The sequence below is a fragment of the Hippopotamus amphibius genome, chromosome 2 (assembly GCF_030028045.1).
Source record: "Hippopotamus amphibius kiboko isolate mHipAmp2 chromosome 2, mHipAmp2.hap2, whole genome shotgun sequence".
NCBI lineage: Eukaryota > Metazoa > Chordata > Mammalia > Artiodactyla > Hippopotamidae > Hippopotamus > Hippopotamus amphibius.
In genome coordinates, this window is record NC_080187.1 from 55,370,006 (window position 1) to 55,658,363 (window position 288,358).

General features: G+C 43.0%; 4 protein-coding genes across 10 annotated transcripts; 3 read left to right on the plus strand and 1 right to left on the minus strand.

Annotated features, from left to right (window-relative positions):
- The first annotated feature begins 11,951 nt into the window (after positions 1–11,951).
- SCARA5 (scavenger receptor class A member 5) lies at positions 11,952–129,423 on the plus strand. 3 transcript variants are annotated; one of them, XM_057725248.1, is made up of 9 exons: positions 11,952–12,282; positions 16,144–16,264; positions 35,569–35,697; positions 77,965–78,639; positions 88,748–88,828; positions 90,898–90,996; positions 92,960–93,016; positions 116,329–116,526; positions 127,291–129,423. In XM_057725248.1, the coding sequence occupies exons 2-9, from the start codon at positions 16,150–16,152 to the stop codon at positions 127,425–127,427; spliced, it is 1,491 nt and encodes a 496-aa protein (XP_057581231.1). In that variant the 5' UTR covers positions 11,952–12,282; positions 16,144–16,149; the 3' UTR covers positions 127,428–129,423. The 3 variants fall into 3 exon arrangements, with proteins under 3 accessions (XP_057581231.1, XP_057581234.1, XP_057581232.1); XM_057725249.1 differs by lacking the exon at positions 11,952–12,282 and adding an exon at positions 13,132–13,210; XM_057725251.1 differs by lacking the exons at positions 116,329–116,526; positions 127,291–129,423 and adding an exon at positions 93,930–94,053.
- Positions 129,424–165,095: 35,672 nt separating this feature from the next.
- On the plus strand, positions 165,096–192,971 carry PBK (PDZ binding kinase). Of its 2 annotated transcripts, none has more exons than XM_057722483.1 (8): positions 165,096–165,234; positions 168,021–168,098; positions 172,415–172,508; positions 177,472–177,614; positions 178,271–178,440; positions 181,053–181,182; positions 191,149–191,325; positions 191,953–192,971. In XM_057722483.1, exons 2-8 carry the CDS (start codon positions 168,041–168,043, stop codon positions 192,150–192,152), a joined length of 972 nt encoding a protein of 323 aa, XP_057578466.1. In that variant the 5' UTR covers positions 165,096–165,234; positions 168,021–168,040; the 3' UTR covers positions 192,153–192,971. The 2 variants fall into 2 exon arrangements, with proteins under 2 accessions (XP_057578466.1, XP_057578467.1); XM_057722484.1 differs by lacking the exon at positions 165,096–165,234 and adding an exon at positions 165,539–165,597.
- A 12,364-nt stretch (positions 192,972–205,335) lies between these two features.
- ESCO2 (establishment of sister chromatid cohesion N-acetyltransferase 2) lies at positions 205,336–231,962 on the minus strand. Of its 2 annotated transcripts, none has more exons than XM_057722759.1 (11): positions 231,904–231,962; positions 230,643–230,711; positions 229,047–229,872; positions 225,305–225,395; positions 220,410–220,467; positions 216,867–216,981; positions 215,634–215,765; positions 214,483–214,572; positions 213,650–213,793; positions 210,584–210,759; positions 205,336–206,696 (listed from the first exon to the last, which is right to left on the minus strand). In XM_057722759.1, the coding sequence occupies exons 2-11, from the start codon at positions 230,693–230,695 to the stop codon at positions 206,564–206,566; spliced, it is 1,818 nt and encodes a 605-aa protein (XP_057578742.1). In that variant the 5' UTR covers positions 230,696–230,711; positions 231,904–231,962; the 3' UTR covers positions 205,336–206,563. The 2 variants fall into 2 exon arrangements, with proteins under 2 accessions (XP_057578742.1, XP_057578741.1); XM_057722758.1 differs by lacking the exon at positions 231,904–231,962 and adding an exon at positions 231,743–231,868.
- Positions 231,963–233,438: 1,476 nt separating this feature from the next.
- CCDC25 (coiled-coil domain containing 25) lies at positions 233,439–271,283 on the plus strand. 3 transcript variants are annotated; one of them, XM_057721137.1, is made up of 9 exons: positions 233,537–233,655; positions 237,886–237,933; positions 242,780–242,819; positions 247,492–247,543; positions 252,715–252,790; positions 256,867–256,970; positions 257,180–257,382; positions 264,341–264,386; positions 268,029–271,283. In XM_057721137.1, exons 1-9 carry the CDS (start codon positions 233,628–233,630, stop codon positions 268,056–268,058), a joined length of 627 nt encoding a protein of 208 aa, XP_057577120.1. In that variant the 5' UTR covers positions 233,537–233,627; the 3' UTR covers positions 268,059–271,283. The 3 variants fall into 3 exon arrangements, 2 of the variants coding, with proteins under 2 accessions (XP_057577121.1, XP_057577120.1); XM_057721138.1 differs by lacking the exons at positions 256,867–256,970; positions 257,180–257,382 and having other exon boundaries at positions 233,439–233,655; XR_009051253.1 differs by lacking the exons at positions 257,180–257,382; positions 264,341–264,386; positions 268,029–271,283 and adding an exon at positions 254,564–254,671 and having other exon boundaries at positions 233,441–233,655; positions 256,867–256,966.
- The last annotated feature ends 17,075 nt before the right edge of the window (positions 271,284–288,358 follow it).

The following is a 288,358-nucleotide window of genomic DNA, read 5'->3' on the forward strand; positions in this document are numbered from 1 at the left end:
AGTTTTGATTTGCATTTCTCTAATAATTAGTGATGTTGAGCAGCTTCTCATGTGCCTCTTGGCCATCTGTATGTCTTCTTTGGAGAAATGCCTATTTAGGTCTCCCGCCCATTTTTTGATTGGATTGTTTGGGTTTTGTTTTTGGTATTGAGCTGCATGAACTGTTTATATGTTTTGGAGATTAATCCTTTGTATGTTGATTTGTTTGCAAATATTTTCTCCCATTCTGAGGGCTGTCTTTTCATCTTGCTTATAGTTTCCTTTGCTGTGCAGAAGCTTTGAAATTTCATTAGGTCCCACTTATTTATTTTTGTTTTTATTTCCATTACTCTAGGAGGTGGGTCAAAAAAGATCTTGCTGTGATTTATGTCAAAGAGTATTCTTCCTATGTTTTCCTCTAGGAGTTTTATAGTGTCTGGCCTTACATTTAGGTCTTTAATCCATTTTGAGTTTATTTTTGTGTATGGTGTTAGGGAGTGTTCTAATTTCATTCTTTTACATGTAGCTGTCCAGTTTTCCCAGCACCACTTATTGAAGAGGCTGGCAGGCTGATTCTTAACCACTGCACCACCAGGGAAGCCCCAGTCCTCCACTCTTAAACATGAGAGCCATCAAGACTTTAGAGAAAAGTCTCTCACATAAGAGATAAAGACCAAAACAAAGAGAATATAAGCAGCTTAGAAAAAACAAAGACAATTACTGGGAGAAGAAAATATTTCTTAGAAAGTATCATTAATATCTTTATGGAAATTTGTGAAGATATTGCATTGATGAGAAAAGAAATTTCTTTGATTAAAATGTATCGCAGAGTAAGAAACTCCTGGAAATTAAAAAAATTACTAGTAGAATTTTTTAAAATTAAAAGGACATTTGCAAGATAAATTCAAGGAAATGTCCCCAAAATTAGGACAAAAATGAGAAGATGGAAGCTGGGAGTGAAAAACTAGGAAAACTAGAATACTTGTCTGGGAAGTCCAATATCTGAATAAGAAGAGTTTTGAAAAAGAAAAGGCAGAGGGGAGGGAAGCAAATTGTGAAGGGAATAATTCAAGAAAATTTCCCAGAAATATAGAACCTGAGATTTCAGATTGAAAGATCTCATTTAGTGCCTGGAACAATGGGTAAAAACTGACCCACATCAACACTCATCTTTGTAAAATTTCAAAACACCGGGGACAGAGAAAGTTTCAATACTTCTAAAGAGGAAAGGAAGAAGGTCGGTGATAAGAATGGTTTTGAATTTCATAATAATGGAAGCTAGAGGACAATGGCAGAATGCCTTCAACATTTGGAGGAAAAATATCTCAACTTAGAATTGTATACCCATACAAACTATCGGTCAAGGGTGAAGGAAAAAGTAAAGATATTTTCAGCCGTGCAAAGTCTCCATGACAACAACAAAAAACCCCCCAAAGTCTCCATAACAGTATTCCACTGTAAATATGCTCCACCAACCAAGGAAGAGAAAGGCAGAGTGATAAGAAATCAGAGGCTCCAACAAAGGAGACGCTCCAGGATTAAGGTGAACGAAAATCTCTGGATAACAGCCATGAACTAGGTGTAGAGAGAAATTGGTCCATATGAAGCCAGTCAGAAAGTTTGGGGAGATACCTTCAGAAATATAAATTAGTAGGATATCTGATGTATTTGATTATATTGGGTTGGCCAAAAAGTTCATTGGGTGTTTCATAGCATCTTATAGAAAAACCCAAATGAACTTTTTGACCAACCCAATATTTAGGTGAGATGGTTGCAAATGAAGCAGTGGAGATTGGAGAAGAATTCATGATACATAAATAGAAAACCACAGAATCAGAAAAATAAGGTAATTATTAGCTCCAGGGAAAATCAAATGTTGTAGAAGAGAATTTATTGCATGGCTTGGCTATGAATAGTATCTACATAGTCATAATAAAATAAGCTGAAAAACAACCTAAAAAAAGTATGAGATGGCTTCATTAGGAGGGCAGGGGAAAGAATGTGTTTGAGGTGGGAGGTAAGGAAAGCTAATTCTTTTCTCCATAGTGGGAACAGATAATGCATATAACACACAAAACTCAAGAAATAGCAGGAAGTGTGTAATTTAGAATGGTAGAAATAAATATAAAAAATAACAGTTTAAAGATTGAAAATGTGTGCCTATGGGAATTGGGATTTGGGTTTGAGCATTTAGGGAGCTGTTGCTTTCATGATAAACCTGTAGAACTATTTGGGGATTTAAAAAATTATTTTAAATGCATGCATATCTTTGATAAATGTAAAATCTAAATTAAAGAAAGAAAACCTTCATGTTGCAGTGGCTGTGATATATATCCCGTGCCTCAGGAAGGGGGAGAAAGAAAGAGACATAGTCTATCACTTGATATGCTGTCTGATTCCTTTACTCTTTCCCTCACTCTCCCTTCTCTTTCCCTCCCCTTCTCTTTTTCCATGTATTTGCCTTGTTTTCCTCTATTTAATCTCCATCATTCTTTCTCAATTTCCCTTCAACTTTTTCCCTTTTTTCTCCTTTTCTCTCTTTCTGGCATGATATGTAGCCAAAATATCTTTATTATTATTACTCATTATATTTATTGAATATAATGTTTCCTGTTCTTAGTTCTTAATATTAAAAGCATGCATGGAATGTTCTTTCTTTCCCCCAACCAAAGCAATCTTAAAATCCGTTTAAGTTACTTTTTAACAAGGTGGAGAAATTTTCCCTGTAAAGGCATTTCGTTGTACAAGAGAAACTAACACAAGATCGTAAAGCAATTATACTCCTATATATATATACATATAAAGGCACTCTTAGACTTGGGAGAGATGTCAGCAGTCACTGGGTCCAACCAGTCACCTGGTGTAGGAGACCCCACTGCAGTACTTCTGTTCAGCACAGATTACATAGGCTCTGGTTAAACGATGTGAATTTTCAGCCAGGACACCCAGATCCAGACAGCTCAGTGGTGAATAAAAGCTTCTATATGTTACATGGAAATCTGTCTCTCCCTCTCTACGATAGTTTTTACAAAACCTAACACTCTTCCCCATATATAACGGCTCTTGATATATCTGTCAACAGAAATCACATCCCCTTGAGTGATTTCTGCTCTGGGTTAAACACTGCTCTTTCTTGTAGGTTTCTGGACCCTTCTCTACCCTAGTCACCCCTGTGGGCACCCTCTAAGCTGCAATTTACTCTTTCAGTTGGAGGCACCTAGAACTGAATGTACTTACCAGGTGTGAGCTCAGTGATGCAAACTGCAGGAGCTCTGTCACCTCCGTTTTTCTGCTCATCATGCTTCTGTTGATGCAGTCTAAGTTTTGAAATAGCTGAAAATCTATTTCTCTCAACTCTTGCTGACTTACACCAACCTCAAAGTTATTTAAAATCTTGTATTTTTTTTCTTATGTGTTCCTGAGAGGCCTGGGTATCCCATATCCTGTATATAAACACATGAGTTTTTTCAGCATTGCTGTCTGTTTTACATTTATCCTAGGAAATCTCTTGTGAGTTTTGGCCCAGATTTTCACCCTGTTTGAGAAGTTTCTTATGATTCACTTGAATGAACATGTTTGGCTCCCAATTACAAATTGCTCACATTAAAATTACTTCATCACCCAATTCCCAAACAAAATTTACATCATCTCAGCTCCAAGACAGATTCCCTTCAATCCCCTCGCTATATGACCCGCATTGGGTCCCCTGGGCCATTGAGTTTGATAATAGGAGGAGGTCTGGGCAAGCCCTACTCCTGGGTCTCTGGCCTGTGCACATGATGGGGAGTGGGGCCCATGACCTTTACTGTCTACAGTTCTGGACCAGTGTCAGAAAACCTGAGCTGTCTCCTGTAATCCATCATCCCCACACCTTCTGGGAAATGAATGAAAATGAGCCGAGCACATGGGGACGAAGCAGATGGTTGGGTGGATTCCATACTGGACGTGGAGCAGGGAACTCCACGAGGCGGAGGCCCCTGCTCCCACTGTCTCAGACTCCGTGCCAGCTGTCAGCAGCTGGACACTAAAGAGAGAATCACATCACGATGAATACTCCATCTATCAGGGGCTGTCAACTCTGAAAAAATGATAAAAATGGCTAACATTTGCGAAGGGCTTTGAGTTTTCAACATCCCTCTCCCTTGTAATAACTCTTGAGACAGGAAGGCCAGGGAGCAGTTAATCCAGTTTGACAGATGAGGAAACCAAGATTTGAAGAGGTTTGGAGATTTGCCCACACCCACAGCACTTGGGAGCGTGGAGCTGGAGGCAAGATTGGGCGTCCTACCTTGGAATCCAGTGTCCTCTCCACAAGGCATCTCTGAAGCCACTGTCAGGTCATCAATTAGTAAATGTTGACCTACCACCTTCCCTGGGCCTGTTGCTGGGCTAGAGGCTGGAGTGGGGACACACAAGAGTATAACACATGAACCCTGACCTCCATGAGCTCAGAGCAAGCTACAGCACTTTGTTCAGGCACATGAGCAGGCGGGGCAGCCTCTGAGCACAAGAGCCATTGAGAGAAGAGGAGGCCTGGTGGGTGGAGTATGCTTCAGGTGAGGGGCAGGTCATGGGCTGGTCCTGCAGGGTGAGCTGTGTTGGAAAGTCTGGGGCGGTAGTGGTGGCAGACAGGCAGTAGGTGGTTGTCCGTGGGGAGGGGTGAGAAGGGACCAGCCTAAGTAGGGGTCAAGGTGAAGAAAACAGGATAGAGAGGGTGAGCTGATAGCAGCCATTGGCGTTGAGCAAGGAGGGGAAACTCATGCTTAGGCATCCAGCTCACAAACATTTATGGGGCTGTGCTGCAGGCTGGGGTGACAATGACAATTGGGATAGGGTCCCTCCCTCAGGAAGGTGACAGGCAGGATTATCTTACGTCCTCGCAGGATGAATGTCCCCTCCCCACACGCCAGTAGCATGAGACATCTTCTACTGTTTGGCACTCAGAGGAATAAGACTTACAATTTTCTAAAATTTGTTTTTGTTTAAATTGTAAACAAAGCCTTCTTACTACGTTAGCTCAGAAGTTCCTTCAGTGTGAGCTGTGGAACACTAGCCTTGTTCTCTGTGTGCATTTAACCAGGAAGAAATCTTAACACTCCAACCCCCTCTTGGAGAGGTGCCATGCTCAATAGCATCTTAAAAGCTCTGATAAGTCCTGCAATAAAAGGACACTTTTGCTTTCACCAGAGAACCCTTTGGCAAGGGACGCCTAAGAACATCTCATGAAATTCGTGGGTTCACAGTCACTGTCTCATCCCATCCGATCCTCACAACTGCCCTGTGGAAAGGGCTTATTATCTTTATGTCCAATGAGAATACTGAGACCAAGAACTTGGTGCTTTGCCCAAGGACATGCATGTAGGAATCCTCAGGTTAAGGTCTAAACTCGACACTATGAGTCTTCGGCTTTGTCCTAATTCAAACTTACAGTGTCTGAATCATCTTTGAAGCTGATTATTGTATTTTTCCTAATTAACAAAGTATATATACTTATGGGGGGGGGGGTGAATACAGAAAGTTATGGAGGAGGAAATAAAAGTCACTAGGAATGACTGAAAGATGATCAGACATAGACTCTCCCAGAAGCCTGGGCCGTTCTGATTCAGAAGCCCCCTTTCCTTGGGTACATCCTTCCTCCCCTTACATTTAGCTCCTATTGGCAGGGGGCGGTGGGGCCAGTGGCTGGAAGTGGTTGATGAATTTCAGTTAAAATCAGGTGGGGGACTTTCCTAGTGGTGCAGTGGTTAAGAACCCACCTGCCAATGCAGGGGACACGGGTTCGAGCCCTGGTCCAGGAAGATCCCACATGCTGCGGAGCAACTAAGCCGGTGTGCCACAACTACTGAGCCTGTGCTCTAGAGCCCGCCAGCCACAATTACTGGAACCTATGCACCTAGAGGCCGTGCTCCGCAATAGGAGAAGCCACTGCAGTGAGAAGCCTGTGCACCACAATGAAGAGTAGCCCCCACTTGCCACAACTAGAGAAAGCCTGAGCACAGCATCAAAGACCCAACACAGCCAATAAATAAATAAATAAATAATATTTAGTTCTACTAACAATTAAAAAAAAAAAAGATCAGGTGGGTACTTTGAGATCAAACCATAAGATGACAAACCAGAAAGCATTTACACTATTGATCAAACTTGTATAAAACCACACGAGCCAAATTCCTACATTGTTTCATGTGTGTACAATAACTGCTTTTTACCAAAATTCTCCTGAACAAGACCTCAATTGATGAAGCTCACTGTATAATTAAACAGTAGTTACTTTTTTAAAATGGTAAGTGTAAATTCTGTGTTTTGAGAGATTATGTACTTTTCACCAGGACTTTCCTAGGAAGCCTACAACAACAGAAAAAATGAACACTGGTTTTTGAACCATGGACAAAAATCATTTTTTAATATTTATATTTCACCTGAACCAGGTTAAAAACAAATGAAGAAGACTAACTGTAAAAATTATAAAGAGTATATTTTTGTAGAGCAGGTCACAAATGAAGAAATAACAAGATACCTAGATCGTTACATTCATGGAGACAGAAAGTAGATGGGGGCTCCCAGGGGCTGGGAGAGGGGAGTGGGGGGGTTATTATTTGACAGGTATGGAGTTTCTGTTTTGCAAAATGAAAAGAATTCTGGAGATGGGTTGCACAACACTTTGGATATACTTAACTACTGAACTACATATTTAAAAATAGTCAAGATGGTATACTTTATGTGTATTTTAGCACAGTTAATTTTTTTAAATTTAAAAAATAAAAATAAATTGGGCATTTGGGATTAACAGATACACACTACTATATACAAAATAGATAAACAACAAGGACCTACTATATAGCACAAGGAACTATATTCAATATCTTATAATAACCTATAATGGAAAGGAATCTGAAAAACAATATATATGTTATGTATATATATATATATAAAACAACACTGTAAGTCAACCATACTTCAATTTAAAAAAATAAATAAATTATGGTGAAGATATAGGAAAGAAAAACCAACTAAATATATGATACAGGACCTTCGTGCTCCCCAGAAAAAGAGGATGCCGTGAGAAGGGCAGCGGCCTGGGCTTCCCACTGTGCTCAGAATAATCCAGGTCCTTCCTCCTGCATTCTCTGTGCCAGCCATACAGGCCTCCTGTCTGCTGCACGCCCCCACACCCACCCCCCAGCACATCTACTTTGTCTCCATACTGGGGCCTGTGAATCTACTTGTTCCCTGTGCCTAGAACACCTTTCCTCCAGATCTTCACACAACACATGTCTGTGTAGTGCTCGCTATGTGCCAGGCACTGGTGTAGGCATTTGGGATGCATGAATGAGCTGCCTTCATGGAGCTGATGTTCTACAGACCATAAACAATACAGTAGTAACCATCCGCAAGCGTAGTGAATTATGTGGTAAGTTAGGTCTATTAGGGTAATAAAAAAAAAAAAGACCAAAAGTGGAGCAGGGTAAGGAGAGTCTCCAGGCAGGTCCTGGAGAGCGATTTTAAACAGGATCCTTAGGGTCAGCCCCACTGAGAAGGTGACATTTGGGAAAAGGCTTGGAAGGAGGCAAAAGAGTTCACTTTGCAAACATGTAGGGGAACCACTCCAGGCAGATAGAACAGTCAACACAAATCCATCAGGCAGTGACCTGCTGGTGTAACTGGAGGTACACAGACAGCTGGGAATTCAGGCCCAGAGTTCAGGTGAAAAAATCAGACAAAATTAGCACAGATACAGGAGCTCAACTTCACTGGTCATCAAGGAAATGCAAATTAAAACCACGGTATGATGATGATTCCACAAAAGAGAAACATCACTAACACAGGCGAGGACGTGGAGCAACTGGAACGCTCACACTTTGCTGGAGGAGGGTAAACTGGTACAATCACTTTGCAAAATTCTTGGGCAACATCTACTGAAGCTGAACACAGGCCAGCTATGACCCAGCAACTCCCTTCCAAAGTATATACCCAAGAGGAATGCACCCATATGTTCACCAGGAGACACACATGCAAACATTCATAGCAGTAGTCTTTATAATAGTCAAAACTTGGAATCTACCCAAATGGCCATCCACAGTAGAAGGGAGATTCACATCCTGGAGCATTTACAGCAATAAGAATGAATGAACTACTGCTAAGCACAAGAAAAGGGAACAAGCTCAAACATGATGTTGAAGCCAGACACGCAGTAAATGATTCCATGTATGTGAAGTTCAAAAACAGGCAAAATCATCTATGCTGATGGAGTATGGGATAGTGGTGACCTGGGCTGGGGGGATTAGGGACCAGAGGGACACAAGGAGAGCTTCTGAGGTACTTGGCATGTTCTGCTCTTGACTCAGGTGCTGGTTTCTATTCAGTTTGTGAAGAATGTGCAAATTGGATTATGATCTGTCCATTTCTCCTTAGATATGTTAAACATTTTAGAGTTTTTTTTAAAAAAGATTCTTGTTGAGGGGGGGAAAGAATCTTTGTGGGGGGGGGGAACAAAGTCAGGTCTAAGCGTGAAGGTTTGAGATTTATCCAACCTGAAGCCATAAGGAGCCTCTTGAGGGGTGCTGGGCTGTGATTCTCTGCTCTCATACCTTCTCTCCCCTTGGACTGAGATCCTGAAGGACAGGGGCTGGGCCTAATTCATGTTTATAGAAACATTTGGAATACATTGCATGAAGGTTACACAACAGATGTTTGTTGAATGAACAACTGAACGTATGGATGGAATCCCTGCAGATGTAGAGGCTCTAGAGGTAGAGGACGGTTGTGGATGTTGCATCCGGGAGTCCAGCATCGTGACCTTCAGTTTCAGCATTGCTGGTTTTCTCCATATGAAAACTGAAGATAATAACTCTCTCCCCACCTCCACCCTAGACAGTTGTTGGGACAATTAAATGAAATCATTCAAAGAAAGCAGGAAGCACTTGAGCACATTGGTGTGCCTCGTTGTCTTCCACATCCATAAATGTAGCTACTTCAGAAGTTTATTCCATTCTCCTTCAATACAATCACAGTTTCATAATTCTGTCTGGGGGGAAATGCCTATTATAAATGCCTTCCGAGACTGAATGGAAGCAAGCCATTTTTGGACCATGCTGATTTCAGGTGACAAGAAGTTATCATCTGAGGTATGAGCTGCCAGAAGGACTCTCACTCACTAGAAAACATGCCTCCCAGGTCATTCCTATACTTCACTATCAAATGTCTCCTCGCCTGTTTGGGCAGCTTTATTCATAACAGACAAAGATTGGACACAACCCAAATGCCTATCAAAAGAAGAATGGATAAACTAATTGTGCTCTATGCGTATAGTGAAATATCACTCAGTCAAATGAAAAACACAAAGAATGAACTACTGCTACGTACACTGATATAGACAAATCTTATCACTATAAGAAGTGAAATGAATCAGAAATGAATGAGAGAAAGGCTTGTCCTTTTGCCTGAAGCTATTGAGTCTAAGAGGATAAGTTTCATTCTTCCTGCACTTGTATAGCTTAATGGTTCTACACCCACTCGTGGGTCTCATGTGCAGAGAATGAGACCTCTCTATGTCTGTATCATCAATTACTAATGGTAAGGAGAGGCTCAGCCAATAGCCTGAGCTGCATTTGGGTCCCCATCCTTCCCTTCCCCTGTGGGCAGGGCACACCAGCGTAGGAGTGTTTAAAAAAATGCTTTATACCCTCCTACAGTGTTGGTGGGAATGTAAAATTTGTGCCACCTCTATGGAGAACAGTATAGAGGTTCCTTAAAAAACTAAAAATAGAGTTACCATATGATCCAGCAATCCCACTCCTGGACATATGTCCAGAAAAAATGAAAACTCTAATTCCAAAAGATACATGCACCCTAATGTTCATAGCAGCACTATTTACAACGCCCAAGACATGGAAGCAACCTAAGTGTCCATCGACAGATGAATGGATAAAGAAGATGTGAAACATATGCACAATGGAATATTACTCAGCCATAAAAAAGAATGAAACCATGCCATTTGCAGTAATATGGATGAACCTAGAGATTATCATACTAAGTGAAGTGAGAAAGACAAGTATTGTATGATATCATTTATATGCAGAACTTAAAATATGACACAAATAAACTTATTTACAAAACAGAAACAGACTCAGAGACATAGAAAACAACTTCATGGTGACCAAAGGGGAAAGAGGGTGGGGGAGGGATAAATTGTGAATTTGGTATTAACAGATACACACTACTATATATAAAATAGATAACCAACAAGTTCCTACTGTATGGCACAGGGAACTATATTCAATACCTTGTAATAACATATAATGGAAAAGAATCTGAAAAAGAATATATATATAACATATATATAAATGAACCATTTTGCTGTACACCTGAAACATTGTGAATCATTAAATATACTTCATTAAAAAAATGCTTTGTTTTATGTAAAGTAGGACATCACCAGGGTCTCACCAACCATGGTATTTATTGCTAATATATACATCTCCGCAATGAGATCCCTGGGACATAACATTTTGAGCACAATTCCTGCTATTTGTAAGATTACATTCCCAGGAATATTGGCAACTTGATGGGTGACTAAAACACTCTTTCATCAGAGGCGGTTAGGGGAGTGGTTCGAGGCACAGAGCGTACAGTCAAACTGCCTGGAGTGGAATCTAGCTCTGCCACTTGCAGGCTACTTGATCTTGGACAAGACACTTATTTCCTCTGTCTCTATGAAATGGGAATAATAGCAGTACCTACCTCATAGGGTTGTTGTCAAGGTTAAATGAGTTAATATATGAAAAGTACTTGGAATTGCCTAGCACAGGGTATGTTCTATGAAGTGATTTTTCTCACCTCTTCCTCCTCCTCCTCCTCTTTCTCCCCATCCCCTCCCCTCCTTCTTCCTCTTCCTTCTCCTCCAATTATTATTATTCTCACCATCATTATGATATAATTACTGTGTTTTCTTGTAAAATGGAGCCTTGGAGCCTTACATTGTAGCTGCCTCCCAGGGATGGCCAGGAAGTGCAGTCACTGCAAATGACTAAGACATTTGTGACTCAGCTGTGGTTTGGTGGATGCACAGTGGGGAGAGATGAGCCTTGGCAAAGTATTCTCATGTATGAGGTCTGACCCTCAAGGGTTGAGGCTGAATTTGTAACCAATAAATGGGAGTGTGTTCCTGAATGTTACCTTTAGAGCTCTTTCCCCCAGGCGGTGGGGGACAGGACGGCATATACGTAAACTGACCATGTGCCTTGGTTCAGACTCTTTCTGGAATTTCCCTGATGCCTCTCCCATCACCACCTCAATCTGAAGGTAATTACCCCCTTAACATTATGGTGAGACCTTCGTTTACATGTAGTCAGTTATGCTTCAGTTTACACTAGGTTTACAGTTATTTTGCCCAAGCCCACCTCTCAGCCTGGACTGCAGCCCTGAGGACAGCGGGCTCCTCTCATTCACCCCTGTGTCCTGACCCTTGTGCAATGTCAGTGCTTCAGAAATGCTGGCTTCCTTGCTGAGTTGCATTGAACCTGACTTTGGGAAGTTCCTTTAGCACTCCCAGAACCCTCTTCTGAATCTCCCCAGTGTGGGCAATCTGTGTCCTTTACGGGTGGCTGTGACTCCAGGAAAACACAGAAAGAAATTCTAAGCCAAGTTTGGTGAATGAATTGAGCAATGCCAATTCTGTCCTATAAATAAATTTATAAGGTTGGTTTTCTTGCGTGGCTCATAAGCCAGGTCTAGTTGCCATCCCAGTAGAAGCTTTCCAAAAAGTATCTTGAGCAGGGCCTTTAGAACAGGCGGGTGGAGTCCCAAGACCAAGTCGGCTCTGGACCCAGCGGGCGTTCCTGCGTGGGGTTGTAATGCTCATATTGGCCACTAGAGGGGGGACGCGTCCCAAGCCCCAGGGGAGCCTCGCAACTGCTCCGAGAACTTTATAAAGCCTGGCGGCCAGAGCAGCCGCAGTTCACAGCTCAGTCAGTACCTAGCAGAGTCGCTCGCTGGTGCCTCCACAGGACATCTCCCGAGCGCTGCCCGAGGCTGACCGAGGCGAGGCACCGAGACAGGGACTCCCACCTGGGCACAAGACTGAGTCTTGCCTCCTGACCTGATCCACCTGGAGAAGTGACCCCCAAGACCCTGGGCACTGTGCAGCCTCTTTCTATGACTCGGTCTGGATTTGGTTGGTGGTGGGGACGAGCTCTGAGGGGCTGCTTGGGTCGCGGGGCAGTGGCAACAGACAGCTCTCCAGCCACCATGGCGAATGCCGGAAACTGAGGGGACGGGCCCTGCAGCCTCATTGGGGGCACTCAGGTGAGTCTCGGCACTGACTCTGTCCTACCCCCCGGGCACGGCTTCCTAAAGGCAGCTGGCGAACGCAGGGCACTGGGTTTGAGCATCCCCAGGATGAGCAGTGTGGAGGCGTGGGTGCTGGGTGGGCAGGTCCTAGCTGTCAGCCTGGGGGATGTGCTGGGGCCTCATCCAGCTGCCTGGGCTGGTGGGTGTGAGCCCGCATTTGGGAGCCAGAGGAAGCGATTGCCTTAGTGGCAACTCTGCCTGGCTCGTGTCACAGCCCCAGAGCCTATTCAGGGAGCAGATGGTACAGGTGACAGTCCCCCTACGTGTGTGGGGAGTGTGTGTGCATGCGTGTGCCTGTGGGTGTGCCCAGCAGTGGAACATATGAAGGCAGAGCTTATTTATATACCGTCTGCGCCTCTCCAGCTCTGGGTTATGATTTAGATGAACTAAGTATCGTTAGAGGAGGAAAGGGCTTAAAACCTACTTAGCGACTCTCTCTCCAGAGAGGGCCATGTGCATGGTGATCTCTATTTGGTTTGGGTAAGTTATGAGCCCCGTAGAGTTAGATGCTGGAACCCAGCAAGGCTCGGGCCACCCCTTCAGCAGAAAGAATTGACTGAGTCCTTCTGCTGCGCAGAGGGGGACTTTGAGAGTCAGGGTCCAGCTCTCAGCTCTGGTCTGCATTCACAACTGCCTTTCCCAAGGGATCCAAACAGCACTGTTTCTGGGACCAGCTAGGCAGAAGGGTGGCCCCAGGAACCCAGAGACCCCCATACCTGGCTGCTTGGCAAGATCAGAAGATGCTGGAGGGCTGTTGGTTCTCACAAGCCTCCACCACCAACTCCTTGCATGTCCCTGTCCATACAGCCCGCCCACGTGCCCTGTTCCACACGAGGCTCGCAGTGACTGAGTGGCTGGCAGATGTGTTCTCCCCATCACAGAGGTAATGGCCTAAGGCTGAACGAGCTCAGCTGATTGGGCCAAGTTCCCCAGGGATAAGAAGTGGAGCCCCCACTCCCCACAGGACACTTTGGCGTCTCTACCCTGCCCACGTTTCCATGGCCCTGGTCTCCTCGCTTCCAGCTCTCTTGGCTCCAGGGCTCCTACTTGGCCCTCTTCATTGCATCACCTGGGGCCCGAAAGGTAGCCACTGAAAGGGACTGACACACACTTCCTGGACAGAGCGACGTCACGCTGAACCAGTGCCCTGGGTGGGAGGCCTCACTCTCTCTGACATCCACTGGTTTCTGCCCCTCTGGGCCTTGTTTGGCTTATCTTTAGAATGGGAACAACAGAGGCCACCTGTCTCCCTCACAGTGCTCCTGGGAAGCAGGGAGATCCCGACCATGGGGGACGCACGCGCACATATGCGGGGGAGGGGGGATGATGGAGGGCGTTGCTCTATCGTCACTGCACTTGGCAGTTATTAATGCAGACTTGGCCCGAAGGCTATGAGACCAATGATCAGAAGGTCCAAATTCCTGCCCCCCATCCCCCAAGAAAGAAAAACAGCCCAAAATAAAACCTGGGGCAGACAGAATGTTCTTAGGTTTCATTCCCAAGTAACAAGCATTAGCAGAGTCCGCTGAGCACTTCCAATCTCATGGTGCTCACATCTGGCCTCCTGCTCGCCGGCCCCTCTCCCCAGCAGGCTCCTCAGGGCTTCTGCTCCACTAGCTGAGGGGCGGGGAGGGGACAGCGGAGGGGCCGCCCTACAGACACGTTCCAGATAACGAGCCTTGCATTCCAGTTCTGGTCCAGGAGCTGATGGGCAGAGAGGGAAGGTGGAGAGGCAGATGGAGAAACTGGTCCAAGCCCGGCCCCGCACCTCCACCCCCGGCACTCGGTGCCTCCGTGGGCTCTGGGCGGCAGCTGCTGTTGTCTTTGGCAGAGAGAGGGTTCTCTGTCTCAGAAGAGACACTGGCCTCCTGCTTCGAAGCTCCCCAGGACTGAGGCCAGAGGGCGGGGTGCCGTACAGAGTGCTCGTTAAATGAGGGAGGGTCCCCTGTAGCTGAGCAGCGGTGGATTCGCCCGGGGCCCCACCTAGAGGCCCTCCCTGGGTGGAGGACTTGGACAGAGGGCCGGCATCAGGCGACTCGCAAACTGGACACGACGGCAGCCCAGAGAAGCTGGGCTGGGAGCCATCTGGGGGTTCCAGGAACCCCAGGGAGCAGGGAGGAGAGATGCTGCCAGGGCTGTGGGCTCCCCTCCACCCCTCCCTCCCACTGGCTGGAGGAAAGGCCCACAGGGTCTGGGAACACCCTGAATGTGCATGTGTGTGTGCATGTGTGTGTGTGCATGTGTGAACACGTATGCAGAGCAAGCGGCATCTCATTACTTGAAGTCAAGAGCAGAAACCCCATCCTTCCCTCCTGGGCCAGTGGAAGGACAGGTGGGATTGCCACTGGTCAGCTCTGGCCTCCTCTCAGCTCTGAGGTCAGAGGTCCCTGGAGAGAAAGGTCAAGTTGTGAAAATAGGGAATTTGTGTTTGCTGTGCCTTGTGCAGGGGTCTGGCCAGCCTCCCCCTTCGTTGTGGATGGCACAGGGTGGAGGCCTCCTTTCCCTTGGGTCAGTGGCCGTTGTCCCCCCACCGCCACCTGCCAGGCCCTGTCCCTTCCTCACAGCGGTGGACACTGGCTAGGCTCTTTGGGCCTCAGGGTCAAGTTGGCTCCACACTGGGCCTGGGATCCTTTCATCCTCTCCAGGGGCCTTTATCTTCCAAAGAATTCACTTTTTAAAAGTGGATTTGGGGGTTCAATATCCAGATAATCAAAGAGCATCAGACCCAAAAGTCAAGCTAAATCAATGGCTGGAACTGAGTGGAAAGCAGAGAGTCATTTGTAAAACCACTGAGCATTTATGTGGGAAAAGGATATCAAGTATTTTATGTAAATAAATACTTTGTGATCTGACTCTGCTGATGAATTCTTCTTATTACACAAAGAATGCAAATGTATCATAGAAAACCCAGAAAATCCAGCAAACAAAAATGAGCCCAAATCCCCACAATCCCCACCAGAGTCCTGTAACACCCAGAGAAGCCCAGAACATCTCTGAATATAAGCTTTCCTGTCACGTACTAGGGACATGTGTAGATATTACAAAATGGGATGGCATTGTGCACATGTGTGTAAACGAGGCTGGTTCATTTCAAATAGTGCAGCATTTCCCCATGTCGATGGGACGTTCCTGGAATTCCATGGGGTCCACCCAAAGCCCCAGCGATCCAGCCTCAGAAGGCCATCCGGACATCGGGGCCCTCCTCTGGTCTAAGGCTGCCCAGGCCTGAGTGTCAGGGGGACTCCACTGAGGCCTCCTGCCCCTTGGGCTCCCGTGGGGGTAAATGTCTTCTTTGGTCCCCCGAACCCAGCTCCTCTGACTGGTCAGCCTGGCTGGGTTTGGGAGCAGTTGTGGTCTTAGTGGTGTTGGCTGGTAGTCTCTGTACCCTGTTTTATGTCTAGTTTCCCCCCCCCATTTCCAGCATAGAACAGAAGCCCAAGTCTCTCTGAAGTGCTGGAGCTTGGAAACTACTCTGCTTGGAAACTATTCCTCCCAGCCCCATCTGGCATGGCCCTCGGTCCCCCCAGCACGGGGGCTCCAGCCCCACTGAGAGCTGTGAAGGTTGTGGGGGGGGAACAGACCCCATGATCAGAAAGGTCCAAAGGGCCTTGGCCTCCGCAGGCCAAGAAGGTTGATGAGGGGGATTCGGGGTCCTGGTAGCTGATGCCTGCTGATGAGGGAGGGTCCTAGTGTTCAGGCTCAGGGTCACCAGGGTGGGTGCCTTGCTCTACCCATTCATTTCTGTCTCCACCTACAGCTTATTCTCGTTCTTTCTGCCCTGCATTCTCCCTCCCTCTCCTGCTGCTGCTGCTGTAGGACGCGATGGAGAACAAAGCCATGTACCTGCGCGCCACTGTGAGCGAACGCGACTCTGGCTCCATCTTTGAGGAGCCCTTTGATGGCAGGAGCCTGTCCAAGCTGAACCTGTGTGAGGATGGTGAGTGCCTCTGGCTCGGTCTTGGGTGTGAGATCGGCCCTTCCCCCCCCTTGGCATTTCCCCAGGGTGAAGGTGACCCCCACCTAATAGTGCCCAGGTTGAACGTCATACTTGGAAAGGTCTTTTCTGTATGTTTTCTCATTTGTGTATCTCAACACACCTGTGTGACCAGCGAGATGAGACCCATTTTACAGATGAGCTAGTGGAAGGTGAGAAAAGCACTAAGCATCACACAGCGTGTCAGTCATAGAGGGGCCCCAGCACTGAGTCTCCTGACTCCTAGGGCAGTCCTCTTGCCTCTCTGCCATCCTCTCCTCTGGGTGAGGCTGGGATCATGCAAAAGGCAACTGAACCAAGAAGCCCAGACCCTCTCGGGTGATGAGCCGCCAATCCACTTCCTAAAGCATTTGCAAAGGGCACCTCTACAGGTGCTCATCCTCCCCCCGGGGCTGAGGCCCCAGGTCAGGGCACAGGAAGGGGCCTCATCCTAGTGATCCAGACAGCACTGCATCTCTGGGGGCTGGTTATTTATTTGCTAAAACTCTGGAGCAAACAGATGTAGTTTCCTCAAGAGGAGCTCAGAGCACCTTGCCAACCGCTGGCTCCTCTGCATCCCGCACAGAGCTCGACACTTAGTAGGTGCTTAATAAATGCTTCTTGCCTGAATGGATACACTCCTCTTTGCAGTGAGTATAGGAGAGGAGAGCTTTGTCCCTGCTTCCAAGATGAATAGGAGGAAATGCACAGGAGAGTTTTGTAAAGACTTACTGTCAGGGAGCTGGAGATGGCTGTCTTAGTGTTCTCCAAAGAAACAGAACCAGTAGGATGTCTACACACACAAAGAAATTGATTATGAGGAACTGACTCACATGGTTATGGAGGCTGAGAAGTCCCATGATCTGCTGTCTGTAGACTAGAGACCCAGGAAAGACAGTGGCATAGTTCAGTCTGTGTCAGAAGGCCTGAGAACCAGAGAAGCCAATGGTGTAAATCACAGTCTGGGAGCCAGAGAGGATGCGATGATATGCCCCAGCTCCCCAGCAGGCAGGCAGGCCGGCCGGCAGCAAGAAGTAAATTCCTCCACCTTTTGTGCTACTCAGGCCCTCGGCTGATTAGATGAGGCCCACCCACACTGGGGAGGACAGTCTGCTCTACTGATTCTACCAATTTAAAAGCTAATCTCATCCAGAAACACCCTCACAGACACCCAGAAATGATGTTTAAGCTGGGTACCCTGTGGCCAACTAAGTTGACACATAAAATTAACCACCTTAGACACATTTATTCAAGCTCCTTTTTCTCAAGCACCATGTTTCATTGCACTCCACTCTGCCAGCTGCCTTTGCCTTGAAACGACTCAAAATTAGAAATGACTCCCCTCATTCTACCCTGTCTTTCCTCCCATGGGGTGCTGAGTGTCAGAAGGGAAGCTGGATGGCTCAGAAAGGCAGGGATTGGGGATTGTCTGAAGAGGGAGAGGAGACAGGAGATTTGGGCTCCTCACCTGCCCTAGTAAACTACCCACCATCAGAGCTCTTCCTCTGGATTCCAGTCAACAAACACACTGTGAGGACCCACAATGTGTCAAGCTATGGGTTAGGTGCCAGAGATGCTCCAGAGAGGAATTAAACCATCCTTGCCCTCCAAGGGCATCTGATCCCAGTGGAAGGGACTGGCATGAGGACGATTACCCACCATGTAAAGGGGGTAAAAATATGTGTGATTATTAAAGTCAAGCAGAGCAAAGCCTTTCTGGTGAAAGCCCTAAAGACTGAATATGATTTTGTAAGAGAAGAGGTAGATGGGAAAAGGTATTACCAGCTGAGTTGCACTGAGACAGGCCAGTATTTCTGTCAAGTTAATGACATGTGGGAAGAGAGGAAGGACTCCAGGTGCTGAAGTGCTAGCCAGCGCTCAGCTCTTTCCCATCAGCACATTAGCAAAGACCAAGCTGGCTTTCACATCCTTTATCTACCCTCTCTCCCCACTGGCCCATCAGTAAAGAGGCCTGGTTTGGCAAGGAAGAACCGGGCTACAGCTCAGAGGGGTAATGGCAGGACCACCGGGGCCAGCCTGGTGTGCCAGTGGGGAAGGGCATGGCATGGCGCCCCTGGGGTGGGGAGGGGCCTAGGGTGAGGTGTCATAGGGCCATCATTTCCCCTTCTCTTGATCTCATCTCACTTTTCTGAAACCAAGATAAAAAAGGCCAATTGGACCAAAAGGGCTGAAAGAATAACAGTAACCCCATCCATGGGGAGAGCTGGTTAGAGGGCAATTTTAGAATCAGGTCAGCAAGTGTCTTTGGGGATCACCTGAGCCCCAGTATCCCGTGAAGTGTGGACAGCAGAGATCGGAAGATGTAGGCTGGAGGCTGACTCCTCCCTCCTCAGGCATGTGACCTAATGGGCACATCCCCTCTCTGGGCCTCAGTGTCTCCAGCTCAGTGCTCCATGGGGGCAGAGGGGGTTTCTCTGAGGTTCCACCCAGTCCTAAAGTTCTGTGCACAGAAACAGACTTGGTTGTTGCCTTTGTGGCGTGGTCCTTTTAAAACCTAAGTTGGAGCAAAGCCCAGCAAAGGCTCCCACCTCGATGGGAGTAAAAATCCAGGCACTCACTGTGGCCAAGTAGGCTCTGACCTTCACAGTGGACCTGCTGGCACGTTCTCCCCGGTGTACGCTGCTTCCAGACCCACCCAGCTGCCCCTCACCTCCTACTGATCTTTGCTCAAATGTTACCTCCCTGTCAGGACTTCCTGTCCCCCCTCCACACCCATTTCCCTGCTTCTCCTTTTCCTTTTTCACATGGTGCTAGTCCCCTCAGCACGCTATATCATCTTCTTATTACTCTCTGTTCCTCTCGGGAAGAACATAGGCTGGACCAGGGCAGGCATCTCTGTTTTGTTCTTCAGTGTCTCCCAGCCTGACACGTAGCAGGTGCTCCTAAGTATTTGTTGAATGACTGAGTGAACGAACTAATGGATGAACAAACACAGGGGTCCTTGAAATCTAAAGGTGGCAAATACATTCTAAACCTGATGTCCACATTGTCTGGGTCTCCTCCACGCTTCATTCCTAGACGCTAGACACAGGGTGGGGGGAGTGTGAGGACCCTGGAAAGCCTGGAGTGTTGACATGAAACCACCACCTAGAAGCTCCTGGGTTTCTGGCTTGATCTGCCCACTTCCATGTCATTTCCAGCAGGAAAATAGTGAGCTCTGATTGGCGCAATTCAAGCCAGATTTGATCTGTTTCACTGGCACTTCACTGCTTCGATCCTCATCTGTGGAGAGTAACAGGAAAGGGAGGAAGGGGTGGGGCTGGCAGGGGAGGAGGGAGGTTGAGGGCAAAGCAGAGGTGGACGGAGGTGGGGACCCTGCCTTGAGCAATTAAAGCAGTGTCGGCTTGGGCTGCAAGTCCCTCCCAGGACTTTCCCCTTGAAAGCAGGGAGATGGGAGGAGGGGTGGTGCCTCCTCTTGGCCTGGGGCATCTTGGGATCAGGGGAAGCAAAGCTGCAAAACTGCAGCCCAGATATTAAGGTATGACTCAGGCTTTAACGCAGGTGGGACTTTAAAGATGTTAGGGTGTAAACTCCTTATTTACAGATCCTGCACTGACAACTCCCTCCCCCTCTCCCCTTCCCTCCTCCTCCTCCTCTGCCTCCACCCCTCCCTTCTGTTCACGAACCAGGTGAGAGGGAAGCTGAGGGGCCATTAGGGCTTCGGCTCCCCTGCCCCCACCATGACAGGCTATCCTGCCCCTCTCCTGCGTGATGTCTCCCACATCCTTCCAGGCTCTCTCCTTCGCACCTGTGCTCCGTGGCAATACCTTTGGGACCTCTCCATCCTCTGCACCCCTCGGCTGGGCCACCTCTTAGGACCCTGCCTGTCTCCTTCTTGTGTCTGAGCCCCACTGTGGGCGGGAAGGCGACCAGGGCAGGGACCTCCTCACCTCTGGGTCTCCAGTGGGGAAGAGCATGGGTTCCACCTATGTGGCTAAAATTCGTGGGCGGGCTTAGAATGCGACAGCCAAGGTCTTCCAGCCAAGCCCCCTCTGACTTCGGTGCCCACTGACACCTCCTTTGGAGGAGAAACCCAAACAGGGGCCATCTGGGCCTGCGACCCCTCCTCCACCCACCTCCTCTTGCCTCCCTCCACCTCCCCGCTCACCTCCCTGGTCCTGCCTTTCTCTTCCCGCCTGGACAGCTGAAGCCTCTCCAGTCTGGCTCCAGGATGTGGAGGGCTGGGCGTGGGTGGCGTTTGGCTGGGACTGGCTCCTCCACGGCCCTCTCCCAGGGCCAGAGAGAGGTGTTAGTGTCAGAAAAATATTGCAGTCATGCTCACCCCGCGGCCTCGGGCCCTCCAGCACACGCCCAGCGTCGTGCATCGGCCGCAGATGGGCTGCTCGCAGAGGTAATGAGTTACACATGCTCCTGGCTGTGCCCGGACGCCTGCAGCCAGGCTGCTGAGTTTAGGGCCCTAGCTCCCCATTCCTGAGCCCCTGCCCCATAAAATTAAATTATTCCACTAGGGGAACCCCACATCTACTTTCTCATCCATCAAATCTCCCTCGTTCATCTGGCGAAGCTGAAGGCTGCCAGGCAGCTGCCCAAGGGTGGGAATAGATTTCCTGGGAGGGTCTGGCTGGGGCCTCACAGAGGGTCCCACCCTCTACAGGTTGGAGAATCAGGCGCTGGAGCAGGAGGGCAGAGATGTTAACTCGTGTGGTGCCCTGGTGTGCTCAGCTCTGCCAGCTAACTAACTCCGTGCTCACTGGAGCTGGTGGCCAGGTGGGATCCTGAGTCTCGCTGGCCACTGGAGACCATCCCTCCACAAGAGCAGGGACAGCCCAGGGAGGTGCCAAAACCTAAATGTTGAACTTTGGCAAGTCTGGGCTTAGTGTGGGGTATCTTCTGTTGCCCCTCCACACCCACCCGCCACCACTCACTGCTCTCTGTCTTGTGGGGAGCTGCCCTGGAATTTGGGGAGGACGGAAGATGGGAGGTTGGTGTGTTTATTCTCCAGCTGCTGCCCTGTGGAGTCACCTTGGGCTGCTGTGTCCTTCCACCAGCGATTACAGCTCCTCTAAGCCACCCTCTCCACTCGGGCTTTCTCCTTCCAGGCTCCAGTAACTGCTCCCCTTCTGGGCTCTGTAACCAAGGTGGTTGCTGTCCAAGGACACCTCTCTGGCCCTTGTGGGCATCTTACATGCTGGCCACACCTTTGCACACGTTCCCTTTCAGTCCTATGAAATTTCCTAATTTGAGTGGGCCATCTGTTTCGCTGGGGCCCTGACCCTCTCATCCTCAGTGTTCCCATCTGCAAAATGGGAATAATGTTACTCAACTCATGGGACCCATGGGGGAATCAGGTGATATAACCTGAGTAAAGCACTTCAGACACAGAGCACCCTCAATACACACATATTTCACCTCCCTTGCCCTTGGGGAGTCCCCTGCACACCTCGGGGAATTGGAGAAGGACGGGGGAGGTGAGGAGGTCAGAAACAGCTGCTGCCACCCAGGGTCTCCCCGGAAGCACGCACATCACTTCTCAGAGACCCCTGGCCTGGACAGTGTTTCAAGGCTGATTCCTCCCTGCTGCTAAAGAAAGCAGAGTTTCAGTTAGTGGGCTGCATCATGAAGCCTAGATACTCAAGGAAACCAAGTAAGTTCTTTTAGTCCTATTCGCGAAATAGTACAGTAGAATCTGTAAGAAATATTCTGGGTCCCGAGGGCACCTGGCTCAGTGGCAGGTGTGAGTCTGCCCATCCCCCCATCCCCATCAGAAGATCCCTGAGATTGGCTACTGGAAGAGTCGAGGTGTACGTTTCATTGTCCCTGGGTGGAGGCTGGCATTTGGCCCGGACCACACACAGCCTTACTCGCCCCTGGCAGCTGAGTTCACGCAAGGAACTGGGACCTCATTTGTCTAAAGAGGACAGGGTTTTATGGTGCTGCTGGTGAGTGCAGAAATAAAACATCTTTGTTCCTGCCCTCAAGGGGCTTAAAGTCCCTGGAAGACACAGACCCTGCATTATAATGTGATTCCTTCTCTAATGGAAGTGCAATTGGAGGGGAGAATTCCCAGTCGGCCTTGGGATGGACGAAGGAAGGGAGGATATGGGAGAGAGCGGATAACGTAAATCATGGAATGGGAGTTGGACAAGAAGGGGAGGCTGGATGGGAGATGGAAGGAGTGGAAAGGCGTGGGGTCCACGGTTAGTAGGTCCCAGTGAGGTCGGGAAATGCCAAGTTGGACATTCTCTTCCTGGATGGAGAGCACCAGGAAGACCCGAGATGTACCTTTCACCTGGGACGTGTGAGATCGGGATTAAGAAAGGGCCTCGATTATTGGTCAAGCCAATCAAATTGTAATGTGACCCACACGTGCAACTTTAAATTTTCTAGTAGCCATATGAAAAGGTAAAGAGACACAGATGAAATTAGTTTAAATACAGGACTATATTTGATTTAATCCAGTATACCCAAAATAGTATCAGTTTGAGATGTAATCACTGTAAAAGTGATGGAGGTATTTATACATTTTTACTCGGGTTGAGCCTTCAAAATCTGGTGCGTATTTTGCATTTTGAGCCCGTCTTATTTTTGGCCACATTTCAAGTGCATCAGGGAGATCGTGACCTCAGGAGAGGTGGGAAAATAAGGAAGAGTGAGAACTGAAGATTGAGAGAGAGCAACAGTGAGCCTGGTGATGGGAAGGGGAGTAGGTGTCCCTTAGCAATGAGGAGAAGCCTACAATTGTGTGTTGTGACAGCTGGGGCTTTTAGGGAGAAGAGAGAGAAGTTCTGGAAAAAACGAGGAGCAAAAAAAACCACCTACTGCACCTTTAGGTCAGTGGCTTGAATGTGGGAGAGAGAAGCCCATACTTGAGAAGACAAGGGAAGTAGGGTTCAGTCAGAAGGAGAAAGTAAAAGAAATGTTTGAGCAGATGTTGGGGAAATCAGGGATCTTTCTTTTCCTCCCTTCCTCCCTTCCTCCCTCCCTTCCTCCCTCCCTTCCTCCCTCCCTTCCTCCCTCCCTTCCTCCCTCCCTTCCTTCCTTCCTTCCTTCCTTCCTTCCTTCCTTCCTTCCATACCTCGGGGCTTGTGGGATTTTAGTTCCCTGATCAGGGGTTTAACCCGGGGCCCTCGGCAGTGAGAGCACGGAGCCCTAACCACTGGGCAGCCAGGGGATTCCCAGGGACTTTTCTGATGACTGGCTGGGAGGTCTGGGGCCAAAGTGGGAAGATTTCAGCAGATGGGGAGGGAGATGGGGGTCAAAGGAGGAGAAACAAGGCTGTTTGCGGATCACAATGGGTGACGGGGAGCCCTGGGGCTTCTGTGGGCCTGATAGAAGCCACGACCAAGGCCTCAGTGAGACTGGGTTGCTGATCTCAGGCAGAACTGCTGGCAAGACTGAGTGTTGGTGATAGGGGCCTTGCCAGGAGCACACAAAGTCGTAGGGCACCAGTGCCCCCTCCCAGCTGTGGCATGTGGGCCAGGGGAAGGGGGCCTTGTCCTGGAGCGCCAAGAGCTCTGGAGGTCATTTTGGCCCTTGTGGAGACAGGGAGATCGGGGGAGGCCAAGGCAGATGGGGGGCAGGGGGCAGGGGTCTGGTGGAAGTGATGATACAGTGTGACACACAGAAGCAGTCATGATACAGAGGCGCCCCTTGATGCCCTTGATGGAGCCCGCTGCACAGTCAGTTGCTGTGCTTGGGGCTTGGATACATCGTCTCCATTAAACCTCAGGACGTATGGACGTATTATTATTCCAGGTTTGTCCGTGAGAAAATGAAGTCTTAGGTGAAGCAAATTGCCCAAGATCACCCAGCTGGTCAGAGGCAGAGCCTGGATTCAAATCCACATTTGCCTGGTCCTTAAACCCCACCCCTGAGGACAGCTCACCCTGTTCACTGAGGTTCCAGGACGTGGAGACCCTGTCCTTTCAAGAACCAGGCTGGTGGTGGAGAGGGGCTGTGAGAGCAGATTCTTGGAGTTTCAGGTTTCAGAGGTGGAGACGTCCTGGGTGATGACAAAGCTAGGGCGGGGCCGTGGGAATAAACGGCTCTGATGCAGGAGGCAGATGGAATGAATTATTCTAAGAGGAAATAGATAGAAACCCAAATAGGTTTGGACAAGAGCACAAGAACAGGGCCTTAAATGGGACACTAACCTCTAGGGACATTAGGTCACAGAAATGCCCCTCCCTCCCCAGCATCCCTCCCCCTTCCCCCCGCCATCTCCTGGGGCTTCTGGCCTGGAGTCTAACCTGCATATGCAGAGTTCAGCTGTAGGACTGGGAAGATATAAACACAGCCATGAAGAGGGGGCCCCGCAGGGTAGGGCTGGCGGGGACCCTGTCCTGCAGACACAGATGCTGGTTGACCTAAGGCCCAGCCACAGAGCTGATGGGGGCCCACGACGGTCCCAGCCTTCCGCACGGTGTCCTGAAGCCCACCTGCTCTCTGGTGCCTTCCTACGTCCTGCTATCTGACTTGAGGTTGAGTTCAAGTCCAGATAACCCAAGATGTTCATAGTGGGCAGAAGAAGCTTATCTTTAGGAAGTCTTGTTAAGAGAGGCGGCTACAGGGAGGGGCCGCTAGCTCCTCTCCTAGCACTCAGTGTGGGTGAGTTTCTACCATCCACCCTCACCTGGGGGAGCACAGGGAATCCAGCTATGGAGGAGGGACTGGGAAGACAGAACATACAGAGACAGGAGACAGATGACAGCAATCAGGTTGGGAGCAGCAGACTGAAGAAGCTCACGAGGGCAAGGGGAGACGGGTGGCAAGCTTCCCGTCTGAAGCTTGCAGGAACCCTTTGGTTTATGGTGGTTCAGCTCTCACAGAGCACTATTCACCCTTTTTTTTTTTTTTTAAATATTTATTTGTTTATTTAGCAGCACGGGGTATCTTCTTCGTTGCTGCGTGTGGGATCTAGTTCTCTGACCAGGGATCGAACCCCAGCCCCCAACATTGGGAGCACGGAGTCTTAACCACTGGGCCACCAGGAAAGCCCCAAGCACTATTCACTTTTAAAACATCTCTGTTTGAAAATATCATAGTTTGTCCACGAGTGAAAGTGAGCTTGATCTTGTCCCTTTGCCTGGTGAGTTCTACCTCGGCATCTTGGTTCTCTGGTCCCCTTCTGACCTCAGGATATTCTGCCAAATGTAGGAGTTCCTTTCTTCCCTCTGGAGCTGGGATGATTTCCCAACCCTGACCTAAGGGCGTCTATTAAAATGTAAATGTGACATCTTAAGTAGTCTAAGCATTTCCAGGGTGTCCAGGGGGAGCTGCCTTTCACATGTAGGTTTATGGGGGTGTGCGTGGAGGGGGGATCCCTAAAGGATACTGACAGGCTAAAGGTGAAAACGGCACTGTCTTGCCAGCGAGTAGAAGTAAGAAAAGCCTGCCTGCCTCAGGGACGCAGCCCCAGGATCCTCTGCTTGTTGGCTGTGTGCTTACCCTGCCCTCTGCGAAAGGCCCTCCTGGAAAGTTTTTGTGACCAGGAATATATAAATGGTTGTTCCAGCTACTCTATTTTTAGATAAGTTTTCAAAGCCCCAAAGTTCTTTGCAGCTGGTTTAGGTCCTAGGTTCTAGGAGATGATGAATGTCTCTTGGAGGGGCAAAACTCCATCACCAAAGGAAACTTAAAAACAGCACAACACCTGGCTACAAAGGTGACTCGAGTGGTGGAGAGGAGAATGTTTCCTATTCCAAGGCCCCTAGATGTCAAAGCTTCAAATACAGAAACTAGAATACATGGTTATTATAAAAGCCTAAACAGTGGCTTGGAGGGCCCAGTAAATTTGTGTTTAGTTTATTAGTCTCACTTATTGACAACCAAGAGATATTAATTGAGCATCTGCTGTATGCCAGGACCTGTAGGGTCCAGAGATGAATCAAAGACCCTGTTCTCTGGGAGCTGACCCTCGACAAATCTGTATTTTTGTTCATTGATTGACAGGTGCAATTCTGTTCCCATTAGTGGCTATCCCTTTATTGGCCATGATTTCCCAACGAAGCTCTATACCAGACAACTGTTGGTTCCAGGCCTTACCAGGTGACAAAGGTTCAGCGGGTCTGAGGACCCAGATCTTTGCTCAGATCCACTGAACTCCCTTCTGTGGCCCAGCCGGAGCTGCTTCCTGTGCAGAGGCCAGAGCTGGAGGCTTCTGAGCCAGAGGCTTCAGGGACAGCCCCAGCTCCATCCTGTACAGGTGGCATGGGCTGTAACTTTAGCCTTTCTGTCTTCAAAACCAAACAACGAGATGGCCCTTCCAACTCAATTGGTGGCGGGAGTCGGGAGAGTGAGATGGGGGTGGGGATGTGTGTGTGGAGTGGGGTATTAAACATATGCATTCCTGCCCCGAGGATAGACCAATTCATCAAACCAAGGCAGACCAGGGCATGGGTGGGAGGTTGCTCTAGCGGCCTGGAAAGAGTAATGACTCAAACATGGAAATAGCTGAGTCCTGGCATCCACACTGCAAACATCATCAGATGATTTATTTCCTCTGACAAGGTGCCTGGAGAGGAATTGGGAATCTTTTTGAGAGGATCCAGGGCCACTCTCTTGGAGGAGTGTCTTTTGGCTCCAATTTAGGCTGAACTCTGAGCCTGCTGTTGTCTTAAGTCTTTCTCTCTGCATTGAGACAGCATTCTTTCCAATCCATGCCCTGCCCATGCTGGGTAAGAGTACGGGCATCTTCCCCCACCTCCAGGACCTGCTTCTTCTTCCTGGGCACTCCCTGGCCCCTCCCTTCCTCCTGGGTTGCAGCAACCCACTAGCTCACCTTGACCGCCCTCTCTCCCCTCCCACCTGGCTCTCTCTCTCCATCCCTCAACCCCAGCTGCAAAATTATATATGCACACCAGCCAGAGTCCCTTCCCACTGCTGAAAAATAAGCACACAAGCCCCTGATTGTTCTCAAGAATTTTTATGCAGAGTAGCTTGAGAAATAGATAGGGATGGAGAAAAATAACAAGTATTGCAGGGAAGTTGCAAAATCTCTCTAGAAGTACTTGGAGAAACTGTCCTGGGTCATCATAACATCTAAATTGAATTAGCTCTTCCATCCCTCCCTCTCCCTTTCTTAGAAATGGGATCCCATCTGATCTGCAGAGGTCTGTGATCTCCTTAGTCTGGCGCCCTCACGGGGCTGTCTGCCTTGAAGACTCAGGTGTGTGGTCCAACAGGGCAGAGGCGATTGGTGCTCACCCCTCCCCGGCTGGTGGTCTGGGACCCTCCCAGACTCAGGTCAGATGAAACTGCTCTGCAATGTCCCTGCCTCACACCCTCCTCTTCCCTTTATCAAGGGAAAGTAAACAGAGGTCCCCATGAAAGCCAGAAAGTGGTGGCAGCTTCAAAGACAGAGGTTATTTGGGGCTGCCTATTACAAAGAACAATGTGGCTGATGAGTAACCAGAGTGAGGTTGATGAAGTCAGCCTTGGGAGGGTTTAACAAGATCCTTGGATGAGATGAGCGCCAAGGTCCTTCCCAGCCGTAAAACCTTATCTCCACCTGCTGTGTATGAGCTGTAGGACCAAAGAGAACACAACAACGACAAAATAACTGTGTTTGTTGTTGATAAAACTCAATTAGGTGAAAACTGAATGATTTCATCCTGTTTTTTTGGTTTTGTTTTGTTTTAATATTATTTAGCCCCCAGTTCTTTGGAAAGAAGTAAATACCCACTCTTATCAGATGCAATTTGTATTTTTTCAAACGGGAGGAAAATAAATTCAAACAGATAAGTCCCCAAATGTCTTAAAATTATGATTTAGAAATTAAAAAATCAGTTTTGCAAAGGAAGGAGAAATCGAGGGTTGGGGCTGACTCCGAATGCTTTTTCACGTGTCCCAGCCACTGTGTGACAGAGGCAGGCTTTGACTCTGCCTGCACAAGGCCCCAGACCCATGCTTGTCCCCCTGTGAGAGTGTCAGGGACCCTCACCTGCCTAACACAGTACAGGGAAACCAAGACCCAGAGGTTCCAGGGCTACTGCTGACATTGGCGGACCATCTCCTGACTCATCCTCAGCTCAACTGTCTGGGGCTGAGTAGTTTTCAGATAGGTTTTCCTTTCCTGTTCTTTAACCTTTGCTCCCAAGCACCTCCCCACCCTCAGCATACAGTATTTTAGCAAAAGCTCTTTAGGGGGTACTCTTGTTCCCATGATTAAAACCATTCATAATTTTAACCTCTGGGAATAGTAAAAGAATTTGACGCAACCCCCTTTCATGTGTGTCATATTAAAGAGAAATCAGAGTTTTAAAAAAATTGAACAAAGATCTGATACTAGTAAGAATTTTCACTGATTTTCCAAAAAAGTGTCTTCACACTGTGTTTTTGTTTTTGTTTTTTTAAAACTTCCTTTGATATTTTGCAAGGCGGGTATGGTAGCACTGGATTCTCTGTCTTTTATTTATTTATTTTTTTTGCCTTCATGTTAGTTTTCTGAAAATTAATTAATTAGCTTATCGGCTGCATTGGGTCTTTGTTGCTGTTCACGGGCTTTCTCTAGTCGCAGCAAGCAGGGGTTTCTCATTGCAGTGGCTTCCTTGTTGCAGAGCACGGGCTCTAGGCGCGCAGGCTTCAGGAGTTGCAGCATGTGGGCTCAGTACTTGTGGCTTTCGGGCTCTAGAGCGCAGGCTGTAGTTGAGGTGTACAGGCTTATTTGCTCTGTGGCATGTGGGATCTTCCTGGGCCAGGAATTGAACCCGTGTCCCCTGCATTGGCAGGCAGATTCTTAACCACTGCGCCACCAGGGAAATCCCTTAACATTGTTTTGATATGATAAATGCCTTACTCCAGAACTGGGTACCTCGGTGCCATAGATACACGATTTCATCACTGAATTGGAGTTAGAACCTCCAGGGGTGCGGTCAGGCCTCTGGATGTCATCATTAGCACTTCATGTGATGATGCTACTCAGCCAGGATTAAGTTCCAATTCAGTTCCGATGAATTGCTCCCACAGTTCACCTATATGGGCACTAAGTGACAATTCCAAATCATGGGTGAACAAAGGAAAGCCAAGATTTTGTTTATTTTTTCAGACCAAAATTTTGCTCAAAAATATGTTTTTTCAGCCAACAAATGTGTCAACTCTTTGCATACAGCAATTGTAAGAACCAGTCTTTGCACCAAAAATAAATGGCTTACACATGTCTTTGTCCTTGCAAAGAACCTTATTGCAGTTCTGCTGTGTGCTGGTTGATGGGTAGGGAGATGGGTGAGTCTCAGAGGACCTTTAGACAAGCAGGGCAGAGAGAGATGGAAACTGGCAATTGTGAATAACGAAGTTAGTATGAGATGAGGGCAAGGTTCTGATGTGGTTATTTCAGTGGCACTTAATCCTTAACATTCTAGCTTCTAGACTGTTCTTTTTTTTGGCACACGGGCTTAGTTGCTCCGTGGCATGTGGGATCTTCCTGGAGCAGGGATCGAACCTGTGTCCCCTGCATTGGCAGGCGGATTCTTAACCACTGCGCCACCTAGGAAGCCCTAGACTGTTCTTAATCGTGAACATCTAAAAAGTTTGGTTTTGCTTCTCTGTAAGTGAAATCTTCTCTAGAGAGCATCAACTTCTTCCCCGCAACTTGTCATTGAACTATGATTTAATTACTTTTACTAAAAAGTCAATGATTCTCAGAATGTGACTATATACAAGACAATGGTATTCAAGGTGACATATGGGTATGAATTTGATATTTTAATAGTTAGGTATTTATTTTAATGGAATAAATACCATTTATTTATTCCATTAATAATAACGGAATAGGAAGATACTAATTTTCCACTTGTGAGGATGATATAAAATTTCCTTCTTAATTAAATTTAAGTTAAAAAAATGGAATAAGAAAGAAAACAATAGCCCAGGGATATTCAGCTATGGCAAAATTGTGCAGGCTACCTGCAGACGGGGTGTTCAGAGGTGGGGAAACCACCCATCTGACCGCTTCTAGCCATTCATCAGGAAGCATGGCTCCGCACTGAGATAAACAACGTCTCCCAGCCTGGCATTTGGAACCTATTCTGCAAGTCACTTTGTACTTATTTTTTAGTTCCTATTTGCTCTTTCGGAGCCACTGTCCTCTCCAAGCCTCTTGAGCCTCCTTCTCTTGGTTTCCTGATCTCCTGAGATGCCACCCTCCTTTCTGGAGGCCACCACAAGATGAAAAAACCTTTCCCTTGATTCTCCTAGATCTTGGAAGAGCTTTTGTTTTGTTTTGTTGGTGCCATTCTCTCCCTCGCTCTGGTTTTTTGTGCCCATGTCTGCAAACAACGACTATGTTTAATAACTAACAGCTTTGTCTGGTACTTTCCTCAGAACTGTCCTCACATGGAGGAAGAAAGATTTCTTCTTAAAGTCACAGTTTTCAAATTTATCATAGCTATAAATCAGACGATGAAGCTGGAGAGAAAGATAATGGATTTCAGCCCACCTTTGAAGGACAGGCCTGTCCTTCAAAGCCCTGCTGAGTTGTTGCCTCCTCGAGGCAGGCCCTGGGATGAGCTACTGACTGAAGGACTCACTGCCTCTGCAGTGCCACACTTTGCTTGTGTCATGTCTCCCCTCTACGCCTACTTCATTCACACCTGTGTAATAGTTATCCGTTTATATGTCTTCTTCCCCTCAGATGTGAGCATCTGAAAGGCAGTGATTGTATCTCCATCTCTCATGTAACAGATATTTTCTGAGTGCCTACTATGTGCCAGGCACTGGTTTAGAAACTGGAAAGTTGGACGTGAACGACATTGACAAAATCTCTCCCTGACGCAGCTTGTTATCTTTGTATTTCCCACTGTCTGTCATAGTATATTAGTTATCTACTGCTGCATAACAAATTATCCCAAACTTTAGCAGCTTAAAACAACAAAAATCTGTTATCTGACCCTGTTTCTTAGGAAGCCATGGGTGTCTAAGGAAATATAAGAATTTCTTTATTTTTTAAGACCCCAAATTTTTCTCAGAAATATATATATGTGTGTGTGTGTATACATATATATATGTAGGTATATATATATATATAAAATCCAATCTGGCAGAAATCTGGGAGTAGCTTAGCTGGGTTGTTCTGGCCCAGGGTCTCTTATGAGATTGCTGTCAAGATCTCAGCCAGGGTGTAGTCATTTGAAGGCTTGATTTGGCTGGAGGATCTGCTTCCAGACTCACTCACGTGACTGTTGGCTGAAGTCCTCAGTTCCTTACCATGTAGCCTCTCCATAGTGTGTTCATGACATGGTGGCTGGCTTCTCCCCACATGAATATTCCAAGAGAGAGAAAAAGTAAGCAAGAAGGAAACTGCAGTGTCTTCTGTCTCATCTCAGAAGTGACCCACCATCACTTCTGCCATATTCTATTGGTGACACAAGCCAATCCTGGTACAACGGAGAAGGAGGCTAAAGGGGATGGGATCCTCTGGGGCCATCTCGAAGGCTGGCACCACAGTGGGGCTACCACAGTAGGACAGTGGGTATTCAATAAAAGTCTGTTAGAGTTTTTACCCCAATAATCCATAAGCCAAAACCTTTACTGGGACTTCCCTCATGGTCCAGTGGTGAAGAATCCGCCTTCTAATGCAGGGGATGTGGGTTCAATCCCTGGTCGGGGAACTGAGATCCCACATGCTGCAGGGCAACTAAGCCTGCGTGTTCTAGAGCCCATGCGCTGTAACGAAGGTCCCACAACTAAGACATGATGCAGCCAAATAAATAAAATTGTTTTTAAAAACTTTACTTTTTTTAAAAAATAGACTTTTAGAGCAGTTTTAGGTTTACAGCAAAATTAAGTGGAAACTACAGAGAATTCCCATATACTCCCTGCCCCACATATGCACAGACTCCTTTACAATCAACAGTGCGATGAGAGAGGTGCATTTGTTTCAACTGATGAAGCTACATTGACGTGTCATCATCATCCAAAGTCCATAGTTTACATTAGGGTTCACTCTTGGTGTTGTGCGTTCTGTAGTGACATGTATCCACGGGTATAGTATCATACAGAGTAGTTTTACTGCCCTGAAAGTCCTCTGTGCTCCTCATGTTCATCCCTCCCCACTCCCAGCCTCTGACAACCACTGATCTTGTTATTGTCCCCATAGTTTTGCCTTTTCCAGGATGTCATACAGTTGGAATCATACAGTAAGTAGCCTTTTCAGATTGGCATCTTTTACTCACTAATAGGCACTTAAGCCTCCTCTATATCTTTTCATGGCTTGATGTCTCGTTTCTTTCCCTTTTTTTTAACAAATAAATGAGAATACTCTTTTTACTGATTGCATCGTTTTGGAATGTTTTCAATCTTCCACTAAGCTTAAATAATTGGAATGTTTACTCAGCTAACATGCTGCTGCCACGTTACGTTAAAAAGTCAATAAATGTGTTTTGGGCAGATTTAGTAACTCATCTTTCCCCTAAATTGTCTTCTTTCCCCTATGATCATATTCTCTAGCCATCTTGCCAGAACCACTCAATGAAGTTCCGCTTGTCTAACCATTTGTGGAAAATCTCTTTTTGAAACCCTTATGTTCTATTTAGAACAGATTTTGTGTAATGCACAAAGTAATTGAGTCTTGTTAAAAGGACTGAGCTGTCTCAGAGGAAGGTCTATATCGTGTGTGTTAGTTGATGAAGGGACCTGTCGCCAGTGAGGGCTTGCTATTAGATAGAAGCCTCAGGTAGAGGAGAAGGCAACTACTCTTTTTTGATGGGGAAAAAAATAGAACTATACCATTGCCCCACTCTTGGTTGGAATGAACTGGCAATACCCGTGCAAACAACAGAGCAAAATGCAAGTTAGCAGTCTTCTTGACTGTGTGATTCCCCTCCCCCTATTCTGCCAACACTGAAAGTCAGTACAGACTTGACAATAAAGGGATGATGTTCTAATTAGTGGGAGTAAAGGAAAAGTAGCCCTTGCTCTTGTGGCTGATTGGTTTAGGAAAATGTTTTCATTCCCAGAGGAAGGAAGACATCCTATTGTTTTGTTTTCCTCCTCAAGGTGAAAAATTTCAAACTGAATGGCAATTAACACTAATCTAGTACTTTATAAATCCTGAAGTAGCCTCACTAGTCAGTTCGTGAATGTATGTTGTTTGCCCTTAATCCTTACTGTATCAATGTTCAGTTTACTAAACAGACTGACTCAAGTTCAAAAGTATGAATTTAATGTCCTGTTGTGCCTCAATAAAAAAGTTACATGCAAAAAAATTATATCAACATCTTTTTGAGAGAACGATTTCTTTTTTATAATGAAAAAGAAATAGAAGATTCCAGTGAAACTGGAACAGTTAACAGAATATGGTTGAACTTAATTAAAACTTCAAGGGAAATAAGAAGAGGGTCAAACAAAGCCAACAAATGGAGAAGCCCAAGATGGATATTGGATAAACATAAGGATAATAGCATTTCGACCTGGGTATCTTCTGATTCCTCCCAGTAGCTAGGCTGCCATCATTCTCATCATCATGTCAAGAAAAGCAGGGCTGAGAGCAGGAGAGCTGGAACAACCATGGAGAAAATGACACTACTATTTGTATAATACACAATGCTATGCCTACTGCTTTGACTCTAGAGGGAAATAAACTTTTCTCTAATGAGTTGCAACAAGTTAGCCAGTGGCTTTCATGAGAAAAAAAGAAAAAAGACAAAATGCTACAAGAAGCTTGCGTGTTTAGGACCAAAACAGATTATAGCTCCTAGTGTGTGGAAAGAGACAGAAAATTCTGGGAAAGAAGATTTAGGGTGAGTTAGAAAAATGTACTCTGTGCAAGTCTTATTGGAAAATCAGGTTAACTCTTCAAAATTTGCCAGCATTTAAGGGTTGATGAGAATGGTAATTGAATTTGTATTTCTCGACAACTTGTTCCCAACTGTACCCGATGTTTTATAGAAATGTTATGTAATAGTCCTACTTAGCTCTTTTAGTAACAGTATTTGAAATAAAAGGGAGTAAATAAGTGGGAAAATATTCCTCACTGAACAATATCTCTGGAGAGCCAGGGCACCAGTGTGTTCGCCGTTTCCCTCGTGGTCACCAAGCCTCCTGAAGGTCGTGCAGGTGGTAATGCTGCCTAAGAGGTATAAAGAGCTCCTGAAGCACCTCCTTTTTGAGTGCAAAGTTACCAACGATTGCAAACATCACAGCATCTTTATCAACGTTTTCTGACTCCCAGTTATTTCAACATCTGTTGTCAAGCTTTTCCGGTTCCCACCCCTGCCCCCATATGCAATGTTCTCCAGTTGGCAACACTCTTCCCTTGCAGGGAGTGGAGACTGAGCATAATAGGGGCATGCTTACTTTGCAAAAAAATGTCCTCCATAGATTCTTACCTGCCATGCTGGGGGTCAGGGCAGGACGGCATCCTTTCTTCTCCATTGTCGGCTGACAGAGCAGGTGGAGGTTGGTGAGCTTGTTGGCCTCTGCACCGGCCATCTGAAGGCTGCCTCGAAGGAGAAGTCCAGCAGAAAGATGAGTGGGGATCAGGGCACCTGGGTTTTGTCACTAACATTTGATGACCTCTATCTGTAAGCTGAAGGGGTTGACCTAGACAATCCATAAGGTCCATTAGAACTCTGATATTTTGCTGTTCCATTTTGGCCAGAACCTGGTGAGCCTTGTGTAGTTTCGCAGGATGAGGTTAGGTACTATGTAAATCTAAATCCAAGGTTGTAAGCTGGTAATCAGATCTGGCGTGTAAATGTGTTTTGTTTACACTCCCTAGTGTTTTTGTTTTTGTTTTTCTAATTAGTTGTCAACACTGAAAGGGAGATTTATCCAAGTCACTTCTGGCTTGTCTTGAAATTTTTGGGTCTGACAGCGCCCGGCCCTCGTTCTGCTTGGCAACCTCTTCCAGACCAGGCATGCGCTGTTGGGTTCCCCAGGCCCACCTGGCCCACATCCCTTCCTGGCCACTGTTAGAAGCTGGAGTTTGCAACCTGTTTTCAAAAATTCTCTCCATCTTCTCCTGATCACATGGGACAATAACACTTTGTAAAGGACACATATTCCAGCCTATTTGAGCTTTCTCTGCTGCTTTGACTGGCTCTGGGTGTGTGTGGCCTTGTGAGCTGTAGGCCTGCCTGTCTGGCTAGTTCATGAGCACAGAGGGTGGGAGGAGAGATAGAAGCTGCAAAGCTCCCCACCGTTCCAGCTGCATTACAGATGTGCAGGTGTGTGAGAGGCTCCAGGTGAACTTCGGCATGCATCAGGAAGAGATGAGACCAAAAGAAAAAAAAAGGCTTTGGGGATTTTCAGATGTCCTTTTCCCCCTTCTTTTTACGCTTATTGTCTAGGTCCATGCCACAAAGGACGGGCGGGTGGCTGCTGCACCCAGCTGGGCTCCCTGTCGGCGCTGAAGCATGCGGTCCTCGGGCTCTACCTGCTAGTCTTCCTGATGCTCGTGGGCATCTTCATCTTAGCAGGTAAGAGCACCCTCTCCCGTCTTGGCCTTTAAGGAGGTGAGCAGAAGGCAAGAGCAGAGTGGATGGGAACCAGGAAGCTGGAGCTCTTCCTTCCCACCGTCAGGAGCCCAGACACTGCTTTTCTCACCATAGAAACCACAAAGGAGGAAGCTGGCTGGTCTTTCCAACGAGGCATGACTCTGAGCAGCATTGCCTGTTTTGTGTGGGATGAGGAGTTGGCAGGAGCTATATGAGCGTGGGAAATCTCTGAGTCCAGGAGCAGAGACCTAGCTGCTCTGAGTGGCTTCCACCTTGTCCTGCCTCATAGTATGACCCTGGGTCTCCCTGGAGTGCCGTGCTGGGGTTTGTACTGAGCAGTCTAGGCCCCCGGTCCCGGAATGTGATGAGAATAGTTATGAGACACTTCGTTGCTGATGCTAATCAGAGTCCAGAGTCATGGTAAACCTGCTGCCCCTTTGCAATTACTGGGGGTGGGATGAGTGTACCTCAGATCAGCTGGGCTCTTCTCCCCAGTTTCTGTCTGTAGAACAGGCTGGTCATGGGCTGGAATTTGGAGCACGTTCTCTAGCCAGGAAGAAGCAGAGCTCAGAGGCTCAGGAATGGATTAGATGGAAGATCCCATGCTTTGAGCAGCCCAGCTCACACACAGGTCATCCCACTGTGATGGAGATGGTGGAGCAGATAGGGACTGAGGACGTGGTGGTCTCTCCTGACTCCCACCCAGAGGGAGGGATGCTCAGTTCCCACCTATCTCAGTGGAGGTCTGTAAGGCTTGACAAAGGGAGGCCAAGGGATCAGTTTATTCCAGCATCTTACATGCGTGCCTACTTTGTGCCTGGGTCCATGCTAGGATTGGAGACGCAGCTGAATAAGACCCAGGGTCTCCCCCGCTGGAGCTCCCAGTCTAGGGGATGAGGTGGGAACACAGAGGTAGGGCCCTGTCTCAAGGCAGAACGTGACAGGGACTGTGACGGGGACTGTGATGTTGGCACACGAGTGCTGTGGTGGTCCAGAGGACACGCACATAGAGGAAGTGCGGGTGTCGCATGGAGGGGGTGGGGTTTGGGGTGTGGGGAGTCAGAGAAAGGCTGCTGGCCAGACAAAGCTGACTTGGAGTGCGGCAGGTGGGGTCCTTGACTTAACTCTTACTTCCTGCCCTTAACTCTAGGCCAGGCATATGGAGGCTATGCCCTTGCAGGTGACCCCTCACTAGAAATCCCTGGTCTTGTGTCGCTTTCTGTCAAGTGAGATTAGTTACGTGAGCCCTGTGATGGGATACTCAGTGCTGCCTTTGCCCTCAGATTTCCACACTCGGGGCAAAGGGCATCACTAGGGGTGATGTCTGTCCCATCAACCATCAACCATTGACCCCAGGGGGCAGCCAACAGCAACAACGAGAGAAACTCATGATTCATCCAAGGGATGATGTCCAGCCAGAGGATTTTTTGAACATGTTCTTGGGCTGTTCAGTGAGAGACTGGGATCTGGGTTTTGTGGGCTTGGCAGCTGCGACCATAACAAATTTCCAAAATTTTTGGAAAGTGTTTCAGCTCAGCAGGAAAGCTGGGCTATGGTATTACAACTACTCTGCTAAACAAGAATTTTTAGGTGACAGAAGCAGGTCTGGAGGAGAGAGCCAGGCTGGTGGGGACCCTGGGGCATGTCTCTGGAGGCCTGGAAGGCCTGGAAGGGCATCATCTCTTGGGAAGAGAAGGGTTGCAGGGGAATGAAAGTTCTCTTCTGGTGTCTGAAGGGTTGCCATGTGGAAAAGGGTGGACATATTCTGTGTGGTCTCAGAGGGTAGAACTAGTGAATGGGTGGATTTTGTAAAGAGACAAATTCCCATTCAAAACAGAGGAGAGTTTCTAACAAGAAGTACTACCCAGCACGATGCAGAAAGGCTTTTCTCCTGGCTTGGAGGTTGAGTGGGGTTTAGGATGACGTTCTGGAAGTTTCAGAAAGGAGGGTGGAACATGGTTTCCTATCTAATGGAAACATTGCCTTGCTTCCTTAGTTATTCCAGGTGGAAATCTGGGGAGAATTTTGATCATCATAATTACCTTTGAACCTGAAGTTTATGAGTACTAGATTACCTGTGTTGAATGAAAATTTGGGGTGGATTGGAACTGATCTGATGAAACAGAGCATCAGACTTTATCTCTTGGCTCTGTGGCCTGGCCACTGTCACCTTCCCAGGTTCTTATCTGGAAAGTCATGTTGGCCTCTGGGAGAGGTTTGATGAGGGTAGCCAATGAAAGACTACCATCACCGGCTGCCTCTTCCCTAGGGAGGGGACTTAGGAATGTGGTGGATGAGTCTGGGGTTCTTCAAAGAGGCTCTGCCTGACCTTAGATAGGAAGTTTCTTCCAGATTACCCTGATCAAAGACTTCAAAAAATACCAGGATTGTAGGGAGGTCCATGGATCAGTGTAAACCAGAGCTAGCCTGGCCTTTTCCTAGGTGTCCTGCTGTGGCTGCTTCCTCATTTTGGGCGGACCATGCTCTCCAGTGCCTCACTGAGGTCGCCTTGCACAGGAGGTACTATGGACTGAATTGTGTCCACTCCAAAATTTATATATGAAGCTCTAACCCCCAATGTGATGGTATTTGGAGGTGGGGTCCTAGGAAGCTAATTAGGTCAGGAGGGTGGAGCCTTTATGATGGGGTTAGTAGCCCTATAAGAAGAGGGAAGAGAGGGAGAGAGAGGGAGAGAGAGATCTCTGCCATGTGAGGACACAGGGAGAAGGGGCCATCTGAAGCCAGGAAGAGAGTCCTCACCAACAACCAAATCTGCCTGCACTTTGATCTTGCACTTCCCAGCCTCTACAACTGCAACAAATAAATGTCTGTTGTTTAAGCCACCCAGCCTATGGTATTTTATTATAGCAGCCCTAGCTAACTAAGACAAGAGAAGTTCTGTTTGAACCACTTTTAGACTTCAAAACATCCTTGATGACACAAAGCTCATACATCTGACAACTGGATGACAAAATTACCCACTGCAACCAAGTGCCATGTCTGAATACCTGGTTGGTAACATCTGATTGAAGTACAAATGCTTGCTCTTACTTCAATATTACAAAATTATAATCTCATTGCATAAAAATATTACTCATAAAACTTCTCATGGGATTTCTCTCAATCCTTTCTTTATCCAAGTATTCAAAATAAAAGGCAAATACTGTACCTGTGTTTATGCAACATCTCAGCATCCCCTGTCAGAAGGTTAGTCCAGCCATTGCCCAAATTATGTTCTCAGTTGCGCTTTCTACCCACCACCTAAATATCTATTCAAGCATCCTCTTGGGAACTTTCCTCTGATGTTCCCATGGCATCTCTGGGTTCTACGCCTACAGTCTTCCATCATCTCTCAAGAAGGTGACATCAGTCCATTCTTCCCAAATTCCTCTAAGCCTTTCTATGTCTTCAACCCATTTTATTACCTGGACTGATGGTTCCCTATTATGTTTTTGTTCTGTTCCAGCATTCATTTTTGGATAATACAGGCTATAGGGCTTATGTTCATGAACAAGAGAATTGAGATTGGATGGTCATGTGAGCAGGAGGTCCTCCATCTAGCACTTGAGGGATGATGTCCTCTGTGATGGAGTTCAAGGGTTAGAAGAGGTTCAACCTTATCCATGACTGTTTGGGGGCATCGCTATGGTGACGAAGGGTGGTCATCAGGAGCTACCTCTTCCTCCCCTTGCCTATTAGGCTCCATTGAAGAATTTGAACTCCTACTGTGACAATGAAACAGCATAAAGGGGATGTTTCAACATCTGGGGATCTAATTTGGCAGGAAGCTGGAGCATTACAGCAATCCAGACTATAAAACTGGACCAAGGAGAGCTCCTGATGAAATAGGGGCTCCTCTCATGCCTTAATTTAATCCTTTCTTAACAGCAGTCAGACATCACCATCAATATCCTCAATAAGTGCTTAACTTGTGCATGAGTGCTTAGTGGGTACAGGACAACAGAGCAAGCCCTGGTGTCTTAGTCTGTTCAGGCTGCAATGACAAACTACCATAGACTGCGTGGCTTAAACAACAGACATTTATTTCTCAAAGTCCTGGAGGCTGAGATGAAGGTGCTGGCAGATTCTGTGTCTGGTGAGAGCCCACTTCTGGTTAATAGATGGCTGTCTTCTTGCTGTGTCTTCACATGGAGGAAAGAGCAAAGGATTTCTCAGGGGTCTCTTTTATAAAGGCACTAATCCCATCTGGAGGGCCCCACCCTCATGACTTAATCATCTCTCCAAGGCCCCACCTCCTAATAACGTCACTTTGGGGGTTAGGATTTCAACATATGAATTTGGGAGGAACACAAACATTCAGTCTATAGCTAGGGAATAAAAGATGTAATTCCTGCTCTGGGAGAATTTAAAATCATAACACACATACACATTAGGACAGTGTGAGGTAGCTCATGCTCCATGCCAAATTCCCTCAAGGAGAGCCTGATTCTTGAGAGCTAGAGGGGTTGGGCAGCCTCAGCCTGGGAGAGCTGAACACCTAGTGACCCAAGTGTTGTTTAAATTGAGCACCCCTTTTAGATCACGTTGTTTCAAGTAGGTCTGTGCCTGACTTTGCAATCAGGGAACAGCATGCTCAGAGCCCACATCCCTTTATACAGCAGATTACTGATCCCATCGTGCACCTTGGAATTTAGAGCCTTTGCTGGGACACTCTGTCAGAAACAGCACGGGCAATGCCATCCTATGCTTATTCTGAGGGCGCCCTTGGGGACACTCTTTGTCCTGTTACATAATGTCAACTAAGAGGACTGAGAGAAAGTATTTTCTGTCTTAGTCTCAGAAGGAGGAATACTGTTCCTGAGGAATTAGTTTGTTTTCACCTGAAGGAGACTGTGGACCTGACAATAATTAAAATCACTTTCAGGAGGCAATTAATGCAAATTAAGAGCAGTTGCCATCCCCTTGTAAGATGTGTGAATTTGTAGGCAATTAAAATGGAAACCTGGAGACATCGCTAGTCCACCCACAGCAAGTGTATTGACTTCCTGGAAAGCTTTTCTGCTAGTCTCATTGTTACCTTCATTTCATGTCTCTAAGTTGCTCTTCATTTATTCTGTTCTCATCTACTGTTTTTTTATTGTTGTTGTTTTTATTTGTTTTGGCTGCATTGAATCTTTATTGCTGCGTGTGGGCTTTTCTCTCTAGTTGTGGTGAGTGGTGGCTACTCTTCGTTGCAGTGCATGGGCTTCCCAGTGCGGTGGCTTCTCTTATTGTGGAGCACATGGGCCCTAGAGCTCCGGGGCTTCAGCAGTTGTGGATCTCAGGGTCTAGAGCACAGGCTCAGTAGTTGTGGCACACGGGCTTTGTTGCTCCGTGGCACGTGGGATCTTCCCGGCCCAGGGATCAAACCCGTGTCCCCTGCCTTGGCAGGCAGGTTCTTAACCACTGCGCCACCAGGGAAGTCCCTCATCTAATATTATTTTAGAATATTTTATGATCCTCATAAGCTGCCTTAATCCTTTTTGGAACAAGGAAAGGTGTTATGCACAGTTTTGTCTTTCAAAAATAATTCTGCCTACTATATGCAATTCTGCAAGTGCATGACTTTTTAAATAGGTGAATGAATGAATACATGACAGAGACAAGCTACCTTAGAAGGGATCTTATTTGTGGAAAAAAGATAATGATTTCAGTTTTAGCCAAGTGTGTAAATGACACGGTAATTATGGACTCACCATCAGGTACCTTTGGCTAATAGAAGAAGTAGGTGTGTAATTAATTATATTCAAATACACACGTCATGGTATCTACTATATTGGCATTACAGCATTTACAGAGAATATTAGGATAGACCAGGTCATGTAGTACCTGATGCTGGTTAACGCCACAGACTCTGAGGCCAGCCTGTTTGGGTTTGAATCCCCCATTATCTGCTACCGGCTGTGTGATGTTAGCCAAGTGACTTGAACTTTATCTGAGTTTCATCATCTGAAAATGGGAGAAGTAATTGTACCTGCCTCGTTGGGTTCTTATGAGAGTTAAATATGTTAATATATCTAAAGCACTTAGAAAAGTGCCTGACACACATTACACGTGCTGAAAGTACTAGCTATTATTGTGATTGGTATATAGTAGTAGTACTACCCCTACTATCAGTATTGTGAGTCTTGCTTTTTCTTGGTTTTCTTTGTAGTCAGTTAAGCTCAATAATAGAAACCGAGAGTCAGAAAAACTTGGGTTTAGTCCCACTTCATCCATTAACACCCTATAATCTTGGGAGAAATCACTTTGCTGTCTGAACCTTGTATACTCATTTATAAAATGAGCAGGTTGGGTTAGATCAGTGTTTCTCAAACGTTTTGACCATAACCTACAGTAAGAAATACATTTTACATGACAACTAGTTCAAACATATATTCGTAACTGAACTAATCTTAAACGTATGGTGAGCGCTGATGATTTTCTATTCTATTCTGTTCATTCAGCACGAAATGGTCACAACCCACACATTTTTTTCATGATCCGCAAATGGGGTACAAACCAAAATCTGAAATACAGTGGGCTCAAGGATAGCTCTATTATTCTGTGTGTCTTTCAAACATTCTAAGACAATAGCTATGTTCTCTTCGGCTTGTGGAATTTGAGAGTAAATTTCTGGGTTCAAGTCCAGGCTGTGCCTCTTGGGGCAAATCATTTAACCTCTCAAATCCTCAGTTTCCGCATCTGTTGAATGCAATGACAATGGTACCTAGCCCCCTAGGGTTGTTGTGAGGATGAAATTAATCCATGCGTGAAAACTCCTGGTGCCCGACACATAAGTAACCGATGAATATCAGGTATGGTTATTGCTGCGGTCCTCATCATCATTATGGGCACAAGCAGAGGAATTTTGCTGTCAGGATAGCAAAGGAGGGGCTTCTCTGGTGGCGCAGTGGTTACAGGTCTGCCTGCCAATGCAGGGGACACGGGTTCGAGCCCTGCTCTGGGAAGATCCCACATGCCGTGGAGCAACTAAGCCCGTGTGCCTAGAGCCCGTGCTCCACAACAAGAGAAGCCACCGCAGTGAGAAGCTCACGCACCACAGTGACGAGTAGCCCCCACTCCCCACAACTAGAGAAAGCCCATGTGCAGCAGTGAAGACCCAATGCAGCCAAAAAAAAAAAAAAAATAGCAAAGTATTAGAAACCTCCTTATTTAGCCTGAGCACCCAGTGATTTTGTGTATAAACAGAGGGAACTAGGCGTGCCTGGTGCAGTGGGAGGGGATGTGCTCGGAGCCCACACAGTTCCAATAAACTCACAGGGGAAGCCTGGAGACTCTGAGGGACTCTGGACTTGCTGTGGAGCACAGGGGTCAGGATGCCAAGAAACAGGACAGTGTTTCCAGCACTGCCGGCGAGCCAGCCAGCCCTGCGGTGCTCCTCGGGAGATGAGCCTCGGGAGGGGCCTCAGGGGACACCTTGAACAACCTCCCTTCCAGGGCAGGAACCTCCCTCCTGACTTTCCAGGCAGAAGAGGTATTGTGCTCTTATGGAAGAACAGCCATGAGCGACAGAGAACCCCTGCCTAATCATCCCTGACTGTCCCACACACGCTGTTTCTAGTTTCTCTGGCAGGAACATCGCACAACAAGGCTTCCTCCTCATCCTCATGATTATTCTTCAGTGAGCTGAAACCACCAGGCTCAGCAAGCCCCATTCCTTCAACAGTCACTCGGGAGACCTGGTTTGGGGACCTCTGGGAGATGCCCCGATCTTGGCACATTACATTGAAGTCATCGGTCTATGTGCCTGCTCCCCTTCTAGTCCAAAAGAAGACTCTCCACAATAAGGCACTGTGTCTTGTTCGTCTTTGTACTCCCAGTGCCTGACATGATGTCCTGCACATAGTAGGTGCTCATTTAATGCATGGCCTAAACTAAATGCCTCAACATAATGGCCATCCTCGCAACCCTTCCCAACAAGCTCCAGGTTTTAGTGCTAAACGGAAGTAGACGCAGGACTGCTGGTGTGATCCGGCCAGGACAGGGTGTGATGGGCTGTGACCAACTTTGATCTGTTTTGTTTTTTTGTTTTTGTTTTGGCTGTACCGTGTGGCATGTGGGAATCTTAGTTTCCTGACTGGGGGTTGAACCTGTGACCCCCCTCGGAGTCCTAACCACTGAGCCGCCAGGGAATTCCCAGGCCAGTTTTGATCTGGACACTCCATGTATGCTGATGTAGCCTAAATTTGCACAAGCCTTCCTAGCAGTGACTCATAGTAACACATGACACCGCATCCAAATGATGGAATAGTAGGCAGCCATTAATAATCACGTCTACTGCCCACCCAAACCCAGATTTCTCTCAAAGGAAACTCTGCCTTGAGAGGGCTCCTCTGTCCCATATCAGTACAACTGGCTTTTGGTTGGTTTTGTTGTTGTCTTCATTTAAATGCAGATCTTGTTAGCGATCCCAGTTCCAAGTCATCATGCTGGTTTCTGCCAAGTATTGCAGCCTGTTGGATGAGTTTGAATCCAGACTCGGACATCTGTCACTTAACTTTTCCTTTCAGCCTTGTGTCATCAATCATGTCTGAGCCAGCATTCCAACCCTATCCCCATCCCACAGCCTGCCGCCATGTGGACGTTTCCCAGGAGGACATGACCAAAGGCACACCAGCTCAGGCACATGCTCTGCTGTCCCGTGAGGTGAGGTGGGGACACCTCACAGACCCCCACCAGCCTTCTTCCTTAAACCTAGACCTCCCCCACCTGAGAAACCACCTTTCTCCTGTATCCCACCTTGGCCGTGTGGGCCTTTCCATGCCATTAGAGCTCCCCTAGAAGTAACCCAGCCTCACCTTAGCTCCAGGGCAGAGGGAGAAAAGGAAGAAGAGAAGTTTGACATCCTGACTTTCCACAAAAGAGAAAAGTGGGCATGAGGGAAGATCACCTGCAAACTTGACAATATGCTCTCTGGATCTTCAGTCAAATTGTTACAATAATTAGATAGGACAGGGCAGAGGGCCTATCTCAGCTATATCCCCTAGAATCGATCCTCTAGACGAACTGCCAAATCCAGCCACTGCCTGTTTTTGTCAATAAAGTTTTATTGGCACACAGCCACATCTGTTCATTTATTGGCACACAGCCACATCTGTTCACAGCTACTTTCTTGCTACAAGGGCAGAGTTGAGTAGTTATACCAGAGACCAGATGGCCTGAAGAGCCTAAAATAGTTACCCCTGGCCCTTTACAGAAGAAGTTTGCCAACCTCCCCCGCCAGACTTGTGCTGACCACTAATTAACCCTTTAATCTTTCACCTTTGGGTTGTGCTTCACAGTTTTCAAAGAATTTTCACATACATGATGTCATCTAATCCTCCTAACAATCAAAGGACTCTGGAAAAGAGTTTACAGTATCTGGATGAGGAAACAGGCTCAGGGGAGTTGCCTGTGCTGTCCCGTGGTCCCACAGCTGGAGCCTGGACCAGAACGATGGGCATGTGTGAATTTGGGACTTGTCTTACCCCAGTCTCCAGTTGGAGGAGCTATCTACCACTCACTGTCCAAGTGCATGGGAGCTAGAGTCGGACTGCCAGGGTACAGATCTTGGTTTTGCCACATATTATGTGACCTTGGGCAAGTTATTCAAGCTTCCTGAGTCTTAGTGTCCTTGTCTATAAAGTGGAAGTGATAACACTCTCCACTTCAAAGTGTTGTGGTGAGGATTACATTAATTCATCTGTGTAAATTGCTTACACTAGCCCATGGCATGTAGTTAAGTGTCATCTGTGTTGTTAGGTGATTGCCATCAAGAATGACTCCCATCAACTGGGGAATTCCCTGACAAGCCAGTGGTTAGGACTCCGTGCTATCGCTGCCGAGGGCCCGGGTTCGATCCCTGGTCAGGGAACTAAGATCCCACAAGCTGTGCAGTGTGGTCAAAAAACCAAACCAAAACAAAATAGAAACCTCCCATCAATCGTACCACACTCCAGCCCTCATTCCACTGTATCTATACAGAAAGTATTGAGAGAGTCTTGTCAATTGCTTTGATTTCTCTCCCAGAAGCCAGGTCTGGAAGAAAATTTAGAGGCACTGTGAACATAGCACCCAGGTCTTGCTCACAAAAGAGCTTTCTTATTTAAGCAAAAAGTAGATGGAATGGGCTTGAGTTAGGCTTTTGCTTCCTTATGTAGCTTTCATAAGGTGAAACCTACCTTTCCTTCTGCTTTCTGGTTCTGTCTTCTGCTGCATGTGCCCTGAGCTGTCACGTAGATCTCATCACTAACTGCTGGCTCTGAGTGTAGCCTTGGATTGACGCTGAGCCACTAGCAAGCTCTCGTTCTCTGCCCTTTTGGAGAGAAGAAGTTATAAAGTTTTGGAATTTTTGCGACGGTCCTAGGCATTGTGCCTCACCTGCTCCCGCCCAGGGGTTTGGAGTGCTCGCACATCAAATGCAAAACAACAAACACTTGTTGAGAGCCAACAATGTACCCAGTGCTGTGTTAGACGCAGAGAGATAAAAAGAGGAATGGAGAGGCCCCTGCCATAAAGATGGTAGCAGCTGGAAGAGCAGATGTGCGAAGATAAACTATAAAACACAGTGTAGAGCAAAGAAACGGAAGTTTTGGAACTAGGCAAACCTGAGTTCAAATATCAGTTGATCATTTATGAGTTGTGACCTGGGGGAATTATTTAAGCCTCATTAAAAAAAACTTTAAATTGGGGATAATAATGGTCACTTATCAGTATGATGAGGATACAGAGAGAGAGCGCGTGAGGTGCCTTGCACGGTGCCCAGTTTATACCAGGGGTTCCATGCCATCCATCTCTCAGAACTCCCTCAGAGTTGAGAAACCAAGTTTTTTTGAGGTGTATGGGCTTCTCATTGCAGTGGCTTTTCTTGTTGTGGAGCACAGACTCTAGGTGCTCGGGCTTCAGTAGTTGCAGCACGTGGGCTCAGTAGTTGTGGCGCACAGGTTTAGTTGCTCCATGGCATGTGGGATCTTCCCAGACCAGGGATCGAACCTGTGCTGCCTGCATTGGTAGACAGATTTTCAGCCACCGCACCCCCTGGGAAGTCCCGGAAACCAAGTTGTGTGGCCCCAGCTGCCCTTCCAGCTGAGCAGTCCAGCATGGCCTGATGGCTGCAGGCATCCCTGGGCTCCTGCCCTTTTCTCTGCTCCTTTGTGGGAGCCCCACGTTCCCTGAGATCCTTTTGAGTGTAAACCAAGGGATGCAGGGAACTGGGGCAAGGGGTGGGGTATGGCCCCTTCATGTGTTCCCGGTTCATCCTGCTGGGGTGGTCTCATTCTTCAGCCTCCCCTCCTCGGGAAATCCCAGAAGAGAGGCAAGCCTGAGCTCTGCTCCAGCTCAGGGCACAGGGGTGGCCTCTCCCAGGGGTCCCTCGCCACACTCCTCTCTGATGAGAGCATCCCTCCAGGCTCAGCTGTCATCTAGGGGGGCTACCCAGAGACAGCCCTCCTTTTCACAAGATCCCCATCGCTATGTGGGGTCTTTGGAACCTCCACCCCCACTTAGCACCTACATGAACACGAGGGAGGGCAGTGGAGGTGTCCGAAGTGACCTCTAGGAGGTGATGGTGCCAGCTCTGAGGGTGGAGAAGTCAGGAATCTTCCAGAGCCCTAGCCGTGCTGAATCACTCTGGGAGGGATTCCTCTGCAGAGTGCTTTGTTTCTCCTTCTTGCTGTTGTCAGTGACGACGGGGTCTGGCCCGCTGTCCTCTATGTAACATTTCAGCATATTTTTGGAAAAACCGCATCCTTCTGGGAGGAGTGGAGGAAAGGCGTCTCTGATTTACCAGTTAACACCTGTCCGCTGACTATGAGCGACCCTTGAGCCTGAATAAACAAGCAGAATGCCTTGAGGAAGTCAATGTCCTTTCAGGATCTATAAAAGCAGTGAGTACCCTTTAGCTCAGAAATTCTACAGCGTTTGACTCAATGCAGTGATTACAAAGGAAAACAAACAAACAAAAACTCCTAGCAGTGTTTTTCAGCATCACTCAAAACTGGGAAAAAAACTTAAATGCCCAACCTTAAGGGATTGTTTAGCTAAACTTTGGTAGGTCAACACAGAGGAATATTACACAGCCATTCCAAATGATATCTATGAAGCAACATGGGGAAATGTTTATGAAATCATGTCAAGGAGAAAAGACTGCCAAGTTGCGTGTGTAGGCTCCAGGGCAGTTGTGCAAGCAGATGTGCATATAAAAGGAGAAAGGGTAAAAGGGAACTTGGAGAAATGAAAACAACTGTGGTAGAGCGAGGCTTATTGGTACACAGTCTTCTTTCTCAATTTCCTCTAATGTTGTTGGTGATTTAATAAGAGGGAGGGAATACGGGGATATGTGTATAAAAACAGATGATTGAACTTGGTGTACCCCCCAAAAAATAATAAATAAATTAATTAATTAAAAAACAAAAACCCACGGGAATCCTCCTTTAACCCCGGGGAACACAACACCCAGCACCCGGCCTAGCTCTGACTCTCCTGGATTCACTAGCACACCCTCCGGTCTCTCCAAACATGTGTGGGTGCTGGTTTCAGACAGCAGCCAATAGAGGCTTCCTGGAGGCAGGGACCAGAGGATGTAGATGGAGAAGCGGGACAAACACCCTGATGGCACAGAGAAAGGGAGAGGCCGAATGACAAATGGAAGCAGAGCTGGGAAGGATTAGTACTGACCTCAACTTTGTAAATGAGACCAAGACCCAGGGAGGGGGCGTCCTGCTCATGGTTTCCCATGCCTCTGTGGCCCAGTGCAGATTTATATCCAAGGCTGCAGATCCCCCTCCAAACTCCTGGTCCCGCAGGAAGCCCTGTCTTCCCGTGTACCCTCCTCAGGGGTCCCAGCCGTCATCCAGACCCAGACACATACTTTCTGGTGCCTCCCTTGGTTCTCAAAGCTCACTGCTTTGCTAATGTTTGTTTGTTTGTTTATGACACCTACTTCCTTTGGAAGTAAAATCAAATGCTCCAATTTTCTATTTAAACTGTTTTTCCTTTTTTCTTGCTTTCAGCTTTCCCTACCGCCCAGCTTTATTGAGGTGTAATTGACAAAAATTGTATAGATTTAAGGGGTACAATGTGATGTTCTGATATATGTTATAAAATGATCACCACAATCAAGCCATTAACATAGTTAAGATTGTTTTGTGTGTTGAGAACACTTAAGACCTCAGCATATTTCCAGTGTACAGTACAGTATTGTTTGATTTTTAATTTATTTTAACTTTATTGGCATATAGTTGATTTACAATACTGTGTTAGTTTCAGGTATACAGCAAAGTAATTCAGTTATACATATACTCATTCTTTTTTAGATTCTTTTCTCACATAGGTTATTACAGAATATTGAGTAGAGTTCCCTGTGCTATACAGTAGGTCCTGTTGGTTATTTATCTTATATATAGTAGTGCGTGTATGTTCATCCCAAGCTCCTGATTTATCCCTAGCCCCCTCCACATTTCCTCTTTGGTAGCCATAAGTTTGTTTTTGAAATCTGTGAGTCTGTTTCTGTTTTGTAAATAAGTTCATTTGAATCATTTTAAAAAAATTAGATTCCACAGGTAAGTGATGCTATAGGATATTTGTCTTTCTCTGACTTACTTCTCTTAGTATGATAATCCCTAGATCCATCCATGTTGCTGCAAATGGCATTATTTCATTCTTTTATATGACTGAGTAGTATTCCATTATATATATATACCACATCTTCTTTATCCATTCCTCTTTTGATGGACATTTAGGTTGCTTCCATGTCTTGGCTGTTGTAACAGTATTGTGAACTATAGTCACCATGCTGGACCTTAGATTGTGCATAACTGCAACCTTGTACCCTTTGACCACCATCTCCCTATGTCTGCCACCCCCTTAGCCCCTGGCAACCATTCTTTAACTCTCTGCTTTTATGAGTTTAATTTTTTTAGATTCCACATATAAGTGAGATCATCCAGTGCTTTGTCTGACATTTCACTTAGTATAAGGTCCTCCAGGCTCATCCATGTTGTTGAAAATGGCAGGATTTCCTTCCTTTTTATGGCTGAGTAATAGTCCATTATATACATATACCACATTTTCTTTATCCATTCATCCATCCACAGACACTCAGGTTGTTTCCATATCTTGGCTATTGTAAATAATGCTGCAATAAACATGTGGGTGCAGATATGTCTTCAAGATCCTGATTTCATTTTCTTTGGATATATGCCCAGAAGCAGGATTTCTGGATCACAAGGTAGTTCTATTTTTAATTTTTTAAGGAATCTCCCCACTTGTTTACAATAGCAGCAGTATCACTTTACATTCCCACCAACAGTGCAGGAGGTAATCTGTTCCTCTATGATTGTCCCCCAGTGCACCCCCACCTCCTTCTACGCTAGGAGCATGCCTCAGTGCCGTGACACTTGTCTCCTAACATGTATCCACCACCTCCTGCACATTCTGAGGACCCCAAGTCCCTACTTCCTTCCTCAAAGGCAACTGCCCTCTAAAGAGCTCCCCATGGAGGGCAACTGGGCATCTCGGAGTCAACAGTCCCAAACCCAAACTCATCGTTTCTCCTCATCCCAGCCTCTTTTATTCCTCACCTTGGTTAATAACATAACCAGCTAAGATGTGAAGCCCATTTTAGGGTGTACCATCATTTCTTTAACCCAATCCCCGTTGTTGGATGCTAACGTTTCCAGCTGTGTGTGAGAGATAGGACACAACAGCTGGTTAATGATGACCTTGTTCTGTGGCTGGTAGAGTCCAGGAGGGTGTGGGATTGCCCTTTTCAGCCCAGGCTCCAATGGCCCAGGAGGTCCCCGCCTTGGTGGGGAGAGGAAAGGGCTTCTGCAGCATGTCACCTGTGCCTACTCACTCTGGACGTTGGGGCCACCCAAGCATCCCTTCAAGGAGCCTCGATGTTGCTCCAACAACCTGGCCCAATGGGCCCCTCCTCCTAAGTCTCTTAGACTTCTCCACTCTGCCTGGCATTCTGCCATCCCACCCACCCCATCCTACCACTTCCTCATAGCCTTTGGTCCTGGATATCAGCCTTCAGGCCATCTGGCTTCCCTGTGGGCTAGACTATGGAAAAAGGGACTGGGATTGTATTAGTCAGCTCAAGTTGCCATAACAAAATACTACAGACTGGGTAGCTCAAACAACAGAAACTTACTTTCTCACAGACAGGAGGCTGGAAGTCCAAGATCGAGGTGGCAGCAGGTTTGCTGTCTCTGAGACCTCACTCTTTGGCTTACGGACAGCCGCCTTCTAACTGTATCCTCACATGGTCCTCCTTCTGCATGCACATCCCTGGTGTCTCTCTCTCTCTCTTTTTATAAGACCACAGTCCTATTGGATTAGGGCCCCCACTTTATGACCTCATTTAACCTTCATTACTTCCTTAAAAGTCCTATCTCCAAATACAGTCACAGTTGGGGTGGGGTGGGGGTTAGGGCTTCAACATATGAATTTGGAGGGGACACAATTCAGTCTGAAACAAGAATGAAGAAAAACATCCCTCACTGGTTCTGCTTCAGACCTATGTGCATCAGACCTTTTCCTGCAAAAATGACCTGCTCTAAGCAATTTTCCCATGCACTATTGTGCTAAAAAGGAGCTCCTGTCACCTTTCTTTCTCTTTGTGGCCTTTTACAAAGCGCCCTCCCCCCCCCCCCTTTTCTTAACCCAAACTTGGCCTTTGCCTGGTCCCAGAAGGAGTTGGGTATGTGTCATAATGAGGAAGACAGTGAAGGGAGAAGGAAAAACTCCATTCTGTCCCACAGTTTTTTGCTATAACAAACAATGCTCTCACATAAGCCATTGTCCACATAGCACATAAATCGTAATGGTCCGATTATGTCCTTGGGACAGATTCTTGATGGTGGTATTGCTGGGTCACAGTGAATATATGTTTTTAAGGCTTTATAAAAAGATTGCACCAATTTGCATGGAAGGGCAAGATTTTTAAGTATTCTGTCTTAACCATATGTAGATGGTTTGCCACTGTTTGGTCTACAAGAAAGGTCTTTTTACCTGTGAGAAATAGAGGAAGTAGCCTAATTGCCCGTGGGTGACCAGCTGAGGAGTCAGGGCCCAAGGGAAGCAGTGCTTTGCTGGATCTATAGCCCATATCCTTAGGTGGTGGCAATGAAGGCAGAAAATGTCCACTGTCCCCTACTTTTCCAAGGACTTGGTCCATACAAACTGGAATCTCTACCCCGACCCTCATATTCCAAATTGGAGCTGATCAGAAAATGACTCCCTGGGTCTATCAGTTTCCTAGGACTATCCTAACAAAGTGCCACAAACTGGGTGGCTTAGAACAACAGAAATTTATTTTCTCACAGTTCTAGAGGCTAGAAGTCCGAATTCAAGGTGCAGGTAGGGCCGTATTCCCTCTGGAGGCTCTAGGGGAGAATCCTTCCTTGTCTCTTCTAGTTTCTGGTGGTTGTCAGCCATCCTTAGTATTTATTGGCTTGTAGCTGCGTCTTATAATGTGCGCCTCATCTTTACGTGGTCTTCTCCCTGTGTATCTGTGCCTGTGTGTACAAATTCTCTCTTCGTTTAAGGACATCAGTCATATTGGATGTAGGGCTAATCCAGTATGACCTTAACTTGATTATATCTGCAAACACCTGCTTTCCAAATAAGGCCACACTGACAGGTTCTGGGTAGACATGAATTTACTTGGGGACACTATTTGATCCAGTATACCAGGGAATGGAAGTACGCTTGAAGTCATTGCTGGTGAAAAGCACTGAGAGAAAGAAAACATTTGGGGCTTCCTCTTCTGCTGAGTATCAGGGAAACTCCCTGTTTTATAGTCTTTCATAATATGGTGTGGCCACAAGAGGAAAGAAAGGAGAGGCTCAGGAAAACAAAATGTATTGTACTCACAGGTCCCAGAGACAGGAGGCACCCATGCCACACAGGGCCACGTGGGGAAGCACCAGGGGGGTTGGGAGGCAGAAGACCGGAGCAAGGGGAGTACTTTGGCCATGATCTGTACTGGGGTTCCTGCAGGAAAGGAAACACAGGGCAGAGTAAAAAGTTTAAGCCTGGCTGGTTTGAATGCTTCCGGTGGGCTGTGGGCTGTCAGGTGGCCTCTAGTTGCCTGGCCCTGGGATGATTAGGACAGAGGAAAATTGCCTCCTGGGGTACACAGCCCAGATACAGGAGGTGTGGCTCTGGGTTGGTTAGTTTGCAAATCACAGGCATGCATCGGGCTAGGCTCTTGGTATCACCTCTAAGAATTAGCTAGCCCAGGGAAGGGCAGTCTCTACCCAGCCAGGAAGAGATGTCAAAACACTGTAATATACAGAAAATTAAACACATATATAATATGCACCCTCCTGTGGGGAAGAGGAAGGATGTGCCTTCCTTGGTCCCAGTTTGTGTACATCAGGGCAGCGTTCTGGGGGTACCAGCAGGGAGCACTCACATTCTAGTTTGGGCTCTGCCTTCTGTCTCATCAGGAGGCCTGGGCAAGTCAGCAGCTACACCAGGAGGACAGGTCCCCATACTGGTGGTCTGGCCCTTGGCTCTCGCCAAGGCAGAGACCACCATTGGCTGTGTGCCCTAGGGCAGGAGGCCTTGCCCCAGGAGCCTGGGGTCCTGATCATTTTGTTGGCTACCTAGAAAATCCATTTCTACTCTGAGGCTCTTTAGAGGTTGTATGAGGGACTCCAGGTTGATAACATCTAGACCAGACCTTCGACGTCCCATCAGCTCAGAAAAGGTCCCGTGGTGACCCCCTTTTGCATGCATTCAGCCCATCTTTCACCTCACTCTTGTTTTAAGGCTGGTGGTTTCTATGTCTGACTCCCCACTAAACTGTGACCTCTGTGAGGGCAAGGGCTACACTTGAATACTTTTGTATCATCCACACTGGACTAGATTTTGGAATTATACTGACTTGGGTTCCGGTCCCAATCTGCTCTTTTTCACTCTGTGACTTTTGGCAAATTACTTAACCTCTCTGAGTTGCAGTTTGCTTCTCAGTAAGTGGCGATCCTAGTGCCATCCTCTGAGTAACGTGGTGACCCTTGAATGAGATAGTGTATTTAAGCGCCTGCCATTCCTCTTAGGAAGGAGCCCCAGTACACCATATATTATGGTAATTCTTGGTTTGGGCTACATAATAAGCTGTTCAGTCCCCACTAACCTATCTTTTTTCTATTAGAGCTGAGCACTCAGATATTTCTGTAACAGATCTCAGTGGGATTGACTGAGTGGATGTACCTGTGATATCTCTTAACTATATTCCAGGGAAGGAGTCAGCATCAGGGTTCCTGGGCATTGTTGAGATGGACAAGGTTAGTGCCACTTTGAGACCCAGGCACCTGGACTGGAGCCCCTGCCCTGTCCCCATACTTTAGAGGGACCCACTCGGTCCCTCATCCATCCACATTCCATCCCACAAGGCAAGGCGTCCTTGACATTAAGAGAGCATGCCCATCTGGAGCCCTTGACCCTGCCTCTGGGCACTGCTCCAGAGACCTAGCACTGGGGAATTTCCTGCCCTGAAGGCCCAGCTCTCTTTCAGGGCTTTTGGACCACCCCGCTGAGGGCAAATCACGTTGCCGGCCGGAGAGTAAAAAAGCAGGAGCTGTTTGCAGATGTTGGGGGCATGGGAGGGTGGAATTTGGATGTTGGGGTGTCCCCAGGCATGAGCAGGAGGCCCATTGTGGTGCAGGACCACATGGGGGTGGGAGGGTGAGGGTCCTCTCACCAGGCAGGAGCCTGGACCAGGTTCTGGGGAGGTGTACGTGTTCCTGGCACTTTCAAGGTCTGGCTCTCGTCAAAGCCCAGACATGAATGATTTAATGGCTACAAATGTGTTGGTGTCACTGCCTCAGACCCCGAGGCTTGCCTGCAGTTGGCAGCAGCCATGTGCTAAGCCTGTCCCCTCTCTGGGGGCCCTGGACCTCCCCTGGCTGCAGGGACTCCACTCAGAGGCAGCCGGTGGGGAAGGGGGCTGGGGAAGATGCGCTCATCCCAGGCCCTGTAGGGAGGAAGGATGCTCAGACATGCTCACTGTGCCTTCCTGGCCTCTGCTCAGGGCTCAGCTGGTGCCCCCAGACCTGCCCACAACCAGCCTGCTGCCTGCAGTTCTGGTTCTCTCTGGGGCAGCTCTGCTCTCCTCAGCTGGGGCCATGTCCCATCCCGATGCCACCTGCAGCCCCTCTGCAGGAGCCACACCTGTGCCCACCGGCTGTCCTCACCCAGGCCGCCTGCCGTGGAGGCTACAGACCTGAAACACGGTCAGGCTTGAGGCAGGGAAGCTCCCACCTGGCTCCAGTCACCGTGAGCTAACAGTTTCCACCAGGAAGAGCTCTGTAAAGGGCTGTGCTCAAGGCAGAAGGGGTCAGCTGGGGGTGAGTTATGTCTCGCTGCTGCTCTGCCCTCTGCTCACCTGCCTCGCTCTCTGGGTTTTCATGTGGCAACTAGAGCCTGATGCCCCAGCTGCCCAATTTGTGGTGCCTGAGGCCCCTACCTTCCCACAGGGCAGCTGCCACACTCACCACCCCGGCCACCATTACATCACGTCATATTCTATCTTACATCTACCATGTCACTTGGTGAGGTAGATACTATTATCCCCATTTACAGATGAGAAAACTGAGGCCCAGTGAGACTGCCAGTTCCCACAGGTGAATAGGTAGGTGTTCATTAAGTTTAATTGGTATCCGTGGCTGCGGTCTGAGCTGGGCTCAGACTCGGATTTTCCAGCCAGGAGCTCATCCCACATGCCCGTGTGGCCTCTGCACGTTTTCCACCTGGTCCCTAGCGAGGGCATGCAGCTCAGCTTAGACACAGAGCTCTGCTCACATGTGATCAAAACAGGCCTGGGGCTCAGGTCTTCCCAAGTTCACAGTTCTGTCTCCGTAGCTCATGGCCTCTGGGCAAGAAATACATAGAAAAACTGAGGCACTTGGTCATGAGGGACAAGGAGGGTGATTTTTCATGAAGAAGGCTAGTTCCAAGTCAATCCATCATTCCATCCATTTGTGTCTGTTCACACAGCCTGGCCACGTGGGTTTTTATAATGTCTGCTTTTCTAGCACATGTTACACAAACAGAACTACAGAAAGGGCTATAATGCATTGCAAATGACAAAGTAAAACGCACAGACTCTCAAGGATGAATTTTTTACTTTTCTTGATAAAACAGGGGGTGATGGAAATATTCTTTTTCCTTTCGGCAGCCCACTGCTTTCGACTTAATTAGGCGTTTGGGCTGGAATAATTTTTTTTTCCTCTCAATCTTGGAATATGTCCCACAGCTGGAGTTGCCTGCTCTCAGCTGTTTGTTTTTCTTCCTTGGAGAGGGACTTGGGAAGGTTACCCACCAAACCCCAGAGGAATAGGCAGTTCGAAGAGCTTTCAAGTCCCCAGTCACACAAACCCCCAACACACGGGCCCCAGGCGGCACTCTTTCTCCCAATAAGCCAAAAAAGTGGCCGAGGGTCCTGACCTCCCCCAAAGCAGGGCCAGCCCCAGGCCCCTCCTCCTTTACGTTTGATGGCGGGAAGAAGGGGGGAAGGGAAGAAGATTCCAGCCCACGGGCCCCAGGCCAGGTCCTGAAACTTCAGTGGTAAAAGCTGAGCTGGGGCTGCATCCGTGGCTCCCAGTCGGCCCATGTATCATCTGGCTTTGGGTGGGACTGGGCAGAGCCTGAGTAACGCTTGCCTGGGGTGCATGCTCAGGGACCCAGCCAGACTTGCCCCTCGGTCCCACCCTCGCCCTAGGGCATCATCCCCAGACCCAGCCCCCACCCCACCCCAGCTCCTCTCTTTCGCTCCCCTTTAGAAATTTTTAAAGTTTATTTTTTTAATTTTTTTTATTTTTTGGGGGGTACACCAAGTTCAATCATCTGTTTTTATACACATATCCCCGTATTCCCTCCCTCCCTCGACTCCCCCCCACCCTCCCTCGACTCCCCCCCACCCTCCCTCGAGTCCCCCCCACCCTCCCCGTCCCAGTCCTCTAAGGCATCTTCCATCCTCGAGTTGAACTCCCTGTGTTATACAGCAACTTCCCACTGGCTATCTATTTTACAGTTGGTAGTGTATATATGTCTGTGCTACTCTCTCACTTCGTCTCAGCTTCCCCTTCATGATAAAATAGACATACAGTAGAACTTGCATCTTAACCATTTTATTTTGTTTTATTTGTTTATCTTTTAATTGTTTTGGCCTCACCATGCAGCTTGCAGGATCTTAGTTCCCCGACCAGGGATCGAATCCATGCCCCCTGCAGTGGGGGCTCAGAGTCCTAACCACTGGCCCACCAGGGAAGTCCCCATTTAAACCATTTTAAAGTGTACTGTTCGGTGGCATTAAGTACATCCATACTGTTGTGCAACTGTCACCAGCATCCATCTCCAGAACTCTTTTCTTCTTCTCAGACTGAAACTGTATCCTTGAAATACCAACTCCCCATTTCCCCTCCCCTTGGCAACCCCACTTCTGCTTTCTGTCTCTAGGAATCTGACTACTCTAGGAACCTCACATAAGTAGAATCTACAGTATTTGTCCTTCTGTGACTGTCTTATTTCATTTAACATAACATTCTCCAGGCTCATCCATGTTGCAGCATGTGACAGGATTGCCTTCATTTTTTAAGGCTGAGTAATATTCCTTTGTGTGTGTCTATATACATCCTGCTTTCTGTTTATCCGGTCATCTGTCAGTGGACACTTGGGCGGCTTCCCCCATTTGGCTATTGTGAATAATGATGCTGAGTACAGGTGTACAAATGTCTACTTGAGTCCCTGTTTTCAGTTCTGTTGGGGGTATCCCCAGAAGTGGAACCTGCTTGCCCTTTGGATTTTTCTACTTGAAAGTTTAACAGGATATTCTGACCACCTGGGACCTCTGTTTGCTGGGAGAGACAGAAGAGGTTGAAGGAAATTAGAGAAGAAAACCAAAAGCTAAGGAGATAATAAACTTTCATCATCCCACAGCTCTCAGCACAATGATGTCACTGAAACAGAAATGGGGCAGGGTTATTAGAAATGCAGACTGCCAGGGCCCAGCCCATTTCTAAATCGGAATCTCCAGGCTATAACCTCAGAGTGACTTGGATGCTTCTGATTTGCAGCAAGTTTTAGAGCCACTGCCTGAAAATTGCTCATTCCACTCAGTGGGTTAAATATGGTGAAAGGGATCTCGTGAGATTCTCTGTGGTCCTGGGTACACTTGGTGTGTCAGTAGTGACCAGTCCACCACACCCGGATTTCTGGTTGCCAGGTTCTTGGCCATAGCGCAGTGAGCCCTGCCGGGCTGGGTTGTCTGCAATAGTCTGTATTAGTCAGCTCAGGCTGCCATAACAAAATACCGCACTCCGGGTGGCTTAAACAACAGAAATTTATTTTCTCACAGTTCTGGAGCCTGGAGGTCCAGGATCAAGGTGTCAGCTGGGTTGGTTTCTCCTGAGGCCTCTCTCCTTGGCTTGTAGACAGCTGCCCTCTGGCTGCCCCTTAACCAGGTCATCTCTCTGTGCTCTTATGCCCCTGGTGTCTTCCATTCTTACGAGGATACGAGTCATACTGCATCAGAGGCCCACCCTCATGAGCTCATTTGAACTTAATCACCTCTTTAAAAACCTTACCTCCAAATACAGTTAACATTCTAAGGTACTGGGGGGTTGGGACTTCAACGCATGATTTAGCTTATAATACAATCATTTCCTCCTTTATTCAATAGATGATTATTTTAAATTCTTTATTTTACTCAAATGTAACAATACCATCAGGAAATAGAATAAAAATTACTCATAATTCCACCACAAAGAAATCAATTATTTTTCAGAATCCCAGTTTTGATCCTCGTGTGTGTGTGTGTTTGCTTAATATTAAAACATGCATTTCCCATATTGTTACATAATAGACCTCATTAGCTGTCATTTTTTGGGACTTCATCAAAGTCCACGTAGTGGATGTACCATCATTTAATTATTCCTAAATTGTTCAGTCACAGCCTTCCCTAGTTTTTCACTCCTACAAATAAGGATACAATGAATTTTTTTGTGCTATCCCATTTCCCTTCTTTTGGACTACTTCCTTAGGGTAAATTCCCAGGGGTAAGATTATTGGCCAAAGGATGTGAACATTTTTATAGCTCTTGATACATTTTGCCAAACTGCTTTCCAAAAGTATTTGACGTTGTCATCAGCAATGTGTAAACACACAAGTTTTCACCATAGTTTTGCCAGCATGATGTAGCATTGTCCTATTATGTTTAGAGAGATTTCATTTTGTTTTATTTTGCATTTCTCTGATAACTAATCATCTCATAAAATTTTTCATATATTTGATTATTAATTGTTTCACCTCTTGAGAAACTGGCTCTTTAAGCCTTTTGCCTGGTTACCTATGTGAGGCCAAATCAGATATTTATTAAGTATCTACTACATGCTCTGGGGGTACTAGGGTGTGACCAAGGCTTAGTTCTTACCTTCCAGAAGCCTAAAATCAACAATCACATCTTATTTAGTTATTGCTGACTTCTTTGTACCAGGTCCACTGCTTTGCACATTTTGTGTGCTCAATAAATTTTGTTGAATGTAGTTCAATCCCAGATAACATGTTTATGTTTCTTGCAGTTCACAGAGATCTGTATTCTGTTCAAAGGAATGCAGACTCAGAATCCAAAATGAGCCTGAAACCCAGAGAGATAGCCCAAACATGAAAATCTTACATGGATGAGCTTGAGGTCTTGTGTTCCAGGGTAGGGAGTATGCGCTTGACAGTAATTTTAAAGCAAGATTCAGGGTTTGAGGTTGGCAGAATTAGTAACTGTGTAATACAGCTGCTCACCAAATGATATTGCCATCAGAGTCATGTTAATAAAGGTGTAGTGTGTAGAAGAAGGGAGGTGACAGTCCCGTCTGGCTCCACATAGATTAGACAACTCCACAATTCCTGTGTTTGTCCTTTTTTTTCTTTCTCTCTTTTCAGTTTTTTATTTTGAAAAACATTTTGAACCTACAGAGAAGTTGGAAACATTTTATGAGTCTCTGCATAGCCTTCATCTTGTTGCATCAATGGTTAACATTTTGCTACATGTTCTTTCTCTCTCCTATCCTCTCTCATTGTTATTACTATTTTTTTGTTGTGGAACCACTTGAAAGTAAGTTCAGAAGTTTGAAAGTAAGTAAACTTCACCCCTAAATACTTTAGTATGAATTTCCAAGAACAAGGAAATTCTCTTATATCACCACCTAGAATTTTTACATTTAGAAATTTAATGTAGGTACAATACAGTCATAAATCTATAATCCATAATTAATTTTCTTCAATTGCTCCAGTAACATCCTTTATAGCATTTTTTTTAACCTGCTACAGGATCCAAGCTGTTGCCAAAACTCGGCCTCTGTTTACTGGTGCCAAATAGAAACGCAGAGACAGAGTTCTGGGTGAAGTAGAAAAGAGTAGCTTTTATTGTTTTGCCAAGCAAAGGGGGCCACAGCAGGCTGATGCCTTCAAGACTGTGTGACCCCCTGGAAGGGGTAGTGAGGAGTTTCACAGTGTTCAAGGAGCAGGGCTTGATCAGCTCGCGGACAATTCTCGGATTGGTTGGCATCTGGATGAAGTTTCAAGCATCATCAACCCTCTGGTTTCAGCCAATCTAGGGTCCATGCTCCTGTGGTCAGCAGTTTTCATCTAAAGGGGGTCTGCTTCCTGTAAAAACAACTTAGGAATGTGTGGCAGACCTTTATCTATATCTTTCAGGGAAATGTGAGTTCGGTGATTCTGGGATGTGGCAGATTTATAGTCTAAATTGTTTCCGGTTCCCCAGTCCAGCTGCTATGTTTCTACATCTTCACATTTCCCAATCATTAACTCTTGAGTAGACCTTTTACTTCAAAAGACAAGGACTCAGGGGCTTGTACACAGTTTCAAAGCCAGGATTACCCATTCAGTTACCATCTCTTTAGTCTTTCTTTTATCTAAAATAACTCCTCACCATTGATTTTCACAACAATGATATTTTTGAAGAACACAGGTCTGTTGCTTGGTATAATGCCCCTCAATCTGAGTTTGTTTCCCTGTGATTAGATATTGGTTAAACATTTGTGGCAGAAATATTTCACAAATCCTGCTCAGTGAATCGCATCAGTGGCTTATCATGTCATTTTGTTCCTTTATTGATGATGTTAAGTCTAATCACTTGGGTAAGGTCTTCATCTACTGTAAAGGTACCTTTTGTTTCCTTTCTAATTAAGACGTGATCTGTGGGAATCTCCCTGATATTATGTAGATATACTGCTTCCCAACAGTCTCTCACTAAAGGATTTTTAGGATCCGCTGATAATTCTTGCCTAAATCAGTTATCACAAAGCTGGTCATAAAATGATATTTTTTCCTAGCCCACCTCAGTGACACTAGAGTGGATGCAGACCCTGGCATGCTGAGGTTGGCTTCAATTACGTGCGTCTTTCCCCAACTCTGAATAGTGATGTCCTGTTGGTAGCTCGATGTTGTCCATAGCGGGAGTATTTACACCTCAGAAATTGGCAAGCACTACAAAGTGGGATTTTTGTTTTTCCCTTGGAGAACCAGTTGTTAAGCATTTATTGCTGGATGCAGTCAAGCTGAGACACATTCAGGGGAGAATGGTTTTGGTAGTGAAGGGCCTTGAAACTTTAAAGAAAGGGGATCTATCTTCAAATATTAAAATGACTACCTTGTGTGGAATCTTTGTCACTTAGGAGGGAATCCATGAACACCCCGCCCTCCCTCCCCACTTGGCCCTCCAGCCATGCCTGAGCCCTTGCAGGAATGATAGGCACTGCACGTCCCCACCACGGGCCTTCCTGTGCGGAGCTGAGGGGTGTGGCACGGAGGGCAGAGGCAGCGGGTCGCCTTGGGAAGGGAAAGGGATGCTTCTCACTCTGATCTTAGAGGAAAAAATGTGTTTCTGTTTTTTGGCCGCACCACTTATGGGATTTTAGTTCTCCAACCAGGAATTGAACCCGGGCCGTCAGTAGTGAGAGAGTAGAGCCCTAACCACTGGACCACCAGGGAATTCCCTAATCTTAGAGGAAACAATGTGAATGCAGGGATGAGAGGTGCAGAGGACATAGAGTTCGTGGCTTTTGTATCCTAGGTAAAGGGGGTACAAAGTTACTTCTAAGAATGAGGAATAAAGCAGGCTTGGGTGTCAAGGAGCATGAAGAAAGTTTTGAACAGCAGCTAAGGGGATTTTTTCCAGCCTGCCATCCCACTCAAGGCCATTTGACTCAACAGCACAAGGGTGGGCCAAGTCAGCATAATTCTTCTGCGTGGTCCAAGAGGTAAAGCAAGGAATGGAGGGGTTTGTCACTGATGAGTAGAAAGTAGTAAAACTCCCCAGAGTCCTGGGCATTTGAAAGCAGCTCTGAATCCAGGCACAGCAGGGATTCAGGCATAGCCAGAGGAGGGCTCATGAAGGAGTTTGAGGTAACAGGATCAATCTGCCCACTGAAGACAGCGGAGGTCCCCTTCTGATGGGAGACCTGACAAGCTTGGTGGTGGTAGAAGAGAGGGGAGTCAGTGTTTGGATCTCTTTGGAAAGTATTCAGTGATTACCAGGTCTCAAGGGAAGTAGTGGGGGGGGGGGGGTTCTTTACCCGCTTCACCCCCAGAGGCCCCAGAGAGTGAAGCGCTGAAGAGCTGTGTGTTCAGGTTGCCAGAGAGTCACAAACAAGAGGAGGATGAGGGATAAAGGTGTGTGGCACTGTGTCTCGAGGCCGGGCTGTCACTGGCTGGTGGTGGAAAAACCATTTCTTTTCACTGCCTTCAGTTCTCCATCTAATCTAAATGGGAATTAAATGCTAGTGAAAAGTATACAATTAGATAAGGTATGTAACAGTGTTTTATAAATGTAAAACTCTATATAATTCTTCGATGTACCATTATGAATATTAATGTCAACTAATCCAATAATCAATAAAGGAAGTGAAGGCACCTAGAGTAGGGGGGTTACCTGAACACCAATAGTTTGCATTTGAATAGGGCTTCGCAATAGAGCTGGGGTTTTGTTCCCACATATTTGATTTTTTCAAATGAGGTAACATCCACATAAAACACGTAACACGGTGCCTGGCCCATAATAAGTGCTCAGTTAGAGTTTACTCTTTTCTTTAGTCCTCACAACCACCCCCTGAGATAGATGTTGTTAATTCTCTTTTTAGATGAAAAGGTAGAGACTCAGAATGATGAATTCCCTTGTTCAAGAGCAGGAAGTGAAGTGGGCAGGACTTGAACCCAGGCCTTTGGGCTCTAAGTACAATATTCCTTCCTTTCTAATCTACCTGTAAGGACCCATCCAATTTTCAGAGTCTATGAAATTCTCAAATCCACTTCCTTTGTATAATCTGCACTTCACACCAAGATGAAAGTTTTTAAAGAATTGTACACATGAGGTGTATGTGATTTTTTTTTTAAATTACAATATGTTAAAAGTTGCCTTTAATTTTTTTCCTTTTGTAGAAAAGGCTCTGAACCCACTTAATACCACATCGTGATTGGTGATTGTCACTGGCACAATTTCATATGACTCTTCTGCAATACTAAATATTTTTGCAATACTAAAAGATATCCAATCTAATAATGTAAGATACTCGGGGGACCAATTAATATTTCAAAGTAACTCTTACTCTTGGTGTAAATGTTTTTGTTGGAAAAACTCTGCCTGTTTGGATGAAAATGCTTTTGCATTATTGTAGATAATGATTCACATGGATGGATGGATGGATGGATGGGTGGATGGATGGATACCTTATTCTGGTTTCCTGTACAGCAGAGTGGTATAGTAGAAAGAGATGTGAACTGGCTTTCAAGATATTTGAGTACTAGCCCTGATTCTGCCACCAATTATTAGATGACCTGAGCCGTTTTCATATCATCTTTCTCAGCCTTCATTTCCTCATCTGAAATTGAGAAGTAAATGATTATTAAGGTCACTTTTAGCTCAAAGCATCCATGATCTAACTGCACCATGAGTCTGAGTTCTGAAGAACAAAGATATAATAGATGTGACACATTGGCTGCAAATCTCATGTTCTGAAAGAGGAAACCCAATAAGTGCCGAGATTCCTGGCAGGTCTGGCCCAGGTTCCTCACATGTTTATTAGTGAGAATAATTTCCAGCCTCCTTAAAAGACTTTATGACAGGCTCAAGAAGTGAAGAAAGATGGTTCTGAGAAAAGTGAAGAAAAGCCAATGGGAAGAGCTCACACCACTCCAACCAAAAGCTGCATGGAAACCCTAGGAGACTGATGTTGAGCTGTTTGAAAACAAGCATTTATGGGACAAATTGTCCAGAAAGATAGAAATCAGAAACATGTTCGCTGCCCTCACTGATTTCAGATTATGGCCTCATGTGACTGCGGCCAGGAGGCAGACTGGAGAGATGGTGAGGGCCCCTCAAACCCAGCATCAGGAGCCTCCTGCTGGAGCCAGAGGAATGGACCACATGTGGCATAGAGGAGAAAGTCACATAGTCTGGCATTTAAATCTGGATTTGCCATTTGCTAGTAGTGTTTTCTTGAACAAGCCACTCAATCTCTCTAAGCTTCATCTGTAGAACTGGGCATATGAACATGTCATGTATTCTTTCATGAAATGGCCAGGCAGGTGTGGCTGCAAGGGGAGACAGAGGCTCAAGCAAAGTTTATTTTACTCACAGGTCCCAGAGACAGGAGGCACGCAGGCCACACAGGGCCACATGGGGGAAGCACCAGGGCATCAGGAAGCAGAAGACAGGAGTGAGGGGAACAGTTAGGCCATGGCCTTTCTTGGGGTTTCTGTGAGAAAGACAAGGCAGGGCAATTTAGGACTAGCTGGTTTGAATAATTTTGGTGGACTTTGGGTTTTAGAGGTGGTGTCTAGTTGCATGGTACCTGGCCCTGGGATGGTTAAGGTAGAGGAATATTACCTGTTGGGGCCAGAGAGAGGAGGTATGGCTCTAGATTGGATAGTGAAGGATGCTCCCCTCTGGGTCCTTTGCATCTCTAAGAATTGGCTAGCTTCAGGAGGAGCTGTCTCTCCCCAGCCAGAGAGGTTTCTTAAGAAGTCAAAACATTGTAATACACAGAAAGTAATTATATATACAGGCATACTTCAGAGATCATGTGGGTCTGGGTCCAGACCACCACAATAAAGTGAGTATTGCAATAAAGCAAGTCACACGAATTGTTTGGTTTCCCAGTGTATATAAAAGTTATGTTTACACTATCCTGTAGTCTATTAAGTGTGCAATAACATTATATCTAAAAAAACAATGTACATACCTTAATTTAAAAATACTTCATTGCTAAAAAATGCTAACCATCATCTGAGCCCTCGGAGAGTTGTAATCTTTTTGCTGGGGTATGGGAGATTGAAATATATGAAGAATTACCAAAAAGTGGCACAGAGACACAAAATGAGCAAACGCTGTTGGGAAAATGGCGCCAATAGACTTGCTCGATGCAGGGTTGCCACAAACCTTGAATGTGTGAAAGACACAGTATCTGCAAAGTGCAATAAAGCATAGTGTGGTAAAACAAGGCATGCCTGTACGTATACACACACGTGCAATACAGAACACATCTCATCTGTGAAAATGAACATAGGAATGATGATCTCAAAGGATCACAGGAGGTAAAATACATGACACCCAGCCCACTCTCTGGTACTGAGTGGACAGTCATTAACATTAGTTTTCTCTCTTCTTCTGTTCAGTTAAGTGGGTGGACCATGGGATTAGTCATCCCCCATACCTCCGTCTAGCTGTGTGGCCTCGGGTAAGAGGGACCTTCTGTCTAGGACTCTGTTTTCATATCTGTGAAATAGGGAGGGGCATCCACATTGTCACCAAGGTAACTTTAAGGCCTGATGTTGCCACTTTCTTGTCTGATTTCTGCTGAGACCAGAAGTGCACCTTTGTGGGATGGAAGGACAGGGACAAGAGGTCCCACTGCGGGGCATGGAAAAGGCAGCCTTGGAGGTTGCAACCATGATGCCAGGTTGAAAAAGGGATTGTCCACACCTTTGAGCACAAAGCCCAGCTCTGACAGCCTGCACTGGGCCATCTCTTTAGAGCCCACACAGTTAATCTCCCCAGTAACCAACCATGGGCTCAGCCTCGGTGAGGCAGGGAGCAGGAACAGGGCATATGAGGTGGTGAAGCACAAAAGTATCTGTTGCACCACACATGTTTAATTTTCACACTGATGTAAGTATCTTGCCTGTAGATCAAAAACCCTAAGTTTCCCCACAACATCTAACTCTGAGGACTGCTATCAAAAATTAAAGATTGGGGTGGGTATCCGATATTCTACACATGGTCAAGTGTCCAGCATAGTACCCAGCAATCAATAAGTGCTGAATATGAAAGTTTCCTCTACTGTGAATTATTCACGACCCAATGACACTGTCTCATGTCAATAACATTCAAACACTTATTTGTATTCTTTTTTTAATGTGAATGGTCCATTTGCTAGCCCAGTGATGACATTAGATGCTAGAGAGGAGTTTCTGCTCTAGGATGGCTGGGTACCACATGTATAGAAGGACCGTACATTAAGTGAAATCCAGCAAGTTAGGTTTTAGGTTTTTTTCATTTTCTTTTGTGTTGTTGTTGTTTTACTTTCCTTTTCAAATAGAATGAAATCTACTGTAGATAAGATCAACTCTGGGCTCTAAAAGAGCAGTACTTACACCCCCCACCCCCTCTTCTTGATGGGCTGCTTCATTACAGGTCAGGGGTTTTATTAGATTGTATAACAGTGGGAACTCCAGCTTAAATGCCAAAGAAAGGTGCCTGGGCAAATCGCTGAGCGTGTACCATGGGGCAAGTCATTTTGCTCTAAATGGGACTCTCCTTTCCATGTGTGGTTTGAGAACAGGGTCTAAATTTGTCAGGAGAGGTTTTTACTTCCTTATAACTATATTCCATTAATAAGTCTTTGTGGGCCACTTTCTAGAAATAACTGCAAGAAAGGACCAACAAGCCCCATTAAAGTATAGGGAAGATTCCCCACTAGGTTTCTAAGTGAAAAGTTTCGAAATGAAAGGTTTCGAAATGAAAGGTTTCTAAATGAAACTGTAACATCCCAAGAGTGCATCACCTACAGGCATCAATGATTTGAAGAGGTGTTTGGTCCTCTGACCTCCAGGCAGCCTGGCCCCATGTGACTCAGACTGGCTGCATTCTAGACTCTTCTGAGTCTGCCAGGTTAGTACCACCTAAGGATGTGGCTAAGGCTTGGAAATCAGCACCCAGCTTTACTGTCCACTGCAGCTTCTTCCCAGTTAATCTCTAGTAAAGGCCCTCACTTATTATGGGTTAAACTGTGTACCCCTCAAAATTCATACGTTGAAGTCCTGACCCCTAATACCTCAGAATGTGACTGTATTTGGACATAGGGCTTTTAAAGAGGTGATTAAAGTCAGATGAGGTCACCATGTTGGGCCCTAAATCAGTATGATTAGTGTCCTTATAAGAAAAGGAGTTTAGGACACAGACATGCCCAGAAGGGAAATTTGCGAAGACATGGGATGTACACAGCCATCTGCAAGCCAAGGAGAAGGGCCTCAGGAGAAATCAAACCTGCCAGCACCTTGATCTTGGGCTTCCAGCCTCCAAAGCCGTGAGACAGTTAATTTCTGTTGGTTAAACCGCACAGTCTGTGGTATTTTGCTATGGCAACATGAGCAAACTAATATACCGCTTATTTGTCTTTTAAAAAATACATTTAAAAAAGAAGGAAACAAATAAAGACAGAAAAAAGAAAAGGAAAGAAACAGTAATAATGAGAAGCATATCCATGTGTAGAATTGTTTTTAGACCTGCCTCTCCCTGGATGACCCACAGAAGCTTGACGGGGTGATTACAGGTACCGCTTAGAATAACAACAAGCAGTCAGTGTTTTTTGTTGTGCTTTGTTTTTCATGTTTTGTTTTCCCTGCATCATGCTGTGAAGCCAAGAGGAGTCTGATGGACCTGGAGTTGGCATCAGAACACCCAGCTCCCAATTCTAGTTTTGCCCCTTCTTAGCTCTAAGACCTTTGAAATTTACTTAATTTCTCCAAGCTTTAGCTCCCCTCACTTTAAAATGCAGATAATAAATAATATGTACTTCACAGGTCATTCTGAGCATTAAATGGTGCAGATATATGGAACGTCTGAGGTGGAGGTAAGAATTTGACAAGGATGATCTCTTTGAGAGTCTGATTGTAAATGCAAAACACATTTGTTCCTTTTATATGTAATCCTCTTGCCTTCAGCTGAGATTTCACATCAATTAAGATAATTTTGAGTTTTGATTTTGTCACCTACAATATTACTCTCACCAGCTTTGCATCGGCTGTTGGTCATAAACAGCATTTTGATTCAAAATGGCTTAAATCCTTAAATATAAGTGATGACACCACAAAAGTCCTAAAAGAGGGCGTAGGCAAAATATTTTCTGACATACATAGTACCAATGTTAAGTCAGTCTCCCAAGACAAGAGAAATAAAAGCAAAAATAAACAAATGGGACCTAATCAAACTTATAAGCTTTTTCACAGCAAAGGAAACCATAAACAAAATGAAAAAACCTACAGAATGGGACAAAATATTTGCAAATGATGCAACCAACAAGGTTTTACTTTCCAAAATATACAAACAGCTCATACAACTCAATAACAACAAAAAAAAAAACTCAATCAAAAAATGTGCAGAAGACCTAAATAGATATTTCTCCAAAGAAGACACACAGGTGGCCAATAGGCACATGAAAAGATGCACAACATTACTAATTATTAGAGAAATGCAAATCAAAACTACAATGAGGTAGCACCTCACACTGGTTAGAATGGCCATCACTGAAAAGTCTAAAAATAACAAATGTTGGAGACGGTGTGGAGAAAAGGGAACCCTCCTACAGTGTTGGTGGGAATGTAAATTGGTGCAGCCTGTATGGAGAACAGTATGGAGGTTCCTCAGAAAACTAAAAATAAAGTTGTCGTATGATCCAGCAAGCCAACCCCGGGCACACATCCAGACAAAACTCTAACTTGAAAAGATACACGCACCCAATGTTCATAGCAGCACTATTTACAATAGCCAAGACATGGAAGCAACCTAAATGTCCATCAACAGATGAATGAATAAAGATGTGATGTAGATATACAATGGAATACTACCCAGCCATAAAAAGAATGAAATAATGCCATTTGCAGCAACATGGATGGACCTTGCGATTATCATACTAAGTAAAGTAAGAGAGACAGAGAAAGACAAATACCATATGATATGACTTATATATGGAATCTAAAATATGACACAAATGAACATATTTACAAAACAGAAACAGATTCACAGACATAGAAAACAAACTATGGTTACCAAAGGGGAAAGGGGGTAGGGGAAGGATAAATTAGGAGTTTGGAATTAGCAGATACAAACTATCATATATAAAATACATTAAACAACAAGGTCCTACTGTATAGCACAGGGAACTATATTCAATATCCTGTAATAAACCATAATGGAAAAGGATATGAAAAAGAAAAGAAAAAAAATATATATATCTGAATCACTTTGCTGTACACCAGAAACTAACACAACATTGTAAATGCACTATACTTCAATTAAAAAAAAGTGGACCCCTCCCCCCCAAAATAGCATTTTGATTCCTCCAGGCTGACATGATGTCATTCAACGGTACTAAAGCCTTCCTAACTCTTCAACCTCCAATTCCAAGAGGCCACTGAGTCCTGACAATGTTACTTCTCTCATGTCTTGTGTGTCCCTCTTCTCCATCCTAACGAGCCTGCTGCAAGGCCCTCCTCTGTCACCAGGACCACAGCCTCCTACCCCGTTTCCAAACCTCCTCCAGGCCTTGTTCTTTCCAATTCATCCTCCGCACCGCTGACAGGGACATCTGACAAAAGCCATCCCCCCCACCCCCACCCCCCGCGCCAGATTACTGAAGAATGTCCACTTGTTGCGCTCATCGTATCCAGCTTCTTCAGATAATCTTAGTATCGGGTTTGGGTTTTCTTTTCCCAAAGAACATTTGGAAACACATTAGAGCAGAAGAGTTTTAAAACAGGTTCCTTTAGTGTGTGGTTTCTCCCTAAGTAAATGATAAATTTCTTGATAGGAAAGCTTGTATTTTAGACTTTTCTGTATGTACTGCTGCTCAAACCCGTGTAGTGAGTTGGTAGCTCACATACATGTATTGAATGACAATGCACGAATGAATAAATAAATATCCTCAATTCAGATGTATTTGTGATGTTTTAGGACAACAGGGAATCAGGATGTGAGTGGGGATCTGCAAAAAGGGAGGTGGGAAGAGAGCTGGCCTCTTTATGCTGAGGGAGGAAGGGATGCTTCTTGTCTTAGCCTGGAATTTCTTTGGAAATCAGAGCCAGAGACATGGGCTTGGTAATTTATTGTGAGAAGTGATCCCAGGAAGCAGGAGTTGGGGACCGGGGGGATCAGAAAGAAGGGAAAACAATTACAAGAATGTATTCTTGAGCTGGTCTCTGCTGTGGCAACTGGGTCTCAGTCCTTCCAGCACCTTCCAAGGGGTTAAGTAGTAAAAGCTGCAGAGTTGTCTGTCTGTGGAGAGTGTTTATCGACCAGCTCCTGCCTGCATAGGTCAGGGTTTCCCTGAGGGTCAAAGCCGTGCATGGATGAGGTCCAGGTGGTTCCCAGGATTCTGAGAAGTCACAGAAGCTCTGGGGGCAGAGAGCAAGAGATCAGAGGTGCGGATGAAGTGCGGTGTTGCCGGGTTACACCCACCCGAAGTTGGTCATTGTAGCTCTGGCTGGAGTAAAACGTGGGCTGAGAGAGAGCAAGGCTGGGCCCAAGGGCTACCCCACATCCTCCACTGGTCAAAACTCTTCTTCTTCTTCTTCTTCTTTTTTTTTTTTTGGTGCACCTCGTGGCAAACGGGATCTTAGTTCCCTGACCAGGGATCGAACCTGTGCCCCCTGCAGTAGAGGCATGGAATCTTAACCACTGGACCACCAGGGAAGTCCGCCAATCTCTTCTAAGAAGAGATGTGGGCATTTCTGTGCCTCCTACCACTCTCCATCTTCAATCATTCACTTTTTCATCTGACAGCTATTTATTGACCAGCTACCAGGGTTCAAGATACTGCACTAGCCACTGGATTAGTCTAAACAGCAAGTCCGTAATTCCACTTGTGAATTCACAAAGAATTGGTGTCTTTCCTACTAGACGTATGCACCCCATCAAAATGCTGGGTTTCCTGACATCGCTGATAATAATTTCAGATACTGTAGCCTCTGAAATGGGAATCCTGAGGATAAGTTCTTCAAGAGGAGCCTTTTAAGTTATAGTTTGTCTTGGATCCCATTTCCACAGTAATGAACAGTGAATTAACAGCGACCCCATCTGCTTGGACCACCAAAGGGAATGCTTATGCCAGGAGCGCAGAATATCCAGCCACATCTCTGGGGAAAGTAATCAACATATCGGTGGGGTTGTTCTTCCTCTGAGATTGTACCAGGCCATCCTAATATGGATATACATGGCTGTCCACTGGCCACCAGTCAGCCTGCGCTCCTTGCATCCTCCAGCTCACAGTCGGTGCTCATCAACATGCCAGAGGCAGGGTTTACGTGTAAAGGATGGGCATCTGGGTTACAGCCAACCCACCGTTCCAGGTGGCAGGCGGTCTGCATCCTTCATGCCTGTTTGTTGGATCCTGCCTGTAAGACCTAGAATTAGCCACTTGTACTGGCTTACTTGGGGAGTCCTCTGATCTCAGAACTGACAAAGGCCACTGTACACAGGTATTCAGGAGAGCACACCTATGTGGGCAAAGCTTGTGGCCCTGGGAGCCACTGGTTGATAAGACTTCAGATGGACAGGGCATCAAAAGCTCAGGCCACCTGTGCAAAGATGAAGAGCCTTCTGTCTCCCTTCTCAAAGGGCCTCCTGTTACTCCGAGCTGGAAGCTCCCAGCTCCCTCCTGTGTGAGTGCAGGGGCTCGTGGGGCCACAGACAAAGGAGAAGATAATCTCTGGCCTGGACATCCTACTGAGCTAGGAATGAGGGCATGTGGTACTTAAAAATGTATAAGTAGGGGACTTCCCTGGTGGCACAGTTGTTAAGAATCCACCTGTCAGTGCAGGGGACACGGGTTTGATCTCTGGTCCAGGAAAATCCCGTATGCCGTGGAGCAACCAAGTCCAAGAGCCACAACTACTGAGCCTGCACACCGCAACTACTGAAGCCCACACACCTAGAGCCCGCACACCATGATGAAGAGTAGCCCCTGCTCGCCACAGCTAGGGAAAGCCTGCATACAGCAATGAAGACCTAACTCAGCCAAATAAAATGAATAAATAAAAAATTTTTAAAAATATATATATAAGTAAAAGGACTCACCCCAAATTTACCAATCTGTTGCTCTCCTCTTTGGGTCCTTATGAATGTCCCCTAATACCTCCCCTCCCCCATCCACTTCATTTCCCCTGCCTCAGCCCTTCACTTACAAAACATACATTCAAAGATAAAATTATCCAATATTTCAGGAGAGTGACCAAAGAGCAGTAAGCCCCGAGCACGGGGCCCGTCTTCATGTGGGGCCATGTGTCACTGCACTGGTCACACAGCATGAGGCTGGCCCTGGTTTCCTCCTACTTCTTGGAAACAGGGGAGCCCTAGTGAAAATGTGCATCACTTTAAGTGCTAAAGGTCTACTGATAACCTCTTTGATATGTAATTCTGAATGAACATTATACTTTACTCTTAAATGAATTTTCTATTAAAGTCACATGTATCCAGATCTCAGGAAATCCAGCCCAGTGTTGCAGACCTCCTGAAAGAAAGCCTGTGTCTTTTTCTTGGTGCTTAAATTGAGGTGCTTACTTTGTAGTTTCATTTCAGCCCCATCCTTTCCCAACTCTGCCCTTAATGTGATGCTCTATGAATTTTGATACCTGCATTCCTTCCATCAGCCTAAATGAAGACAAGGCAGGACTGCTGCATAGGGCAGTGAAAGAGCCAGGCAGGTCCACCTCCTACTCACAGGTGGCCTTTAGTTACTTACTTCATTGCTCAAGTTTCGATTTTTCATCTATGAAATGGTGATACCATCTGCCCGTAGGCTTGGGAGGACCACAGGAGAATTGTACAGCCCTTGGCAGTGTTCTAGCATCTACCTCCCCACAGGCCGCCTCCATCAAACTTGGATACTATTTCTTCGTGCCCCCCACCCCTAAACCTCTAACAAGTCCCTCCTGCTTCTTGGGCCAGTGCAGGGCCTCTGCTCAGGTGACCTGGAAAGAAAGGGGGAGAGACACCTTCCGAAGTTTTGTGTAAGAGGGGAAGGAGGGGCCAGCAGGACCTTCACAGACAGCCTGAGCTTCCTTTCATGCTGCCACCTTCTCAAGCTTCTTCATCTGAACATGGGCAGAATTCCTGCTTCACCAGTGTGCCAGGAAGAGGAAATGAAGCCACTTCTAGCAAGAGACTAGAACTCAGTTTGGCATAGAGTAGATGCTTAAAAATATCATCTCCTGCCTTGCTTCCCCATGTAGACTTTGGAGTTCAGTGTAAGACTGACCATCCCTGCAGCAGGTGTGGAGGATGGAAGCCTGGATTAAGTGACAGATGACCCCATCCCATCCTTATTTTATGCTTCTGGTATCTCTTGCCTTCCCTGAGCCTCTTTTCTCACCTTTCGATGAGATTAGGAATACTTGCCATGCCTGCCTGCCAAGATTAAGAAAGATAATGGATGTGAAATTTTATACAAAGATAAAGGGTTATTAACACCAATGCCCAAGGTTTAGGTCACCAAACCTCAAACAGAACACTTAGCTTTTCTTCCTCCCAACTCATGCATACCTCCCTAGCCTCTCTGGCACTGTGGGTGTGCCTGATGTGTCTGGGGAAGACGGCCTCTCTGATCAGTCACACCTGGAGCACCTTGACTCAACCTGCACGTGATCAGTTTTTAATGAACATAGAAGGCAATTATGGAAGAGGGAGGCAGCTTGGGGCCAGGGTGTGGGTGGCAAGGCTGCAGGAGATGTGTCTATGTGAACCTCCTAGCCCAGGGCATGGCCTGAGACAGACGTTAATAGATTAATCTTATATTATTACAAAGTGTACAGTAACACTTTCATTAGTATTCAGCAATTAATACTGTATCAGAATTCAAATTCGAATCCATGATTCTTGCCAAGCAGCCTGACTCCCACCTGGATTTATGATGGGGAACTCACTGCCTTTAAAGCTTATTCTATAGTTGTGTGTCTCTGTTAAAAAGTTTGTTCTGTGCCTTCCACCCTTTCATCAGTATTGCAAAGGGTGCTCTGACCCAAACTGCCCTAGCCCAAAGTCACTCCCCTCCGTCTACCAGCTGTGTGACCTTGTGAGTTAACCTCTGTGTGCCTCAGTTTCCTTGTGTGGAATATGAGGATCGTAACGACACTTAACTCATAGGCTTGTTATGGAACGAAGTGTATTAATACGGGAAGCACTTAGAACCGTGCCTGGCACATAGTAAGGACTCAGGAAATGCCAGTTATTATTGTTATTCTATGATTTATTTTCCCCTTTGTGAAAGTATGAAAGTTGGAGAATAGTTAAAGCACATTAAAATATACATATACAGCAGACAGAGAGATAAATGAACTGTTTACATAAACATGAATTAAGAGAGTCGCACTCAAGGAAGAATTGTTCCCTGTTAAGGATGGTAAACATCTGGAAGGAATTAAATGGGGGATGAGAGGGGGTGGGGGTAGTGTGAGCTGAGAACACACTGTGACTGTTGCAAGGAGATAATTCACTTCTTGGGTAGGTAAGTGATCCCCAAAGGGGGAGGCTGCTCTGGACTTCTACAGCATGGCTGGATGCCCGAAGAGTACTTACCCCTGCAAATAATTTTGTTCTGATTAGCCTGGGTACCTGAAATGCCTATAACATTCCTTTGAGCTAATGAATTGCCTTGAAAAAGCCATTTCTTAAATGCAAATATACTAACATAAAATAACAAGGTACCATTTTGTATCTGTGAAATTAACAATATGAACATTGTAATACTCAGTACACTGAGGTTTCACTGAAACCAGCACATTTAAGAAGCTGTAATGTACATATAAATAGGTATTACTTTGAGGGATGTGATTTGGCTGGAATTTTTTAATCTTTTTTTTTTTTCTTTTTGTGATTTGGTTGGAATGTTTAAGAGTCATAAAAATGACTATAACCTTGGCTCTACTAATCCAACTTCTGGGAATTTATTGATAGGAAAAGTTTCAAAAGAAGGAGGGACCTTTCTGCATTTATCTTCCACGATTGAGAATGAGTAGATCACAAGGCATCTCCCTGATGGACTCTTAGGCAGCTATCAAAAGTATAATTATAAACAATAGATGGGAAGATGTTTGTGAGATAATCATTCACAATTTAAAAAACCCAGAAATTGAATTGTAAAGATTGGGTATGCACATGGATGGAACTAGAAAAAGAGAATGGAAAGAAAACCGGTGTGCTATGTTGGAGGTTATGAGATGGTGGAAGAATTTTTTCTTTTATTTCAATTTATGTTAAAATTGGTTGTGCAATGAACAATAATCAAAGACCCAAATGAACTCTCTGGGAAGGGGTAGCTGATTGTCAGCCTTCACCATATGGGCAAGTTTCAGTCCAGTTTTCTGGACAGAGAGAAGGGGTCTTAGAGTTGGTAGATTCTGCAAGGAGGGGGCTGATGGGCAAGGCCAGGGGCCTCCAAGGGCACAGGGCACCAGTAGGGCAGGGGGACCACTTGAAGAGGGAAGGAGGGGATGGTGGGAGCTGGCAGAGAGTGGGTTTAAGGGAAATTGCCTCCTTTAAGGCGCTGCCTCTGGCAGGCCTGAGCCAATGGAATTTTTTGTTTTTTGTGTTTTTTTACATTGTGAGCTAATTGGAAGTTTATTATTTTTTTTTCATTTAAAAAAAATTTATAGACGTATAGTATTATGTTTAACTTCTGCTGTATAGTCAAGTGACTCATTTATACAAATATATTCTTTTCCATTATGGTCTATCAGGATATTGAATATATCCTGTGCTATACGATAGGACTTTGTTGTTTAGCCATCCTACGTATAATAGTTTGCATTTGCTGATCCCAAGTCCCCAGTCCTTCCCTCCCCAACACCCCCTACCTCTTGGCAACCACAAGTCTGTTCTCTGTATCTGTAAGTCTGTTTTTGTTTCATAGGTATGTTCTTTTGTGTCATATTTTAGAGTCCACAAATAAATGATATCATATGGTATTTGTCTTTCTCTATCTGACACTTCACTTAGTACAATAATCTCTAGGTCCATCCATATTGTTGCAAATGGCATCATTTCTCAGCTAATGGAGTCTTAAATCAGCCCTGTGACTTAAATCAAGTAATTGCACTGTTCCTCTTAGTCATTCACAATCCCAATTTAAAAACCAGAATTAACAAAACTCACAGTGTTTTATTACTTCTGAGAAGCTGGGGTATCTCTTTGAACTTTGGAGCATCAAGAGCAGAGACTGATACTAAACTATTGAGCTTTCTGTTTTCCAACTGCCCTGTCTCTCATACTTGTCAACCAATCTGGGTCGAATATTGGACAAACACATGATCAAATCCTGGCCTGTGAGGATTTCTTAGGTAGACAATTCCTATGGTTACTTGGGTTGTAATTGGGTTATGGATTCATTTCCCAGAACCTTTACTATTTATTTATTTATTTATTGGCTGCATTGGGTCTTCATTGCTGCGTGGAGGCTTTCTCTAGTTGCGGTGAGCAGAGGCTACTCTTTATTGGAGTGCGCGGGCTTATCAGTAAGGTGGCTTCTCTTGTTATGGAGCATGGGCTCCAGGCATGCAGGATTCAGTAGTTGTGGTGCACAGGCTTAGTTATTCCACGGCATGTGGGATCTTCCCGGACCAGGGATCGAACCCTGCACTGGCAGATGGATTCTTAACCACTGCACCACCAGGGAAGTCATGAAGGACAACGAGTGCCTCCACTGCTCCACTACTCTGGAAAGTTAGCTAAAAAGTTGTCAATAAAAGCAAAGGTTCTGGGGACTTCCCTGGTGGAGCACAGCCAAAAACAAACAAATAAACAAAAACCAAAAAAGCAAAAAAAACCCCGCAAACCAAACAACAACAACAATTCTCCCTCACTCAGCACTTTAATCACATGCCCAGCCTCTGCATATACCACATCTCTCCAGCTTCAGTTAGTCCTAACTGTTGGCATTCTGTTCACACTTGCAAGTTGCCTCCCTGTAGTTTCTATCCATTGTTCCTGCCCTCTGAGGTCACATAAAGTGAGTGAATTTTTTCTTTTTCCCACAAGACTGCTCTTCAGAATCTCAACAGTTATCACATCCTTGGTACATCATAATGTTTCTGGTTTAAATCTGCAGTTCCTTCATCTGCTGTCTCATGACTTGCTTCTAAGCCTCCATATAGCCTGGCTAACCTCATATACTCAGTGTGTCAACATCCCCTTACAGGGTGGGGCTTGATCTAAATTTGGTTTTTCCATGGTGTATAAAGACTGGGCAGAGTATGGTAGAAGGATCATCAACTTCATTCTGGGCATAAGACTCTCTAATATGGCCCAAAGTGGGTTTTTCAGACTATCATCATAGAATTTGGGTCTATGCAGTCAATTCACAGTTAAAGAGACTGCGGCCAGGAGAGTATTTGTGATCTGCCTAATGGCAAGCAAGCCCTCTGGGTTGGAATCCTGGCTCCTTAGTCAGGACTTAGTCACTGTGCTCCCTGGGGCAACTTGAACAGCTCTAGCGCTGAAAGGAGATAAATAAGGGTACCTCTCTCCTAAAGTGGAGAGGATGACACACAATACTGTAGGGTGAGCCACGTGGAACTGCTGATGTCCAATCGTTTCCAAAATACAAAAAAGACAATTTCTATGGACCAACCTCATCCATAGATGAATCCAGTGGTTCTCAAACTCATCCGCATCTTAGAATTATCTCGGGGTCCTTTTAAAATTCCACAACCGGGGTCACCTCCCAAACCCATCCAATCACAATTTCTGCAGGTGGGATGCCTGGCCAGGTGATTCTCACGGGCAGACACGTTTGGGAACCACTGGCCGAGCACAGCACCGGGGATGTGCTGAGAGGCTCAGCCGTGGCCACCTCTGCTTTCCCTTCATCTGGCGTTTATCGAGCACCTCCTGCCCTGCCGGGTTCTGGCCGGGTCTGCCTCTGGGGGTCCCAGGGGCCTCCGCAGCCGCCTCATCTCTCCCCTCCCCCTCCTCCTCCGCAGTGTCCAGGCCCCGGAGCTCCCCGGACGACCTGAAGGCGCTGACTCGGAACGTGAACCGGCTGAACGAGAGCCTCCGGGACTTGCAGCTGCGGCTGCTGCAGGCTCCGCTGCAGGCCGAGCTGAGCGAGCAGGTGTGGAAGGCGCAGGACGCGCTGCAGAACCAGTCGGACTCGCTGCTGGCGCTGGCGGGCGCGGTGCAGCGGCTGGAGGGCACGCTGTGGGGGCTGCAGGCGCAGGCGGCGCAGAGCGAGCAGGCGGTGGCCCTGCTGCGCGACCGCACGGCCCAGCAGAGCGACGCGGCGCAGCTGGAGCTCTACCAGCTGCAGGTGGACAGCAACCGCAGCCAGCTGCTGCTGCGGCGCCACGCCGGCCTGCTGGACGGGCTGGCGCGCCGGGTGGGCGCCCTGGGCGACGAGCTGGCCGACGTGGGCGGCGCCCTGCTTGGCCTCAACCTCAGCCTGTCCTACGACGTGGCCCTGCAGGGCACGCGGCTGCGGGACCTGCAGGTGCTGGTGAGCAACGCCAGCGAGGACGCGCGCCGCATGCGCCTCGTGCACCGGAGCCTGGAGCTGCAGCTCAAGCAGGAGCTGGCCGTGCTCAACGGCGTCACCGAGGACCTGCGCCTCAAGGACTGGGAGCACTCCATCGCGCTGCGCAACATCTCCCTGGCCAAAGGTACCCGAGACCGCCCGGGCCCCCCGGGGTCTGCTTGGGCCCCTCCTGCTCAGGCCTTCTTCCCGCACCTGCCTCCCCAAGGTCCGGGAGTCCCCCTCCCTCCCCGAGCCCTCTCCGCCTTCATTAAGTCTTGCCCTCCGGGGTCCTGGACTGTTCTGCCCAAATGGACTAGGCTCATTTCCAGGCCCGCACGGGATAAACCTCCTCCCTGCTGCCCCATCCCACCCGCCAGACAGGGCACTCAGTGGCCGCACCCCTGGGTATGAGAATGGCCAAGGCGGCTCCTGGGGGTCTGGGTGGTCAGAGCTTGGATGTGCCAGACAGGGGCTCCAGGAGTTTGGGGCTGGGGAGGAAAGCAGGAGCTCAGGTTTGGGACAGGGAGTCGCTCCCCCAGTGTCCTGATCCTTCCGTGGTGTTCTGTGATGTTGGGCTGTACCCTGCAGGCCTACCTACGAGCCCTGTGCTTGCCCAGCTTTAAAACTGGAGAAAGAGCCTGGAGTCAGCAACAGAGACACCAGTGGTTTAATGGTGGGGGAGCTTGCGGGTCTGAAGCAAGGTCCGGGGGCAACCCCCACCCCCACCCCGTGTGTGGCAGACAGTGGGCAGGACATGGCAGCAATCTTCGCTCTGTGAGGAAGGGGAGATTACCAGTTACATAGGGAATTGGTATCTGGTGGGGTCATTAGTTACCAGGGAAACGGCAGAGGGGCACGCCCCTCACCACCCCTTCGATAAGAATAGTCACTAGCTGGGGTGGAGGCAAGTCCATAGGAAGGTCAGTCATGTGATTAGGCTGTAGGTGAAGCAGGCACGGGTCGGGCAGGGGATGTACAGAGAGCAAGAGATCAGACGTCTTGGGTGGCCTGGCCATACTCATGGTGGAGCTGCAAAAAGGTGGAGAATTCCAAATTTGAACCTGACCTTGCAGGCTGTTGCAAAGCTATATTCATCCAGGTAGAAGAACAATGTGTTAGCTTCATTTATTGCTCTTAAATATAATGGCAAAAATGAGCGGGCCTCCATTTGAACTCTCACTCGGGGTCCACAAGCATCAGCACCTTTACAGCCAACCTCCCTTTCCTGCACCCCTGACTGACCACGTCCCTGCTCCCCTCTCCCCCATTCCTTCCCACTGCTGTCTGCCCTGCATGTCACTGTCAGAGGCACAGTTCATGAAGTGTACTTTTCCTGCATGACCGCCTGCTTAGAACCCACCATGGCTCCCCCAGGTCTGTGGGTTCACCAAAAACTCCTTAGGCTGACAGTGGACAATGATAATACCATTTTGAACACCAGCTATGCCAAGTACTGTGCCAAGTATATCTTATAGGATGTCTTTTAAAAACAGCCATGAATGTACTGAGATTCAGGAAGCTGCTCGTAGTTGCAGGCTAGGAGGCGATGGAGCCAGGATTTGAACCCCAGCTTTTCTGATCCCAGAGCTGATGTGCTTTCCATTGCATTCCTGGCCCCCGCCTATCTTTCCTGCCTCCTCCTCCATCTGGTCCCGTGTACCAGGTGTCAGTCTACAGGGGCCAGTTGAGCAATGTCAATGTGAAAGTGACTTTGGTGTTAGGGGAGTAGTAGGGACTATGGCAGGTCCGGCCCATTTTGGCCTGGCATTAATGAGGTCTTCCCTTTTTTTCCAGAAAAACCAGAAACATGGAATGTTCTAGAAATGTTTAATTGTTTAACTCTGTGGGCCAAATAGACCACATCTGTGGGTCATATATGGTCCATAGACAGCCAGCTTGCACCCCCTGCCCTGTGTGAAGCATCCAGTGCAGTGGGACACATCTTGTCCCTGCCCCAGAGACACAGCCCACCTTTCCCACTGCTTCAGCTTTACTCCAGCCATTCCTTCCACTGCAGAGCCTCCTTCTTCCTCCTCAAGAGCCAAATCCCACGGATCCTTCCCATCTCACTCAAACCTACCTCCTCCAGGAACCCACTGGCCTCTCTAGCTTACTGAAGTCTCCCTCCTCTGAGATTCTGTATTTACCGGAGCAGAAAGTAGCCGTGATGGAGACTTCTATTTGCATAGATCCAGTGTATAATAACAGAACATTATTTTGTTTTCAAGTGGGTCCCCATCACAAGCTGTGAGCTTGGTTGAAGGCAGGTTTCACTCTGGAGAGAGGGTAGGATTCCTGCAGAAAAGCAGCTGAGGCTCCAAGTGGAAATACCTGGCTCACTCCAGGCCACACAATTAGAAATGATCCAATCCAGGGCTTTTGTTTTTAACAGCTTTAATAAGGTGTAATGTACATGGCATCAGATTCATCCATTTAAGTGTGCAATTCAATGATTAGCCCAGGACTTTCAACCTAACACCAGTGCTGAAAATGTCACAGCCAGTCCACGCTCATCTGTCCACCCCTGTGTCCCCCAGCACCTAACAGTGCGATACATGTGACTGGAATTCGAGGAATGTCTGTGGAACCGCTGTTACATCTTGACCCCTTGCCATCAGAGGATCAGTTTTCTTGTCCTGGGTCACTTTGGGTTTCACATCTCAGAAATCAAAGGAGAGCAAGAGGTAGCGTGTCTTCTTCCAAATCCACACCCCTGGAGTCTTAGCTTTTCCCATCTTTTTGTTTCCTTGACCTCCCCAGTCTGTTCAGTACTTAATAATAGCAGGGACACTGAATCATAACCTATCACGAGCCAGACATTTTGTCGACATTAATTTTCTAAGTAAACGTTAAAGACTGCTAATCCTCACGTCCTGCAAAAAGGTATTATTGAACCCATTTTATAGTTGAGAAACTCGAATGACTTTCCCAGTGTTTCTTACACAATTGGCAAGTGACAAAGCCAAGGTTTAAAGCGGGTCTTTCTGGATCAGAAACCATGTTTTTGTCACTGATTGTGGTGCTTTCCAGGGTGGAGAGAGACGGGCTAGGAGCCATGAAGAGAGAAGGGAGCATGGTCCCTCGTGTCTCTTCCTGTATTTGGGGGGTGGTCCCTGCCAGGTGCTGCCCCTTCCTTCCTCTTCCAGTCAGCAAACATCACCATGCTGCCTGCTGGTGCCGCCTCTTTGGCCTCAGCAAACATTTCACATCCTGGTTCTTTAACTTCCGAGCCCACTCTCCTTGGCTCGAGCTGAAACGGCTCTGGCTCATGGATTTGTCACGGTTCTTTCGGTGGAATCCTCCAAGCGGTCTTTCTTTGGTTCTGAAACAAAGTTTTACACTTGGTTCCCTTGAACCAAAGTTTCATCTCAGTTCTGCCCAGACATGCCTTCCAGTCTTCAAGCTTTGCATTCTTGATGGGTCGCTGGCTCTTCAGAGGTGAACACCATTCAGCTCCTGTACCTTCGGGGACCAGCACTGTGGCTGGTGTCTCCCTTTCCCACCTCCCTTTCTTATGGTTGCTAGGGACCCAATTGGTGTGATTAAAGAGAGTTCTGTTTGGCATATCAGAATGTAATTACCATTCAACTTCAACAGCACAAAACTCTACCCTGGCTTTTGAATAAGGGGTGTTTTACCAGATAAGCTTTCTTGCATTTCTATACTGCCATCTGAGTGGCTTTACTTAACTAGTTTTGTTCAGTTCCTCTCTTAGTCTTCACACACACACACACACACACACACACACACACACACACAAAGACACTCCCAATTTTTGCCCTTTCCTGGCTCAGAATCCACAAATACTGCACTATGTATATTTTTCAAATATGAGCTTATGTTATTCTTGAGCTTGACCCCAAACGGTTTCATTCTATCACTTTGTTACACAGTTTTCTATGAGTTTTGTCTCCGGTTTATCTTTTGTGTACATTCACAGCAGTGCTTTCTGTTTTCTGCTTTGGATTTTCAGCATTTATCAGGTCTGTTGAAATCTCTCTGTGGCTCTGAAAGAAGCAGAGAACTCAGATGATCAGACAGGGGAGGCACCCCAGGAGGGGGAGTGTGTGAGCAAAGGCCTGAAGGCAAGGCTCTCCAGTCACATGCGAGCGACTCTGTTTGCTCCATGGATGTTTATAGACTCACAGAAGGTTAGAGTGACAATAGGGCTCTGAAATCACCTAGTCCACTCCCCTCGTTTTGTAGTTGAGGTCCTTGAGGCTCAGAGAGGGGAAATGAGTTGCCTGCATCCAATCCCCAGCTGGTGGCTGGGCTGCACTAGAAGATCCTTCTCTCAATTCATGAAAGCAAATTGGCAATGCACACTTATCTGTGGGCTGCTTTTTCGAGAAAAAACAGCATCTAGAAGAGTAGAGTCCTGTGCAACAAGTGTTCATAATGCGAATGGGGTCTTGGGTTCCAGGCTGGAACGCTGGGCCCTGGCCTCTGGTGCACAGGGATGTGCTGGAGGTGGTGGGAGTCTCTGCAAACGTAGGTGTTTCTATCCCACCATGGACGCGTGGGTTGGTGGTACCTCCCCCCGCCCCGCCATTCCCCCACCCCCCGGGGCAGGCTGCAGGGGGCTCTGCTGGAAGGGGAGTGGAGCACCTGCTGTGGAAATTCACAGTTGCACCCAGCCCACCAGCACTCTGCCTGAGGCTCTAGAGGAAAGCTGGCTTTGCAGGCTGGGCCACGGCCCCGTGCATCCGCTCTGGGGACCCAGATCGGATGCACGGAATGAAGTGAGAGAGCTCTCCGCACTCTAAGCGTCATAGCGCTGAGAATCCAGAGCCCCAGTGACATCAGGGCAATGGAAGCAGGGACCCGACCTCCGGCAGCTGCCCTGGGATGAGCGTGGTGCTGTGGCAGTGTTTACGTTACGATCTTGGTCACTGTTCTGCTGGCCTCGAGCCCACGTATCCGCTGTCATGATCATTTGTTCTTGGCAGGTCACTGTCTAGATTCCAACATGAGTCCCCCACCCCATCTCTCGTTCCAGGAGCCGGGAAGGGAGAACGGATTGCTTTTCCCTCCCCATTGGCTGGTCCCCAGAAGAATCCTGGTGTTTCTCCCAGATGCTTGGTCCCAAATCCTTTGTTCTGTGCTAGAGATGCTTCCAGCTGGAGCGGCTCAGGGCAGCCCAGTGAGGACAGAGTTGTACTGGGGGTGGCGTGGGGGGTGGTCTAGGCCAGTGGACAGGCTCTGAGGTGGACGCGGGCACAGGGCCAGGAGGTTCCCTCCTACCTCCTCCCACTGCCTGTGTCTCCTTGGGAGGCCGTGGGAGAGGGATACTGACACGCAGGACTGGAAGCACAGAGGAGGGGCTCTGGGCTGTTTCTGTGATTGAGGAGAAGTGGACTCTGTTCCTTCTCGTCCCAGCCCACCCCTGCCCGGCCTGCACCAGTGATAGAAAAGGTGAGACAGTGTCAGCATAAATGCTGAGAAGCTTAAAAGCTCATCTGAATATTATTCAGTCATCAAAAAGATGAAATAATGCCATTTGCAGTAACATGGATGGACCTAGAGATTATCATACTAAGTGAAGTAAGTCTGACAAAGACAAATATCATATCACTTATATATGGAATCTGAAATACAATACAAATCAACATATCTATGAAACAAAAACAAGTCTCACTGTTATAGAAAACAGACCTGTGGTTGCCAAGGGGGAGGGGGATGTGGGAGAGATGGAGTGGGAGTTTGGGATTAGCAGAGGCAAACTATTATACGTAGGATGGATAAACTACAAGGTCCTACTGTATAGCACAGGGAACTATGTTCAATATCCTCTGATTAACCATAATGGAAAAGAATATGACAAAGAATGTATATATATGACTGAATCACTTTGCTGTACAGAAGAAATTAACACATTATAAATCAACTATGCTTTAATAAAATTTTTAAAAAATGCTCATCTGGGTACCGCTGGGACCACAGACACCATAACAGCTTTCATGACTGCCCAGAAGTCATTTCTTGAATCTCTCCTGTGTGCCAGGGGCTGTGTGAGGCCCAGGGCCACAGAGAGCAGGGCTCTAGCCCTTCAGATAGGCCTGTCCTCCTTGGGGACCACAGTCTGAGGGGAGTGACAGTGGCCAGCACATGGGCACAGGGTTGCCTGACCAGGCTTGGGTGCTCCCCTGAGGAATTTGTACACAGTGATGCCCGAGGGTCCTTCCAGCTCTGAGATCTCGGGGTTCTGTCCTGGTGCCCTCAGAGATGGGAGGGATGAGCATGAAGGTGAGCTTCAAGGCTGAGAGCAATGGGCCTCTTGGAAAGGAGAGGATTTGGCCAGTATTTGGGGACACCCTGAGCAGAAAGTTTTTGCTGAGGTGGAAGAGAATTTGTGTCAAGAGGCAACAGACTGTGATTTTGCAGAAGAAGCTGTCAGGTTGGGAATGATTTGCAGGGGGCTGCCCATTGTGGTGTGAGGGGCTTCCAAGGGCTCTGAGTTCACTTGATTCTGCTGGGATTAATCAGACAGCAAGAGTGGGCTGGAGAGAGAGGCGGGAGCCAAGGAGGGAGGCAGGGAGGACTCCGATGGGTGAGGCCGTGAGGCCGTGAGGAAGGAGGTAGACACGTGACATGACGTGGGAATCACCTGGATGAGGATGAGGGGCAGAGGAAAGGAAGGAGTCCAAGAAAGCTCCAGATTGTTAGTATGGATTCCTGAGAAAATGACCAAAAGTCAGATCCCAAGAGTGCATCCCCCATGGGCAGCACTGGTGTGAAGAAGCACTTGATCGTCAGAGCTCCAGGCAGCCTGGTCCCATGAGACTCAGAGTGGCCACTTTCCAGGCTCTCTGAGTGGGCCAGCCAATACCAGCCGAGAACATGACCAAGGCTTGGAAATCAGCACCTCCCTTTACCATCCACCCCAGCTTCTTCCCAGTCAATCTCTAGGAAAGGCCCTCACGTGAACCACTTAGTTGTACCTTTAAAACTCTACCTACATGCCAGATGTTTTTAGGATCTGGCTCTCCCTGAATTGGCAGAGTGATTTCAGATGCAGCTTAGAATAACCATCCTCAGTCATCTCAGAGAGTTCTGATGGAGCATTGTGAAAAGTGGGGTACAGATGGTCAGGGATGGCCTTGCCACTCAAAGGTTCCCAAGCCTGTTTATATCCACTATGTCACTGAATTCGCTTACTCCTCACTACAAATGCCTGAGGAAGGAATTTTTACTTAGATTTTATAGAACCCAGACCTGAACCCAAGATCTTCCATATCCATCCTCAAACCCCACCTTCCAAATGATCTCCACCACCTTGATGCCTCACCATCAGGGTCAGTCCACTGGATAGCATCCTTTCTTTGCCAGAATTACTCCTGGGAAGGTCCATATCTTGGGTCACACCCACATCAGAGCGAATAGAACAAATGGAGGGTGTGGTCCACGGCGTCCTTGACCTGCTTGGTTCCTGGAGCGCTGGGTTTCCCATGAGCAGGGCTGGAGGGAGCAGAAAAGAGTGGAAAGGGGTGGAGTGGGCTGGGGGAAGGGGGAGAGTCATAGCCCAGTGACAGCCCATGACGTGCAGAGATCCAGAAACCGCTCTCAGCTCCCTTTTCTGCAGCCTTGACCTCGCCAGGAGATTGCTGGGTTGGGCGTTGTAAAGCTCATTGCTTCTGTACTCTGTCTTTCTCTACTGTATAATCTTAGGCATGTTCCCAACAGGTGCTGTGTCTCAATCCTGTCGTCTGAAAACCAAGGTGGATGTGGCCAGTCTTACTTTGCTTTTCTTCCTAGAAAAGAGGAAGATGACTACAAACCCCAGTCCTCCTTAAATGATTTGTGTAACTCACAAGTCATTGTGTAATGATTTGTACATTTTTCAATTGTTGATTACTTTTTTCCCTGTGCACATGCCATTGAACTCTTAAACAGCTGTCAACTTTGGTTAGGGTCTGAGGACAGTGCCAACTTTGGGAATGTATCAGTACATCTTGATCTTGGCTGCCTGGCTGTTTTGTGTGTATTAACACCCTCTGATCTCATATACTCATTCATTCATCAAATATTTATTGTGCAAGACATGACTGCTATGCTGTGAGTAGACATATTTTGGTTTCCTAGGGCTACCATAACAAAGCACCACAACCTGGGTGGCTTAAAACAACAGAAATTTATTCTCTCACAGTTCTGGAGGCTGGAAGTCTGAAATCAAGGTGTCCACAGGGCTATACTCCCTCTAAAAGATCTAGGGGAGGATCCTTTTTGGCCTCTTTCTAACTTCCGATGTTGCCAGCCATCCTTGGCGTTCCTTGGCCTGTAGACACGTCACTCCAATCTCAGCCTCCGTGGCCACCTGGCCTTCTGCCCAGGCATTTGTCTGTGCTTTCTTTTCTTATAAGGATGCCAGTCATTGGGTTAGGACCCACCCTATTCCAATCTGACTTCATCTTAACTAATTACATCTGCAAAGAAAGTTGTATTCTGAGGTCCAGGTGGACATGAACTTGGTGCAGATACACTTCCACCCAGTGCAATACAGTTTGGGCATTTTCCTTGGTCCTCTTTTCTCTCACCAAGCATCCAGAACAGGGAGCTTAAAGTCTGCATCGTCACAACCAATGCGGGGATGTCTAGGATGTGGTTCTGTCTCAGGGAGCTGGCTATTTTGTTAGGAAAAAGAAAACATGTACACCTGTGACTGCAGGACAAGGCAGTGTGAGATAAACATCAGATGGCACCAAGGATGTGCAATCAAACAGACCATGCCCACCTGCAGCAGGAATGATGGATCAGAGAAGGTTTGACCAAGAAGGTGGCAGGGAGCAGCCTTAGGGGGGCAGGTAGCAATGGGAGATTGGCAGGGAGGCCCCTTGGCTCGCCAGCCTGGGAATAGCAGGCTGCCATGCGGGAAGGTTCGGGTGCATTCTGAGAATGGCAGGAGGTCTAGCATGAGTGAGGCAAGATGAATAGGGCCAGGCAGACCTGAGCTGAAACCATGACTTCCTCACTCACTAGCCGGCTGTGTGGTCTTGACACCCAGCGTGTGGGGATTGAATCAGATCACATAGCCTGGAATCTCTGCCGTGATGCTGGAGCCTTGCCCTGGAAGGAAGCCCCACTAAGGGGCAATTAGAAACCCCTTCTTCCATCCAAGTGCTCAAGCCTGTAACCTGATCCTGGCCGCCACCCCTGCTTTCACCTAGTTTAGCCAAGGTCTGTCTCTTCTACTTCGTAAGAGCCACTCACATCCCTCCCCACAGCCACTTCCCTAATGCAGGGCTCCGCCACCTCTCACCTGGGGTGCAGCCTCCTCCTTGATCTCTCTGCCTCTGATTTCCCTCTGTTCCAATCCCTTTTCAAACACTGCCACCTGAGGGGTCTTCCTTGTGTGCAGATCTGACCACACTCTTCTCTCAGGCCCCTCCTGTGGCTTCTGGTGCCCTCAGGGTCAAGTTCAATACTTACACCAGGCCTCCGGACCCTCCACTTTCTCACCCTTCTTATCCCATCATGTGATGCCCCCACCCCCAGCTTATAATCCCATCGTGTCTCACAGATCTCTTTCTTATCTTTAAGCTCTTATAGGGATTGTTCCCTCTGCCTGGAACTTTCCCCTTTCACTGTCTTAGTTAGTTAAGGCTGCTATAACAATACCACAGACTGGGTGGCTTAAACAGCATTCCTTTCTCATAGTTCTGGAGGCTGAAAGTCTGAGATCAGGGCTGGGTTCAGATGAGAGCCTTCATCCTGGTTTGCAGACGGCTGCCTTCTTGCCATGTCCTCCTATGGCAGAGAAAGCATGCTCGCCAGTGCCAGCGTGAGGAAAGGAGGGAGAGTGTTCTCTGGGGTCTCTTCCTATGAGGGCACTAATCCCATCATGGGGGCCCCACCTTTATGACCTCATCTAAACCTAATTATCTCCCAAAAAGGCCCCTCCTCCAAATAGCATCACACTGCAGGTTAGGGCTTCAACATACACATTTGGTGTTGGGTGGGGGGAGCCACAGACATTGAGTCCATAACATACTCCCACTCCTCCCTTTACTTAGCCACCTGCTGTTCCTCCTTGAGATTTCACTTTGGATGTTACTTCTTCCAGGAAGCTTTCCCTGATTCCCACCTCCCCAATGCAAACACACACACACACACACACACACACAGCTGGACTAGGTGGAGCCCTGTGTGCGCCCAAAGCGTAATGCTGACCTCTTTTTAGGAGGGAGTTTCCTCTGCAGGTGACCTACTCCAGAAAGCCATTCTTCTAATCTTAGTGCTGTTTGTAACCCTTTCAGGACCACCAGGCCCCAAAGGTGATCAGGGGGATGAAGGGAAAGAAGGCAAGCCTGGAATCCCTGGATTACCTGGACTTCGAGGTAATGGGGAGGCCCCTGGGAGGGACCTGGACATACCAGAAGGGAAGGGGCTCCTCCATCCATCCCTGACCCTTTATTTTCTCGTTGATATCGGTGATGGGGTTCCTGTGACAGTGACCAGTCAACTCAGCTTCAGATGCCCTGTTCTGTTAAAAGACTAAGAGGTTGTTGGTGTAACAACAAGATGGAGCATATCTTTTTCCATAGGAAGTACCAGGATCTGAAGGGGAAGGTTGCATGTGAGGCTCACAGCTCCCTGAAGCCACTTCCCACCCCAGGAGTCTGGGTCCCTGCGACCAGGGCCATCAGAAGGAATTGAGGGTGTCCCCTGATCCAACCCATCAAGTATGCTGTGTCCCCTCGGTGTTTCCTGAATCCCCAGCACCTGGCCTCCCACATCCTGTGGAAACTGCCCCAGTCAGTAGATACCTGCCTTCTCCTGCCCTCTCCATCCTGCTACATGCACTAGTGACAACCCAGAAGGTCCAGTAGCTGACAGGGAGGGTCCTTTGGGGCCTTCTGGAAAGAGTATGTTCCTCTTAGATGCCTCATCTCAGAAGTTCCTGTACCGTTACTTTATCAAACTTTGCATCCCAGCCTGTCCATTCCTGGGCCTCTGCTGTGAGCAACATTTTTCTAGGAGAGTGTGGAGTCTTATAAGTGATGTAAAAAAAAAGGAGGTTTATCAGGGGAAAGGTATCTGCTTATTTATGTCAGGAATTATACCTCCAAACTACCCCCTTCCTAAATCTCTAAGGAGACTGAGAACAGGAGAGGAGGCAGAGGCTGGCGGAGGCAGAACCTGCAGCCTGGCCTCCACTCCTGGCCTCCACCTCTCAGCGCAGCTCCCTCAACTCAGAATCAGGGATGCCCAGGGGCCCCCAGTGCTGTGAAACCTCTTTTTCTGCCTTAGTCAACGACGGAATGGGGGACCCCTGGGCACATCCTGCATGAGATTCAGAATTCCAGGGCAGGAGGGCTGTTGGGCTGCAGGACTGTTGTGTTAGAAAGAAAGACAAAGAAATCAAGCCCTTCTCTGAGGTCCTGCCACCCTCTTGGGGCCCCCATCCTCTTCCAGTCATTTGATGTTTGCCAAAGAGGAATCACAAGTGAGAGACAGATTTCTCCATGTCACGGAAAAAGGCCGAAGAAAACCAACTAACATCCAAAACAGGAAAGTACAATTAATTAGTTAATTAGAGTGCCCTGCTTTGCAGAGATAACTGCACACTTGGGTCAGGTGTCTGGGGACCAAGGCCTCACTGGGCGAAAACATTGGTTGACTCCCTCTCTCCATGGTGATATGCAGGCAGTGCCACAGGGCCTCATGGCCAGGAGCCCTGGGGCCTGATCTGACAGCAGCCTGTCCACCCCAGTTACTGAGCTTGTGGACTTCTCCCCCCGTCTTTAGCCTATCATCCCCTTCTCTACACTTCCCTGTGTTAACCACAAGAAAGGGACCTTTCTGGTTTTTTCTTACATGGGATGGGGAGTGATTTCATCTTCCTCCTACCCTAAGTACCAGTAAGCCCTTTTCATCCAGAGTGAGATGAAGCTGACCAATCAGAGCTAGAATCCTGCCTCCAACACTCTCTGCTGTGTGACCATGGGCAGGTTACCTAACCTCTCTGGGCCTCAGTTGCCTCATTGGTAACACAGGTGAAATAATACCTCAATTTATGGGGAGGATTAAATAAGATACTTAATGAAAAGCATCCAGGACAGTGCCTGGCACATTAAAAAGGCTCAAAAAAATTTTTGCAAGTCTAAATCTCTAGCATAGCTAGAGGTAAAGAGACCTCTCTCGAATGAGGTTGGTATCTCCACCATCATTCACAATAGAATTGGGCCTTTTGGGGGAGGGGTCCAGCCTCACTGGATAAAAGATGCTGACAGAGAAGATTTGTGCTGACCTTTTGGACACTGTCTTTGCAGCATCTTTGAGAAGAAGAATCAGGAAGCAGAGACAGCAGGAGGATACATGGTTGAAGTCTGTGGCTGAGCCAGACAATGGCCTCTGCCAGCTCTTCCAGTTCTGAGTCTGAGGCTCCAAAACTTTGTCTCCCCAGGTCTGCCAGGGGAGAGAGGAACCCCAGGACTGCCTGGTCCCAAGGGCGACGAAGGGAAACTGGGAGCCACGGGACCAATGGGCATGCGTGGGTTCAAAGGTAACAATGCATCTCAGAGCCCCTGAATACCAACGTGGGCACTGAAATGTGGACTGGGTTCAAATTCTGATTCTTCCACTGACTGGCTGAGTGACTTTGAGCAAATCACTTAATCTCATTAAGCATCAGTTTCCTCCCCTCCTCTCTCTTCTCTCTTCTCTTCTCCTCTCCTCTCCTCTACTCTTTTTCTCTTCTCTTCTCTTCTCTTTTCTCTTCTCTTTGGCTGAGCCAGGTGGCATGTGGGATCTTAGTTCCCTGACCAAGGATGGAACCCACGCCCCCTGCAGTGGAAGCACGGCATTGTGACCACTGGACCTCCCAGGGAATTCCCATTAAGTATCAGTTTCTTCATCCCCAAACCAGAAATCCTCGTGATACCATATTTCACACGACTCTCATGAGGATTACATGGAATGTACATGAGTGAAAACATGGTAAACTGTAAAGCATAGTAGAAATGCAAAGGAGTGTTACTACTGGTTGCAGCTCAGTGATGTAACCAGAGGGAGCCAGGCCAGGAGAGCAGGCTTGCAGGAGAAACCCAGAAGCTACAGACCCAGGATAGCCCCCTACCCCCAGTACTGCCAGATTCCTCACAGTTCTTCATATTCTTTTTATTCCCCAAATATTTAAAATTTTAATCAATTCCCAGATTTCCATTGCCAATAGTGTTCCTTCTGACTTTTTCCCCTTCACATTAATAATCACCCTGCTCATTTTCAGGGGAGGCCACTTCATAGTCGGTCCCCATCTTTCCATGTTCATTTCAAGAGTGTCCAGACCTCTTAGCACCATTGCAGAAGAAGCAGAGGAAATCTGACACTCTTTCCCCAGGCTCTGTCTTCTCACTTGTGAAAGTGAGAGCTAAGAAAAAAGTACAATTAATTATTCCTTACCCACATCTAGAATGACCTCTTAATCTTGGATCACTGGGAACTTTTATTCTACTTTCTGGTTGGTGATTAAACAGACTGAGATTTTCCTTCCTTTTATGATCCACATTTTTTAAAAATTATTTTTAAATACATTACAAAAGCAGCACATGCTTATTGAAAACAGTTTAACAATATAGAAATGTATAAAGTATAAAGTAAAAAATGAGTGCTCTCCCCCTAGGTCTCTTAAGTGCTTACTCTTCAGAATAACTACTGTAAACACTTTGGAGCACATCCTGCCAGACCTTTCTCCAAGCACATTCATATTTATATATATGGTTGCCTTTGTTTTTTTCAAAACTTGGATCACATGAGACATCCTCCCCTGGAACTTGCTGGCTTGCTTTTTTCATGAGAGAATATGCCATAAGCTTTTGATTTGCAGACCTCTTTCTAGAGGCGCTTGGATGGAATTCCCTGGTCATTTTAAAGTCCTCTTGAGTGGTGTCAGGACCTTTCCACTTCTTTGTAGAGGGAGATGCTAGATGAGAAAAGGAGTCTGTTCTTTTAACCATATCCTGGGAAGGAAATTCCACAATTCCCTGGAAACTCTCCCTCATGCTCTGTAGCCTCCTGCACTGATAAATCTGCCTGACACAGAACCTATGTCTCTCCCTTTGTAACTGAAGGCCCTCCCTCCTTCCTTTTCTCTCTCTATGCTTAGAGAGCCACCTTGGATTTGCACTTCTGAAACTTTGGCTATTTAATAAGAATATCTTTGCTTTGTCTCCTGCCTGCAGGATACCACATACTCCTTTAGTCTGTGCTGCAAAGCTCCTCTGTGCTTTAATTAAGAGGGAACGAAAATTCTCGGCTTGGTGCCCATCCACCCTGCTTACAAGGGGGACCAGAACAGGCAGCATAATTGGCCCAAACTCTTACCCTTCCTGCCATTCATGCTCTCCAGGGCTGCAGGCTCCTCCCTGAGGATTTCTCTGGTTTGGGGTTAATGTCTCCTGCAGATAAGACGTTATTCACAATTAGGATTTATTTCCATTTCTAATGCCTGTTTTCCTCCTCTGTTGCAGGTGACCGAGGCCCAAAAGGAGAAAAAGGAGAGAAAGGAGACAGAACAGGGGATACCAGTAAGGAAATTCTGTTGGGGTCACTGGATTCTGTGTCAGCACAGGTGTAGCTGTTGCCCAGGCAGCCCAAGTTTTGGGGTCTGGACGCTGGAGCTATAGGCTGGGGCTCCAGTGTCAAAGGAGCTCCCTACCTGCTCCAGGGCTTAGCTGGTCCAACAAGAGAGAATTATACCCCAGGGGCACAGGCCATGTTTCCAGACGTGGTATAAGCCCAGTGGTTGTGTGGGAGGGCCCAGAGGCAGACTGCCTGGGCTCCTTTCTGGCCGCCTCACTATGTAATGTGTGCCTCTGTTTTCTCATCTACAGAATAGGGAGAAGCAGCGTTCTTACATCATAGAGTCATTGTGAGAGTTGAATGAGTCAGTCCATGTAACAGGTGGTTAGGACACATGGTTAGGACTCAGTAAGTGTTTATTGTTATTATCCTTTGTAATACACAAATTCAGACAGACTTTCTCAAATCATTGGAGACACTTGCTAAAATTCAGTTACGGACCTTGTTAAAATGCACAGCCTCTCTGGACATTTTACATGGGGAAATGTGTAGAGGCAAAGCAGAATCCTGTTTGTTTTCCTCCTCTGCCATGAACTGAGCAGTGATGCTGGAAATCTCATTATTCAGCAGACCACCGAGTCCAGGAACAGGCGTCTTTCCAACAAGGGTCCTTCCTAACATGTTTACAAGGGAAGCCAGCTTATCTAGTTATGACACTCTTTTCCAGGGCTTATTTCCCCCACAAAGGGCTACATGTAGAACCTTGGAGAGATTGCCAGAAAAGAGCAAGGCTCCCAGCCAAGTTTCAGTGAATAGAGTCTCCTAGCCAAGTTTCAAAAAATTACTACCATATAGTATTTGTTGGGCTCTGAAATGCTGCCATCTGGGTAAAGACTCAAGCAGTTTACTCTCTTCTAGGGCATCTGGGCCCCGGCGTGGGCTCTCTAGGAAGCCTGGACCTGGGGAAATGGATAGATTCCATGGCAGATGCACACTTTGGACCCAGATTGAGGGTTTCCTGAAGGCTGATCTTCGGTTTCAGTGGGTCCTTAAAATGACACTTCCATCCCAGCCATGTAGGACCAAGAGACCTTGCTCTTGAACAGTTCCCTTCTGCAAGGTTCCTGAAGCTTTACGTTGCCCTCTACTTCCTCTGCCCTTCCTTTCCCAGGGCAGTGACTAAGAGTCAAACAGGAACAGTGTACGTGACAGCTCTTTGTCGCTCTAAAGTCTTGGGTGTACCTGAGAGATGCCTGTGTCTAGCCCGGACTCCACACACCCACCATACCTTAAATGTTGTAATCCACAGAATAATCTGTGTGCTTTGCGGTCTTTCTAGCATGATCTAGAGCCCCTTTCAAGGACTGCCAAGGGCCTAACTGGGAGCATCCCAGCTAGATGAGATGTGTTGGACCCTGCAGGAGCGAAAAGAAAATTTTGAAGGCAAGGAAAGGGAGTCTAGATCTGATCTAGGACGTCTACGACAGATCTGAGTCACACTTATCTAAGGGTTGAGCACTGGTACTGTGTCTCTTGAGGGCTGTCTTCTGCTATTCTTTGTTCACTGGCTTCTGTGGAATGCTGCCAGGGCAGCCGAGAGGGAACGTGGCACTTGGCTGTGTGAAATAAATCACTCCTGATGGGGGGGCAGGAAGGGAGGGACTGTGGAAAGATGACCTCTGAGAGGGAAATCAGGAGCACTGCCCACATACCCGGGGAGCTTGTCAGGATTCTTTGGCAACTGGTCTCCAACTTGAGAGGACAGGGCGGTCTGTACTGGCCGAGCCTGGGAGAGGTGGTGGTTGTCAGTCACCATTCACCCCAGGGAAGCTTTTGTCACTGTTTACCTTGCCTCTGTGGGCCCAGCTGGGTGGGCTTTGCACTGGGATTGGGCTCTGAGGCTGGGGGCACTGTGTGTGTGTGGGGGGGTGCAGGTGGGAGCTGAGCCACAGTGGTGGGGGGCTCCCCCAGGTCCAGGTGGGGAGCCTGGGGAAGTGCATCTAATCCACTTGACCCTGGAGCCTATTGACGGCACCGCAAGAAGCCAGTGTCAGCTCTGGACAGCCCCTCCTCGGGGACTGACAGCGTTCTTTCCTGCCCTGAAAACACTGTACCCTCCCTGGAGCCAGAGCTCAGATAACAGCCCCCTAACAAGACCCCAAAATGTCTCCATCGGTGATGGAGCTGGAAAGTGGGGTGGCTTGGCAGGTACAGCCCCATTGACAGGCGGCACCGTACACAGCATGCAAGGCACGAGGGACACGTACAGGGATCGCAGGACCCCGAGGCTGGATGGCGGTCTGTCCATCTCCCAGACTCAGAGGCCCGGAGTGGGGAGCGGAGACTCCCCAGGCAAGGGCAGAGGCTGGGCGGAAAACCCAGGCCTGGGCCTTCCCTGATGCTGGAATGAGAGCTCAGGCCCCTGGTCTTGAAGCATAGGTTTGGGCTCCTTACACCCCCTAGAGATGCCCCCACCTAGAGATGCCCGCACCTAGAGATGCCCGCACCTAGAGATGCCCGCACCTAGAGATGCCCCCACCTAGAGATGCCCGCACCTAGAGATGCCCGCACCTAGAGATGCCCCCACCTAGAGATGCCCCAACCTAGAGATGCCCCCACCTAGAGATGCCCGCACCTAGAGATGCCCCCACCTAGAGATATGGATGGAAGGGCCTGAGGCTGAAGGGGGGCCGTTGAAGAATTCAAGGCTGAGACCTGGGCCTTCCCACGGTCTCCACCCCCAGCCTGCCTCTGCTTATGCCAAACCCGCACTGTAGTCAGACTCCTGGTTTGGTTTCCAAGGAACTCCGGTCCCAGAGGCCTTCACTGGATCCCTGGGACTGAGGTTCTGAGGAAGCAGCCAGGGATCATCTTTCAGAAAAGTGTGGAAATTCTGACCCACGCTGAGTGCCCGCTTCTGGGGGATTCTTAGTCACTCCCTGGGCCCAGGGCAGCCCCACCATAAGATCCAATGGGGGGAAAGAAGTAATTCTCAGCACAGGGTTCTACACTCCTTCAAAAAAGGATACGGTGGAGGAGGAACCCTCCTCTGGGAACCCAGCGTGCACCTAAGACCTGGAACCTTTATCCAACACCTCCCACCTTTAGCAGAAAGAACCTAAAGCTCCAGAAGGTGGGGATGTTACTACATTAAAGGGGTTGGTGAAGAAAACAATATAGACCACCCCCCCAAGTCAGAATTGGAAATTGGGGGTTTTCCTTTGAAGAGGGCATTGCAGAAAGACTTCTCAGGACCCATGTTTAAACCAGCATTAAAATATTTTTCAGAACCAGATCTTGTCATTGTTTAGCCATGTTTTGGCCTGGAGTCTTAGGGTTTTAGAGTCACAGGGTTTGGATGGTGTTTCAAACGGACTCCTCTTCTACTCCGGAGCCCACGCCACCATTCTTCTGAACAGAGAGATGGGAGAGAATTCCCGTAGCCCTCCAACTAGGTCATGGCCAAACTGGGGCTAGAATACAGAGCTCCTGATTTCTGCTTGATGAGAGCTAAAGGTTTGGTGTTTAATTTTTATTGGAATATAGTTGGTTTACATTGTTGTGTTCGTTTCAGGTGTACGGCAAAGTGAATCAGTTATACATATACATATATCCACTCTTTTTTAGATTCTTTTCCAATATAGGCCATTACAGAGTATTGGGTAGTTCCCTGTGCTATACGAGGTAAAGGTTTTTTGTTGTTTGTTTGTTTCAGACAAGGGTGATATCTGTCATTTTGTTAGATGTTTGGCTTTTGCGAGTTTAGCCAGGAAAAAAAAAGTTACATATACACATCACAAGACAGAAAGACATTTGTTTTACCCTCATATACGGTCCATTTGCAAGAAAAATAAATAGTATTTTTGCAGCTAGGGGGTGGGTAGAGGATCAGTTTTGTTTAAGCCCCACAGCATGAATTTCAAGCAGGATATACATTCAGATTGTTTAAATATGTTTCCTCAATTTGATTTCACAGGGGAAAAAGTACGCAGAATGACCCAGGGGTAAATTCCAAGCCAGTGCTTGTTGATAGCTATCAGCAGCATCCCAGAGGCCTTGGAAAATGTTTAACACCTTGTGTGTGTTTTCAGTATTTAGGGAAGCAGGTTTGTGTGTGCTTGGTGGGGGGGGGGGACCAGTAGGCACCCCAGTATGCAGTATAAGCTCAAAATAAATGACCAAGGTGGTGGTTTCAAGACAGTTCTTTTCCATTGCTCCTGAGATGTCTGTATCTCTGCTGTAACAGATACTCGTTTCTTTGGCTGTGCCACATAATATTCCGGATCTTAGTTCCCTGAAAAGGATCGAACCCTTGCCCCCTGCAGTGGAAGCACAGAGTCCTAACCACTGGGCCACCAAGAAATTCCTTCTACCTCTGTTTTAGAATAAGAGATGCAAAGACAGTCGTTTGGAGTCTGTGAATTCCCTTCTGCCCATCACTATCCCTAGAGTTAGGATTAGGGTTAGGGAACCCTGTTTGGGATAGTGCAGCACCAGAAGTTAGCCTTTTTTCAGGCCTGATAGACAGAGCTACTGGACCTTATATATATATATTTCTTTATTAACTCAACTGCGTGTACATCTCACTCCTTAAACAACTTTAATGCCCCAGCAACAACATGATTTCAAAGCAAACCAACACTTCCGAGAAAAAGCAACCACTCACACGAGACTGCTCACCAACTTGCACCTGGTACTCTGGGGAGTGAAGTCTCTGTGCCTGACATTTCACTTAATTCTCCAGTCCTGATCCGGAGGCATAATGACGTCCCTGTTAGAGAGATGAGGAGGCTGAGGGTAGAGGATAAGGAACCCGCCCAGAGCCACCGGCGCTCATCGGGGCAGAGCCAGGACACACATTGGATATGTCTGGCCTGGAGCCCACTACCAGACCTTCCGCTACCATCTTGGATTATCTTTTATTCTTTTATTCTCTTTGACACGGGATCAGCATGGGGTCCTCATGGGCCACTATCCTTAGTGGGTTTAATAGAAAGTGCTCATTTCTCTCTTAGCAATGCTCATTTTTTAAAAATTTATTTTTTTAAATTGATGTATAGTTGATATTAAACATCATATAAGTTACAGGTGTACAATGTAGTGATTCACAATGGTTAAAGGTTATACCCCATTTAACAGTTATCAAAAAATATTGCCTCTGTCCCATGGGCTGTACAATACATCCCTGTAGCCTACGTTGTTAAGCCCGATGGTTTGTACCTCTTAATCTCCCACCCCTGTATCGCCCCCTTCCCCTTCTCTCTCCCCACTGGCAACCATTAGTTTGTTTTCTATATTGTTGAGACTGCTTCTTTTTTGTTATTTTCGCTAGTTGTACTTTTTAGATGCTCCGTTACTTTTAAGAGACTTTTCCCTGTCCCAGAGTTTGCTCTTTATTTCACCAAGCCTTGACTGTTTCACTCGCCTTGGTGGCTCTGGGATCGGCCAGACTAAAGTTTTCACGTGGCGGGTGGGGGGTCCTGCCTCTGCCAGTGAAGCCTCCCCTGCTCTCGGGCTTTCCGCATTCTTCCTCACTGTGCAATTATGTTCAGTTGGTGCCTTCATTCATCTCTTCTCTTTATCCTCACGTAGCGAGTCCCTGACAGATGCAAACGCCACAGGGTGGGTGGAAATGGAAGTGTTTTTTAAATGTTTCTTCCCCTACCTTTATGTCTGGTGACTGAAAATACACAGAGACACAAAACTCATTCAGAAAAATTGTCCCACGGCAACACTGCCTCCAGTGCTGTCTGGGGCGGAGTGGGGGACACCAAAGAGAGAGAAATGACCACAAGGACCTGGGAAATGAGGAGCCTTGGGAACCAGATGAAAACTGAGCAGGGACAGGCAGGACCTGAAGCCCGAGGATCAGAAACCGGGCTGGCACAGCATGGAGCTGGCTTTGGGAAGGAGCAGAGGCAAGAGAGGGCGAGGGGCCCTCTCTCACTTTTGTCATAGAGAAAAGGTACATGTGTGGCAGGAAGGAAACATTTAAGGAACAGAGTGTCGGTTATTCACTTATTTAGCGAACATTCATCAAGGCTTCTCTGGAGACCAGGCCCTGGCTGAGGGCTGGGGAACCCAGATGGGGAAGGGCTGGGGAACCCAGATGAGAAAGGCCTGGCCTCACCTTGAGGAGTTCACAGGCTGGCAGGTGAGAAGGACATGCAACAATCCTAGGAGAGCGTGGTGAGGGCTGTAGGAGGCGAATGTACAAAGCGGGTCACTTGATGAGGTGTCTTTGACCCAAGTCGTGAAGGGCAAGTTGGTGTCCAACTGGTGCCTGGAGAAGGTGAAGAAATTCCAGGTAAAGAGAACCGCGCATGAAGCGGCAGAACACTGTCTGATAAACCCAAATCGTTTGGCACAGCAAAGGTTTGGGGAGAAAGAAACAAAAACGAAGGCCAGAGAGGTATTTGGAAATCCATGGGCAGGAGTGCAGGCTTGGTCTCTGGGTGGCCAGGACCAGCAATAAGCAGGGCGTGACAGGGCAGCAATGGGAGGTGACTGACCAGGTGGAGAACCAGACGAGAGCCAGGACCCAGGCCGTGGCAGTGGAGCCCCAGCTGTCCCTGCTGGCACGCAGCAGAGTGGCCCTCCCCCCGATGGAAAGGTCCACGGTCTGGTCCAGGCTTCCCTGCTGCCTCTGCTCCTGCTGCTGATGGAGCTGCTTCCCTTTGAGAAGTCCTGTTTTTCAGAAATCCCCATTTCCTGAGAAGAAGAGGGGACAGGCGGGCTGTGGAGCAGCAGTCCCGTGATCCGAGTCTCCTTCGGACCCGGCCCTGTGGCCCTGAGGCCACTCGCTGAGCCTCTCCAGCCACAATTTCCTCTTTTCTCCCCTGTTCTGTGCAGAGGATGGGATCTGGCCCTGCAGGCCTTCTGCTTTGCCAAGAACCTATCTTAAGCCTTCCAAAAAACAAATCCAGTGACTTTTCCTGAAAGCTTCCTAGTGACCCCTTCCAGGAGAGCGTCACATTGCTCTGTGCAGAAAGCTCACTTCCGATGAATCCAAGCCACCTTGGTTTGATGGCTTCAAATAGATCCAAGAAGACCTGGAAAAATACAAGGCCCGGCTCCTTTAAGAAGCCAGAGGGTGAAGTGGGGGAGTGGGGTGGGGGTGGGGGGGCTGCCTAAGAGCCACTGACATTCCTGGCTTATAAAACGGAGAGAGAAGAGCTGTAGCTTGGGCCCCCTTGGAGAATCCGTGCTTTCACAGAGAAGCAGAGGATGCTAGGAGGTCAGTAACAGGCCCGCTAGTATTTGTATTCTAGATACATAGATGCTGAGTGAAGGCAGGAACCCGCTGAGGGCCACAGCTGAGGACGAGGGGGAGAAAAATTAACAAGCCAGTGTTTGGAGTTTATATTGCGAGCGAGTGGCCAGGTGTGGGAGTGGCACTTGGGCAGGTTTGCTTGTTTTAATTGTTAGACTAGTAGGTATTACGCTTATAGGTGGAGGTAACCAGTCTGTCCCCTAAGCACCTGTTCTTTTTATAACAAGTGAGCCAGGGAGTGTGTCAGCGCCATCTACATGTCTCTTCTGACCCACATTCAGCTGACACTGCTCAGCCCATCCTCCCGGGGGGCCCGGAGGACCACAGCATTGACTCCTTGGCAAACAGGCGTCGGTTTCTGGGATCTGCCCTAAAGAAAACTTTTAGGAATACAAACCTCAGATCCAGGGTGAGTGAGGCATTTTCTACAAAAACAATGCCTTGGAACCACTGAAGAATTGAAGTTTTGGTCTTTGATGTGGGTTTTGTACGAAGAGAGTTTTAAGTTGAGACGTACATTAAAACCAGGAATGGTTAAAGTGTTTATTGAGAAAGCAACTCGGCCAACTCAGTAATCCCTGTGACCCTGCACCACTCACTCATTTTAGGTTGGGTGGTAAACATGCTGCAGGAACTAGATTAAATCTGGGAGGTCCCCGCCGTGTCTTTTTGATGTAACTGGATCTGAGTTAGCTGCCACTGCATTAACTGTACCGCTCCACTTCCCTACCCCCTCCAGCTCCCCCCACACCCCCACTCCGCATCCTTTGACCATGGAAAACCCCCTCGGGGTGTACTTGGAACCAGTGGTCTGGATGGACTTACTTCCCCTAGCTCTGGATTTCAGCCGCTCTTCCGAAGAGTGCCATTGTGGAATTCTGATGGAACAAAGAGATAGGCAAAGTCTGTGGACATCCCAGGAGGTCTTGTGGATGCTATGGTCGGGGGAGGTCACGGCTGGTTGCTTCACCGACTCAAAGGCTGGGCAAGTCCCTTGCCACAGTGCCTCTGTCCCCATCACAATCCTTGGACCTTATATTGAGCTCGGGACTATTTATTGAGAACTGACCACCCTGGTCCCTCAGCTCCTCATATTTCAGAACTCTTTAAGGTATGTGTCGTCATCCCATTTAAACAGATGAGGAAACTACTTTGAGAGGTTCAATTACTCGCCCAAGGTCAGAAAGCTAGAAAGTGGCAGCCCCGCTATATAGGCAGGTCCTGTCTTCAAGGATTTAGAATATGCAGATGGGAAGCATCCCAGCCAGGGGTCTCAGACCCTGAACTTGGAAGAGAGCAGAACCAAGAGAGAGGAAACAGGAGGGAAGGGCAGGGACACAGTGAGCAAAGCCAGAGGGTGTGAAAAAGCCTTCTTAGGAAAGGCCACTAGTCTTGGTCATGAGTCCTGGCTTTAAAGCAATGGTCTGTGAAAGCTTTAGAGGGATGCTGTGTAAACATCAGCACCTCCTCACAGCTATACGCGTGAGAAAATGAAGGTTCAGGATCATGGCCTTTCTCCCAGCTCTACAGCATTTCTTTCTATTCCTAAAGGCCTGTTGACCCTCTCTGACCCCTCACTGTCTTTTTAGAGGCTGAGGAGCAAAAGCAAGGCAAAGGACTCACCTCTCCACCCAGGCTGCTCAAATTCCTACAGATTGTAGTTACTGAGTCCAAGCTCACTCTGCTTGCTGCACGACAGGCCAATAAATCGGGAGATGAGGTGTTGAGGCAAGGAATATGACTTTATTCAGAAAGCCAGCAGGCTGAGAAGATGGTGGACTAGGGTCCCCAAAAAACCATCTTATTGGGGTCTGGATGCCATTTTCTTTTATAGAACAGAGGTGGGGGGTGAGGAAGTAAAATAAAAAGGCCATTAGTTTTGCCTGGCTTGGCCAGCATCAGGGAGGGGATGTGTTAAGTTCTTTTCTGCAGCCATTCATAGGTGGGCAGGGTCAGATTGTCTCCCTGTGAGCTGAACTAGACACTTTAGTTTAACATTCAGGCCAAGGGGCGGGGCTCCCTGAGGCAGGCCTGTGTATGATTATAATAACAGAAGCGACGAAAAGCAAAGGTTAAAGTCAAAGAGGCAGATCCAACATGGAGTCAAAATTGGCTCTTCCCTGTTGCAAATCCAGCTCCAAGCAGAGCCTCTAGGCTTTAGCGACATCCTCCCACTGCGATGGGATGAGCCTCTGCTTCAGGACTGGGCTGGGAAAGTGCTTCATTTATTATTTGATCAGACACATTTTCATTGAACACCTGCTAGGAGCCAGGAGGCCATGACTAGGGCATTAGAGGAACAAAGTCAGCCAAGACAAACTCACGGTTTCCAAGGAATGTGCAACAGAGTTGGGGAGACCAATGCATGAGTCAACAGTTAAGGAAAAAATCCAGCATAAGAAGTACAGTGATAATTTGAGAGATATTCCTGCTGCTCCTTCTGCATGGTAAAGTCCCGAGTATCCCCATGTGACCCCCCCCAATCAAAGATACAGTACATTGACCTGTGGGACTGCCAGGCTGGAGACCCAGGTGTGGCCACTTTATCAAGTGACCTTGAGAAAGTCACTTTCCTTCTCTGTCAGCTTTCTCATCTGTAAAATGGGTATCATAGCTGCCAACCTAGAGGAGGACTACGAAGATCAAATGAGATTGGCTAACAAGAGTGCTTTGAAGAGGCATAAATCGCCATATGTAGAGCAGATTGCCATTAGGAAGTAGCATTTTATAAAGCACACCCACAGGCCAGACCACATTTTAAAAGCGATGCTCTCCAGCAGAGCCTGACCGGAAATTCCTTAGGCTTGTGGGATGGCTCCTGTCCTTCCCATACGGACCACATTTCCCGTGGATGTCAGGGGAGAGAGCAGTGCCCCGTCTAGGTGGGCACAGAGCCCTCGTGCTGCAGGCCAGCTGGGGGCATGGGGAGTTCTTTCTTCACAAGAGAAGAAAAGTTCAACTTCCTTGAAGGGCAGCTGGTCCAGATTATCCCCAGGGCTCTACTCTGCAGCTGCAGAGAATCAGAGCCTATTTTCCCAGCCCCATGTGTTTATTTCTGTTCCCCACAACCTCCTTTCTTTCGACTTGTTTTGCTTTGCAAGGGCCTGGAAGGCAGGATAAACACACCTAAAAGAGCTGTGAGATTTCAGGATTATGCTGGGGTTCCCCTCCTCTGTTCTCTTGAGAAGCAAAGTTCCCTGGGATTTTGGGCCCTTCTGCTGCACAGCCAGGCAGGTTCTGGGGTATTTAGGAATCAGTGCTGTTCCTAGAGCCCCTCATCCATTCATTCACCTACTCACTCACGTAGTACCATTTGTTGATGACGAGGTGCCAGGTCTCTGCCTGCACGTGGGGCTGCGACTGGGAACCTCAAGGATGCTGAATGCCTGTCACTTCCAGGGAGCTTACAATGGTGAGGGGATGCAGGCTGGCTGAGGGAGTGGTGTTGGACTATTTCTCATCTGTGGGAAGCACATATGGGGGCCACAGGTCAGGAAGGCCCTCCTGGAGTAGGTGACGTCGACGTGCCTTACGAGACCTGACTACGGCGCAGTTGTGTAGCCCAGGCTTAACCCCAGATCCATCCTCTCCAATAGTGCTTCTAGCCCTGGCTGTGCACTTACACCACCTGTGAACTGGTCAAAAATGTCCATCCCCCACTTCCCCACTGGTAGATTTTGAAGCACCCAGGTGATCCTTACGTGCGGCCCAGGGCCAAGAACTACTGCTTTAAGTCCCAGGCTCTTTCCGTGACTCCTAAAGACACGAATTCCTGCAAACCCAGAGGGCTGCTGGGAGATAGATGAAAGGCACTTTAGGTACAGGGAGGGCTGTTATTAAATATTTGTCTTAAGTGTTCAGCCCAACGGTCGGCTTTGTGGTTTGCAAATGAAAGGCCTTTGCTCTCCCTGGCTCCACCTCAGAGCAGCTGTGTGACCCTAGGCAAGTTATTTGACTTTTCTGGGCCCGTTTCTCCTCTGTTAAGTGAGAGTCATCCTGGCTAACTCATGGAGCTGTTGTGAAGAGTAAATGAGCAAAGATGTGTGTGAAGCACTCTGCACAGGGCCTGACAGGTCGGGGGGACTGAGTGTACGTGAGTTCCTTTCACTGCCCATCCTTGACTTGACACCTCTCCCGGGCAGCACCCAGGACCCGCCTTTGCTGTAGCTGGGTTTGGGGTGGCTCTGAGCCAGGTGCAGACAAGCCCCATAGGCCGTGGGTAGTTCTAAGACTGCCCCAGCTGGGAAACCCGTTCTGAGATGGTAGCTACTGATCATTAAGCTGTCCTCCCAGACCTGCCGAGAGGCCAGATAATGCAGCCGCTCCCTCAGCTGTGCTCCCACCAGATGCTGGAGAAAGAGGAAGATATTCCATATCTTGCCCCCCACACCCAGCGACAACCCCAAAACCCGAAGCAATTAGAGTACAATAAGGTAGGGAATAATTGGATGAAAAAACCACTGGAGCCCTCCAGAGATGCCAGCACCTTGTGAATGAAACCAGATGCTCTTTTTTTTTTAAATTTTATTTATTCATTTATTATTTTGGGGGGGTACACCAAGTTCAATCATCTGTTTTTATACACATATCTCCATATTCCCTCCCCCCCTCGACTCCCCGCCCACCCTCCCTCAAGGCCCCCCCACCCTCCCCGTCCCAGTCCTCTAAGGCATCTTCCATCCTCGAGTTGAACTCCCTTTGTTATACAACAACTTCCCACTGGCTATCTATTTTACAGTTGGTAGTATATATATGTCTGTGCTACTCTCTCACTTCCAGATGCTCTTTTTAAATTCCCAAGAGATACTGTCAAGTTCCCTTCCACTCCCAGAGGCAGAATGAGCAGCTGTCAGACCCGGTACAGAGTGGAGAGGAATCCTGTATTTGAAGTGGGAGAGGGGGATTCAAGGCCAATATCCAGCGTCCCTTCCAGCTCTGAGGCTTAGACATTCAACGCCAAGGCAGGGGAATCTGGAGCAGACCCAGCCTGCTTTGTCTAGGACCTTGCTTTTCCTACATCTATATTTACGAGGCAAAGAGAGCAAAGATACTTGTTTTGAGAAAAGAATCCCCACCTATTAGATTTGTGCGGGGAGCCCCAGAGTGGCCTCAGCCCTGGCTTCACATTCCTGGACCATTCCGGAGTGGCCTTGCTTAACAGATCACATCCAGCTTGCATTAGTGAGCAGAAACTTGCTGACAGCAGGAGCCAGTCTTCTGCCGAAGCCCCTGTTCCCCCTCCCCTAATATGCAAAGAAGCCAGGAACTGAGCCCTGGGGAGAGCAGAGGAAGTTAGGAGGCGATTAATCCAATTGGAGGGATGAGCCCCTCCTTGCTCCTGCTCCCCCGGCAGCAGGCTTGCTTTGCAATGAGGCTTTCAAGGATACATCCCTGATGGGGCTACTGGTATCCAAGCCATCCTCAGCAACTCATGAAGACGCCTCAGAGCTGACCCATCTGTTTCTGGGTGAAGTGCTGGCTCACTAGGGGTGGAGCTCACAGTGATGGGTGCCCATGATGGGCCAAGTCCTTGACATGAGCTATTGCTCCCAACCATCACCATTTTACCCATTTTAAGAAGAAGGTAGGTGTAGAGAGGTCCTATCTGGTCCTATAGTGGAGCCAGAATTTAAACCCTGTTCCTGAGTTGAGAACCAGCCTCATTCTGCTTTCTTCTGGTTCAAGAGGCAAGGAGTTAACCAGCTCTCGGATGAGTGCATGGGATTCACAGGTGCTCTTTTTTGGCATTTTTGGTAGCAAGGAGCAGAGACCCACTGAGTCACTTCAAGTAGTGGGGGCATATGGTAAGGATACCTGGGAAGACTTTGGAAGACTAGGGCTCATAATACAAGTGGGCCTTGCAGAGCCCAGAAGGGGAAGTTCTTTCAGAATCCAAGGTAGTTTTGGAGGCTTCAGGACTAGGGTTCATGTCTTCATTCTTGTGTTTCATCTCCATTGTGGCTTATTAATTCCACTGTCCCTGCTTCTTTATACTTCTGCTTCTGATCAGCTCTCTGCATATTCCCCCAGCTCGGATTCCTAAGAGAATCTGGGTGGTCCTGCTAAATCATCATTACAGTGGTTTGGACAGAACTCCTGAGCCAGACCCATCCATCACTCATGACCTTACCCATGTGTAAGGAAATGCCACTAGCTGTGAGCATGGCACATGCCTGGACCAGCTTGTCTAATGCCAGTCTTATCACATCTGATGTCAGAGATCAACAAAGCTAGGTGCGAAAATGGTCAGGACAGATCTTAGTCAGCAATATACTGTATGTAGTGGGGCTAAGAGGCCAGCAGGAATTGAACTCAATGTCAGTTTATACAGAGGTAACTATGAGTTTTCATGGGAGAGTGAGGGGGTAGGGAGGGGGTGAATAAAGGATCAGTAGAGTCAGGGAGGTAAAAAATGACTAACACCAGGAGAGGGGGTTGATCCCTGTGGATCCCATCTGAGTTGCTAGCTGGGGCTGATCCAAGTTAGGCTCCTCCCCTCCCACAGAGGCTGGGAAGCAGGACCCTGTCTTCAGGTGGCAGCTGGAACAAACAGTACATTCTTTCGGCAGCCTTGAGTGTTCTCAGCCGGGTACTTTAAGGGGGGCTAAGGTCAGCCTAGGAATGCAGCTTGGAGCTGTTAGAGACTGTGTGAATATTTTGTTCACGTCTTTCTAGGACAAAGTTGAGGCCTGGATGATAAGAGGGCTCAGAGAAGCCTGGCTAGGGTTCCGTCAAGGAGAGGGTCTTTTGTCAGTGATCCCCTCCACAACCCTGGGAGGTGAGTGTGACAGGTGAAGAAATGAGGAAGAGAGAACGTCCTAGTCCCTCTAAGACTTACGAAGGACGCCAGCAGCGTGCCCTGCCTGGCCCTTGCCAGTACCTTCTTCCAGCTCACTGCCCTCCTCCCCACCCCACACTGCCCACTCCAGATCCCCTCTGGTGGCACTTTGCAGGGGCGGCTTGGAATTACCTTGCAGCATTTTTGTGTCCAAAGAAGAGGCAGGGTTCCATCCCTCTATGTCCCCATGGCTGGGTCAATCCATGTTTAGAAATCAGCCGGTAATAGGGAGTCTAGAATGATCTACAGAAAGGCAACACAAATAGATACAACCTAGGGTCAGGGCCTCCCATCACGGTCTTCATTCTGGTGTGGTGGGATGGACACGGCACCCATTCTGAACAGCCAGGCACCGAAGGTTAAGACTGGAACCAGAGAGATGCAGGAATCAGCAGGCATTTGGCTGGGGATTCAGATCGGACCCTCTGACAAAGTCATGTCTCCATCCACCCCTCTGCCCTCCATCCCACCTAGTCGTCAAACATGCGCTTAGCATTTTCAGCCAGCCAGGCATAATATTAAGTGTTAAGGGATCGTGGACAAATAAATCATCATGTCTCTTCCCAAGGGAATATAGGAAGAGACTGAGAGCTTTTCTTGAGCTCTCTCAAGCAGCACCCTCTGGGCTGAGGAGTGCAAGCTTGCCTCCATCTAGGCTCTATTGGTTTAACCTGGGACCAGCTTCACTCCGTATCATGGCTTAGGCAGTACAGAAAGTACCAACACTGGAAGAAGCAGTGGTCTAGAAAGAGAGGGATCTGGCATCCCAGCTCTGAACGTCAGTTTTCTTATCTCTAGATGAGGGGTTTGGACTGGGAAGTCCCTGAGGTCTCTACCAGCTCTGACATTCTGTGGTTTTATCCATTTTAGGCTGTTAGTTCATTTGAGTGCCTCAAGGGTAAAGACAATACTTATTTGTCCTTGCATCCCTAGCATCTAGTACAATTCTGGAATGTGGTAGGAAATCCATAAGTACTTTTGGATGGGTAAGTAAGTAAGTGAGAAAAAAAACACATACATTGTATAGAGAATCAATAAAGATAAGGCATCTTTAGCCCCCCAAATCTGTGCACAGGAGGTAGAATCACACTGGATGTCAATGGATTTATCACTTCTCTAGAAAGCCAAGACTGGTTTATCCTTCCCCCAACTGAAAACAGCAACTTCATTTTCAAATACAAACTCAGCAGTGGCTGTGCTTCACAAGGGTATTCCTGCCATCTTGGAACTCCCAGAAGACTTAGGAGAAGCAAAATTGTTTCTATGCATTTAGGGTAGAAACATTACAGTTCAAGGGTTAAAGTCATTGTTTTTAAGGGACTCCTCCATCCAAAGACATCTTGCATCAAAGTTGTGAAGCAGACTTAGTGGACCCAGCCCAGAGATCCCATCAAGAATGAAGGACTCAGGGAATTCCCTGGTTGTCCAGTGGTTAGGACTCAGTGCTTTCACTGCTATGGCCCCACATTCAATCGCTGATCAGGGAACTAAGATCCTACAAGCCACGCAATGTGGCCAAGAAAAAAAAAGAGGACTTCCTAGGTGGCGCAGTGGTTAGGAATCCACCTGCCAATGCAGGGGACACGGGTTCAATCCCTGCTCTAGGAAAATCCCACATGCCGCGGAGCAACTAAGCCCGTGAGCCACAACTGTTGAGCCCATGTGCCACAACTACTGAAGCCTGTGCGCCTAGAGCCTGTGCTCCACAACAAGAGAAGCCACTGCAGTGAGAAGCCCATGCACCACAAGGAAGAGTAGCCCTGGCTTGCCACAACTAGAGGAAGCCTCGCACACAGCAACGAAGACCCAATGCAGCCAATAAATAAAAATAAATAAATTTATTTTTAAAAAAAAGAATGAAGGACTCGGAGAGAAAGGAAGATATAGATGGAGAACTGGCTCCAATGTGAAGTCTTGAGTTCAGTCCCAGCTCTTCTACTACTGACTGTAGGATGATCTTAGGCAAACACAGCACCTCTGTGGGCCTCTGTTCCCCTGTGTATCACATGAAGAGTTTGGATTAATGGGAACTCCAAGTCTCTGCCAGCTGGAAAATTCTAGAATTCTCCATCATTTGTGATGGTTAGAAAAGTCCAAAGATCTTGTGATGATTACCTAAAAGTATCTCCACGCACCAAATAGTGGTGACATCTATAGCCCACAGCTGAGTGTGAGGAAGTTGTTACTAGAGATATCTCCAGGAAATGCCAAACTCCTTCATCCAGACATGATGTCTTGTTCTTCTTCACCACCTGACCCCATCTGTGCCTCAGCCCCACCCTCTTTACTGAGGGGCCGGGTCAGGACTGGCCCAGACCTGGGGTCCTGCTGCAGGAGGGTGGATGAGGGCCTCATGAGGGGGCTGGGTAATGGGCAGTCAGCAGAGCAGCTCAGGGCATGAGGAGGTGGGTGCTATAGTCTGGCCGTGCAGCTAGACCGGAAGCTCCAAGCAGCGATTAGAACCATTGATGCTCCGGAACACTTGTTGGTGAAATGATTGAACCTGTTGATCTGGGAGAGAGCAAGGAGGCTACCCAGCCAGAAAGGGCCAGTCTCCTGCCCTGGGCTCCCTGCAGCAGCTTCCTCCGCTGTTAGTTACACAGCGAGATAAAAAGTGATGCTGCTGGCCGAGGCTTTGCTGGAGGGGACTCTTCTCTGGGAGAACCTCTGACCCCAAATCTGGGGCAGAAGGGAAGAAAGAACATTGGGGTGTCCCTGCTATGGGAGGTATGAGGAAAAACTCTGCCCGGGACTTAGTGGGCTAGGGCTTGGGACGAGCTATCAAGTCAGGAAACTCTCCACTTATCCTCCAGGTGTTCAGTGAGGAACAGTGCTTGGTATTTCCCTTCAGCTTGGGTCTCCCAGACTAGAGGTGGAACTCGGGCAGGGCTCTTCCTGCAGAGAGCAGGGTGGGGGCCAGCTTGGTGGTCACTACTGTCCTCTCCACTTATAAACCCCAGGCACATGTCCAGGTAGATTCCAGTCTACAGAGTAGGGGCCCCAGAACAAGAGAAAGAATTTGATATTCTCTTCACTCAGGAGGTTCCCTCTGTGAATTACACTCAAATATCCACATGGCATCCACGTGGGGGAAGTGGGTTCTGGAGGGTTGCAGATCCACAGTTTGCTCAGGAAGGATTTCCCAGGACTCAATGGGGTGGGAGGCAAAGAAGGAAGAGGCCTGTCAGTCAAGGGAAGCTATTAAGGGAAGTCATATGCAGTTGTGACAGCCCCTGGTCCTTTTCTCCCCACCTGGGCCAGCCCCTCCATCTACTGGCCCAGGAGTGTCTGAGTTTTGTACATTCAACCCCTGCCTTCCATCTTCCTCTACTTTGTGTGCAAAGGGAGGCATCTGCTTGACCCCAAATAGCCCCGCACACTCCTTGGGGGCCACTCTGGGTGGGCATCTGAGAAATAAGCTCCCTGGACTTGCAAGAAGTGTAAGGGGGTGCGGGTGGGAGTACAAACCAGGCTGAAGCAGCCTCCCAGGCACTGCATCTGATTATGTGGGGCTGACACGGCTGTGGAGTGAGAGCGTTTCCCAGTGGCGATGGTTGGTTGCTTGGTGGGAAAGCTCTGCTCTAGGGCAGAAATTGCTGGGAAAAAAGCAGAGTTTACACCCTCTGCCCACAGAAACCCAAACCACTTAGCAAGTCATGACGTTCTTCTCAGCTGGAGAGGGGGTCAGTGTTGCCGTCACTGGGTGATTCCCCAGGAGCATTCCAGAAGGTGGCATTATGGCTCAGCCTGGGAAAGGCCTGCCTCCAGCCACCCCTGCAACTCTTCAGGGCAAAGCAGGCCAGAGATACTGTTTGAGGCACAGCCCCTTAGACTGTCTGAGTCCCCGAATTGGGGCAGTTTGCATCATAATCAGATTAAATCTCAGCTGCGGTTTTCCTAAGGGGGGGTGTCCACAGGGATGTGCTTTTGTTAGGCGGAAGAAAGGATTCAAAAATTATAGCTTAGTGCCATGTTCTGTAAGATGGAGCTAGACCAAAATGTGCCTCGTTGATTCTTTTTGGGGCATGCAGCGTCTGCTGACTCCGTGGGCAGGGAACTGTGTTCAGCCTCAATTGTGGGGAGAAGCCTGGGGGATCTGGGAACAACTGACAAGGAACAGACTCCAGTGCTTGACGAGTCAACCCTGGGGTCTGGGTGTGCGGGCTGCAGGGGACACACATAGCCCCAGGACTGATGGGGGCTATGACCTTGCTTGATGTGTGGGGAGCATGGAGCACGGACCAGAAACATCCTTGAAATTGATACTATGAGTCCCATAATTATGGTTACCATATGTTTTCAAAATGTGGAATTGTCCTGTTTCCAAATATTTTTTTTTGCCACTTCCATATACATTGAAGCCTCCTGGGAATTCTAATATTTCAGCATCTAAATGACACTTTCCAGATTTCCTTCAGCACTCACTATAATCATATGACATACCACATCCTTATTTTCTCATTTGAAATGTATGGTCATTGTACCAATAGCTTGAATTCTGGGTCCAGAATCCAGAACCATCCTACTGAAAGAAGCCATCAATGAGGGGACTGAGTAGAAGGGGCTATGATATAACAAAGAGGGTGCTGGAAACACGGGTAAGCCCTGAAGCTGACTCTCCATTCAGGCTCCCACCAAAGCTGTTGGCTCTGGGGAGCTGTGCCCACTAGACAGGACCTGCTCGCTGGGGTGTATACTATCTGAGTGCATGCGTGTGTGCGTGCCTTCATCTGGCCCAGCTTGGGCGTCTCGATGTACTGGTTACTGTATCAGGCCACACGACCTGTCCTCAGAATACTCACAGTGGTAAACAGGCAATTATTATATGAAGTGGTGAGTATATCCACAGAGGGGACCCTGGCCAGGTATGGGGGACCACGGGAGGCTTTTTGCGAGGTGGGATATCCCAGCTGAGATTTAAAGGACATGAAAATCCTAGGCCAGAGTACAGAGAAGGGTTTTTCTCAGGGCGGGGGGTGGGGGGTGTTTCCATGTTCTCCCTCCATTCATTCAGGTCTCCACTCAAGGCCTTCGTGTCTCCCTGTCCAAGACGGCGCCCCCTCCCATGCTCCATTCCCTTCCTGTGCTTCTGTTCCCATCTGTGCACTCATCACTCTGTGGCCATAGTTATATTTTTGTTTGTTTCCTAGCTTTCTTGCTAGTCTCTCCCACTAAAATGTCAGCCCATGAGGGCAGAGACTTTGTTCACGGATGTGTCCATAGCTCCTAGAACAGGCCCAGGCCCCTAATAGATGATCAGTCACTTATTTGGCAAAACAAAGAAGTGAACAGAGTGAGTTCGGGCTGGCCAGAGCAGAGAGGCTAAGGGGGAGTCTCTGAACATCAGCCTGGCTGTCTACACCCCACCTAGCTTCTTCCTGTTATTTTGACCCTGAACTCTGCCTGGCCTGCTCTGAGATGCACAGCATCCTCCTGCCACTTCTCCCTCTCATGACGACCCAGCAGGGACTGCTGTTGGTGGCCTCCTGGCCTGGCGTGGCCCACTGCCACCGTGACAGGGTGCTGACAGAGGCGAGGTGGGTCTGGGAAAAATCAAGGCTGATGTCTTAGCCTCCGCCAACCCACCAGGGCCCATCCCCAGCCCGGGCCAGGCTTCATTCGCCTCTGCTTCATTCTGCTTCTAGGGGAGCGTCTCTGTCTCAGACCTGGCCTCTGCATCCCGCTTCTCTCTGTGGTTTCTGTCTCCAGGATTCCTGTACTCTCTTGCTCACTCTCAGCCTTTCCTGATAACCTGGCCAGAGCTTATAAACCCATGTGTGGAGAGTAGTCAGTGATGAAGGATGCATAGAAAATGGAATTCAACATTTTGAAGAACCTTTCCAAGTCATCACAGTGTACCCTTGTAGCATCTTGGGAATGATATGTTTTCCTGGGAACTTCCTGGGTCCCCCTGCACAGAATATTCTGGGGTTTTCCTAGCCTGGGCAACTCAAAGCAGACACACAGCCAGTTCTAACTCCTCTCCTTTCCCATTTGGCACAGATGTAGGGTTTATCAATACTGCTGCCTCCTCCAGGAGCCTATAAAGGTCTTTGCCAAGTCACAGTCTTTGGAAGAGGGAATCCCCTAGCTCAGCTGGCCAAGAAAACGAAGACCAAAAAATAGTCCAAGGGCGCAGTACTTATTGGGAGCAGAACTTGGTGGTGTTTGTTATTTTTGGTGGCAGTTCATGGAAGGGTTTTCCCGCATCATATCACCTACTTGTCACTGTGTCACGGCACAGTGTACCCCTCTCCACCCCACATGTCCAGGTGGCTTCTGGCTGCAAGAGTGGCGACCTTGACCTCTTCCCTAGTCTTGGAATCATGGAGCAGTGGAGCCGGAAGGAAACTTAACAGATCACCTAATCCCATTGCTCCCCAAGGCCACTCCACGAACATAGATTATCTCACAGTCATTTGGGACTCTGGTAAAAAATACGGGTCCCTCACTTCTGCCACCAAGATTCCAACCCAGTGGGTCTGAGTGGGCCCAGGAATCTGACTTTTCACAAGCGTTCCTAATGATTTTGATGTATGGCCGAACTTAAGACTCAGTGACCACTCCAATATCTTGTCAAGAGGAAGCTCAGGCCCCTGGGGGGTGAAGATAGCCCCCTGTGCGTGGCATGACAGGCAGGTTGGTGAAAAGACCTTAGATGACACATCCGTAGACCCAAGCTCCCATCCCACCTCTGCCATTAACTGTGTGTACCTCCCTGACACTGTAACCCTCCAGCCAAATCCTGGCTTTGAGATGATGAAAAGGTTTTTTTTTGGGGGGGGGCTGCTCTCCTTGAAGAAGTAATGCCTTGCTTTATCATGCAAATGGATGAATCTTCACCCATTCATCAATGTGGCAAACACTTACTGTATATTTCCTACAGCCAGGCTCTGTGCTGGAGTATATAGATGAATGTGACAGGGTTTCAACCATCAGAGAAGGGCAGGGAGCAAACTAGGATTTGCTGATTTCCCACTACGTGCCAGGTGCCGTGCTCAGAGCCTCATACAGGTCATTGCACTTAGTCTGCAAGACAGCCCTATGCGTTGTCCCCACATCACAGTTGGGACCATGCCCTCAGAGAGGCTAGGAGACTTTCTTAAAGTCATTCAGGTAGAAAGAAGAGTCTTGTATGTGCCAGGTGCCGTTCTAAGCTCTTTACATCTAATGCTGTATTTCACTGATTCGGTGACACACATTTTAGCATCTCTGAAATCTGGAAGCCTGTAGCAATGGATGTAACTTGCCACTGTAACTGGTGAAGCGTCTTCCTTCTTAGTAGCGTATAAAATAGCGATGGGGCTTACAAAATGCAGCTTCTTAGATTTGATGAATTACTGTCTCCCACTTACAGATAGTAGGGGGCAGAGCCAGAATTCACACCCAGGTCTGTCTGGCTTCAAGCACTTTCACTTTCATGCCATCAGCCTAGTGGGAAGGTGGCCACAGATGACGGAACACAGGGCTGAGACCTCTCCACCTACTGAGCTATGCAGCAGGGCCACCTTGACCACCCCTTGATTTCTTCTGTTCCCCTCCACCCTCCTCCCTGGCAGGCCTGACTGCTGGTCACTAGGTATCAAAATTTAGAGAGGAATCCAGAAATCCTGCTCCTTGGCATTTACCCAAATGAGTTGAAATCTTCTGTCTACACAGAAACCTGCACAGGAATGTTTGTAACAGCTTTATTCATAATTCCTTCCAAGGTGTCCTTCAGTGGGTGAATGGATAAATAAACTGTGGTCCATCCAGACAATGGAATATTATTCAGTGCTAAAAAGAAGTGAGCTATCAAGCCATGAAAAGACAGGGAGGAATCTTAAATGCATATTACTAAGTGAAAGGAGCCAGTCTAAAAAGGCTGTATACTGTGTTTTCAACTGCATGACATTCTGGAAAAGGCAAAACTATGGAGACAGGAAGAAGATCAGTGGTTGCTAGGGGTTAGGGGGTGGGGGTGGGGTGATGAGTAGATGGAGCACAGAGGATTTTTAGGGAGTGAAACTGTTCTGTAGGATGCTGTAATGGTGGATACATGTCATTATATATCTGTCCAAAGCATAGAATGGGTAACACCAAGAGTGAACCCTAGTGGAAACTGTCAACTCTGGGTGATTATGTCGTGTCATTGTGGGTTCATAGATTACCCCTCTGGTCGGGGTGTTGATAGTGGGAGAGGAGGCTGTGCGTGTGTGGGGGTAGGGGGTCTATGGGAAACCTTTGGACCTCCTTCTTAATTTTGCTGTCCGTTAAAAAAAAAAAAAAGTCATTGGTGCAGCCACCATGGAAAACAGTACGGAGGTTCCTTAAAAAACTAAAAATAGAGCTACCATATGACCCAGCCATCCCACTACTGGGCATATACCCTGAGAAAACCATAATCCAAAAAAGAAACATGTACCCCAATGTTCATTGCAGCACTATTTACAATAGCCAGGACATGGGAGCAACCTCAATGCCCATCAACAGATGAATGGATAAAGAAGATGTGGCACATGTATACAATGGAATATTACTCAGCCATAAAAAGGAATGAAATTGAGTTATTTGTAGTGAGGTGGATGGACCTAGAGTCTGTCATACAGAGCGAAGTAAGCCAGAAAGAGAAAAACAAATATACCGTATGCTAACTCATATATATGGAATCTAAAAAAATGGTATTGATGAACCCAGTGACAGAGCAAGAATAAAGATGCAGATGTGGAGAACAGACTTGAGGACATGGGGTAGGGGGTGAAGGGGAAGCTGGGACGCAGTGAGAGAGTAGTATTGACATGTATACGCTACCAAATGTAAAATAGATGGCTAGTAGGAAGCTGCTGCATAGCACAGGGAGATCTGCTTGGTGCTTTGTGATGACCTAGAGGGATGGGAGGGGTAGGGTGGGAGGGAGGCTCAAGAGGGAGGGGATATGGGGATATATGTCTCCCCATACACGGATTCACTTTGTGGTACAGCAGAAACTAACACGACATTGTAAAGCAATTGCACCCCAATAAAGAGCTTTAAAAAAAAGTCTATTTAAAAAAAAAAGGAGAGAAGATGGACAGGGTGGTAACGGGCAGGGGTGGTGCCGTGGTTTCTGCTGGCCACTGGCTTGTAGCCCCCATGCCAGGTGGTGGCAGGGAGTTGGGGAGGGTCCCTCGGTGGAGTCCCGCTGTGCCCAGCTTGGGTAGTGACCCGTGACCCTATGCTGTTCCCAGCAGGTGGCATGGAGGCCTTGATGGTCCGGCTGGTGAACGGCTCGGGCCCACACCAGGGCCGCGTGGAGGTGTACCACGAGCGGCGCTGGGGCACCGTGTGTGATGACGGCTGGGACAAGAAGGACGGGGACGTGCTGTGCCGCATGCTGGGCTTCCCCGGCGCCCAGGACGTGCACCGGACCGCTCAGTTTGGACAAGGTAGGGCGCCCGGAGCAGGAGAACGTGGGGCGGAGGTCCTGGAAGCCTAGGCCTGCCCTCCTGTCCAGAGTTCCCTCGACAATAGTCCTGCCGAGGGTCACCTGGCCTCTGCCTGGGTCCTTCCTGCCAGGGATGTATGGCCCCAGGCAAGCCAGTCTGTCTTCAGACAGTTCTGATTTTTAGAACATTCTTCCTTCCCTTGAATTGACTCCCTTTCTTTTTCGGTCTCCTACTGGCCCCCGTTCTCAGTCCTGCATCTCAAGGCTCTTATCTAATCCCACGCCCATTTGTCCCGATTACACTTTTGTTACTCTTCAGTGCTTATACAGCATGCCCTGTATGCCAGGCTCGATTCTAAACCTGTTACAAAATTCACTCATGTAATCCTTACCGCTCTAGGAAGCAGGTACAGCTATCATCCCTATTTTCCAAATGCGGAAACAGTGGCACAGAAAGGTTGGATAATTTGTCCAAGGTCACACAGCTAGCAGATGGCAGAGCCCGGGTTCAGACCCAAGCAGGTGGCTCGGGAATCCATGCTCTTATCCACTCTGCTGGCTGTCCCCGCTCCTCTCTGAGTCTTTTCTTCTTCAGATGAAAATCTCCAAACACTTCATCTCGTCCTCAGAGGACGAGATTTCGGCAGTCTTCAGCATTTTGGTTGCTTTCCTTTGACAGGCTTAGATAGTACAAGAGAGTTTGAGGGAGGCATGCACACCCTTCCTGTGCAGATAGCTGATTTGAACCATCCGTCCCTTTCCTCTTGCAAAGAGGATGGCTCTACCCCAGCTCCAGTCTCTATCCACAGCACTGTGTCTTCCCCTCAGGCTTGTTCTCTGTATGAGTCTGCTCAGCTGCTGTAACAAATACCACAGACTGTGTGGCTTAAACAACAGATATTTATTTTCTCATAGTTCTGGAGGCTGGAAGTCCAAGATCAAGGTATCAGCAGGGTTGGTTTCTCCTGAGGCCTCCTTCCTTGGCTTGTAGAGGGATACCTTCCCCCTGTGACCTCACATGGTCTTTTCCTTCTGTCTCTTCCTCTTAGAAGGACACCAGTCATATTGGATTAGGGCCCCTCTAATGACTTCATTTATCCTTAATCACCTTTTTAAAGGCCCTGTGTCCAAAGACAGGCACATTCTGCGGTCCTGGGGAGTAAGACTTCCACATAGGAAGTTTGGGGGGGATACAGTTCAGCTCAGAACACCCTGTATGCCTTGGCGTGTTACTGCAGCCACCCCCGAGCTAATAGGAGAACCGACACACAAACTGAGAGCACTGATCACACACCCACTGGCATGCACTCCACATCCACAACACACTGTGCATTCACACTCAACTATAAAAATTCACCATTACATATGCTTTGTCCTCCATCAGACCTTGAACTTGGAGAAACCTGCATTGACTCACAACTAAAACAACGGTTCCACGTACATGAACTCAGTGCTCCCACACCCGTATAATAATTTGTTGCCCCCGACTGTGTGATCTTGTGTCTCCTCCAGCCTGGGTCTTGGTGTCCCATCTGTAACTTAAAGGGGCTTACAGACTTTGTGAGGTGCCTTCCAACTTGGGCCCCTGGGTTTTGAAATGCACCTGCTCACCTGTCACGAGGACCCACATTCTGGCAGGTGCGGGGAGGGATTTGGACTGATCCCCTCACACTCGGTTGCCAGGTGCCCTGGTGACCTGTGGAGGGACCACTGGCCCCGTGGTGGGGCTCCCTGTGTCATGGAGCCTTTGCTATCTTATCTGAGACCATGGCTGCCCAGCCCACTGTGCTAAATGGTAAAGGGACTCATGGTGAGAGGAGGGTCATCCTTTTCAGATGGGGACACGGAGCCGGGTCACATCCTGACTGGCCGTGGAACCCTCCACTTCTCACAGCTGCCTTTCTCCTCACCCCCACTTTGGGCTGCCACAATCCTGGCTCAGAATCTTGTGCCTTAGACCTCAGTCACTGTTGTGGACTGGATGTTTGTGTCTCCTGCAAATTCATATGTTGGAATCCTCGCCCCCAATGTGATGGTATCAGGAGGTGGGGCCTTTGTGGGGTGATCAGGTCAGGAGTGAAGCCCTCGTGATGGGACCAGTGCCCTTTTAAAACAGACCTCAGAGTGCACCCTCCTGCTTCCGTAAGGACACACATAGCCTACTAGCCGGAAGAGGACCCTCCCTAGAACCGTACCACGCAGGCATCCTGATCTTGGACTTGCAGCCTCCAGAACTGTAAGAAATAAATATCTGTTGTTTATAAGCCACCCAGTCTGAGCAGACAAAGACAGTCGCACTCACTGAAGTGACTCTTGTGAAATCTGTTGTGACAGCTGGTGGAGAGCAGCTGATTGACCCTAGCATCCTGGCCTCTTGACTTCCAGGTCAGACCGCGGGGAGTTCAAAGGGTCCAGCTCCACAGAGGGCAACCCACCGCAGGAGAGCACTTCCCTCCCTCCTAAAGCTTTGTGCTGGGTCTCAGCCTGCTTTCTTCAAGGAAAACTGCCATTTTTGTTTGCAGGAGGAACAGAAACGGTGGGAACAGTCCTCGCTTTTTCCATTTTTGGCTCCAATGAGGGCTTCTCCCTAATATGTGGAAGTAATACCTTTGGGGGGAAAATCATAAACTCTTTTAGAGAAGCCACATTAGGTTGTTTGAATGACATAGACAGGGTTAGCCTAAAACTCTTTCATCCTCCCTTGATTTTTGTATCGTAGCATGAGGGGAAGCTCTACAATTGCCACTGGAGTCTTTTTTTTTTGGCTGCATTGCGTGGCTGGCAGGATCTTAATTCGCCGACCAGGGATTGAACGCGGATCTATGGCAGTGAAAGTGCCAAGTCCTAACCACTGGACTGCCAGGGAATTCCTGCCACTCAGGTCTTCAAACCAGTCAGTGGGAAGCCAGACTCACTTCCACATCAGCATCAAATTAGTACCGTATTTCTTTTTATTTATTTATTTATTTATTTGGCTGCATCAGGTCTTAGTTGCGGCATGTGAGATCTTTTGTTGCCATGCGTGGGCTTTGCACTGTGGTGTGTGGGCTTCTCTCTAGTTGCGGCGCATGGGCTCTAGATTGTGCAGACTCAGTAGCTGCAATGTGGGCTTAGTTGCCACCCCCCACCCCTGGCATGTGGGATCTTAGTTCCCCGAACCGGGGATCGAACCCTGCTCCCTTGCATTGGAAGGCAGATTCTTAACCACCAGGGAAGTCCCTGCACCGAACTTCTCCATCATCATCATCCAATAACTTAGGTCACATGATATTTGAGACCCGAACAGGTAGGCAAGCCAGGTGTTACTCACGGGTGCACAGAGGGAAACGAGGGCCAGGGAAGGGCCAGGACTGACCCTGCGGGGCTCACCTGGCACCCATTCTCCTAACCCGGCTGCACTCCCTTCTCCCCACAGCAGCTTCTAGCACCTTCCGTGGGCAGGCTCTAGGCTCAGTGCTGGGGCACAGAGTTCAGTCAACCTGCCTCAACTGTCGCTGACCTCAGCACGTTCCGTTTAGGGGGAAGGCAGGCAAGTTCACGGATTCTAAACGGCATCGGAGGGCTGTCCTCCCCGAGCAGCTGGGGGCAGAGGGAGGGGATGCCCGCTTCTCCCGGCAGCAGGCGGGGTTTGCTTCAGGTCCTGATACCCCTCTGACCATCGCCTCCCAGCACACAGGTGCCCTGATTCCCAGTCCCAGTCCGTTCACCCTCAGCCTCAGGGAGTCTCCCGAGCCCTCGGCCCTGCCCTCCATCAGCTCTGTTTCTCTTCTGGATGTGCTTCCTGCCCTGGCAGGGATGACTGCAGGCCCGTGCCCCTTCTCACCCTTACCCACTCCCCTGTCCCTTATGTGGTGGGTCCCTGGGTCCTATAGTGTCAACGTCTCTGGTCCCTTGACTCTGTCCCCTCCTCTCTGTTCCCATTGCTCTTGCCTTAGGAGCTCAGGCTGGGTAGAGCAGTGGCTAGGAGCTCAGGTTCTGGGTCAAAGCCAAGCTAGCATCCCATATCTGCCACTTACTAGCTGGTGACCTGGAGCAGATTTCTATTTTTCTCCTTTTCTTTTCTTTTCTTTTTTTTTTTTGTTTGACTGCGTCGGGTCTTCCTTGCTGCATGTGAACTTTGTCTAATTGCAACAAGCAGGGGCTACCCTTCTTTGCGGTGTGCGGGCTTCTGATTGCGGTGGCTTCTCTTGTTTCAGAGCACGGGCTCTAGGCAGGCGGGCTTCGGTAGTTGCGGCCCTCGGGCTCTATAGCGCAGGCTCAGCAGTTGTGGTGCGTGGGCTTAGGTGTTCTGCAGCATGTGGAATCTTCCCGGACCAGGGCTTGAACCTCTGTCCCCTGCTTTGGCAGGCAGATTCGTAACCACTGTGCCACCAGGGAAGTCCCTGGAACAGATTTCTTAGCCTCTCCAGGCTTCAGTCCCTCCACTTTCGCAAGCCGATGGCAAATGCAAAATGAGGTCACATATGGTGAGCAATTAGCACAGTGCGGGCCCTGCGGTGCACCTTTATTTGCTACTTGGTGGGTGGAGGTGGGGGCTCCTCCATGAGCTCCTTCCTGCACTGCTGACCCCCTCCCCCTCAGGCTGCCTCCTTTGCCTTCCTCCTCTTGGCTGCCAGGGATCTTTCTATAATGAGCCCCTGCTTCTGTCAGTCCCCTGCGCAATACTCAGTGGGCCTTTACTGCTCTCAGGATCAGATTTGGTTTCCTTAGCTTAGTGCCCAAGACGGTGCATCCTTCAGCCGCCTGCGCCCACGTGTGGTCGCTGAGCTCACACAGCTGTTCCCCATCTCCATGTACTCTCACGTGCTATTCCTTGGGTCTGGAATGCCTTTCCCTCCTCTTCACCTAGCTAATTCCTCCTCAGCTTTTAAAGTCAGCTCAATTATCATCTCCCGAGGGGAGCTTTGCTGCTCTGACCCAGCCCGTAATGTAGATACCCGCCTCTGCTCCCATAGCATCTCCTGCGTGTACCTCTCACATGCTCCTGATCACTGAGGTATGTGGAAACATCTTGAGGGCAGAGCTCCAAAACCCAGGACTGTGCCTGGGACGTGATGGGTACTGGGTAAATATGGGAGGGAGGAAGGAGGGACAGGAGGAGGGGGTGAGGGAAGAAGGAAGGAAGGAACTTCTGTGCCTGCTGAACCTGCATCCTCCCCAGAGTCATACAAGAAACTGCCAAGCCCTGGCAGTGCTCTCAGTGGTCTGGCACCATAAAAGTTTTCCTGGACAGAGCTCAATAATCGAATTGTCAGTTTCCCTGGGAAAAAAGCAAGGAAAGACCCAAATGAGAAAGACTTAGAGATGTTTTTTTAATTTTAAATTGGTCCAAGAGCTGTTGGAGTGAGTGCAGATGGAGAAGATGGTGGGTGATGGCTGGAGCAGGGTCCAGGGAGTGATGGAGGGGTGAGACCACGATAGCACTGCTGGGAACCGGTCCTCGACCCACCCAGAAAATCTTCCTGTGATACCGACAGACAAAAGGAGCTGAGGATGGATACAAACACAGACAGAACTGTAGGTGGGAATGGGTGGTTGGAATTGGGAGTGTTCACTTCCCATTATGTTATTATTAGCATTTTTTGCCCTTTTTTTTTCCTAAGATAAAATTCAAATACTGGGAGGTGTCTTAGTGCAAGGGTTAGTAAACGTTAAAGGGCCAGGGAGTAAATATTTTAGGCTTTGTGGGCCAGATGACCTCTCTCACTCAACTCTGCAATTGTAGCATGAAAGCAACTACAGATAAAATGTAATCAGATTGGGGCAGGGTGCTGTGTTCCAATAAAACTGTGTTTACAAAGCAAGCAGTGGGCTGAATTGGGTTTGCCATCTCCTGGTTTAGTGATCTGTGCTGTGTGCCGTGTATGTGGTTCTATAAGGAACAGGGACTGGACTGGCTGGATGTCAGAGGCCTGGGTCATGATATCGTCCCCTTAATAGCAGTGGGACAGGTCCCTTAACCTTTCTGGGGCCTCAGTTTTCCTGCCTGTCCCTGTGTGAGGCTCAGCTGGCAGCCTATAGGAATCAGTGTCATTCATTCTGATTTCAGAGAGACCGCAGTCAGCGGTGGCTTGAAGCAGGATCTTAGTTTCCTGCCCAGGAACTGAACCTGGGTAGCCTGGATGAAAACCAGGAATCCTAGCCGCTAGACCACCAGGGGCTAGAGGCTAGAAGCAAAGTGTTCCTGGCTCTTGACCACCCCGCAACCCTTGTTTGAAAGCAAGAATGTTTCAAGGAGGCAAAAACTGTAAAAACAGGTACAAAGTTTATTATTTGAGACACAGCACAACAATTGGGAGAGCACACAGCCAAACAGCGTGTTTATTTCAGACTGAAGCAAGGCAGAAACACACACCCGGAGAGAAAGGGTGTGGGCCTCCTTCCTAATGAAGAGGAGTGCACTCAAGTGGTGATTTAAGTCGCTTACATAGGACAGTCCTTCCGGTCTTTTAATTTCTTGTTTCTTCTTCCACACCTGACCTGTCCTAGGACCCTCCCCAACATGTGTGCTAAGTTGCTAAGTTTTTGCTAAGATGGATTCCACTGCAGAGGCCTATTGGGAGCCTGGCATCACCTATTATGGGGTGGCGCCCCCTCCTTTTTGAGCCCCAAGCGGTCTTTCTGTGCCTGTGCAGTCAGGGAGTTTTCCTTGACCTCAGAAGTGGTCTTTTTATCTCTTTGCTTCAGCAGAGCTCAGTTCTTGCCACTAACTTTGTCCTTGGAGTGTCTAGGGAAAACAAAGCTTCCATTTTACTCCGCTTGAGGAACACCAGCTGTCCAGTGCAGGGGCCCATCTACCTCCTACCTCAATTCCTTCTATGAATATTACTGTAAATACACATGCAGCAGCTCACATGTTCGTTCCACGAAGCAGAGATTTCTGTTTTGTTTTTATGCAACTTGGAAAGGTTGCTTTCCCTTTACAGTTATAACAAAATATTGGCTATGTACCCCACGTTATAGAATACATCCTTGACCTTATCTTACAGCCAATAGTACCCCCAGCCCCCACCCCTATGTTGCCCCTCCCCCCAACTGGTAACCATTAACTGGTAACCTCTATATCTGTGAGTCTGCTTCTTTTTCGTTATAGTCACTAGTTTGCTGTAGTTTTTAGATTCCACTTAAGTGATATCATACAGTATTTGTCTGTCTCTGTCTGAGTTATTTCACTTAGAATAACACCCTCCAAGTTCATCAGTGTTGCTGCAAATGGCAAAATTTCATTCTTTTTTATAGCTGAGTAGTATCCCATTGTATATATATACACCACAGCTGCTTTATCCACCTGTTAATGCATACTCAGGTTGCTTCCATGTCTTGGCAATTGTAAATAATGCTGCTATGAACATTGGAGTGCGTGTATCTTTTCGAATTAGTGGTTTTCTTTTTTTCAGATATGTACCCAGGAGTGGGATTGCTGGGTCATATAGTAGTTCTATTTTTAGTTTTTTGAGAAATCTCCATACTGTTCTCCACAGTGACTACACCAATTTACATTCCCACCAATGGTGGTTCTTTAAAATCATTTTTTGTTCATTGATGTCGTCCATACACCAAGAATAGTGCTGAGCATGGAGAAGACTCTTAAATATTTGTGGAATGAATGAATGAATGAATGAATGATAGATATAAACCTCCACTTACGCATCCCAACGATATCACCTTCCAACAGCTCTGAGCATCAGAAGACCTGGCCTCTAGTCCCAATTTTTCCTCCTCAAGGTAAAACCTCACCCTGTTCATCTTCTGACTGTAAAGTGGGGAGCAGAGTATCCCCCTCCCCCTTACCTGATGGGACTCGTTATGGCGCTCACAGAGAGATCAGTGTGGAGGAGCAGACCTATTCACAGCAGGGCTTCTCAGACCTGAACGCATGCCTGAATCTCTGAGATTTTGTTAAGATGCAGACCCTAATTCGGAGCTGGGTGGGCCCAAGACTCTGCGTTGCTAGTAGTCGTCCTCGGGCCGCACGTTGAGTATCAGGTGTCAGCTCTAAAGCTAAAGGCATGATTGGTACCTGGAATCGTGGCAGTGCTAGCCTCTCCGACATGACGAGCAGCAGAGGTGGTCTGCAGGTTAATTGGACCTTCAGCGGTGTCCCAGTAACTGCAAATATTGAGTGCTGGTGATTTAACGACCCTGTTCACATTTTATTAGCTCTTCCATGACTGAACGTTAGCCAGAACTCCCTAGCCAAACACCAACTACAGTTTGGAGTCTTGTGATCCTATATATGCATTTGGGCTGGTAACCTTGGGCCTGTTCTGTATTGGTCAGTCTCCTTCATTTGCTGCTTTTTTGTTTTGGGTGTGACTAATCCCACAGAACTCTTGGGCCTGTAGCCCATGGAAGGGTAATTTGTAAACTGATGTGTCTTCCAGGAGACATTTAATCTGCGAATTTTTGCTCACCCTCAAAGGGCTTATTGTGTAAGAGGCACACTGTATCCGGCCAGGGAAGAGGCTCTGATGAAGAAATAACATCCAAAAAGACAGAGGAAGGAGGCCTCTCTTCCCAGCTCTGTCCCTGAAATCACTGCTTGGTAATCCCATGACAACAGATGCTGAAAATCTCGACATAACAAAAATATGTCCAAACCACTTAGTTCATGCAGTCAGTTTAGTGGGCAGCAAAATGGTTTAGGTGTTCCCTCAATGGTCTTTGTAAAGGAATTTCCCATGCAGTCCAAGGGTGAGTGACAGTTTTAAGGGTTTTAGTAATCAGTCCTGACAATTCCTCTAAAAAGAGAGGTTGTCTGGCTGCTGAGAGACAGGACAGGGAGGAGATGGGGCTAGGATCAGGGTACAGTACTAATCCCTGAGCTATCTTTTGTATAGGGGTTTGGTGCATTTCAAAGCCCTTTAAATCTGAACTGAAAATCCCTGGCGGTCCAGTGGTTAGGACTCTGTGCTCTCACTGCCAAGGGCCTGGGTTCAGCTCCTAATTGAGTCATACCAGGTGGCCAAAAAAAAAAAGAAAAAAAAGTTATCTTGGGACTTCCCTGGTGGTCCAGTGTTTAAGACTCTGCTCTTCCAGCGCAGGGGGCGCAAGTTCCATCCCTGGTTGGGGAACTAAGATCCCACGTGCCATGTGGAATGGCCAAAAAAACACAAAGAACAAAAAACATAAAATACAGGAACTATTACCTCGTTTAACTTGCCCCACTGACACAGTCGTTAATGTTGGAACCCAGTTCATGACCTTCTACCCCATGATTTTTGGTGCAGGCTCATAGATCGAACAAGTCAGGGTGCTGAAAGGACCAACCATCCTGGTTTACCCAGAACCCACCAGCTTTAGCACACCAAGTCTCATATTCTGGGAATCCCTTCCCAGTTTTACAACTGGAATGGTCTTCCTAGATGGGGCTGAGACTTGAGTTGAGATTTATTCTACTTATTGTAAAGTCCTATTTCTGCTGTACCAGTGTGTCTCAAACGTCAATGCAGAACCACTTGGTTCAAATGTAGATTCTGGTTCAGGAGGTCCTGGGCAGGGCCTGAGGTTCTGCATTTTTAACAAGCGCTGGGTAATGCTGATGCCCTTGTCCAGGACCACACTCTGAGTAGTGGAGCTCTAAGCTGCTGCTTCCATGGGAGATGCAAGCCTTAAAGCTCAAGCATCCTTCCAGAGGGCTCCCAAGTGAGCTCCCACCACTGGGGACCTGGCTCGGCCATCAGCCCAGAGAGCCCACCAGAACCACAGGTGATGGCCCCTCCAGTTCACCAGCAGGGGCTCTAGGTGACTTCTCGCCCCTCCACTGACCCCTCTTATCCCAGACAAGCCCTCTTCATTCCCTTGGAGCCTCACCCAGCTGCCCTATTCCTTTAACATTCGTTGAGGGACCTCAGTGCCAAGTTTATGTCTCTTGAGACTCAGGTACAATCCTGGGAAAGCCAATTAAAGGCTCCCCTGCATGGGCACCTTCAGACCAACAGGTTGGTCCCCTTAAGAGCTGAGTGAACAAGGTGGGGTGAACAGGCAGGCAAAACTCAGCTAGATTGTCTTATGGACCTTGCATTTTGGGAACGGACCTAATTACTTGTGGTTAGGGATGCTTCTGCCTGTAATTACATATATGTCTGGTTATAATGTTAAATTCTGGGATCACCTGACATTCCAAGTACCACTGTTTTTAGCCTATAGAAAGAGACCATCTATTTAAATTTCAAAAGATTGAAGGTAATATTGGCACCAACATACTTGGTTATGGGGCACTGGATCTGTCCAACCCAGCCCTGTCTGACATTGTCCCTCTGATTAGGCCCTGTCTGAATATTCATCACCAAATGCTGCAAGATATCACCTCTCTATGCTATGAAGTGGCTACATAAAGTGTTGCCTGGGAGGCAGCAAGACCTGGGCTTGAGTTCGTACTCTTCCACTTACAAGCTGAACAACCTTGTACCAGTTGCCTTCTGAACCTCAGTTTTCCTATCTAGTAAAAGGGTTTATTCACACCTATCTCACAGCACTGTGGTGAAAATGGACGAAGAAGTATGTGTAAGACGCTTGACACATAGGGGCTACTCAGTAAATACCACCATCTCCACTGTCATTTATTCTTATCCTGCCCTCAAGAAACTGAGCCTAGAAAAGAAGTATTTGGTCTTGGTGGAGTGGAGAAGGCAGATGGGAATCCCTAGCTTTGAGAATTGACAGCAGAGCTCGGGACAGCCGGGTCAAGGACAGAGAGCAGTGTTTCCGTCTGTCCTGCCCTCTTGAATCTCCACTAAGAAATCGGGTTGACTTGTCTCCACAGGCACAGGGAGGATTTGGATGGATGATGTCGCCTGCAAGGGCACCGAGGAAAGCATCTTCAGCTGCAGCTTCTCCAAATGGGGGGTGACAAACTGCGGACATGCTGAGGATGCTGGAGTGACGTGCAAGACACACTGACAGGGCACAGCCCAAGGTCCGGGCCCAGCTGCCCAGCCTCCTTCCTGCATTCCTGGGGTGGGGGCATCGCTCGGGTCTCCCCTGACCACGCCTCTACCCTCCCTGCCCAGCACCCCCAGGCCCCCAGATTCCCATCCCAGGACCATGGTGGCCTGTTGTCATCCTCCCCGTGGACATCTGCTCCAAAGCACAACTCTGGGATCTACTGCCTGTCTCTCCCTTCCACCAGGGTTCCTGCATGGAGCCCTGGTCAACTGGATCGCCGTTTGGCCGAGTCTTCTAAACACTGTGCGCCAGGCCTCCGTATCCATGTTCTCTGTCGTCTGTGAGTTACAGATGAGTATTGGCGACAAATGCAGGAGTAAAGATGGGAGGGAGGCATCACAGGTCGTTTACTCTTCACATCATTCCCAAACCTCAGGCCAAGAGTTTTGACCAGCAGGAGACAATACTGAGTGATTCATTCTCCCCTCTTTACTCTGCCTCTGCACAGTGTTTGTTAGTTTGGAGAAGCAACATAGAGAAGAGGCCAGCTGTAGGAGCAAGAGGGAAATGCAAGTTTCTTGCAGGAACCAGTCTGGATTCGGAGAAGGGAGGTGAAAGGAACATCTATTGAGCTACTACCATGTGTGCTACATAGTATCTTGGGCGCTAAATTCATTTATCACTTCGCAGCATTCCTACAAGTCATGCTGGCTTGGGTACCACACGACCTCCAGGTAGCACTCACCTGACCCGTTCACCTGGCCTATCAGTCAGATCCAGAATGACTGAGACACTTGTTTCTAACTGAACTTTCATGTGTCTTTGCTAGGCTGGAGCAAGAAGCTTGGGTGCAGGACACGTGTGATTAGAAGGTTACATATTCCAAACCCCACAGGGTGTGAGTTCAAGGTCAGACATGACTGGCTTCCAGGGCAACCATCCACATAGGAGGAAAGCTGATTTGGAGGGTGACATGGGGGCTGTCTGGGTCCAACCAAGACCAACCCTCAGTCATCTGGGAGTCAGCGTTAAAACCACATCACCTGTGTCTCAGAAATGTTTGGAGGGGATAATATTGAACCTCCCAGGCCTCTTTGGGTGGTGTCCTGTAGTCAGGAGAACACATGTCCTGATGGAGCCGGTAAGAGTGGAAGGAAATGAGGATTCCCTACAACCCCTGGGGGAAGAAGAGGCTGTGAGCCTCTGTAAGTCCCTTTCTGCACCCCTTTCCTAGTGATGGAGAGATCGTATTCTGCTTTTGACATGAGGAGGAGGTCTAACTGGGCCATATATGTGTTCTAGGCTTGGGGAGCTACATGTGAGTGAGCGCAGACCCACCTCCCTTGAGGGAGTCACAAACTCAGGCCTCGGATACACAATCACCTGTCCTATCTGGTGAGCGTCACTTGCCTGGGGAAAGTGACAACTGCGACCCTCCTGATGTAAGACCAGCAAAGTTCCTGGCTGACAACTAAACCAATATGTGCTATTGGTTGTTCTTTGCTTACAATATGCTTGTTATGCATTAATGTCCTAATGATCAGAGACTATCCTTCTGACTAATTGCTATGTTTACATAACACGCATGTACTCATGCATCTTTTCCCAGAGCCAATATATGTATGCGTATATGAACACAGCATCCTTTAGTATAAATAGCTCAGCACATGGCAAAGTTTGCATTAAAAAAAGAAAACACTCAAGGTGGAAAGATGTCACGTTGAACGATGTAAATTCCCAAGTCTGTTCGGGCAAAGAATCCAGTTATCTCACCAACAAAGACCTACGTAACTTTCTTACTCGGTCTTTTCATTCAGGAAAATACAAGTCTTGTCTTACATCAAAGAAAAACAATGCTGATAAGTGTTTGAACCTTAAAAGTCTACTAGTTTACATTCCTACTTGAGGACATGGAAATAACCATGGACCTGTATTTCAGGGATTAAAGGAAATTAGGTCAGGCCTAAAATACATCAGAGCTTTTGTAAGAAAGAATTTCAATAAAGCTAAAAACATGTCACTAACAAGCTTTCCTTCCTATTCTTTCTCATGAAAACCCAGTGAGCGTGGGGAAGACGGGTAAAAATTGGATGGTCTGATCATTTTTCAGTAGGAACTGGTAGAATGGGCGGCTTCTGAGGAGCTGCCTTAATTCTTCTGGAGGACAATAAACACAGTGCAGACCAAGAACCTGGTGGCACATGTTGTCTTGAGCCCCATTAGGTAACCTGAGGAAAGGGTCCCAAGGAACAGAACAATAATCATGGTCCAGCTTATGAGAGAATTGTTTTCATAGTCATTAAAGGAAAGAATGCATGTCTCTTTCCTCACTTCTCCAGAGTTCTTACGTGGGGTTGTGCTTTCATCTGGAGTTCCATTCACACATAAGAAGACCATCCCGAGCTGGGTACAAGGTCTGTGAAGTCACTGGGCCTCAGCATCCAATGAGAGGCAGGAACTCCCAGGTACAGGACCCCGGCAGTGTGTGTGGGTGGCCCAGGTCACTGCATAGTCCTGGCCACACCCTCGTTGCTGCACTTGTGGGAAAAACTAATGGCCCCAAGCTTGCTGTAGGCCATAATAATTTGCCAATGGAAGTCAACAGAGAAAACTGGACTTTCTGGAAATGCACAAAGGAGGCATCCTTGTTTTCTCCTCTAAAAAGCCCAATGATACCCACCCCAAATCAACATGGCTCCTGTTCTATATTCAGTCCCCGTGGGTCAGGGCAGTGGCCCTTCTTCTCCCCTCCAATGTCTACAAGGGACCACTTTCCCCTCATCTCAAATATTTGAGAACTGACCTCTGTGGCCTTTGCGTGTTGTGGTCAAGCCAACTGCTGTGGTGGGTTTGAATCATGGAAAGGAGTTACACCCCGTGGTTTCTTCAGCTGCATTGTTTTCTGACAGTTATTCTAACATTTCTATAAGAATGTGTGAATCACTTGTCTTTCTATTCTTAGAAGAGCTCTCCCCTCCCTCTGTTTCCTTTCCTTCTCTTCCACCTTTGGCTTCTGGGAGCTGAGATGGGTTCTGACTGACTGGAGGTTTGTTATAGAATCCTCTGCACCAGCTCACCTCCCAATTAGAACAGACGCGCAAGCTCTCATTCTCCCACCCTGGCTGGAGGGAACGCGAACCATTCCCGGCTCTGTGTGAGCGCTGGTAATGGTGCTTTCCTCAGAAGTTGCTCTAGCTGGCCTCCTGGGGTTCACACAGACTGGTATTCAGCAGACAACGTGAGGGAGGCCTTTGCACCTTTCTGGAAATTTCTCTGCATGGCTCCCTGCTCTCGGATACCGTGCCCTGCAAATTCCAGCCACCTTGGCCTTCCCAGTCTCCAATCTCTGTCTCCTCCCCCCAGCGAGGCTGCCACTCAGCCACAGTCAGCAGAGAGCCTAGGCCAGGGCAGGGAAAAAGATAGCACCTCACTTGCTGTCCTTTTCTCAAGGAGCACAGTCTTGTCTACCTGTGGGCCAAAGTCTGAAAGTATTTTGTCAGGTATTTTGGACAATTTTATAGTTATGACAGCGGAGGATAACTGTGGTAAAGACTCGTGGCCCAGAGCGGAAGTCTGCCCCGTGGGTATTTTCTGGTGGAAGAGAACCATGAGGGAAGGGCCTTCGTGGTTGGAGCTCAGCACAGCGTGAGGACCCGGCAGAGACTAGTTCTGGTAAGAGGCTCTCCAAGTGGGGAGGGGGCTTCCCCATCACATTCTCTCACGGCCCCCAGCTGCTCAGACTCCTTCCGAAGGTCGGCTCCCCGGGACTCTTGCGTGGTTTTCCTTAGTACTTGGCCCAGTTAAGCTAAGGATGAGCAACAAGGAAGTAATTTCAGAAAAAGACAAACAGCTTTAAAACAGACATATCTCCAGAACAGAAGTCTTAGGTCCTTCAATAACTGCTTGAGTTGTGGTCCCCAAGGGCTGGTAAAAATGTCCTGGCTCCTTGCCTGGCCCACGTCCCTCTCAGCCCCTGCCTGTGTCTACACCATGGGTGCTTTCTCATTTCTCATCTTGTTCTCCTCGACAAGTAGCAGAGAGTGCACTGGCTGCATCGCCTGCCAGACCTCCAGTCGCTGAGAGCTCGTTGTGGGCCCCAGGGAAGACCCCATCCTTCTGCAAGTGATGGATACAGATCACTTTAATAAGCACAATGGATCCCCTTTTTCTCCCAGTGGACACCCGTAGCCACACAGGGCGATAGTTCTGACAAAGTTCTTGCCCTTCCTTCATTTCCGTGTTCACTTAATCCATAATTATTGAGTCTCTACTACATGTGAGGCCTGGACCAGGTACAGGAGATATAGGACCAGACTGATTTGCTCCCTGCCCTTGTGGAGCTTACATTCTAGCTCTTATATCCTTTTCGCAGCCTTTCAGTATAATATTAACCACACAAGAACAGTAATATCTAATGACAGGAAATGCCCAGGACAGTGGTTGCCTGCCAAGCTACTTATACAAAACAAAAATAGCTCAATTGTTTAAAAAAAAATCATCTTTGTTGCTAATGAGTTAACAACAGCATAAGGCTCTGGTTATGCAAATAATGAACAAATAGGAAATGAGGATGATTGAAGACTAAGTAAATATGTGCATTTGTTCAAAATAGCAGTAGATAAGCAGACATCATGAGACAGAAACAATAGCTAACATTGCTTGAGCATTTACCGTGGGACAGGCTCTCCGGGCTTTACAAGAATGAACTCTTTGAATCTTTACAACCACTGGTTCTGTTCTAATCATCCCAGTTCTATGGGGGAGACTTGGCCACTGAGAAGATCACACAGTAAATGGAGAAATTAGGACTTAAATCCGGTAAGTCTTAAAACACTACACTCTATGTAACACAAGCAATGATAATACTAGAATTCTAAACGATTACATATACACCTGCCATGCAATCTAGCCATTTCAATCCTAGGTATTTACGGAAGAGAAATAAAAGCAAGTGTTCACACAAAGACTTGTATATAAATGTTGATAGAAGCTTTATTTGTAATCCACAAAAATGTATTTTTGTGTGTGTCCATCAATGCCCACCAGCAGGTGAATGGATAGATAAACTGAACAATGGACATGATTGTGGATGAACAAAGACAAAGCTGGAAGTTTAAAAAGACAAATAATATTGATAGATCTGAAAGCAAAACTGATCAAGAAGAAACAGAGGTGACACAAATAAGATGTGTTAGGAATGTAAACAAGGACAAAGTAGAGATGTAGCAGAGAATAAAAAGAAAATAAGAGAATATTATACACAACTTTATATCAATGATTTTTTTGAAAGCATAGATGAAATTTCAATGAAAATTGAGATGAAATTACAAATAATTTTTAAATGCCAAAACAGCACCAAGAACTTGAATAGTGAGATGACATTTAAGGAAATAGAATCTGCAGCTGATTTAATAGATAAGCTGTACCAAACATTCAAAGAACAGAGTATGGAAATCTTATACAAATATTTCCTGATTATAGAAAAAGATAATTTTATGAAACTCATTTTATGAAACGTGAACAACCTCCACAACAAAACAAGAAAAAACACATGAAAAAGGAAAAATTATAGGCCAATCTCAGCCATCAACATAGATGCAAAAAACCCTAAACATTAGCAAATGAAATCCAGAAAAGTATAAAAAGCATCATACAATATGCCAAGTTGGATTTATCCTAGCAATGCAAACTTGGTTTAACATAAGAAAATCTGCTAATGTAAATCATCTCATTAACGGGTTAAAGGAGAAAATGGAAATAGTTATCTCAATAAATAAAAATTCAATATTCATTAATAATAAAAACTCTTTGCAAATAAGGATAGACAGGAACTTCTCATAAAGGTATTTATCAAAACCTGTAACAAATATACTTATATGTAAATATCAGCAACTTTCCTTTCAAACATCTGAAACAAGATAAAAAGGCCAGCTATCTCTGCTACCTTTCAGCAATGTGCCAGACATCTTGGCCTGCACGATAAGAAAAGGAAAAGAAATTAAAAGTGTGAGGATTGGAAAGGAAGAAACAAAACTAAGCATTTGCAGATGATATGCATAGAAAACATGATCATATACACAGAAAACTTAGAATACAAACAAGTTATTAGAATTAGTATCAGAGTTAAATGCATGAATGAATAACTATGAGACAGAAAGAGATGAAAACATGCAGTCTCTCATTCTGATGTCCACTCACTTTTAGGTACACTCAATTCTGATGTCTAAAAAAATGAAATATTATATCCCAATGTTAATTTTATTTTCTTTTTTGGCTGCACTTTGCGGCATGCAGGATCTTAGTTCCCTGACCAGGGATCAAACCCCTGCCCCCTGCAATGGAAACACAGAGTCCTAACCACTGGACTGCCAAGGAATTCCCCCATTGTTAATTTTAAAGCTCCTCAAAAGATATGAGTAGTAGCAGGATACTCACACTTAAATATTTAAACAGATGGACTCATCACCAATAATTTTGGAGCAGGAAGTGCTATGTTTGGACCCAAGAAGCCCTTGACTATCTGACCCCAGGCTGTCTCTCTGGCCACATCTTTTCCCACTGCCCCTTTCCTGCCCCTTCACTCCAGTCAATCTCACAAGCTCAACACATGTGCCATTTCCTCTGCAGAGAGAGTTCTTTCCGCGGCCCCGCTCCCACCCCTTACTATTACTGGCTTTGGGGTCTCAATCTAAATATCACTGCTTCTGGGAGAGTCTTCCCTGAGCCCCACTCCAGGGTACATCCCCTTATTGTCAACTTCTTTGGTACCCTGCTCTTTCTCTTTCACATCACCACTCCTCTTTGTCTGGTGTCGAATCCCCTCAAGAGACTGTCAGCTCCATGAGGGCAGGAACTGATTCTCCACTGTGTCATCAGCAGCTGCTGGAGGGCCTGATAAATACTAGGTGCTTAACATCTGAGAAAGGAAGGAATAGAGAGAGGCAGGAAGAAAAACCCTCTCCTTCCTAAACTAGAGAGAGAAGAAACAACTTGTATGTTGGGGGGTGGGTAGAGGGATGGTTCAGGGCACAAGGAGCTATTGGCTTTGTTACTGCATCCCATGGGACTTGGGAATATTATTATTTCTAAAGTACATTTTTCCCAGAAGCAGCTTCCCAACCACAGACATAATGAGATCTTTGGAGATTCCATTATCTAATCAGTTATTGCTGGTGCATTAACACTGCTCAAAGAAAAATGTATCAGGAGAGGAATTCCCTGGCTGTTGGTCCAGTGCTTAGGACTCCACACTTCCACTGCAGGGGCCATGGGTTCAATCCCTGGTCAGGGAACTAAGATCCCACATGCTGCATGGCCAAAAAAAAAAAAAGAAAGAAAGAAAATCAGTAGGTAAAAATGTTATATCCCCCCAATAAAACACCTCATTGGTGAGCAACTAGTTTGATATCATTCATTGAGCAGAAATTTGATTACGATTAGGGGAGGCCATTTGGTAAAATAGAAAAATTATAGAACATGGAATCAGAAGACCAGGATTCAAGTCTTATTTCCACAAATTACGAGATGAACCTCCAGCCTCAAGATCATCCTCTGTAACTTGGAGTATCCTACACACCTTATGTTACAAGGATACCTTATGTTAAACTGAAAGTGTTTTTAAAAAATCTAAGCAGTTATGCAAATAATAACATTTATAAGATAACAGACATGGAAGACCTCAGCCTTTGGTTTACTGGAAAGATGGTCATTATAATTTAAAATTGTGAGAATTGATTGATGATACAATATAATAAAAATGCCTTAATACATATAGTTCGTTATAGTATTACATTGTTAAAGTATCAGCCACAGATTTAGCTGAATTGTCAAGGAAATGCAGAATTTGGGTTTTTTAAAATCACTCCGTGAGAGTCCTCTCATGAGACAAGAGGGCCCCTAGGTCCAGTTCTTTTCTGAAAGGGCCGACACTAAAGCATCTGTAGTGTGAACAGCTTCAAAATACACTTTTCAGCCCATTTCTCTGTAGCTTTACTGGATAACAGGCCAAAGAGTGTACAGGAACTTGAAGTGCAGGAGGGTAGAATAGACAGAAGAAATAGGAATAAAAACTACACAGTTTCCGCCACTCCAATGACTAGTGCTGGCTCTCGGGTGACACCTGCAGGCTAACAAGAGAATGAGACTTGAAAGCCTTGGGGAAAGAACAGGTCTAGAGCCAAAATCAACCAGATTTCTAAAGCCCACTCTAACATGCATATGAATCACCTGAGGATCTTGTTCAATCGCAGATTCTCATTCAGTAGGTCTGGTTGGGACCTGAGATTCCGCAGATCTGTTTTCTGGGTAATGCCCAAGGCTGCTTGGCTACTTCACTGCTGGGTAGCAGGACTCTCAGGAACTTTCAGGGCATTGAGTGAGGAAGCCTGAGGGCAAAGAGAGAAGGTGGGCACCTCCACAAATGTAAGTAATGTAAGATGTTTCATTTAAATCTGGCTTCCTGGCCTGTAATAATAAACTACATGAGCTCAGAAAAGCTTTCCAGCTCTTCTGTGTAATGATGACATCACTTGCCCAAGGCTGCTTAGATAGAGCAGTGCAGTCTAGTCTTTGCCTCCTCTGATGAGCTCAAGAGATCAGGCTGGATGGCAGAGGCCCCCAAAGATTCATCTGATTACCAAATGCCTTGGGCATCAAAATGGCTGTTTTTTACAACGGAATGATTTTTTTCCCCTGTTTCTCCTTGACCTCCTTGTGCTCCTGGCTGGGAGAGTAACTAGTTCTAGATGAGGTAGATGATGTTCCTGGTTTCCAAATGAAATTGATATTTTCCAGATGGTGAGAGCCCAGTCCAGATTGCCGAAGGGAAGTTGGGGTCAGAAATCACATTAGTTCTTCCCACTGTCATCTCTGGCTGCAATTACAAAGAAAGGCCACCTCCCAAAACAGTCACTGCAGCACATCACCCACCAGGTTACAGCAGGGTGGCCTCAAGCCTGACGCTTACATTCCCCAGAATGTACTTCCCCAGGTCCTGTGGAACCCTCTTCCCACCCCCACCCAATGCCACAATTGCTCCCTGTAGCCATGGTATGGGGGAAACAAACAGGACTCTTTGATTTTTAATTCAAGGACATTTAGAGACAAATTCAGCTAACTCTGAACTACATTAGGTGTCCTTGGTCCAAGTTTTGGAATGAATTACCTTGAAGAAACCGCTGACTCTGCATTTTATAATCCAGGCCCTTGGAGTGAATTACCCCTAAACCACAATTAATTGGCAGAATATGAAAATAAATGCTGACTCATGGAAGTCATTAACATTACCGTTTAAAGTAATGGTTCAGCTCTATGGAATCAGAAATGCAGAAACTGACACATGTGTATGATCTGGCCTGGAGTAGTGGAAAATTCCCTGAAGTGGGAAGCAGAAGATAAGGGCTTTATTCCTGAATCTGCCACTTACTAGATGTGTGTACTTGGGCAAGCTGCTTAGCCTCTCTGGGATCCAGATTCCTACATTTGTAAGTTGAAGGGACTGTGTTAGATGATCTCTCAGTTCCTTTCCAGCTCCAATTTGTTATTACCTCAAAACCTGTATAGGCTTCACAAACAGGAGAAAAATGCTAGTAAGGGCTATCTTATACCTACATGTCACACACAGAGCTGTGTCTTCTGCTCAGGGACTGTATACAAATCGTCCCTTCGTATCTGTGGGGAATTAGTTCCAGGATCTCCCATGGATACAAACGTCCGAGGATGCTCAAGTCCCTTAAATTAAATGGTGTAGGATTGCTCGTAACCTATACACATCCTCCTATATACTTTAAATCATCACTAGATTACCTATAACACCTAACACAATGTAAATGCTATGTAAATGCAGTTGACGCTTGAACAACTCAGGGGGTAGGGATGCCAAACCCGCTCGAAGTCAAAAATTTGAGGTGAACCTGACAGTTGGCCCTCCACATCCGAAGTTCCACATCCGCAAATTCAACCAACCTTGGATTGTGTAGTACTGTAGTATTTATTGAAAAAAATTGGTGTGCAAGTGGACCTGTGCAGTTCAAACCTGTGTTGTTCAAGGGTCAGCAGTAGTTGCTGGTTTGGGCAAATTCAAGTTTTGCTTTTTGAAATGTTCTGGATTTTTGGGGAATATTTTTTATACGCAGTTGGTTGACCCATGGATCCCACAGATGCAGACCTGCAGACGCAGGCCAACTGTCCACAGCTAGTTGTTTGTCATCTAGGACGTTGATCATATTCAGCTGTATTTCCTCAGCACATAGCAAGACCTTATAAATGTTGAATAAGTAGATGAGAAGAGTCAAGTCTTAATTTAGAAATTCTAAAATTCTGGCAAGAAGATAATTTTCTTGATCCTACTTCCAGTTACTTCTGTCTCCTCTTGAAATTCAAATCTCAGGGGACGACTGCTGACTCCATTGCCTCCCTTCCCGCTGACAACTACCCCCTGAGGGATGCTGAAATAGTCCTAAGCTGACCAATGACTTCTGTGTTGGTGTGACATTTGAAATGTGTATATTTGGTCTTGGTCGCTGGTTCCTGGGACAGAGCTCCTAAAACGCTTATAATTTTCTGAGTCATAAAGATGAGAGGGGAGGGACTTCCCCGGTGGTCCAGGGGTTAGGAATCCGCCTTCCAATGCAGGGGACACTGCTTCAACCCCTGGTCAGGGAACTAAGAGCCCACGTACCGTGGGGCAACTAAGCCTGCGTGCTGCAACGACTGAGCCCATGTACCATAACTAGAGAGAAGCCAGCGTGCTGCAATGAAGGATCCTGCATGCCACAAGGAAGATCCCATGTGCCTCAACTAAGACCTGATGCAGCCAAATAAATAAATAAATAAATATTAAAAACAAAAACGAAAACAAAAAGATGAGAGGGGATATTTTTTGGTACTCGTAGTAAGTCCCTTTCCACCTTATCTGAGTTTATGCTAAAAAGGTGACTCTTGAAGGATGGGGGCTGGTTACCAAAGGAACCAGCCATTTGATTAGAAGGTTGAAACTTTCAGCCCCATCCTGATCTCCAGGGGGACATGGGGATTGAGTTATCACCAATGGCCAATGATTTAATCAGTTACGCTACATAGTGGAACCTGCATAAAAATCCTAAACAACAGGATTGGGAGAGCTTCTGGTAGGTGAGCACATGGAGGTGCTGGGAGGGTGGCACACCTGGAGGGAGCATGGGAGCTCATTGCCTCTTACCACACCCTGCCCTGAGCATCTCTTGCGTTCGGCTGTTCCCGAGTTCTATCCTTCATGATAATCCAGTAATAGAAAGTAAAGTGTTTCCTTGAGTTCTGTGAGACATTCTAACAAATTACCAGACTGCAGGAGGAAGTCCTGGGAACCCTTGATTTATATCTGGTTGGTCAGAAGTAAAGGAGGCCCAGACGTGTGACTGGCATCTTGGGGGACTGGGCCCCTAACCTATGGGGTTTGCACTAATTCCAGATAGAGTCTGAATTGAATTAAACTGTGAGACACCAGTTGGTGTCTGCAGAGAAGTGGAGAAATGTTTGGTGTGGACAACCCACACATTTGGTGTCAGAAGTGTTGTAAGCAGGGAAACGGTTTTCCTTTAGTTGGTAAACAAAATGGGCCTTTTGGAGTCTTCATTAAACCTGCTCACTCACCAGCATTCAGCTCTGCTGTCCACCATCTTTCTCTGGTAACATGCTCATCTGGCTTCCTTCACACCATCCTTTTCTCGTTTCCCTCACCCTCTATGGTTTCCTATCTTTAGTCTCGTTTGCAGGCTCCCCCCGGCCACTAGGTGCTGGAATTCCTCTAGACTCAGTTGTGCGAGCGCTCTGTGGACCATCGTGCATCAGTATGCCCTTGACTCCCAAATGTCTATCTCCTAAGCTTATATCTCCAAGGGCCGACCCTGTCACCTAGATTTCACCAAGTCCTATCCAGTGCCATATGACCAACTCACTAGGAAAAAAACAAAGAACCCGATTGAAATGTAAGACAAAAGATTTCAACAGACACTTCAGCAAAGAAGGTATACATATGTAAAATAAGCACATGAAAAAATACTCAACACCATTAAACCCATACCACTATATACCCACTAGAATGGCCAAAATTAAAAACAAACAAACAAAGCAAGTAGTGATGAACATATGGTGTAACTAGTACTCTCATAACTTCCCCAGTGGGAATGCAAAGTGGCACAGCCGTTTTGGAAAATAGTTCAGCGGGGTTTTTTTATTAATCATATACTTATCCAAGCCAGCAACTCTAGAGAAATGAAAACCTATGTTCACTGTACGTGGATCTTTCTAGCACCATTATTCATAAATGTTCCAAACTGGAAACCCAGCTGTCCTTCAGTGGGTGAGTGGATAAACAAACTGGGTGAACAAGCATACAATGCAATACCACTTAGGAATAAAGAGAAATGAACTATCGATGTACACGACAACATAGATGAATCTCAAATGCATTTTGCTATGTAAAAGAAGCCAGACTCAAAAGATTATATACTATAGGATTTCATTTAAATGACATTTTTGAAAAAGTAAAATTATAAGGACCAAGACTATATCAGTGGTTGCCAGGTTTTAGGAGTAAGGGGAATATTTGACTACAAAGGACAGCTTGAGGGAGTTTTTAGAGATGAAACTGTTATATATCCTGAGTGTGGTGGTGGTTACGTGAGTCTATGCATTTGCCAAAATTCATAGAAATGTATACTCTTCAAAACCAAAAAGAAAGAAAAAAATCCCTAATTTTTACTGGATATGAATTTTTTCAAATTAAAATATATGTCCAAAACTGAATCCTGGACCCCCTTCCATCCATCAAACAGCGGTCCTCTGCCATCCAGTTCTCTCTGGTGCAGTGAACATCCAATGCCACGGTCCAGGTGGCCTGCTGACAGCTCCCTCTCCTGCTGCTCCACCCAGTGCACCTCCCACCCTGGCTGTGGCTCTCCACCCCTGCTTAGACCTCCTTAGCTCATGCCTCCAACTCACCTGGGCAACTTAGTACCTTCCTAGCTGATTGCACCATTTCTACTTTTGCCTGCCTACAATCAATTTCCTCTACAGTAGGCAGAGAGGAGACCAAACACAAATTTGGTCTTTTTCAGTCCCTTGATAGAAACCTTTCAACAAGTTCCCATTGCTCTTAGGATGAAATTCAGAATCCACATGGTCTGGTTGCTTCTCTCCCCCCAGCCTCACCTCGTGCCTCCGTTGCCCACCCGCCACCCCCATCCTCCCCCATCTCTATACTGCAGCACACTGGCCGTTCACTCATCAGAAGCACCAAATTCCATCAACCGCGGATTCCTTGACATACTCTTCCTTTGGACTAGTGGTTCCACCCGCCACACTGTTACGTTGATTGCTGCCCGTGTGCCAGATTTCAGCTCAAACACTCCTCCCTTCTCAGAGACTTCTGAGATCCCCTCGGACTAGGGCAAGTTCTTTTTAAGAAATGCTTTCACATCTCCCTGCCATTTTCTTTCACGACACATTCCGCAATTTGTAACAAGAATGAAAATGTTGTATTCTCCTAGAACAGGACAGTGGTTCTCAAATTATGATCTCTGGACTAACAAAACCAGTGTCTCCTGCAGACATGTTAGAAATGCAGATTTTCAGACCCCAATCTAGACTTTCTGAACCAGAAACCCTGAAGAAGGGGGTCTAGAAGTCTGTGTTTCAATAAGCTTCCCAGGTGATTCTGTTACTGCGGAGAGCTGAATTGGTCTCCATGTTAGATGTGTTTCTTTGACTTTAAGCTTTGATTTTTGTTGCTTTTGTTATTGTAATCATGCATGATGGCCTGCCTCGGGGAACACTGCCCCTCTGCTTGAATGTTGAACTAAAGTGCCTCTGTTCAGCCCACTGGCCGGACAATCTTCCCTGCCCACCTGTGTGAATGGCTGAAATTAACATATCCCCTCACTGAGGCTGGTTATTCCCAGAGATCTTTTGTAAGACTGATGGCCCTTTAAGTTTACTTCCCCACAGCCCCTCCCTCTCTGGTTCTATAAAACAAACTAGCATCCAGACCCCAATAAGATGGTTTTTTAGGAGACATTTGTCTGCCATCTTCACTGTTTGCTGGCTTTCCAAATAAAGTCTTATTCCTTGCCTCAACACCTCATCTCCGATGCATTGGCCTGTCGTGCGGCCGAGCAGAACAAACTTGGACTCGGTAACAATTCTAAAACACACTCAAATTTGAGAACCATCATCCTAGTAAATGACTGACTAGTCTATGGCCATGGAAATGAATGACCACAAGAACTGGCTTTAAACCTGTTTAATCAATCAAAGATACTTTACTTGAATAACTTAATGCTTCCTTAAGCCAACCAATTATTTGTGGCCTATTAGTGATTAAGCATCATGACAATCATCATCAATAAAAATAAACCCTTACATTTGCATAGCATAACCTAATTTAAGGCAGCTTTACATGTTGTCTGATTTGGCTTTTGTAACTGCTCCTTGAGGTAGTTAAGGCTGTTATTATTATCTCCATTGTGAAGGTGAAGACACTGAGGCACAGCCAGTTTAGATAAATTGCCCTAAAGTCACATAGTGCTATGATCTGAATTTTTGTGCCCTCCCCCAATTTTTACATATTGAAATCATAATGCACAATTATATTAGTGGTACTAATTAGTGGTACTAATTAATTAGTGGTACTAACCACTCCCCTGGCAGTCCAGTGGTTAAGACTCTGTGCTTCCAATGCAAGGGGCATGGGTTTGATCCCTGGTCAGGGAACTAAGATCCCACATGCTGCAAATAAGATCCCACATGCCACACGGCATGGCCAAGAAAATAAAAAATAATAATAAATAAATAAATAAATAAATTAGTGGTATGAAAATATAATAGATGTGTTTGGCAAATAGAATCTAAGGTAAAAGGCAATTGTAGTGATCCAGGAGAGATAGCAGGGTTATGGCCAAAGGAAGTGGCCTTAGGAGTGGAGAATGAGGGCCAAATTCTAGATATATTAAGAAGGTAGAATCAATAGGAGGTGACTGGTTTGAGATAGAAGGTGGAGGAGAGGTTTCTGGAAACATCAAGAAAAAATATCAGAGCAGGAGCGATTCTTTGGATGTGGCAGGGAGTGGAGGTGGGAGGAACACATAGGTTCAGTTTGAAACGTTGAATAACAGGTGCTTCTGAGACATTCAGGCAAAGGAGTCAGGAAGACAGTGCAATAGTGAAGTATTTAGCTAGAGATACAGAATTGGAAGCTGTTAGTGCTTACCATAAATTAGACAGTACTAAAGCCATGGGAAAAGATAAGATTGCCTTGGGAGATAGTATAGAATGAAAAGATAAAATGACCTAAGATGTAAAACCCAGTAATTGACTTGAAATACCATTTTAGCTTTGTTTTTAAAAGTCATTTAAATATTTCTTACAGAATGGTTTGAATTGGAGAGGGCAAAAATTGTAGGTGGCTGATAGCAACAGGCTGTAGAGAAGTGCCTTATGTACAAATAGCACCTTGGTAGCTAACACTGGAAACACTTTCTTTATAATAGAGAAATGAAAAGTTGTTAAGAATTGTTGCTAGGTGATTCTCATCGTCAGGAATTTTATACTGTGTAATGACTCTTCACCTTCCTATTTATGCCACTTGAAAGAAACCCAGGAGAAGTAGGAAACCATGGAAGAAATAATGTGTTCCTCTTGGGAAAATATTTTTTTAGTAGCTAAACAGGGGGAGGTGCAAGGGAAAAAAGTCAGAAAGCCAACAATTATGTTAAAGAAACTAAGGAAATTTTGACAGCCAAATGTGCAATATTGTATACAAACCACTTCTGACACAAAGTTGACCAGAAATGTGTCCAAATTTGACACCAAGATAGGATGTGTTACTCATCAGAGTGATGTAGACCAGCATATCTCTAAGCTTATTCAAGGCTCTGAGAAGTAAAGAAATTTGTTTGATTTTATTAAGGCCATTATTTCCCCAAATTAAAAAAAAAAATCCATTTGGCCAACTTCTGCCTTTGGCTGGATTGTTTAATCCTTTTACATTTAATGTAATTACTGATAAGATAGGATGTATGTTTGCCATTTTGCTATTTGTTTTTCACATATCTTATGTCTTTTTTGTTTCTCTATTCTTCCATTACTGCCTTCTTTTCATTGAATATTTTCTAGTGTTCTATATTAATTTCCTTTTCTCTTCTTTTATTGTATTTTTAAAGTTATTTTCTTAGTGGTTGCCCTAGGGTCTATAATTAACATCTTAATTTATAACAACTAGTTTGAATTAATACCAACTTAATTTCAAAAATATACAGAAACTTTGCTCCCATATAAGTCCATTTCCTCCACTCTCCTTTGTACTGTGATTATCATCATACAAATTATATCTTTATACATCATGTGCCCATCAACACAAATTTACAATTATTGTTTATGCAGTTGCCTTTTAACTCAGAAGAAAAAGAGACATGAACAAAAGCAGGATTTATACTGCCTTTTTATCTTTACCTATGTAGTTACCTTTTCTGGTGCTCTTTATTTCTTCATATGTATTCAGGTCACTGTCTAGTACCCTTTCATTTCAGCCTGAAGGACTCTTTTAGTATTTCTTGAAGAGCATGTTTGCTCTCTTACTTTGTTTTATTCTTTTCCATATTTGTTTTATTATTGAAGTATAGTTGATTTACATTGTTGTGGTCATTCTTTTTTATATTTTCTATCTTTTTATTAATGTTTACTATTTGTAAGACATTGTTCTCATACTCTTCTTTAGTTCTTTAAATGTAGTTGCCTTTAGTTCTCTGAAAATATTTGTAATAGCTTTTAGGTTCTTTGTCCACTAATTCCAACATTTGTTATTTCTCAGGGATAGTTACTGTTAACTGCTATTTTTTCCTTGTGTGTGGGTCATACTTTCCTGTTTCTTTGCATGTCTCACAGTTTTTTTTGTTGAAACTTGGATATTTAAATTGTGTAATATGGTGACTGAAAATTGGATCCTCCTCCCCCAACTCCACAGGGTTTTTTAGTTGTTGCTGTTTGTTGTTGTTATTTTTACTGTTTGTTTAGTGACTTTCCTAAATGAATTCTATGAAGTCTATACTCCGTGTGTTGCCATTGAAGTCTCTGCTAGATTAGTTTAGGGGTCATCAAATGACCAAATAGAGATTTCCTTAAATACCTTGAAGTCTCCCAGCCTCTGTCTAGAGGCTCTGTGTGTGTTGGAAAATACCTTCAATGCTCTGACAGGCAGTTTGCAACACTGCCTTGGCCTTCATTCCTGCTTGCATGGAGCTTCAAGGTCAGCCAGAGGTGAAAGATTACAGCCTTCTCAGGACTTTCCTGGGAATATGTACAGCTCTGCACATCTATGTGGGCTTCTAGATTCCCAGGAATGTGTCAGAGCTTTTCAAAGCCCCCTATAGATATCTTATTCCCCAGCTTTTACTTTTATGTTTTTTGGGCAGCTTCTTGTTTGCTCCAGCTGTTAGTGCTGCCTTAGGCAGCTGTGATGTTAAACCATTGCCACTAATTATTTTCAACAAATGCCCCAGGGAAAAGGCTGTTGACACTGAGAAAACTCTGAGTCAGATCAGATAAAGACAAGCCCTGTAAGTGATTGTTTCCAGGGAACTGCCAGTCAGGTCAAATAGTGACTGTTCTCTAGGGACGGGGCTTTTTAGGGGACCTCAAACATGCTTCCCCCCTGCCAATTCATGCCTACTGTCATTGTTGTTGGCTACCATGGAGTTGAGGAGTGGCAGATGGGATAGGACAAGTTAAAATGCCAGAAAGTTCATTCTTCTTACTGAGATTCAGTTGCTTCTTCTCTCCTCCTCCTCCTTTTAAACATCCCTCGGATTTTTGCAAAATTTTAATTTCCGGAGTTATAAAAAAGTTGATTTTGATAATTTTTGCCAGTGTTCTTATTGCTTTTATGAAGGAGCAGATTTTTATAGGTCTTTATTACATCATTCTAGAAGTTAGATCCTCCAAATTTTTTTTTAAACCATAGAACTCTTTCTTTATGCCACATCTGTTACTATCCTGTGCTTATTAATAGTATATAAGCTATGATATGTTGACTGATATGAGGGGCCAGGCATAATATCTGATCTTTACAACAACCATAGTAAGCAGATATTATTATTGTTATTGTTGTTGTTACCATTTTCAGATGAAGAAGGTGGAACATAGGTTAGATCATTTATTCAAAATCACCAAAGCTAGTAAATAGCCTTGAAGAGGTGAACTGCTGTGTTGTGGAGAAAGCCATGTGCCAGAATGGCAGGTAGCCTGTAGGAGCTGAGGACCTCCGTCCTACAATTGCAAGGACATGAATGCAGCCAACAACCAGTTAACACAGATGTGATGTCAACCTCGGAATGATCACAGCGCTGCCCACCACCTTCACTGCAGCTTTGCGAGATCCTAAGGAAAGTACCCAGTTAAGCCATGCCTAAACTCCTGTAGGGTTTTTTTTGTTAACACTTTTATTCACATTTAATACAATTCGCCCATTTAAAGTGTACAATTCAATGGTTTTTATTCTCTTCACAACATTGTTGTGATACCATCACCACAGTCAATTTTGTAATATTTTTAGTACTCCCAAAAGAAAGCCCATATTTTTTAGCAGTCACCCACCATTCTTCTATTCCCCCAGCCCAAGGCTACTGCTAACCTACTTTCTGTCTCTATAAGTATGCCTATTCTAGACATTTCATGTAAATGGAATCATATAATATGTGGTCTCTTGTGACTGACTTCTTTCACATAGCGTAATGTTTTCAAGGTTTATCCATGTTGTGGCATGTATGCGTATTTCATTTTCTTTAAATTACTGAATAATACGCCATCGTGTGGATATACCACATTTGGCTATTGATTGATTAGCGTTTGTTGTTTCTACCTCTTGGCTCTTATGAATAATGCTACTACCAATATTTGTGTGCAAATTTTGGGGTGGGCATATGTTTTCATTTCTCTTGGGTATATGTACAGGAGTGGAATTGCTGGGTCAACTAACTCTATGATTAAACTTTGAAGGAACTGCCAAACTATTTTTCAAGGCATTATTTCTACCAGCCATGTATGAGGTTTCTGATTTCTCAACCTCCTTACCAATGTGTTGCTGGGACTGATGAAAACTTCTGGTGGCCTGAGTTTCCCAGGAAAATACCATATTCCTTAAGTGAGAGCTGGGAGAAGAGGCAGCCCTGTGTTCTTGGCTTCACCTGCCTGGAATAGAGTTTCTGTCCCATTGAGCTGCATAGGGAGGGACAGGGTGAGTCATGGTTCAAATGCTACAGACTCTCACTGTTCTTACCAAGTTTTACTAGGTTTTCCTGAATAAGTATTTCTTTATTTGCTCTATACCCAAAGGACAATTTCCAGAGACTTTAAATATTAGGATTTAAGAAATAGTTTTCACTAGTTATGCTTGTTTTCCTGGAGACTGCAGAGCTATTGACACTGTTATCCTAGAAGTGGAAATCTAAAGTTTGTTGTTTAAAGCTGCTAAGATTATGGTAATTTGTCATGCAGCATGGAAGACTGTTACACAGGGAACTAGTGCTCTACAAAATTTACTTTGAGAAACACTGGTGTAGGTTAATCAAGCCCTGAAATAAATGGAAAATTAGATTAATTTGAAAAGGATGATATTTAATGATTAATGGAAAATACATCGATGGCACCCATTTCAACAGTGGAATATTTTTAATTTAAAAAGTAAGAATGTATTTATCTCCTTCCATAAATTATGCATAGCCAAAGCCCTCCCAGTACCTCATGCCAGTATATATTGATTTTAGGCAATTACACTTTAGAAGGTTAAGTAAACCAGCGGATTCCACACTTCCGAGTTTCACTGATCAGTTCATTTCCAAAAAATATTAGGAGGCTGTTGTAAAGTTGCCTCCTTTTAATATTTGCCATATAAGGACATCTTTGAAAAACCATCTATACGAACCATCACCATTTCAGATCTAAGAGGGCACGTGAGCATCAATAAGGAAAGGAGGTCATAATCTCAGGATTATGAAGGATAATCTTTGAAACTGAATGCATTGAGCCTTCTAAAATGTCATTTATTCCTCTTTTCCACTCTTTTAATGGCAGGCCTATGGAAACTTTGTTTCCAGATTGACTGGAAAATTGGCATTTTGGAACCATCAAAATTTTCAAGCTAAACAAATAAAAATGACAAACTTAGTGGGCTCCCTTGTTTTTGCAAGGCACCCCTTCCCTAGTCATACATTTTGGATAAAGTCTAGACTTAATTCCTGTCAATATGTAAAAATCAAAATATACTGAGTGAATATTCACTTTAGCAAAACATTTAATAAGCACTCTTCTAAATACATAGCTATCAGAGTATATTTATATTTTTTATATTAAAGTATTTTGTCAAAGAAACTTGAAGTAGAGGAATTGAAAGATAATAGTATACACATTGACATTCAGCCATACATGGAGATTAAGCATTCTGGATATTATAACATATTGAATGGGGAAGTAAGAGAAGGTAGGAGATGTCAGATTTACACAACACTTTTCAGGAATACAGCTATTTTGTAAAATGAGGAATACTTATGTTCATTATTAACATAATTTAAGGGTTAAATCCCAGGATACTTTCTGTTAGCATAATATATCTCAGAAATTCTCCTGCACTTGAAGTCCAGCTGCTCTGGGCTTCATCCAACTTAGGCTAATATCTCTATAATTCTTTATACAGCTAATAAAGTCTCTGGAAACTTCTTAGTGTGATTAAACACTAGCAAAGGCCTTGCCAAAGACACTTAGCAAAGAACTGGCATTGTAGGTTTCCAGTAACTGAGTGACCACGGGCAGTCATAGCAAAGATCAGAATCAAATGCTGTGGAAAATATGTAACATTTGCGAAAAGGAGTTGGCATTTCTGGCATTGTGGATTCTGTGGTCAAGACGTCCCCTACACAGTGAATGTGTCACTGGGGCCTCCTTTTCCAACTTTAATTCCATGTTGCTTCCCTAGAGAATCGTGAGAGTTATTTTTCTCTTCCCTTTTTCCTTTTCACATGAGATATCAGGTAATCCACTCACCCCACAAATTATTTGGAAGATGAGGAATAACTTGGGCAAAGCAAAATAACTTCCAAACCAAATAATGTAAATGTCTTTTTTTCTCTCTTTCTCAGAATATAAAATGTTTTGAAATAAATAATAATTCTGGCAAAAAGTCTCCTCCCTGGACTTTAGGGTAGGGAGTAGAGCTCAATTTACTTTAAGCCAAAGGAGTTCTGGGTTGATGATATTCCATATTTTATAGACAGATCAGAATGGTTCTTTCCTAAAGCTTTCATCATGTTTGAGCAGAGCTACCTGCCTTAAATGTCAGCATATTCAGGTCTTACTCAGCTAAAGGGTTTCTGTTGCAACTTACTGTTGACCAGTAGCATCACCCGGGAATCTAATTCCGGATTAAGCATGACAGAATCAGAAAGTCCAGATGAATGGATAAAGAAAACGTGGCACATGTATATGAAGGAGTATTACTCAGCCACAAAAAGGAATGAAATTGAGTTATTTGTAGTGAGGTTGATGACCTAGAGTCTGTCATACAGAGTGAAGTAAGTCAGAAAGAGAAAAACAAATACCGTACGCTAACGCATATATATGGAATCTAGAAAACTGGTACTGATGAACCTAGTGGCAGGGTGTGAACAGAGACACAGACACAGAGAACGGACTTGAGGACATGGTGGTAGGGAGAGGAAGCTGGAATGAAGTGAGAGAGTAGCATTGACATATATACACTGCCAAATGTAAAATACGTGGCTAGTGGGAAGCTGCTGCATAGCACAGGGAGATCAGCTCAGTGCTTTGTGAGGACCTAGAGGTGTGGGATAGGGATGGTGGGAGAGAGGCTCAAGAGGGAGGGGATATGGGGGTATATGTATACATATAGCTGATTCACTTTGTTGTACAGCAGAAATTAACACAACGTTGTAAAGCAATTATACTCCAATAAAGATGAAAAAATAAATAAAATAATTTTTTAAAAAGTCCAGATCAACCAGACATGTGTTGAAACTCAGTGGAACACAAGTTCAGGATCTAAAACCTAAATGATGAGGCGATTGCCAGGGAATATGCAAGGCAAAGTCAGGGAGTGCGGAGAAATGAAAAGCGTCTAGGAACAACTCATCCAGCATATCCTAGACTGACCCATCTTGTCACAAAGCAAGCCTAAGAGAAGATAGTTTTCTTCCACAAATGTTTACTAAGGAGTGATGAAGGTGATACTTGAACCAGGAATACAAAGATCAAGGAGGGACTTTCAGAGCTGAAAATGAGAGAGTGGACATATGTACTTTCTTTCACTTCCTCCTGTGCCCTTATGAAACAAGAATAAAGCGACTTTGTCTATTGTAGGCATAAACCTATAAGAATGGGTTAACAGGAGGGGAGACAAAAGTAATGACAAATTGGGAAGCTGATGGACAAGAGGTGAATGACTTAATAGATGTGAAAAGGAGAATGTTAATCATGACTGGAGAAGGCTATGGAATTCCCAAAAAGCTTAGGACCCAGTGGCAGTAATGACTTTTGAAAGTGGGGGTGAAGGTGTGGCTGAAATTAGAAAATTGTTGCAACCCTGTTTAAGAAACAGTTAGACCTAGAAACAGTGACAAAACCAAAAGCAAGATTCATCCCTAGCACCCAGATTGTGGTATTAAAATATCCCACTTTAAAAAGGAAAACATGGGGGCTTTTTGAAGAAATGGCTGATACCAAGTCTGGGGCGAGAAATGTACAAGATGGGTCTGAAACATCTTGTCATATCAATTGAAAGTAAAACTATGGAAAACTATTAACATCATGTAAAAAAGAATCAGGAGCCAACTTGAAAAGACTTCCACTGGTGAAAGATGTTACAGTGTGTCAGTAAGGACTATAGTTGCAATGAATTAAAATCCATCAAATCTGTTCAAATCCATGTATTTATAATGATTTTTTTTTCACCTCTGTAGATGTGTTTTATTTTTTTTTATTTATTTTTTTTTGGGGGGGTACACCAGGTTCAATCAACTGTTTTTATACACATATCCCCGTATTCCCTCCCTTCCTTGACGCCCCCCCCTCGAGTCCCCCCCACCCTCCCTGCCCCAGTCCTCTAAGGCATCTTCCATCCTCGAGTTGGACTCCCTTTGTTATACAACAACTACCCACTGACTATTTTACAGTTGGTAGTATATATATGTCTGTGCTACTCTCTCGCTTCTTCTCAGTTTCCCCTTCACCCCCCGCCCCCTCCCATACCTCGAGTTCTCCAGTCCATTCTCTGTATCTGCTTCCTTGTTCTTGTCACTGAGTTCATCAGTACCATTTTTAGATTCCGTATTTATAATGATATTTTTTAAAAACCTTAAGTGGTAACTTTAGAAAGATGACTGGCAACCAATTCACTGTTTTGAAAACATTTATAAATAGAAAGAATGAGAAGTTATATAAACAGTATAACTGGTTAATAAAATAGTAGTTGAAAAGAAACTGCTAAATGAAAAAGAACTGAGAGAATTAAAATATCACCATTTTGTAAACTTCAGTAACTATTAACATCATAAAAAGGGAGACAACCAAACATATGTGCCTCTTGATGAGAAAAACATGCCACCACTTATGGTTTAATACACGTGAAGCAAAAACTAACAGAACTAAAAAAGAGAGACAAATATATGATCATAATTCAAGGTTTTAGCACCCTTCTCTAAATTACTGTTAGAATAAGTAGAGAGGAAATCAGTAAGAACATGGAAGACATATATACATAGTACGTAGAACAACTCTATCAACCAACTTGACCTGATGGACATTTATAGGGTAACCCACTCCAAATGGCAGAATATACCATTTCTATACATGCACATGGAAATTTCTCTAGTGTAGACCAAGTGATGGGTCATTAAAAATAAGTATCAATAAATTTCAAAAAAAACTCTTAAAGAGTATGTTCTCTGGCCAAATGGAATTAAATTATTAATCAATAATACTGAGATATAACAAAAACCTCAAAATGTTTGGAAATTAAAAGTCAAACTTCTAAATAACCCTGCATTAAAGAAAGAATTACTCGGGAAATTAAAAAGTATTTTTGAACCAAAATATAAAGAAAATGCAGTGTCAAAATCTAGGTAGTGAAGCTAAAACAATGCTTAGAGGAAATGTGTAGCTTTAAATACTTACATTGTGGAAGAAAAAATGTTTAAAATCAATTATCTAAATCTCCACCTTAAGAAGCTAGGGGGAAGAATAAAATTAAAATAAAAAAAATTAAATCTAAAGCAACTAGAAGAAAAGAAATAAAAAAGCGTGATAATGAAACAGAAGATAGACAAACAACAGAGAAAATGAACAAAGCCAAAAGTTTATTCTTTGGAAAAAAATTAATCAAATTTATTGTCTCAACAAAACGGATCAAAAAAAAAAAAAGAGGAAAAACACAAACTGTTAAAGTCAGGAAAGAGGGGCATCACTATAGATCCTACAGGTAATAAAATGATAGTAAGGGAATATTGTGAACAACTTTATATCAATTAATTGAGGACTTAGATGAAATAGATAAACTCCTTGAAGGATGCACTTACTAACCTTCACTCAGGTAGAAACAGAAAATCTGAATAGCTCCTATCTGCTAAAGTAGCTAAATTTGTAATTTGCAAATCACTGATGAATTCTATTAAGTATTTAAGTAAGAAATAAGTACTAATCTTAAGTTCTTTCAGAAACTAGAGAAGGAGGGAATAGCTTCCCAATATTTTACAAAGTCATCATAACCTGAATATCAAAACCTAACAGGGATGTTATGAGAAAAGAAAATAACAGGCTAATATTTTTCATGAATATACACAGAAATATCCTTAATAAAATATTGGAAAAATAAATTAAGAAAATACACGTGCACCATTATGTATATTAAAAAAAAATCTCAAAAAAATCTAATCTAAAACTAGGAAATGTTTTAGCTTATAAGCTCAAATACAAAAAAATGTATATTTGTATTGTATTTTTTTTGTTGGTTTTTGGTTTTTTTTAATTAATTAATTTATTTTTATTTTGGTTGCACTGGGTCTTAGTTGCAGCTCACCAGCTCCTTAGTTGCAGCACATGAACTTTTAGTTGTAGCATGCATATGGGATCTAGTTCCCTGACCAGGGACTGAACCTGGGTGCCCTGCATTGGGAGCACATTTTCTCAACCACTGCACCATCAGGGAAGTCCCTATATTAATGTTTATACTAGGAACAAAAAAATGGAAATTAAAGTGGAAAATAAGGTCATTTACAACAGCCTCGAAAAACAGACTGCTGGGAATATGTTTAACAAAAGACATGCAAAACCTCTACACACAAAAACCATAAAGCATTGCTAAGGAGACCTAAAAAAATGGAGAGGTATACTTTATTCATGTACATGAAGACAGTAGTACTCAGATGTTAAATTGCTCTATGCATTCAATGCAATCCAATCAAAATATCAACAGAGTTTTTTGTTTAAACTGATAATTCTGAAATTTATGTGGAAAATCAAAGCACCTACAATAGGTAGAACAATATTAAAAACACAACTGGAAGACTTCTACTACCTGATCTGAAGACTTGCAATAATGTTATGTTAAACAAGCCAAAATGATTTTGGCATAAAGACAAACAACTAGATCAAGACAACATATTAGAACATTCAGAAATATACCCACATATATGCTGTCAATTGATTTCTAACAAAGTCACCAAGGGGAAAGCCTTTTCAGTAAACAGTGCTGGAAGAACCGGACATGTTGGCAGGGAAAAATGAACTTTGACCCCATCTCCTGCCATACACAAAAGTTAGATGACTATAAACCCAAATTAAAACCTGAAACTATAGGAACTTCCCTCGTGGTCCAGTGATTAGGACTCCACACTTCCACTACAGGGGTGCAGTTTCCATCCTTGGTTGGGAAACTAAGATCCGCGTGCTGCAAGGTGCAGCGAGAAAAAAAAAGAAGCGAAAACTACAAAACTAAGGAGAATATCTTTGCAAACTTAGGTTAGGTGAAGTCTTCTTAGAAAGGACATAGAAAGCACTAACCATGAAAAATTTTTATATTGGATTTTATAAAAGATTTAAAAATCTGTTCATGGAAAGATGTCAAGAAAATCAAAAGACAAGTCAAAGACTGGAAGAAAATATTTGCATTACATAGAGCCAATGAAAGATTTGTGTTCAGAGTATATAAATAACTTGCACAACTCAATAATAAAAAGACAACCAACCCAATTGCAAAATGGGCTAAGCATTTCAACAGACACTTTAAAAAAGAAGCAATATGATCAGCAGGCATATGAAAGGATGTTCAACATTATTAGTCTTCAGGGAAATAGAAATTAAAAGCACAGTAAAATACCACTTTGTACAAGAAATAAAAGCATATATTATTAGTGGGAGTGTAAAATGGTGCAATTTTGGAAAAATGGTTTGGCAGTTCCTTATAAAGTTAGATATACACATGCCCCTTGACCTAGAAATTCCACTTTTAATATTTACCCAAGACTAATGAAAAGATATAGCCACAAAAAAGACTTGTACAAGAATATTTATAGCAGAGAATAATATTATATTCACATCTCTAAATTAGAAACAGCTCTAATATCCATCAACAGAAGCAGAGAGAAATAAATTGTGAGATATCCATTTAGCCAAAAAAAGTACATAGTCTGTGACTTCTTTTATATGAAATTCAAGGACAAGTAAAACTAATTAGATGATGGAAATCAGAACAATTGTTATCTGTGGGTGGTGGAGATGTCAGGAAGTGGGCAAGAGGGAACTTTTTGGGTAATAGAAATAATATATTATTTTGACTGCAGTGTTTATTACCCAGATGTATAAGTTTGTGTATTGTCTGTGAAATCAGTGAAATTTATCAATTGTATACATAAAACGTATGCATTTCACTGTGTGTGAATTTTGATTCAACACACATTAAACTAAATACATTTTTCAAGGTAGTCTTTTATTTTTTTTAAAGGAACTTTCAGAAGATGCAAAAAACAAAACAAAACAAACAAAAACAAAACAAAAAATTTCTTCAATCTTGATCTGGCCTGGTATTTTTAACTATATTCTATTGGATTTTTAGGCCTAAACCACAATGTGAACTCAAGGTGATGTCAGTTCAGCTTAGTGGAAGCCTCTCCTGGCTTCCTTTCCTCCTAGCTCCCTGCCTGTCCCCCCACCACAGAGAAGCTATATCTGCAGAAGTCCTTTTGGCCTTTTTCTCCTTAACCATGTTCTGATACTCCTCTTGAGGGACTAACTTCCTTTTGTTTTGGTGATAAGCCTCTAAAGTCCTCGCAATTCCTACAAGTTGATTCTACTCCATACATTGTCCTGATCAGTTTTGTCCTTTGCAGCCTACTGCCACTGGCCAGTTTAACCATTCTTGATTTCTCATTTGCACTTTGACAACAATCTCCCGTTGTCTGTCCCTTCTAACAGGTACCAAGGAGATCTCTCCATCTAATATCTAACATCTGACCATGTAACTCTCCTCTGCTTTAAATTCTTCCATGGCTCTCTCATACCTACAAAACAAAATCCAAATCCTACCATCAGAAAAGCCCATGATCCGGCCCCTGCCTATTTTGCCAGTCACTTTTCCGTGCTATTTATTGCTCTAAGACTATGCATCCTTTTTTATGCCCACATATTCTATCCTCTGCCTGGAGACCCCAGACACTCCCCTTCTGCCCACCAATCAGGATGGTCATGCACACTTCTTACTTTTCAAGACCCGCGTCAGTGAAATCTTCCCACACCTTAACTAGAGTCAGGCTCTTGTTATTACCACAATTCTACTTGTTCACTAATCTACATGCTCCCCGAGGGCAGGGTGGGTGTATATATATATGTGTGTGCGTGTGTGTATATATACATGTTTTCACTTTTTTAACCTCCAGCACCTGGCTCAGGATCATTTGTTCAATGAATGAGTGAATGAATGAGTTGACCCACTTCTGGAATTTTCATGAGCAGTTCTTAAAGTGTAAGCCCTCTTACCACTCCCAGGGAAGAGCCTCATCAAAGTCCCCTTAGTTCAGGCTTACAATCTAAATAAATGAACAAACAAATAAGTAAATAAATAAAAGCTAGTTCCTTCCCTCCCTCCATCTTATTCATAACAGCAACCATTTTAATAAACTCTGTACCTAGCTTAGGACTGTTCTCTGATTCAGGATTGCTGAATTTGTGCTGAGAATATTAATAGGTACATGAAGGCCTATAGGTGTTAAGGTCTTGGGGGGCCCTTCCCTTCTGATATCCAGCTAGCTCTTCACGTGAGGAGCAACCTTTTTTCTTTTTTTTTTATAAACTTATTTATTTACTTACTTATTTATTTATTTATTTATTTTATTGGCTGTGTTGGGTCTTTTTTGCTGTGCACGGGCTTTCTTTTTAGTTGCGGTGAGTGGGGGCTACTCTTCGTTGTGGTGCGCGGGCTCCTCATTGCCGTGGCTTCTCTTGTTGCAGAGCACGGGCTCGAGGCATGTGGGCTTCAGTAGTTGCAGCACATGGGCTCAATAGCTGTGACTCACAGGCTCTAAAGCGCAGGCTCAGTAGTTGTGGTGCATGGGCTTAGTTGCTCTGCGGCATGTGGGATCTTCCTGGAGCAGGGATTGAACCCATGTATCCTGCACTGGCAGGCGGATTCTCAACTACTGCGTCACCTAGGAAGCCTGCAACAATTTTTTAAAAAATGGGTGTATCATGTTGCTGGAAAAGTGATTTCTGGTTAAGGGCAGCCTGGTGATAACAACCCCTGGGCTTGTTTTTATGACTCTGCTTCATGGATTTTAATATATGGTACGTGTGTACAGCCCAACCAGCTTCTCCATTTAACTACATCCCCAGAGGAAACCTATGATTTTCTTATGTTTGAGTACATCTGGTTTATTTCTCTTCACTCAATCTGTTTAGTATATGCTGTTGCCTTAGTGGCAGGATAATTTCCAACAGCATGCAGTACGCAGAAGGATTTCCATTCCCTCTAAACTCGCTATGCATTCCAGGTAGGTATTGAGTAGTTGAAATGTAAACCACCAAAACCTCTTTCCTGTTACTCACGGTATTGATTCACCCTAAGAGGTTGAGAATCAAAATGTTTTCTGGCTGAATTAGAAAGCAAAGAACATCATAGAGCAAAAACAATGTCAGGGTGCCGAAATTGTGGCCAGATGTCAGAAGCAGCCCAGAAGTCTTACACAATCACAGAGGATGGAATACTCATCTTTGTTAGGCATTAAGTAGGCGTCTTCCCTGAGGGAGGGTTAGAATTCCCTGTTACATCTTCCCAGTTTGCTGGACCACAATGGAGGAAGGAACTCATCAATTATAGGCCACTCAGATCCCAGTGCATTTTCCAAAGCACTTCTTGTTTTTCAAGCCCCATATTCCCAGAACAAGCAAAATTTCATTTTTTGTTAGGAGGTAGGAAAAGTCGGAGCTGCAAGTGGAAATCTTTAGCCACTGAGAATGAGTAAAGGCTGGTGGAGTCCAGTCTTCCTAATAGGCAGCTGTGTGGAGGGCTTCCCAGCTCCCACTCTGCTCCAAGCTCGCAGCTGCACCCCATCCCAGGTCCCCAGTGTTAGGAAGATGCTCCAGACAAGCAGATTACCTCTAGAGTTCACCAATATTCCCATTCCTGTTTTCTCTTTTCTGTGCTTAAACATTTCCATCTTGCGATTCTATCCATCTGAACTGACACACCATTTTACTGTCCTTCAGGGGAAGGGAGCAGAGTATGAAGCCGAGAGTAATTAAACTGTAATAAGATATCACATTTGCCCAGTGTTTTACCATTTCCCTACTTCTGCAGGTGCATCCATGAAGCAGATGACAAACATTAGGCCAAAGGTGATTTCTCTGCCAGATTAAGCGGAAAGGGCAAACATGATAATCAGAAACATTGGCTAAAAGGCAGCAGCCTGATTTAGCAGGTGTTCAGATCCTTGTGGAATGAAGAGTATGAGTAAGGTGACTGAGGGCTAATCCATCCTTTGCCTCTTCCAGCTTCTGGTGACTGCCAGCATTCCCTGGTCTGTGGCCACAAGGCCACGTCTTTAAGGTCAGCATCCTCACATCTCTCTCTGCTCCACCTTCACACTGCCTTCTCCTTTGTGTGTCTGTGTCAATCTCCTCTACCTCCTCTTAAAAGGACACATGTGATTGCATTTAGGTCCCACCAGATAATCCAGGATAATCTCCTCATTGCAACATCCTTTAACTTCCTCCCATCTTCAAAAATTCTATTTCCAAATGCACTAACATTTACACACTCCAGGGCTTAGAACCCCATGTCTTTGGGGGCCATCATTCAGCCTATTACAATGTCTTTTGCCCATTTTCGATCTGGATTATTTTCTCTAGTGTTGAATTTTGGAAGTTCTGTATATAAAAGTCTAGATAGAAATTCTGGGCAGATGTGGTTCACAAATATTTTTCTCCATTTCTGTAGCCTGTGTTTTTTGTTTGTTTGTTTTTAATAGGGTCTTTTGCAGAACTAAAGTTTTCCATTGTGATGAGGTTCAATTTACCAATTTTTCTTCTTTTTATAGAGCATGCCTTTAGTGTTGTCTATAAACTCTTCACCTAGCCCTTTGTTCTTAAATTTTTCTTCAAGTATCACCAGTGTATTTCTAATTTTTTAATAGTTTTGTTTTATGCTTTTTTCCTAAAAGTTGTATAGTTATATGTTTTACATTTTTATGTTTTATAGTTTTGTGTTTTACTTTTTTTCCTGAAAGTTTTATAGTTTTATGTTTTGTATTTTACATTTGAGCCCACGTTTTCCTGGCTTTGCCATGATGGACTTTATTACACAGTTATGAAGATTTTTAGGATGCTGTGGGGGACTGTATTACTCTTGGTGCTATTCACCCTCCCTCTTCCCTTTATGAGGATTATATATCTGTGCCCATTGCCAGGTAGGAAACTGGGAATGTCATGTTCAAGAATATCCACTGTAGGGCTTCCTAGGTGGCACAGTGGTTAAGAATCTGCCTGCCAATGCAGGCGACACTGGTTCGATCCCTGCCCCAGGAAGATACCATGTGCCGAGGAGCAACTAAGCCTGTGCGCCACAACTATTGAGCCTGCGCTCTAGAGCCTGTGAGCCACAACTACTGAGCCCTCATGCCGCAACTACTGAAGCCCACGCATCTAGAGCCCGTGCTCCGCAACAAGAGAAGCCATCACGATGAGGAGCCTGCGCACCACAATGAAGAGTAGCCCCCACTTGCCACAACTAGAGAAAGCCTGTGTGCAGCAGTGAAGACCCAACCAGCCAATAATTAAATAAATAAATTAATTAAAAAAAAAAAAAGAATATCCACTGTAGCTGTGACCCAGGGTTCAAGAGACCACCACTGCCACTGCAGATGTCTTTCAACGCCCACAGAGTGAGTGACCAGGCACTAGAACACAGCTACTGAAACCCCAAACCCCAAAACTCTGCTTGCCAGAGGACATAGGTGAAAGGGCAGGAAAGGGGTTCCATCTTACTTCTCCCTTCCAGATCACCCCAAGTACACCTCATTGGCAATTTCCAATTTACCACCAGAGTGCACAGACTCTGTCTACTGTATAGGCTACCAAACTTCCCAGGCTCACCTTCCATCATGCACTTTCTTCTCCTTCTTTTACTTTTTTTTTTTTAGCTCCTTTATTGTAAAATATAACAAAAATACAGAAAGCAGTGAAAACAAAGCATTCAGCTCAGTGATTTATCAAAGCAAATCCTTATACAGCATCATCCAGGTTGAGAGCTAGAATGTCAGCACTCCAGGAGTCCTTCCGGTTCTCCTCGCAATCGCTTTTCACCCCCTTCCTTCTATGTGACAACAAACCTGATTTCTATGGTCATCACTTCAGTGGTTTAAAAAAATATTTTTTTGCCAGTTAAACATGCACTTGTAAATAGTATGGTTCCATATTTCCTGTTTTTGAGCATTCTATAGGTGGAATTAATTATGCAGTGTTATATTTTTGTGTCTAGCTTCTTTGCTCAACCCTGTGATGTTAATCCCAGTTGGTGCAGACAGTGACATTGCTGTATAGTATTCCACTGCATGACTATACCACCATTTACTTAGCCTTTCTACTATTGATGGACATTTAAGTGGCTTCCCAGTTTGACTATTACAGATAATGATGCTATAAACAATTATGTACATGTCTTTTGATGCACATATGTGCATGTCAGTTGTATATATATATCTAGGTGTAGATAATGTTGTTTTGGGTTAATTTTTTTATAAAGTGAGTTTTAGGTAAAGATTCTTCTTTTTTACCTTTCTTTCTTTCTTTTGCCTATGGATGTCCAATTTCTCCAGCATCATTTTTAAAGTCTGTTCCAGCTAGAGTGATCCTCCTAAACTAAAAATCAGACCACGTCATTCTCTTGTTTAATTTTTTCAATAGCTTATTCTTTCACTAAGAGGACACCTACCTCTCCAGCTTCATCCTAGGTCACTTTAACCCACCTCCCACTACCTTCTTCTCAGTCCCCCAAACACTCCAGTGTCTTTGCACTTGCCTTTCCCTCTGCTTGGAAGGCTCTTCCCCTGGCTCCTCATGAATCTGGCTTCTTCTGATCCTGATCCCTGAAGTCTCAGTTTAAAGTCAGCTCCTCAAATAAAGCTTCTCTGACTACCTTATGAGAGTAGACCCCTCTACATTACCACCCATCATTATCACAGCAGCCTGCATATGCGCTCCACGGCCACCATTTGCAAGTGCTTTAATTATTCATTTAGTGTCTATCTTCTCCAGTAGATGGTAAGCTCTATAAATAAAAGGGGGACTTCCCTGGTGGTACAGTGGTTATGAATCCACCTGCCAATGCAGGGGACACAGGTTTGAGCCCTGGTCTGGGAAGATCCCACATGCTGCAGAGCAACTAAGCCCATACACCACAACTACTGAGCCTGTGCTCTAGAGCCCATGCTCTGCAACAAGAGAAGCCACTGCAGTGAGAAGCCCATGCACCACAATAAGCAGCCACAGAAAGCTCATGCACAGCAATGAAGACCCAACACAGAAAAAAAAATTAATTAACTAACTAATTAATTAAAAAAAGAAAGAAAAGGGCCATGTTGTTGATCTCACTCAACGTTGATTCCCCAGGGTGCAGCCCAGTGTCTGGCATACAGTAGTCACATCAAAATATTACTTAAATGTCATCATTCAGCTAGAGTTTGTGATGATATGGCTAGTTTTGTTCCAATATTAGGAAGAGTTTCCTGAAAGCTAGGGCTGTGTGAAAAGCAGTGGGCTGCGTGGCATGTCCGAAGTCCTCTCCCTGGAATGGGATGACACAGAGGCATTTCCATATATTGAATAGCCCGACAAAGCAATGTCTGAGGTTCCTCTCAACTCTAAAACTTTGGTGCTGGAAGGGATGGGGGAGGAGAAGCAGGGTGGTTCCCTTACGAACGCGTTCAGATTTTAGACAAGTCCACTGAACAATGGAGGGTTTGGAATCCAGTTTGGAGAGTCATCTATTTTTGTAACTGAGTCCAAGCTCGCTTTGCTCACCACACAACAGGCCAATGAATTGGAGACAAGGTGTTGAGGTAAGGAATACGACTTTACTCGGAAAGCCGGCAGACCAAGAAGATGGCAGACTAGTGTCTGTCAAAAAACCATCTTGCCTGAGCTAGAATTCAGGCTTCTTTTTTACTAAAAAGGGAAGGGGGTGTTGTTGGTTATTTCAGAATTCTTGGTGCCAGAATCCTTTGTTCTTGCAACTGTCCATGTAGGTCAGGTCAGGATGCTCCTACAAACCTCCTACAAGACAAATGTTATTCTCTGTTCTGCAACTTTACAGGAATGGAAAAGTGTTACACCCTCAAAGGTCAGAGGCTCAAGAATGGGCTCTCCTGTATATTTCAGGCTATAAAGCAACATTCTAAACTTGTAGCAAAAGCAATAGAATTCAAAGGTTAATGTCAAACAAACAGATCTAACACAGAGTCCAATTTAGCTCTTCCCTGTAACATTTTTAGCAATTAAAAGAGAAGCTATTGGGAAAACAGGTAAATATAAGAATGAGAAGATATATGGGAGCAAAACCCCCTCAGTTTCCTTCTGATTCTTTCCCTTCCCTTTCCCTCCCCTCTGCTGGAGTTAAACACTTCCAGATCTGATCAGTGTCTTAGTCTGCTTGGGCTGCCATAATAAAATATCATAGAGTAGATGGCTTAAACAACAGACATTTATTTCTCACAGTTCTGGAGGCTAGAAGTCTGAGATTGGGCTGCTGATATGATTGGGTTCTGGTGAGAGCTCTCTTCCTAGCTTGCAGACAGCCACCTTCTGGCTGGGTCCTCATATGACAGAGAGAGAGGAGAGAGCACTCTGGTTTCTCTTCTTACAAGAATACTAATCCCATTGGACCAGAGCCCCACCCTCAGATCTCATCTAAACCTAATTATCTCCCAAAAGGCCTGCCTCCAAATACCATCACAGTGGGGGGTTAAGGCGTCAACATATGAATTTTAGGGCGACACAGACATTCACTCTGTAAGAGTCAGCAAACATTGATTCAGGGACCATTGCTAAGACATTTAAGTTATCAGCTTGGACTGAGACAGGCTGGGACCTGGGACCTGGGACACTTTGCTGCTGTGCTTGCACCTGGACAAATGTCTCCTTGAGCAACAAAATACAAAGAAACTATATGGAACTAAAAATAGCTATGTGCATGCATAGTTGGGGCAAATTATGCACAATAAGACACAAAAAGACCAAAAACTCAAGTGCCATTTCTGAGGAGCTGGGAGCAAAAGTAGGGTGTTGGGAGCACAGGCAGGGCACTGCGCATGCACCCTGCAGTCAACACCACCACGGGGTGGTTAGACCATCTAAGGCCACCCCTCTCACCTGACCCCTGGACCTGCACCTACCCTCCCCGCATATAAGGAACCAGCTCACTACCCTCTCTGGGAGCAAGCAAGGGAAATTATTACTTGTTTTCGCTCCCTCCAGCTGCAGCAGGAGGCCCAGTAAAGCCTTGCCTGAATTTCTTGCCTGGCCTCTTATCAATTTCTATTGATTAAGGAAGGTCAAGAAAGCTAGTAACAGGACCAGTTTTCCAGACAAACTGGCATATTCTGTGTCACTGAAGGACAGATAAATTCTACACGCAACAGTGTTTACCCATCTTGTCATTCACTCATGTATTCACCAAACATTTCTGAGAACTCACCTAGGCAAACAGGGGAAGGATATAGAACTGACAGTCTAGATGAGGAAGACAGAAGTAGAGAGAAAATGCCAATGCATTGGGGTATGTGCTGGGACAGGGAAAGCCGAAGGCATTCTGGGAGATTGGAGGAGGAATCCCATAGTCTGGGGGCATTAGAGAGTATGTCCTGGGACAGGCAGCTCCTGAGCTGAGTGCTGAGGGATGAGGAGATGATGATCCAGGCAGCAAGGGGGACGCGCTTTCCTGGCAGAGAGGAATTCATGTGGTTGTGCTGGAGACACGAGAAAACATGCATGTTCCTGGAACTACCTTCACTCAGTATAACTGGAGACCAGATTCAGAGCTGGAGGAAACCAAGCTAGAGACATGCAGAGTCAGATGCTAAGGGGAGCTGTTTTTCATCCTGAAGTTAACAAGGAACCCTGAAAGATTTCGAGCAGGGGAGTGACATGACCAGATTTACATTTCAGGAAGATTAACCAGGCAGCAATGTGGAAATCAACGGGAAGATAGGAGTGAGCTGAGGCAGGGGGCCAAATTAGGAGCCTGTTGAAGTCACCAATAGAGAGAAGTGAGAGTTTATAGCCCAAGGAGTAAGAAGGTGGGATGGGGAGGAGGAAAGAGATTTAAGAGGTGTACAAGGAAGAGTTGTCAGAACTTGGATAGGTTAAGGGAAAGGGAAGCTCCTGGCTCAGGATGTGGGGACAGATGGAGGTGCCATTCACTAAAACTGGGACCCCCAAAGAGAAACACCATGGTGGGATGGGGGGGGTCCACTCCTCAGCTGTGGACTGACTCAGCTTGTTACAGAGGTAACAAGATGACATTTTGAAATTTTCATTTTTTTCTTCCCCTTCCCTAAATGTTCCCACCATTCTTCTAGCCAATCAGCAGCATCCATATGGCCTCAAAGAATTGAAATGTAATAGCAGTAGAAAAGAGGAAAAAAAATTAATATGCTTTTTTTTTTCTCTTTAAACCAGGCTCAAAACGGGAGGCCCTGAAGGGAGCAGAAGTTGGAGTTTATGCCATTACAAAGGTGAGGATGCAGGTGTTTCTTTGGGCGTAACCAGCCAAGAGTCAAATACAGAGTTTGGGTCTCTTTTGCCTAAGCCAAGGAATCCAGGTTATTTATACACTGGGAGAAATAACCGATTCAGGTTGGCAGCTGTTTCCCATGACAACTGACGGGTGTGCAAGATTTTGAGATTAATGGTTACATTTCACAGGCAATAGCATTAAGCTTGTGAAGTTCAGATATTTCTTCTGATAATCTCTGGAGGTATTTTTATAGTTACAAGATGGGGAACAGGATGGTTATATGTCTTTACCCAAGGGTGTTCATTCCTGTGAATACTTTCTGCCTCAGCTTACACCTGTGTCAATATCCTCATCTCCCTAGAGTTTCTTTGCACAGGCAGTGGTTAATTAAGAAGCTCTAAGCCTCTGGCTTTATGCAGGACTTTACTAGCCGTAAGAATAGAAAACAGAGGGCTTGTAAAAATGTAGAACTTAATAAAAAGCATAGAAAATTATAGGTATTTTTTTTAAAAGATGATGAGGTCTGTATTATGCCTCCACAAAAATGTTAGAATGAGAATAGAGGGAAAGTGCAATGAGACCATCTCAGCTTAGGAGCAGGTGGCCCCAAATGGGAAGGCCCTGGAGGTGGACAGGTGGGTGGGTGTTGGGGTGTGTGTGTGTGTGTGTGTGTATGTGTGTGTGTGTGTGTGTGTGTGTGTGTGTGTTTCTTTCTTAGGGTACTTCCTCCCTCTTCCCCCATTCCCCCCACAGCATAGATTCTAAGCTCCTCCTGAGCAGGACGGGTTTCAGTGACTTAATTGTCTTTGTGTCTCTTTTAGTGACTGCTATAGTGTACCCTCTGCAGTGGGCATTCAATACACACCTGGCCCATAGTAGGTGCTCTCTAAATATTTGTTGTGAATGGAATATGGCAATTATGAGTTAGCAAAATTTCTGAATATCTATTTTTCTTCTCAGCCAAAAATGATTGCTACTCGATGCTAATCAATTTTTAGGTATAGTGTTTCAAGGCCAAATAAATCCGTGATAAAGTATGTAATAACTATTACACGTTCTGGGGATAGTGTTTGTAATTGGGGAAGAATAGCAGCCTTAAATATAGGCATATATTTTCTTTTTAACTAGAGTTGTCCCTCTGAAGGCTAACAGAGGCTGTAAAAATCAGTTTGTCCCTTGCGGCGCTTCTCTTCCTTTTATTTGCCTTCAAAACATCCCTGTTGGGTAGTAAAACGGGATCCGTAAGCAGAGTGGAAAGACCGAAGAGAACAGGAACGGCGAATACGGCTTGGTGTGTCCTTCGCACCACCCAGTAGTTCGCGGTTGACGTAGGGGCGGGGCGCGCGCATTTGAAAGCTGGGCGGGTTCCTGTTGCTGCGACAGTTGCCGAGTACGGGTGCTGGCAGGTGGGAGGCCTCGGCGGTCGCGGCGCGTTGTCGGGGGTCTCTGGGGACCAGTTTTCAAGACAGCCTTGGCCTGGACGTCTCGTCGCCCCACTGCGCAGCTCCGGTAAGGGGAGCTTGCTTTTGTGGGTCTTGCCTGCGCGTGGGCCTGGCCGGGGGGGTCACGCGCCCCCCGAGCCGAGGCCTCTGCGTTTGCTTTCTTGACAGCTGGGGGCTGGAAGGAAGGTAGAAGACGTTGGGAATATGGCGTTGAACTGGGAATTATCTTAGGAATCATCTTGGCTACCCGGGTGTACATCTGAATCACGGGGTAGTATGGGAATTTCAAGAAAAAAATTGGCTTTTTCTCGAATCAGGGCTTGACAGTCCGTACTTTTTATGGAAGCGCCATAGGAGAAGACAGTGGTTAGACCGATATGGGAAGCCCTGATCCGGAAAGCTGCCATTGTTTTACAGAGGCCCAGAGCAGGTGGAAGAAGGATTTGTATAAAAAAATTAATTAATTTATTTGTAATAAATTTATTTAATTTGTTTATTGGTTGCGTTGGGTTTTCGTTGCTGCACAGGGGCTTTCTCTAGCTGCTGCGAGTAGGGGCTACTCTTCGTTGTGGTGCGTGGGATCTTCATTGTAGTGGTTTCTCTTGTTGCGGAGCACCGGCTCCAGGCGAGTGGGCTTCAGTAGTTGCGGCTCACGGGCTCTAGAGAGCAGTCTCAATAGTTGTGGCGCAGGGGCTTTGTTGCTCCGTGGCATATGGGATCTTCCCAGAGCAGGGCCCGAACCCGTGTTCCCTGCGTTGGCAGGTGGACTTTCAACCACTGCACCACCTACGAAGTCCTTGTTTGTTTATTTATTTATTTGCTGCTTTGGGTCTTTGTTGGTGCTCGCAGACTTTCTCTAGTTGCAGTGAGCCGGGGTTGCTCTTTGTTGTGGTGCATGGGCTTCTCATTGCGGTGGCTTCTCTTGTTGCGGAGCACAGGCTCTAGGCGCACAGGCTTCAGTAGTTGTGCCTCGCAGGCTCTAGAGCGCGGGCTCAGTAGTTGTAGCACATAGGCTTAGTTTGTGCCGCAGCATGTGGGATCTTCCTGGACCAGGGCCCGAACCCATGTCCCCTACTTTTGCAGGTGGATTCTTAACCACTCTGCCACCTGAGAAGCCCTGGAAGAAGTATTTTAACAGCCTGCGTCTATAAGCTCTTTTGTCCCCGCATAAACAGTGGGTGCCTCTACCTCCGGGAATCCTACTGAGGGTGTAAGGTGTAAAGGACCTTAGAAATAATCTAATCAAAACTTTCCCGTTCTTTTTCATTCTACTTTTCCCCTCGATTTTGCTTTTCTTTTCTCAGTTATCTTTACTTTTTCCTCCCATTCTTTTTTTCTGCTGCCTAGCTACACTTTAGCTTTGCCAGTAGTATCCATGTATTTGTTTAGTCCTAGAGTGACTTAAGGTCCAAAAGTTATTGACGTCTGATCCAGTAGACCTGAAACGGATAGGTGTGGTTTCAGGGGCTCTGGAGAGCCTTTTGCTTTATGTCTCAGTGCAGAAAGAATTCATCTGGTAATTCCATTGTGGATCTGACTCAGGGACAGCATCATTCCCTACTCGGAAGACTGCATGGCCCTGTTGGGCTGTAGCTGCCACTTGGTCAGCATGGGCTCTGGCTGCCAGTATTATATGCTGTTTTTCCTCTGGGGTGCAGCAGTGGGATAATAAAATCTGCAAATCCCCCCATGTGAGATCATTTCTAATGTATCTTCATTAAGATATTCACAATTTCATGCTTCCTAAGAACTTTGTGATTTAGATTAGTATGGTAATTTAGCAGTTAATTTATATAGAATGTGTGTATACAAAACATATAGAATCTGAAACAGAGTTAGGGCCAGTGTCCAGAAGCTATCTATCAGTGGTGCACCCACCCCCTCGGTGGTGCTCTGTGCAGGGATCATGTGCAGTGCCGTGATTTTGCTCCTGGCACCTCAGAAGTGGCAGTTGGTTTGTGGCCTTTTTGTATCTTATTGGTCATAGTTGTCCTAGGTGCAAGTGCAGACACTCTGGTAAAGGGCCCCAGGTCTCAGTCTATCTCAATATCAAATCAATCTTCCTATGCTGGCGGGGCGGGGTGGGGGAGGCAATGAGACATATAAGGCAGTAATATTTCCAGGATACCATACTTTCCAGCTTTATTTGCATCCTACTTTTCTGGCTCCTTCTCAGGCTACTTAGTTTGTTCTTCATTTCTCAAGTTGAGATTCCTCAGAGCTCTCGGTTTTCTATCTATGTGTACTTTCTAGGTGATTGTATCCAGTCTCTTGGTTTTAATACCATATACATAATGATACCCCACAAATACATATTTTCAGCTTGGATTCCAGACCTATATCCAGCTGTCTATTTCACATTTCTACTCGGATGTCTAATGAGGCACTCAAAATTGATTTTCTGATCTCAGTGGTGGCACCTCTGTTCTTTCAGTTGCTCAGTCTGAAGACCTGGAGCTATCTTTGACTTTTCTCTCATTCCTAACAACAATCCAAACATTAGGAAATCCTATTCGTTCCTGATTCAGAACATCCAGAACCCAACCATCTCTCACCTTCTCTACTGTTACTGTCCTGATCCAAGCCACCGTTATCTCTCCTGATTACTGAAATAGCCACCTTATTGGTCCGATTGCCTCTGCCCTTGTTCACGTTCAGTTAATAAAGACAAGCCATAGTGGTCCAGGTGAAACATAAGATGGAGTATATCACTCTTCCTCTGCTCAAAACCCTGTAATAGCTTCCCGTTTCTCAGGAAAAGTTTACTTACTGTGACTACAGGAATTTTTTTCTTCGTGAATGATAGATGTATTCTTTATAACTGCAGTGTAACTTTGTTTATTTTCATCATAGGGCCTTGAGTGATTATTACAATGGAAGAAACCAATAATTTCAAGACACCAAGAAAATTATCTGAAAAACAGAAATCTGGTAAGATATAAAACCTTTCTTCATTGTTATTGCTATCAGAAATGTCTTTGTATTATTATAGTTTGATCCTTTAACCATTATCACACATGAACAATTTTAGCATAAGTCGTCTTTATAATGTCAATCTTAAGAAATAAGACTTCTTTTATAGGCCAGAGTTTGGTCATCTGTGAGCTAATTTTATTGACATTCTAACAGATTTATAGGTTCTCCCTGGTGAGGAATCAACTTAACTTGGACCATTAAGGGACTACTTTACCTTTCCCTCTCTCATACATGGAAAGGTATTTTCCAAGGCAATTCAATTTACAAAGGGTAATCTTTTCAATAAATAAAAACAATTGGCTATCCATATGCAAATCTACCCTTAGCTCACATCATATGCAAAAATGGCTAAAATTACAAAATTTCTAGAAGATAAAACATAGGAGAAAATGTTTTGTTCTTTTAGTATATAGATTTTTGTATATTGATCTTGTGTCCTGCAACCATACTAAACTCACTTATTCTATTACCTTTTTTGTAGATTGCGTAGAATATCCTAAGCAATTTTACCTAGTTGGTAATGTTGTAGATGAATAAAGACAGTTTTACTTTTTTTTCCCAGTCTGTATTACTTTCTGTTTTCATTCCTTATGGCACTGGCTCCAGTATGTTTTTGAGTAGAAGAGGTATGAGTAGACCTACTTGCCTTGATCCTAATGAAGTGTTATGTTAGATGTACGAGGGTAGGTTTTTCACAAGATGCCTTTAATCAGGTTGAGGAATTTTCCTTTCATTCCTGGTTATTGTCATGAATGGGTATTGAACTTTGTCAAGTGCTTTTCATGATCTGTTAAGACAAAGTTTTCTTTTTTAATCTGTTCATGTGGTAAATTATGTTAATTTTCTAATCTCAAACCAACCTTTCATTTCTGAGGTAAAGCCAGTTTGGTCATAATGTATTTTATATATTGCTTGATTCAATTTGCTAATATTTTCTATGTTCATGAGAGATATTGATTGTATGGAGTGTCTGTGTAGTTTTGGTATCAGGGTATTTTGTATTCATAAAGTAAGGTGGAAAGTGTTTACTTCCTTTTCTAGAGGAGTATGTGTAGAAATGTTAGTATTTCTTAACTGGTAGTATTTACCAATAAAACCATGTGGGCATGAAGTTTTCTTAGTTGAAAGATTTTAACTGTGACTTCACAGTTAATAGATGTAAGGCTATTCAGGTTATCTGTTTCTTCTTGTGTAAGCTTTGTTAGTATTTCTTCAAGGAGTTTGTCTGTTTTAAGTTGTCACAGTTATTGGCATAAAGTTGTTCGTGATATACTCTTATTACCCTTCCAATGTCAGTGGGATTTGTGGTGCTATCTCTTTTTTTCATTTCTGGTACTGGTATGTTATATTTTCCTTCTTTCTTGATCAGTCTGACTAGAGGTTTATCTATCTTGGTGAATGTTTCATGCACTTGAAAAGATATTTTTTGCTCTTGTTGGGTGCAGTGTTCCCTAAATGTCACTTAGGTCAAGCTGGTTGACTTGTTTATGTTGTTTTGTTCAAGTCTTCTTTATCCCTACTGATTTTTCTGCTTACTTATTCTATTGCTGAGAGAAGAGTGTCTCTAACTACAGTTGTGGATTTGTCTTTTTTCAATCTTATCAGTTGTTGCTTTATATATTTTGAAACTTGTTATTAGGTGCCATCCACATTTAGGATGGTTATTGTTGTACTATCTGTTCACAGTCCACTTTATGTGGTATTAACAGAGCCACCCAATTTTGTTTTGATCAGTGTTTTGATGGTATATGTTTTCCAACCTTTTACTTTTAACATATTTGTATCTTTATATTTAAAGTGAGTTTATTATAGACAGCATGTAGTTATGTGTTGTTTTGTTTTTATCCATTCTGACAACTTTTGTCATTAATTGGAATGTTTAGGCACTAGTCACATGTGGCGATTTAAATTTAGGTTCAAATGAATTAAAATTAAATTACAAACTTAGTTCCTTGGTTTTGCTAGCCACATTTCAAGTGCTCAGTAACCACATGTGACTAGTGGCTTCCCTCCTGGAGAACACAGATATAGAACATTTTCATCAAGACAGAAAGTTCTATTGGACAACACTGTTCAGACCATTTACATTTAATGTAACTCTGTATGGTTAGATTTAAACCTACTCTTCTTATTTTTTTTCCTAATCTTCTTCTCAGTGCCTCATTTTTGGTAGTTTTTGTTGCTTTGTCTTAAAATTTAGTTACTTTCTCTTCTGCTTCTCTAAGATGGTGTTCTTATTCATCGTATTTTTCATTCCTTGAGGTTCCACTTGGATCTTTTGTTACATCTTTTTCTTTCCTTGTTATGCTCACATTTTCCTTTACACTATTGAGCATATTTTGAAGATTATTTCTTAAGGTTCTTATCTGCTAATTCTGCATCACTGCCATTTTATGGTATGCTTCTATTGGTTTATTTTTCTTCTGGGATGTGCCATATTTTCTTGCTTCTTTCATGCCTGGTAATTTTTTATGGCTTCTGGACATTCTACATTGTTGAGGGCTGGATTTTTTTTATTCCTTTGAAGGGTGTGTGGTTTTGTTAAGGTCCACAGTTAAGTTACCTGAACATTAGCTTGTTTCTTTTGAGGCTTGCTTGTAAACTCTGTTCTAAACTTTTTCCAAGGCTAAAATGTAGCTGTACCACTAAGTGGACTCTTTAGAGAACTTTACTGAATACTCTGTGAGAGTTACTATGCTCTGACTGATGGTAATTGAACTATTCCTAGACCTATGTAACCTCTGGTAATTGTTTAACCCATTGCTTGCATTTGGTGCTTTCCTCAGCTTTGGGGGGCGGGGGGGGGGGGGGGTTCTGTCCATTGTGTGTGCAGGTAAGTATATGACCAAATGCTCAAAGGGAGACCTCTTTTCAGATCTCTGGAGGTTTTTCTCCCACTTTTTGGCTCCCTCTTTAGTTTTCTGTTCTACAAATTCTAGCTACTTAAATCTCCTTGACCTCTAATCTCTGTCTCCTCAATTTGACAAGCCCTCAGCTGTTTCTTTGCACTGCAGCCTGGAAACTGCCTTTAACCAGTAAGTTAGGGCAACAGTAGGACTCAACTCATTTGTTTCTCTTCTCTCAGAGTTTACAGTCCTGCTCTGCCAATTGTCAAGTATCTGAAAACTGTTATATCTTGTCAGACTTTCTAGTTGTTCAAGGCAAGATAGCAATTCCACGAGTAGTTAATTTTTCATGAGCAAAAGCTCCTGGAGAAGCTGAAGGTGTGTTTAGAAGGATATGTTCCCAGGAAGAGTGAGAGAGATTTGGATTTCAGACTGATGACAGTCAAGCACACTGAATTTGTCTCTCTGTTTCCCCTGCTGTGGCTCCAGAGAAATAAGACAGTCACTAGTGAGGTTGGTGCCATTCTGCGTAGTTACTTTCCATACTTTGAATTCTCTCAACTCAGAGATCTTGTCCCTGGTTTTGTTTTTGTTCTAAGGGCTCCTCAATTTCTCTTTTTTTCTGGACATGGAATCTAGATCTTCGATTTTAAACCTGGTTTGAACTCTTGACTCTAGAACCCTGGTTTCTTTAGCAAGTTGCTCTCTGGAGTCAATCCCACGATAAGGGTTGTCCATAAGTGCCTTGATGAGGGTGTGTAATTGAGAGGAGAGTAGCTGGTGTGAGACCGTCTGTCTTTTCTACTTTGAATCTTCTTTCAGGGTGATCTTGGTCTTGGCTTAACTGTAAGTACTCCTCAGGTTCTGATCTTTTCTGGAATCAGTTCCAGCTCTTTGATTCTGAAACCAAATCTGAATTCTAGACTCTTCAGTGTTATTAAAGGCAAGTCTTCATTTGGTAGCATAACCTGGGTAAGGTTTTTGGTTGAAAGCATTGGTGAGGATTTTCAATTGATCTTGTGTGAATTTGATGTAGCTGTGTCTACACTTTGTTGCCATGGTGTTGTTTGGGGAGTTGTCTTGGGCCATGTTGGAAGAGAGTCAAGAAGTCTAAGGATTCGACCAAGATACCTTCTTTATCTATTTTTTAACAACCCTTTTAAAATGTAAAAATCAATTCTTAGCTTGTGGGCCATACAAAATCAGGCCGTTTGCTGATCCCCGCTTCAGTATTACTGTAAGATAGCGCTCCAAAAGTAGACTTGGGCAAGGGTATTCATTTAAAATTAAAATAGATAGTATCAAATTGCTCTCCAAGACTTTGCCAATTAATACTCTTAATAATATATTGAGAATGTTAGGATATATTTGTAGAGGTCTTTTCAAATACTAATTTTATCTTTTATTTCTCTTTCTGACATTTAGCATTATGTTTAACTCCATGCGTAAACATTCCTGCCTCTCCGTTTATGCAGAAGCTTGGCTTTGGTACTGGGGTAAATGTCTATCTTATGAAAAGGTGAGTCTAAGATTTCAGATTAACGTTTTTACATGGAACCATAGTTACACTATACTTGGAGACAAAAGGAATATGAAAATTCAGATATTTTGTTTTGGGGTGTGTTCATAACTTTGCCAGAACTCTGCCTGGTTACTTTTCTCCTCGCTTCCTCGTGATGGATTATTAAAGAATAAGTAACTTACTTATAATGTTTCCTTGGCTTGTATAAGAAGGGAAAAGGACAGAGGAAAGGGGTTCCTGTATGACAATAACACAGGATTCTCAATAAGGAAACTTCAAAGAGGATACCAGTGTTGGCGGATATCAGTGACTGTTAATCCTTTCTAACTGGAGAGTTGCCTTCTCAAGATATTCTCTTCTAAAGAAGTAAATGTGATTTTAAAGTAGGAAAATTGTATTAAAAGAAAAATGAAATAGATTAGGGGCTAATAGCTATAAATATTACACATGACAACAAACACATTTTTTAAAAAGTTGTTTGTTTTATTCATTACTCTGTACCTAGTTTCATGTTTATTAAGTGGCAAACAAGCCACTATGTATTGCTTAATGTGCTCTTGGAATCAGCCTGACTAGTCCAACTCGGCACATAATTAACTTCTCTAAGTTTATATTGTTCCCAAATAGAAATGCTTTAATGAAAAGCTAATGAATTGAGAATCACATGACAGTTATGTAGAAGTGAGTATCCTTGAAGCATTTTTGCAGTTTAAATACCCCCTTTGTGTGTTTGTATGCTATTAGTTTTGTGAACTTTCATTTTTTAATGTCTGAAATTCTTGTCTAAGTTATTTTGAAAGAAAAAAATTCTCACAGGGTTCATGGCTAGCCTCATTTTTTCCCTTTAAAAAAAAATTTTTTTTTAAATGTGAAGGGTGTTGTTAACAAAGTTATACTGTGTATGACTTCATTAGAAAGCTTCACGTGGCTGATATTGAAAATAGCAGTTCCTGCCTGACCCTCCCAGTCCTCACTGTGGCCCTTTTAGCTTGGCATTTTCCTTTACCGGTAGCCTAGAGATTTCCTTTGCTTCTCTGGTGAATTGGATCCTCTGTTATTCTGTATCTCATGTCTTAGTATTTCTTGGTTTATATCTCATTTTGATTAAGGACACTGGGTAGTGCCCCATGAAAAGATGCACAGAAGATACATCTTTGGGAATTTGCATTTCTCTAAAGGTTTTCATTGTACTGTCATACTTGAATGGCCTTTTTTGTTTTCCTGGGTTAGAGTTCTCATTTGGAAGTAATTTCCCTCCATTTTCCTCACATTGTTCAATTGTTGCTGTTGAGAATTCTGAAGCCCTTCTGACTGTTGATTCTTATTATGTATCTGTTCTATGTAATCTGTTCCTCCCACTGTCCTGGAACCTTGTGTTATCTTTTGTTTGTCACCAGTGTTCTGAATTTCACAATGACATGCATGGGTGTGTGCCCTTGGAATCTGAAAATTTCTGTTCTTAAATTTTTGAGAAATTATTTTTAGAAGTTACTTTGTTGATCATTTTCACCCTTTGTTTGTCTTGGAACTCCTATTATTTGATGTTTGATTTACTGGACTGATCTCTGATCTACCTTTATTTTATTTATTTTTTGGGGTCTGTTTTTCTGTTTTCTCTTTTTGTTCTATTTTCTGGGAGATTTCCCCAGAAATCTTCATCTTCTGATACTTCTATTGAGTTTTCCATTTTTGTCTATCTTGTTTTTAACTAATTATCTGAAAGTTTTCCATTTTAAGATAGCATCCTATGTCTTGTGGGGGTACTAGACATGTTCTATATCTTGATCTGGATGTTGATAACAGGTATGTAAACATGTGAAAACTCACTGAGTATTTAGGGTGCATTTGGTCATGAATTACTCTGTTCCTGTATGCTTCACAGGTTCTCAACTGTGTCAGTCAGCCTCAGGCTAAAGACCCTCTGCTTTTCCCCCTTTCAAAGCCAATCTTCAGTCTTCAGAAACTGGGTCATGGAGGATGGGCAAGTGCCTGGTGATACAGAATCGAGAAGAACATCTAGGAATCCACCTGCTTTTAAAACAATTTTCAAAGAGTTATTGGGCCTGTTAAATCAGTTACTTTCATCTGCTTTTCAAGCTTCCAAAACTTTGTTGCTGTTGTCTTCTGTTCATTATTTCCGTCTTCATCAGCTGGTGTATGTCTTAAAATATTCATTTGTTTTTATTTTAGTGGTGCCTGAGAGGGATCAAAATTGTATGTTTATGTTCAGGTTATCATTTTAATTCAGAAGTCTATATTTTTTACCATTAAATTTGCATTACTAGATTAAATCCAACATAGTTGTGATGTATTATTTTTTAGTAAACTGATGGATTCATTTTGCTATTTGTTTAGAATTTTTACATCTATGATATAAGTGAAATTGGCTTGTGATTTTCCTTTTTCTGTTGTCCCTGTTTGTTTTTTTTTATTGAGGTTATTTTAGACTCATAGTCCCTTTTTTATTCTATTCCCTGGAACAGTTCGTATGGGATTGAATAATGTGTTCCTTTAAAGTTTAGTAAACTCATCTATAAAATTATCTAGGTTTTGTATTTCCTGTGGGAAGGTTTTAAGCTCTTGATTACATTGCTTCTTTAATCAGTTTTCTTAGATTAATTTGTGCATTTTGTCTTTTAAATTTTTTGGCTTAAAAGTTTTAGTATTTATTCACATATATTTTTTAAATTTCTGATGAATATGTCCCCATTTTTGTTTGCAATATTATTTATGTCTCATTTTCTTTTTTACCTTGTGTGGTCTCAACAGAAGTTTGCCTGTTGTATTGGTATTTTCAGTGAACCAGCTTTTAGCTTGGCAAAGTTTTATTCAGGTTTCATAAATACATTCTTGTCATTATGTAGATTAAATATGTTGTGGAAAAGGTGAAGGTGGACTTGCTTACTGAATTCTAAATAATTGAGAGCTATGGGGTACTCCTTGAAACTTGAAAAATATATTTTTCATATTAGAATGACATGGAAGAGGTTATCCCCATGTCATTGTTATCGAAAATGCTATTGTTATCTAAAACTGGAGGTTTAAGAATAGTTTAGATAAACTTATACATAATAGATGTATATGAATTAAGAAGTCTAGTGATCCTTTGGATATATGTTTTTTGATTTTTAAAAAAGGTCCTACAATCATAGAGATGTGCTCATGAGGTAGTACAGAGCTAAATGGATTTTTGGTTCAATCTATTGTTTTATGTTCTTATGGTTGAACTTTTAATCTTTAACTTTTGAGGCTCTTTGACTAGGTTTTGTGCACATATACTGCATACGTGTCCTTTGCTATACACATAAATGCCTACCTAATCAGGTGAACAGATCTTTCCCTGACTTTGTTTTACCTGTTTATTTAGGCCTCAAAACATTTATACCTTAAATATTCTTAAAGTGGCTGAATCTTCCTAGAAAATAGAAATTTACATTTTTTTCTTATTCGTATGTTTATTATTATCTCCCTAAACACATGTATATGATGAGAGGTATATAAGATGGATTAGTTTGTTAGAGGCACAATATTTGTTGGTGGAGAACAGTCTGTTATTCTTTGCATGATTACATATGACCCTAATGTACAAGGGTGAGTCAAAAATTATCCGCACTCCAGTTATATTAAAACTTCTGTTGGCCGCACTGTCTCATCAGCACTTTCCGTTCAAGGCTGCTGTCTCCCCAGTCACTGCTGTGCAGGTGTGAACGTGTTACATCAGTTCATTTGTAAGTGCGGTGTGAGCAAAAATGGATGCCCCACTTGTGATCTGCATGAAAGAAGAGCAGCGTACAGTGATTCATTTTTTGTGGTCTGAGGGTGTACTTGGTGCAGTTACTTATCGAAGATTTTGTGCACAGTATGGAAAAAGTGTTTTGAATAGAGAAGTTCAAGGAAGGTCACGTAAGTGTTAGCCATCAAGAAGGAGCCAGACGCCCATCCATGTCCACAACATTGAGCATATACATGAAATGATGCTGTCAAATAGACGAGTGACAGTGGATTATGTGGCAAATCATTGGCAAATCAGCCAATCAACAGTGCTTATTACAGTGAGATGCTTATTGAAGAGCTGAAGTCTAAAGTTCAGATTAAACACAGAGGACTGCTATCCAAGAGTGTTGTGATCTTGCATAACAATGCACACCTGCACACTTCTGCCCACAGTGTTGACACTCTGCAAAAACTTCGTTTCGAGATGTTAAAGAATCCTCCCTATAGTCCTGATCTTGCTCCATCAGACTTTCACCTGTTTGGTCCCCTGAAAGCAGCCCTACGAGGACGAAGATTCACTTCTGATGAAGAAGTGAAGACAGCGGTGCTTTTGTGGCTGGCAGCTCAGCCTAAAACATTTTTTAATGAGGGAATACGAAAGCTTGTTGACAGATGGACAAAGTGTATTGAAAAGCAAGGAGATTATGTCAAAAAATGATGTATTTGTCTTTTCTAAAAGTTAACTAAAATAAATTCTACAGCCAGAGTGCGGATAATTTTGGACTCATCCTCGTATTTTGTGCATCACTTCTTTAGATTGTTTCTTAGACATTAATGTTTATTGCTTTAATTTTCTATAACTCATATCTGATACATATAGTTAAATGCTTTTTAAGTAGTTGGTAGTTTGACATGCTTGAATGAAAAAATTAGAAAATCATATAATAATTTTGAAGTTTAAGATTTATAACATTTCATCTTTTTCCTTCTAGTTTTCTCTTTTTAAGCCTTCCCTTTCAGTGGTAGATATCAGACTTCTCTAGTAATCAATAGATTTATCAGCTGTATGTACCCAGTTAAAAAGGATGTATAACAGAAGTGTTGATAATCTAAAATATATTAAGTATTTAAAACAACAACAAATTACTATCAAGTCCTTCTCAAAACTTGGAAGTTCTTATTAGTCATTTGAAATGTATTATGGTTATTAATCTTTCTGTACATTTTTGATTAATTATTTTTTAAGATCTCCAAGAGGTTTGTCTTATTCTCCTTGGGCTGTGAAAAAGATTAATCCTAGATGTAATGATGATTATCAGAGTATGTATCAAAAGAGACTAACTGATGAAGCTAAGATTTTGAAAAGCCTTAATCATCCAAACATTATAGGTAAGTTTAGATTTATTTGATAACAGTATATGGTATAGTATTCTGTTTATCCAGAAACATTTTTTATAATATCTTAACTGGTTTCACTAATAAAAATGAAGAGCCTAGTGATGGAGTTTGGCAAGAATCAAATTAATGTGAACATTCTAAAATAAAAATCAGTGGAAATTCCCTGGTGGTCCAGTGGTTAGGACTCTGCGCTTCCTCTGCAGGGGTCATGGGTTTGATCCCTGGTCAGGGAATGCAAGCCAGCCGGCTTGGTCAAAAAAAAAAATTTTAGTATATATTTTTAGATGCTTAAGTATATATTTAAAACTTCATGGGAATAGATATAGTCATTGTGGTGCTGGTACTATGGAGAATTCAGGAATGTAAAATGATCTTCATTTACATAATTTCCTTATTTTCATTTTTAATGTAAGTAGGGCTGGTGAAACCATTACATTTAGGAAGGCATAGAGTATTAAAAATATTTCAATTTGTGATACTACTGGCATTTTAAATTAGATCTACTGAATAAGTTTTGTAAATAATAGCTGTTTCATTTTGTATTCGACAGTGTTAACCCAGATCCATTTTCTGTCATGTTACTGTAAGAAACTTAAATACTGTTGTTCTTCCCTATTTCAGTAAGAAAATGTCATGTTTTCTTTAAGGTTACCGTGCTTTCACTAAAGCTAGTGATGGTAGTCTGTGTCTTGCTATGGAATATGGAGGTGAAAAGTCTCTGAATGACTTAATAGAAGAACGAAATAGAGATAGCCGAGATCCTTTTCCAGCAGCCATAATTTTAAAAGTTGCTTTGAACATGGCAAGAGGGTTAAAGGTAACTATGCTATTTTATTTTATTTTTATTTTATTTATTTATTTTTAAATCATGTGTTTATTTCTTCTAAGAGTTAGTAAACAGACAGTTAAATGTGTTGTTATAGATTATATACTGAAATACATGATCACAGATGTGTGATGAATCAGGTTTTCTTGCACACAATTCAGGTTGGTACATATGCTATATTTTTCACTCTGCAAGTAAGTAGAAAATTAGAGATGAATTCTCTTAAGAAACTATAATTTAAAGTGACTCCCCAAATATTAATACCACTTCTAAGCTGAGAACCCTGTTTTTTTATCCTGATTACTTTGCATCATAAGATTTTTTTTTTTTCCTTTTTCTTTTTTTGACTTTTGAACCATCTCTTCCACTGGTGAAAGTGTTCCACGTTCTTCTGTAATGTCCTCATGCTCAATTGCTAATCACATTTCAATTTCTCTGATAAAGAATTATTGAGAAAAAAATGATGTGTGTGTGTGTACAGAGTTTTAACCACTGACCAGAAGCTACCAGGCTTGAGCATCCAACAGTGCAAGGTGATAGAGAACAAATAAGAAATAAATCTAGAAAGTTCAGTAGTTACCAATAAACTTGGTGGATTGTAGACATGGTAAAGAAATTAATTCAAACCGTTAGTATTCAAAATGACTTTTGTGGAACCTGAAAAAATGAAATACTTTCCTTCCTTCCTCCCTCCCTCCCTCCCTTCCTTCCTTCCTTTCACAATGAGGTGTTTAGTTTCTGCTGTACAGCAAAGTGACTCAGTTATATAATACATATATATTCTTTTTTGTTATGGTTTATCACAGGATATTGAATATAGTTCCCTGTGCTCTACAGTAGGACCTTGTTGTTTATCCATTGTATATCTAATAGTTTGCATCTGCTAATCCCAAACTCCCAATCCTTCCCTCCCCTATTCAACCTCCCCCTGGCAACTACAAGTTTGTTTTCTATATTTGGGAGTCTGTGTCTGCTTTGTAAATAAGTTCATTTGTATAATATTTTAGATTCTACATATAAGTAATATCATATGGTATTTGTCTTCCTCTGTTTGACTTACTTCAGTTAATATAATAAATTCTGGGTCCATCCATGTTGCTACAAATGGCATTATTCCATTCTTTTTAACGGCTGAGTAGTATTCCATTGTGTGTATATATATGTACACCACATCTTCTTTATCCATTCATCTGTCCATGAACAGATACTAATATATGTAATTACAAAGTGGCATTTTTCTCCCAAAAGAGGGAGTTGCCTTAAGTTAAAGTCTTTATAAAATCTCTCATATTGAAGAGTGCACTATTTGCTTATTTTGATCACCAAAGTATTGTTAGAGGCCTTCATACCTTCACCTAGCCTTAAATAACCCAAGTCAGGAAGTTTTGCTTGTAGAGATTGCATGTTAGATTTAGTTAACTGGACTAATAAATTTAAAACAAATTTAGTCATTATTCCTAGGGGTGTACTGTAACCCTCTGTTGCTGTAAACAAGCCTTTGAAAGACTGCTTTGTGGGATATTAAGTTTTGGACATCGTGAGTATACATCTATAGGTCAAGTGAAAAAAGCACTCTCGATGTTATGCAAATAAATTATTGTGCCTTTGGATAGACATGCTGTAAGAAATAAATAAGAAATAAAAAGAATTCTGTATCCTAAATAACTTAAGTAGTTATGGCTCCAGAAAATTGTTGGGTGACTCAAAAAACAGATTATGTAATGATACTGATGTCAGAGTTGCATGTTAAGAGTTCAAATAAAGTTGTTCATGAAATGTGAAACTGGAAAAGCAATATATCTAAATATATATTTTAATATGTGTATAGAAAAACCGATTTTAAATAGTAGGATAAGCTAAATTAATAATTTGAATTATTTAATAAGTAATTATTTCAAATGTGTATGCATAATGGAATTAATAAATTATAAATATATTTGAGCATATTCAATTTATGGTCAGCAACATTTAAATTAAGCACAGTAAGTGTTCTAGGTTAAATACCAAGAATTGTTTCTGCATCATTTTGAGGCCCAGCTTACAGAGTAGATGCCCAAATGCTAATGAATGAAAAAATAATTTTGCAGGACATTTTTGATTATGGATGAATATCATCACGTGTCAATTCTAAGAAAGGGTTAATGTGTAAAACAATATACAGTCTTAGATTATATTACTGCTTCCCCTTCTGCTTGTGACTTATGTGTAGCATTATCTCAGTAATTTGAGGAAACTCTATGTCATTGTGAAGATTACAAAATTATTTCTAAAAATTACTAGCCTCAAGTAAAATTGTAGTATATTTTGAAGTCTGCAGCAGCATCTTTGATGTAAAAGTATGTGAGGTGGGTTTGAAAATTAAAAGTTAGCTATCTATAAATAGACATCAGTTTCCAAAGAATCTTTCAGATTTCTGATCAGTATGGCAGACCAGAATAGTGTGGGATTGTCCCTTCTCTAGCTTCAAATAAGTTTAAATGATGGACAGATAAAAGCCTGTAGGTTAGGAAGGGCATTCAAGTTGTAATTTTTGTTTGAAAGTTATATTTTTTTTTATAAGTTTGTATTTTTTCTCAGATGTGTTAAATGTTCCACTATTTTAGTATCTGCACCGAGATAAGAAACTGCTTCATGGAGATATAAAGTCTTCAAATGTTGTTATTAAAGGTGATTTTGAAACAATTAAAATCTGTGATGTAGGAGTCTCTCTACCACTGGATGAAAATATGACCGGTAGGTAGAATTCTAATTTTTAAAATTGTTTTTATACAGTCTTTAAATTTCTAATTTTTACATATTTAAAAAGTAATAAGTTCACATGCTTCAAAAATCAAAAGCTATTAATAAAAAGTGTACAATAAAAAATACCCTTTCCTTTCTGTTTCTCTTCTACTCAGCCTCCAGCCCCCTCTCTTGCCATACACATAATACAAATTATTGGTTTCTCATTAGTATATATTTTAATTGAAGAAACATGGGGAACTATTTCTAACCTGGATTGAGATTTTTAAGTGGTAAAAGATCTGGGAATAGAAAATAAAATTTTCATAAGGTTTTATAAAGGAATTCATTTAGCATCAGCATAGTGATAAGATTTGGGAAACTGCTACAAGAAACTGGAGTGGGAGTAGGAAAGAAGGGTGCTAATTAAGGCCAGTCTTCTGCTTGTTGCCCCTTGGCCCACCCCACCTCATTCTTCTCTCTGTATTGTGAATACTAACCATTCTTTTCTCAGGGAATTTCGGATACAGTCTTGCTTTTTTTTTTTTTAGTATATTCTTTTTCTAAAATATTCTTTTCCATATGGTTTATTGAATATAGTGCTCTGTGCTATACAGTAGGATCTTGTTGTTTATCCAATCTATATATAAAAGCTTACATCTGCTAACCCCAACCTCCATCCATCCCACAACCCCCTCTTCCTTGGCAACCACCAGTCTGTTCTCTATGTCTGTGATTCTGTTTCTGTTTCATAGATAGGTTCATTTGTCTCATTTCAGATTCCACATGTAAGTGATATCATATGGTATTTGTCTTTCTCTTTCTGACTTACTTCACTTAGTATGATCATCTCTAGTTGCATCCATGTTGCTGCAAATGGCATTATTTCATTCTTTTTTATGGCTGAGTAGTATTCCATTGTATATATGTACCACATATTCTTTATCCATTTATCTGTCAGTGAACATTTAAGTTGCTTCCATGTTTTGGCTGTTGCAAATAGCACTGCTGTGACATTGGGGTGCATATATCTTTTTGAATTATAATTTTGTCTGGATATATGTCCAGGAGTGGGTTTGCTGGATCATATGGTAATTCTATTTTTAGTTTTCTGAGGAACCATATACTGTTTTCCATAGTGGCTGCACCAACTTACATTCCCACCAACGGTGTAGGAGGGTTCCCTTTTCTCCACATTTCTCCATTTTCTCCACCCTCTCCAGCATTTGTTATTTGTAGACTTTTTAATTGTGACCATTCTGACCAGTGTGAGGTGCTACCTCATTGTAGTATTGATTTGCATTTCCCTAATAATTACTAATGTTGAACATCTTTTCATGTACCTTTTGGCCATTTGTATTTCTTTGGAGAAATGTCTATTTAGGTCTTCTGCCCATTTTTCTATTGGGTTGTTTGTTTTATTGTTGTTGAGTTGTATGAGCTGTTTGTATATTTTGGAAATTAATCCCTTATCATTTGCATCGTTTGCAAATATTTTCTCCCATTCTGTAGGTTGTCTTTTTGTTTTGTGGTTTCCCTTGCTGTACAAAAGTTTGTAAGTTTGATTAAGTCTCATTTGTTTATTTTTGCTTTTATTTCTGTTACCTTGGGAGACTGACCTAAGAAAACATTGGTATGATTTATGTCAGAGAATGTTTTGCCTGTGATCTCTTCTAGGAGTTTTATGGTGTCTTGTCTTATATTTAAGTCTTTAAGCCATTTTGAGTTTATTTTTATATATAGTGTGAGGAAGTGCTCTAACTTCATTGATTTACATGTGGCTGTCCAGCTTTCCCAATACCACTTGCTGAAGAGACTGTAGGGAATTTAAGATATGTTCTTGATGAGAAACAGAGACAAACAAGCAAAGAAGCCTAAAGGAGAAAGCCTCTGCTTTCAACATATTATTTAATAAATAACATTTAAATTTGCCTCTTTATATAAGGTAGAGGGAAGGCGAATGATACTGTTTGGAACTTATGTACATCTTAATTTCTAGTTAAAGTCTACAAGTTGAAGGAAAAAGCCAAGATAAATAGATTGACTTTATAATGATGTCTGTAATCATTACTAAAAATAGAACTGGCATGAACCCTTAGGCTAAATTACTGGTACAAGGTTGAAACTTTAGCAAGTAAAAGGAGAAATTGTCAAAAAGAATAAAAATGAGATTTTTTTAGCATAATTTTCTCAATCCTTAATAGATCTAATAGACAAAACTAAGATGTAGAAGATCTGAGTAAATAATAATTTCAATCTATGCATTAGAATATTTATTAAAATGATCATATACTAGTTAGGTTACAAAAGAAAACCTCAGATTACAAAAAGTAGAAATAGACTAAAGGTTAACATTCATTATCCTCAGTGCTATAAATATAGAAATTAGTAGTACAGTTGGAAACAAAAATCCTCAACTTTTTCAGGAATTTAAAATACTTGTAAATAGTTCTTGGCTGAAAGAAGAAGTGAAATTCCAGTTACACACTATTTAGAAAATAATGAGAATGTAAGAACAAATCAAAACCTATTTTATATGATCAAAAGTACTCAAAGGAAAACATTTTCATTATTTAACCTGTATGAAATTGAGTATTCAACTGAAATCATAAAAAGAAGCCCTAAAAAAAGCAGAAAGCACAAATGAATGAATTAGAAAATCTATAAATTCTACAATATCCCAATATGATCAGTGTTATTTTAGAACATGTCAAAGAGAATGTAAAGTTTATCCTTGAGGATACATGTTCAGACTCAGCCAGGAAAATTCAGTCAGAGTGTTGAGTACGAATTTTCCTGACCAGATGTTAAGTATTATAAAGCTATAGTAGTTAAAGCAGTGATACTCATACCAAACTAGGCAGAAAATTTTAACATGAGTTAAGAGATAGTTCCCAAATATATAGTATTTGTTATATGATAAAAGTGACATTTTTGTTTTAGTGAGAAAGAGATAGTTGAGTCAGTAAATGATGGTGTCTGGTCATTTTAGAAAAAGTTTTCTGTCTTCACATTCTAACACCCATAGATTGAAAATTTTAAAAAGAAAAGTAGCAGAAAAAATTGTTGGAAAAAATTTCCTTAATGTTGGGCTTAAGAGGGACATCAGAGGTAGAAACCATTAAAAAAAAAAGTCATGACTACTGAAAATTCTTTGAAAAATTTCTATATGTTAGTATGAGCAACAGTATAGATTAATATACTCTCATACACTACGTAGAAGTCGCAATTAGTGTCTCATTCAGGTTAAGACAAGTTTTGCTACAGTAACATGGACCCTCAGAAACCTCAGTGGCTTAAACCAAGGCTTATTATTGAAGCTACATGTCCCTCAGGGCTGTGTTCCATGTCATTCTCACCTTAGGACCTAAGCTGCTAGGACATCCACTATATGGAATACTGCCATCATTGTGTGGAAGGTAAAAAAGCTCTTAGAACTGCACTGTCACTACAGTAGCCACTAGCTACGTATGGCTGTTTAAATTAATTAATATTTTAAAATGTTTTAAATTAATTTTCTCAGCCACCTTAGCCACATTTCAAGTACTCAGTAGTTACGTGTGGTTAGTGGCTACCATACTGGACAATGCAGATACAGAACATTTTTATCATCATAGAAAGTTCTGTTGGACAGTGCCACCCTAGAGAGTCTTGCACTAACAATTAAATGCTCCAGCTTAGAAATGACACGTCACTTCTTTCACAAGTCACTGACCTGAACTAGTTAAATGGCTTCACCCAACCATGACAGGCCAGAAAGTGTGGTCCTTCTGTGTGTGTAGAAGGTAGAGAACTACTTGATGTATAGCACTAGTAACTACCACAATGGTGTAACCTTTTCAGAGGGCAGTTGGAAATACATATTTTTTTCTAAAAAACAAAACCCTTAAAAATATTTATGCCCTTTGATCCTGTAATTTCATTCCGAAGAACACATTCCAAAGAAATAATTGGTCAGTGCACGTATTTTTTATAACTTGGTGTATTAATTTCTGCAAAAGTCAAAAGCTAGAACTAGGCTTATAGAAGAAACCTAGAGTTGGAACAGAGGAATCACAACCCACACAACCATGAAAACAATACCCAAAATAGTAACTATCCCAGTAAAAATACTAATACCTTAGATCTTCACTGGCGCCCAGTATCATTCAGTTCTGTGTAGCCATGAACCCTGGGTTTGTGCTTCCTTGAAGATAAATATGAGGGTGTTTATTTTCCAATAGATACTTTTCATTAAAATTAATTTGATCTAGCTTTCTCAATATAAAAGTATGATATCACTTATATGTGGAATCTAAAAAATAAACTAGTGAGTGTCACAAAAAAGAAACAGACTCACAGAAACAGGGATCAAACTAGCGGTTACCATTGGGGAGAAGGAAGGGGGGAGGGGCAAGATAAGGGTAGGGAATTAAGAGGTACAAAGTACTATGTATAAAATAACCTACAAGGATATATTGTACAACACAGAAAATATAGCCAATATTTTATAACTATAAATGGCATATAACCTTTAAATATTTTGAATCACTATGTTGTGTACCTGAAATTTATATAATATTGTACATCAACTATACCTCAATAAAAAATTATAATAATAACAAAAAAAGTATAAGCATAGGGGAAATGTCTTGGCAGCTCTTTTACCTGCACTCTCAGCTTTACCAGTTTAGTGTTGTAGTCAGCATAGCAGTTCTTAAAGCAGTGCTCTAAGGGAAGGTGTTTCTGCAGGCTAAGGCTTTTTCTTTGTGAGGAAGTTTACTCCTAATTACTTAAAAGATAACATTAATGTACTGGGGGGAAAAAATCACATAATTAATCTTTTTTACTAGTTTTGAATGAGCTAATTTGTGTTAGAAAAATAAACATTGTAGCAGAACAGATTATGCAAGAACGTAAGAGAATGTCCGTCAAGAATACCATATATCCATTAAATAGGTTTACACTTGTCGGCATGGAAATATATCTAAATATGTTAAGTGAGATGAACAGATGATAAAATAGCACCTAAAATATGGATTTACATATACATTAAGAGAAGTTTAAAAATTACTAAATTTTTTTACTTTTTGTGTTTTAATAGGTAATATAGTCACACATTTCACAACTATAATATATGCAGAATTTTTGTAAAAAGTCCAAATCTTAACAGTGGAAATTTCTAGGTTGATCTATTTAGCAAATAATTTTAATACTAAGTATAGTCAGTATTGTGTTAGGAACTATGAATATAGAGGAAAAAAGGATAGACACAGTCCTTATCCTTTTAGGACTCATAATCTAGATGGAAAGCAGTTGTTGAATAACTAATACTAAAGTATAATGACTGTTATGATGTAAGGAATTGTGTAAACATGACAGTGCCACTTAGCCTAGATGTTGAGAGAGGCCTCCCTAAATAATTAATGTTTAAGCTGAGAGCTCAAGGATGAGTAGAACCTCCAGTTTCATCAGTTTTCAATTTGACATAGTGTACATGAGAACTGAAAAGAGGTAAACTCTTTGAAAGCAGTAAAGGGCAATAAAATATACAATTTGTTTCTGTGTTGACAAGAAGGAACGATCAAACCATTAACTTATGATCTCGTCAAACTTTTGTCAGAACAATTTATCTTCACAGAGAAGCAAACTTAATTAGTAACATGTGGGGGAACCACTTCTATCACATTTAAAGTCTAAGCACAGACTTGGAGAAATGTAAGTGGACATATAGGAAGTACACTTGTGGTTGGCTAGAGTCTCCAATTGGAACTAATATGTTAGACTCAGACTTCTAGAAAGCTATTCTTTAGCATGGCGGATCCCTGTAGCAATTTGACCTATTTAGAATGGGATATGAATCCTTCCTTATTGCCATGGAGTCACTACCCGTGTGGACCATGTCTGTAGACGCTTTACCTTGTTATGCATTCCATTAAGGGCCTCCTAGATGTGAGGTGGTACAGGGAAATACCTTCAAGCAACTTATACTGAGTATGACTGCCTTCCAAATTTTACTCTCCTAAAGCCAAGTTAAGTAAAAAAGCTGTCACAGAGACATCTTTCATTCTTGCCACCCAGTGCTAGGTACTGTCCTAGTCTGGTATCATTATTCTCACTTCATCTTCAGATAGAGCCAGCTTACTTATTAGGCAGACTTCCTCAAAATGTTGAATGAATGAATGAGTGTTGACTGGAACCTTCAATTTCCTGACTTCTGTATCCTCATTTTTTTCCTTCTTGGTTCTCCCTTTTTATTCTCTAAATGTTAGTTTCCTTCTTTCTCACCTTTCCTTGTAAATTTCATGAGCCCCTCAAAGCAGAATTTTCATTCAGTTCTAAAGAGAAGCTTCATTGAACAGGCTTCCTGTGTTTTTTTTAAATTCTTTCTTATTGTCTGAAAGTGAATTATGTTAATTCAGTTTGTTTTCACTCTAACTTTATTTGTGAGGAAATGGAGACTATAGTAATCAAATACTGAAAAATTCCATTTTTAGTATAATATACTATGAGGTGAATGTTCTAGTTGTAAGAGTTTGAGTTTATCCTAGTCATAGCAGAAGTAAAGATTTTTAAATATGAAAAGGAAAATGTATAAAATTATACAGTTTTGGAAGAAATAGAGTATCTTTGTTGACTACTATGGAATTAAATTAGAAATCAGTAACAATAAGATATCTAGGAAAACCCCAGGTATTTGGAAATTCAAATAACCTATGTGTCAAAGAAAATGACAAGGGGAATTAGAAAATATTTTGAATTGAATAAAAAAAAATATTACATATCAAAATGTGTGAGATTAAAGCAGAGCTTAGAGGGAAATTTGTAGCTGTGTATGTGATTATAGCAGAAAAAAGAAAGGATCTGAATGAATAACTTATGTTCCATCTTAATCTTCGAAAAAGAAGAGCAGGTCTAAAGTAAGTCAAAGGAAAGAAATAATAAATATATGAGCAGAAATCAATGAAATAGAAAATAAACACTAGAAAATATTAATAAACCCAAAAGCTGGTTCTCTGAAAGATAATAAAATTGACAAACCTTAGCTGGTTGATCAAGAAAAAACACAATATCCTCCAATATCAGGAATGAAAGGTTATCACTACAGATACTGTACACATTTAAAGATTAATAGACAATTACAGACAGCTCTATGCCAACAAATTTGACAACTTAGATGAAAAGAACATTTTCCTTGAGAAATATGATTTACCAAAATTGATATAGGAAGTAATAGGAAGTAGCCCTGTAGCTGTTAAACATTCCCCCAGAGAAAGGCCAACACCCATGTTTTCACTGTCGATTTCTTTTTTTTTTAATTAATTAATTTATTTTATTGGCTGTGTTGGGTCTTTTTTTTGCTGTGCACGGGCTTTCTTTTTAGTTGCGGTAAGTGGGGGCTACTCTTCGTTGTGGTGCGCGGGCTCTTTGTTGCCGTGGCTTCTCTTGTTGCAGAGCACAGGTTCTAGGCGCGTGGGCTTCAGTAGTTGCAGCACGTGGGCTCAATAGTTGTGGCTCACAGGCTCTGAAGCACAGGCTCAATAGTTGTGGCACACGGGCTTAGTTGCTCCGTGGCATGTGGGATCTTCCTGGAGCAGGGATGGAAGCCATGTCCCCTGCATTGGCAGGCGGATTCTCAACCACTGCGCCACCTAGGAAGCCCTCACTGTTGATTTCTATCAAACATTCAAGGAAGAAAGGACACTGATTTTACACAAATTTTTCAGAAATTACAGGAAAGTACAAGAACTGTAAGACTCGTACTTGTTCTGTATGTACAAGATGCTGCCTGTAGGTTTTTCTGTTAGATACCCTTTCTGAGGCTAAGTTCCCTTCTATTTTATTGCCCTTTACTGCTTTCAAAGAGTTTAAGCAGACATTACCTCTTTTCAGTTCTCATGTACATTATGTCAAACTGAAAACTGATGAAACTGGAGGTTCTACTCATCCTTCAACTCTCAGCTTAAACATTAATTATTTAGGGAGACCTTTCTCAACATCTAGGTTGAGTTATGTCTAGTTAGCAAGTTTTTATCATGAGCAGAAGTTGGATTTTAAATGCTTTTTGTGCTTCAGTTGAGATGTTTTCAAATCTCAGAACAGTTTTCAAATCTGTTAATATGGTGGATAGCATTGACTTCTGAATATTAAAATAACTTTTCTTTCCTGGGATAAATCCTTATTGGTCAGATATACTATCCTTTTACATACTGTTAGATTCAATTTTGCCAATATTTTGTCAAGGATTTTTGTACCTGTGTTTGTAAGGGATACTGGTTGGTGATTTCCTTTTTTCATGATGTATTTGTTAGGTTTTGATATTAGAGTTATGCTGGCCTCAGAACAAATAGGGTAGTCTTCCCTACTCCTCTATTTCTTTTTTTTTTTTTTTTAATTTATTTATTTATTTAGCCTGTGCTGGGTCTTAGTTGTGGCACGTGGGATCTTCGTTGCTGTGAGGGATCTTTAGTTGTGGCATGTGAACTCTTAGTTGCGGCATGCATGTGGGATCTAGTTCTCTGACCAGGGATCATACCTGGGTCCCTGCAATCCCACCAGGGAAGTGAACCATCCCTTTGTCCAGCATATCCCGCCCACTAGTCACTCCATAGCCATCAGATGACTGTCAGCAGTATGGCAGTGCTTGAGTTCAAGTAACCCTTATTTTACTTAATAATGGCCCAAAGTGGCGAGAGTAGTGATGCTGGCAATACAGATGTGCCCAAGAGAAGCCATAAAGTGCTTCCTTTAAGTGAAAAGGTGAAAGTTCTCAACTTAATAAGAAAAGAAAAAAAAAATCCTATGCTGGGGTTGCTGAGATCTATAGTAAGAATAAACCTTCTATCTGTGAAATTGTGAAGAAGGAAAAAGAAATTCATGCTGGTTTTGCTCTTACACCTTAAACTGCAAAAGTTATGGCCATAGTGTGTGATAAGTGCATAGTTAAAAAGAAAAAGGCATCAAATTTGTACAAAAAAGATAATTTTGAGAGAGAGGGAGAGAGAGACCACATTCACATAACTTCTGACAGTTTATTGTTATAATTGTTCTATTTCATTATGTTATTGTTAATCTCTCACAGTGCCTGATTTATCAATTAAACTTTATCATAGGTGTTTATGTATAGGAAAAAAAATAGTAAATATGTGGTTCAGCACTATCTGTAGTTTCATGTATCCACTGGGGATCTTGGAATGTATCCGTCAGGTATAAGGGGGACTGCTATAGCAAAAAGTGTAAAATATTCAAGGATAAATTTAACAAAAGTCTAAGATGTCTTTAGTGAACATCATAAAACTTCACTGAGAGAATTAAACGTTAAGTAAATGGAGAGAGGGATCATGATGGTAGATTGACAGACAAAATACTGTTAATATGTTAATTCTTCCCAAATTCATGTAGAGATTCAATCCAATCCCAATCAGAATTCTAGCAAGACTTTTCATTGAGATTGACAAGTTGACTCTAACATTTAAATGGAAATGTGAGCGGACCTCTGTCATTCCTGGGCAGAGCCACTATGTGATTCCACCCTTTCCCTTTTTCCTGATTTAGCAATCATAAAAGCAAAGAAGTGGTACTTCTCTCAGGTGAAAGACAGCATAATTTGAAAAATGAAGAAACTAAGGCAGAGAGATTAAGTGATCTGCTCAAGGTCACACAGCTTGTACATGTCTTTGAACCTGGGCGAGGCAGTCTGGCTCCAGAGTCTGTACTAGAGACATCCACAATCTATGTTTGTACCCCTTTCTAAGAGAACTGCTGTTTCTGTACACCTTTGCCAACTGACTAGCTTTTTGAATATTTAGCAATCTGATAGGAAAAAACCTCTTTTTACGAGGTTGAGTGTATTTTCATGTTTACTGGCTATATTTATTAACCTTTAAACTACCTATTAAATAACCTGCCCATTTTTCTTTGGGTTGTTTGTTTTGCCTTTCTTAGTGGTTTCTGGTACTTGCCCTTATGACCATTTTGTTTGTATTTCACTTGTTCCAGTGACTGACCCTGAGGCCTATTATATTGGCACTGAGCCTTGGAAACCTAAGGAAGCTCTGGAGGAGAATGGTATTATTACTGACAAGGCAGACATATTTGCCTTTGGCCTCACTCTGTGGGAAATGATGACTTTGTCTATTCCACACATTAATCTTCCCGATGACGATGATGATGAAGGTATAACTGCATGTTTTTAACATAAATCCCAATCTCTTCAGTTTGAACTAAAGAATAGCTTATAAAATTATATTTTCTCTAATAAGTTAAAATTTAAAAGAGCAATTAGTTTGATTTAGTGGCATGAGATGTAGGCTATATTAATACTGAGTATTAATTTGGTACAATACCAGTTTAATCTCATACAAATGAGATATAGATTAATTGAGAATAGGGAAATAACTTGAGAAAATCCGGAGAAGCAAAAAGTTACCTTCTCCTTGCCTGAGAAGATGATTGGAAAACTAGCATAGTAAGGGGTTTGGGGTTGATAACCTTTAAATCCCTGACAGGGACTTCCCTGGCGGTCCAGTGGTTAAGACTCCACACTTCCACCACAGGGGGCACAGGTTCGATCCTTGGTCAGGGGACTAAGATCCCGTATGCTACGTGTGCGGCCAAAAAAAAAAAAAATCCCTGAAAATAGCTAATCTATACCATGGCAGGACAATTGAAGAGACTGCCTGTGTAAAATGAAAAGCATATTGGATGGTGAATTCTTATTTCAGGAGAGTGAGTTTGAGCAGTCATAAGCCTTACCATGATTTAAAGTGATTTTGTTTCCATATCCAACTCCTTCATGAGCAGATAAAACTTTTGATGAAAGCGACTTTGATGAGGAAGCATACTATGCAGCTTTGGGAACTAGGCCACCTGTTAATATGGAAGAACTGGATGAAACGTACCAGAAGGTAATTGAGCTCTTCTCTGTATGCACTAATGAAGATCCTAAAGATCGTCCTTCTGCTGTGCACATAGTTGACGCTTTGGAAATGGATGTCCTGTGATCACCTCATACTCATGACTACCAGAGCTTCAAGTATGGCTTGTGTATATAGCTGTTCTGTTTACCATAATACATTTGTATAGTTATTATGATCCATAATTATTAGACTTTTCAGAAGTGGCCTAATTTTAGGACTATAGATAGCACCTTATTAACATTTGAACAACTGTTTCTATTATAAAGGTATTTCATGTATGTTTATGCTGATAAGCATTTGAGATTGTAGAGGGTTTTCTATAAAGTTTAAGTAACTAGCTAGTCAAGTGTTTGGACTTGTTTATACAGATTTAAAATAAAGTGCTGTAAACTTTTAACATTAATTTGGATTGAGTGACTATCACTTTTTAATGATCTTTCTTATTCTCTATTTTAATGGGTCTATTGAAATTAGCACTTTGTGTATTACAGAATAAGTCTACATTTGCTTATCTTTTTTTTTTTTTTTTTTTGCTTATCTTTTAAAACATTAAACCTTTTGCTGGCCTTTCTTGGCTGATGTGCTAATTAAATATGGTCACAGAGATCAGAGACCTGGGATGTGGCTCAAAAGAGTAGCTCCTTGGATGTTTCCAAACATTTTTGGTTAAGGCTTGTCTTGCTCTCTTGGCTCTATCCAGATCTTTGGGTTTTGTTTTAATTTATTAAATGTATTTTCTGTACTGATATCTTTTAAAATGTTTAAATTTACTAATCTATATCTTAAGTATATCAGAGTATTGGTGTAAAAGTAATAAAACTCTAATAATAGAACAATATAGAATAAAGGACACTTTAGTTACCAGAAGGTGTATTATCTTATTTTGTACTCCATTGATTTGACTGTTGTCATTAAACTTACTGAGTGAAAGTGAATAGGCTTCTTTCTCTTTCTTGGCCTTATTTTGTTTTGTTTTTTTTACATATATATTTAATTTTTTCAAAATGGAAATTCTCAAATATACACAAAAGAAGAGAGAATAGTATAATAAAATTATAGCTAGCTTCAAAAGTTATTGACTTTTGGCGAATTTTTTTTATCACTTTTTATCTTTCTTCTCTATCCTTATTTTGTTAATATGTAAAATGAGGGTGATTTGAATTATTAATTTCTATCTGTGAGTCACAGCTCCCTGGGATTTTTCAGTTATTGAATTGTGCTTGTGAATCTAGGCGGTATGCCTGGACTGAAAATTACTGTCACATGGGGGATCTTAGGTTAAGAACCACTGCACTCTGAGCTTTAAACAATTCTGGGATTCAGTGGAGAGTTCCTTTTAGTATGAAATTATACCAAGCAATACTATATAGATCATTAATGGCTTATCTTCTATCAAAATATCATTAAGGTGCCAAGGAAGTAAATGGAAAACTGAATTTATGGAAAAATCTTACTTATGTACAATTTTGCATTCTGACATCAGTTATCCTGACTTTAACTTATAAGTTGCTTCATTTCTTACTAGGTTTGCCAAGCTGACAAAGGAGTTTCTCTCTCTTAGCCCATTCTCATGAATTGCAATTTTCATTTTAATACATAAACAAATACTTTTCCTTGAATAACTTGTTTCCAGTTCCTACAGTTGGAGTATCTAAATGGGAACAAACAACCACCCAGCAAATTCATAGCACTTGTCTATGGCAGACATTACAAAATGATCCCAGCCTGCTTTTCCCCTTGAATTTGGATAGGGCCTTGAAACTCTCAACACGAGGTTGCAGACATTTTACTACCAACAGCAAGAAAATTTTTAAAATTCTTGTTCTGGAACTTGCTCTTTAAGTCTCTTCTTAAGTTACCTTCTTTTTCAGTCATTGGCCTCATTCTCAGGAAAGATTTACATATGACTGGGTTGAGGATATAACAGGACTAATATCTTTTTGCTGAATTAATTATAATTGGCAAATCGAAACAGGCTTCTGCAAAGTAGCTTTCTCACCTTCCAGACAATTTCACTATCAGTGTAAGGTCTCCAGGAACCTGTTTGTACCTCTATAAAATGGAGATAATAAGCACTTGCTTAAGAAATGTAGAGGACTATTCTTTCATGCCTCCTGGTACCTACTTAATCTATAATTTGTTGATCAAAATAAAATCAGAACTGATTTTTAAATAATAAAAATAATATATATATAAAGTTGTGGCATGCAGCTGAAGTTGTGCTGATAGAGATTTATAGTCTTAAATGCTATATCAGAAAAGAAAGGCCAAAAAATCAGCTAAGAATCTAGGAAAAACAAAGCAAGACTCCCTTCCAATGGAAGGAAATAAATGAGCAAAAATTTTAAAATGAAACAAAACCTATCATAGAAAATAGAAAACAAATATATAATAGGATCAACAATGCCAAAAGTTGGGTCTTTGAAAATATAAATAAAATTGATAAGCCCCTAGCAAGACATGTCTAAATTAAAAAGGAAACATCACTGCAGATCCTATAGATACCCAGTCTCATTAATGAACACATGAAAATTTCCAAACAAAATATTAGTAAACCAAAACTAGTAACAGCAAAAGGAAAAACTTCATCAAGACCAAGTTGGGTCTATTTCAGGAAGGCTAGGTTGATTTAATATTTAAAGAACAGTGTAATCACCATATTAACACAAAAATCAAAAGATGGCATAAAAATTTTGATAAAATCCAGTATCTCTTCAAGGTATTTAAAAGCATCTTAGAAGAAGGAATAGAGAAGAACTTCCTTAATATAAGAAAGGGTGTCCATATCTAACTAGGAAGCTATAATAGTAAGCATCATTTTATAGTAGCTATGGTTGAAAGTTTGTATTCCACTGAAAGTCATGTATTGAAGTCTAATCTCCAGTGTGATGGTATCTGGAAGTGGGGCCTTTGGAAAGTGATTAGGCCATGAGGGTGACCCTCATAAATGGGATTAGTGACCTTATAAAAGAGATGTGAAATAAAATTCATATTTTATGGCAGAGTAAAAATTTAAACATAAAAAATATTCTCTGCCGTTTGGCCTCCTCTCTCCCCTCTACTGTGCACTGTATACCTACATTATGCACTGACCAAACCTCCCCTATTGGCAGAAATACCTGCTCTACCATAAAGAGCAACATTCTCCTAGCATCAACAAGGCAACTCCTTGAAAGATAACATGCCTTCTTGATATTGTAAGGGGCCACGAGGACACAGATCTGGATTTTGTAAACTGTCAATGATACATCAGTTAATGTACAGCCCTCTGTTTCAAAAAAACTTTTATAACTGTGTTTTGACTTCTTATAGGTGGAATAGTTCTCAGCAATTTCTGAGATGCTGTTCCCAGGGTTATAATCCTCAATATTGCTCAAATAAAAATTTCTATTTCTTTCTTAGGTCGACTGATTAATTTTTTGTGTACATGCATGGCATATCTGGCAGGTTATCAGAGATACCCATCAGAGGGCACCTGGAGTCTACCCAGAACCAGCACTGGGTACCAGCATGGGCCCATTGAGTCCCACAGACTTCTTGGTACTCCTCAGGTGTTCCGGTGAGTTCTCCTGATATCTGGATATTATTGTTTGGGTGAAGTTCTTGAAAATTTTATTTGAGCTGTTTCACTTAAGCCTTGGAGTCTTACAGGGCACCAGTGCTTTTCCTAGGCAGGATGTAGATGGTCTGGGTAAGAGGCCCAGGGCAACAGAGGTGGCTGGGTTTTTATTAAATTTGGCTTAAATCGAAAAAAATGAGTTGCTATATGGTCTGAACAAAACTTTTGCTAGTGAAATGAGAGACTGAATTATTCATCCCTGCAGACTAAGGAAGACCTACTACAACCATTAAGTAAGTACTGCTCGTCCTGGGGATGTGACAGAGGCTGATAACATAGTGCTCTGAGCACCCATGGCGGTTTTAGACTGTCACAGGGAGAAACTGAGCCATATAAAAGAAGTCAAACTGACCCAAGGGTAACTCCTTGGGGAGCTAGACTCAGAAGCAACACACATGTCGTCCACCACACTGTCCTCAGAAAGTTGTTGAGATTGTATCTCAAATCTCATATCTGAATTAGGCTACCAAATTAGTAGTGGGAATTGTGCCTCAATGGCCAAGCAGGTGCCATGCAAACAGCTATCTATGGGAATACCAGCTGGGTTTATGTATGCTTGTAAGTGCTTAAATGGGAACTAAAGGAAATTGGGCCCTGAAGTGGCCAAGTTGGGGTTCTTTTGGCACTCCAAAACAATTTTGAGTGCTCAAAGGCAACAGTTTTCCAGATCTGTGCCTGCAGGGTCTACTGGAAACAACAGTGGTAAGTATTTTTCTCTTTTCTAAAGTTAGATTAGCAGGCAAAAATTTGTTAGGCTAGCTCCTTAGATCTTTTGAATTGGAGAAACTTCTAAATTTTTAAAATTTTAGAGAGCTCTCATCTTAAACAATTTTAATTATTTTAAACTATTTTAATTGGTATGTGGAAGTTCCCAAAGTCTTCAAAATTCCAAAATGGCCTCATTGAAAGATTCGTTGTAGAAGGCTAATGAAAGATTAATGATATAAAGGGTACCTAAGGGACTTCCCTGGTGGTCCAGTGGTTAAGACTACATGCTTCCACTGCAGAGGGCACAGGTTCGATTCCTGGTCGGGGAACTAAGATCCTGTATACTGTGCGGTGCGGTCAAAAAAAAAAAAAAAGTACTTAAAACTTTAGTGTTCCTCTCTAACCTTCTTTGAGTACTCATTCTAGAAATCTGTCTGAATTGACTTTCCACTCTGAAGACACTATTAAATGGTTACCTTTAGAAATGGAACCACCTAATAAGCCATAATGGAAAAAAGTATGAAAGAGAATGTTTATATCTGTAAAAAATTTTTAAAAAAGGAAATCGGACCACCTGAGGCTGTAGGCAGTCTCTTCAGATAGAAGGCTGAACTGAGGGCCACAGTTAAAGAATTTCTTAAACCCAGGGAGGATCCTCAAGTATTTGTAAATGGATTACCAGAATAGGATGCCATGGATCTGACTAAACTGACCATAGCTGATATTCAGAGCCTGATAGGAATTTTTTTTGGGGGGGTGGGGGGCTGGGGCTGGCACTTCTCCCCTAAGGTAAATGAGGGAAAGTAAAACATCCCAACATAGGTGAATAGGTATGTCACTCCTTTGCTGTCATTGAGGTGGCCACTCAATTCTTTGAGGAATTAAAAGCAACTGTACTTGTTTTACAAATCTAGTCTGCAGGACCAGACGTGTGGCTCCAGAAATAATCTAAAAGTGGTAAATCCTTTTACCACTCCCCAAGCCTCTCCTATTTATCCTAAGAGGCTTATAAGTATTGAAAAAAAAATTTTTTTTCCCCTGGCCTTAAGGGAACAAAGTCATCCAAAGAGGAACTTGCCTTTCTCCTCCTATGTCTTTGAGATGCAAATATTCTACCTTATTTTCTCCAGGAACCCTTATATCCACCATCTTTTCAAAATGCAAATTTCAGGAAAGGGTGGTAGGTAATTTGAAACTTGAATTGTCAAGCACAAATCTTGTGTCTTCTCCATAAATATTAGTAAAAGTGTTTGGCCACCTAGACAGGTGACCTTGATTTGTTCCATCTGCCAGAAACCCACCAATTTGAATCCAATCTCTTTTGTAACTGATTGGTTTTATATTGTTGCACCTGATTCCTGGCTGAAATTTTGGAATGGGAAATATGAGGTCATATGTGTTATAGATGTGTGGTATGCCAAAATTAATTTGTAAAAGAACTCTAATTGGCTTAAAGGAAATTAAGCACTTACATAAATACTCAGGGATATAAAAGAAACTGGCCTGAATGAATTTCAGGGTCACATGATCTGGGAAATAGTACTGAATAGATATCTGGTATTGAAGCTAGCTTAAGCTTGTTGGTGAGTTTGGCTGTTTATGCTTGAAAACCAATACTTGAGACGAGTTTTGGTTGGAAAAGGAAGGTTGCTTTATTCAGGAGGCGGCAACCTGGGGAGAAGTTGGACTCCAGTCCAAAAACCTAATTCTAAGATTCTGCTCCACCATGAAAATTTTTAAAGGGAGAATCATTTGGGGATGGGGTCAGAATCTTCGTTATCATCCACTCTGTGCAAACTTTCTTCTGATTGGTTGGTGGTGAGGTAACAAGGCAGTGTTCCAACCTGTTACCATCATTGTGCTCAGCCTGAAGTTACATCCACCACCTGGGTGGGGCCTTAGTTCCTACAGAAGAACTCAAAGTTTTATTTATTATGTATATTCCTTGAGTAGGAACCAGGACCCTACACTGTTGTTTCTTGACTGCTCCTCTTTTGTTTCTGTATACCCTCCCTTTTCTGATAAGCAACTGTTTGAATCTGCCCTTTAGAACTCAAGGAAGGTCACAGGGGCTGAATGAAGCCTATTTCCTACAAACAAGAAGCAGGGGACATGGAGGATCCTGCTTGGTTTGTTTTATTAATATAGACATGTCTTTAGAGTCATCAAGTATAATACTTTTATTGTACCTAGGTTGACTAGAATCAAACTAAGACCTTATTCCTGTTACAAAGTTTGTCAACAAGAAAAATAATGATATGATGAAACTTTTAAGTAAATAAAATAGAGGTAAATTAGATAAGAACTTTTCGGTAAACTCTTTAGGAATAATTGTGTTCTGGAAATACCTGCTTTAAGGATAGTATCTCCAGATTTGGGTTATTGAAACTAAACTAAGTTAAACTATGAGAATTCATTCACTCTGGGTCATTTCAAATAGGATAAACTACTGGAACATTAATTGCTGGGCAGGTCTAAGATTACCTACTTTTGTCTTCTTATGAGAGGGAAACTAAAGATATTTGGGTTTATTTAACATGTATCTTGCATCAGTTTTCCAATCAGGAAATGCTGGTATGACAAACAGTCCACAATTACTTGCTTATTGGTTTTCACTATAAATTAAGGTGTTTTTTCTAATTAATTAATTTTATTGGCTGTGTTCGGTCTTTTTTGCTGTGCTCAGGCTTTCTTTAGTTGCGGTGAGTGGGAGCTACTCTTCGTTGTGGTGCGCAGCCTCCTTGTTGCTATGGCTTCTCTTGTGGAGCACAGGCTCTAGGCGCGTGGGCTTCAGTAGTTGCAGCACATGGGCTAAATAGTTGTGGCTCACCGGCTCTAAAGCGCAGGCTCAATAGTTGTGGCGAACGGGCTTAGTTGCTCCGAGGCATGTGGGATCTTCCTGGAGCAGGGATCGAACCTGTGTCACCTGCATTGGCAGTTGGATTCTTAACCACTGCGCCACCTAGGAAGCCCTAAATTAAGGTTTTAAGGTTAAGAATTATAAGGAAAAGAAGCATGTTTTCAGTAAAATAAGGTATGAGGAATGGAGATGCATTTTTTTTTGTGGGTTATATTTTTTTAATAACTATTGATTAATGAGATTTTAAATTATACAAACAATATAGGCACATGATAAAAAAAAAGTCATAAAAAAACATATGTTCTAAAGAAATTCTCATGGTTGGCTCTTCCCATTCTTTAGGACTCAGCTTCAGGTGTGACACTTCCTCAGATGCCTTCCTTTTCTTTTTTTTTTTTTTTTTTGGAGATGCATTTTCTTAAAGGAAAAAAGGATGGTTTTTGTCCTAGAGCTGGCTGTTTCTGAATGAAAAAGAAAGTGAAGGACAGTAATATGGATACAGAAAGTTATGGAAGTGAAACAGGAGGGAAGGCGGCACGGCACAACCTTTAAAAGAAGGACACAGCCTGAGGACATGACCTAAATAGATGAGAATCAAATAGGTCCAAGATGGAAGACAGTAACCTTCCACTAGACCTTAAGCCTCAGTATATGCTCATTGTTACACATCAGCACACTAAATGACACACCCACAGGCACCATGACAGTTCTAAGGCCAACCATAAAGGTCAAAAAGTGGGCAATGAAGTGAAAGAAGAAGAGATGGAGAACCACAGCGCCATCTCTCTAACCAGAGGAAATGGCACACAGCCTGAGGAAGCTGACAGTGCTGCTGGTTGGGAGCTCGGCCTGCAGCCTGGACAAGCGGGGAGATGTGGGATTCCAGGAAGGCTGAGAAGGACGGCTGATTCCTGTAAATAGGAATTTGGTTAACTTACCCCAAAAAGCAGAAGCTGAAAATTGGTATGATTTGTATCTAAATGTACTTATATGTTTATGTTCTTTTAAATAATCCTTTAAACTATAAATCTAGCATTAGTGTAGTTTTCTGTAACTGTATGTAATTAACTGCCTTAATTCAGTTTTGAAATAAATAGCTTAAATCCAAAAAAAAAAAAAAAAAAGTGGGCGATGGCCCCATTCCTAGAAATCCCCACCCCTTCCTCCAAATAGCTGGAATACTCCTCCCACTCATTAGCCTATGAAATTACCCACCCCTATAAAAACTGAGAACCCCATACTCTGGTGCTGCTCTCACCTTCTGATATGGCCCAAACTTTGTCTGTGGAGTGTGTTTCTCTCTAAATAAATCTACTTCTTACCTATCACTTTGTCTCTCACTGAATTCTTTCTGCAATGAGACATCAAGAAACTGAGCTTCATTAAGTCCTAAGACCATGGGATCGCAGTTAAAAGACTGTGGGTTCAAGTCCCAATCTGGGTTGCACAGTTTCAGAAAGTCTGAGGAAAAGGAACACTGAGAAAGGTTTGTGCAAGGTCAGGATTGGCGAAGATAAAACTGAATTTAGGGAATTCCCTGGTGGTCCAGTGGTTAGGACTCCGGGCTTCCACTGCAGGGGGGCATGTGTTCGATCCCTGGTCAGGGAACTAAGATCCTGCGAGCTGTGTGGTGTGGCCAAAAAAAAAAAAAAAGACTGAATTTAATTAGGTAAATGAATTTTAAACATTTTAAAGGTAAAGTGGTACCAAAGACTGAATTTAGTTTTCTAAGAGGACAAAGTTTTCCTAAAATATTGAACTGCTTTTGGTAATAGATTGTGTGAGTTTCATTGCATTTAAGTGATTTGAGGGTTTTTTTTTGTCACTTTGGTTAAGTGAATGGGTATTGTTTCACAGTGACCTATGATCCTATTTGACTAGATGTTTTGAAGCTTTCTGATATTTTTGACAAAATTCCCAAAGATCAAATTCTAAATGAAGTTCGTTTGAACTCTAGCTAACTTTGACGTTTTCCAAAGGGTCCCTGGAACACCTAAAAGTATTTTTCTCTCTATCTCAGAGAGAGGAATATTAAATTAATTAGGCTTATTTGGTACGTTACATTACATGAAGTGTTGTCAAATAAGTGGTTGATAAAACTTCTTAGGTTGTACTGTATGAGTAAATGTTATTAATATAGGTATTCTAGAAATTATGTGGCACTCCTAAACTTCTAGTATGTCCTGGTAAGTGATATCAGTCATAATTCTAGTTATTATCTCAAATTGTTCTGTGTCACAGAGGTACCCAAGTTTGTCAACTGCATTGTAATCATGTTAACCTTGACTTTTTAATTAAAGTTTTTTTGTCATTTATAGACAGTTGTTATTTTACTCTGGTGTTTTTGCAAAAATGCTTCATCTTCAAGAAGATTCATAGAAAAGACTTTTTGACAAGTACCGGTTTCTGATAACTTTCAGATCATACTGCTGAACTGGGTAAGAAATTAAAGAATTCTACTGGAAAACCTGATGGCTTCATAAAACTGTTAACAGAAGATTATGATCAAGGATGTCACATGGGACTGAGTGAACTTATGAGTATGGTTATAATTTTTTGTTTTTGTCTTTTCGGGATATTACTGGTTTTTAATCTGTTTTCCAGATATAAGGAAACCTTTAAATTACACTTCTATAAGAAGATTTGAAATATTTATCTTTTCTCTTTACTTGATCCCTTCATAATTTGGACACTGTTAGGTTTCCAGCAGCTTTATCAGGTAAATAAGGAAGGCAACCTCCTAACAGGTACAGGAATCTCAAGGTATTTGAAGGGATTAGAGAAGAAAGAAATGTGCCCAAATCTCTGTCACCCAAATCTATAGATTTCACAGAATCTATGACACACCTTTGGTGTGGCTTTGTTGGCCCTGAGAGCTTTTTAAAAAATTCAATCTGAGATTCCTTATGAAAAGTTTATCTGTGTAGTAGTTATGAAGGTGTTTGTGATAACATTGAACTGTACATTTTTTTTAAAAAACTTATAAAGAAGTCTTAGATTTACAGAAAACTTGCAAATACAGAATTCCTATAAAACCCCACACCTAGCTTCTCCTATTATCAAAATCTTAACATTGGTATATTTATCACAATTACTGAATGAAAACTGACACATTACTATTAACTTAAGTCCATATACTTTATTCAGACTTGTTTATCAAATATTGAATATAGATCCCTGTGCTATATAGTAGGTCCCTGGTTATCTATTTTATATATAGTAATGTGTATATGTTAATCCAAAACTCCTAATTTATCCTCACCTCCACCCCTTTCCCCTCTGGTAACCATAACTTTGTTTTCTATGTCTATGAATTTATTTCTGTTTTGTAATAAGTTCATTTGTATCATATTTTAGATTGCACATATCAGTGATATCATATGGTACTTGTCTTTCTCTGACTTACTTCATTCACTTAGTATGTAATCATAAGATAATCACTAGGTCCATCCATCTTGCTAAAAATGGCATTATTTCATTCTTTTCTGGCTGAGTAATATTCCACTGTATATATATATATACACCAAATCTTCTTTATCCATTCATCTGGATAAAGTTGCTTATATCTCTTGGCTGTTGTAGATAGTGCTGCAATGAACACTGGGGTGCATGAATCTTTTCGAATGAGAGTTTTCTCCAGATATATGCCCAGGAGTGGGGTTACAGGATCATATGGTACCTCTATTTTTAGTTTTTTTTAAGGAATCTCCATACAGCTGCCCATAGTGGCTGTACCAACTTACATTCCCACCAACAGTGCAGGGGAGGGTTCCCTTTTCTCCACACCCTCTCCAGCATTTATTATTTGTACTTTTTGATGATAGCCACTCTGACCGGTGGGTAAGGCTTATCTAGAGGCTTGTGCAGGCTTCCAGGTGGGAGGGGCCAGTGCCTGCCCACTGGTTGGTGAAGCTGAGTCTTGGCCCTTTGGTGGGCTGGGACATATCTAGATGGGGTGGTATCTACAGGAGAGTGTCTGCTCTTTAGTCTTTAGGCAGCCTGTGTGCTGATGGTTGGGGCTGTGTCCCCACCCAGTTAGTTTGGCCTGAGGCTCCCAGTACTGGAGCCTGCAGGTTAATGTGGGGCCAGGTCTTATCACTAGTGAGTCAATATGGCAGCCACCAGGAGTGTTCATGAGGTTGAATGTTTCCCAATATGTCTGACACCAGTGTCTATGTCCCCAGGATGAGCTGCAGCCTCCCGCCGCACCGCCCCCCCCCCCCCACCCCCACGATACTCTCCAAGACCAGCAGGTAGATCTGGCCCATGCTTCTATCAAACTACTACTTTTACCCTGGGTCCCAGTGTGCCTGAGATTTTGTTTGCACCCTTTAAGCGTGACGTCTCTATTTCCCCCAGTCCCATGGACCTTCTGCAATTAAGTCGCTCTGGCCTTCAAAGCCACATGCTCTGGAGGCTTGTCTTCCCAGTGCCGGATCCCCAGGCTGGGGAGCCTGACATGGGGCTCAAATCTACCAATTCTGTGGGAAAACCTCTGCTATATTATTATTCTCCATTTTGTGCATCGCTCACCCCAGGGGGTATGGGATTTGATTGTATTGTCAGTCTGCCCCTCCTACCCATCTTTTGGTTCCTTCTTTGTCTTTAGTTTCAGATCTTTTCTGGCAGATTCCAGTTTTTTTCATTGATGGCCAACAGGCACATGAAAAGATGCTCAACATTGCTAATTATCAGAGAAATGCAAATCAAAAGTACAATGAGGTATCACCTCATACAGTTCAGAATGGCCATCATCAAAGTCTACAAATAATAAATGCTGGAGAGGGTGTGGAGAAAAGGGAACCCTCCTACACTGTAGGTGGGAATGTAAATTGATACAGACACTATGCAGAACAGTATGGAGCATCCTTAAAAAACTAAAAGATTTACCACATGATCCAGCAATCTCATTCCTGGTCATGTATCTGGAAAACACAAAAACTCTAATTTGAAAAGATACATGCACACTAATGTTCATTGCAGTAGTATTTACAATAGCCAAGACATGGAAGCAACTTAAATGTCCATCAACAAATGAATGGATAAAGAAGATGTGGTACATCTCAGCCATAAAAAAAGGAATGAAATAATGCCATCTGCAGCAACATGGATGGACCTAGAGATTATCATACTAAGTCTGATAAACAATGACAAATATCATATCACATATATGGAATCTAAAATGATACAAATGAACTTATTTACAAAAGACTTACATAGAATACAAATTTATAGTTACCAAAGGGGAAAGGAGGGGGATAAATTAGAAATTTGGGATTAACACATACTCCTATATATAAAATAGATACCCAACAAGGACCTACTGTATAGCACAGGGAACTATATTCAATATCTTATAATAGTCTATAATGGAAAAGAATCTGAAAAAACAATGTAAATCAATTATACTTTAGTAAAATAAATAAAATAGAAAAAAAGTTTGGAAAAATAGTAATGAGAAGTGATCAACATGTAGATTATTTTAGAATTTTTTTTTCATATTGCAGCGGCCGGCTATACTTTTGTGTGGCAAAAAATAAAAAAGAAATTATGTTTTGGAAACAGACCACTAATCAAAATAAAATTATAAAAAAAATAAAGTTGGGAGACCAGAAGGGGGAGCTCTCAAGCCCTATGAAGACAGCAAAGCCCAACAGAAAGTCGACCTTTTCTTGCCTGGCAAGAGCTCAGCCAATGATAAGTGCTGGACTCTTTGTTTACTATTGCCCTCCCAACTTCTTCCTCTCTATAAAAGAGTTCTGTCCATTTTTTGCTGAGAACTTGAACATGGTCAATGTGGTTGCAGACCCTGAATTGCTATTCTTTGCTGATCTTGAATAAACTCATTTTTGATGGAGAAATAACTGCCAGTCTGTTTTAGGTCAACAGTTGCTATAAAAATGTGTGTGCAGGTTTTTGTGTGGATATAGTTTTCAATGATTGTTTTTGATAAAGAGCATGTACTATTTCTATAACCACAAACTATAATTTAAAATAAAAATCAGTACATTCAACTGAATAAGAGAATACAAAAAGAGAATACTGAAAAGAATTTTAATTGAGTCATCATAAAGGCATTGAGCAAAATAATAGTAATAAAATTTTTAAAATATTTAAGACAATTTTTAAACACAGCAGTGCAGAAAATAGCATTAAAATGTTTGTAAAATTACATACATTTTAATACTTCCACAGTCAGTTTGGAACCCAGGCTTTTAAATTTTGGAACCATTAAAGGCAAATGGAAGAACGTAGAGGAACAGAGTCTACATAGGGTTATAACCTGGACACTATTTCCCTAAAGTCTTATTGCCAGAGAGAAGTTACATGACTTTTTTAGAATTAAACCCTGAATAATTATTTGCTTTTCAAAGTAAGTATCCAAGAATTATACTAGAAAAATGTGTGCATATTTAGGTGTGTTTACATAATGTCATCATGTTCTGTGGCCCATCCACCTAGATATATTTACTAACCCTGGTTCTGTTAGTATACATTTAAAATGTGACCATATGAATCATCTAAACCAACTGGGCATCCATGTTGTTAGACATCAATCACCAGTAGTAAGTTCACTAAAGAAAAGTAGCACAATTAGCATTTTCAAACAGCAAAAACTAATGACATGACAATAGTGCAGTTATAAAGTTTAATTTTAATTGATAACAAGTGTGCCTTTTATTAATGATTTAAAAAATATTAAGCTATAGAATTCTGTTATTTACAAAAGGATATGGAAATCTTATTTATCATCTTTCCCTGGTACAAACTAGAAATTAAAAATACTTTAAATATACTCAAACTGAGTTGCTACAACCAAGTACCTATAAAATGAAAATTTTGTGTATGAATTTAGGAATTACCTTTAAAAAAATGGGGATGGAAATTATTTGCCTGTCTTTAAAGTTTCCTGTTTGCTTCTGATCAGGTATGTGATAATTCTGGCCCAAAAGTATGCTTTATAAATGATAAGTGGCCATATTTCTGTGGAAAACCATCTTGCTTTGTCAATGTCTTACTTAGGAGGCAAGTAATTTTCCAGTTACAGCTACACAGTCTTATAATTAAGGATTCAGAGTCAGTATACATCATCCAAAGATTTTTTTTCCTTTCTTTGTATCCCTGGATAATTTTCAACAAATTTACTCCTGACTTTTCAATTCATAAGGAATAAAACTGAGGCAGGTTCTTTATATGTGTGTGTATCTTAGTATTTTTATTTTGATATTTGTTAAATAGTTTGTATTTTATGATAATGGGCTCTCTGAACTTACCCACACAGTAACTGTTCTATAGGTGAAACTGACTTTAACTATTAAAATTGTATACAAGGAAATTAGGGGTATTGCAGTACTTCGTTGCAAATAACTTGCCATCTGGTGTTGGGTCAGAAAATGCTATTTCATTAGTGCTGAGAAAACAGCCAAACATGAAGCAATTCCTAAAAGAGACGAAAAGACAATTTAACAATGGAACCAACTTAGAATTTTGATTAAATATGCACAATTATTTTAAAGCAATCCAATTAAAATTTTCAATCTCTTTAAATATTCTTGATTAAAATCAACAGTATTTTATTAAGTGGCAAAATGACTCAATCCCTTATATAATATTTTAGAGATGGAAGTCTAATGATATTTCACAGATGAGAAAACTAAGGCCTAGGAAAAGTTCTGTTGAGAGGCAAAGGGAACCACACAAACCATGCAGTTGGTTCCGGGTGATCCATGTAGTAAGCACCTAATATGAGAGAATATTGCTAATCAAAAGCCACAGATAATTAAAAAAAAAACCCCACCAATTTTAACCAATAACTATATTCTTTTCAACTACATCACACACTCAGAGCTTTAAGAAAGCAAAAACTAATCAGCATTTTGACTACAACTCTCCTTAATCCCGCTCAACTAGGGATTAAGAGCAATAAAATGAAATAGCTGAAAGAATTCAACAAAACTGAGGGGTATTCTGTGAGATACGTGGCCTGTACTCTTCAAATTCTTCAATGTCATAAAAGACAAAGAAAGGCTAAATAACTGTTCCAGGTTAAGGAAGATGAAGACTGAAGAGATTTATGACTGAAGGCAATATGTGATCCTGGAGAAGAAAAAAAAACACTATGAAGGGCATTTGAGACAAATGGCAAAACTGAAATATGGACTATACATTAGATAAATGTGTATATTATACATTAGATAAGTGCATTATATTGGGATATTAAATATCCTGAATTTCATAACTGAGCTGTGCTTATGTAAGAGAATATCCTTGTTCTTAAGAAATACTTCCCTGGTGGTGCAGTGGTTAAGAATCCACCTGCCAATGCAGGGGACACGGGTTTGAGCCCTGGTCCTGGAAGATCCCACATGCCGTGGAGCAACTAAGCCCATGCGCCACAACTACTGAGCCTGCACTCTACAGCCCACGAGCCACAACTACTGAAGCCCATGCGCCTAGAGCCTGTGCTCTGCAACAAGAGAAGCCACCGCAATGAGAAGCCTGCACACCCCAACAAAGAGGAGCCCCTGCTTGCTGCAACTAGAGAAAGCCCATGCGGAGCAACGAAGACAATGCAACCAAAAAAAAAAAAATACACACTGAAGTACTAAGGGGTAAACAGGGGTAAAGAGGCATGTTACATGTAACTTACTTTAAAATAATTCAGGAAGAAAGTAAACAAACTGATGAATTTGGACAAAGTTATATGGGGGGAGGGGGTTCTCTTTACTATTATTCCTGTTCTTTTATAGGTTTGAAACTTCAAAATAAAAAATTAAAGAATTGGATTCAATTAGAAGTTAAGATATAAGCTTCAAGTATACTTGCTATATAACTGAATAAAAAGTTTATTGCTATATATACTAGAATCCAAAGCAAAATATTGGTTTGATTAAATAGTTCTTATTGTCTTTATAAGTGATGATATCAGCTACAGAAACATTAGATCTGTGGGTTTGAGGCGTAACACTCCTTTCACTAGCTCATCAGTGTAAATTTGTACTAATAATCCTAGCTGAGCCTCAGTTGCTTCTAATGTAAAATAACTAGGAATAATGTTCTACACTTGTGAGGATTTAAACACATATTGCCTGTATAGACAGAGAATTCAGCCTAAGAGTCATTTACAGGACAGCTGCCAATTATGTTACCTGTGTCTTCAACCCGGATGTGTGAGAAAAGATATGTTCTCAAATTAATGTGTTTTATAATCTCCTCTGAGGGCAACTTAATTTTTATCATTGCTTACACTCTATTGCCTTAGTATTCAAAGTGTTATCTACAGACCAGCAACATTCAGCATCACCTGAGAGCTTATTAGGAATGCAGAATCCCAGGCCCCACCGCAACCTACTGAATCACACCTGCATTTTAGCAAGATCCCCAAGTTGTTCATATGCACTTTCAAATTTGAGAAGCACTGGACTACTGCCTGGTGGAACCAGGTTAAATACTGGTATTCTCCATACCAGAGTTATGTATCTCGATATCAAATATTAGAAATAGAGTTTTTTCACATTAACTATCAAATGAAAAGACACCAACTTTTCTCACCCCTCCCCTTTGTAAAGTATGCGTGAGTGACTAGGATTAGGGCCCAAGACTGGAGCCCCACAGTGGTCTTGGTGTTCTTTCTTAAAAAGTGTGTGGAATTCAAAAAGCTAGACTAGTGGTACTCAAAGTGTGGTCCTTGGTTTGGTCCAAGTCATTGGTTTGTAATCAGTTATCTTAAATATAGAAGTTGAGAGAGTAAGTGTTGTGAAATTCATCTATCCAACCTAGATTAGGTAATTAATAAGCAACAAAGAAGCAAACTCATCTGTCAAATTATCAACTTTAAGTACCAACATATAGGATTAGCACAAAGTGTGTGCACAGGAATTTTAAAATGGAGAATTCATATACCAAAGACTCACCCTTTAGAAGTGTAATTCAGTGGTTAGTATATTCACAAAGTGTGCACCCACTCCCAGTATCTAATTAAAGAACATTTTCATCCCAAAAGAAATCCTGTACCCATTAGCAGTCACTCTCCGTTCACCCTTCCCTCAGTCCCTGGAAACTAATAGTCTTCTTTCTATTTATGGATTTGCCTATTCTAAATGCTTCTGTAAATGGAATCATATAACAGAGGGTCTTTTGTGACTGGCTTCTTTTAGTTAGCTTAATATTTTCAAGGTTCATCCACATTGTAGCATGTATCAGAACCTCATTCCTTTTGTGGCTAAATATCCCATTCTAGTATTGTATGGATATACCACACTGTATTTATCCAGTGATCATAAATTTGGTGGTGTACATTTTTTTGGCTATTATGAATAATGCTGTCATGAACCTCCATGTATAAGTTTTTGTGTGGACATATGCTTCCATTTCTCTTGAGTATACATGTAGGAACAGAATTGCTGGGTCATATGGTAACAGTTTAATTTCTTGACAAACTGCCAGACTATATTCCACAGCAGCTACACCATTTTACACTCCTACCAGCAACATACAAGGATTAGTTTCCTCCACATCCTCACCAACACTTACTTTCCTTACTTTTTTGATTAGTCATCCTAGGGGCTATGAAGTGATGGTTTTTGTTTGTGATTTCCCTTATAGCTAAGGATGTTGAGCATAGTTTCACATGCTTATCAGCCATTTGTATTTCTGCTTTGGAAGAAGACAGAAGAAACATATCAAAATCCTTTGCCTGTTTTTAAATTGGGTTGTCTTTCTTTGTGTGCGTTGTAAGAGTTCTTTTACATATGGTGGATATACTCTTATTAGATAAATGATTTGCAGATATTTTCTCCCATTCTGTGGGTTGTCTTGCTAATTCACTTTTACATTTAGTTACACTTGTGAGTTATAGTAAGTCCTTATTTATCACCTAGTCACTCACGGTCAATAAACATGTACAATTTCTATAATTCTTTTTTAAACCTATGTTTTGTTTACATAGATTATATTTATTAAAATGTAATTTTACATCTGTTGAATCTAACAAAAATTTGGGTTCATATTTTCCACCTGTTTGTTTTCTTTTCCTCTTTCATTTCCTAGCAATTTATTTTATTAATGTGTTGGTCTGTAATGAAAACTAGTCTTTTGATCACAGGTAGTTTGAAAAGCACTAGGCTAGAATGTCTCAGACTTGGAATGCTGTGTCCAAAACTTAGTACAACTTTTTTTTTTTTTTCCTCTGTGCCAGCATTGCCTTAGCCTGACTTTGGTAGTATTTATACAGAAGGGTGTCACCAACATCATTCCCTTTGGCTCATAAGCCAGGAAAGGTTCTGGGAAAGCTAGTCTCGGTCTAATCCATTTTATTTTATTTCTTACCTGAGAGTATCTACCAGTCGTCTTGCAATACGCTTTCTTCTCTTCAATCTGAAGACCCAGATTCTACTTATCCCACAGACTGCAGGTTCTGGCACATCTGAACATTGCCAAGCTCTATGACATTCTTTAGAGCTTGAGGATTCTGGACCAGGTGGTTCAGACAGGACACGGAAGGCCTGCAATGATGTACAGAAGCATCTAGAGCTAAAAATACAGCTGAGTTCACATTTCTTTTTAAAAACCATTTTTAAACAAAACTTAAGTATCTAAAATTAATCATTCCACCTTCACAAAAACATTACAATTCTTTGATGTTTCTTGAATTAGTGCCCATTTATAGTCACACAATGCTTAAAAATTACTAGTGGTGTTGAAATATTCCTGTATCCTAGTGTATGATACCAATGTGAAACTTTCCTTTTATTGATTTAAAAAAATTATAAAAGTCAGATTCTTACTTTTAATAAAGTACATAAAAACTTCTCCCATTCTCTCCATCCTAAAATATATATAATGATATCCTAAAATACTAACACTAAAGGTTTTTGCATATAAACTAGGAAATTTGGTATTTAACTTTTTAAACTTATTTTGAAATAATTATAGATTCAGAAGTTGACAAATAGTACAAAGATGTGTATCCTTCACCCAATTTCCCCCAATAGTTATATCTTCCATAACTATAGTACAATACCAAAAGCAAGAAATTAACGTAAGTACAATGTGTGTGTATAGTTCTATGACAATTCATCATACCTGAATACTGATTTAACCATCACCACAATCAAAATACAGAGCTACTGCATGGTCACAAAGCTCTTACTGTTGCTACCTGTATAATCACACCCACTTCCCCCCTCCACCATCCCTAAGTCTGGCAACCACAATCTGTTCTTTATCTTTAAAATTCTGATATTTTGAGGATATCCTATTAATGGACTCATACACCATGAGACCTTTTGAGAATGGCTCTTGTTCACTTAGCATGATGCCCTTGACACCTGTGCAAGTTGTTGCATATATCAACAGTTTGTTCCTTTTTTATTGCTAAGTAATATTGTATGGATGTACCAGTTTGCTTAATCACTCACCTATTATGGGTTTTGGTGAAGATATAAGTTTTTATTTTTTTGGCTGTGCTGTGCAGCATGTGGGATCTTAGTTCCCCGACCAGAGATTGAACCTGTGCCCCCTGCAGTTTAAGTGCAGATTCCTACCCACTAGACTGCCAGGGAATTCCCAGACATAAGTTTTCATTTCTGGGATAAATGCCCAGGAATATGACTGCTGGGTCATATGGTAAATGTATGATTAGTTTAAGAAACCGCCAAACTTTTTGCAGAGTGGCTATAACATTTTACATTCCTTCCAACAATGTATGAGAAATCCAGTTTCCCTGCATTCTCACCAGCTTTTGCTATTGTCACTATTTTTTTAACTGTAGCTGTTCTGATAGGTGTATTTTAAGCTTTAACTCCCATCAAGAAAACTTCGCTTCTGCAATAAGAATGAAAGGAAGAGAATATGTATGAGTTAGTTGGCTATACAGATTGTCCTCAACTTACAGTGGGGTTACGTCCTGATAAATGTAGGTTGTAAGTTGAAAATACTGTAAATTGAAAATGCAGGCATTTAATACACCTAACCTACCGAACCTCATAGCTTAGCCTAGCCCACGTTAAATGTGCTCAGAACACTTACATTAGACTACAGTTTGGCAAAATCATCTAACACAAAACCTAATGTATAATAAAGTGTTGAACATCTCATGTAATTTATTGAATACTGTACTGAAAGTGAAAAACAAAATGGTCAGATGGGTAGAGAATGGTTGTAAGTGTACCAGTTGTTCACCCTGGTGATCACCTGGCTGACTGGGAGCTGCCGCTCTCTGCTGCTGCTCTGCATCATAAGAGTGCGTATGGCTAGCCCAAGAAAAGATCAAAATTCAAGATTTGACGTATGGTTTCTACTGAATGCATATGGCTTTCACACCATCGTAGAATTGAAAAGTTGTAAATCAAATCATTATAAGTCAGGGACGGATTGAACTTGGTGTACCCCCCAAAAAATAATTAAAAAAAAAAAAGTCAGGGACGATCTGTATTTGCCTATTATCACTACATAAGCAGTCTATTTAAGGTGAAAGAAAAGGCCAAATTGATCACTTTTACAGCCCATAATACAAACCAATTGCTTCTCTCTCTCCACTGATAAACACACGAGACTATATATATAAGATGAAAAGCAGAAAAAAAAAGGAAAATAAGAAAAAGGTGGTAGAAATGAGGGGGAAAAGGAAGGCACGTATAACAAGGAGTAAGATAAATTTATGCTAGCATCATTTCAAGATGTATTGAAACATAAGTATTTTTAAAAGGAAAGAGACATAAGGGTAGGATATTATAAAATCAGGTTAAAAGAACACATTTGAACTATAATTCTCTCTAGCTAAAGACTACCCTGTAAGCTCCTTGTAAGGCAAAAACTATGTGGCAACGTTTTTCTGCACGGGACCAATTGTAAATACTTTAGGCTCTTTGGGCCACGTGGTCTCTGTTGCACCTACTCAATCCTGCCACTGTAGCACAAAAGCAACCACAGATAATATGGAAGTGAATGAGCATGGCTGTGTGCCAATAAAACTTTATTTAAATAAAAAGATGGAGGGCCACATTTGGCCCATGGCTATAGTTTGCTAACTCCTCTGCTAGAACACTGCTAATTAGTATTCAAAGTAGACTCTAATTAAGGGACAAGGACTATTTTGCCAATATATTAACCTGCACCAAGCCACATGTTCAATAACTGAGCTTATTTAAAACACTATATAGTCAAGGATATGTAAAAGACTACATGAACCTAAGACTGACTTACTTATCCCGCTTATATAAGGCAAAATACCAGACATAATAGAAACAAATGACTTCAATTATCTATATAGTCAAGGACATTTTAGGAGGAAAAAAGTTATTAATAGTAGCATTCTTAAATGCTTGAGACTTCTCCCAACTACTTTATTTTGCTCACAAATTATGCCAGTAATTTATAAGACATATACCATACCTGTTTGATGGGCTCTGCAACTAAACAGCCAACTACTTTCTTTTCATCAGAAATAAAGAGAAAAGTTTTGGTTTTGTTTGGATATCTGGGAACAACTTGCTGGAAGCCTAATTCATTATCGACAAGTTCTTGGACATCTTCAACCTAATGATGTTAAAAAGTGAAAGAGGTGAATTTGTTTTAAAAACTAAAACAGAAAATATACATATTTTCATACACAAAAACTATGATTACTATCAGTTTTAGCCTCTTTTACCTCTATTTCCTAAATTTACCCAATCCCAAAATTATTTCACTATTGATGCATGTTTCTGCCCCTTTGGAAACAGGGTTTTAAGAAACTATTTTAAAGATTGCTTTCAGCAGACAGAAATTCAAACCCTTGGGAGGGATAAGGAGTAGGAAGATTTTGCTTCAGCTTCATTCATTGTTCACTGGGGCTAAACATCCAGCCCAAAAAACAAAGGCAACATCAAGATAAGTGTGAGAATGTGGAGCCATTAATTTATCAACATTAAAAAGTTTAGTTTATCTCTCACAAATTGAAGATGTAGGTAAAAGATAAGCTATAGAGCCTTATCTGTTTTCTTTACTCTCCACCTGACACTCCTTTGTCTTGTAATTTTAAGTTTAATCTTGTATGAACTACTATGAAAGTCCTCCTTACACCTTGTGCTGAAGTACAGTGGATTATCTATAAGCAAAGGTGTTTAATATTTCAACATAGGTTGATTTCTTGGTGGAGAATGGGGAGAGCAGGAGGAAAACAAAGACTGAAACAGTAACACTGTAAATCAACTATACTTCAATTAAAAAAAGCTAATGTTCCATACCTTTCTGATAACATAACTTGGATCACGTGACAGGACTAACACAATTTTCCCATCCCAAAATTCTGCTACGACACGTTCTTTTTTCCAGCCCTGCCAAAGGGAAAAAAGTCACATTTTATTTTGAAGAGGAAAAAAATTAAATAATATGGTCTGGAGAGGACAGAAAATGAACAATGAATGATATAAAACGGATAAAATCTAACTACAGGAATGTGTCAAGGGAAGTAAAAGATGCCTAAAACAAAGTGCCTGTCCTCAAGGGGCTGACACCCTATCAGGAGACATGCAAACAATACATTATAAAATAAGGCGAAGTCAAATAAGTCTTTCATAGGAATGTAGAGAAGAAACAATGAATTATTAGTGGTGTGAAGATGGGGGAGGGGTGGGATAAGCAGAGGGGGGTTGCTTTTTTTTTTTCCAGCTGTGCCAGCGGCACATGGGATCTTACTTCCCTGACCAGGGATTGAACCTGCACCCCCTGCAATGGCAGCGCAGAGTCTTAACCACTGGATCGCCAGGGAAGTCCCCAAGCAGAATTTTAATAAGTCAGGCTAAAAATATTATGAAGGCACGAACTACAGCAATAAAAATTAGGGGAAAAGGGGGTGCATGTGAGTAGCAGGTGCAATCATAAAGATAAGGCCAACAACAGGATGTATTTGGAGTAGCAAGGTGCTTGATGAAGAGGTGGGACCTCTCCTCTCAGCAAAGAAAAAGCCTGCAGAAGTTATAGAAAAGCTGTTTTTCTAAGGTTATCTATAAAGAAGAAACTAAAGTGAGGAAAGGGGAAACTCCTCGAGTCTTTGAGTTTTGTATCTTGACTGCTCAGCTCTGCTCTGAAAGCTAGAGGTAAGGATGCAGGGTGTTCACTCAACCTAGAACAATTACTTCTCTTATATCAGGACAGGAAGTTTGGAATGGCACTTCAATTAAAACTTAACTTTTAAATACCATCAGTCTCAAATATTAAGAACAACAAAATTGCAGATGGTGAGATTTTTTTGGATACATAGATCTTTCCACATTTAGGCAAAAGAGATGAAAGTTTTTTGGATACATAGATCTTTCCACATTTAGGCAAAAGAAATGTCTCTTTTAAAGCAGCTTCACTTTTTAGAACACATGGAAAGGCCTATTTTTTTCCTTACTGCATATTTGATTCCTTCCAGAAATCTGTGGTGATGCTGAACATGCTGCAGTTCATCCTCGGGGTTGGAAGCAGTGTAGATCATGCCACACGACTTACACATGGTGGCTCCGAAATGTTTCTGACCTGCGTCCTACAATTGGAAGAAGAAAAAAAGCCCATCTAAATACATCACAGATAGCTCTACATTTAGTTCACATAAATTTGTCTGTTCATTCAAATTTTTTATCTTTCTTGTTTTTTAAATAATGCTGGCACAGGTGAAATACTGATGAAAGTCTGGTTACTCTATCTTCTTTTCTCTCCCCACAAACAAAATGGAATGAGAAGAGCCCTAAACATGCAATAGTGATGAAAGAAGTGAAACTGCCTATTTGGATGGACAGTGAAAAAACAAGATTCTTTAGCTGGACCCATAGTTCTAAAAAGGAATAAGATTAAATCATAAATAATATAGCTAAGGTGAACAATGGAACTTCCTTATTAAGCTCTTATATGAGAGACCTAAATAAAAAAGCCTTATTTCAAAAAGGCAAGGCAAAAATTTCAGGACTTATACATTTATATATAGTATTTTTTCCTTAAGTGGTTATGAGTATTAAAATTCTTTTCCCCAAGAGTTGATAAAAAATAAGTATAATGCATAGTAAAAGTTCAGGAAAAGCACAGATAAATTAAATAGAATTCAAGGATATTCAATCTCAAGGCTTAGTAATTCCTATTCTATCTCAAAAGGCACTGCTTAATGCTACTGAAAAATACCATATTTTGAATTGTCTATATAGGCATTTGCAAACTTTCCACCAAGGACCAGAAAGTAAACATTTTAGGCTTTGTAGGCCACACATATTCTTTTTTTCTAACCCTTTAAAAATGTAAAAGCCATTTTTAGCTCATAGGCCGTGGTCCAGATTTGGCCCACAGCTATTGTTTGCCAAACCCAGGCCTAACACAATGTAGCTATTCTCATTAAGTCTTTTACAGTTCAACAATAATTTTCCTTATCCAGAGACAACTCATTCATCAGAATTCTACTAAAATGCTAGGACTGCCCAACACCATCAGTTCAAAAATGTACTTGACTAGCTTTAAATGCTGCCATTACAGCAAAGGTAGCATTTACAAACTCAGAATATCTATAACCCCCAGTAACTACCCTAAGACAACATGTCAGACTTCAAGTTCTATATGTGAGAGCCATACACAGAAGGAGCTTTGTTTTAAATTTACTCACAATGATGAGCTGGTCTTTTGTTTCTTTATTTGTATCTCTGACATTAGTACTTTTCTGTTTCAAGAAGTTAGTAGATGTGACGGATCCCACAGAAGACTGTTCTTCAACTAGAGATCTTGAAGTAGAAAGTTAGTATTATTTAATACTTTAAAAATGTTTGACAAATTATAATGAAAAGAAAACATATGTATATATAACATTTGCAGAGGACTTTGCAATTTTTAGGGCTTTTTACTGACAGTAACTTGATGAAGTAATAGGGATAGAAACAATGAGAAACCTGAGGCCCACTCAGATTGGACTTGTGATCTATTCAAGGTAAAGTAACTAGTGAAGATGGCAGAAAGACTCAAATCCCTGTCTTCTAACTCCAAGTCTAAGGGATTTCATCTACAGTATCGGATGCATATATGCAGCATTTCTTCGTAAGCTGATGTCACCCTTAAAAATTAATCTTTTCTTGCCTTATCAGATCTTAGGACAATATTTACCCACGTAGGCATAAAGAAACTCCTGAAATACCACTGCAAATAGGTAGACTCTAATACTGAATCTCACAGACCCACAGGAAGTCAGTTACTAGCACATTATGAACCAACAACTTTTTACTGGGGCAGTGAATGAGGTTAATACAGTTACTAAGTCCTCATGCCTAAAGCAGCACCCTACTATTCTCAAATTCTTATGAAAAAAAAAAATTGGCTGGATAGATGTTGTTGAGGCAAACTTTTCCCATTAGGAGAGAATACTGGGATTGGCTTATAGAGATTGCAAATTGGAGTTTTAGGCCAAATCCAGCTCGCAGATGTTTTGGTCAGCTTAGAGTTTAAAACTTTGCCTACCAATATTTTAAAATCTAGAGATTTCACTTAAAAGTGTGTATTTCTAATATTGCAAGAGACGCTGTAAGATCATTAGACCTCTGTTTCATCAAAAAGTCTACTAGTTGGAGCTACACAGCACATGCTCTTTTAAATGGGACATGCTTCTCCAATTGGCTCCAGTCTCTGCCCAACCTGGCTGGTTCTGTAAGGCACTGAGTTTGTAACCCTTGCCTTATAGTGAAATGCCTTATAATGAAATCCAAGGATCAAAGAAATAGAAATTGCTAGAGAGTAGAGGTAAGGAAAAAAAAACAAGTAAGAGGTTCAAACAGAAACTGACCTGACAAATAAAAAACACTGGGAAAAAAAAGCCTATCTAATGCTTTATGCTAATCCAAGCTGTCTTGTTATCATCTAACTAGAAAATGGCTTTCAAATTGACTTGGCAAGCCTATGGTGAGACATATTTCACATCATGGCCAATACAGATACACATATATAAATGAAAAAAAAAAAAAAAAAGATTCACTAAATACACTTACTATGTGAGAGATGCATTATTCCATGTTTTAAAAAAATGCCAGAAGTGACACCATTAAACTGATTTGACAAACTACTAATGCCTGTAATATAAAAAACACTTGTCGGGCTTCCTAGGCGGCACAGTGGTTAAGAATCCGCCTGCCAATGCAGGGGACACGGGTTCGATCCGTGCTCCAGGAAAATCCCACATGCCGCGGAGCAACTGAGCCCATGTGCCACAACAATTGAGCATGTGCTTTAGAGCCCACATGCCACAACTACTGAGCCCACATGCCACAACTACTGAAGCCCATGTGCCTAGAGCCCATGCTCTGCAACAAGAGAAGCCACAGCAATGAGAAGCCCGCACACCGCAAAGAAGAGTAGCCCCGCTCACCGCAACTAGAGAAAGCCCGTGTGCAGCAACGAAGACCCAACACAACCAATAAATAAATAAATAAATTAAAAAATAAAATAAATAAATAAATAAATAACACTTGTCTAGGTCACTGACCCCCTCCACCCCTTATACAACCTTTGCTAAGTAACTCAGCTCTTCCCATCCCTGCATGTATGACCACAATCTCTTTACTTCTATCCAAACAGTTTTAATATGTATTTGTTTAATTGCCTGTCCTCTTCTAACCATAATTTCCTTGACAGCAGGACCATGTGTTATTTATCTTCACATCTCTAGAACTCGGTGTAGTTCAATGCCACGTAATACTCCATAAATGTTTGCCAAATGTGAGTCTACAAACCCAAAGAATCTGTAATCTACCTAAAGTAAAAGTCATAGGTTAAACCACAGAAATTGATGATATCTGACATTTTAGGTCCTACATAATGAGCAAATTTCAAATGATTCAACCAATAGTCTCCTAATATCTCCTTATGCTAAGTTAAATTAGTTTATATGCTGTTATTAGCTAATTGTGGTAGGTTTCAATCTTCAATAGTCATGGAAGAAGACGTAAGAAAAGGGAAACGTGAAAAAACTAGGAATGTGGCCTTTGAAGGGGAAAAGCTGCCCACCCAACCCAATCTCCAAGGCAATTTAGGGTGAGGTGCCCTAAGAGCAGGAGAACTTAACTAGTAAGTACCTTGCTCAATACCTTTAGTTGTTTATCATCAAATAGGGAGAAAAGAACCAAAGCTGCTTAGTGAGATGTTCAGACTACAAGAAACTTCTTTTTCAAAGCTTTTCCACTTATGCTCACATGTACCCATGCCTCCCACAGTTCCAGTTTCAGTTTTGAACAGGATAGTGGTAGCTTCAGCTGGGACTTATAATAGCATTAAGCTGCTGCAAGTACTACTCCTCTGGCCAGTCTCCTCATCTATAAAATGGGGTAATAATCGTATCTACACCATGAGGTTGTAAATGCCCATTAAACATGAACTCTTATCAATATATTGTCACACAGGGGAGGCAATACAGCCTAATGCGCTTTGATTAAAAAATGGATTCTATAAAGATGCAGATGTAGAGAACGGACTTGAGGACACAGGTTTGGGGGGGAGGGCAGTGGGCAAAGGGGAAGCTGGGACCAAGTGAGAGAGTAGCATTGACACATATACACTACCAAATGTAAAACAGATAGCTCATGGGAAGTTCCTGCATAACATAGGGAGATAAACTCGATGATGGGTGATGACTTAGAGGGCCAGGATAGAGAGGATGGGAGGGAGTCCTGGGAGGGAGGGGATATGGGGATATATGTATAAATACAGCTGATTCACTTTGGTGTACCTCAAAAATTGGCACAACAGTGTAAAGCAATTATATTCCAATAAAGAGCTTTTAAAAAAAAATGGATTCTAGTTCTGGCTCTGCCACCTAAATAGCTGTGCAACTGTGGCTGAATTATAAACAGTTTTCTCAGCTGAAAATGGTAGTAATAGGTTGTTGTGGGGATAAGTGAAATAATGGATATAAACTACTTATTATGGGTCAAGTACTGTATAAAACTGAAGCAATTATTACTATTCAAATTCGTAAAGGTCTTTTCCTTTTCTCAACTCTCCAAGTTCTTAAGAAGTTTCTATTAGAGGATCTGATTTCATCTCCTGTTCTTAATAACTCTTTAATGGGAAGAACAAAAAATGCTCTCCAAATTAAATAGTGTAAGAAAGAAAAAGAGACCCAGTGGACTCATAAATAAACTCTGAACATTAAAATAAGAGGAATCCTTACCTTTTAGTATTGACTGAAGACACAGTGAAGATGGGATAGACATGGGACTCAGGAGAAACTGGTAGGGGAAAAAAGTGACAATAGTTTGTATCACAGAATAAACAAAGCTTTAAAGCATCAGATTTTAAAGGTTAATAAGACGAAGATACATTATTTGATTTCAAGGCTTAACAGCAATCAAGACAGATTGGTGTTGACAAAAGGACAGACAAATAGATCAATGGAACAAAACAGAGAGCCTGGAAACACCTGTGCAGATATAGTCATCTGATTTTTGACAGAGACATAAATTAATTCAGTGGAGAAAAAACAGTCATCAAATGGTACTGGAACAATTTGACATCCATATGCATAAAAATTAACTCAAAATGGATCACAGATCTAAATGCAGAATGTAAAGCTATAAAACTCCTAGAAGAAAAATCCACATGAACTTAGGTTTGGTAATAAATTTTTACATAAAACACCAAAAGCATAATACATGAAAGAAAAATTAAGTTAGACTTTATCAAATTTAAACTTTTTGCTCTGCAAAAACTGTTAAGAGAATGAAAAGACAAGCCACAGACTAGGGAATAAATATTTTCAATCATATTTCTGATCATTTGTATTCAGAATATAAAAAGAACTCTTAAAACTGAATAAGAACAATCCAATTAAGAATGGGCAAAAGATCTGAATAGACCCTTCACCAAAGACATACAGATGGCAAATAAACACATGAAAAGATGCTATTACTACACATCTATTAGAACAGCTAACACCAAAAAAACTGACAATAACAAACGCTGGAGGGAATGGAAAGTAACAGGAACTCCCATTCATCACAGGTGGGAATGCAAAATGGCACAGTTGCTATGGAACATTTTGGTAGTTTTTTATAAAGTTAAACATAGATTTGCCACATAAGCCAGCAATCATGCTTCTAGGTGTTCACCCAAGTGTTTTGAAACCTTATGTCCACAGAAAAATATGTACACAAATGTTTATAGCAGCTTTATTCACAACTGCTAAAAACTGGAAGCAACCAAGATGCCCTTTAACGGAGGAATGGATAAACAGACTATGTTTCTGTAATTCCATAGTTCAGCAAAAAAAAAAAAAGAATGAACTATTAACACATGCAACAACACGGATAAATCTTAAACGCATTTTACTAAGTGAAAGAAGTCAGACCCAAAAGGCTACATATTGCACGACTGCATTTGTGTGACATTTTTACCAGAAAAGGTAAAACCATGGGGACAGAAAAGAGATTAATGGTTGCCAGGGGAATGAAGAAGGGTGGAATAGTTGACTACAAAGGATACACACAAGGGACATTTTAGGATGAGAGAACTGCTCTGTAGGGTACTGGAGGGGTTGATTCATGGCTCTCTGCACTTGACAAAATCCATAGAACTATATATAACAAGGAGTAAAATTTAATGTATGTATAAAAAAAAACCATGATTTTGAGAAATCCCAAGATGGAATGCAGACTGTGACAAATGAATCTGTATTAGAACTGCATGGATAAACTGCATTGAAGGAGGCAGGGGAAGAAAGGAAAGATGACCTAAGTAACTACAAAATAACGTTTTGACTAGAAATTAGAAGGCTAAAGACAAAAGGTCTGTACTTAAGTATATACTGTGGTAAATCTGTTTCTCACAGGAGTATGAGTTAATTCTGAAACTGTTTTGCAGGTATATTGGGACTGAACTTAAGTAGGTGGATAGTGGTTGGGAGGAGCCAGGTTTCTCACTATCTGAGAGAAGTTACAGATAAACAAAAGAGGAAGGGTGCATATACATGGGTTAGGATACATCCATATATTGATATTTTCTAGCTCAGTCTGCTGAGAGGGTCTAGGAGCCACGACATTCCAGTAGCAACAAGCACACCAAGTCCAGAACTTGGTTTCTAAATAATATTCCCCAACAGAAGGAGCTAGGGTTCCTTGGAGAAGTGGCTGAGTCTAGGACTGGGTCAGGGCAAATGCAAGATGATCCTGGAGCATCTTGTAGTGGCAGAAAGTAATAAGGAAGTGCTCAAAACGCAAAAGAAGGAGACATGTCAAAAAGAACTGACCTGAAAAGATCTCCCAATGATCAAAGCTGGAACAATATGAGCAACAGAATATATAAATAATGTAGTATTAGATTTTAACCGCAAATATAAAATATTCATGAGTGCATACTGATGAATATCCAGGAGTCCATTTATTTATTTAAAGATTGAATAAATAGGGACTTCCCTGGTGGTAAAGAATCTCCCTTCCAATGCAGGGGATGAGGGTTTGATCCCTGGTCAGGGAACTAAGATTCCCACATGCTGTGGGGCAACTAAACCCGAACGCCGTAACTACTGAGCCCACACACTCTGGAGCCCACGCGCCACAACTAGAGAGAGAATACCTGCATGCCACAACTAGAGAGAAGCCCACGTGCCACAATGAAAGATTCTGCATGCCTCAATGAAGATCCCGCATGTCACAACTAAGACCTGATGCAGCCAAAAATAAATAAATTAATTAAAATTAAAAGACTGAATAAATAAATGGGAGAGAAGAGACAACTCTTCCTTACAGAAGGAATCCAAATAACATATGTAAAAATTCTCCCCTGCAGGAGATGAAACTTAATCCCACCCCTCCCTGAAAGGGTAGGCTAGACCTAGTGACTTACTTCCAAAGAAAAGAGTTTGGAAAAGGAAAAGGGTAAATTTTACAGTGGAGAAATTGGGCAAACTTGACCTTAATCAAGTGATAGAGATTAACATCATCTGTAATGTCACATGGACATCAGCAACCAACACGGTATGGTGGGAAGGGCACTTCGCCTCAGTGGCATTCTTCCCCCAAACCCATAACCCCAGTCTAATGATGGGAAAAACAGACAAAGCAGGTTCAGGAACATCCTATAAGATATCTGGCCAGTACTCCTCAAGAATGTCAAGGTCGTGAAAAACATGGAAACAAAGAAAAGACTGAGAAGATAACAGACCAGAGGAGACTAGGGAGACCTGACAACTAAATGCAATGTGATCCCCAGGCTGGATTCTAGAACAGAAAGGGAACATTAATGGAAATATTGGTCAACTCCAAATACAGTATACAGTCTAGAGCTGAGTTAATAGTAATGTAATACCAACGATCAGTTTCTTACTTTTGACAAAGGTACCATAGTAATATAAGATGGTAACAAAGGGGGAAATAGGGTAATACAGGAACTCTCTGTACTATCTTTACAACTTTTCTGTAAATCCAAAATTATTTTAAAATAGAATATTATTTAAAAAAAAAAGAAAAAAGTGGGAGTTCCCTGATGGTCTAATGGTTAGGACTCGGCGCTTTCACTGCTATGGCCCAGATGTAACCCTTGGTTGGGGAACTGAGATCCCACAAGCCACATAGCATGGAGAAGAAAAAAGTTACAATAGTAGTTGATTAGAGAAAAATAGTACATTGAAAGTACGCTATTTAGTAAAAAGCAAACTTTTAACTTTGCACTGAAAAATAATTAGAGCTCATCTCTAGAAACAAGGCCAAGACAGTTGAGAATCTGACCTGCTATGGATAAATTACTTAACCTATGTCTGTTTCCTCATCTATAAAATGGGCAAACTTATTTCCTAGAGTTGTTGTAAGAATTAAATGATAAATTAGTTATTAAGTAATAAGGTTTTATCATTTGTTTAGTACCTTTACGGATTTTGCCATATCCTTGTACCATCTACTCTGGCCACCCCATGGTGCATGCGGGATCTTAGTTCCCCAACTAGGAATCGAACCTGTGCCCCCTGCAGTGGAAGCACAGAGTCTTAACCACTGGACCACCAGGGAAGTCCCTTGTACCATCTGTATTGTTTTATTTACTAAACATTTTTCTTTAAATGGACTTAGACAATGTACCAAAATAAATTTATTTTTAAAGAAAATTTTAGAACTACTGTAAATGAAAAACCGTTATTATTTTTCTGCTACATGTTCTATCATATTAGGGATAGCACAACTCATGGAAAACACAAGGTATACTAAACATTCAGCACTGCTTGGTACATATTCAGCAGCTAGTGAGTACTAGTTATTAACAGTATATCTCAGAATAACCATTATGAATAATCATTCTACATATATTTGTATCACTAGATCCTCTTAAGGGCTATTTTGCTTTTAGTTTTATCTTTGTTTTCCTCTTGTGAGCTACAGTTTCTCACTATAGTCAACATATATACGTCTAGAATTTTAATTTATTTCCAAGGTAAAGTTACCAAGAATCTTGCTGGTAAGCAGAATGTTAATTAACCTCTTTATATATTCATAATTTAGTAAATCCTGTTTAAGTGAACAATGACAAGTTAATAATAGGATTTCAGGACTAAGAGGAATTTAAAAATTAAGACTAATCCCTTACTTTAGAGATCTCTTCCCTAGATCACACAGTTAATTAGTGGCAGACCTATATAAAATCCCAAGGTTCCTAATGCCTAATTCAGTGCCCTTTTACGGCTTAGTAAATTCTGCTTATAACTGGGCTTTGATCACAGATATACAACAAATTGTTTACACTCCCTCCTATTATTTGGGGTAAAACATACGTAGGGTATGCATGATGAGAATACCAGGCTTGAGGGTGCTTGAGTAACTTGGCTACATCTCACAGAACAATTAATCATCAGTATTTTGTCTTAAGTTCCAACCTAAGGTCTCTTTGTCTCCTACTAAAAATGCACTGCACTGCTTATCACAGAAAAGTGTTACCATCATAAACACAAAGATACAAAGTCACAGGTACTGCATATTTAAAAAAACCAAAATATTATTGTATATAATTTCATATTGACACATGTAATGAAGCATTATTACAAGCAAATAAATTCATTTTGAGAAAAAAAAGTTTTCTCTTACTTACCTGCCTTCTTCTCACTGAAAGCCTCCTCTGAAGGAAAACTCTTTTCATTGGTTTTACATTCCCTTGAAGAAATGATTCTATCTGATACAATCTGAAAATAATGAATAAGTAAAATTAAAGAAACCTATAATTCTTAATCATTTTCTATTTAGTGAATGAATCCCAATAGATCTGCTTCTGAAGTAAAATATGTAGTTTACTATGAATTACATTTCATAATGACTTTAAATCCTCTATTTTCAGTCTATTTTAAGGAAATTTTCCTCTATATTTACTAAATGTAATATTTTAAGAGTGTGCATATTCAAGTCTATAATTTGTCATCCTGTCAAAAATGTATTATTTCCTGAAAAAGATGACAGAATAAAGATTATAGAACATCCCTTTTACAAAAATGAATTGAACAAACAAAAAATTAGTAAAAAAGGCAAAAATTTCCCCAGCAGTTGCCAAACTGAAAAGGAACAACCTTTTGGCATAAGCTTTAAAACCAGGGAGCTACAACATCACTAATTATTAGAGAAATGCAAGTCAAAGCCACAATGAGGTATCACCTCACACCAGTCAGAATGGCCATCATCAAAAAATCTAGAAACAATAAATGATGGAGAGGGTGCAGAGAAAAGGGAACCCTCCTGCACTATTGGTGGGAATATAAATTGGTACAGCCACTATGGAAAACAGTATGGAGGTTCCTTAAAAAACTAAAAATGGAACTACCATATGACCCAGCAATCCCACTACTGGGCATTTACCCAGAGAAAACCATAATCCAAAAAGAAACATGTACCACAATGTTCACTGCAGCACTACTTACAACCTAAATGCCCATCAACAGATGAATGGATAAAGCAGATGTGGCAGATATATACAATGGAATATTACTCAGCCATAAAAATGAAATTGAGTTGTTTGTAGTGAGGTGGATGGACCTAGAGTCTGTCACACAGGGTGAAGAAAGCCAGAAAGAGAATAATACCGTATGCTAACTCATATATATGGAATCTAAAAAAATGGTACTGATGAACCCAGTGACAGGGCAAGAATAAAGATGCAGATGTAGAGAATGGACTTGAGGACATGGGGTGGGCAGGGGCGAAGGGGAAGCTGGGATGAAGTGAGAGAGTAGCACTGACATATATACACTACCAAATGTAAAACAGTTAGTGGGAAGCTGCTGTATAACATAGGGAGATCAACTCGATGATGGGTGATGACTTAGAGGGCTGGGAAAGGGAGGGTAGAGGGAGTCGCAGGAGGGAGGGGGTATGAGGATATATGTATTAATACAGCTGATTCACTTTGGTGTACAGCAAAAACTGGCACAACAGTGTAAAGCAATTATATTCCAATAAAGAGCTAAAACAAAACAAAAAAAAAAACGGAGCCAAGGAAAGAAAAAGAACATTCTGGAGTAGTTGGAGAGGCTTCTAACTCCCACTTTTTAGGCAGTAGCAGGGACTAACACTACTAATTTGGTGAGACAGACAATATACAGCTTGGGGGAAAAGGCAAAAACTTTTGATTAAAGAAGAACTCTTGTTCGAGATCATAACATCTCAGAAGAGGTGGGACAACCCATCAGTTTGCCACTTCTCAGGGGTCCATAATGAGTTGGGGAAAGGTTATGCACCCTCTAATGAAAACAGGATTCACCATTGGCTACAGTAGTGGGTATTTAACAAAACATTAGCAAGAGAACAGAGCCATTTCTACAAATTTAAGATGCACAAAGTCCAGCTTCTCAAACTACTAAAAACTAGGCAGAACCCAATACCTAGCCCCTTAAAATGAAGCTCAGAAAAAAAAAGTCAGAAGAGTGCTGCAGAGAAATCATCATGTCATTGTAACAAGACTGTCATTTCATTATTAAATAGATATGGAGAATACTAACCAGGAGATGGATGGACGGAAATGCAGGACGCCTCCCCACCACACACTTCGTTTTGTTGGCTTGAGAATTAATTTTAACTTGAGTTATGCCCCAGATTTTTAAAAACTGAGGTATATTTATATACAGTGAAGTGCACAGATATAAAGTGTAGTTTGATGAATTTTTCATAAACTCATATACCATGTAACCAAAACCCAAAACCCCTGTCAAGATATAGAACCGCTGTTACGGCTTAGGCAGCAAGAACATGTTCCATTTAACAATATACTTGGCAATACTTGATAGACAGGGAGAAATATTTACAGTGGGAACCGCAAACTTAAATGCTTATAAGGGCAGCAGGTAAGTAAAATTAGCAGCAAAACTGGACTGATCTAGATATGTATTCATACATTGATTTAGTGGAAGGAAATGAAGAGCCCATATCTGTCAAATGGTAGCCTGATACTCTGTTCCAGGAGATTACTGCCGTGCAGGCATGTGGGCTTAGCTTTGCCAGAGTTCAATTTTTCACAAAACACCAGAAATCTGTTATCTTACATTTGAAAAAAAAATGCTGGCTCTAAACATTATGTAGGCCAAGCAAACATCCATGGGCTGGATTTGGTCCACTAGCCACCGATTATATAATCTTTGCAATGGAGATCTGAACTTTAGGTGACTACGAGAGGTAGGAGCTGGGGTTGAATTTGGGAGGAGGCAATGAGAACAATAATAAGAGGAGGTGAGAAGGGAAATGACTAGAGAGAGAGTTTGAATTGCTCAATATATGAGTCTCAGAGTCTACTGGGCACTGTGTGAAAGCCTCCAGCTGCAAGGGTTGTGATGAACGTAAACAAGTCACCACAGACATGGAAGTCGCCAAACTGGGAGATAGCCGTTCTTAAGGCCTGTTGCCTCAACTACTTTCTGCACTTGGCTACATGAAAAAAACCACCTTTCTCTCCTTACTGATAGGACAACAATAGAAGGTATAGACCTGCGCTGTCTGTTACGGTAGCCACCAACCACAAGCAGCTTATGAGAATTTGCTACTATGGCTAGTCCCAATTGATACATGCTGCAAGTGAAAATAAACACGGATTTCAAGGACTTGGTCCAAAAAAAGAATGTAAAAGATCTCTTTAATAATTTTTTATATTGATTACACAGAAATAGTAACATTTAAAATATATTGGGTTAAATTTTTTAAATTTTTAAAAACTATTTTAATGTGGCTTTTAAAAAATTACATTTGTTGGTATTCTATCAGACAGCACTCATCTAGGCCAGCTGTGATAAATATAAGATCAAAAAAGCACAGAATGGCACCCATGAAAACATACTATGTAAAATAAACAAAAACCCAACTATACATTCACAGTGATCCTAAGTAGTGGAATTACAGAAGACACATTTTTTATATTCTTTGTATTCTCTAAATTTTCTAGAATAAGCTAGTACTTTCAATAATGAGCTGAAACTAATAAAAAGAAACCATACGCTCATTCTCTGGAAATCTACTACCTGAATTTTGTTATATCTACTTTCTAAAAACACTGACTACCAAATAAAAGTTAAGTTTCTCTGGACCACGGTCATGAGGGAACTTAATGAGTTGTAAACCTTAATACCAAGAATATGTTGGTAGGCTTCCTTAAGTCAAAAAAGGGAAGAAAATCCCATTTTTCTACCCTGCCTCTAAATTCCTTATAGTGATGATACTATTTGGCCCCATAAAAGCAGTCCTACAGACTGTAATGTAAACAAAATTTTGTGTAAAGTTATATATATACCCATATATATAACGTATACTGAAGCTTTGTTATATAGCCAACTTAGTTTTAAAAGTGACATATTTACATTTACCTTTATTAATTTCTCTTCATTTTTACTTCTTTCACTCAGCAGCTCAACGTTCAGTTCTTTTTCTACTAACAAACACTTTGGCACTTGCCTTGTCTCAAAACTTCTTTCATTGGCAGTCTCTACATCAGACTCTTCAATAACTTCTGATTTATTCTTTTGGGTGCGTCCCAGTAATGGCTTATTTTCCAGGGACAATTTTCTCAGAGAGGGTTTTTTCCTACTAACAAAAAAAGCTGCTCCTCCTTGGAGGGTAGCTTGTGGTTTGACTTTTTGGCTTAGAACTCGAGGAGCATTCAGATTATTTTCAGCTGAGTAACAATTATTCTCTTTCTCCACAACTGGCTTATAAGCCACTCGATTTTGCTTGGAATTTTTAGAATTCTTTGACACAGGCTTGATGCAGTTATATCTAGGTTGACATTTAGCAGTTAAACTCTTCTGTGGTTTTTTGTTCATTTTCTTGGAGCAGGCTGGTTTCCCCTGCATTCTTTCTGTCATACTGGGATACGATTTATCTTCATTATTAGTTTTTAGACAAATGGATCTACTCTCTTGTATCAGTTTTCTCTCCAATGGATTGAGGTACCACTTATCTTTGTTGTAAAAGGAAGACACAGCAGATTTAAATGGTGAATCTTGATTTGCAGATGGCAATCTATTTTTAGTTGTTTTGAGTGGACTTGAAATGAAATGGCCTTGTTGAGAGCAATGACTCTTTTCTTCATTTTTATCACTGCTTTGGCAAATGTGCTTTTTATTAGGTGACGGAAATATATTTCCCATAAAGTCCGAAATTAATTTCTTTGATGGAATTTCTGATAATAGGCTATGAAGAGAAACACAGTCCGTTGATAAATACTGTTATTTTGCTTCAATTTCTATGTCAATTTACTGCTAAGCAATAAACAACTCTACCTGTAAGGTGTATTAAAAATACATCTTCTCCACCAAACATCCATCCATATACATTATTAGTTTAACAGCAGGATTCTCAAATTCTGTTTTTACCAAACAAAGCATATGAATATTTTTTCAAAACTAAGATCCCAATAATGTCTGTGAAAACAAACACTGCTTACAAAGAAGGTTCGAGTTACATGTGTATATATATGTGTGTGCGTGTGTTTTAAAATCTATTTCTAAGTCTTGGCCATATACTCTGCTACCAGTTCCCTAAAATGATTAATTTTACATAATAAACTGACCATTTAAGGACTGTTCTATAATTTATATTTCTGGTATGACATACATAGAGTACATAGCTTTTTAGAATTGCTTACGGATGAGCATCTTTGATATGCAAAATAGTATATTAAATATTATATAAAAGAGCAGAAAGGAGCAAGGTAATAAAAGATTTGACACACATTTCCAAGCCATAGAAAACTGCCCTTTCTCTGATTCCCTCCAAAATCAGGAAAGAATTTATTATGAAAGAATTTCCAGGTTAGAATTAGAATATAAAGTATTACTGTAGCCATAAGGAGTAGGTGAATGGAAAAATAGAAATACTTATAGATAGAAGAGAGGAGATAAAAAACACAAGATGGTGGATTTTTCTTTTTTAAGAGTTTCTACTCATAGGCTGAGACTCACTTATCACAGTTCAAAGAATGCTGCTTCCTTTTCCTTGGAGTTAAAGTTGACATCTTCTTAATTGAACTCCTAAAAGCAACAGAACAATACAATAACCAAATTAATCCAATGTGTATAAAAATCACTATATCAAAATTACACTTTTTAAGTGAAAGAATTCTCAGATGGGTAATAGTCCATAAAGATTCAAAAAAAAAAAAAAAGGAGGGTTTTTTAAAAAGCAAATCACTTTAATAAAGGTTTAAACCATGAAAGTTAAAAAAAAAAAAGGAAAAACTGCATCATAGTAGCAACTAATTCAGCAGGCACAGTACAATTTAATTAACTAATTAAGCAGGAACAGTACATGTTTCGAGCTGGAAAATGATCCTACCAAGAAGGAAGGATTTTACCCCATTTCAGGACACACTTTCCCCTTCAATTAGCCTGATGAATTCATACCAAGTGTAATCACTCTATATTCTGGGCAGCTGTCCTTGCCACTGCCCTCACCCCCACCCCTCCCGCTGTTAGAGGCTCTTGCCCTAGGCTTCCTTTCTAACCTGCACTTCCTTGGTAACCATTTAGCACATTTTCTTGTTGTTGGTTTGACTGTCCTTCTCAACAGCCCGCATGTTCAATGAAGGCAGAGACCGTCTCTAGCTTTTTCATTAGAAGTCAGCAAGAAAACGGGGAAGCATAATCCTCCCTCATTTAACTAGTCGAGGAACCGCTTGTTTCCTTATTTACAACATTCTCTGACCTCCTAAGGCTGCGGGTAATAAACACAATCACAGATGTTAACTCTCGAGCAAATGGTATGTTGCTCAATAAGCATTTTCCCTTCCCCTTCCTTCGGATCAAGTATATATATATAACTATGTAAAAATATATATAACTATATAAAATATATTAATATATATATAAATTACACAAGCATGACTTCAGAGTTAAACAGAAAGACCTGGGTCTCTGGCAATTCGTGTCGAGTTGCGGCTTAAGGGAAGACCCTTCTGGGGCTGAATGAGGAAAGGTAGGCGAGAAAAGCGCCTCAGTCCCCAAACGCTGTCAGAGCAAAAAGAGGAGAAAACTCGGCGTCAGAAAGCTGGAAACCCGGTGACCTGGAAGTGCGGACACCTCCTCGCTGGCTTCAGTCTCCAGCCGCGAACTCGCCAAGCACCGAGCACAAGCTCTTTTTCCTTGACACGCACCCCCGCGTTCCACAGGACCTCCCGGTCTCTTGGCTCTTCCACCCCACGCCTCGGTTCTCCACAGGACTTACCTGCCCCTCAGACCTGCGACCTCCCCACAGCCGAGTCAGTGGTCCTCACTGTATTCAAATTCTCGCGCGCCAGTCCGGGCGGAAGCTGCTGCGTTCCTATTCGCCGCTTCCCAGCGCGTCCACGGGCTGGCTCGGTGATTGGTTGTGCACGAGCGCTTGCCCCGCCCACTCGAAAGGCGGTCTCCGAGATTCTCCCGCCCTTGCAAGGCTAAAAGCTCGACTCAACGAAACCACGTCTTCCACAATCCCTTGCGGCAGCGCCGGGCTCCATTCCAGAGGTCTTATCTAGGTGCATTCTGGAAATTGTAGTTTTTGGCGGAATAAACGTGCCCTGTGGAACTCTAGGGGCATTCTCAGGCCATTTAGTGTAAGATATTTTTCTAAAGTAGCCTCTTCAAGATTCTCGAGGCGGTTATTTTTCACATTTGAAGCTTTATTGTTAACTTTTATTTTGCTAGTAATACGTTAGGTTTCTAGCTCATTTTTTTCATTTTTCAATTTAAATTAAAAAAATTAAATCATGACAGTAACATCTATGTGCCAGGCATTCTTGTACGTTTTACGTGTTTTATTTCATTTACTCTTCACCACAGTCTATATGTATCATCATGCCCATTTTACAGAGAATAAAACTGAGGGCCTGAAAACAATGACTTTTTATAGGCCAGAGCTAGCTTCTTGCTTTGGAAAGCCCAAAGGTTCCTAAAGCACTCATTGATTATTAGCTACTGTTATTATCTTTGTGTACCAGCTCCTAGTACAGTCTCTGGCACATTTCTTAGTTCCAAATAAACTTAGTTAAGTGATGCGCTTAGCTTCATAGAATGAAGTCGGTCAGAATGAAGTTGGTCAGAATGAAGTTAAGAGACGTAATCATGTCAAAGCTAAGTGCTGCGGGAACTTTCCTTGAGTCAGATAATTCCCACTTCACAGCCGGAGGATCTCTGAGGATCAGATGTTTGCCCAGTCTCATAGGTGACAGATGGCAGATCTCAGCTTTAAACGCACAACAGTCCGGGTCCAAACGCAGAGTGGGATATTGCCTCTGGAGAATATCACAATGTAGTCTAGTTGAGCGCTCGCTCACTACGCCCTAAACCTTTTATGCCTATTAACTTATTTAATCCTGGCAAAATAGCCTGTGAATTAGCCGCTCTGCTCATCTTCTTTTTACAGCTGAAGTAAGTGCAGCACCAACAACTCATGGAGCTAGAATGAGAATAGTGGAGGAATTTGGGTTCATTCATAATTTAATGAGCTCTAAGTGCCAAGCACCGTGATTGGCTCAGTGAACTCCTAGCTGTGAAGAAGGCAAAAAGGTTTCTACCCTCAGCGAGCTCAGATGCGGGTGAAAGAAGGCAGATAAGACCCAGAGCTAAGCCCCAAGATTTGACCGCCCACGGGGCGGAGTTTCTGAAAATAAAGTCAGCGAATGACATTTTTCTCTCAGGAAGATGGAGTTTCCCCGCACTGTTTGCCAATCACCAACTGTCCTGCCTCCATTTTTCCCTCAACTCCCATGAACTGCAGCTCCGTGAGCGCGAACGACGTCCCCGCCAAGATTGAAGACGGCGCCGGCTAGGGGCGTTATGACGTAGCCCGACGTCCGCCGGAAGTGCTCGGAAAAGTTCCGGGGGACGCGGCCTCCGCGCTTCCGGTATCCAGAGCGTCCAGGGTTGAGTGCTGCTGCTCGGCGCTGGAGTCGCCGTGCTGCCTCCGGAATCATGGTGTTCTACTTCACCAGCAGCAGCGGTGAGTGGGCGCCGAGACCTCCCTGGTCCCTGCTCGACCGCGGGTCTCCGAAGCCGAGACCCTCAGGCCGCCGCTGAGCCTTGGCTCTTAAGTGCCTTCTCCGCAGTGGGTGCCTCTTCCTGTGCCCTCATGGTCCCCGCACCGTGTCCGTCCCGGTCCTCCCGTGTGTCCCCTCGTCAGGGCCTGGGGGAGCGTAGAGGCACCATCACCCTTGCTGTCTTTGCCTCCGGGAGTTGTTCTTTTCTCTCAGTCAGAAAGACCTGTCGCTGCCTGGAATTAGACATTTTGTGGACGTCTTCACACCCATATCCCAAGTCTTCCCTTCCCAACCCACTCCTGTAACCTGTAATCTTGCTGCGCCCTGGTAATTACCCGCATAGAGCAAGCAAGGAGACACCTGCCAACAACTCTCTGCTTTACAAGAAGTGCGCCTTAGCCTTCTAGGAAAGGGCTGTAGGGCCTGGATGCTACAGAAAGCCATAAAAAGCCTCTGGAATGGCAATACAGCCACTCACTGGGCAGAGTTGACGTATCAGATCTTGAAAAATGACATGATAATGTTTTTGATTTGTCTTTGGCAGGCAAGGAAAGGGTGTGTTTAGTTCCCAGGATATGCTGTGTCTTCATTTCTCTGCTTATGTTGATCCCTTTGCCTAGAAGCAGCCACCAGTTAGCTGCTTCTCCCCTGAGACAGACCCCTCCTGTCTTCCAAATGCCTTTCCTGTCTTGTTCCCGTCCCAGGATTGCTTAAATATACCTCTTCAGGGATCCCCTTAACACCCAACACCTTTGGCATTGAACTTATCATATGATTTTTAATGCTGTCTGCTTGAGATAGAGTGTAAGCCCCTTGAGGGCAGGGACAGAATCTCCTTGTTTCTCTAGCATAGTGCCTGGCTCATAATAGTTACTCAATAAATACTTATTGAATAAATGAATTTTTTGACTTCTAGCACACTCCATCCTATTGCTACTCTCTGCCTACTTGTTAAAAGTGAGATTTAAGTGAAACTAGCTGCACAGTGTTTGTATGGGTTTGAATAGGGTGGTACCTGCTCTTTAGACGTGAGAACGTTGAAGCCAACGGAAGTTGTAGCTCACAGACCCTTGCCCCTGCTACTCCATCACAGTGTCACATCTCATTTTCTCAGTAGTTTAGGCTTCCACAGTGTGCCATAAGCTATTTCTCTGTCTCTGTAGGCTTAGTATTGTCTTACCCATATTATTAAAATTACTAGAAACAAATTTCAAACTAGCCTGAAAAATCATCATAGGCCCTTAATAACATTTTAATCTTTCCTCTGTCCTGTTTTACCCCTCTGTCATAAGATAACTGGAGCATCTCTTTGTGGCTTCTCCCAGAAACATAGTTATTCTCACAAGTCCAACAAGGAAATGAAAACTATAGGTAGGGCATATAGGTACTAAATGCATTTTATGCTGGCTGCTTTACTCTCCTTAAAGCCATTCTAAATTCTTTGAGCGTTAGTCATACACATGCAGGTGCCCTTAATAGAACAGAGTGCTTCAGTTGACTTGTGGGTCATATTTTTCTTGTTGGCTTCCATTGTAACATCAGAATTGCTTCCTGTTGTAAAAATATTTGGCCTCTAAGTCTAATCTACACTTGTGCAGCTTTTAAAATTGCAAAGTTAATGGAAAAAGTATAACTTTTCCAGTAAGATAGTAGTAAAACTTTACATATTCCAGTACAGAAAACAACTTGAACATGCAGAATCTGCAGGAAATGACTTTATATAAATAGCCAAGCTCTTCAACCAACTGATGGTTTACTGAAAAAAAACTTTTTTTAAAAGTGGGTTGAAAATCTCAATAGAAAGTTTTTACCTTCCCTTTTAAAATCAGTATCTCTGACTAAAATCTTCTTAGTCTTATTTTTTCATGCTCTCTTAATGGAATAATGAAACATTAGCCTTGCTATGTTTCCAGTGTCAAATTCCGACCCTTTTCTTTATGGACCCACAGAATACCTGTATGTGGCTCATTAAGTTCACTTTTACTTCTGGTACCTTTTACTAGCACCTGTCTCAAGATAGATTATTCTGCAAATTATGAAATTATCACAGCGCCTCTAAAGTTGGGTTTGTTGCTACGCTTGAATCAGGCATCTTCAAGAAGACTAGTTACCATAGTAATCAACGAATTATTTTGTAGAATGCCCCTCGGTTTGGGCTTATAGCAGTTATGTTCTTAATCATCTCATTTTATAGGTCAACCGTCCAAAGAATCATCTGTCATTCTTTTGGCAGTAATCTAGCTAGCTTGTTCTGCAGAAACAGCTTTGTTTATTTCAATCATTTTAAAAATTACCTTTGTTTGATTACAAGAACCATCTATACATTTTGTAAGCAAGCAGGCAGGGTAACTATTGTTAACAGTTAAATATATATCCTTCCATAGTATAAAGAAAATGAGTGCATGTATTAAAAATGTATATGTAAACATGTTTATATGTACTCAGTTATTTTTTACAAATTGAATCTTACTGTATATAGATACACAAAAAATGCTGTTCTGATATTTAATATATTCATCTACCCTTTTTAATGAGTCCATGGTATTTTGTTTATGGGTGTTCTACAGTGTGTTTAACCAGTCTTAATGAGTGTTAAGGTTGTAAAAACAACTTCATTGCTTGATGAAGTGTTAATTAGTAGGATATATACAACTAGTGGTGACATTATAGAATCAAAAGGGTGTACACATACAATAGTGCCCTAAGTGTACAGAGAGAATCTGAAACACTTTAGTTGTATTCCTGCACTTGGCATTTGTCATATGCTATGCAAAGGGCTTATCAAGCTAACACAATGCTCAGTTACAGACAAGTCTGTCAGCTAGTCAGTACAAACATTGTTTCTCTCAACTATTTCCAAGTAATTATGGGCTGTAGTCATCATACAAATGAAAGAGTGCTGCTCCCCAGCCTTCAGAGTTCCACTCTCGAGGTAGTTCCGTGTTCTGGAGCGACAGCAAGCAGGCTGCCCAGCCCAACCTTGCACCTGTCTGCCAGGCTTTGTAGACAGAGGCCCAGTGGCTGTGAATTCAGGAGTCTAGATCCAAATGGGGTCTAACAGGTTTTGGTAGACTAGCTCGGAAACCCACAACCCAGTTAGAATTTCAATGAAGAAACCTAACTGATTCTAGATAGAGGATTCCCACATCAAAACACACTATCAGACTTCCCTGGTGGCGCAATGGTTAAGAATCCGCCTGCCAATGCATGGGACACTGGTTTGATTGATCCCTGTCCTGGAAGATCCCACATGCTGCAGAGCAACTGAGCCTATGTGCCACAACTACTGAGCCTGTGCTCCTAGAGCCTGTGCTCTGCGACAAAGAGAAGTCCCCACTCGCTGCAACTACAGAAAGCCCGCACACAGCAACAAAGACCCAACGCAGCCAATAAATAAATAAATAAAATTTAAAAAACAAAAAACACACACTAGCTCAGGAAAGCACATGTTATTTCTAAGGTGAGCCACACCAGAATATTCTGTTTGACTTAAGGTAGTGGTTCCTAATGCTGATTTCACATTAGAATCGCTGTAAAAAGATCTTTGAACAAACCCGCATCCCCAGAGATTTGGGTTTGGTTGGTCTTAGGTGGAGCTGGGGCAAAATTAGGTGATTCTAATGTGTAAACAGGGTCCAGAGTCACTGATTAGAAGAAGCTCGAGAGCCGTGTTTCCCCTGAATGTGATAAGGAGCCTATTATAATTTGCAGCACACCTGGAATGTAACTAATATTAACTAAATCAAATTATGAAAAATAAAACTTGCCTAAGTATAGGAACCTATTTTTAAATGGTTGAGGTGAAGATATTTGATCATTGTTTTTTTAAAACTATTTTAGAGAAGGCAGAAGTATAGGGCTGAACTGGAATTGCGTTGAACTATATGCCTGAGAAAGTAGGAAAGTAGCTATTTTTAATGAGGGTTGATAAACTTTTCTCAGATGGTCAATATTTTAGACTTTGTAAGCCACATACAATCTCTCTAGCTTTTCCTTCTTCATTTTGCCTTTCAACCCTTTAAAAATGTAAAAATGATTCTTAGCTCAAGGCTGTCCAAAACCAGAGCAGGATTTGGCCCACAAGGCCCTGTTTTGCCAGCCCCTAAATAAGCATTGGTCACTTGATTTTCCCATCAAATAGTTGTGTTGGTCATGAAGTTATCTAACTATTTCTTATTTTTGTTTTGTCTTAGTTAACTCATCTGCTTACACTATTTACATGGGAAAGGATAAATATGAAAGTAAGTTTTCAAAAGCATTTGGTTTTGAAATTTCCAGCAGGTAAGTGTTAATTGTGTTTTCTCCCCATGGTTTGTTGGATATGAGTTTTCACTTAACTACTACTAACTAACCCATTATAAGGAATTCTAAAGGATTAACTTCCTTAGAATTTCATTATATCAAATAATAATTGAGCTAACTGGACCACTGGTGGCTGACTAGAAACTTACTTTACAAAGAGTTTTGTGGTATCGTTTTATTTAGGGGTGACAGGAATCAGAGGTTAACCTGTGCTAGTTTTCATCAAATATAAGTAATCTGTGGCGTGGACTTAGAAAAGATCATTTTCTGTGCATTTTTACGTCGTTTAAGAAATCTATCTTGGTTTTTTTGAGACAGCAGATGGTTCTTTTTGAGTTGAAATGTTAACAGTGTTTTCAAGCTTTCTTGATCACTCAGAATGAAACAATTATCTCATACTTTGCACATTCTGTGACTAAATGATGGAAACATTCACCTAACTAAAACAAAAATTTACAAAAAAATACCCATACTATTTTCTATGCCCCCTATTTTCTGTTTTGTTTCATTTTTAAAAAGCTAGTCTTAATCTGCTAAATTAATCTTCTGACCCACTAATGAATTTGATCTAAAGTTTACAAGAGAAACACTGCATTAGGGCATCGCCTTTTTGACTGCACGGGTGAGGAGGGTGCCGAAAGGGAAGTGTAATTTTCTTGATCAGGAGAGCAGGGAGGTGACAGCACTGACCCTCGATGTGGGACACTGAGGTGAGGGAGGAAAGAACTGCAACAAGGGAGCTTGGAGAAGATGACAGAATTCCTCTTCAAGCTTGGAAAGCACAACTGCTGTTATCTTGAGGGTAGCATCATGTTCTGGAAAAGACAACTCTGAAATCTGGCCAGTCTGGGTTAAAATCCCAGCTCTTCAGCAACCTAGCCATAGTTACTTAACCTTTTTGAACCTCACGGTTCTTAGATGTAAGAAGAGGATCCTGCGACAGTATCGGCCTTGCAGGGCTGTGAAGATTAAATGAAAGAGCCTGGGGAGAGTTCCTGGCCCAGGGTGGGCACTCAGTAAGGGGTGGTTTTCATCACTGAAGCTCTGGAGCTCCCAAAGCCGCCTCCCTCCTCCCTGGGAACACTTCAGGCCTGCGTGACTCTGCCTCAGGAGTCTGAGAGGTGCCTAATTCATGTCAGTTATCTTTCTTTAACCCCCAGGTATTGCTTTTTTTTTGTTTGTTTGTTTTCCCCTTTTTCTAAAACAGTGTCTGTTCTAGGTGCAGTTTGTAACTGACAAACAGTTTAAACTTGATCCTTTAAAAGAGACATATAACATTCTTCAGTATGAGATGCTTGGTATTAATGAAATAAATAAGGCCCTAAATTAAAAGATGTCAAAGAACAGTGATAAGTTATATATATAACTTAGATATGACTATGTATATAGTTATATAAAAACATATGTAGTTGTATGTATATGTATAGTTACACATGCTAAGTATATGTAGTTGGTGTATATATACATATATCACATAAAAATATATAACATTATAAATATGATAATGTGGTATAGTTATATAACTTTATAATTATAAATCAGATCTATATAACAGTTTCAAACCCTGCTATAACCATAAGCAGAATCAGTATAAGCAAGACGAGCACATTAGCACCGAGAGAAAAAAGCAATAGCATAAAATAACTCATTTTTAAACAGTTTTTTCCTTATAGTGAATTTGTGCCATAGAATCTGGGAGTGACTTAATAGAAGCAGTCTGCAATGTATTAATACTTGAGTTTTATATTTCTCCTAGTAACCCATGAATTGTCCTGGGTAAGTTTTCTTATAGTGTCCTCCTGATGAACGTAGCTGGGGAGGGGATGCTATCTCCCTGTATTACATGAACAATAAGGCACAGTTATAGGAGTGATAGTTACCTATAGTAGATACAGATCGAAACTTGACCAAATCTGCTTTCCCTTCTACCACACAAAGGGTGTGAACCCAAAACTTAGGTTCCTGAGAACCTAAAGCCGAGGTTTTGCGTGTTTTGCACTGTGCAGCCCTGGGAGGGGGCTTTATGTATTTCTTACAGCGAAGGGCTGCCTTCACTCCGGTGCACCCTGATGGGCTACCCGTGCTGCTAATGCAGGCAGCTGTGCCATGGACATTCCTACCATGTCTCTTTTCCTTTCCATTGTAGTTTCCTATTTGCTGGGGCTGATCTGTGTAGGGCCACGCGTCAGCCTCTGAGTATCTGAAGAGGAAGACTGAGTCTGTGCTTTCACAGCGTTCATTCAGGTGGAGGCACATACAAAACCAAATAGGGGTCAATTTTGCTATGAACCTAGAACTGCTCTAAAAAATAAAGTCTATTAAACAAAAGTATGGGCAGAAAGAAGTAATATTAATAGCAAACTTCAGTAGAAGTAGAGGGGGCAGAGAGAAAATGTGGTTATGGAGAGCTGAGAAGGCTTCCCGGAGGAGTTGGTTAGATTGGGCTAGATTGTGGAATCCTTTAAACCTCCGTTGTAGGAATTTCTATCTATAGATATAAATCTAGACACATAGTTTCTCTCTACAGATGTGAATTTAGATTCTATCTGGAGCCCACTGGAGTGGTGTTTTGCTGTCATTAAAGTATTCAATATATGAAGAAAAAATTCTATATATTAGAACACTTTTCCCCAGGCACTCCTAGAGTGATCAACTCTCCTAGTCTGCTTTGTAAGAACAGTGTTACAGTTTTAAGGTATGCTGTTCTCTAGTGCTCCTGGCGCATCACATTTACTTCTAACAGCCTTGATGACTTCAGACGAAGGGCTGGATGGAACATAAATGAATTTTAAGTTGGACGATTTACTTTCACTGAAAAGCTTTCAGGTATGTTCTTTTTATTAGCCAGCAGGTGTCACCAGGGAGCCAAACATTACCCAAATGAGGAAAATAGGTTTTTATATTTCCTTCCTCTGATTTCTCTGATTACTTTTGGCTGTTTGCTCACCTTCTTACTTAAGCTAGTAGAAAACCCTTCAGGAAGCTCAAGGTGTCTGCAGTTGCTTAGAGTACCCTCATCCAGCAGGGGACTCTTATCATCTTTTTCCTTTCCAGAAAATAAATACCTCATTCAGATGAGGTAGATTATACTTCAGTACATTTTAAATCATACTATGTGAATCACTTTGTTTACAGTTTTTAACTTGATGTTTAATAACTTAAGTAATGCTTCTGTGTTACTGATTATTAATATGGCTATTAGAGGTATATATTGAGATAATCTTTCTGTAGTGATGTATGTTATTAGCCTTAAAAATATGCATACATGGGAGTTCCCTGGTGGTCTAGTGGTTAGGATTCGGTGCTTTCACTGCTGTGGCCCAGGTTCATCCCTGATTGGGGAACTGAGAACTTGCAAGCCACGTGGCGTGGCCAAAAAAAAAAAACTATATATATATATATATATATACACACACACACACACACACACACACACACATATAATGTCTATATGTGTGTGTGTGATATATACATATACACACACACACATACGTTTTGAATGAATACTTAACGTTTTAGAAATGCACCTTAAGGAAATAATCAGGAGTATGGACATATTTATTTTAAAAAAAAATTTACCGAAGCATTTATAATTAGAAGCAATCTGAATGTCAACAATAGAAAAGCTTATCCGTGTGATAGAATCAAGTAGTCATTGTTTCCAAAGAACTTTTAAAATTTTTATTTTTATCTAACAAATATATGGTTTAAAAGTTCAAGTAATAACAGAATGCTTATAGTAAAAAACACCAGTTCCCTACCCCATCCTTTTCAATACCCATGTTCCACCCTCAGAGACAGTTACTTTAACTTTTATTTATTTCTTCCATTTCATTTTTATTTTCATATGTGACAGAATTTTAGGTGATTTTTATTTTCGTTTTTATATTTCCAGTGTTTGTTTTGTTCTCTAATTTTCTACAATTTTATCATTGATAAGCTTTTTTTTTTTTAGAAGTAAAATGCAGTTCACTGGTTTTGAGGTTTTGGCAAAACCATTTTAACATATAGGTATTATTATAGTGAATCAGTTTTCTAAGACACCATCTAACATCTCAGCTGCTCTGATTTATCAATGTTAGTTTTATCTTGCACTTTAGATTATAAGCATTATGCAAAATTATAATGATTATAATTGTCCAATTGTAAAAACTTAAAAATTTTTTTTTGTATTTTCAAGGATCAAAGCCTCTGAATTACTCTTTTCTTCATTAAGGGAGAGAAAAAGTTTTGTGGAAAAGATTGCTATTTTTTCCCTTCCTAACTTATGATAAACTTTGGCATATTTCATTTAACCTTTTTTTTTTACAATATTTTTTAGTTTTGTTTTATTTAAAAAATTTTGAATTATTTTTTATTGACATATAGTTGATTTAAAATATTGTATTAGGGAATTCCCTGGTGGTCCAGTGGTTAGGACTCAGTGCTTTCACTGTCAGGGCCCAGATTCTATCCCTGGTTGGGGAACTAAGATTCTGCAAGCCATGCAACACAGCCAAAAAAGTAAATAAAAGAACCAAAGTATAATTGAAAAACAAAATTTTAAAATAAAATAAAATAAAAATAAAATATTATATTAGTTTCAGATATACAACATAGTGATTCAGTATGTTTGCAGATTGTACTTCGTTTAAAGTTATCACAGAATAATGGCTGTATTTCTCTGTGCTGTACAATATGTCCTTGTGGTTTATTTATTTTATACATAGCAGTTTGTATCTCTTAAGACCTTCATTTTTCTTTTTTTTTTTTTCCTTTTCTTTGTTCTTTTCTGTCTCTCTGCAGATGAAGATCTGATAAAGTATGGCTGGCCTGAAGATATTTGGTAGGTAACAATTTTGGTTCCACTTTTTATGAATCATTATTTTCTTAGACTTGGCCAACCACCTGACTCCGATGCTTTGCGTTTTGTCTATGAATGTTCAGTGGTAAATAGCTGACTGCCAGCTCCCTTCATTTATAATTACCACATTAACTGGGAATGAGGTCTTAGGGCTAGATCTCAGGTCTGACTACAAAGATCTCAGGAACATAGGCTTGCCTTTGTTGCCTCCTGTGTGTCTCCTCATGATAGATTATTGAGACAATGGCACTTAACATGCTCAGATCAGTCTTCTTAGTGGATGGATGCGGGCTTCACAAGAAGCAATGAAGAAAATAGACGCAAGCTTCCATGTCAGTGGACTAAATAGAGCATCTGACCAGATCCAGCTTTAAAGAAAACACAGACTGAGTTCCCTTTGTCTTCTCAACAAAGAGTTTAACCCTGGCTTGATCCAGCCCCTACCCCGTCTTTCTAAAATAATTTATGGAAATTTCAAAAATAATAAGATATTCTTTCTTGGCCTCCTTCCAAGATAATTTTATTTTGCCACTCACCAGACCCAGTCTGAAAAAACAACAAAACGAATGCAGGAAAAAACCCTTCATTTCAGTTGAATTCTTTTCTTTTTCTAATTGCCTTAGAATGCCATATGGGCTTTTCTACGACTTAGACCCAGAACCTGTAAGGAGTTCATGGGTTCCTGCTACTTTCTTTTTTTCTCATGTAACACTCTCAGACTCGTTTGCTTTCTTTTTCTAGCTGCAGCTTCCACCACTCCCTCTGACCCTCATGATGTCTCTCCTGGAGCCTAACTCTACTTACCGTTGAGCAGGATATGGTCTCCACAACTCCTAACACCCGCTACAAAATGCTGTCTCTGAGGAGAAGCACTTGGATCCTGTTTGTTTTAATGACAGTAATAATGTACATTTATTGGGCACATAACTGTAGGCCAGATCCTATTGAGTGTTGACCTCCACTAATATGTTTTGTTTCACAACAACCCTGTGAAATAGTTACTGATATTGTGCCCATTTTTCAGATGAGGAAACTAAGGCTAAGAGAAGCTGAACAGATCCACTCTGGTCGTTGCTGGCCCCCAGCCAGCTTGACTTCTAGATCCCCGTTTCTCTCTCCCTTCAGGCTCTTGCTGCAGTGTTCTCCTAGACTGCTTTTCTCCAAGTGTGGGCCCAGATCCCTCACTTATTCACTACAGTGACAGAGCTTAGACTGCCACTTTTTAGGAGAGTTGATTGATTTTCAATAAGGAATGCAGCATTAGACATCTGGGAGGAAAAGCATTGCCCAGAGACTAACTTAAGCTACACCACAGGTGTGGCCTTACTCAGAACCCCTGGGCCTACCTGCAGGAGCCCATGAAGGGCACCTCTCTGGCTCCAGCCTACCTCATTGTGAGGGGGCTGCTTCCTGACCCCAGTGGAAGTGCTTTCCTGTGTGTCTGCTTTCTCTGAAGTCCACACTCCAGGAACCAAGAGGCACTAGAAACCTGAGGAGGTTTAAAGTCATTTTTATTAGCCCTCTGTTCCACCACAACGGCCCATCTTCTGAACTCAAATATGTCATCAAGTTAGACACCGTTTGGCACCCCTGTGCCTTAGGTGAGCAGGTTGCGCTGCTCGGGGCTTCTGCATTGGGTGCTGTTTACCTTCCCAGGACTCTAGACTGCAAGTCCCCCCTCCCCGCCACCCCAGGACAGTGGTCCACCAGCTTTATTTAGCACTCTAGCCCCACGACCTAGCATAGGACCTGGCGCGTGGGAGGTGTTCAATGGATGTGAACGTTGTAACTGGCTAGCTCTCTGCCTGTCTAGAAATGATCTTTATTGGACATTCCTTCACAGTAACTACATTCTGGTCATCTCCATTTGGAGTGCCTGTCGCCCCCCAGCTGGATTATTTCAGTTATCTTTAGAGCCCCAGAGACCTCCAGATCTGTCACACAAGAGATAAGAATGATTGTACCTGTTACATAGTTATCTCCTGTAAGGTTTGGGGGCAGAAATACCTGTATAGAAAAGGTTACATATTCAGATGCACCATGAAAGTCAATTCACTACAGCCTTTTACCTGACATTTAAAAAAAAAAATTAAGTGGAAGAGAAATTTCCAATTTACAACCTACACCTCATGTGTTATGACTTGGGTTTTTCATTTCATTCAGATTGACTGTCTCCTGGAATGCACTTACCAAATGGTGTCTATAGATACCCGATACCCATTTAGACACTCTGTAGTCTTGAGATTTAATGTCTGTTGTCGGAAGTGACTGACTTTTACTTCCAGAAGCTATTCTAGGTCAGATGTGAGCTGGCATAGCCCTAAATTTCAAGACCTGTTCCAGTTCATAAACTGTCAATCCTGGAAACAGTCCTGGGCGTGCAAAGAATGAATCACTTGGTCTACATTCCAGGGCGGATTTTCAACGTAGAGTCTGGAACTTAACCTCTAGGAATGTCAACATCTGAGTTTATACCAGGAACCTCCTAAGATACTTTTAAGCAAAGAATGTATCTAGAGTTACATGAGAGTGGAACTAAATTCATTTTAAACAAAGGAAAATAGTGTGTGCGTTCACTGCCTCCAAACTCCCTAATGAGTAATATTTCCAGAGATCCCACTTTAAGGAGTTAAACAACCCAGTTTGGGGTCCCCTGTATCTTTACATTATCAGGTCAGGGTTGCTCATGCTTCTAGTCTCTGTGTTCAGTAAAGGGTAATAATAATTTAGCAGGCGAGGAAGAGAGGAAACTAGGGAATTAGTGGGCATAATTTAAACCTGGAGTGAGCATTTTGGGAGGTTTGGAAGGTTTTTTAAAGGAAACTTGCTCAAAGTAGTTATGTTTATAGAATTGACTTTTTTGTTTGTTTTGCATTTCAACCAAAGCCCCATACGGACATGCATTCCCCCTTACCTTTGTAGAGGTGTACCTACAAGCCTTAAGTTGGTGTAGATCAGCAGTGATATTCCCGGGTGTGTTTCAGTACTTTGACTGCCTATGTACAAACCCAAGTATTTGTGTATTTCTTTTGATAAAATTCCAGATCCGAGACCTTTAAGGAAAATCAGAATGCGGTCAAGCTACTATGGGTAGTAGGAAAGAGTTGTTGTAAATAGAGAACTTAAATCGGAATGGGAGAAATTTTCTCAATTGAGCTTGCTTACTAATGGGCTAGTTTCCTAAGATCCTGAAACAGAGTAGTGGTGTATAATTTCCAGATTTTCAAAAAACACATTTTCTGGCTGAAAAATGCCAAGCTGAAGACGATAATCAGTAGGCATCTCTTACGTGGGAATGCAAATAAGTAAATGAACCAGCAGAAGAAAAATAAGTCAAACTAAGATTTTACATTATTTATGGCTATCAGTAATGGTTAAGAATAAAACCTAGAGTCATCATAGACTGCCAAAAATATGTAAAAATTTTCTTTATCCCAAGTGACTAGCAAACTGCTTAACCTTTTTAAAGAGGGCATTACAAACAGCATAAGCTTAACCTTTATATAGAGTCACACTGTCTACATCTTGGACCGGATATGAGTGTGTAACTGTTTTCAGTTCTAAAAAAATCCCTTAATGCTAAGAAATTTCTAGAGAAATACGTAATGGGATATGATGTTGCCTCCTTAGGGTTTTACTGAACATTCCTCAGTCTTGAAAGAAAAGGACTAAGGAAGGAGATGACTAAAATTAACAGTCGTGTGTTACCATTGTTTGCTAGCTTTCTGGAGGTGTCTCTGGGTATTAGAAAGAGAGTTCAGCTCCATCGGTGAATTGTAAATATGAAAAACTTAAAATCCCCAAATATTGGACTAGGTGGAAAGGAAGTAAGTTTTAAAAGATTTAACTAAATTGGTGAATGATAGAGCCTTAATGAAAGGTAAATTTAGGACATTGGGGTGAGAGGGCATTCGGAATATTTTTAGGACAGTGTCTTAAAAGGCAATCACTGTGCTTTCTCAGAAGATGCGTATTAATATCGCTGTCACATTTAAGGCTGGAGAATTGTTGGTCTGACCCATTTTGTGAGGTGATTTGTTTACTGCTTCAGTCCTCACCTGACTCTTCCATCGTTATGACTGACATTCTCTTTGAATCGTTTTGCCATCGCTTGAAACTCAGCATGTCCCAAACCAAACCTGTCATCTTTTTGCCACACTTGCTCCCTCTCCGACTATAAGGTGTTCCTGTCAGTGGTCCTGCAAGTCGGCCAGGCATGCAGCCCTGGAGTCTTGATGACTTCTTTCATTCTCTTCTCTTCTCACCTAAAATTCCTTCCCCTGCGTTTGCTCTAAGTCCCGTGCTTCAGCCTGGGACCCACCAAATCTCAGTTCATTGAAGGAAACCTTGGGTCACTGAGAGCTCTTTTGTCACTTGAAAAATCACCCTTCCCTGGGCTTTTAACATTCACTGCCTCCCATACTCATCTTGGCACTTACTCTCACACAGCCACAGAACTTTCCACGTGTTTCTCACCTCTCCCAGTTGGTAGTGGGCCCTTTGGAGGTGATGACTGTGTCTTACGCTCCCCATAGTGCTCAGCGTGCGATAAGCAGTGAATTAATATTTTTGGATTGGAGTGCTTTAAATGCAAGTGGCCTGAGCAGATGGTTAACTCGTACGTCTTGCTAAAAGTGGTTTTCATTCTTTGTAGGTTTCATGTGGACAAACTCTCTTCGGCTCATGTATACCTTCGATTACATAAGGTAACTGGATTTAAACATGGATTCGTGACTTTCCTTAGTGATGAGCATCCTATCTTGTCCTCTATCCTTTTTTTCTTTTTTGGCAAATAAATTATTTAGAGTAATAAATATGTCCAAAAGTCTGCAAATTAACAAATGAAGAGATGTTTTCCACCAACCTAGGAAATCACTTCCCAGCCAGAAGCACCACCTTGTCCTGCCAGCTGAGGTGTGCTGTGTCACCTCTGCTGTCTCTCCCTGTCATTTCAGTTGACATTACTGGATTTTCTGTCTTCTTCCGGGGAGATCATGTTGTGGTTCCTTTTTCTCAGACTCATGTGATTCTCCTGTCTCACCAAGGGCACAGGTTCCTAGTTATCAGGGGCTGCTTTGGGAGGTTTAAAACAGCATTATCATAGTAAAGGGAAAAGATTTAATGTTCCCTAGTCACATAAGATCACTGTGTTTACCAATCTGTCTTTACATCTATCTATTATATTTTGTATAGTTGAATCATAGGGTATAGATAATTGTTATGTGTATTTTTTTAATATTTATTTTGGAATGATTTTAGATTTACGGAAAAGTTGCAGAGGTAGTACAGATTCCTATGTTCCCCATGTCCAGTTTTCCCCATTGTTAACATCTTACATTACCATGGTAGATTTGTCAGAACTAAGAAACCAGCGTCGATGCATCACTATTAACTAACCTCTAGACTCGATTTGGATTTCTCCTGTTTTTCCATTAATGTTGTTTTTCTATTCCGGGATCTGGTCCAGGGTCCCACATTGCGTTTTAGTTGTCATGTCTGCCTAGTCTCTGGTCTGTGACAGTTTCTCACTCTTTCCCTGTTTGTCATGACCTTGACAGTTTGAGAAGTACTAGTCAGGTCATGACTAGACTGGAGTTATGCGTTTAGGGGAAGAATAGCCCAGAGGTGAAGTGCTCTTATCCCATCATTTCAGGATTTTATGCGTTAATAGGACTTACCACTAATGGTGTTAACCTTGATCTCCTGGCCAGGGAGGAGCCAGGAGTTTGTCAGGCTTTTCCGCTAGAGAGTTGCTTTTCTCCCTACATACTTTATTATTTGCTAGCAAGTCACTGAGTCCAGGCTGTACTCAAGGGGGAGAGGATGGAATTAAGCTCCATGTCCTGGTGTGGGGAGTATCTGCATATATTCTTTGGAATTCTTCTGTAAGGATGATTCATCTCTTCTGCCCCATGTGTTTAATTCAGTCATTTACTTATATCAGTATGGACTCATACATTTACTTTATACTTTGGGTTATAATCCAGTACTGTGTCATTTTGTTGCTAAACTTGTCCCTGCTTTTACTCTTCTAGCTTGGCTCCTATGTTCCTTTGACACGCTCCTGTCATTTTGGTTTTCCAGCATTTCCTTACTTTTTGACACTCTGAGATGCTCCAGGCTTATCTTGTATTTTCCCTGCTCCAGCCCTAGAATCAGCTATTTCTCTGAGGAACCTTGGTTTCTTTTATTTGGGAAATGATATTTAGAAATCAAGATCTGGACTCTGGGTGTGCTCATTGCTACTGGAGTGTCATCACTTCTAGGCCCTTTCATGTGACAGAACTAGGAAATATGTGTATGTATACCAACCCATGTTAGTAATTCGTATGCAAAATTGTTTCTGTATCTACAGTAAGCTAAACATGAGCTCCTACTGATGTCTGATGAATCCATTACTACAGGGGCCTTTCTCACATTCCTTCCTTGCTTATCTATTACTTCCTTCTCAAACAGTGGGAAGCCTGGCTCCTACCATCCACCATCATTTGCTTATTTGAACCCAGCATATGTGGAAGTGGTTTCAGATTTGTTAACCTGTATCCTCATAAGAAACAACTTTATCACCTAAAGTACAGTGTTTATATGCAGTTATTTTTGGGTTTTGCCTTACAGTTTCCATTCAAAATGCTGTTTTTCATAGTTACTTGTCAGCTGCTTTCCCCCCATGCCTTTCAGTGATGTTTGTCACACACTTAGGTTCTTTTGTCTCAGTCTGCATTCCAGCTTGGCATCCCCTGGTTGATTGTATTACTTTTATTTATTTTTCAGAGTTTATGTTGTTTTTTTAAATTAATTAATTTATTTTATTGTCTGCGTTGGGTCTTCATTGCTGCATGCAGGCTTTCTCTAGTTGCGGCATGCAGGGGCTCTAGGCACATGGGCTTCGGTAGTTGTGACACACAGGCTCAGTTGTTGTGGCTCGTGGGCTCTAGAGCACAGGCTCAGTAGTTGTGGCGCACAGGCTTCGTTGCTCCAAGGCATGTGCGATCTTCCTGGACCAGGGATCGAACCTGTGTCCCCTGCATTGGCAGGCAAATTCTTAACCACTGCGCCACCAGGGAAATCCCTGATTGTATTACTTTTAAAGTGACAGTTTACAAACTTTTTCACGTTACTTTGTTATTTTCATAGTTATTGTTTTGACTGGTTGCTTTGAGTTGATAATATGCCACAGTTAATTTTAAAGCTCCCTTGTCAGAATGTAAGTTGTTTACAATTTTCAGTATCATGAATCCCCAACAAGAAATTTTTTATGAATTACTTTCTATTTTTCTTTTTTTTTTTTTTATTATTGTTTTATTTTATTTTATTTTTTATTTTTTTTTTTTTAGAGTCCTCAGAAATGAAATTACTGGGTCAGAAGATATAAACATTTTAGTAACTCCTTTTATGCCAGATTGCCCATTGAAAATATTGTTCTAGTTTAAAATGCTACTGGATATATATATCTTTTCCAAAACCTTTTGGGGGTTTTATAAATTAAGGAAAATAGCAACCTTTTGACCATTTTAATAAATACTACATGCTACTTCATTATACCTATAATATTTACTTCTAAATTTACTAACCCCAACTTTACTTATTCTATTTATGTTTTTGAGAACTGTATGGTAAAAAAAAAAAGAGGAAGATTGTGAACTCTGCTGGAACAAAATTCTGAATTTTCCTAGGCAACTTCTTGCCATTTTGGAACTATTTTAAGTCTAGGGAAAATAAAGTATGGTGTTCCCAACTTTCCTTTTGGTTCAGATTAAATTTTTTCCTTTGGGTTCTGCTGCGTCAGAAAATGGAAATAACCGTGGGTAGTCCCAAGTTCACATTGCCACCAGTTAAAACTTGTTTGAACAGGAGTTTGATTTCATTTTCTTTTGGAAGCACATAATGTGCTGGATAAAAATATGTGCTCCTTAAGGAACTTTTACCTGGTTGAACTCCTGCAGTAAATGCCGTAGCCCTTTGTACTTAGTAGGTACCAAGTAAGTGTTGGAGATGCAGTGAGACTAAGTATAAGTAGTTCAGAATCCAGACTGAGAGCCGGACTGCTAGCTTTGTATCCTGGCCCCGCTGCTTACCAGCTGTGTGACTCTGAGCAAGTATTCCACTATGTCCGTTTCCTCATCTGTAAAAGGGAGCTAACAGTCCCTGTCTTCCTGGGTCGTTGTGAGGATTAGATGAGCTAGCATCACTGAAGCATTTAGAATAATGCCTGGCACATGCTAAGAGCTATGTGTGTTCATTCTTTTTTGTGTCGAATTCAGGTGAATTCCACCCAAGCTTTGAAGGTCATGGATTTTCAACAAGTGTTTTTTCCTAGTCTTATTTGATTTTTGAAAACCTGTAGAAAAATCTCACTTATCAAGAGGTTTCTTATCTCCTTAACACAGCGGGCACAAAGCCCGCAGTCAAAATTCTGGCCTTTGCATATGGAGAGTACCTTACACTCTCCATGCAGAGTTTGTTTGCTCTAACTTTATGCATGATGCTAAGCTGAGTTATTTATTTTATTTGGTCTGCTCGTATTATATTAGAAGTAGCAAAACAAGAAGAGGTGATTGCTGAGGAATAGCAGTAGCTACAGGTAGTAAGAAGGGATGTTGGAATGTAGCCTCATATCAGGGACCAAGAAGCTGTACATTTCCACAAAAATTTGTAAGCACCATACTCTGGGGCCAATTGTTAGAGCATGGCTTTAGTTAGTCCTGGGTTCATCTCTCAGCTCTGTCACTTACTAGATATTGGGAATCTTGGCCTCGCTAAGCTTGATTTTCTTCATTGGTAAAGTGAACATAATACTATCCATTTCATATGGCCATTTATTTAGTGTACCTAGCACTCAGAAAGCGTATATTCAAAAAGTGGTAGCTGTTGTTTTGTTTTTTAAGTATTTATTTCATTTATTTAGTATAGGATCAGTCAGCTTCTGTGTATTTTAGAAGCACCCCTGAAGGCATCACTGTCATTATATTATAGCCTAGTGTAATGGTTGATATTCATGATGACGACATTGTGTTATCAGGATGGTAAATTCAGAATCCTCTATTTAAGTGGTCAGGGAATCGCACAGGATGAGATATGGCATTAAAGTAGGGACAAACTTAAATCACATATTTTTTGGTCAAAATTTAGGTATTTGGGAGATTCTTGTTTTGAAACATTTAAAAGAAGGAAAAAATAGAAACATAATGAAATAAATTTAATTCATCTCAAATATTTAGGTAGATAAAACATTTCATTCTCAGAAAGAAGTGCTTCGGTAATCCCACGCCTAATAGCCAAGTGCTGAGTTGATTTCCACTAGCTCTTGCCTCTCAGATATTTTTGTTCTTTTGGAATAGCTTTGCTTATTCAGCTTTGACTTTGATACAGGATCTGTAAAGAGGATGAATCGGTATTTTTTCTGTTTTATGGTGGAAGTTTATATCTAACACACCAGGAGCTTGGTTCCTGAGTAATGCTGAGGGTAGATGACCTACCAGATGATTGAGACCCAAAACTATAAGATATCTCTTGAGAGGAACGATGTAGGGACCTCAGCTAAGAAGACTCCCCAGTGGCAAAAATAGGCACCATTTCTCCACAAGGTTTCTAAAAGTAAGAATGAAAAGAAAGAAGGAAAAATTACTCAGACATAAATACAGTTAATATTTTGGTGGCTTTCTTTCATACCCCGTTTTTTTCCCGCTTAGTATTTTCCACATTACTGCCTTCCTTAAACGTTTCCACAATGGACTTCATTTGTCAATGTTTTGAAACAATTGAAGAGCCCCTGCTTTTAACAAAATTGTGCCTATTAAGGTAGCAGAGCCCTATAAAAGTGCTCCAGTATTGATCAGTAACAAGGTAGTGGACCATTTGGTTTATTTTTGTGTTTCAGGGGGAAAAAATAGAAGACATTCCAAAGGAAGTACTGATGGACTGTGCCCATCTTGTGAAGGCCAATAGCATTCAAGGTCAGTTTACCTAGAGGTGTTTTCAGAAATAGCACTGCTTTCTCTGTGTCTGAAATGGATTACATCTTAGAGAACATATTACTGACTTTGGCTTGAGTCAAGGGACTAACATGTAATATGCCTTTCCCCTGTTTTGTTCTTTCAGATGGCAGTTGCACTACCTGTTAGAGAACTGAAAGCTAATCTCCCTGTCCCTCTGATATTCGTGGCCCTATCTCAAGTCTTTTTTACTCTGTTTTCTTTTCCCTGAATAGAAAGTTGTCTAGACCCCCCTACCCTTACAGTTATTTGTAGACAGACTTTTGGAAATTAGGTTATGTTAATAGCCAAGTGAGAGATGTGTCTCATGGCTTTATTTGTAATGTTTGATGTCTTTGTTTCCATTATTTGTTACTAGATTCTAGAACCCAAGTCTCCCAATTACTCTTTCCCCCTTTTTGTTTTTTTCCTTCTCTCCTTACGTACTTTTTTCTCCCTATGAATTGTGAAGGTATCAAGTCCGTTGATATGGTTATCTCCCAGAGAATCTTACATAATTGTTCTGGGATGATGCGTTAGAATCAGTATTTTTACAGTGCTCTCCAGGTGATTGTAACTTGCAAAGAGTGATGAGACAGTTGGCCTCCATGTTTTAAGTAGGACCTGCAATGCTGGGCTTGGTGCTTGTTTAGTTCTACTGTACAAGATTTACTCTGTCAGGAGTCAGTACAGGTCAAAGCGGACAGTGAACAGAGTGGAGGTGGCAGTTATAAAGGGGAGCCGGGAGATGGTGTTCTACTAAGAATGACTGAGCTAGTAGACTGGATTTTCATTGTAGGACTTGGACCTAGATAGGGTAGAGATAAGTTTGGTTTGATATGAAGTTGAGGGATGATCCAGAGGGTTGGGAAAAAATACGGTTCACATAGAAGATAAGCATGGCACAGACACAGAGCTGATAGCAGGTACCAGGGGTTGGCAATTACAGAAGAGCTGGGCAGTGTACCCTCTCCCCCATCACTTAGTCCAAGTTCCCTGCATCTCGGGCAGCTTTACTGAGTCAGGGACCTAGCCAAAGAAACTGGAAGTCTTTTTTTTTTTTAATAAATTTTTAAATTTATTTTTGTCTGCATTGGGTCTTCAGTGCTGCACGTGGGCTTTCTCTAGTTGCAGTGAACAGGGCTACTCTTCATCATGGTGCATGGGCTTTTCATTGCAGTGGCTTCTCTTGTCGCATGGGCTCTAGGTGCGTGGGCTTAGTAGTTGTGGCTCATGGGCTGTAGAGCACAGACTCAGTAATTGTGGCGCATGGGCTTGGTTGCTCCATGGCATGTGGGATCTTCCCAGACCAGGGCTTGAACCGTGTCCCCTGCATTGGCAGTTGGATTCTTAAGCATCGTGCCACCAGAGAAGTCCAAAACTGGAAGTCTTGACTTAGAGAGCCACTCATCTTCAACTCCATAAATCATTAAGTTGCAGTTAGCTTTAGGGCATTCCATATTTATGAGTAGAACAGAGTTCCTAAGATTTCCAGTTAAGATTTTTGGTTCCTGAAATAAAAATACTAAAAATTGAAACTATCATTATCCTCTTTCCTTGTGTGTTGCAACCTCTTTCACATGTTCTCATCCCCTTCCCATGCCCCTGGCTATCAATGTGACTTTATTAAGAAAGCTCTGGACTCGTTATTCTTGGCCCAGCCTCTTTCTTCTTAATCCCTTTATAGTGTACTAGTTCTAGAGAAAACAGAAAAGAAGTCATTGAATCACTGAATCACTCTTCTCTCCTCTTCAGCCTTCCACAGAGATAGCTCACTTAGCAGAATAAGGAGCTAAGCCTAAGCATCTCACTCTCAGGAGTCGATACAGAGGATGCTGAGGAGTGAAGAAGATTGTCTTTGCTGTGAGATTTGCTAAGTACACTCCATTTGCGTCACTGTGTCATTAAAATATTTTCCTCCCTGGTTCCTCCCTTCAGCGCTGTTTGTTGTCATAGAATCTGGTCAGCCTCTTCTTTATTCATTTTATAATCTCTTGCCAGATTAAACTTCCTAAAAGCTTAGACACCTTCTGTGGCACCCTTCACCTTGTCTATATAGTTAAGCCCAAACTTCCTAAGCTGGCATTTAAGCATCTCTGATCGGACCACAGGCTTTATTTCCTTTTATGTATTTCACACTCCAGCCAAGGCAAATATTTGCTGTTTTCCTACCTTGTGCCTTTGCTTGTGTTATACCCTCTGCCCTCAGTGTTGTATTCCTGCTCAGTCATCACATGTCTAGATCCGAGCTGAGGTTCAAGGTCCACATGGTAGTTATAGTGATAGTAATAATAGCTAACATTGAATGTTAATTACATGCCTGGCACTGTGCCAAGAACAGTACACCTTATTCACTTATCAACCCTACTGAATTAAGACGTTATTTTCGTTTTATACATGAGGAAACTGAGCTTAAAGAATTGAGGAACTTAACCTCTCCCACAGAGCCTTCCTCTTCCTCCAGCTTTGAGCGACCACTGCCCTCTCTGAACTACCTTGTTGCTTTACCTGTATCTTTCCAATATCACTTGACGGCTCCTCATTTTAATTGAACTTACTCATGTACTTATCTGCCCTCCTTTAATCTTGGAAGGCAGGATCCATTATCTGATCCATGTTTGATTTCCCAGTGCCTTGCACATAGAGATTTTATTTTTTAACTTAATTTTGAAAAATAATTCAAACTGACATGAAAGTTGCACGAAAAATACAGCTCTCATATGCCTTTCATTTAGAATCAACACTTTTTCCATATTTGTTTGCCTTCTCTCTATAATATACGCAGTGGTTTTTTAGCTGAACCATTTGAAAGAAAGTCGTAGCCGTCATGACTGTTCAGCATGTCCTAAGAAGGACATTGTCTTAAGTAACTGCATTACAGTGATCAAATTCAGCAAATTTAACACAGGTTGAATACTGTTATCTGGTACAGAGTCCATATGTAAGTTTTGTCAGTTGTCCCACTGCTGTCGCTTCATAGCATTTTTTTTCCTGATCCAGGGTCAGGTGTTCTATTCACTTGTCATGTCTCTCTAGTCTCCTTTAATCAGGACATTTCTTTGTCTTTCAAAATGACACTGTTAGAGTGGAGACCACTTTGGGATGGTGCAATGCTTTCTGTTCAGTGGGACCACATTACTCAGTTTCTGGCGGGAATACTACATGAGTGAAGTCTTGTGCGTTCCAGTCAGGAGACACATGCTACCAGTCTGCCTCATTTTTAGTGATGTTAACTTTGATCACTTAGGTAGGGTGGTGTTCACCAGATTTCCCAAGTGTACGTGGTCATTTAATAAACATTGAAATGTTTTGCCATCCAATTTGGAAGGGCCTTAGAGAGTACTGGACCAGTGATTAAACTGTGATTCTCAGAGCTGCCTCGGAGGCTGTCGGGGGTGAGGGGAAACATGAAGTGAGGGTGGTGAGGGGGTGGGCGGAGGAAGAGTGAACAGGGTACCTGGCACCCCTTTCCTCCAGAGCATTTCTGCTTTGATTACTTTGGTATGTTTTCTTTGGTGAAAGAGGTTCCACTGATAAAGAAACAAAAAACAAAAACTCTACTAAACTAGTCCAGTTTCCTGACGTTTCAGATGCAACTCCAGGAGCCATGGGGATTGTCCCAACGTGACACAGCTAGTTTGTGGTAGTGCAGAGTAGAATCTGGTCTCTTGAATTACTTTATCTTGCTGCTTAACCTTTATTACATCAAGGGCTCCTTTGCAAATCTGAGGAAACCTGTTTGGTCGTTTTCTCTTTAAAAACACATAAAAGAAAATTTGCATTCAGTTTTAGAGTCTCAGAAGTCCCTGAAGCTGATCTGTTGACCCCTGCTTTTCATTGGCATACTTTAGCTTCAGTTGTTTGTCGGCTTTGCCATTTGCCTTTGTGGGTGGCTTCTTTTTAAAAATATATATATATATTTTGTGGTTTGAAACACTCAGTGGCTTGTTCATTCTCAGCCTTTTCCTTTGTTGGATTATGGTGACTTAATCGTGGGCGAGGGGACACATTGCTCAGCGTCCTCCTGCCCGCATGTTGAAGACAGTCTCTCTCGGCAGGCTGCAAGATGAACAACGTCAATGTGGTTTACACCCCGTGGTCTAACCTGAAGAAGACGGCCGACATGGATGTGGGACAGATAGGCTTTCACAGGCAGAAGGACGTAAGTGTGCACATCGCTGGAGGAGGCAGCAGCACCCTGGCGCTGAGTGGGTGTCTGTCTCTGCTGTTAAGGACTCAGCATGATGTCCGTTTCCTAAAGAGAATCAAGCTGAGTTGCTAAGCTGCTGGAAAGCCTCTGCCCTATTCAGGGTGGGGGGGGGACATAAAATAAAGATACAATATTTTATTTTTCCTCCATCTCCCTCAAAGGTGAAAATTGTGACAGTAGAGAAGAAAGTGAATGAGATCCTGAACCGATTAGAAAAGACCAAAATGGAGCGGTTCCCAGACCTAGAGGCAGAGAAAGAATGCAGAGACCGTGAAGAGAGGAATGAGAAGAAAGCGCAGATTCAGGAAATGAAAAGGAAAGAAAAGGAAGAGATGAAGAAGAAGAGGGAGATGGATGAACTTAGGTATGTTGGAGCTAAGGCAATGGTGTTGAGCTTGGAGAGTCTTCACTGCTGATGTAACTGGTGATTAACCCTTAAGAATGGTACAGTTGGCCCTCCATATCTGTGGTGCTGCATCCATGGATCCAATCAACCATGAATCAGAAATGCTTGGGGGTGGAAAAAATTCCAGAAAGTGCCAAAAAGCAACATCAGAATTTGCCTTGTGCTGATAACTATTGACATAGCAACTACCTTTACGATCATTTACATAACATGTACAGTGTATTGGATATTACAGGTAATCTACAGATGATTTAAACTATATGGGAGGATGTATGTAGGTTATACGCAAATACTATGCCTTTTTATATAAGAGACTTGAGCCTCCACAGGCTTTGGTATTCAAGCAGAGTCCTGGAACCAGTGCCCCGTGGATCCTGAGGGACAGCTGTATTCTGGTGGAGGAAGGGACATATAACAAGCTCAAAGCCTTAAATGAGTTAGAAAAAGGCATTTTTGCTAATATGTTGGTCAAAGGAATTGCCCTTTTGTAGGGGCAGAATATGAGAGTGGATGAAATAAAATAGCTAATTTTATTCTTAGATAAACCATTATAGGTTTTCTTTAGAGTTTGGTTTGTAAACATCTTCAGGGAAAGAAAAGATGCTATATTGAGTATTTAACATTAACCAGCTATGGTATTTGAATGAAATTGTCTCAGCTCTAAAGGCCAGTGCTAGTAACTCTTAAAAGCTGTTCTTAAAACCTCTTTTTTTCTAGATTTCGAAAGTTTAAAGTAATTAACATAGAGAGGCCTGTTCCACAACATAGCATTTTTAAACAATAAATAATAGGTAAAACACATCTTGGATCCTGAAACTCTAGTGTATAAGGCCGTGAAAAGACTGATAATATTAGTTTTCTATTGTTACTATAACAAACTGTCACAAACTTAGTGGCTTAAAATGACATAGATTTATTACCTTACAGTTAGAAGTTCAAAATGGTTCTCACTGGGCTAGTACTAAGGTGGTGGCAGGGCTGTGTTCCTTTCTGGAGCTCTAGGAGAGAATCTGTTTACTTTCCAGCTCCTAGAGGCCGCCCATACTCCTGGGCTTGGGGCTCCTTCCTCATCTTTAGAGGCGCCAATGGTGCATCTCTCTGCCCCTTCCACAGTCACAGCACCCTCTCTGAGCACAGCCTCCTCTGCTTCTAATGACCAATGTGATGACATTGGACCCACCCAGATACTGTGCGATAATCTCCCCATCTAAAATCCTTAACTTAAATCCATCTGCAAAGTCCCTTCTGCTATGTGAGGTAACATATTCTCAGGTTCTGGAGATTAGGATGTAGGCATTTGGGTAAGATCATTATTCTGCCTATCACACTGACTCTGTAGATGCATAGTACTATACCTGAAGGGGCCTCAGTTTTTCTCTGAGAAGGAAGGAAATTAATCCTGCCACTTCTAGTCACAGAATTCCTAGATTTTTTCCACTATTTTCTGCAGATTTCATTTGTGATAAGTATACCCCCCAAAAGTTATTGATTCCTTTGGGAAGGGTGTAGGATGAACATGAGCTGTCTTGCCCTGTCCTGACTTAGTTTCCTTAATACCCTGGATAATTAGAAAGATCACTGGGCCAGAATGGAGGTTTTATGATCAGGTGCTGGAACTTCTTCATTATGCATATGCACGTGTTCCTGTTGGGGCTTCTGCTAGAACAGGATGAGTGGCTTCATTTATAATACAGTATTCAAATGGAGAACTCCGGAAGTGTTACCCCAAGTTATAACCTGCCAGCATGAGACAGACAGTGCAGAGACTTAAATGTTCTATCTGACGTAGAATTGTGAGTCTATTTTGTGTTGTGAGTGAAAGAAAAATTACCAACACCATTAGTTTCGAAAAATGTGTGGAAGTTTGAGTGATGCAGTGTTTAGACTAGTTTATTCTTTTTGTTTTTAGTGTGGAATGGGGAAAAAATTGAAAACATGCCCTTTTGTGCCTTTTAAAAATCTATCATATATGTTAGAAATATGTCACTTAATTTACTTATATTTCTTAGACTTGTAAGCTCTTAATTTTTAAATTTTTTTAAATATATATATATATTTATTTGGCTGCACCGGGTCTTAGTTGCAGCACGTGGGATCTTTGTTGCAGCATGGGAACTTTAGTTGCGGCATGCAGGCTCTAAGTTGCAGCACTCATGCAGGATCTAGTTCCCTGACCAGGGATCGAACCCAGGCCCCTTGCATTGGGAACTCGGAGTCTTAACCAGTGGCCCACCAGGAAGTCCCTACTTATGACATTTAATAAGAAAGATTAGCTAACATTTTGGGACACTTATCATCTGCCCAACACCGTATTGTGCTCTACTGCATCATTTCATTTAATCCTAACAATAGCCTTGTGAGGCAAATATTTTTATCATCTGTATTTTGTAGAAGAAGAAACCGAGACTGAGGAACAGTTAAGTAACTCGCCCAGAGTCATGTAGCTCCTCTCAGTCTAATTCTTAAGCTCACACACACTGTTACTACTCTCTTCTGCCCTCTTTTCAATCAGTTTCACAGCTTTTGTGAAATTCCAGCAACGAGCTCTAAAATTCTAACTTGGTTTATAACCTGTTTTTATACATTTGCAGTGCTAGCATCACTTTAATTTCTGTCTGTGACTCTTCCACCCAAGAGATCGAATGCTGTGCCTACAAAATCTTCTCATTCTAAAGTCTTTCACTTGTCTTTCTGACAAGGAAAGTACCATTAAATTTCATCAGTTGATTCCTTTGTTTGGAGTATCTGGTAAAAATGTCCCCTTTAGTTGCAGTGATAACTAAAGAAAATTGACTTTTGAATCTTCAGGGGATTCCAGAGAAACTGAGAAAATATTCTCATCCTGAACCAGACAGTATCCCCAGTGCTTCCAGATGATTTCAGGGAAGAAATGGCTAACAGCCTCACACCCAGAAGATATCTAACTTCTTTCCAATTCTAAAGCCATTATTTAAACTCTAGGCTCGTTTTCTCAACTTTCTGAACAAGAATGGAAGTAAGCTTTTCATTTCTGATTTCTACCAGGAGAAAAAAAATGGATGGAATTGCCATTGTATAGTCTAAGTTCTTTTAGCTCTAATCAGGAGTATATTCATCAGCCTCTGGCTCAGAACAGCAAAGCCCACAATGCAGAAGGCACCAACTTGGGACTTCCCTGGTGGCACAGTGGTTAAGAATCCGCCTGCCAATGCAGGGGACACGGGTTCGACCCCTGGTCCAGGAAGATCCCATGTGCCTCGGAGCAACTAAGCCTGTGCATCACAATTACTGAGCCTGTGTCCTAGAGCCCACGTGCTACAACTACTGAAGCCCACATGCCTAGAGCCCATGCTCCGCAACAAGAGAAGCCACTGCACTGAGAAGCCTGTGTACCGCAACGAAGAGTAGCCCCTGCTTGCCATGCGCAGCAACGAAGACGCAACACAGCTAATAAATAAATACAAAAAAAAAAAGAAAAGGCACCAAGTTCCTTCTCAGATGAAAAGAGCAGCATCCCCTGGAGACAGAACTCCATCTTGTTCTTGCAAATGAGTACTTTACCCTTGTCCTCAGTGTACAGAAATTCCAATAATCTGATAAATAGGTCTACATAAAGATCATCCTTTTAGGTAGGTTTTTTTTTTTAATTTGTTTATTTATTTTATTGGCTGTGTTGGGTCTTTTTTGCTGTGCGCAGGCTTTCTTTAGTTGTGGTGAGTGGGGGCTACTCCTTGTTGTGGTGCGCAGGCTCCTCATTGCCGTGGTTTCTCTTGTTGCGGACCACGGGCTCTAGGTGCATGGCCTTCAGTAGTTGCGGCACATGGGCTCAATAGTTGTGGCTCACGGGCTCTAAAGCGCAGGCTCAATAGTTGTGGTGCACAGGCTTAGTTGCTCCGCAGTATGTGGGGTCTTCCTGGAGCAGGGATCGTACCTGTGTCCCCTGCATTGGCAGGCGGATTCTTAACCACTGTGCCACCTAGGAAGCCCTAGGTAGTTTTTTAAAGAAATATTTAGATTTTTGGGAGGACGCCAAAATGTGGAGGCTAAATGGTAGCCTCCATTTAGTAGTATATTAGCATTGCGATTCTTTGAACTAGGGAATGCTGGAAAAGAAACAAACTTTTTTTTTTTATATGAATTTATTTATTGGCTGCATTGGGTCTTCTTTGCTGCACACGGGCTTACTCTACTCGCAGCAAATGGGGGCTACTCTTCATTGTGTACGGGTTCCTCCTTGTGGTGGCTTCTCTTGTTGTGGAGCATGGGCTCTGGGCGTGTGGGCTTCAGTAGCTGCGGCACATGGGCTCAATAGCTGTGGCTCACGGGCTCTAGAGCGCAGGCTCAATAGTTGCAGTACACGGGCTTAGTTGTTCCACGGCATGTGGGATCTTCCTGGAGCAGGGATCCAACTGGTTTCCCCTGCATTGGCAGGTGGATTCTTACCCACTGCGCCACCTAGGAAGTCTCAAACCAAACTGTTCTTGGTTTGGGGGAAGACCATGAGTTGGTGTGGACATATGAATCAGAAAGTGCCTTTGAGGTATACCCTGAAAAACTCAGACAGGCAGTTGAATTAACAGGATGGAGCTCAGAGGAAGCATGTGGCCTAAAGAAGGGTAATTCATGTGTTACTTTCGTATGAATGGGAATTCAGACCCTTTGGTTCCTGAACCTAGCTCATTAGAGGCCCACAAGTGGGCACTTGAAGATATTTTCATCTTCATAAGTGATTCTAAAATGCAGTCGAAAGTGAGATTCTCTCATCCTAAGTACTTTTTTATCAACATGCCTTTCTCTTTCTGCTCATGCAGCTTCCTCATCTTATCTGTCCATTTATATCTTATCGATACCACTGACTCTTACAGGCATCATTGATATCTCTCTCTGCGTGTCTCCCACCCAGCTCATTGACTCTGTCCGTGACAAGTCTCTTTCCCCCTGGTCCTCAATTTCCAGCTTCTACAGTTTATATTTACTTGGTTGTCTCACCATCACTTCAAGTGCAACATGTCCTGAACCAAGTGCATCTTCTTTGCAACATTTTCCCATTTCTCTCAGTTGTAACATTATTTCCTTCAAATCACTCATGCTAGAAACCTCATGTCATCTCAGATTTATCCCTCCTTACCAGCACAGCAGTTAATACCCTGGGTTCATTGTCTTGAGGTGGGACATTGAGGTGAACTGGAGCACGATGGTCTTGGGAGTCAGATCTGGATTCAAAACCTCTCTCCCCACTTGTTAGTGATGAGACCTCAGACAGCTTCCCTTAACTCTTGTGTGTACAGTGGGCCCGATACTATCCTTACCTTAGGAGGTGGTTGTGGGGATCAGTGATAATTTATGAAGCTCATAATATGGGTCCTAGCAGATAAATGGTCCTTGACAAAGTACCATTGTCATTAACTATTCTCCTTGTCTTAATTGCCCTTCTCCCTCTCTTCCCTCTGCTATGGGTTACTCTTTTTATTTTTGTTTATTTATTTATTTTTAAATATTTATTTATTTGGTTGTGCTGGGTCTTAGTTGTGGCAGATGGGCTCCTTAGTTGTGGCAGGCAGGCTCCTTAGTTGTGGCTTGCCAGCGCCTTGGTTGTGGCATGCAAACTTTTAGTTGTGGCATACATGTGGGATCTAGTTCCCTGACCTGGGATCGAACCCAGGCCTCCTGTATTGGGAGCACATTCTTAATCACTGTACCACCAGGGAAGTCCATGGATTACTCTTTTTATTTTTTTTATTTGTTTTTTATTTTTTATAAATATTTATTTATTTTTGGCTGTGTTGGGTCTTTGTTGCTGAACACGGGCTTTCTCTAGTTGCAGCAAGTGGCGGCTACTCTTCTTTGTGGTGCGCAGGCTTCTCATTGTGGTGGCTTTAGTAGTTGTGGTAAGTCGGCTCAGTAGTTGTGGCTCATGGACTCTAGAATGCAAGCTCAGTAGTTGTGGCACACGGGCTTAGTTGCTCCGAGGCATGTGGGATCTTCCCGGACCAGGGTTCAAACCCATATCCCCTTCATTGGCAGGCGGATTCTTAACCACTGTGCCACCAGGGAAGTCCCCAGATTATTCTTTTTAAAACACTGGTATTACATGGTCTCACTTTCCTTTGTCTCTTTATGTATTTTTACTAGAACTTTTTACATAGCCACCACTGACTAGGTCTTACTTCCTTTCCTGATGAGCTCTTTGGGGTTAGGCTTTGTCCTTTCATCATTTCTAGTTTCTTCCCATTCCATTCTCTCCCCAGGCTTAGCACACTGTCTTACCCATCATGGATGGTTAATAAATACTTGTGGAATCTCATCTGCCTCTACTCCATTGTGTACTGTGGCTTCCTGCTGATCACATTGCTCAGCAGGGTTAGGACAATATAATTGAGCCCCACATCCGGCCTGATTTCCCACTACTTTGCTTTCAGACTCTGCTTGAGTTGGTTTGAAATGTCACTGTAAGTACCATCTCTTGGCCTTTGCTCAAACCAATCTCTGCATCTGTCCTCCTCAATCATCCTCCCCACTGTCAGGCTCCGTTTGGTGCCATGTCTTCTGAGAAGAGTACCCTGACAGCCCTTTCCACACAGATATGTTTCTTCTTTTGAAGTCCTATAGCATCTAGTCTGGACAATGTACTTCAGCTCTGAATCATGTGTGCTCTTGGCTATAAATGAAGTTCCTCATCTGAATAATGCCACCACCTCCCTGTTATTGTGGAAGTGACACAATATGAGTATGAGCAAGCGCATTTGTAAACTATAAAGTGCAGTGCACGTCTCATTTATTGTCATAGATATTTATTATTTGTATGTTGCTATCTCCTTGAGCGCAGCAGGGATTATATTTTCTTCGAAAGGCCCTCAGCATTGCTAGATACTTGGTAGATGTTCTTGAGATACTTGCCAGCTGGATAACCTTACTTTAAATGTGTTTTTTCTTCTAGGAGCTATTCATCACTAATGAAAGTTGAGAATATGTCTTCAAATCAGGTACGTTCAAGTTATTTGCTCTAATGTTGTGCCTTGAAATAATTCACTAAGTGTTTAGTGATTGAGTTTCTGGCCAGCGTGGGTTCACATGTTGCAGGTGGCTTGATGTGGTCTGGCGACAGTCACACACTCAGGTAGATTCTGTCAGACATTGCACCCCCGCCCCCCCAACTTCCCTGTGGACTTTGCTGTGTGTTTGTTTTTAAGTAGGTCACTTCATGGGAAGAGATTGTTGCACCTTGTCCATTGTGAAGTTCAGGTCTGTTAGTATTTATAGGACTTTCCCATTCCCCGTTCCCCTCTTTTCTAGTTGCAGGCGTGCAAAAGTGCCTTTATTTATTACTGTTCTATATTAATGTGACCATAGATTCTCTATTGTAATTGAACAAGGACAAAATTGTCACCTTCAGTTAAATAAAATGAAAGATCTTAGGTGTAGTCTAAGCAGCCATGTTGGTGGTCTCCATGTTCCTCAGGACCTACGATAAAGACAAGTAGTGATCCATGTTAGAATACAGAGAGGGTCTTCTCAGCTTCAGCACCTCATTATTTGATTGGAACTATGGCAGGGACTTAGTGCCCACAAGTACTGTCTTTCCCAAAATTTATTTTAAAGTGTCTGGAGATATCACAGTTTAGCTATTATTAAACAGTCTTTGCAGACAATTGAAACTAGGTGGATATATTTGCTGTGTTGATTGTTTATAGTATAGTGTATGATACTTTAGATCTGTGTTGTCCAGTGCACTGGGTACTCATTGCATGTGGCTATTTAAATTACTTAATTTGATTCAATTTAAAAATCCAGTTTCTCAGTCATACTAGCCACGTGTGGCTAGTGGCTACAGTATTGGACAGTGTAGAAATAGAACATTTCTATCAAAGCAGAAAATATTGGTAAACAGCACTGCTTTAGATGCTTAGAAATAACAGAATTTAAGGTCCTGTACAGGTCACCTAGCCAAACCCCATATTCAGTGCATGAATTGTATTTGTTAATAGGATTTTACACCTTGTTCATATCTATATGTCCTTCTGGAAATGGATAAGAACAATATTCTTATTCCTGGCTCTTTGAAGAACTAAATTTATGAGACTCCTTTATGAGTCAGAGATGTATCTTTATAATTTATTCCTGAAAAATTCCAGAGTAGCACTATGTAATTAAATAGAGCCTTGAATTTGAAGTTTAGACACTTACACTGTCATTTACTAATTGGATAAGACTAATAAAATTATTTAACCTCTCAGAGGGAATATTCATCAGCAATAAAAGGAGACGTATTACTTCATGGGGCTGGTCTAAAATTTAAACAAGGTCGTGTGTGAAAGCTCTTTGACTTAGACACTGTGAATATAAACGGTCGTTATTATTTCTTCTCTGTGTAGTCCTTAGTTGTTATTTATACACAGATTTAGAAAATAGGTTAACAGTTGAGAAGTCTTTAACATAACCCAAATCTAATGTCTTTATCATGGTTGTTGTTGCTATTGAAGTTTTCTGTTACTTAGAGACAACTTTCCAGCAGAAATCTGGCATGTATATTATGTTATGACCTTAGGCATTTTCATTATGGATTTTCAAAGTTTGGATGTTGTTTTGAAACTGAAAAATACACACACACACACACACACACACACACACACTCATGTGTGAATATACATATGTATACAAATACTACCCAGGTAGTGACAGATGTTAAAAGTTCCAGGATTAGGAAGTCAGATTTGTAGACCAAAGGATTATTAACCCTTCTGCCTTTCCTTTCCCTCCATTGCTGCTACCGCTGTTCCTGAGGCCCAGGTTGGAATCAGGTTCAAATGTCTGAGGAAGTTTTGCGCTGGGAGTTTCCGTTCTTTGTCTCATAGTGGAAGGACTCACACAGCTCTTCCCCATACTTGAAAAGGATGGGCTTTCATTCTCCCTGTAACCACCTTCTGTTAAGGGGACGCAGACCTTTTTTGATCCACTTTGGCAGCAAGATCAGTCGATTTTCAGTCAAAGGCTGGTGTTTACATAAGATACGACTTATTTTTAATTTGGCTTATATAAGTTCATCAGGAAAAATATTAGTCTTCCACTCTGAGGTTGGTTTTAATTTTGAGTTTTTGCTCCCCTACTGAGAATAATTCTCTTCAATCTACAATTTCTTTCTAATCTTTCTAAATTTGGTATCAGGAACCATCAACAGCTACTTTTGGCATTTTATTTTCTTGTCACTTTTTAAGTGGATGACAAGAAACCTATTTTGCTACACTGAAAAACATATTGACTCTTAAAGGGGATCTAAAATACAAAAACTGTCCAAATCAAGTCTTAGATCACAGCCATATATTTAAAAGTTACTTTAATCCCCAAACACAGATCCCCATACATATGGGAAGCCTGCAGATCTGACTCACAGCCTTTATAGGGAGTAATTCACTTTGATTGGCACCAGGCCACATTATCTTGGTGAGTTTTGGGGACACAAACATCTTTAGTGTTTGGAATCTAAAGCTGACTTTCAAAGATACAGGATGACTCTTTCAACATCTCTAAAGCTATCATTTCAGTTTAGAACTCTCAGGCAGTCAGAGTTTGGGTATGTGGATAGACTACAAACATTACTTTTCTTTTTGTACAATTATCCAAGGCATTTTTACTGTGGCCTCAGTTCGTTGTGCTAATTGAAGAGAAGCACAGAGAAGCCTACTGAATGAAACTGGAGATGAAACCAGACTTCACAGAAACCACTGTTTTCTACCTGTTCCTCCTATTTCCCTGCACATCTTTAAAACAAGCTATTAAGGAGAAAAGCATATCGCATACCTATAAGCCTAAGTCCTCTCCCTCTCTAACAAGTCAGGTATAAAGCAATGGGACAGAGAAAGAAGCCAAAACGATGTCATCTTCAAGTTATGACATTTTCAAGCAAATGTATCAGAACTCACGCTATTAGTGAATGTTGATGTCCAGAGCAGTTTTCTTGGGTGTGCAGTAGCTCAGAAAGGAGTTTGAGGCTCTACTTTTGTACTTGATCTTCAGGACTTATTTATTCTGTATACCACCATAATGTAAGATTTTTTTTTTTTTTAATCCAAAACTTGGCAAGCCAGCTGACTTGGTAACTAGCCTATAGCTTGCTGATGACTTTTTCAATTTAAAAAAAAAAAAAGCCATCTTGTGAAGTAACAAATATATGATAACCCTGAGGCTCAAAGTAATGGAATTTAGGTCAAAAGTATTTTTTGCATATTTGCAGCTTTGTCGGCATTAAAACATTGAGGCAGTATTTGTTTGGTTTCATATTATGGTTTACTTGCTGAAGGAGGGGTCACGTTTTCTTTTAGTTACTCTTGTTATATCCTATGCTAGGTCATTGGGCCTTACTTCATAATTTGGGGATCATTAGTCTCTTATTGCTAGGCAATCCAGGCCATGTAATGATACCTTAGAGAATATAGCTGCTAATGTAGCTATTCTGAACAGCTAATAACTTAAGATAGAGAAGAAATGAGTGAATTTAATTATTTTACTTTTTACTCTGAATTCTGCAATTTGATATAAGGAGGCTTGTTACTTAATACTAATTGTAAATTTTAAAAATCAAGTTATTTATTTTGAAGGCTTTTATGGTTTCACTGTTTTATTTCCTACAGGACGGCAATGATTCAGATGAATTCATGTGAATGGAGAAAAGGACCTTTTAAAGATGTGAATTTAGGGACAGTTGCAGAAGTTTTGATTTCATCTGTGTTCTGAGTTATAGAAGACAACCAGCCAAAATTCTACCTTCCTAATATTCTACAAATACTACCAACTTTGGAGTTAAAAAAAAAAATTGTTTCCTTTTTTGCTGTCAGAAAAGGATCAGATAAATATAGATATGTATACAATATAGTTGGACTTGAAGACAGCATATAACTTTAGGAAAGTGAAAATATTTTTGCCAGAATATGTCTTTGTACCTCATGCAAGTTGGCTGCACATGCTCTTGGAAGACTCTAGAACAAACCAAACCTGAAAAGTGTTTCTGTTACTGTGGTCTGTCCCTGAAAACAGATGTCTTGAAAAGCTTCTCATATTCTTAAAATAGCTTCACTTCTGTTAAGAAGAGCAATATAAGCAAATGTTCCCCTCACCCCTGATTTCCTGATCTAGGGGGGAGTAAAGCATATGGGTTTTGAAGGCGATTAGTGATATTTTCAGAAGACTGCTGGCTTCAATGGCCATGTCCCATTGTGCCATCTGAGTCTGTTAGCAGAGCTGCCCTCAGCTCTCAGCTTGTCCAAGCTTCCATGTTCTACATTCTTCCTTTTTCCATTGAGAGCCTCTACCCAGGTATCATCAGATTTAAAGACATAGTCGGTGTTAATCAAGGTTGGGCCTTATGGTGGTTTCTACCTGAGCACCAAGTAACCCAGGCCGCGCGTATTACAACTTCAGGCCCCAGAGTCCTTTCTCAGCGTGAGGGGAGAAATGGGAAGGGATGCTCTGTGAATCATTTTGAAGAGGCAGGTTACCTGATTTTTGTTTTGGGATATAGTATAAAGCACACATCTACTTGGCAATTATGATTTTAGAAAGAATTAAGCATTTCACCAGCCGGCCAAGTAGTATATTTACCTTGAAATAATATTGATTTTGAGTTATAACCCCAGAGTTCAGATTTCTCAATTGTAAACTCAGTAACTTAATATGTAACAGTCCTACTCATCCGAACCACCTGCCCTCCAGGGTGATTCTGAATAGAAGATATATTTTTATTATAGCCTGTAAGGCAACCCCTGTAGAAAGAGACAAAACAAAACAATGGAAAGGCACGAAGCCTCTGCAGTCAGAAGGCATACAGATTCACATTTTAACCACACCCAGAAATCTACAGCTGTATTCTAAGCCAGCAAAAGTATCTCCTCCAACTGATATTGCCTGTAGTAGCACTTTGGAATGCTGGGTAAAACCACAAGACTTGAGTGTTTCTGTTTATCCCGCTTGGTGTATGAGGTTGAACTGGAAAATTTCCTGAGACAAATTGCGAGAAGGGGTGTGGGAGATGACCCCAGAGATTGGTGACTGTGTGTGTATATGTCTAACATATTCAGCCTGGAGTTCTGTGAGTTGGAAATGTAATAGTAAGACTCTTGATACTGATATATAAATTCTTAGAATTTGCTTGTTATTTCCCTCCCCAAGCTGGTTTTGAGGGTGATTGGGCTGTGAAAACCTCGTCTATCATATAGGCTTACTCTGGCAGCTTCTACAGGAGTAATCTTCCTCCCTCACTGGTAAATGTGTCTCTCCCTGAGATGCCCACTGGGTCAGAGTGGATGACCTTTCTCAGACACACTCTTGATTGAGTGTAAATTAGTAGCTATGCTTCTTCAATCAGGTGGCCCTCCTGCCTGGTTACTGTAGGCAAATTGCTGCCAATGTCTAAAATGGGGAGACTTTGCCTCTGGCATCACCTGTGTCACCTCAGCTCTCTGCTGCTTAAGGACTCCTCTCTACCCCACATTACAACATATACAGGGAGAGCTTTTGAAGAATACATCCATTTTTACTCAAGGGTGAGCGATCCTGGGGTCCACATTGTACACATTTCCTAACTCTCAGCTGACACTGGTTTCGAATGTCAGGGCCTCTCTTCTGAGTCCCCGGTGCTCGAAACTTTCCAGCTGCTCTGTGCGGATCTCCTCCTACCTCTGCCTGTGCGATGGGTAGGCTTTTACCCCAGCTCCCGTGGTCGCAGAGGAAGCATCATCCTTTTCTTTTGAGGACATTGGTTCAGTGCTGACAGGTCACACTGTTGGCACTGAAGTCATCTCATTTCTTGCTATTGGCATGTTTCCTCAACTTTCTATAGGAAAATTCCAAATGGTTGGCATTTCTGTGAGCTGTGCCCTTGATCAAATCACACATAATGAGAATTTCTCTTTCCGGCTCTGCCTCCAGTTTCCCCACTCTGATCTGTGTGTAGGTGAGGTTCAAGTCATTTAATTTACCTCACAAGCTCCGTTGTATTCCTATAGCTTGAGAACTTATTTCTTATCCACCTTTGCTGACCTTGGGTCATGATGTCTGGCAAGGGAAGTTTGCTACAGTGCTTGTGGTGGAACAGACTTTAGGAAGTTTACCAAAATGTGGATGGTTTGGACCTTATTAGCAACGTAGGCACTAAGCTGTAGTTGAATCCCTTCAGGATCTTGTCGTTGAGTTGTTTTTAGCATTTTCTGAAGCCCAGATTTTGGTGAACCTTTTAACTCTTCAGTGCCAGTGGTTTACCCCACTTGGGAAGGAAGGAATGAGCCACATATACAGCAAAATTATAGAAGGAGAGTTCAGCTCTAGCCTCTCGTTTAAGAGCAGAGCTCCTCTTCCCACATTTGCATCCATCAGAGACAGGAAGCTCTTGTCTTCCAGGCTGGAACAGGTTATGGGAAAAACTGAGCAGGATGGAGAAATGGAACACTTCGCAGTTTTTCTTGAGCTTTTCTCTGTTTGATTTGAAGTACAGCGTTGTGAATAATAAATCCCATACTCAGAATGATCATAATAGAGTTGAGTGGGCAACCTTTTGATTTTAAAGAAAACTGTGAAAATATCCAGCTGTACTCAAAAGTGTAAAATTAGAAACTTAAATCCCAAGCTAAATGTCCGTCTCAACCCATCTAACTCCAGCGAGTATGTGAGAGCTAGGAAATGAGGACAGCACGGCTGGTGCCTCAGCAGGCTCAGGTTCAAGTTGGACTTCGTGAGAGCTCTCCTCTGCCAGGCGCACGTGGGCCCAGCACGGGCAAGAGACTCGTGTGCGTTGTATCATTTCACAAATGATATGGATGGTGGCACCCACGTATTCATCACCTTCTGGATGAATGATGTGTAAAATAGAATAAAAGTTTATAGTTTGAGAAGAACCAAGTGTGCGTGTGGGATTTCACTTTTCCTTTTCTGCTCTACGACACAGTCTCACTGATGGGATGTGTGTACTTATTTTAGGCAAGTAGGAAAAAGGAGGTTCTCAGCTACCTGAGATGATGACCTTCGAACAGTCAGTTTTGCTCTTTAGCAGGAAGAAAAGAGCAAATTAGAGTAAAGGGAAGATGGCCCAAGAATTCCAGGAAAAGAACTGAAGATCTTGGAGCCTAAGGGCCGTGATCTTTGAGCGCCAGAATTTGAAGTCTACAGTTCGATTTCCTACCCCTCTAGGGGTCTGCCTGAGACCCTGACCCCAGGATGAGGTGCAAAACATGCAGACTTGCTGGAATGGTATCAGTGATGAATGTCATATCTCTGGGCCAGCGTTCTGTTTGTAGAGTCACCCCTTCTGTGACAGCGCTTACTCTAACGGTACCCAGTGTGTTGGCAGGAGGTACCAAGATAGAAGGAACCACAGAAACATTCAGGTTTCTCTCCCGGCTATAAAAAGCATATTTGACTTACTAAATGTTTATTAGAGGACGTTGAGTTCTATTTCTCACTAGTCAAGGCAATACCTGTGTCCTTTGGGGTTTAACTGCCTTAGCTACTAGAATTCTGGGATTTAAGTTTTTGAGTAAATCAACCTATCTGGGGAATGTAGGTTGAAACCAGAATTTTTATGTAGAAAAATGTAGAGATCCATGTATATTCTTGGTGGACTCAGGAGTACACTGAAAATACAAATATCTAATGCCATGTGTTAACCATGGCTTACCATTCAAATATACATACCTCTGTTTTCCTTACAATTGATTGCTTTGTTTTGTCTTGCTGATTTCATGGTGTCAGTTATTGGAGGAACTCCAAGCTCTCCACCTTAGTGGTTGTGACTGCAGTTCTGCACTGTGCCAGATGAAACAAGAAACAGGTCTCTGTGTTGGCATGTGCCAGTGGGCTCTGACTGGGCATTTTCTGCCTTTGTTGACAGCCAAGGAACCAGAGGCCAGGGAAAATGAATGCCCACACTAGAATTCCATGGAGCTTTTGCTAGTTCCCAGCCCTGGTGAGTGGGTGTCAGTGTTTCAGTCTTAAAAAAAAAAAAAAGAAGGAATTCTCCAAAGTCAGTATTGTTTTTCAATCCCACATCAAACCCATCCTGTAACCACTGCATTAAAAATATAAGATTAATGGCCTGACATTTCACATCCTGCCTAGATGAGGGCTTAGCTGCCTGTGTTCTTGCTGATATTTTGGTTTCTGCCTCAGCAGTTTGCCTTGCAGAGAGAAGGTCAACATTTGCTTATGATTTCTGGGATATGCTTATGAGAACAGGCTCTTCCACGTGTTGAGGGCTACTGTTGATCTTGAACGGTTTTAGCTCTTAGTCAAATTCAGGGTCAACAGGTTAAAATTATAGACTGAGAAATGTAAAGAGAAGAATATTATTTGAGGCAATGACCTTTTATCCAGCTCAGCCTTGCAGAATTATCTTCAGTTGTGAAGCCCCTCGCTTCATTATATTACATCCCTTCAAAACTCTGAAATTTTTGTTCTTTGGTTAATGTACGGCACCCAATGAGGCTTACATAACTTATTTCCAAACTGGAATTGCTTTAAGAAGAGTCTTTGGAAAAGGATGGAAGATCTGAAATAGATAAGACTTAAATTTAGTTACAGATAAACCTGTACTGATGCCTGTGGTTGGAAAATGTTTCCTTTTTCAACAAGAAGGGAGAGGGCAGTCCCTGTTCCTGCCCCCCACCCCCCAGGCAAGGCCCTGAGAGGTCCCTCTCCTGCTATGGGGGAAAGCGTTCTGCTGCCATGTTTAAGTCCAGTTATTGATTAGAGCTTTGTAGTAGTTAAGACCTTGGTGAACGGGACAATACATTGATTACCTGGACTGTTTTCTCCCTCACGTCTGTCCAGGCAATCGCTCACATATCAGAGATTAAAGAGGGTAAAGGAAACACACAAAACTTCCATCACTTCAGCATGCTGACTCCTCCCTCCAAGGAGCTGTGAACTCCACTGGATCTCCTGGGATTCCGAGTGGGGATGTTTAAAATGTTGAAAATTTATATGAATAGAAATTCAGAATTTAAAAGGTAAAGACGGGCACAGGTATTTTAGGGCAGTGAAACTACTCGATGATACTCTGGTGGATACATGTCATTATATGTTTGTCCAAACTCAAAGAATGTCCAACACCTGGTGAACCCCAGAGTCAACTCAGCTGTGAACTGTGGACTGGGGGCGGGGGGTACTGACAAGTCATGGAGGTTCATCAACTGTAAGGAATGTACCATTCATGGGGGACGTTGGTTGTGGGGGAGGCTGTGTGTATGGGGGGAGCAGGCGATATATGGGAACTCTGTACCTTCTACTCAGTTTTTCAGTGAACCTAAAACTGTCCTGAAAAATAAAGTCCACTTAAAAGAAAAAAAGAGTAGAGTGATAAATGTTCCCAGTTCCCCTTCTTGGAGGCAACCAGTAGTACCAGTTTTTTGTTAAATGCAGAATGTCTAAATCTGGACTCAGCGGAGCTCAGGGATTCTGCCTGCTTCTCCGCCTGGATGTACCAGTGGCTCAGCGAGGTGGAAGGCTGGGGAGGGGGACTTCTCTATGCTTTTGCCTCCTGGGGCATTAAATCTAAGAGAAAATACCCAGCCCTTTCCCAGAGTCACCCCTGGATGTGGCTTAGAGGAAGGTCAGGAGTTCAGAAATGGAGAGGAACAAGAAGATGAACAGGTGTCTTGGTGTCCCCACCCACGAAACAATCTCTGCCTGGACATGGAGGTACAGGACAGGTTGTCTCTCAGTAAACTCCTGTGTTCCAATTAAAATCGGAGTGCCCTGAACGAACAAAGGAAAAGAAGAAAGCTACTTACTTTCATTTCAGTTTGTGCTTGGGGGTGGGGAGGGGTGGGAACAAGACTGGCCTCAGGCAACTCTGGATGTCAGCACCCCAACCCCCCCTCCCCTCCCCCCCCCCCCCAGCCACTTTGGTTCTGTCTCCTGCCCCCATCTTGCTACTTTAGCTACCCCGGCACCTGTTCTTACTGTGGCAGAAAGGACGGGGGAAAAGATCTAGTGCGGGTGAGAATACACCCAGTATCATAAAGGAGAGGGAGGTGTACACCATTTCCACCCTAGATTTTACCTTTAGGAGTGTGCATTTTAGGATATAACTCAGCTCCTTTTCTGTGTGACTTATGACAAGTCACTGGAAAAAGGAATAAGACTGGAGGAAGGGTTATAAACCCCAGGGCTGTGGGGGGCAGGCAAGTGATGGGAATGAGGGCCAGTGAGACGAGGTGGTCACGTGGGTGTGCACCACGTGTGGGTAGCTCTTCTAAAGGGGGCCGCTGCCTTGCAGCTCCAGCTGGGGATTGCCATGGGGAAATCAAGCTCTACAAGATAAGCCGATGAATGACATTCATTGAAGGGGCTGAACTTGACAGGACAGGAAAAAAGAAAGAGCTTTTTATTCCACCTTCTTCAACAATGGTCTGATTTCCCTACCCTTGGATGACATCTTCAATGAATAGGTCAGATTCCGTGACTATCTGACCGCTTCCCAGGATAGGAACAGTTCTATTTTTGAATTACGGTTTCCTTTTATGTAATAAAAATTCCAGTCTTATATAGGATGGATAAACAACAAGGTCCTACTGTATAGCTGTAGTTCCCTATATAGGGAACTATATTCAATATCCTGTGATAAACCATAATGGAAAAGAATATGAAAATATATATATATCTATAACTGAATCTCTTTGCTATAAAGCAGAAATTAACACAATATTGTAATTCAACTATACTTAAATAAAAATGAATTTTTAAAAAAATCCATTCTCATTTAAATCCAAACTTTAATCACAAATAGGATTCCAAACTTCAACCCACCTTCTCACTGAGCTCTGATTCTTCACTCTGCCTCTTCCAACTCTCCCCGTGCTCCCCTCGCCCCCAGCAGCCAGCTCATCTAGCGGTGGGCCAGAGGCCAGAAAGGTAGGTGTGAGGAGAGCTACCACTTGGTCCTCCTCTACAAGCGCCAAGGGGAGGGGTCCTTTGGGATAAGTACTATTGTAATATGGTTATCGGTGTGTCTTGCAGCTGGCCTGTGGATATACTCAACTACTTACTGCTCTCAGTTTTGAGACTTCACAAATACCCGATAGCAAATTACATTGCAGATCTGATTAAGTCAAATTTCCAAATGTGTATATGGTAGCTTAGAATTATTCACCACTGCTGGATCCAATCAGGCCTGTCCGTGGGCTGTCCATTGCCCATGGGCTCTCGGTTAGAGGAGTTCTAAGGTCTCTTCCAGTCCTCGTCATCTGTGAATTTATGCTTTTCCTAGATTTAGTAAGAACTGCTGGAAGTCATCCAAGCTTTTACCCTTATAGGAAGGGTCTCTCCCCGCTAGGAATTCTGGGTGGCAGAGGCCTCCTGGAAATGTTTTATCCTGAGTGGACACCTCCAGCATCCTGAAGAAGCAGGAGATGAAGAGAAGGGCCAACAGGTGGCAGGAGAGAATAGCATGAGTCTTGGCTTCTGTCCAGCTGTGGTTCTGGTTGTCCCTCTGAACCCTTGTGTTCTTGCAGTTGGATGGGAGGTTGAACACAGGACCTCAGGGACCCCTCCAGCACCAAGAATCTTGAAGCACATCTGGAAAATTGATTCTTCTATTGGTGGGGGTGGGTTTTCAAAGCTCTTTGCCGTTGAAATCTGAGAAATGTGATGTAGAAGGTGCCTGAACCTTCTAAACCAGTGCCATGTATCAATTTGAAAAGAAAGTGGGGGGACCCTGGTGGTCCAGTAGTTAAGACTCCACGCTTCCACTGCAGGGGGCTCGGGCTTGATCCCTGGTTGAAATGCTGCATGCCATGTAGTACGGCCAAAAAAAAAAAAAAAAAAAAGGAAAAAAGTGGTTGTCAAAACATAAGGCTTATACTGTATTTGAAAACAAATGTCTTTTGTTTCAGAATCAGCCTCTCTCTTTCTTTCCCAGGCATAATGGACAAGTTTCACGGAATCATGGAATTTCATAGAACTGTAGCCTGCGGAGGTTGGAAGGGACCTGAAAGATCATTTAAACCAATTGTACTCTTCTGTCCTTTTCAACCACCCAAAACAGAACTCCTCCAGTCTCGGCGTGAATGTGTCCAGAGACAGGAAGCTCATGACTTTTTAAAGCCATTGGCTATTAGACAGTTACTTGATTGAGGCAAAGTCAGCCTCACAGGGGCTTCTACCCATTGTTTTGTCTTCTGGAGCTATCCTGGCAAGTTGAATTCCTCTTCCATGTAACAGCCTTCAAAGGTTTGAAGACAGCTGTCAACTGCCACCTGTGACTCCTCCTAAGCTCCCATTAGTGGGAAAAGTACGCATCTGAGGACAGACAATGGCACCTCACATCACCTGGGTCAAGTCCCCTCCTCCCAGGGAAAGAGCAGCTCCCCAACTGTGCATGTCCCTGGCCATGACCCCAGCAGCTCGCACAGAGCAGGGTAGAGACCATTCTCCACACCTAGCCTAGATCACCTGACTCTTTGACTTACATTATCAACTAAGTTCCCTAAGTCTTTTCTACACATCACATTGATTAGACTATTGGAACTTCGGGGGAGTTTTTTTGGACCAGAGAACTTTAGATTTATTCCTTTCAATTTTTTTTTTTAACTGTAAAATGTAACAAACACTCGAAGGAATGCATGGAAAGATATATTCATTTTCAAGGGTAATAATAATATAAATACTGCGTTCCACCACCGAAGCTAAGAAATTAGAACAGTGTCCCCCGACAGACCCTTAGTTCCTGTCCCTAATCACATCCCTTCCTTCCCTCCCAACTCTCCTGGCTTCTGTGCTAATCATTCCCTTGCTCTTCTTCCTGGCTTTTATCCCCTACGTGCAGTTCACAAAATAATACACTCTTTTTAAGTTCCACCTATTTTGAACTTTACATAAATGGAATCCTATTGTGATTTTTTTCTATGACTTGCTTCTTTCACTCAATATTATATGTTTAATTAATTTTCCCTGTTAAAGATATCTTGTTAGAGTCTGGTTAGTTTTGGATTTATTTCCTCTAACAATTCCCTTTATAAATAATATCTACATATTTGTAAGTATTCCTTCTATATTATCATCTGAAAAATGCTGGGAAATGTTGAACAGTTAAGTCTCAGGGTAGTACCTTCTGCAAATTTCTAGAAACATCCTTTCTGACTGAAATCAATCGATTATTTAGCACTCTTTGGGCACACTCACCCAGTAACTAATTCTCCTAGCTTTACTTTAATTCAGACTGTATTTTCCTACTTGCTTACATGATTATCAAAAAACGCCTTGCTACTATATATAAAATAGATAAACAACAAGGATCTACTGTATAGCACAGGGAACTATATTCTGGAAAATAATTTTTAAAAGAATTTGTATGTTATATATATAATCACTTTGCTGTACACCTTGAAACTAACACAACATTGTAAATCAACTATATTTTAGTATTAAAAAAAAACCTTACTTGAAATCCAGATAAACTATATTTATGGCATTTTCCTAATCTACCAGTCCAGCAACCTCATCAAAATGAGGCTTAGAGAATGTGTTTTGGCTCCGAGTAATTGCTCTACTGTTTTTTAAATAGCATAAAGCAGGCTTTTGGTTTCTATGATTTTTTCTGAGACTGAGGGCAAGCTCACCAAACCTATAGCTGTGGGAAATTGACTTTGACCTTCGAAAAATCAGCACTGTATTTTCTTATCTGTTGCTTTCCATGATTTCTCAAAGTTCACAAACAGCATTAAGAGACCTCCCTTCACAAGTTTTCAATATCTGGAGTGTCCTTGATCTGGACCAGGAAGTTAGGACTTGGAGAGAGTAAGAGGCAGCTAATCCCCTAAGACAAGGAAGGCATTTTTACTGCAGAGAAGGGAAGTGGACAAAGTTCTTAAAGATTGACTTCCAGAAAGTGGTAGGTGAAGTAATTTTAAGAAACTGGCAATAGGAGCGTTACTAAGAATTTAAGGGTGAAAAGCCAAGGTTGAGACGGTCCCCGGAGTAATGAAAAGTGTGCTATTACGGGAAAAAGATCAGATTGCCGAAAGGAAGTGGCAGAGTCAGAATAATTTTGCAGTCAGCCCATTTAGCATGGAATGATAACTTTCTCCACCAGCCAGTTCCCAGCCAAGGAATAGGAGAGGAGAGAGAAGACAGGTCAGTCCAGGACTGAGGGGTAAATTGAGAGGAGTTGAGGCCATTGGCAAGGGCAGCATCCAATGGGCTGAGGGCCTCCAGCCCCCAGGGGAAGGAAGTCAGATGGCATGAAAGTGGAGTGGACGTGGGAGATGGGACAGGTGATGTGACTTGGGGTTTGAGGAGAGGTGAGTGGGTTATGGTTATGGTAGGAAAAGGAAGCCACCAAGAGTGAGGCTGGGCAGATGCACACACAGAGTAGGGTGACAACGTGGTCCGGGGAAGGGGTGCTGCTTGCTGCTGGAGACTGAGCTGAGGGTGACATCAGGAGGGCGGGAGCAGGCTCAGGTGGGGCGTCCCCAGGCAGGTGAACACGACAGACTGGGTCAGGGCACCAGGCCCAGGTTAGGTGCCAGAGCCACTGGAGTTGAAGAGGAAAGTACCAGAACCAGATGGCATGAACTTCAAAGGAGGAGCAGGGCACGGTGATGGTTCTTGGCCTGGAGGTCTCGCAGGGAACAAGGCAGAGTTCCCTCCATGGCCATAGAGTGGGACGGGAGTGGGAAGTGCCCTCATGGGACAGGGGAGAGCCACTTTGGCTATGGAGGAGGGCGAAGGAGAGAAAAGGTTTGAGAGTGAACGAAAATTCTCAGAGGCAAACCTGGAAGGTGGGGGCGTCGTGACAGCAGCTCTGGGAGTCAGCCTTTCAGGAGCAGGGCTGAGGCGGGTTGGTGAGTTGCAGGATGTAGCAGGGGAGCTGGTGGATGGATTTTCAAGCAGAGTTCTGTCGATGATATGGATGAAGGCACCAAGAGTTGGGAGGTCTGCATGAGGGCCAGGAGTGATCTTGCGGAAGCCTCAGACTACCCTGTGGGGCAGGGTAGGATCTCCCTTTTAGAGATGCAGAAGCCCAGGGCAGATGTGAACAAAAACAATGCGCACTCTGCACACAGGGCCCGCCTAAGTCTTTATTCAATTTCACATTCACAGAGCACCTGCCGCAAAGGGGGGAGGTCATTACCAGGGCGGGTCAACCATTCAGCACAATTCCTGCCAGCTTTTCCAAGGCAGACAAAAATGCATTAGATCTTTAAATGCGTGGACGGGCTTCCAAAATCAAAGAGAAACCAGCACACGAATACATGTTTAACTGCCTGCAGGTGTAATACTAGTCCGCCATCTTTACGCTTGCATTTAGCATAGAAACATTTCCTTTTGAGCTCCTAAGTTAGCAATGTGCATTGATTACTGAGAAATCAGACTCATCTGTAAACTATTTGAGTTAATCAAAGCCAAAGAACATCTGAATCAACCCTGAATTAAGGTTGAGCTCCGGAGTCCTGAGTGTTCCTGGCAAGGTCCCCAATCTCACTGACTTTTGTCTCACCAGAGGCCACATTAACCCCAACTGTCTTTCATCAGTCGTTGCCAAAGGTCAGAACTGACCACCAAACCCCAGGGCCTTTATGGGCAATAAACTAGCCCTATCCCCACCCTTACTTTATTTTTTTATTTATTTTTTGCTTTTTTTTTTTTTTTAATCTCTTGTGTTATTTTTCTCCACAGCACTTATCACCATCTACCACACTATCTATGTTTTGTATCTGTTTCTTGGGCTCCATGAGGGTAGGGGTTTTTGTTAACTCTGTACCCCAGTATCTAGAACAGTGCCTGATTCCTAGTGGGTGTGCAATGCATATTGGCTGAATGAATGACATTTCCCAAAATGAAGTTTAAAAACAGCTTCCAAATTTTACAGCAAATCCAAATATATATTTAGTGGGTTTATGTTTAATTAAATACATTTTATTGCATTTAGGGAATTCCCTGGTGGTCCAGTGGTGAGGGCTCTACACTTCCACTGCATGGGTTCAAACCCTGGCTGGGGAACTGAGATCCCTCAAGCTGTGCGGTGTGGCCAAAAAAAAACAACAACCAGGAACAAAAGCAAAAAACTTAGCATTTTATTGCATTTAATGTGAGATGGGCTGGGGCTTCCAAAAAAGGTAACAGGGGCTTGGATGATTTTTAAATGGCCTTGTTCGTGAAATGATGAAGGAATAAAGCTGGAACGTACCTTAGACATCAGCCAGAAGAGAGATATGCCCTGATTTGATTATCCAGGGCAGAGGCTGGACTAGAATCATGGTCCTAGGCCTGTACTCTTTCTGCAGCCCACCCCCTTCCCCACAACATCCCCACCCCCAAAATGTGTGGAAGATGTGGTGAGTGTCTTAGCAGCGGTGGGCATACCATGAAACCAATGATGCTTAATGTGTAGGGTCACCTCACTTGCACAGACCCCCCTTCAAGTTCTGTGTCTAACTTTGCACTTGCAATGTTATCTTCCTTTTCCTAAAGAGGGCCTCTTGGCAAGTGGTATCAGCTTCAGGCTGCCTCAAACTGGGATCTACCCAGTCGTAGGCCCAGACAGAATGGCCTACCCTCACCCCCCACTGACACCCCATACACACATCCATACATGACTGACCTGCTTCCCCGGCCCACTGGGCCCCAAACTTGGAGAATAGACAAGATTCCCAACCATGGCTTAGGAAGACCTGCAACGACAGGATGAGAAAGGTCGAAAATGGGCTTGTTTTGAGGGAGAAATCCCTCCTCTTCCCAGAGTGGGGGTGATGACCTTTGGCATTGCTGGAGAGATCCAGGAAGGGACAGGACCTGACTAGCACTGGGATTGAGACAGGAGGGAAGGGGGCAGGGCATAACCTTTAAAAAAATGACAGAGTTCTTGATGACATGACGTAAACTGGTGAGAACTGATTAGGCCCAAGATGGTGGAAGATTCGACTTCCAATGGACCTTGGGCCTCATTATATGCTCATTGTAATATATTAGCATAAGCTAATATATCACATACCCACAGGCTCCATGACTGTTCCAAGGCCGACAATATGAGGCCAAAAGTGGGCTATGGTCCAGTTCCTGGAAATCCCCACCCCTTCTCCAAGGTGGTTGAAATAATGCTCCCACCTGTTGGCCTATGAAATTACCCAGCCCATAAAAACTAACCACCCCGGGTGTTTCGGGACCAATCTCACCTTCTGAGATGACCCAAACTCTCTCTATGAGCGTGTATATGTCTCTCAATAAGTCTACCTCTTATCACTTTACCTCTCGCTGAATTCCTTCTGCAAGAAGATATGATATGAAGAACCTGAGCTTCATGAAGTCCTGAGACCAGGTGTGCAATTTCAGCTGGGAGACTGTGGGTTTGCATCACAATCTGAGGTGTGCGGTTTCAGGATGGTGGGGAGGGAACAGGGTCCTGCCCAGGGTGCCTAGTCCCTCCATACACACCCCAAAAATGTCTGGGAAGACCTGAGCCTAAAGCTTGCGTGAAGAACAAAGGGGAAGCTGGGGCCTGGAGAGCGTGTGCACGGCTCTGGCTCTGCCCAGCCTCTGCTGCTTTCCATCCATCAGCCTCACTGGACTCTTCTGCCACCTTGGCCAAGGCTGGAGGCTGGGCCGCCAGCAGCAGGACCGCTTGGCGCTTCTTGATTCTCAATTGACAGAGAGGGTTAGGTGTCCTTCCTCACCCAAGCCTTGGAGCACCAAGCATATCCTCTCCTCTCCAAAACCTCCCCAATGGCTGTCCTCTCCTGGGGAAGAGCCCCGTTTCCTCCCTTCCTTTGACCTGGCCAACCCCTGCTTATCCTTGAAGACTTAGCTCGAATATTTCCCGGAAGCCATCTTCAGGCTGAGTCACCTGCTTTTTCTCTGTATTCCCTGGTTGTCTGCAATTACCTGTATGTTAGCACTTCTCAAAGTAAATCATAAGCAATTACTTGTTCCCAGGGAGTAAGGACTGTGTCTTTTATCTCTTACTCCCCAAGATGTTTTGATGGCAGAGATCCTTAATAAGTGAGGAAGGTTGGCTATTTAAAGGCAGTTAGGAATGGAGACAATTAGTTTGCCAATGACTACATTTGCTTCTCCAATTGCAAAAACATAAAAATCACAGAGGAGTAAACAACAGACATTTACTAAGCACGTCCTATGTGCCAGATATAGTGTTGTATAATCCTTAAGACCTCTTTGCTATTATGCACATTAAACAGATGAGGAAACTGAGACCCCCAGCAGTAAAGTGGTTTGCTCAGCATCACGCAGCCTAGGCCTCACCTCCATTCTGAGAAGTATTGTCATTACCCCTCCCATCTCTCTCTGTGTGCATAGGATCAAGCTTGCTGCTGCTTCTGTCTTCAAAACCTCCACGTCCTAAAAAATCTCCCAGAATCGAACAACCTGCATTCTTCTTGCAGGTGACGTAGCTTTTCTTTGCGTTACAACACCTTCTAAGGTAGGACATTCCAAACAGAATGATCTTCTATTTACGTGCTGACACTGTTGGATGTCTAAGCTTAGCTGATCTAGAGGGAGGGAAAGTGGTTATGCTTTCACTTTCAAAAGAAGAACATAGGAATTCTTTTCCCCTGTGTTTCTAAAGTTAGTTGTAAGAGCACAGACACCTTACTTCAAAGAAGGGGAGAGAAGATAAGGGCATAAGATTTCTGCTTCTGTACAGTCATCTGGGAGTTTTGAAATTCTCATTAGTCTTCAGGGAGAGTGGGGAGCTGTGGAGCAGCGCCCCCCACCCCCATCCCCAGTCGTCCGTCTTCAGCTGGAGAAAAGCTACGCTTCCGTATCTGGTATTGCATCTTTTGTGGCTGAAACGAATCATTCCACTGTTCTCTATACATTTCCCCAGAGATACTCCCCCACTCCCCTGGGGGTCTAGGTCCAGCTTAAGTTTTGGAAACAGTAGAGCTGGAATGGGAGTTCTTCAGGTTTCTGGACTGTAGGTCTCTGTTAAGTTACAAGAGTCACAGGACTCCCAAATTCATTTGAAATCCGTTCTTTGCCCAGGAAAGGTCTTTCCTGCTGGTCTCACATTTTGAGGAGCATCTTTCTTCGTCCAAATGATTTAGGTAAATGTTCATGGGACATCTGACCTTTTCAGGCACTGCCTAAGGATTTGGGAAGTAGATTCACTTTTTCCGAAGACTTCCTGCTGTTGACAAGTGACCAGATGACAAAATGGTCTGAGAGCCCAGAGGAGGGGACAATTAACTAGCCTGGGGCAGGGGTGTTTCCACAAGAAGGCGGCATTTGATTTGGGATTCAAAGGATCGGTTCAAACTTACCAGGTTGTGAAGGAGTATTCTGGGCAAAGGGCCTGCCATAGAACCAAGGCCATAGGGTTGGAGGACCTTGCAATTAGATAATGTACGAGTCAAGTTCTTGGCACAACCTTGAGTACTTAGCGCCCATCAATGGTTGTAAGAGAACCTGAGGGAGGGTCTGGAGAGGCAGGATTGAGGGGTGTGACTGGAGATGAGAACAAGGAAGGCTTGAGACAAACAGACAGACAGACACAAGCAAATGCCACAATAAGGTTCAGGCAGTGGAGGGACATAGTCAGAGGTTCACTTTATACTTCAATTTGGTTTATTTCTTAAGTAGTTAATACTATCACATGGTTTGAAATAAAAATTATGTTAAAAGGTGTACACTGAAAAGTCTTATCCTCTTGCCTGACTGCATCTATTCATTCTCCCATTCCCTGCTGCCCTAGGTTACCACTTTTATGAGGTTTTTGTTTTTTTTTTTTTGGTGTGTGTGGGGGGGGGAGTGGTTTCATTCTAGTGTTTATCTATATCTCCATCTACATCTCCATACCTGTATCTGTATCTCCGTCTCTATACTTGTATCTGTGTCTACCTCTCTATGTAGCTCTGTAATTTTATCTTGGACCAGTTTCAACCTTGCAGAAAAGTTACAAGAATACTACAGAGAATGCACACGTAGCTCTTTGCATCTCCATTTACTTTTTTTTTTTAATTAATTAATTAATTAATTTTTGGCTGCATTGGGTCTTTGTTGCTGCACACGGGCTTTCTCTAGTTGTGGTGAGCAGGGGCTGCTCTGTGTTTTGGTACGCGGGCTTCTCATTGCAGTGTCTTCTCTTGTTGTGGAGCATGGGCTTTAGGCACATGGGATTCAGTAGTTGTGGCACATGGGTTCAGTAGTTGTGTTTCACAGGCTTTAAAGCGCAGGCTCAGAAGTTGTGGCTCATGGGCTTAGTTGCTCCGCAGCATGTGGGATCTTCCCGGACCAGGGCGCGAACCCATGTCCCCTGCGTTGGCAGGTGGATTCTTAACCATTGCACCACCAGGGAAGTCCCTACTTTTAATCTATCTACCTATCTATCTATCTATCTATCTATCTATCATCTATCATCTATCTATCATCTATCATCTATCTAACCATGAATTCACACTGATACTTCTAATTTCAATCCATACTACAGGACTTTTTCTTGCATTCCTCTTTTTCACATTTACACCTACTTTCTCTGTCAGTGAGAAACCTGACTCCCATTGCCGTCAATTTATTTACTTATTTGCTCAGTCTTCTGCATATAGGCAACCAGTGGGTTTTCCCCGCCATCTGCTCTAATACCATTTTTGTGTGACTCACCATTACTGGCCATCTCAGCCAGTGTACACTCACACAGGCCCATAAATATTTTTATATTTCTTTTTAAGGAATTGGCTTGTACAATTGTGAGGGTTGGTTGACAAGTCTGAAGTCTGCAGGGTGGTCTGGTGGGCTGGGAGATCCAGGCAAGAGTTGAAGTTGCAACCTTGAGTCAGAAGGTGACAAGTTGGTAGAGGGGGTGGGGTGAGGAACAAGATGAGACTAACACCTAATGGTGCTGCTAAGGATGTAGTAAATTTCCTATTGTTTCTGAGATGTGGGCTACTCTGGGGAGAGTATGTGTGGTGGGGGTGGGGGTGGTAGAGCAGAATCCTAGAATTGATTTGGTTGGGAAGCTGTTTTACTTACCATTCACCTTATCGTGTCTGTCTACTATTAACTTTTGAGCCATAAAAACCAAATTATCTCATAAAGTAAATAAGACGGGCTTATCTTGTTCTCAAAGGCGATACAGATCTCCCCCAAATCAGGAAGTCAAGAAGGACATTAAGGGGACAGAAAACAAAAAATTACAGATGGCCGTTAAACACATAAAGAGATGATCAACTTTACTCATAATAGAAGAAATGCACAAACTGCAGAGAGGAATCATTTCTGTTCCACAGAGAAAAAGCTAGAAGTTTGACCACATATTTTGATTCTGGTAATTCTAGAAGACAGAGGGTAGAGTGTACAAAAGGCAGATCTTATCTCAGCCCCCGAGTTAGATCTTTGGATCCCAGTAGACTTTGAACCAAGCACACTAAGAATGTGGTGGGCTAGCTGGGAGAGGAAAACCTGCTCTCTTAGTGTCCTTTTTATGTTGTGCACAGTCTTCTGTGTCTCTGTCTCTCTGTCAGCCCTACTCTTTCTTCCCCACCTTACTAACTTACACATTTAGCAATATATTGATAAATGTTTATTGATCACCTACTGTGTTCCAAGCACCATTTTAAGTGTTTGAGATACTCCAGTGACTAAAACTGAGAAAGATTCCTGCCTTGCTTCGTGGAGGTTCTAGTCAAATAGATTCTTCTCTCCTCTCTCTCTTTATTTCTCCCTTGTAAATTCTGTTTCCTCATGGCTTCTGCTTCCTCAAACTTTAGTTTACCAGGATCACTTATGACCCCATGTCCTCATGAGTTTCTCGACATCCTGCTTGATGTTTGTGTTATCTGTAATCATTTACTGTTGCAAACAGTGCTGTATTGAATAGTCTTGAACACATATCTTTTCATTTTACACTGGTGTGTCTTTAGGATAGATTCCTAGAAGTGGGTCAAATCTTTCTACATACAGACTTACATACTAAGCCTACAGTAAGTGATAAATATTACATGGTAGTAAAGTATCAAATATATGTTGATAGACATTGTCAAGTTCCTCTCCAAAGAGGTTATATGGTTTCTGTGGCTTTTCAGTCCTTTTCTATAACCCTCTCTTAATTTTTTGGACCTCTCCCCCTCCCCTCCACCCATCCTGAACCAGCCTCCTTCAGAGTGTTGTTACTGCCAAAAATTACCAACTTAAATCTCTTTTCTCCCTCTAATTATCCCTAAAATGCAAAAGCAAAATGAAACTAACATTGACAATAATATATAACTGCATTTTGAGTTGGAGGCTTAATCACACTGAGAGTAATTATTTTAAATGACCTAAAACACAGTAATTTGACTGTACACCCTTAGTGGGAAATACCTTGGGATAAAAAGAACCCTGAAGGATCTTAAACTTTTTTCACCAATCATATTGTTTGCAATAATATTGGTTTTGTTATTCCGAAACTATTAAGTATATAGTAAGGTAAAGTAAATAATCATCTTGATGCTGTTAGGAATCAAGATCTTTAGCTTCAGAGAAAAAAAGATTAAAATGTGAAATCAAAGAAATTAAGTAAAATTGCATACTTCTACTAAATTTGGATTGGAAATATATATACTCCAGAAATTTTTCCTCTCTGTTAAAAAAGAAATGTAGCTATCGTTCCTCTTTCTTGTCCTCTTCCTCTTTCCTTTTATTTGTCTTCTTTTCCCTTGTTGAACAATTCATCCCTAAAGCCATGAGGTATCACTGAGGAGTAAGTGGGTGTCCATGCTGGGGTGGGTCAGGAAGGGGAGTCCGGGAGTGCAGAGGATGTCTCTGTGGAAGGGTGGGCTGCCAGCGTGGGGTCAGAGCCAACTGGGACAAGGACAGTGCCTGTGTGGAGGAGTAGCCTGACACTGGGTGTTGGAGCTTGGGCTGATAAGGGGGGTGTCCATGGGGATGGTCAGAGGCTGCAGCCTGGAGTGGGTGTCAGGGTCCCAGCAGGGTGGGGAGAGGGATCCTCACAGGAGAGGAAGTAGCAGCAGCTATGGGAGGCTGTGGGGGCTTGGCCAAATGAGTAAGTATGTTACGGATAATGGGAGTGATTGTCCAATCCCTGGAGAAAGACATTACAAATACAGAAAGAGAGAAAGCAGACTGGACCCTGTGGTGTCGGATTGGAAATGAACTCATTGCTTCCCATAAATAGATATAAATATAGAGACACATATAGATGTGTGTGTGTGTACATGTTTAATCTCCCCTAGCTATGGCCCCTGAGAGAAGTCCTGAGAGTGAAGATGCTCAATAAAGCGAAAAGCCCATTTAGCATCCTGATCTTGGTGTCTAAGTATTGTTCTACAATAAAGGAAACTGTGTTCTTTGGAGAAGTGACATATTTCACAGCTGGGACAGGCAAAGTACAAGATGAGCCTGGAATATAATGGGTAAAAGTCAGAGAGACACAGAAGCTAGTCTGAAGGCGGACCTACTGGCCACATCTGGGACAATCTGAGCATCAAAGTCAATAGTGATCACAATGGATAATAACCCATGGAATCAAATAGGAAATCTGGCGTTCATACTGATATAAATATGTAAATGAATGAATTGAAAGTTTGGCAAAGAATAGGGTGTTTATTGGTACATCGTTTCAAAGTCCTTTTCCACAAAATACTTAGTGATTACAAAGGGGGAAATAATTCACTTACAATGGAGAAGCCTAGCAGATACCACCTCAATCAATTGATCAAAATGAACACCATTTGCAATCCAACAAATTGAAATCATGTGTTACATCGTAAGATGCAATGAGAACCCAGCCTCACTCCTGTGATGTTTTTGCCCTGGATTTGCAACCTGAATCTAATCATGAGGAAACATTAGACAAACACAAACTGGGACATTCCACAAAATAGCTGCCCTGTAATTTTCAAAAATTCCAAGGGCGTGAATTTTGAGGAAAGATGGAGAACTGTTCTAGACTGAAGGAGACTAAAGAAACACGACAGATAAATGCAATACATAATTCTAAACTGGATCCTTTTGTTGCAAA

Coding starts and splice junctions, on each gene's coding strand:
- ESCO2 (XM_057722759.1), bottom strand. CDS start 230,695: ATGTCAACTTTAACTCCAAGGAAAAGGAAGCAGCATTCTTTGAACTGT. Junction 225,396..229,046: donor ATGAAGAGAAATTAATAAAG/GTAAATGTAAAT, acceptor CATTATTTTCAG/ATTGTATCAGATAGAATCAT. Junction 206,697..210,583: donor CGACTGGTAGATACTCTCAG/GTAAGAAATAAA, acceptor CGTCTCTTTTAG/GAATTGCTTCATGTTTGGCT.
- PBK (XM_057722483.1), top strand. CDS start 168,041: ATGGAAGAAACCAATAATTTCAAGACACCAAGAAAATTATCTGAAAAA. Junction 178,441..181,052: donor ACATGGCAAGAGGGTTAAAG/GTAACTATGCTA, acceptor CCACTATTTTAG/TATCTGCACCGAGATAAGAA. Junction 191,326..191,952: donor CGATGACGATGATGATGAAG/GTATAACTGCAT, acceptor CTTCATGAGCAG/ATAAAACTTTTGATGAAAGC.
- SCARA5 (XM_057725248.1), top strand. CDS start 16,150: ATGGAGAACAAAGCCATGTACCTGCGCGCCACTGTGAGCGAACGCGAC. Junction 35,698..77,964: donor GGGCATCTTCATCTTAGCAG/GTAAGAGCACCC, acceptor CCTCCTCCGCAG/TGTCCAGGCCCCGGAGCTCC. Junction 93,017..116,328: donor AGACAGAACAGGGGATACCA/GTAAGGAAATTC, acceptor TGCTGTTCCCAG/CAGGTGGCATGGAGGCCTTG.
- CCDC25 (XM_057721137.1), top strand. CDS start 233,628: ATGGTGTTCTACTTCACCAGCAGCAGCG. Junction 256,971..257,179: donor GCTTTCACAGGCAGAAGGAC/GTAAGTGTGCAC, acceptor TCTCCCTCAAAG/GTGAAAATTGTGACAGTAGA. Junction 264,387..268,028: donor AGAATATGTCTTCAAATCAG/GTACGTTCAAGT, acceptor TATTTCCTACAG/GACGGCAATGATTCAGATGA.